Below are 208,789 nucleotides of genomic sequence, written 5' to 3'. Positions count from 1 at the left end.
GGCAGGCCCTTTTACTGTCAATTAGCTCTGATTGTAAGGAATTGTTCTTCCTTAGCAGGACCTAAAATTTGCTTCTAATTTCTACCAACTGATCTTTGTATTACTTCCCAGAGCAAGAGAGATGTCCATTCCCTTTTCTAGATAACAGCTGTTTGAACTTCTGAAGACAGCTATTCCCCACAGGGCTTCCTTTCTTCAGGCTCACTACCCTTAGCTCCTCCCATTTCTTTCATAGGGCCTTTCTAAATTTTCAGGACCTTTCCTATCATGGATGTCTTCCAGAGGGTCAATGTGACACTTCCAAAATTGAACATAACCCCCTAGTAGGACCATTACCTCCTCTCTTCCAGCTACCATCCTTCTACTATTAACATGCACCCTAAAATACTTACCTTTTTGGATATTGATCATACCACTGGCTCAAACTGAGTTAGTGGACAGCTCAAAATACCCAGATTTTTAAAAACATGAACTGCTAAAAATGGGTCTCTGGCTTTTATTTGTACAATTTGGCTTTAGAACTTAAATGTGACTTTACATTTTCATCTCCATTTATTTTTATCTATCTTGGCTCAGCATCCCAGACTGTCAAGATCACTATGAATTTTAATTCAATCATTGCCTGCATTAGCTATCCCTTTTTCTGATTCCATCCAAGTCATTATGAAATTGTTCAATGATACAGAGCCAAGGACAAAGTCCTGTAATATGCCTTTGGAGAAAGCTCCTTCCAGGTGGTCAACAATCTTTTAACATTCTACAGGTATGATCTCCTTACAATCAGCTATGACCTACCTAACTGCTTGGTAATGTTCCTGTCAGAAGATCCTGCCTACCTTTCTCCATCTTGCCCACAAGGATGTCGTGGGAGGCTTTGCCAAATGCCTGCAGGAAGCCATCTACACCATGTCTTAGAGCTAGCCCTGATCTATCAGTCTAACAACCTATCACAAAGGAAATGAAGTTAGTTGTGCATGACTTGTTCTCAATGAACTCATGCTGGCTTCTAGTGATCTTTGCTTTGCTTTCTAAAAGACTCACATTAGGTCTAATCTGTTTTAGGACTTTCCAGGAGACTGACATTAAGCCCGTGGTCTGCTGTGTTCATCAGAATGAACTTTCCCCCTCATTTTGAAAATCTGGCTTTCTGGCATCTCATTCTGCATGATTTCTTAAAGGTGACAGGTGTGTTTGCTGATCACATCTGCTAGTTGTTCCTGCAACTTGGAATGCAATTGCTCTAGATCTAGAAAACTGAACGATAAGTACCAAAGAGTTCTCTTACTACCTCAGTTATCTTGGGCTTCAATTCCTTCCCAACCATGGTGGTGAACTATTATTTATTCTAAGATTCTCATCTTGAAGATTCATCTCCTTGGAAGAGAAGACAGAAGAGTATACAGGAAGAGGATTAATCAAGGTAGGGCCATATCTAGCCAACAGGGCATTTCCAAGCTTCTCGTGAAAAAGTTAAAAGGAAAGGAACCCACACATAGAGCCCATAACCTCCCTCCCTCTCACCTCCCACAATAGACAATGATAAGTGGGTAAAATATACACATATGCACACACATACACATACACACGGCAGAAACAAAAATATCTCATTCCTAAGAACCCCACCCCAAACAATGTCCTTTGTAGACTGAAGTCAGAGAACTATAATCTGGAAAGTACTTTTGATATAATTTAGTATGCTCCCATCTCACAGATGAGGAAACTGAGGTTCTGCATGGCTAATTGATCCACCCAGGCTCATGCAGCTAGTTAGTAGCAGAGCCAGAAGTAAAACTCAAGACTTCTAATTCCCATATCAGTGTTCCTTCCCCTAAATCATGCTTCCCATTTGTTGAAGATGATAGAGTGAAACTAAATGTTCCATCCAATGCTTTGCACCAAAGAAATGGTCCCCATTCCTCTTTCCCTAATATTCTGAGCTCTGCAGTTCTGGTCACCCCTATCTTTGTTATTCTTTCTGTTAATTCCTCCAGTTTGAGAAATACTTACTATCTTTAGCTGTAGCTGAAAGAAGAGCAATGACAACCAGATGAGCGCATCTGCAGAACACCCACCCTGGGGGAGAGCTGGCTTCTGGGTTTCACACTTGGGGAGCAGAGAAGAGGGTGTTGGTGTTTGAGTGAGTAGAAAGGATGGATCATCAAGAAAGGCAGCGCAGACAGGAGGCAGATGGAGGGAAGAAGATAGGGTAAGAAGCAGACCTGGTGATGGGTGAGTGGCATCCTATAAGAATCTGATTTGAAAAGCAAATTTTTTTTAAAAAGGGAGGGGGATCCTTTTGAGAGGATAAGACTCAATAGGCATAATTGCTGCATGCCCAGAACATGGCATACCTGGCTCCCAACATTGCTTATGTTGCTGAGCTCAGGCATAGAGTAATATCCATATATGCCACCCTGCTTCCACAACACCCCAGATGCAACTTCATCTCAAGGGTCTGGGGCTTGGCCTTGGTCTTTACTCCTGAGACAGTGGCTGATTCCTTGTTTAAAAATGATCAGCACATGTAAAAGAAGTGAGGGGAAGGAAAGGAGGGGAGTGAGAGTGAATTTGAGCTAGAGAAGGAGACAGGGAAATGTTAAAAGAACAGGAGGAGATACAAACACACAGAGACACAGAGTCCAAGAGAGAGAAAACAGAGAACTATGTAAACACATTCCAGGTACAACATATCAGAACTGAGGTCACGGAGATCTGCAAATAGCCCACACTTGTGTCTCCATTCACTTCATTTTCTGGTTTTCCCTGAGCATTATAAAGTTGTTCCCTTCAAACATCTGACAATTTCCCAAGCCTGGAAAAATCTATGTCCAAATGAAGTCTTTCAGTCTCATTTACTTCTTCTATTCCCCTGCCCCTCCCCCTGTGAAAAGCTGAAGAGGACAGACTACCCCCACCAACCCTGGCCTTCAAACAGTCTCTACCTATATAAATATTGCATAGGAGTGTTGCTGGCATTGCCTCACAGAAGAAGAAATGCAAGCTCAGAGCTCAATATGGCAACAAGCCCGTCCTCAAACAATCCCCACCTTTCCCACCCCCCACCCAAAAAAATCCCCAAATCCCCAAACAAGTGGTTCAACTTTATTTTAAAATTGTACAAAATGGCCACGGGTGGCTATAAAAAACTTTGTCTTCAGAAGGTGTGAAAACTCAGGAACAACAAAGCCAGCATCGTTCACAGTGTAGTGGAAAAGCTTCTTTTGAGGCAGAAATCACAATTCATCTTTCTTTTTTCCAAGTCGCTCGTGGTCTCGCTCTCGGAGAGTTCGAACAAAAGAGACAAACCCTGACTCCTGAAAGAAAGGAAGGGGTTGAGGAGAGGTAGGTAGAGTGCAAAGGGGGTGGGGGCAGGAAAGGAAAGGCTCTTTTCATGATCTCTTCCTCACTTTGCTGACAACCTCTTCCCTGACCCCACTGAGAAAGCTGGAGAAGGTGGATTCAGTCATGTCCTATTGGTCCAAGCTAGATCTAACAAGGTCAGTTGGCTGCAATTTTGTTCTATTCCTTCCCCACCTTTGCCCTTTGAAGCTGGTAACATGTCAGTCCTGAACTCTGAAAGCCAATTAGTCACCAGGAAGAGACCGTCTCTTATAGATCCCTTTATGGTATTTTCTGTGTTGCGTGTGAAGAACATGCTGTCTTACCCTCCATAACCAGGACCAGGCAATGAATTCCTTATCCTAGTGTCAGAGGTGGGTTTCTCACACGAGGTAAGGGACAGAATTTATGGCTGCAGGAGAGAGGAAAGCTAAGTAGGTCACATGAAGAGTGACCTAGTTTGATCCTCAATAGCACTGTATCTCAACCAAACACAAATTATTGCTTGATGCTTCATCAAGCACAGCCACGCGGTTCCTTCATTTTGTTCGCACCGTCCTTTTGCTTTCAAAGGGCCCCTTCTCTACTCATATCTCATACCTTCTCCAGGCTCACTTCTTTAGCAGGGACCATAGCAAAAGAGAGGATAGGCAAACATATAGAAGGGTTTTGATATGTGGAGTAGGGAAGAGGAAGGAGTTCCTGAAACGTGGACTCAATTTTCTCAGTAACGTAAAATGCAAGATCATCTGTTAATAGAGAGAGTAGTGAGAATATTCCATGGCACTTGATGAGAGGACATGGTTTGGAATAGCCACTTTGTTCCTATATATGAAAGAGTCAATTGAGAATGGGAAAGGAGAAATAATTGTAGTATAAGGAAAGCTATTAGACCAAGGGGAACATTCCTACTTGAAGGGAATGTTTGTAATTGAAGGCCAATAAAAATCAGATAAAAGAATTAGTAGTGCACCCACTTGGCACAGTGGGGTAACCTCCTCCAGCAGCGTTCAGTCATGGAAAAAGGAGCTAGTGGGGGGACTAAAAATTAGGACAGGAGACAAGAGAGTCAAGGGTAGAAGATGAGTTGATCAACTAAAGGGTCAAGTCTATAATGGGAAGAAAGTGAAGCTAGAACAGGGATGATGGCTTGGGAGAACAGGGTAGGATGGATGGATTGGTGGTCCCCATAAGGCTGAAGAGCAAGGTTAAGAGAAATGAGGCAAAGACAGAAGCAGAAGAGATCATGACCAGAGAGAGAAAGTTCAAAATGTTGAAGGTGGCACAGTTATAGGTGATGCTGAGATATAAGCCATAGCCCTCTCTTGCAGGTAGCTAAAATGAAATAAAGATATAGTTCGTGGGAGTTGATGAGGCTGATGAACTAGCTGCTGAGGGTATTTCAGGGGGTATATCAACCATATTATGGAAGTCTTTAATTATGAGGACAGGAATGGAAGTATTTAGGAAGGCTATGAGCCAGGATAGAACTTCTTCTTCTTCTTCTTTTTTTGTTTTTTGCGGGGCAATGGGGGTTAAGTGACTTGCCCAGGGTCACACAGCTAGTAAGTGTCAAGTGTCTGAGGCCGCATTTGAACTCAGGTCCTCCTGAATCCAGGGCTGGTGCTTTATCCATTGCACCACCTAGCTGCCTCCCCCTTTTTTGCGGGCAGGATGGAACTTCTTTAGAAAGGACAGAGAGGTCTCTTGAGGCCGACAGATTTTAGCCACAAGGATCTAGCAGGATGATGGCATTATAGACAAACATTGCCTCAAAAGGAAAGGAGGAAAGGTTATAGAATTAGGGTTATGGTGATGGTCTGGAAATGGTGTTGGAGAGCCAGCAGTAGGCAGATTATTCCTCCTTCTGGCTCAATATGTTAGGGGGCACAAGAGAAAAGAACAACTGATACTGGAGAGAGTGACTGAGGATGTAGCATCTTTTGGAGAAAAGAGTTCATGGCTAACAAAAAGTTCCATGAAATCCAACACTATTTTTTCCCCAAAAAGGAGACAAGAGAAAGAAGAAAAGGAAGAAAAAAGCTAAGTAAAACTTGTTCAAGCAACTGGACACCAGGAGAAAGAGTTTGATGTGAGTGTCCTGAAGCCCGGCCTTTTAAGACATTGGCAATTCCCAGGAACTATTGCTCTTAGCACACCCTGAATGCAGAGTTTGGTCCAGGGGAAGAGCCACAGGTTCCAGGAGTGAATGATCACATTTTTGGGTTTGTTTGTGGTTTTGTTATTGTTGTTGTTTTTAGATTCTGAGGTGGCCCTTGTTTTCCAAGGCCACCAACATGGCTGGTGCCAGACCTCAGAAGAGGAGATATTCTTATTAATGTTTGTCTCTGCAACCCTAAAATTTAAACCCTAAGTGGCATATTTTGTTCACCAGTTCATTTTTTTTTAATTACATTAAAGTTGGAGTTCAATCAATCTTTGGGGATATAAGTGCAAAAAATGGAATAGTCCATACTCAAAAGGAACTTACATTCTAATGGGGAAGACTACAAGTACCTATAGAAAGATATACAAACATAAATAGAAAGTGAATAAATACAGACATACTGTTGAATACAAGGTCATTTGGACTAGTAATGGGGAGGGAGGTTGGGTTTCAGGAAAGACTTACTGCAGAAGATGATACTGCAGGTATGTCGTAAAGGAAAAGAATCAGTAATCAGTATGAGGTGAAGGCAAAGAGGAGGTACATCCCAGGCATTTGGAAGGGATAGTACTGAGGGACAGAGATGGGAGAGGGAATGTCACATGTGGGCAATAGAGAGAGGTCAGTCTGGTTGAATCACAGCGTGGAAGAAGGGGAATAATATTTGATGAGGTTAGAAAGATAGCTTCCTCCTTACTTATATTAAAGAAGGAAAATGAATATCTATATATCTCTCCATATTTATATCTCTATCTCCTAGAAATACTAAAGTATTAAGATGTTTTAAGTCCAGGGCAGGATTAATGAATATTTTGTTGCAACCAATTTATCTAGCAATCCACAGAGGGATTGTATGAATGGAGTGGTCAGGTACCTGAATCTGAGAGAAGCTATTCTTTTTATACGGCCTTATTAAAATACAATTTATTTTCTGAACAATAGAACTCTCTCAGGTAATCTGGGATATATAGTTGCCATACTTATGCTTTCCTCCACCATCCCCAACAAATCTGACTAATTCCCATACCTCCAACACCCCTTACTGTTACAGTCACTCCCTGAATCAGGAAGGTGATGATATAATAAGGTTAATTATGGTTGAAAGCTTTTCTCAGCATGAAACCATGGGATTGGGTTGCGTATGGAGTTAAGGAGGAGAGGAAGGAAAGGAAGAGAGATGAAGGAATGGAGTAGGCAGTGTTGTACTGAATGGTCCTGGGTCCAGAACCCAAAAAGAGCAGGAAGAAGAGAGGAAGGGAGCAAGAACCGAGACTCAGAAGTGGCACTGAGGGAGGAACTGAGTCTAGGCCTTGTGGTAGTTTCCATATACTCACCGTCCGATCTCCATTATATTTTTCTATCATCTTCCCATAGTTGTAGTAGTTGAAGGTGGGGTAGCCATCAACCCCTTCCTGCTTACACAGATCCCGGTTCTTATCTTTGGCACAGTCAACTGCAGCACAGGCAATCTACCAGGCAAAGGAAACACTGTGTGAGAGAACAGGGCACCTCTGCACACATGGTCTGTAAGACAACATCTCTGGCTCATTTTATGTTGCTCTGTACACAGGCTCTTGACATCATCGTCAGTGGGGCACCTGCTCTAAGTCAGGTGTTCTTTGCCCTGTGCCTAGGAATATCTTTTTAAGAAAATACTTTGATAACTGTATTTTAATATAATTGGCCTTCTTTGTAATCCTATGTATTTACATTATTCTGAGAAGGGGGTCCTAAGTTTCACTAGGCTACCAGAGGTCTGTGACACAAAAAAGGCCAAGAATCCCTGGGCTAAGCTGTTTTTTAACAGCAGTGGGAAGTGAGTTACTTTTTGCTTGGCTCTGCTTTGTGAAAAGTCCCACATTTGAAGCCAGCTAGTCAGGATTAAGCTGTTCAGACAGCACAGAAGGAACAACAGTAGTAATGATCATTTAGAACAAAGTAGACTCACAGCTTGATTCCAGATCCACAGGCTCCAGAGAACCTAATTCTGACACAGTGAAAATTTAGACTCCTCTATTGACGAGCATACCTCTAAGAGCTGAGGGAAAGAGAACAATTCTCTCTGAGCTTATAGCTTGCCATTAAAATAGTCATCATTTTTATAAGCAGTGAGGCCTGTAAAGGAACACAGGACCAAGGATTCAAAATAGCTGAATGAGTCTAAAAGGAAAAGCAGGTAGTGGACTCAAAATAATGGGGTTAGTTCTATGAATTTTCCTCCTTTCTTTCCTCCTTGCCTCCAGTGAGAATTTTCCAGAAGGTTCTGGGTCTGGGAGATTAGGAAAATACCAGAGTGTTCAAAATGTGTCTGAAGAGACCAGCTGGAAGGCTTAAAGGTAAATAGAGTGGTGGATCGGTGGAATAGGTTAGGCACACAAAACACAGCAGTAAATGAATACAGCAATCTCCTGTTTGATAAACCCAAAGACTCTGGCCTCTGGGATTAGAACTCACTATTAGAAGGCTTGAAGGCTAGAGACATGGAGAATTCAGGCTATAATATGGGTTGGAAGGGAAAGAGATACTAAGGAGGAGTGAATGGAGTTAGAGTGCACACATTTCGAGGGGCTAGCAAATGTTTCTAAAGCTCGAGGATTTTTTTTTTTTTACAAGATGTTTTTGTGAGGCTGTCATAGACTTCATAGGAAAGGGAGGAACCTGAGGGAGGTTGTCATAGCTTCTCTCTTTTCCTCTATATAGGATAACCCCCATCTTGGTTCAGATGGGAGTCTCCCATATTCCAAAAGCTCTCTTAAGTAAAGGGATTTCACAGATTTCTAAGTTCCTGTATTTGTCCACTTGTCCTTTACCCTTTCTCTGCCAGGCCCCCTTTTTCTTTTCAGGATCTCCTACAAGTTGGGAAATTTCCCCATATATTATCCTTATATAATCAGACAGTAAAAATGATTTTTTCCCAATAAAAAAATCACTGACCCTCAAGGAAGAAAAAAAAGTTGTTCACAGGTCACATACAAATGAAAAGCAACTTTAATAAAGGAGATTTAAAAAATTATTTTTAGAGAGGAAAATGTAAAAGATTTTAGTTTAACTTGCTTTTAAAATTAAAAACAGGGGGCAATGTAGCATTATTAAAGAGAACTAAAATTATTTTTGCAGTTCCACATTATGGTCAATTAAAGAGGAAATTGGGAAAAGAAGGGGCAAAAGAAAGGAAATGGAGAGGAAGGAAGACTGTGAGTTGTGAATGGAGTGTTCATTTACTTTGTGAGGCTTCAGGCATTCAGACTGGTTGCTAGCTAAGGTTCAGAGTTTTTGAACTGCTCTTTATTTATAAACCTGCCCAGACTTTTCTCTGATGGGAAAACAACCATCCCAATCCTTTCAATCAGTGATGTTTCCTGAAGGCTTCCTAAATGTTCAGACTGTGGCCGGAGCACTGTCAGTTCAGAGGGTACCAGACAAGCAATGAATTACAGACCTCAGGCCAAAGTTCATCATTGGGGAAATTAGGGGACACAGTGGGTAGAGCATCAGGCCTAGAGTTAAGAAGACCTGAGTTCAAATATGGCCTCAGACAATTACTAGCTTTGTGTCCTTGGGCGAGTCACTAAACCCCTGTTAACCTCAGTTTCCTCATTTGTAAAATGGGGATAAAAATAGCATCTCCCTTCCAGGGTTGTCGTGAGGCTCAAATGAGATGATAATTATAAAGTGCTTTGGACAGTGCCTGGTATATACATAACAAGTGTTATATAAATGTTAGCTATTATTAGCTTTTATCATTCTGTTCTCCAATTAATATAGAGATTTGTAATTCCTGAGACAATCCAAGCTCTTAAGCATTGAGTGAAGAAAGCCCTGTGTCAAACAAAGCAGCTGTCCCCCTGGTGCTCATTCTCAGAAGGTCTTGCCACCTCTGCTGTGACCATGTAACTAACAGAAGGCTGTAGCACCATCCTCCATAGGAGCCTTGGGACACTGGGCCAATGAGGCTGCTCCTTTAGCACATCTTTCAAGTATCTGACAAGTATCTTTAGGCCCAATAGCTCCTGGTTGTTCTTCTCCGTATTCGTGTTTAAATTATGAATTTGATTTGTACTCCTGCCCTGAGGCTGTTTGAAGTATAAGGCACAATTTTATAATCTACTAAATTAAAAAAAAGTCTATTCTGAATTTCAAAACAAGGTGGCAGTCACATAATCACGTGCAGCTTGTGGCTGTAAACGCTAGGCCACATCCTCTGCTTCTAAGAGATACAAGCTGTCCGCCTCCCCAAATTTGAACAGTTCATGAAATGTGCCTTCATTCAGGAAGCCTCCTCAGACTCTGTCACGGTAAGGTAGCAGATCTGTCTTCTCCTCCCCTCTCCCCCACCCCTGCCAACAAACAAGCACAGAATTCTCACGATGCCTCTTCCTAATGTGCACTTACTCCCCCAGCACAGAATGCACAGGTTTTAACTGCTTCCTGTATGCCTGACCTGTCTAGATGGTACAGCTGCCTGTTCTTTCCATCTCTGGTCCACGTGGCCAGTGCTGACCACAGAATTAGAGGCTCCTCCAGTTAGAAAGAATGACAGAGACCATCTGGTCTAGCTTTTGCTAGGGGCACTGGGAAGAAGGCGGAGTCAGTGTCAGTCCCACTCCACTGCAACCCACTGTTGGCACTATGTGTGCAGTGGCCTCCCAACCTCTGTCTTCTTCACTGCCCCCCTCCAGAAAGCTATCCACTCTAAGGGCCTTAAACTCCTTCTAGTCTTGTATCTATCATCAGCTGAGGCCACTGGATAAACCAAGTTAACTCTCAGGGGTGGGAGTGCCCCAGCTAAAATATGTACTGCCACATGCAGCTTTATTGATTCAGTAAAATAAATCTCTGCAGGAGCTAATATTGACTTTGGCTATGAAAATGGAAGTGAATAACCAGCTGCATATTGATTGGGGGAAGGAGTGGGGACAGGCTTCTGGAGATAAAAATAAAATTCAGGCTGAAAGAGGCAGAGAAAAGCACATTGAACCAGAACTCTGGGAACCTGGGTATTGTCCCAGCTTGGCCACTAACACTGTGACCTTGGTCAAATGTCAGTCTCTTTGGGCTCCTTATTCTACTCCAAAAGGAGAGGGTTGAATTAGCTGGTCTCGAGGTTCCCTTCTAGCATTAAGGTTCTGTTAAAATAGGAAATCTACTTCAGGAAAGAACTGATGAAGGGACTGCAGAAAGTATCTTTTCTAACTTATATATCACAAATGAAAAGAACCGTCCCCTGATTGTCTGCCAATTATTCCTCCTCCTACACCACAAGGTAGATGGTGTAGCTAGAGTGCCCATGGGAGAAGACAATGATCCCCACTTCTCTCAGGAAGCCTGTCTCACCTTATGTTGATAACATGGGCCTTTGGTTATCTTCTCCTAGCTGTGTTAATTCCATGGCTTCAAGCCGACTCTGTTCCCTTGCCCCTAGACTGGTTAGCACTTTTTCTGGCATCTGTTCTACATCAAAGTTACCTGATCCAAAGAGAAGGAACATAATAAAATCCACATTTCTTCCCATTACCTTCAAGTTTGGGGCAGCTGGGTGGCGCAGCGGATACAGCGCTGGGCCTGGAGTGAGGAAGACCTGAGTTCAAATTTGGCCTGCAACACTTACTAGTTGTGTGACCCTGGGCATGTCACTTAACTCTGTTTGCCTCAATTTCCTCATCTGTCAAATAATCTGGAGAAGGAAATGGCAAACCACTTCAGTATCTTTGCCACGAAAACTCCAAATGAGGTCACCAAGGGTTGTGGATGACTGAAACAACGGAACAACACCTTCATGATTATAGTTTATGACAAAATCAAGATGCATTTACTGTTCCATTTCTGTCTCCTCAAACTCAGCTTTCCCAGGCTGAATTGTTCTCTCCTCCTCTGGTGATTTGTAGGACATGAAAAGTATGTATAGGACAACCATAATTCCAAGTAGCCCCCCCCCCTTCCCCTCCATTATCTGATAGACTGGAAAAGGCATAGTCCAAATGAGTCATCCTGGGAACCCAGCTCCGTGTTCCAATAAGAATCCAAGGCTTACACTACAAATTACTTATTAGTCTGGGCCCCAGAGGAGGTTGAAAAGACCCATGCTGAGAGATGATATACTGCTTGGTAATGCTAACACCTCTGTCCCATCTCAGTCTAGAACCAAATTTTAGCTGAAAGCTCCTGATTCCCCTGTCCCTATAATTAATAGCTGTGGCCCCGGGGCTGTCTACATCTAGCAGGGAACATAAAATAAGACAGATACAAATTAATTTGTCCCACAACAGACATCTAATTTTACTTGCTAAGGCTACTCCTGCTGATTCCCTGCTCTCTCGGACTTCAGACCCTAATGCTTACCTGGTCCTAGAGTACTGTCACCTCTTCCTTTAGCTGACCTCCCTGGAGCTGGCATTTGTTAGGTTACTCCCATGTAAACCAATTCCTGGCCATCCTTGCCTTATTTCTGCCCCAGACAATAGGCTGACAGGCTTTGGACTGAGAAAACTGGCACAAAGTAGCCATGTGCTTGTCCCTGCTGCTCTCATGCTCACAAGGATCTTAGAAAGCATTTTGCCATTGAAATCACTTTTATACACGATGCTTACATTTCCAAGTTAACTATAAATGACTATTCTATAATGATGCAGCAGAACTGTAGCCATTGTTTACAATATTTAAAAACTGTTTTTCACTGTAAATGCACAGAAAATTGCAGCTACACGAAGTGTTAAATTAGCTTTTGTGGATTATGAGGGGAAACTAACTATATTCTAGAACAGTATTTCTATAGAAAAATGTGTTCTAAGCTCTAAGCAAACAACTTACAAATGAACTTAAAAAGAAAAACCACAAATGAACTTTTGAAATACAACCCATTTTCAAAATGGGGATGGCCTAGTAAATGGTTTGCAAAATTTTGCCTTTGACATGTTTTGTTCCTTTGGTCATTTGAGACTTATGACGTACCAGAGGAGTATAGAAAAGCTGCATGACAAACTAGAGCGGTAGCAAGCATGCATTTGTTTCATCAATGTAGAAATATACAGGGGAAATTTTTCATTTTCATTGTGTATACACACACATATTTCTTTTATGTGGTATATACAGCTGCTGGACCTCGTCCTCACAGAGCAATTTAGCTGTCTTGAGGAGTACTTCTTCAGGGGCAGGCCATGTTTCAGCACCCCACCAATTCTCTTTTTATTTCTTCACATATGAAACAGAAATCAGAGCTAAGTCAGGTACATGCTAGTGTGCCCAGCCCCCCTCTACCTCTCTTTCCTCTCGATATATTCTAATCTGCAGTTTTAACTTGTTAATTTTATGCTTCATTAGGCTGTGGCTGCAGGTGCCTCTGGCTTACGCATGAGGTGGCTTCATTGATCATAGCCCTTTTCCTCTTCTCTCCTGTTTCCTCTCTCACTGTCTTTGGATGGTAAACCTGGCCCTTTCCAAGAGAACCCTAAAGTGAAGCAGCTAGTGATAAAAATGCCAGCCCCCTCTGCAGAGATGGGCCAGGCATAGGGCAGGCTCCCCTATAGAAGAGAACAAGCATAGGAATTAGTGGAAGAGCAGAGTTCAAGGGTGGAGAACAAAAACAAACAAACAGGGACATCCTTACCTTGCGGTCATCTTTGAAGAGTTCAGCAGTGGCAGTGAAGTTCGGGATTGTATTTTTACAGTGCGGACACCCTGCACAGAAGGGGAGGGAGGGAGAGAGATGACAAGAGTCGGGGGAAGCCAAGTGAGATGGGATGTGGCTGGTATAGGCCTTCCCTATTGTAAGACCACAGTTGAGTAGAAGAGGCTGGAAACAAGAAGAGCTTCCTGAACTTTCAGTGGCCTAGGAAAGATGCTCCATAACTTCTTCTTGTTGTTGTTTGTCCTTTGTTCTTGAAGGCAACCAAAGCCATCCAGAATACTGGCATCTACATGCAACTGATTGTCTAGCATCTAAAGGCACCTCTTTTTTTCCAGAAAGGAGTCTTATTTAATTTCATTGGTATCTTTCATGGCTGGGAGAGCTCAATGCCCATAAGCATTCCTTCTCCTAAGCTGCTGCATTTACCTTCAGACTCTAAAGTTTCTTATGGGGAGTGGGAATGACTTGCTTTTGTGCCACTTCAATCCCCACTGCCCATTAAAGCCTTTCTGTTGCATGATGGCTGATGAAGCCCTCAGAGGGAAAGGCCTCTGCAGTCATCAGACAGACTTCTCACAAATCTATCTTTGTTAGCTTTAACTGATGAAAGCAAACCATCTCTTTCAACTGGTTTCCCTGATATTGTTATAAGGATAGAACTGAGAAATTATTTCCTTGATAGAGGGTAGAACACATCATAATAAAAATCTGAAAATGGGAAAGGCCACTTGCAATGCACCCATGTTTGGAGCTAGTTTTAGGTTTCTATTCTGAGGAGTAAGAGTCAAATGAATTCCCTGTGGCTCTGGGATAAGGAATGAAAATGGCATGTTGACTAGTCTTAGGGGATTCTCTTTCATTTTTTCTTTATGCATAGGAGGAAAAAAACCCAGTATTTTAAAGCATTTTATACCAAATTAAAGATTTAATACAACTTTAAAACTGAATTCTGTCTTAAGCCAACCTGAGAACAGGAGCCTCATTTCCATGGGCTGCTGGAGGTCTTACTCTGCCTAGAAGTAGCAAGATAGATGGGATGACCTTTTAAGGTCTGCTCCAGGTCTGAGGATTGCCTGACAGAGAAGAGAGGAGGATGCTGCATTTGGATGTGGGACTTATATTTATGGTGGAGGGAATAATCTTTAAAATGTTGGTTCTTATAATGAAACAGTAATTATAGTGAAATATCACTAATCTGACCTGAGGGGAAGCATGGGCTAGATCAGTGAGAATCTAGAAGTAAGAGCATTAAAAAAAAAGATTTAATGACAAGCTACTTTTATATAGCTCTTTAAGGTTTGCAAAGTCCTTTACCCACACAATAACCCAATGAGATAGGGAGTGAAAATACTATTACACTGCTCATTGGTGGGTGCCTCTTATAGTTCACTAGAGCCAGAAAGCCCCAAGCAGGACTCACTTGACTCCTCAGCTATCTTTTTGGCAGCCACGTTACATCTGCTCTTAGCCCTGTTCCCTACTCTGCCTTCTAGTTCTGAAGCCATAATCAAATTAATATTCCCATTACTACTGGAAAGGGTGTACTGAGCTATCATGGCTATATTCACCATCACTATAACTTTCCAAACTAAAAATTTCCCCCAGCTCAATGTGCCATCATTCACCTAGAGGTGTAGTCTCCCCTTATGATAGAAGGTAATTGAGGACAAGAACTGTCTTTGCTTTTCTATTTATGTCCCCAGCATTTAGGTCAGCATCTGGCACATGGTAAGTGATTAACAAATATCTTTTTCATTTATTCATTTCACAGAGGAGAAACTGAGGCTCAGAGAGGAAAAGTAATTGGTCCACGGCCATACAGCAAGTGTTGGAACCAGGATGTGAACTTAGGTTGTCTGACTCCGAGGTAAATTCTTTTTCTACTATATCATGTTATCTTTTAGTATGGTTTTACTGCTTTCAAGAACACAAAATATTAAAGACAGTTAACAAAATCTAGCCAAATAGATATCCCTATGGGCCTCCCTCAGTGAGCAGATCAAATTTGTATTTGGCATAAAACTCTATGCTAATAAGTAGTGCTAAAGTGCTTGAAAAAATTGTTCCTCCAAGTAGGCTGTGCATCCTCTTATAATTTTGCTTATATTTTAACTGCTTATTAAATTCTTTACCTACAGAGATTGCGAAGATAAACTTCAGTTCAGACCATGGGGCCCAGGTCAATAACACTTTGTTTTCTCTTTTTTCCCTTTGATATTACAGAGAAATAGAATGAAAGGAAGGAAGAAAGAAAAAGGGAAGATATTAGAAGGGAGGGGATAGTGAGGAAGGAAAGAAAGAGTGAGAAGGGGAAACAAAGAAAATTTAAAAAGGAAAAAAAAAGAAAGAAAAAAATTAACAGAGGTCGGGAAAGAAGGAAGGAGAGAAAAAGAAAAAGAAAGCAAGGGAGAAAAGGCAATTAAATGATTACACTCAAGAATGAAATGATTATTTGTTCATAAATGGCGTTGGAAAGTTTCAACTTTAGGTTGTGGGGGATCAAAATAAAGCAATGAAAGAGATGGCAGGCTTGGGGGGTGGGGCATAGTCCTAGGGCACAAGCTGGATTGAGACATCATTGCCCTGAACAGATTGAATTTCAGGCTAATTTTTGATGAGAGATTAGAAGGCTTTGTGTAGGAGGTGCTCTTTAGCCCTAGATTATCTGGGAATTCTGGCATCTATCTGCCCTTGGCAATCCGTAGAAAGTTTGGGTGACTCGTGGGGGCTGGAGAATCAGTCCCAGGACAGATGGGTTAGAGACTTTCAATGAACAGAAAGAGTAGGCCTCATTCATCTCAGCTATTCTTTAACAACAGATCAAACATCTTTTCCTCCACAAAGTCTTCCCAGCCAGAAATGCCCTTTCTTTGCTGAGGTTTCTTTTGGCACAGTTACTGCTCCTTTCTTAGGCGGTTGCCTTACTTTTCTTTTGTATAATCATTATTTTGTGTATTTTTTCCTCTCTTTACATTAGTTTAAGCTCCCCGTGGCTCCCTTGATACTCTGTTACAATAGACAAGATGGGTGCTTGATAAATTCTCTTTAAATCTGAATTTGTTGATGGTTTTTTGGGGAAGAAGTTTGGTTTGTATTTTTTAAAAGATTGCCTGTTGATGGTGAGTAGTGATATCAACTAAAAGCCTGATAATCCAGGGACTGTACCTTATCTGCATCCTAGGGGACCCCTGCTCTGCAATAGCTATGATATCTTGTCTAAAATGCTTGCTCTCTGAATTATGCTAATAAACTACTGTTCTATAGTGAGAGACATGGGAAGACACTCTTAAAAGAAATAAAGAATGGCTTGAATAACTGGAGAGATTTTTATTACTCATGGCTGGGTCTCACCAATATAATAAAAAGAATAATGTTATCTAAATTAATGTATAGATTTAGTACTATACCAACCAAACTCAAGAGAATATTTTATAAAAGTAGATAAAAATAATAACAAAATTCACTTGGGGGAATAAAAAAAAATCCAGAATCTTAAGGGAAATAATGAAAAAAGTAGGAATGAAGAGGGAATAATTTTTATACCTCAAGTTATACTATAAAGTTCATCATAAAAACTATTTGATAGTGGTTTTAAAAAATGGAAAGGTGGATCAGTGGAACAGACTAGCTATTGAACTAAAAATAAAAACCCAATATTGGAGAAAGAACATAAATCACTTAAAGAAGAACTCCCTATTGGTGAACAACTTCTAAGAAAACTGGAAAGCAGCACGGCAGAAATGAAGTGTAGAACACTTTACAGCACACAATACTTTCAAAATGGCTACCTGACTAAATTTTTAAAAAATGGGAAGAGAACCAGATCAAGTCCCTTTAATAGGTATGACTAGGGGGGCAGCTAGGTGGTACAGTGGATAGAGCACTGGCCCTGGAGTCAGGAGTACCTGAGTTCAAATCCAGCCTCAGACACTTAACACTTACTAGCTGTGTGACCCTGGGCAAGTCACTTAACCCCAATTGCCTCACTAAAAAAATAAAAAAAATTTAAAAAAATAGGTATGACTAGGGAAAGAATTCTTTTTAAAAAAATTATATTTTTTGCCTTTATATCACCTAAATTTCTCCCTGTATCCTCCCCCCCATCCCTCTATGAGAGTCATACAGTATAACTAAAAATATATTTTAAAAGAAAAAAAAGGAGGAAAAGGAAAAGCAATCAGTAAAAGCACTCAATAGAAATATGTATTATATTCCACATCTGTGGACCTCCCACCTCTTCAGAACAGAGGGGGGAGGTGTCTTTTCATATCTCTTCTTTGGGGCCATGGTTCTTTGTTTTAATTTTACAAAATTCAGTTTCAATTTTTTTTGGTGTTTGTTATTCTTTAAACTGACACTGTTATATCAATGTGCATATTGTTTTCTTGGTTCCGCTTGCTTCACTCTAAATTGGTTTGTGTGAATCTTCCCTTGGTTTTCTGTATTTATCATATTGTCATTTCTTTTCTTTCTTTCTTTTTTTTTTTTGGCGGGGCAATGAGGGTTAAATGACTTGCCCAGGGTCACATAGCTACTAAGTGTCACGTGTCTGAGGCCGGATTTGAACTCAGGCCCGTCTGAATCCAGGGCCGGTGCTTTATCCACTGTGCCACCTAGCTGCCCCCCATATTGCCATTTCTTACAGCATGGTATTATTCCATTACATTCATGTGACACGTTTAATCATTTCCCAATAATGGACATCTACTTTGTTTCCAGTTCTTTGCTATAACAAAAAGTTCTCCTAGAAATATTTTGCGTATATGTGGATTTTCTTCTTATCAAACATATACTTTAGGCCATCTACCTAGTAGTAGAATCTCTGGGACTAAAGGTGTAGACATTTTAGTCACTTTATTTGTGTAATTCCATATTGCTTATTGAAATGGGTGCACTAGTTTGTAACTAACCCAACATTGAGTATTTCAATCTTTTTCATCTTTCCCAATTTGCTGTGCATGAAATGAAAATTCAGGGTTGTTATGATGTGTGTTTCTCTTATTATTAGTGATCTGGAGCATTCTTTCATAGTCTTATTAATAATTTATAATTCTTTTGGGAACTATTAGTTCATGGTGAGTGACTTTTGATTTTTTTATCTATCTCTGTATCTATCCTGTGCGTTTTAAAAATGTACTGGAGAAAATAGAAAGTGAATAAAAGGCACAAACAAAGAGCAATGTTGTTACTACTTTGTTAAAAGAAAGGAGAAAAATGAATTTTTTTCCTGCCCACAGAAGTGAACAGTACATGAATTACTTCTCTTATGCTTTTTTATGGTATAATTAAGGGGAGAATTCTTAATCAAACTGGAGACAAAGGTGATCACAAAAGGCAAAATAAATAATTTATATTACATGAAATTGGATAGTTTTTGCACTACAAAAGCAATGTAACTAGGATAAGAAGCAAAGCAGTGGCCAACCAGGAAAAAATTTTTGCGCCAATTATCTCTGATAAGGCTTTGACATCCAAGATACATAGGGAATTAACACAAATATATGACACCAAAAACTATTTCTCAATGGATAAATGGTCAAAGTGCCATTATCTGAACTAAAAGAATATGAACAAAGAGCTCTCAGAAGAGTTGCAGACTATCAACAATTATATGCAAATATAGTCTAAATCATTAATAACAGACTTTGAGGTTTACCTTTACTCCCAGAAAGCTGGCAAATATGACAAAAAGATGTGAACAGTAAATGATAAAAAGACAGGCCTATTCATGCACTGTTAGCAGAGTTGTGGATTGGGTCAACCATTCTGGAAAACATTTCTGGGATAATGCCAAGAAAGTGACTAAGATGTTCAGACCCTTTGACCTTGAGATCTCATTGCTAGGGATATACCCCATGGAGGTCGATAATAAAAAGAAATGCCCAATGTACTCCAAAATACTTAGAGAAACACTTTTCATAGCAGCAAAGAACTGGAAACAAAGTGGATGTCTTAAATGAATGGTTAAACAAACTGATTTGTGAATGTAATTGAATATTATGTGCACTATAATAAATGAAAATGAAAGCATGGAAAGACTTTTATAAGAAGCAAAGTGAAGTAGGCAAAGCCAGGAAAACAATATATGCAATATGCAATCACTATAATATAAGTGGAAAGAACAACAAAAAACCCTCAATTACGAAACTGTGACTATAAAGATCAACCTTGATCTTGCAGATGAGATACAAGAATCCATCTTTTCTTTGCCTCTGTGTGTGTACGTGTGTGTGTGTGTGTGTGTGTTAGATGGGTAGTCATACAGTTTTTTTTTTAGTCATGCAGTTTTAATTTTCTTTCTTTCTTTTTTTTTTTGTTCTTTCCATTTACAGTGTTGCAGACATTCTCACAAAGAAACCCTCAGGCCCTAAGAAACAACGGTAGTGAAGGACTAGAACTCTTGATAAGGAGTCCAAAAGGCAGGAGGTACTAGCTTGAAAAAAGAAATGGGAAACATAGGGAGGGTCCTGACTTGCTAAATCACCTGTCAGAGATTCTGAATCTGCTGAGCTGACAGAATATCTACAGGTGAAGCCTCCCAGGGAGTGCAGCTGAGGCCTCAGAAAGATGTTCTAGATGGAAGTTAGGGGCAGTGGGGTCCCCAGAGGAGGGCCTATGACAACTGGGGGAGTTGGTTACTAGACAGAGCTCTACACCCCCAGGGGTCCCCAAAGACCTCGGCTTTTATTATCTTCACTCCATTTTCTTGGGGAAAGAGAAAGGTGAGAGCAAAGAAGGAAATCCTAAGGTCTATTCTGTTAAGTATCAATTAACGTGTTTAAAATGGGAATACACAAAAGCCCAAAGTCACAAATACCAGTGTAGGAGTAGAGTTGTGGCTCACCCTTAGATTAGTCTTTGATTAAAACCAAAATCTTATGGGAGCTCCAGAGAGGCGACATGGGAGCTGCAGCAGATGATCTGCTGCACCCACAGGGACTCGGGAGGGAGAGGGATGGCGCTATTCAGAACGTGGGTATTTTTCAAATTTTCCAGGCCCCCGAGGTCTTGGGAAGTGTATTTATATCGGTGCCTAATTAAAGAGAAAGAGGAGAAGGTAGAGTATGAAGGTTGGGTGGTGGCTGTCTAAGCTGCCTGCCATAAATAGAAATAGGATGAATTCCCAACAACTGGGGGTGTGAGATACTCCTAACAGGTGAGAGAAAGCAACTTCCTTCTCTGGAAATCTTTAAGAATAGACTAGGTAACTCTCTTCTGTGTAAGGGACTGTTGAGGTACAAATGCTCCAGATCACGGTGTAGGGGAAAAGACATTGCACTTTGACACAGGAGACTGGGTTCAAGTCATTCCTTAGTTGTATTATCATGGACAAAGCCACTTGCCCTCTCTGGACCTCAGTTTCTTTATCTATAATATGAAAAAATTGCATTAGGTGATCGATCTTCTAATCCCCTTTCCAGTTTTAATGGCCTGCAAACCCCAAGAAGTTTCTGTGCACTCAGAGAATCTCTTGGCCTCTGTTTTTGGTCCAGAGACACTATTTTTCAGATAAACGTGAGGCTAGCACTCACTGACTCCCTACTCCACACTAATTTCATGTCAAGATGGCCAAGTCCCTGTCTACTCACAGGGTGCGTAGAACATGACAAGAGCGTGCTTCTTTTTCTTCAGGGCTTCCCGAAAGTCCACTCCAGTCAGGTGCAGCACACTGGTTTGCTTTTCTTCCCAGGCAGGCTCTGGGGGTGGGGGGGCCTCAGGACTGGAAGAAACAGAACACAACTTTGATACCAACTATATGGGGCATCTTCCAGATGCAGATATTCACAAAGATGTACAATGAAAACATTCTTATATTATGTTCTAAAATATGGTTATTTAAAACATATGTTTTGCCAGGTGTGGTGGAGCACTCCTGAAATCCCTGTTTGTGGGGAAGAGGCTGAGAACTGGGGAACCTCTTGGGTTTGGGAGTTCTGAACTCAAGTGGGGTTAAAGCCAATAGTGTGTCTACTGTAAGCCTGGCACTAATATGGTTGCTTGAGGAGGGTAAAAACAGGTCTGGCTCAGAAAAAGCGAATAGGTTAGAGCTGCCATATTGATAAGCATTGGGAGCAAATCCACAAGTGGTCATTGTACTTCCAGTTTGGGCAAGAAAGGTAGAAAGAGGGAGGGAGGGAAGGAAAGAGAGAGAGAAAGAAGGAGGGAGGGAGGGAGAGAGAGAGAGAGAGAGAAAGGGAGGGAGGGAGAGGGAGAGAGAGATGGGAGAAGGGAAGGAAAGGAGGGAGGAAAGAAAAAAAAGGAGAGGGAAAGGAGGAAGACAAAACAATAATACAAAAAAAAGGTCTTGTTAAGCTTAGATTTTTAAAAACCCAAGCCTTTTCATAGAAAGCTCTAATAAAAGGAGAGTTGTGCATTAGTGCTTTTAAGATAGTTACTAAGGCATCATTTAGTATAGATTGAGCATAATTCTTAGGGCCCACTTTTCCACCCAAACTAGCTAAGCGAGAAAGGTGGTGAGATAAACACAACTGTTTTTGGTTTTATACTCATTTTTTCTTCTTTTGCTCCAGTCTCAAGAATAAAAGGTGTCTTTTCTTCTTTCCAAGGCTAATCCCTCCACACCTGTGTCCTGTCTATCTCATTCCATCTCTAAACTGCTCCCTCATCCCAGAAGGTGATATATTTGTCATGATTATTCCTTCAAGCATCTTGAATCTCTGCTTTTACAAGGATTTCTTCTTTTTTTTTGTCTACAAGTATACACAGGACTCCATCTTTAAAACCAAAAACAAACTTTCGCTTTTGTCCCCACTTTGCTTCCACTGTCAAACTTCTCTAAGAAGTGGTCTACACCTAGCATTATTCATTTTTCATTACCCTAAAAATCTAGTTCCTTCCTCTACTGTTCTATTTAAGCTGCCATCCAGAAATATTTTCCTTGATATCCCTGCAATGTTTGACACTATTCCTCATTCTCTCCTGGAAACTTGTCCTTTCTTGACTTGCGTGACATTCCACAATCTGGCTGTGTCATCTCAGCCTCCTTAAGTGGTTCTTATTCTTTCTCTAGCCTTCCTCAAGGTTCAGTCCTCCCATCTACAGTTATCTCTTCATTCAGTGAGCACGTGTACTCTCACATTTTCAATGATCACTTCTGTGCATATTTCAGGTGACAGAGAATGAGAAGCAAAAGAAGGGAAGGCAACATACGCACTTAGCATCTCTTCTTCAGAAATCTCATTTCCTCACACATCTTTATCATTTACCTGTATGAGGATGATTTTGAAATCCTTATCTCTAGTACTGAGTTCTCAGCCTGCATTTCTAAGTGCTTGTTGGACAGTTCCAAGAATGCATCACTGTCACATCAAACTTGGCATGTTTAAAGCAAACTTATCTTTAGAGGCAGTGTGGTAGAGTGGATTTCAGGAATTCTGGTTCTGTTTCCTAAATGTGCTATTGTAAATAAATCAACTAATATCTCTGGGCCTCAGTTTCCTCACATGTCAAATAGGAAAAATACTTTTTGCATTTCCTAAATTATAGAGTCGATATGAATAAAATGTCGTACAAACTTTAAAGTGATACAGAAATGGGGAGTTATTATTTACACTCAGAACTATGGATGGCTGCAACATCCACCTCGTCACCAGGCTCAGAAGTTTATCATCCTTTTTGAGCAGCCCTTCCTTATTTCTCCCATTTAAGCAGTTACTAAATGCTATTGATTCTCCTTTCACAAGATTTCTCGAATGCGAGAGTCACAGAGCCTCAGAATTAGAAGAGACCTACTTCTAGTCCATAACTGAGAAGGAATCCCTTCTGCAACATTCCCCCAAAATAGGCACCAGAAGGAAAATCCACTCCCTCCCAAGGCAGCCCTTTCCATTTTTGAATAGCTCTAGTTATTAGGAGGCTTTTCCTTGTGCCAAGTCTAAAAATACCTCTGCAACTCCCAGCCCTTGCTTCTCGTTGTGTTCTTTGGGAACAAGTAGAGCTATTCTGATCTCTTCTACTTGACAGGCCTTGAACACAAAGTTCGTGTCCATCAAGAATTCTTTTCTTAGTATGTGTGTTCAGTCACTTTGGTGTGGTGGGCATGGTCTCTAGCTTCTTCACTCTCCTGGTTCCCATCTTCTAGATGTACTATGTCTTTTCTTCTTTATTTGGGGGCGGGGGCGGGGCAACCACCTTGCAGGGTGGTTAGGAGGATAAAATGGGATAATTTATGCAAAGGTCTGGGTAAAGTGCTATATACATTTGTGTTATCATGAAATGCAAAGTGCTCTATATGTGTTATGAAATGTAATTCAAAAAGCAATGATTACTTACATGCCTACGTGCCACGCTCTGCTATACTTTGTTAGATGTGACACAATCCACAACAATGCATTCTACATAAGGGGCACTCAATATATAAATTTTGTTGACAGAATGAAAGAGCTTTGATGGCCCTTATTAGGACTTTAACTTTCAGAGCCGGGACCAGGTCCAAAACTAAGGTGAGAGGGAGACTTTTAGCACCAAAGTATGCAAGAATGGTTAAAGACTTTTCTCTCTAAAGAGATAAAAGGAAAAGCATTACCATTAGTTCTAATTAGGGATTAAGAGTCTTAACTGCACATGGGTTTCTGTATTTCTTTAAATCTTACTCTAAATTATGCATCAGATATTTAAATATAAGACATAGAAACATGTGGATAGTTTTGCTTTGCTGTCTTAAAAGGATTTCAGATTTCATTTTAGAAAAGAATTTCATTGGAAGATATATTAAATTTCCTTTTTCATTCACCAGACCTTTGGAGGCCTGATTTGTTCAGATGTTGAAGCAACAATGATGGGACTACTGGGAACTTTATCCTAATTATAAGCCAATTAATTAAGAGGAAAGCATAATATTGCAAGTCAAGTCACAGCTCTAAGTATGCATTATATCCCAGTCCTGTAAGTTAGATTAGGAGTCAGCTTAGCACAACTATATCATGGTAAGCACTGGAGATACAAAGAAAAAGACATCACAATCTAATGGAGGAAACAATGTGCAAACATCCATGTATTGTTCAGTCATGTCTGATTCTTCATGACCCCATGTGGGCTATCTTTTGGCAAAGATACTAGTTTGCCATTTCCTTCTCTAGCCCATTTTAAAGATGAGGCAACTGAGACAAACAGGGTGAAGGGACTTGCCCAGGGTCACACAGCTAGTAAGTGTTTAAGGCCAGATTTGAACTCAGGTTCTCCTGCCTCCAGGGCTGGCGCTCTATCCACTGAGCCACCTAGCGATCTCCAAAACTCTGTACAAATAAGCTATGTACAAGATAAACTGGAGCTAATCTTAGAGGGAAGGCACTAGCATGAAAGGGATCAGGTAAAGCTTCTTGGAGAAGGTAAGATTTTTAGCTAAGACCAGAAAGAAGTCAGAGAAGCCATCAAACTTATAAATTAATGACAAACACTACACATGTAAACCAGGGACTGGGAACAGTTTCTGATCAAGAGCCTCTGACTTGGGAAAAAAAAAATCAATCATAAGTGACACAAGAAAAAGTCAGTTAATGGACTGAATGTTGTATTTAGACAATGAAAAACAAAGCATCCGACTCATAAGCTTTTAAAATGACCAAGAGGGAAATCAAACCCTATTCAATAACGATGACAGACATTAAAAACAAAAACCAAACCACTCAACAGCGTCAAGTGCGAGGACTGGGTTCTGACTGTGGTTCTACTGTGATGAACACACTGCGTGACTATAGGCAAAGCATTTCCTCCTTCTGGGATTCTGTTTCCTCACCTGTGAAATGAAGGGGATGAACCAGACGACCCTTAACATCCATGCTCTAAAATTCTATAATTTTGGGTGTCTAAGATTCCCATCAAACAGGGGCTTCCCTTGGACACTGTCAGGGTTGGACAGGAGGTCACATTTAAGAGGCAGCACGGTATAGTTGGAAAATGACAGGATTTGGACTTTAGTTCAGGTCCTGGATCTGCTGCTTTCTTCCTGTGTGATTTTGGGCAAGCTATTTTACCTGTCTAAGCCTCAGTCTCCTCTTCTGTAAAACAGAGAGAAGGCCTAAATGCTTTCTAAATTCTCTTTTACTTCTTTGTCCAGTTAAGGGAGGATAATGGAGTGAAAAGGAGGAAATGGGGTGGAGGAGAGAGCAAAGCTCGATCAACTCAATGTCTTAGTTACTGTCATGTCCCAAGGTTCTGAGGTTCTGGAGTTAGGGAAAATTGTTGGCTTCTATCATGGACTTTTGGGATTCCAGTTAGCTCTCCAGCAGTTCAGAGTAGTCCTCTCTGAACTGTGAAAATGCTCTCTCTCAAAACTGATTTTTGCAACAAGTGTATTTTTTCCTAGCAAAGTCCTCTCCTCTGCTGTGGTCCAATGGTGAAGCCTCCTCAGGGCCCAGAGGTGGCCCTGGCCCTTCTGGTTGTAAGCTCTGGCAGGTTCTGTAAAACTGGGAAGGCTTTGAGGATAGTCTTGGCAAGAGACAGTTGCTGGCTGAGGAACAGTCTCACTGAATTCAAAGAAGCTCTTTTCTAGTAGATCTGGCTACTAGGCTATGGATTCTTTAGCCATGACAACCCATGACACAAAATAAAATACAAAATGGTCTTTGGTTCTGTATTTCCCCCATTTGGTTTTGGCAGTGATGGTGGCAGAAAAAGGGATCTGAGAATGCTAAAAAAAACACCAGGGTTTAGCTCACCTAACAACATTAACTTTACCACTGGGACTAAATGTGAGCCTTCTGCTTAATGGCCAGTGAGTTGGAATACTCCGGGAGGAACTGAACCATATATACTGACATTCTTAGTATAAATGAAAAAATAAGGAATAAGGAAGTTGCAGTTAAGTGAAAATATGGCTTACAGGTTTTCCTTGGAGAGACAAATTATGAGGTTCTCATCATGTGCCCAAGGGCAATCATTTTATAAGATATTTGGTCATCTTGCTTTGAAGTTCTCATGATGAGAATAAACCAAAAAGACCACTGTGAAGATAATTGGGCCTTCTGTGCCAACATCCATGGCAGAGGATGAAAAGGAAGAAATTTTATGAAGAACTTAAGCTCCTCAAACTAAGTGAACACATGTTGATAAGTGGCGACTTCAATTTAAAAGCATAAGGGAGGAAGGTGAAAAACATGTAGTAATATGTAGTTCAGTATTTGGAAAAAAAAGATGCCAAAGGCTTGTAGACCATTCAGAAGTTTCACCACTCTCCACCCTCCCCTTCCATCGGGAAACCCTCTCCACATAAGAATGAAAAGAAAAAAGCACAATTAGATACAAAGCACACACACAATAAAATCAGTGAAAACCAGAAATGAAAATTTTGACCTAAGGAAATGATATGAAAAGTATTACTTAGCACACAGTACCAGAAACTAAACTGTGTCCTTTTCAGAAAGAGCAACACACAGGGAAGGGAGAATTCTGGATTCTGGATAGTTAACAAGCACTTAAAAACTGACTATATATAGAAGGAATACTTTACTAAGTGCCCTAGGATAGGGCTTCTTAAACTTTTTCTACTCATGACCTCTTTTCACCTGAGAAATGTTTACATGACTCCAGGTATACAGGTATATAAAATAAGTACACATCCCCTTTTACTGCTACCAATTTTTTGTGACCCCCACTTTCAGTTATGTGACCCCATATGGAGTCACGACCCACAGTTTAAGAAACTAGTCTCTAGGACATGCATAGGGGTGTGGCATAACCCCAAAAGGTGTGTGAGCAACCAACTGGAGGGTGGAAAGATGGGTTGGATCCCATTCTCCCCACAATAGCCAATGGCTGGCCTTGTCTCCAAAACAATCCCTATTTTACCTCCCACCCATCATCTATGGCCCAAAAAACTTATGGCTCATTTGCAAGGCACACAATCTCCTATCTGTGTGCCCCCTCCACCTAGGCACTAAGGGCAGTTCTAACAGGTACCAGTGGGAAAATTCTACTTCCCTTCTCCCCCAAGTATGCACACCTTGAAATGGGGGCAAGCAGGCACCTCACAGAGAAGAGGCTCTGTGTTCTGGAATAGTAATCACTAAGAACTCCTCCCTTCTCCCTTTTCATTTTGGGTGGAATGGAGTGAGTCACAGGATGAGCTAGCATAGATAGGTTTGGATCTCATTACACCATCTACCCCCTTTCCCAACCCCTCCCCCCCCCAAACCCACTTCACATACTTTGCTGTCTTTGTCAAGGATACGCCATCCTTCCAGTCATCCAGGTTTACAAACTCAATGACAACCCCATCATTTTTACTCAGCCCACATTATTTAACCAGTCGCCAAATCTTGTCATTTCTTTCTCCAACATCCCTCCCAACCTTCCTCTTCTGTCCAATTACCCAATCAGGTCCTCATTACCTCTCATGTGGACTATTACCGCACCTTCCAAATTGGTCTTCTTGCCTCAGATCTCTCTCCACTCTAAACCATCCTCCAAAACCTGCTAATGGGCTTTCTCCCAAAATGCAGGTTACACTATGTCATCCCAACCCTCCCAATTCTAAAACCACTAGTTCTCTAATGACTCTAGGATGAACTATAAACTCCTTTGTTTGGTGTTCTGAGTCCTTCACAACTTGGCCCAACCGGCTTTTACAGACTGATTAGAAATTAGGCCTTATTCTATAGTCTGTAGTCTGGCCAGACTAGCCTTTCTGCCACTCCTCACTCATGCAAGACCACAACTAAAACTTCCAAACATGAATAAGAAATGAACGGATGAGGCCAACCCTTAATCAGGACTATGGAAATAAAGAGGGAGGAGCTTATGGTGGGAACTTTCTGCTGAATTCTAGTCAAAGGTAATTGTTTTTTTGCTTGTTTTTTCATTGTCTGTGGGGATGCGAGCTGAAAAATTGGTATGTTTAATGTTAGAACTTTTCTTGAATTATTATGCTGTGCATCTTCCCATTTTAAAAGAATATTTTAAAAATTCACCTGCTTGGCTAAGCTGTACTGATCGACCTGAGTTATAACTGACTAACAATTGTTAGTTACAAGCCTGCCCTACCTCCTCCCCATAAGACATACATGAGAATTTTTAAAAAGAAAAGCATATCCAATCGCATCGTTCTCACTAAAGACATCCTTAATAATACCCTTGATAATCATTATGGACAATATCTTTAGTGAGAGTATGAAGTTTTTCATATTATTAATAAAATAAAGAATTTTATTTCATCTTTACCTCAGCTTTTAAAAGTATCTTTCTGCATATACTTCAAATCCATAATATATTAGTGTGATAGTACATTTATGTAATGTATAAAATAAATATATACACATATATAGGTCATGCATGTCATACATATACATACACACACCTGGAAGGCTTTCTTTCCTCACCTTTGTCTTCTGGAACCCCGAGGTCACCTAAAGGGGCATCTCTTTCACAAGGCCTTCCTTTATTGCCCCTGTTGTGAGTCTCTCACCTCCATTACTTTCTGGGAACATGCTGTGTTCCCCTCAGTAGAATGTAAACTCCTTGAGGGCAGGGGCTGTCTCATTTTTGTATTTGCATCCCCAGTGTCTATCAGGGTCTGACACAGAATAGGCATTAAATAAATGCTTGCTGATCACATCAAACCCAAACCTCCACATCTTGTCTTCTGAAACCAAGCAGATCAAGTGTATCCCTCCTTCCTTACGACAACCATTCAGAAATCTGAGTCTTCCCTTTTCCAGTTGCTTTAATGGCTCCTCATAAGGCCCTTTCCCCTTCCTGGTCACTCTGCTATCAGTGCTCTTCAACTTATTCATGTCCTTAAACTCTGACACTCAGAACCAATTCCAAAGAAGAGAGACTGAGAATCACACAAAGGGCAGTGGAGAGCTGCACAGCAGGCCGAGGCAGGATGCAGCATGATACACAAAAAATTACCCCAGAAATGTGGTGCACAGAAGATCAACCAATCAACATGTGTCTGGGGATTACTGATGGACAGCCAGCTTCTATGCAATATCAGAAGAATTTGAGGAAGGTCCCTAGTACACATGGTACATGGCACATTTGTGGGAGGTCACAGACAAGTACTGAGCAGGAAGAGATGGGCTGATCACTAAAGCACTGGAAGGAATGGCCACAGATCCACCATAGTAATAGTGAGACTGAGCATCCAATGGTCTAGCCTGTCAACTGCACCTTTATTCATGTCCCTGATAAAAATGGTAAGGAGCCTAGGGTCAAGCAGAAACCCCAGTGCTCTCAACTTCCTCAGAGTTGACCCAGAACTATTCGTGATCACTCTTTGGGTCTCATTATTCAACCAGTTCTGAATCCCCTGAACAAAGATGCTCTCTAGCTCACATCTCTCCATCCTGTCCAAATTCTGAAAAATTGGTATGTTTTGTCAAATTCTCTACTGAAACCCACATCTATGGGCAATGTGGTGCAATGCAGAGAGTGCTGGCCTCAGATTTGGGTGGAACTGAATTAAAATCTTGCCTCTGTGTAACTACTTGCAAGGCTTAATCTCTCTAAGCCCCAAGTTCCTCAACTGTAAAATAGAAAAATACCCATGGCACTTGTCCTTACAAGATTATTAACAGGTTGTGGCAAATTAATGTAGACTAAGTGCTCTATAAGTGCCAAGAATTATTATTATTAAAGTTATTATTATTCTCCTGATGAACACTGTTATTGTAACTTTGTCAAAAAAGGAAGTAAGGTTAGTCTGTCATGAACATTTCTTGATTAAAACCATGCTGAATCTTGAGGATCATTGCTTCCTATTCTCTATGTTTACTAAGCAAACCTTTCATAATTCATTCTCGGACTTTTCAAAGAGTTGAAGTCAAACTCATTATATTTGCCTATTTTATAACAATACCACATGTTCAGTCTTTGGTCCACTTGCCATCCCAAGTCTTTTTCAGGCATATTTACAAAGAGATAATAATTTCCCATTTTCTATCTGTGCAATTGTACCCCTCTTATGTATACAAATCTAAGCTTATTCCTTCTAAATGAAATTTAAATGATTATAGTTAAGGCTCAACATTTCTCCTAATCTGATTGAGGCTAGCTGCCCAGTTCCCACTTGCTACATACCAACAGGGTCTGGTCATAGGTCCTAAACCATCTTTGGAAACAGAGATGAGATGCTGCCCTATAAACACATACTTGAATGAGGACACTCTAAGGAAGTCAACTAATTCACATAAGTAGATGGCAGGGAATGAAACCTCAGGATTGTGGGTACAAAACCCCCTTATTTGCATGGTCCTATAAGAATTCCTCTTGAGGAGCACACCATACTTCTTAATGGGGGCCTGCTTTGCATTAGCAGAGACAAAAGGAGACGTAAAATCATCTGCAACAGGCTATGCCTGACGCTCCTCTTAATGAGCTACTGGCTTGATAAAGAAGGAGAATTAGTCAGTCACTACAAACCCTTTCAGCTGTGTGATTCCCACTGCTTCCTTAACTTTCTCCTTCCTTCCACACTAGCACATTTCTGTATTCTCTTTCATGGGATAATTTGATACTCCCTCCCTTGCATAGCAGTGTGTGGCTTCTGCTAATACACTAGCTGTCAATCACCCAGGTCTCTGCTTGAAAGAACATATCAGGGATGCATCACTGCCACAAGTGACCTCAGACTATTTCCTCTCAGCCTCAGCAGGCCAGTAAGGAAGGATGCTCTTAGAACAATTACTTATTCAATTCACAAGCATTTATTGAGTTCCACAGTGTACCCAGTACTTTGCTAGGATACAAAGATGAAAATGAAATAGTCCCTGATTTGTCAGAAACCAAATGGGTGATTAGAGGGAAAGAACCTGAGGAGGAGCTCTCCCTGCAAGAAAGAGCCTGTCATTGTTTGTCCCCAAGTTCTCCGGAGCTCAGAGGCCTCTGATGGCAGAAAACACTCTCATTTCCTAATCTCTTCTGCTCCTAATCCTGATTGCTGCCCCTTCCCCCTCACTCACGGTTGCTCTGTCTGCTCCTGGGATCCCCCACCTACCCACAAAGACTTAAAGTTGTATTTCTAGACTTCAAAGCATTTCTTGTTTACTGTGCACAAGGTCACCAAACTTCATTTACAATATCACAACTATGTGGCATTCATTCCCCACATGCAAAATCTAGAAAATACTTTGTGCATGGAAATGATTCATTGTGTAACCTTGGGCAAGTCATTCAACATCTATGGCTCTCAGTTTCCCTATATATGAAAGGGAGAAAAATAACTTTTACTTTCTGCTTCATATGCACCCTGAGGATAAAAATGAGGCAATACATCTGAGAGCACTTTGGGTGGGTGGGGGGAACAAAGCACTTGGCAAATGTTGCGTATCATTAATTGTGTATTGATCTTTTCATGCACAGTCATACATACAAAAAATGATGACTGTAGAATGAACTTTGAAGAGGAAGGATCTCTCTCTCTCTCTCTCTCTCTCCTACATACCACCACCAAATTTGCTATTACGCCTATGATGAACTCTTATGTCTACTTATGTGCTGACTAAACAGAGAGCCACACATTCTGCACTGGTTTTAATTCATCTTTATCATCTCTGCCTTATCCTCCCCTCTGTTACCAACTAACGAGCCACCAACTGGCAATACAGTGGAACCGACGGGAAAGGCTTGGCTAAACAGCTTGCTTAATACAGCACCAGCACCAGACACTGCTTCCTGCAAGGCCCAAAGAGGAGAAGTTCTGGGATCTGAAATAAAAAGGCCCCGGGGCCCAGAATGTGCTGCTGTGCTTATCCTGGCACTGAGGCTAAGAGGCGGCAGAGGTTGAAGCTGGTGCTAAGAAGAGGGCCTTTGTCATGGCTTGCAGTTCACAAAAGACTTTGCAGCTTCTCAGTCTGCTCTCCTCTTGCAGAAAGCCTTTCTTAATCAAATCCAAGTGATATTTCTGGCTACTCAACTCTGAATCCTGAGCACATAAATGGTCTATTTACCTTTCATTAATCTACATAGGTTTCTATGTTGTTTTGTGAGGGCCAATTGAGTCTTTCTAGTCTGGTGCAGGAGGAAGCAGAGTCACTGATGGCAAGGACAATGCAGTCTTTCCTTAGGAGCTCTCCATAGAGAGAAACCATGTCTCCTCTTTCTTCCATACCTCCAGTGTCTCCTAGTACTGGAAATGGGTTATGCTTAAGTCATACGTGTTTGGGAAGAGAAAGGGGTGAGAAACTGATTATGGTCTTTGCTGACTTGGGACCTCAAGCAGGTCAGAGGTACTCTGCCCATTCCTGCCTTCAATCTCCCTGCCAGTACATCTATGTATATGGCATGATTATCTCCTGGGAAATGGTGCAAATAAGTCTCAGTAAATTACAGACCCTAAAATTCTTAGATGAGAAAAAGAAGTCTGGCCATTGAGTCAACAGCATCAGGGTCTCTGATTATTTCTACAATTCTGTTTTGTCTTAGGCTCCTCAAAATTCACATTTTTAACTCTGGGTCCTATCAATCAGGTCGGTTCTGTAAGCACAGACCAATCAGCACACTGGCTCTTCTATTTCAAGCACCTCATTTTCCTAGCTTCATTCAGAGAGAAAAAATGAAGTAAAGAAATATAACCTGGGACTAAGGAGATTAAAAGAAAGGATCCTCTGGGAAAGACATGTAAGCACTCCACTAAGATTTTGAAAATCTCATCCAAAGGGGATAAGAGTAACTCAATGGATTAGGAAGAGTTATCAACAAATTATATGGCTTTTGGATGTGGGAATTAAAATGTATCTCAGATGAAGAGGGCCCTGAGCTGAAGAAATTGGGCTCTAGGATATACTTCTTCCCCCCAGGACAATCACCAGTGGCTGAGTGCCAGAAGTTTGGTTATAATCTCCATATCACAAAACTCACTTATGCATCCACTCAATAATCTTCTTCTTTGTTCTGAGCTGTGGCAATGTATACTTTTCTTCTCCATCCTTAAAATATTTCAGTGTAGGGAACCCTGAGATCTGGTATCGTTCTGCAGTAGCCTTGTTGACAGTGGCATCAATGGCTGCAAGGACACCTGGACTCTGGAATAGGGAAAGAGAAAAAGATGGATCAGAGTATCAGGCACACGGAGCTGCTAAGATGAGATGACTCTTCACCCCGACTCCCCAAAGCCCACCTCATATAACCAGTGCACAGAGATTTCTCTAAAAGCTCGCTTGCCAGTCAGACCCATATGAATATGTCACATCATTGTCTCCACCCACATCTAAATGAGATACCCAGATGAAACTTAGTGGAAGCATGCCACTAAAAGAAGGAGCAACCTTGTGCCCAGGCTTGAAGGCCCTAGGGGACAAAAGGAAGGCGTTTGGGGATTTAAATTTGAGGTAACTCAGGCACTCGGGAGAACAAGGGAACACTGGTCACTAGGTTTCCAGTCCAGACACAATGTTTGTTCTTCACTTTCCAATTGCTGGGAGAGATCACGAGTGGCTAACAATAATGTCCTCTAGATGATGAGCACCAAAGAGCTCAAGGGAATAGGAAAACACATAAATAATTTGTAGAGGAAAGTTGCTTTTTGGATTCCACTTATTGCTGATTACTTAAAGAAAAGGGATAGGGGAATAAAAGGGGGGCAGGGAAGAGGAGAAAGGCACTTACATCAGCTGCTCCATGGAGGGCCTCAGCTGCACTCTCAAACTCAGGCTTCATCTTCTTACAATGTCCACACCCTGTATAAAGAATGGAGGAGGGGCAGGCCCTGAGTCCCTATTTCCATGGCCTGCCCTAGACATAAAGCCAACCTTCTCTGTTCCAGGAAATGGTGGCAAAGGAAGAGAGAAGGGGGCACAAACACCAAAAAATAGAACTTGTCTGGTCCAAGCCCTTTGGGCTCTGGGGTGGACTGAGTGAAAAAGCTCTTTGGTTCCCGTGGCACTGAATGAGAGAGGGAGACTTGAAGGGCTGGGAGAAGAGGATTCCCAAAGCCAAAAATAAAACCCCCTGGGTATGACTTGGCATTGTCCTGTACTTTGTAGCCCTATGGGTGTAGTCCTTTGTTCTGCCATTGATGATGACTCCCTACATGTGGTATAAAGGTCTTCACAGACCATAATAAGGACAGTGTGCAAGCAGTGGTGGTATCTCCTATGAGGTTAATTCTCTGCCTTGTCTTGGGTTGCTCCACTGACATCCCACTGTGGATAATCAGTTAAGTAGGCTATGGCTAGGTCTTACACCTATGAGCTTACTTTGGAGTTGGCCTTTAGATACTTATTAGCTGTGTGACCCTGGGCAAGTCACTTACCCCTGTTTGCCTCAGTTTCCTTATCTATAAAATGAGCTGGAGAAGGAAATGGAAAATCGCTCCAGTGTCTTTGCCAAGAAAATCCCAAATGGGGTCATGAAGAATAATAGGACATGACTGAAACAACTGAACAACAATTTCCTGACTCCAGGCCTGTATCCACCATGTCAACTAGGTGTCTCAGACAATACATTTCTTTCCTTTTCTTTTTTTTGGTGAGGCAATTGGGGCCAAGTGACTTGCCAAGGGTCACACAGCTAGTAAGTGTTAAGTGTCTGAGGCCGGATTTGAACTCAGGTCCTCCTGACTCCAGGGCTGGTGCTCTATCCACTGTGCCACCTAGCTGCCCCGACAATACATTTCTAAGAAGTAATTCATTATTGCTCAATTAAAAAAAAAAACATCATACACCAAGATTAACCTAGTAAAAATAAAACACACATCTCAATCACAAAAACTTCATTCTTGGCCTTTTCTGAACATATGACTTTGACTCCTTCTGTGATCCATTCTTTTTCTTCCTATGACAGAATGGTGACTCATTTTCAGTTTCTCAAATCCTCAACATTGCTCCTCCAGGAGTCCTTCCCTGATCCCACCAATTGTTAGCAATCTCCCCCAGACAACTGTTCTGTGTATATTTTGTTTTCATTTATTTGTGTACACGTTGTTTGGCCCCAGTGGAATAGAGCTATTTCATCTGTCTTTGCCCCAGTCACCTGGGGGGGAGGTGCTTAATGAGACATAGGTGAGTTGAATTGACTCCTGCTTGTCCCACCTTGAGGCTATGAGACTTCTTCCCATTTCTTCTCTCACTAAATGAGGACAAGCCATTCTCTGCCTACATTGCAGGGTTAATATGAGATAATGGATATGGAAAGGAGTTTGTAAACTATAAAGCTTAATATAAAAGCAAAAGAGGTATTATTAGCTCTTATACCTCATCCCCACCTTAATTCACCTTCTCTAGAAACGTGCTAGTTCAATGGCAACAAGGTCATCCAAGGAGTCTTACCCTCTTGCTCACAAAGGACAAAATATTCCTAACATGGGAAAAGTGGGAAGCCAAGTGCACTGCCAAGTTTTTAAGGGCTCATTATTAAATTCCTCCTACAGACAAACCCGTGAGGCAGAAATCTTTAGGGTATCAAAAATTCATCACCTATATCCAGACACTGGCACCGGCCAGCCTTGGCACAGATGAAAACAAACCCTCAGGGGTTTCCTGAATTCCAGGCAGCACCAAAACAATGCCTCTTCCCAAATAGGGCCAAGTGACAGGAATGCCCCTGTCCATCAACCCAGAGGGCTTGACAGGTGAGAGGGACACCAGAGCCAATGTGGGAGAGGAAGAAGCCAGGCTGCTGGAAAGCAAGAAACTGAGACCCAAGGTTATATAATAAGTTGTAGAGCTGGGATCAAAACCTTGGTCCTAGGACTTTAACTTCAATGCTACTTCTACTGTATATCAGGGGAAGAGAAAAAGTGTGTAGCTTTCAGAATCATCAGCTAGGGTAAAAAAAAGGTCATCGATACTGGTTTGAAGGCAAAAAGACAAAAGAAAACTCTGCCTCTAATAGAAGACAAAATTGCATATTCCTAAATACACATGGTGGCCTAACAAGTATAGGCAGGAAAAACAACTCAGGAAAAGAGAAGAAAGGGTCTATATGGAATAAGAAGAGGGAAACCCCAACTTCCCAATTGCAGGGTGCTTTGCTTCATTAAAAAGATAGGTTCCAGAAGGTATTTACCGCACAGAAGGGCAAGATGACATTTTATGAATGGAACAATCAGGTAAATCAAGGCAACAGTCAATTTGAACCTACTAAGAGCAGAATTTACTGGGGATAAACATTTATCTCTACATAGTAAGTAGTTCCCAATTTATGAACAAGTTGTGTTCCAAAAGTTGGTAAAGTCAGCTATTTGGAACCTGAGATGATTTTTCTTATTAAAACAATGCTTTGGTTTAGGTCCACATATCAGTTTACAAAAAACTATTCACTTCTATCAAGTCCTCACTCTGACTTTTAGTAGCTGTGTGACTGTAAGCAAGTCATTTCTCAGTCTCAGTTTTCTTATCTGTAAAATGGAGACAAGGATTCTTATATTACCCAAGTCAAAGAGTGGGGAAAGCACTTCTCTGCCTATTTAGAATAAAAGAATCTTTATTGCTAGTTCATTAAATGGGAATAGAATCAGATCCCATCATTTCCCTGAGATAAATTTTAAAATATCCATAAGAGAATTGAAAGGCTAGGCTAAAAGGGTCCACCATGATTAATGGTTAGTGGCCACTCTGTGACCCACAGAGCCCCCTCTGAAGTTACTGAGTCTGAAGTGCCCAACAATACTGAACCCAGAAGGGAGACAAAAGAATCTTTCTTGCTTTAAGAAACCCATAGCAAGGGAGACGCCACAGCTTCTCCAGTCACCCATGTGTACAATACTCCATGAGGGACAAGTGATACAAACACAGTCCTTGGGATCAGATGGTCTGGACAAAGTCTAACAATATACAACTCCTGCCAACATCAACTTGATATATTAAATAAAATAATTAAACTTTGTGGCTAGAGTTTGATTCAAGTACTTCCTTTAGGGATTTGACTGTGTAGGGGGGGAGGAGAGTGATTGGCAGGGGGAGTTCTGCCCAATTTTCTCCCTCCCAGATATAACATGAATGGGTGCTTCACCAGTTCTTCTTTGGCAGGCCAGGGAAATGCAACACACAGTCAGGGTGGAGAGAGAAACAACGAGCCATTTTCATCATGGGCCATCTGCTACTTTTAAAAAAAAATTTAGAGGCGTACCTTATTGTCTACTGGAAATTTCCGTTTGGAAGCCTTGCTGTTACCTTAAGTTCCACATATAAAACTTAACTCATTAGCTTCTCCCCCAAAGTTGGATCCCTCTCCAACTTCCCTTCTTTTGTTAATAGACCATCAATCTTCCAGTTATCCTGACTCAGAAGCTTTTCCTTTGTTCCCAGTAGCCAGTCACCAAACACCTAATGACTTGTTCCTTCAAAATGTCTCACACTTATGCTTTCCTTTTCATTCTTATTTCAGCTCCCTAAATTTTTGCCCTTATGCCTAGAATATTTTAAGACTGTCCTAATTTATCTCTGCTTCCATTCTCTCCCCTTTATAAAATGAAACTGCAATCAGAAGACATGGATGTGAATCCTTTCTCTATGACTATCTGTGTGAACTGTACTAAGTCTCAACTTTTCTGGGTCTCAGTTTCCTGATCTATAAAATGAGAGGCCTGGACTGGATGACCTCTGTGTTCCCTCTAAGCACTAGATCTGTGGTTTCATCCTACAGACTGCTCCCAAATCAGTCTTTCTCAATCTTTGAGGACAAGAACTATTTCTCATATGTTTTCTTTTTCTTTTTTTAAAATTTTTTTTAATTTTTAATTTTTAAATTTTTTTAGTGAGGCAATTGGGGTTAAGTGACTTGCCCAGGGTCACACAGCTAGTAAGTGTTAAGTGTCTGAGGCCAGATTTGAACCCAGATACTCCTGACTCCAGGGCCGGTGCTCTATCCACTGTGCCACCTAGCTGCCCCTCTCATATGTTTTCATAAACCCTATTACAGTGCTCAAATACTTGCTGGCTTAAAGTATTTGATTTAACCTAAGTGACAAAGAAATCAGTTACTGTACTTGTATATTCTCCTGGCCCTTGCCTCCCTCAAGTGCTCAAGAAAATGTGTATAGGAATATTACCAAAGTCTTAGCGCATCTCAATATCCTTTTCTCCCATTTAGAAGTTATCCAAATTACCTTGAATCTGACTCTTTTATGATGTCAAGGTTTTTTGTTTTGTTTTTGCTTCCAAAAACCAATTCCCTGTATCTTAAGCAAAAGAAGTGGTGGCCTGATCTATAAACTTGTGCAAAGTTTCCAATGAATAGTTGACAAGTCGATGAAGATGCTGACCCAGAGTTGTCAAGAGGCAGAGCCGAAGGGCTCTTTCCTTCCTCTCTATAGTGTGCTGGTCCTGGAAGGGGAGATGAAGACATACTGCAATCTTATCACTAAAAATTAATTCCCTGTTGGTGAAGCTATGAATTGGTGAGTCAATTTGGAAAGCAATTTGGAACAATGCCTATAAAATCACTAAACTCTGAATACATCCCCAAAACATAAAAAAGACCTATCTTATACGTACAAAAATATTTATAGGAGCAGCTCTTTTTTGTAGCAGTAAAAAATTGGAAACTAAAAAAAAAATTGGAAACTATAAGGGTGCTCATCAATTGGAAGCTGAAGAAATTGTGGTATATTAATGTAATGTAATATTATTGTGAAATGATAAAAGAGACATTTTTCAGGAAAAACCCTGGAAGAACTGTATTAAATGAGTAGAGTTAAGTGAAAAGAATCAGGAGACAATTTATATAAAAACAATAACACTGCAGAGAAAAACAACCTTGACAGATTTAAGAACTCTGATGAAATGGCCAATCATAATTCCAGAGTATTGATAATGAAGAATACTATCCACCACTGGAGAGAGGTGAATTTGAGATCCCTTTATAGGGCATGGACAATATGGGAGTTTGTTTTGCTTGACTGGGTATATTTGTTGTAAGAGTTTTGTTTTTCCTTTTTTTTTTTCTCCAATGGGAGGGGGTAAGAGAGTGAAAACTCCCCACCCCCACCCAACAGAATGTTATGGGCCCAGAACACCCCAGAAGTTCTCTGGGGTACATCAAGGAACCTTCTCCTTGAGAAGCTAAACCAAAGGACAGACACACCTAAAGAGATAAGTGGAACCATATCGGACTGAGCTAGCTCGGACAACCATCCTTCATTCTAGTCTCCCTCAACCCTGGGGAGATAAGATTAGGTGTGGCTGCTGCCTTTGTGTCTTGAGGAGAAGGCTTGAAGAGATTTGCAGCCACCCCTCACCCAACTCCTCCAGCCACCACCAATGGGGGATGGTCCTCCCTCACTAAGGGAACTTTCCACAGTCAGATGGTCACCCCCATCAGTCCTCTATAAATGTACCTGCCTGTCTCCTGCTCGAGGAGATTGGTATCTCAGAGCCACGCTCTGCGCCATACCTTTCTCCCCATGAGAAGTCCAGGGATTTCTTTCATGGTTTTCATTCCCTTCCCCCTAAATAAATTACTATCTTATTCTAACTGCTTTTTTGAGCAAGAGGGTGTAATTCTTTAAAGAGGAATTCCTAAGGACCCCAAACACCTACCCCATCCCAAACCCCTAACCCCTATCCCGAACCCCCCACCTATTTTTCCCCATGACAAAAATATGAAGAGAAGAGAAGATCAAAAGGAATCACAGACAAGCAGGACAGCTTTGAAAGTTACATGCAGAATTATATGCTTAAAAAAAAAAAGCAAGTTCTACAGAATATATCTGTCCTTTCCCATACAAACCTTTTCTATTCTACAATATATATAGAAAGGCTTATCATACTCTGAGTTTAAGCTCTGAATAAAGAATGAATTTTAAAAATCCTATTGCCAATATGGTTACAATGGGCACAGGCCTTTGGGAATTCCATGTCCCCAAAGGCTGTGGGATATCCAGCTATGAAGCATTACAGACAGGGAGAAGGGAACCCACATAGTGCATTTTAATGCCCCAGTGATTGTGATTTGATGGGCCATTAAGTTTTATTGTTAAGCTTCCTTGTTGGGGGTTTTATAATCTGCCTAAGTGCTATAGCTCTTACTTTCCTGGCCCAGCACAGAAAGCTTGAAGCAATTCCTTTAATGCACTCATCCCTTTTGCTATATGAATGTCAACGTCCTACCAAACCCAGGCTCTGCAGTTCCTTTGGGTCCAATACATTTCAATTAGCTGTCAGGACTTCATGAGTGCCTACTATATGGGGTTCCAAAACTTCATAAGGCTCTGGCTGAATGGGGTTCTTTTTGAAGTATACTGGTTAGAGGGATAGATTCAAAAGTCACAAAGACCTGAGTTGAAATCTTGTCTTTCACCCTTACTAGCTATGTGGCCAAGAGTAGATTACTTACTTCTCAGGGGGCAGCTAGGTGGTGCAGTGGATAAAGCACTGGTCCTGGAGTCAGGAGGACCTGAGTTCAAATTCCACCTCAGACACTTGACACTCACTAGCTATGTGACCCTGGGCAAGTCATTTAACCTGATTGCCTCAAATATCCGGGGCCATCTCAGTCATCCAGATGTATATCCTTTTTTTTTTTTTTGGTTGTTTTTTTTTGTTTTTGTGGGGCAATGAGGGTTAAGTGACTTGCCCAGGGTCACACAGCTAGTAAGTGTCAAGTGTCTGAGACCGGATTTGAACTCAGGTTCTCCTGAATCCAGGCCTGGTGTTTTATCTACTCTGCTACCTAGCTTCCCCCTCCCCCCTCCCCCCTCATGTATATATTGCCACTGGACGCAGATGTCTTTGGAGGAGAGAGAGATGCTGGTGACTTTGCACAGCCCTCCCTGACTTAAATCCAATTCACTGCAAGTCATGACATCACCTCCCGATGTCATGGTCCCCTTCAAGAATGAAGGACAGGGCAGCTAGGTGGCGCAGTGGATAGAGCACCGGCCCTGGAGTCAGGAGTACCTGAGTTCAAATCCGGCCTCAGACACAACACAACACTTACTAGCTGTGTGACCCTGGGCAAGTCACTTAACCCCAATTGCCTCACTAAAAAAAAAAAAAAGAAGAATGAAGGACAAACAACAACTTCTCTTCCTGTTTTCTCATCTTCACAAAGAGGGAACAAGCCTCTTGCAGACAGTCACTGAGGTTTACAAGCTTAGAGTCAAGTATGCACCTTAATATCTTCCTCAGTGCCCCCCGCCCCCCCGCCCCTCCCCCCCAATGAATTTTATTTTGGAGACAGAATGAGCATCTCTTGCATCAATCCCTTTCTCTTCAATCACACAGCTTACCTCAAAATAGGCCCTATATAACAGGCCTCTTGTCTGAATGACTGTGATAATCTCCCCTCCCTCCTTCCAGCCTCTGCTCTCTCAAACTAGCTTTCCCACTGCTGCTAAAGCAGTATTTATAAAACATAGATTTGATCAGCAGAGTCCTGTGGAGGGGAGCTTTGATTTCTGTTAGGAGGTGGAGGCTGAAGTGACAGGTGGCCTGCTGTAGAGGCTTAGACCAGGATGGGATAAACACATTACATGTGCACTGCAAGAACCAGCCCCTTTCCCCCAAAGCATATGGTCATGACACACCAAGAAACTGTTCACTCGAGGCACCTGATGAGCTTAAAGTTTTCTAGCTACAAAGAAACATTCCCACCAGTGACAGTAACTCCTGAAATTGTCCGCTGGGGTAAAGAAAGGTTACAATGTGTGTTAGCGGAGGGAGATCCCACACCACTGAGATACTGAGGTCTGACTTTGTTTAAAGCACACCCTCAATCTCTATGTTTGCATAAGCCTGCCTCATAACGGGACCCCTCTCAAAAGCAGGGTTTGAACTTTTCTAACAGAGGCAGCTAGTGGTTCAGGAGATGCAGAGATGGTTTGGGATAGTTTCGGGTCAGGAAGACCAGAGTTCAAATCCGGCCTTAGACACTTATTAGCCGTGTGACTTTGGGCAAGTCACTTAATTTCTGTTGACTCAGTTTCCTCAACTGTAAAACTGGGACAACAATAAGCACCTAGCTCCTAGGCTTGTCAAGAGGATCGCATGTGATCTTTTCAGAGGACTTAGCATAGTGCCTGGCACAGATTCTAGACGTCATATAAATGCTTACTCTTCTCTCCTTTTCCCTGACTATACAACACCAAACACCCAGTGTCTGTCAGCGTATAATACAATGTAAACTTAAGAGTTAGACAGCCCCTTAGAAATCAGGCACTTAATCCTCCCACCGAATACAAACATTCCTTCTATAATATCCCTGACAACAGCAATAGTTGTATTATTTCTCCTAGAGAGCTTTGAGTGAGAGACTATGTAAACATCTGCTTGAACTCTCCCTCTACCCAAAACAGCAGCTGATGAAGACCCGTCTTTCTTTAACAGTTAATTTTGTCCTTCATGTAGAAGACATCATTTAGAATGACATCACGAGGTGATATCTTGACTCATGAGTGAATGGGATGTCAGGGAGGCAGATTTGTACAAAGTCAACAGCCTCACTCTTTCTTCCAGAGTCATCGAAGTCCAGTGGCAGGACATAAGTCAGGATGATGGGCAGTGGCCTGGGATAGAGTGGCTGACTTTGGTGTCTCTGATGTCTGACCAAGTTCTAAGCGTTCTATAGCACCTGCTTCAGCCTTCATGGCCACTGGAACAAGTTGTCTTCATCCACTCATTCCACCATGGAATGTCTTCATGTACTTGAGGTAGACATTCCCCTAACTCACTGAAGGGTTTGAAGCCTGTTGGTCACCCTCAACCTGATGTAGTCTGCCTGTCTAGACAGTTTTACTGCTACAAATGCTACTGCTTATTGGAGCCACAGGTAAGAGTGGAGTGATACAAACAAGACCAATGTAAACAAGATTAGAAGGAAAGAAGAAAGATGGGAAACAATTTTTACAGGTAGTGTTTCTGATAAAGGCCTCATATCTAAATATATAGATAACTGAATCAAATATATAAAAATACAAGTCATTCCCCAGTTGAGAAGTGGTCAAAGGATATGAACAGTTTTCTGAAGACAAAATTAAAGCTATCTACAGTTATTGGAAAAAACGTTATCAATCACTATTGATTAGAGAAATTCATATTAAAACTACTCTGAAGTACCACCTCACACCTATTCAATTGGCTAATATGACAGAAAATTGAAATGATAAAGATTGGAGAAGATGTGGGAAAAGTGGAACACTAATTCACTGCTAATGGAGCTGTGAACTGATCTAACCATTCTGGAGAGCAATTTGGAACTGTGCCCCAGAGGCTTTAAAACTGTGCATACCCGTTGACCCAGCAATACCACTACTAGGTCTATATCCCAACGATATCATAAAAAAGGGAAAAGGAGAGGCAGCTAGGTGGTGCAGTAGATAAAGCACTGGCCCTGGATTCAGGAGTACCTGAATTCAAATCCAGCCTCAGACACTTGACACATACTAGTTGCGGGACCCTGGGCAAGTCACTTAACCCCCATTGCCCCACAAAAAAAAAAAGGGAAGAGGACCCACATGGACAAAAATGTTTAAAATGTTTATAGTTGGTTGCTCTTTCTGTGGTAGCAAAGAATTGGAAATTGAAGGAATGTCCATCAATTGGGGAATGGCTGAACATGCTGTGGTATATGAATATAATGCAATACTATTGTTCTGTAAGAAATGATAAGCAGATGAATTTCAGAAAAACTTGGGAAGACTTACATGAATTGATGTTGACTGAAATGAGCAGAACCAAGAGAACATTGTACACAGTATCAACAATGTAGTGCGATGATCAACTGTGATAGATTTAACTCTTCTCCACAATGCAATGATCTGAGACAATGCCAAAAGACTTATGGTGGAAAATGTTCTCTACATTCAGAAAAAGAACTATGGAATCTGAATGCTGATTGAAGTGTACTATTTTCACTTTTGTTGTTGCTTTTTTGTTCTTGTTTATTCTTTTGTGTTTTTTTCCTTTTGTTCTGATTCTTCTTTTACAACATGACTAATATGGAAATATGTTTTTAAAAAAGAAAAGAAATATCAACTTCTGTCCCTGAGCCTCAAAGTAATGAAATAAAACTTCTTAAACTGAAAAAAAAACCAACAGTTGGATGACAGGTGGTCAGCCAAGGTGGATAAGCAGCCCTGAAAAGGGCTTGCTAAGTTCTCACACCAGAGGTTTTAGTCCTCCCTGAATACCCTACACACCCTGATCACATGATAATGGATGATGTGAAGAAGACAGAATGATTTGGCGCTTAATAGGCTTCTATTTTTGCTAACAAGGTGAATGATCACTGAAATGAGCAAGACAACAACAATGGCTAACAAGGAAATGAAGCCCAAGGTAAGTGAGGAGATGGAGGGAGAGCACTTAGTTGCTCTCACTGTGTTGAAGTCATCAGGCTTGGACAAACTATATCTCAGGGTCCTGAAAGAACGGGCAGATATGACTGCTGAGTTATTGGTTGTGGTCTCTGGTGCTATAGGATTTAAGCCAGGTAAACATCGTCCTGATTTTCAGGAAAGGGAAGAGGACAGATTCTTTAAATCATACAGGATTGACTTTTGAGTACTGGCAAAATTAAGAACTTATTTAAAGGGATGGCTTGTGGGCATTTAGAATGGAAAGCAATTACTAAGAGCCAGTACAGCTTCATCAATAGCAGGTCAGGCCAGATTAGTCTCTTTTATTTTTGGCCAGGGTCACTATACTGATAGATCAGAGGAATGCTGCAGAAACTTTATTCAGATTTCAGCAAACCACTTAAAAGAGTTTTTCATCCTATCTTTGTGGATGAGATGCTGTGTGATAGATGGTAGTGCAAGAAGATGGATTTTAAACTAGTTGGGCAAGGCCCCAATAATAGTCTCTATTGCATCAATTTCAACCTGGAAGGAAGTGTCCCTAAGAAAGTCTCCCGGATATAATTTTGGCCCTGTTCTGTTCGATATAGTTATCAATGACTTGGGCGAAAATACAGATCACAGGTTTATCAGATTTGCAGATGTTACAAGGCTGGGAGGTGTAGCTGACATACTGGATGGAATGTTCAAGATCCCCAAAGATACAGGCTACAATGATGGGGCAAGTCGAATAAGATGAACTTTTAAGAGGAATAAATGTAAAGGACTCAGGGGAGACAGGGGATGACCTGAGAGCTGTCTTCAAGCATTTGCTGGGCTTTATTTTGGAAGAAAGATTAAATTTGTCTTGTTTAGTCCTAGGGTAAAGATTTATGAGCAATGGGAAGAACTTGAAGAGAAGAAAATTTGGCTCACTTGAAAACTTCCTAAGAATTACAGCTGTCCAAAAGGAGAATGAGCTTTCATAGTGGGCACCAAATTCCAAGTCACTGGATATGTCCAAGCAGAGGCCAGATGATGTCTTAAGAGAAAACTCCTGCTCAGGTGGGGAATGGACTCAGTGATGTGGGAGGGGCCCTTCCAACTCTCATTCTTTGGTACTAAGGATGGTTAGTAAGTTCTCTTATGTCAAACTGAAACCAGTTCCTTATAATTTCTAGCCATTTTTCTTAGTTTTTCTACTGGAGCAATGCATAACAAAAGTCTATCCTCAATTCCACCTGATGGCCCTTAAAATATTTAAAGAAAGCTATCACAGCCCTATGAGTACTCCTCTTTTTCAGGCTAAACAGTTCTTTCACCTAGCTCTCCGGCCTGAAAGACAGCCCTTCTCCTTGCCGAGGTAAACCCTTCCGCATGTAACCTTGATCTCAATCTATTTTATCATCTTTAGCAGACCGCCCTCAATCATCCTCACTCTACCACCGATTTTCAATCCAATCTCTCCCTGTCTACTGGCTACAATTATGCCCATGTCACCCTTATCCTCAACTCCCTCCCCAACTCTCCCTTGATCCTACCATTCCCACTATTGTCCCATATCTCTCCTCTTCTTCAACTCCACGAGAAAGCTGTCTACAATTGGAGCCTACTCTTCCTCTCTTCTTAACTCAAGTCTGGCTTCTGACCTTATCATTCTGCTGAAGCTATGTTCTCCAAGGTTACCAATGATCCCTTGGCAACTGCCAAGACTCTTCTCAGTCCTCATCCTTCTCAAACTCTCTGTAGCCTTTGATACTGTGGCTCACTCTCTCTTCCTAGTTACTTTCTTTTTTCTGGGTTTTCAGGGCATTGTTCTTAGTTCTCCAACCTGCCTCTAATCTTTATCCAGACAGGGCTCACTAATTGTAGGTGTTGTCTGAGGCAACGTCCGAGACCCTCTTCTTTTTTTTTTCCCCTCTATACTGTCTTGCCTGGTGATCTCATTAGTTCCCATGGGTTCAATTATCATCTCTATGAAGATAATTTCCAAATCTATATATCTTGTCCTAACATCTCTCAAATTCAACATGTTCAAAAGAGGGCTCGTTATCTTTGCTCCCAAACCTTGCTCTCTTCTAATCTTCCCTATGAATGTGGAGGACACCACCATCCCCTCAGGCACCCTGGCTCACAACCTCAGCATTGTCCTTGGTACCTCACCCGCCCAATCTGTCGCCTCTCTCTCCTACAAGCCTGGACTACAGTTAGAGCTTTCCGGTTGGTCTCCCAGCCCCAAGGTTCTCCTGACCACAATCTGTCTCCCATTCAGTTGCCTAAGTGATCTTCCTAAAGCATAGGTTTTTCCACATTCCCCACCTCCCCAATCAACTCCAGTGGTTCCCTATTGCTTCCATAATCAAATATAAAATCCTCTGCATGGCTTTTGGAGCCCTTCACAGCTGGGCCCCATCCTATCTTTCTGCTTTGGGGCACACCCACACTAACCTTCTTGCTGTGACCCCACCTCCTATCTCTGTGTCTTCATCCCGGTTGACTGCAGGCATCAAGTGCTCTCCTGCTCCAACTGTACCTCCTGGCTTCCTTCAAGTTTCAGCTCAAATCCCACTTTCTGCAGAAGTGCTTTTCTAGTGGGACTGCCACCCACTCGCACTGTATCTATCTTATACATACAGAGTTATTTGCATGTTGTCTCCCCCATTGAAATGTGACCTCCTTATGGGCAGGGACCAAGCTTTAACCTTTCTCTATCTCCTTAGCCCCAAGCGAAGTGTCTGTCCCACAGTAAGCACTTAGGAAATGCTTGTTGACTGACCACCGACTGACTGTAATTAATTGATTCTTTCCCATCTTGGTCACCCTTTAGTGTGCCTTAAAATGTGCTCCTCAGATGTGAATATGATCATGTAGATTTGGAATAAAAACTGCTTGGAACAGTGGGACTATTTCCTCCTTCCATTTGATCAGTCCATTCCCAATAATATAGCCTAAGGGATAGGGTTAGCTATTTCTGGCACTCGTGTCACTGTGATGTCACACCTAGCTTGCAGTCAGCTAAGACCTGCAAATCTTTTCACATGTGCCACAGTTATGGCAGGGCTTCCCTGCCTTAATTGAGTCATTTGATGTTTTTAACCCAAATGCAGAACTTCACTTATATCCCTTTGCAACTTAATCTGGTTAGTTTTGCCCCATCAGTTATGCGTGTCCACACTGCTATGGACACTAATTCTATCATAGAAGCAATTGCTCCCAGCTTTGTGTCATTTGCAAATTTGATAAGCTTTATGTATCTTCTTCCAAGTCATAAATAAAAATGTTGGACAGGGCAGAGTGCTGGGACACAGCCCTGGAGAGATCAACTTTTAGGTTCGTACAGATCAATCAAAACAAAACAAAACAAAACACACACACCCCCCATACAGATTAATCAAGGCCTGCTCTATCATTTCCATGAGGCTGTATGTGTGTGTGCCTACTTATTCATCCATACTTCACATGGCCTTCCATCAAATGCCTTGGTGAGATCCAGATACATTACAGTCCAAAGGGGCTGGTGAGATTCTCTTGAAATCCTGACTTGATCTCAGACTCCTATCATCCACAAGTGCTCACATACTGTTTGATAACCTGCTCTGGAGATGTGCTGGGGATAGACAGCAAGTTCCAGGCCAAAGTTTTGGGGTCTGAGCTCCCTCATCTCCAGGCTCCTGATAGCTCTGCTATTTGCTGTGATTTTTCAAAGATTTCTGGCAGGGGTTCTTTCTTGTACTCTTTGCACCCTGGGATGGGATTCACTGGGCTGATGAAGCAAAACCATTCCAAGGAGCTAGGTATTTTTTACTCATTACTTACCTATCGGGGTTTCCTATTCCTCCTTAAGCACACCCATTCTACCCTTTCCAGTAAATCATCCTTTTTCTTGCTGGAGAAGACACAAGAGAATAGATGGAGAGGATTAATTGAGGGAAGGCCACGGCTACCCACACAGACTCTTTACCAAGCAGGCCAAACAGCTCTGCTGGTTGGCCTTGCTCCCTCTCACTGCACTAACCAAAGAGAAATGAATCCACAGTGTAGGTGTGGAATAGTGGAAAGAACACTTGATTTGGAATTTGAGGCCCTGAGTGCTGAATAAACATCTATGGATGATGACCTATAGGGCAACCAAGGAATTATGTCATACATCAATCACCTCAGAGGAGTGATCTCCATTCCTCTTTGCCTAATTAGCACTGGACTTCACCTCTACGATCCAACAAGAGATGACTATACTGGGAAGAAAAGGGTGGGAGTCAAGCTGTCTGTCCTCAAGTGCAGAGCAAGCATCAGCTGCTGCAGTGATATGCAAATGCCTAGGACTGCTAAAGGAACAAGGACAAAAAATATTTTTCTCAACCAGAACTGTTACTATGAGTGCAGTACTATTTTGAATTGAGGCAGGAAATTTACTCTCACCAATTTGCGGCGCTAGAACTTAGAATTCTACAACAATCTACAATTTTTATATAAGGAATCTCATATGTATACACATACACACACACACAAATGTGCCACCAAGCCCCTTTAGCCTCCCCCAGGTGTGTTACGTGTACACTGCACGCAGCTGGTTTTAAGCAAGTGCAGAAGTGTTGTCAGGCTTTGTCCGCAGAACAGAATTCTATGATTTCTGACCTTTACCTGAGTGTTGGGCTTTCTTCGGAGATGGAACAGGATTGTGGGGAGACAGATTGAAGCAGACAAGCCTTCCAGAGCTGCCCAAGCTAGAAATAGTCAAGGACCTGCTGTCCTCTGTCTTTACAGTTGGCGTAGGTGACAGGGGTAGGGGAGGGGGGGAGGGAAAGGAGCAGGGAAGGACCATTTTCCTCCAGCTATGGGGAAGTAAATTGCTTCTAAACTTGCTTCCATCAGCAAGTCTGAGAATGGCCTGGAGAGAACTTTTTAGCCAGTGAGGTGACTGTAATGCTGCTTCTCGGTCCTAATGAGCTGGCTCTGGGGGATGCTGGAGAGAGTTCCTGAATAAGAAGTATGTAAGAGGTTGATGGAATGCCTACCATGCCAGGCTTTTCTGTTTGTACCTTAAGCACTGACCCCCATCCTAGTCCATTCTTTCTGATCTACCGTCTACCTCACATTTAACAGTGAACATTTGTTTTCCTCAAGGCATCAATCTCCTCTCTCTTATGCAAAGACAACAGAAGATTCCAGAGATTTCTAGCATCAAAATCAGATGTTTCATCCTGGCTTTTTAAGGTTATCCTATTTTATTCCCTGGTTGTCCTCAGTTTCAATGATTCCCTGTCTGAGGCTTTCTCCCCGATAGGAAACCATGGTACCTGCTTTGGTGTGTCCACCTTGGAGTCTTCCCTAAGTTACCTGCAGCTGGAGGCACCTTCCTCACTGCTATCTGCCATTGTGGGATCTACTTCCCAGGAGTTATTTCTCACGTTTTCAAATTTCTTGTTCTCTCTCTTCCATCACTTGCTGGCTCAGGTTATTTACAGAGATATGGGAAGGAGATCGGAGCTGGGGTCCAAACAGCACACTCTGGTTCTAGGGCTGAATCATCACATGGGCCCAGTGCTGCCTTTGCCTTCTGAGTTTTTCTCTAGGAGCTATTTGTTCCATGGAGTGCTACCCTGTCATCTAATTCCTTCTTCTGCCCCTAGGATCGACAGCACACAAATTCACAAGTTTCTGAAGTGAATTCAAAGCACCCTATAAATATGGGAATGTATTCTATGATTTCTGTTTGCATAATGTTCTCTACCTTCGTGGTATCTGACACCGAAATGGCTTTGCATTTCCAGAGCTCATGTTAAGTGACTACGGAGAGGAATGGGGGAGAACCCACTTATAGTTCCTAGCTCAGTTAACTCTTTTTGATCCTTTACTCTTTGAGAGTATAATTGCATAATTATTTTTGGAGAGAACTCAGTACAGTGCCATGCACAACTAATAAAGACTTCTATATGATGACTATTATGAAAAACTGAAAATTTCCAAGGCCCTGTTTATATTCCACCTGAGGTGGTCCTGGGGGAGGGGGTGAAGAGTTGGGGGAAGAAAAGCATTCCACTCACATGGGGCATGGAACATGATGAGGACAGAGGAGTGCTCCTTCACAAACTTGTCAAAGTCTTCATCTGTCAGGTGATAAACGACGCTTCCCTCGTCTGCCCAGGCAGCCTCGGGGACCTGGGGCTGTGGTGCTTGTGGACTAGAAGACCAAAAACAGGTAGAGCTGAGTGGATGTCATCTGCCAGCCACAGACCATAAAAAGGACCCAAGCCCCACCTCACTAATCTCAAGGGACGGTCACACGATGAGGACAGCAACTACCCTTGAGGTGAGACCTAAGGGAAGAGGAAAAGAACAGCAGAGCCTTTCCTCATCCTCTGTTCTTCCCTAGACTGATGCACTTTGCTGTTGTCCTATTACTGAGAGTACATTTTTATTTATGACTCTTAAGTCAGCTTAGCAAATCCTGTCTCCTCTCAAGGGTTTAGGGGTTTATTTGCTTTCTCTCTTTAGCGAAGTAGCAAGAATTGAGCAAGAGTAAGGAACAGCCATTGTGAATGCTGGCTCCTGTGCTTGTTTCACTGTTTGGGGCTGGGAGAAGGAGGGAACAGAAAAGGTGAGTTGAGATAAGTTAAGATTGAGTCAGCCGGGGGCAGCTAGGTGGCACAGTGGATAGAGCACCGGCCCTGGAGTCAGGAGGACCTGAGTTCAAATCTGGCCTCAGACACTTAACACTTACTAGCTGTGTGACCCTGGGCAAGTCACTTAACCCCAATTGCCTCACTAAAAAAAAAAAGAAAAAGAAAGAAAGATTGAGTCAGCCAAGGGCATAGAAGGGAAGAGGGTTAGGATGGGATGTGAGACCTAAGAAAATGGTTGCCTGTCCAAGGAAAGATAAGTGACCATGAAAGGCCCGCAAGAGTGTGGAGGCTTGTGAACCATCACTATGACAAGGGATTTATGTGGACCCCCCTACCCTGACAAAGACTAAAAGCTCTTAAGTCCCCGGATGCAAGACTTCCTGGAAGCTCAGAATATCTGCACTGGTGACACATGTTCCCAGTTGCTTCCCTGCTGCAAGCTTCATTTTCTAAACTATGTGTCTGTTAATACTTAAAACCCATTTATGCTGACAGATGCAAAATGCAACTGTTGCTATGTGCTTGGACAAGTTTTCAGCCACAAAACCGAGGTTCCAGGAAAAGAATGTTCAGAATCCAATTGTCAATAAAATAAAACAGAATGCTCTCCATTTACCATAGCAGGCTCACTACAATCTCATCTGAGGTTCCCTCTGACCCAGATCTCACTGTCAAGCATGGATGAGAAGGGTATTGGAGACAGATAGAAAGAGCCCTTCTGCACCCCAATTGCAGAGCAGCCCTTTGGCTCTAGCAGAGAACATCCCCTGAGCGAAGAAAGGATGATTCCACAAACAGTGGAGGGGCAATGAAGGTGAATGAGCTGGGCAAGTCACTTCATCCTTGCTGGGCCTATTTCCTCATCTCCAAAATAAAAGGATTAAACCAGCTTTGAGCCTACAATTCTGTAATGTTCCTGCACTCTAAGAAATGCTGAAAAAAAAGAAATGATGGATGTGACAAATCTAGAGAAATATGGGAAGACTTATATGAACTGATGCACTTAAGTAGAAAGGACCAGAAAAACAATGTACTCAGTGACAATAATGATGCAAACAGAAAAAATAACAACAAAAAAGAAACTGAAAGCTGTATAATTACAACGATGAAGCTTGGTCCTTAAAAAGAGTTGAGAAAATGTACTTCCTTCCTTTTTTTGAGGTGGGGGACTATGAGTGTGGATTACTGCAACTATTGTCAGACACAATCAATTTAAGTAGTTCAAGTTCTAGAGCTGAAGTCAGGAAAACCTAAGTTCAAATCTGGCCTCAGACACTTAACTAACTTCAGGTACAAAATGGGGAAAATACTAGCACTTACCTTTCAGGGTTGTTGTGAGGATTAAATTAAATAAATATTTGTAAGTGAAATAAATATTTTTAAAGTACTTAGCACAGTACCTGGCACATAGTAATATATTTCCTTCTCTCCTTCCCCTCTCTGAACTACTTTTTCTTTTTTTTTAAATCTTTATAACAAGGGATAGCTTAGTGGTTAGGGAAGAAGGAAAGATATACTTAGAAATAGAGGTGCTGTGAAAACAAATGACAAAAAAGAGGTATTTTTTCAAGGGTGGCATACAGAAGACTTAAACATACTTCTGTAGCCTTCATTGTCCTATCTCTATGGTAATCACAGAATTTCTGCAGTTACACTGCTTCTGCATTCTTAAGTAATTTCAATGACTTCTTGTAAGCACCTCTGGTTGCATGGAGGATAAAAACATCCAGAGGGCAAGTTATTTTTGACCCAGAATGAAGCTCATTCCTGTTTTTCTGATATTTGGTGCCTCTGTTTTGCTCTACTTGTCCTCTGGATCCTGGCCCTTTGCTCGTCTTCATAGCAAGTTGGGGCAGATTCTTTCCTCTGCACCCTTGGAGCTAGAACCTTGTCCTGACAAATGATTCTCTGAACTTCTTCATGTCTGTACTGCCTTCGGGGTTCCCAGACATCCGAATTATCCCCACCAGAGATATCATGACGATCTCTAATCTCTAGACTTCCTGGTTACTAGGCTTGCTCCAGACAGCTCACTACACAGACTCACTTTCTGCCTGGACTTCTTGGTTTTCATACCTATGATTTGCTTCTGACCACCTGTACCCATGGAAGGCTTAACCCTGGACTTGCTGGCTCTGGTCATCTGCCTATTTAATTTTGTAATGATTTCTCTTTCAGTGTTACAGGACTATGAAAAGTCTGCACGTCTAAAATACACTAATGACAGTCACGTAAGAAAACACAAATGAAAAAGGAACATAAAACCAGATATTCAGAATTTTGTTTCAACAACAGAGATTCTCTTGGGGTGTTGTATATTCCTATTTCTTCAGTTTCTCTTAATAATAATAAGATTTAATAAGATTTTTATCTTATTTCTAGGGCTTCCTTTTTCTTTTCCATTTACTGCCTGGATATTGACAACCCCATTCCTTTCTGCCAATAATCTTCTATGCAAGACAAAAGGTTGCTAAATCTTGTTATTTTCCTATTCTATGTGGCTTTTGAGGCCAAAGAACCAATAGACTTCACGGGATGAATCTATCTATCCTGGTCAAAAGGTCAGTGACTAAGTTTCTGAAACTGTCCAATAAAAAAGTTTATATTTTTCCCCTTAATATAGAATTTGTGTAGGCCATCAGCATTCCCAAAAGGCATCGAAGTGCCTATAGAAACTAACTGTTTGCTCTGAAAGCTGTATGTTAATTCAGTCTGGCTAGTCTCTCACTTTGAGGAATTAAATTTTCCATTTGGTGTAGGGAGAGTTGTTTCACATGGCTCCATAGAAGTAAGTTGTACCTACAAATCAAACTGATACCTAAAGTAGTCTGCAGACATAGGTTTTTATGTTAAAGGACAAAAAAACCAACAATGCTTTTTTAAAAAAAGCTGTTAAAGGAGTCTCCTCCCCCCCAAAAAAAATTATTTTTCCTAGTTTGTTTTTAGTGAGTATAAAAATACAGAGTTAAAAAATTTACTCAGAATTATGTTTAGGCTGAAACATGTTATCATTTATTAACTTAACACTACGTTCCTGGTCTAGATAATTAGCAGAGGAGCTAGACAAAGAGTTAATGAGGGAGCAAGGATTAAGCTCTTCAGTATGGGACTACAGAGGCACATAATTCTCACACAAGCACATATTGTCACAGATGGTACTCCACAGAGTGAGAAGGAAAGGGTCAGTGCGGCCATGACCAACAAATCCATTCCAAAAATATTATACTAACACACAAAATATAGGAAATCTTCATGTTCAGTTTCAGAAAATTGCCCAGAGTCACCCACAATCTTCTGAAGGTTAGACCACTCTCTTTGCCCTCATCCCATGGCATCTAGAACAGATGGCTGTTGATATCTGGGTATTTTATTCCACATGACTTGGGGGGTCATGAAAAGTAATAGCTTTCTCTGGTTCTTCTTCGATCTTTGCATACTTAAATGCAAATCAACTGAGAGCTCTGTTCAGAACAGGAAGTACAGAAGATCAACTACAATGACCTGTGGCTAGAAAATCCCACAGGATGGGATCCTGGTCATCCATCAAGACTTTAGCAGACCTACATGAGGATTGAAAACAGCTGGTACATCACTGATATCTGATATCTAGCTTCTAGATATGTCGTTGAGTAGTGCACTCAACATTCCAGTCCACAACAAAGTGGGCTATTTGTTCCTATTCCATGCTGTAGTAGCAGCCTGCTAGGCCTGGGTCCAGTTAGGGATGCTCTGGCCCTGAGGGGAACACTGACCATGGAGAAATGTGGGTGATCAGCTTGTTGGGGTCAGTTAGAGACGACTCTTTCCTTGGAGAAGCAAAGTAGTTGATTAACCAGGTAGTGGTTGGTCAAACAGATAATAAAGCAGCCACCCAGAAAGCCGGGCTCCTTGAATTTACAACATCAGCTTAGTTTGGAGCCAGTCGTGTTTGCTGTGTGATTAGGGCCAGGTAGTGACAACAATCTCAAGTTAGAAATGTGGAATTTTTATTATTCATATATCCAAATAGCTAAGATCATCATTTTCAAACTGCTCTAACTTTTCAGTCTTAGGTCTCTACCCCCCCTTTATAAAATTGTCATCTTCTCCTTTGTTTGGGGAGTTAAAGTTAGGCTTCTTCTCCCAGCCATATCTCTATGGCTGTCTGATTAAACCTCTCCAAGAGCTGAAGTTAAACTTCTTCTCCCAGCCATATCTCTATGGCTGTCTGATTAAGGAACATGCCATAAACTTGTACCTCCCCAGGAGTCGAAGTCTAGGCTTCTTCTCGGCCAAATAATAAAACCTTTTACTAAAATTTTGATTGGATTGTGTGGGTAAGTAATTCTTTAAAAGAGGAATGTTTTCAAGAGCCCATCTAGCAGTAACAGTAACATCTCATCTTATATATCTGTGCCTTTGCCCAGTTTATCCTTCATATCTGCAATGCTCTCCCTCATAACTTCTGTCTTCTTTGGCTCAAAAATCTCCCAGATTAGAATTTTCATTTAATGCCAAAGCAGCTTCAAGTCCGTGGAGATGGAAAATACCTTTTCCTGAGCCAGTCTATGTCTTCTGGAAACACATAAAACCCCAACATGAGGCTATGGACAAACACTCAGTTACTCTAGGAACTACCATATCATTAATTTAAATGTTTAATTTTGGAGACACAGTGAGACAGTGAATAGGAAGTCAAAAAGAGCTGGGTTCAAGCTAAACCTTTGACAAGACTCAGGAGAAACCTAGACTATATTTGAGCAAATGGAAAGAATTGTAAGATGATTGAAGAGCTAATATTTAAATAAGGGAGAAGAAACAAATATCTCTTTAACACTTTCAAAAAGCATTGTGGAATTGAATTAGGAATGACAGAGGACCTGGGGGTAGATTGTTTCTGTTCTGAAGGTTTTAAGAGGGGAAGAAAGAAGGGAAAGCAGAGAAATAAACATGTTAGTGTAGAAAGGGGGTTGGGGGTGGGAGGAGGAATTTTATATTTCTCATAATTGGGATGCTTAAGAAATAGTGTACACAAACATGGAGGTAGGGGTAGGGAAGAGTGGGCATTGGATGAACCTCACTCTTAGCTAGACTGGACAACTTACACACAAAATGGTTGGTGTAGAAATACAATGAGCTCACCAAGAAAGCAGGCAAAGACTGGGGAATGGGAGTTTTAAGAAGGATAACACTAGAGAGCTGCAAAAAAACCAATATTCTGATCCAAAGGATGGGATTAAAAGAACAAAAGAAAAGATTGATAAACTAAGGGGGCTGCCCATCAATTGGAGAGTGGCTAAACAGATTGTGGTGTATGAATACAATGGAATACTGTTGTGCTGCAAGACTACTGAGAACCACGGCCAACTACCTCTCCAGAGGACATATGATGATGTGTTCTACCAACCTCTGGACAGACAAATGATGAACTCAAAGTGCATTTTTAGACATGGTCATGGTGTGGATTTGTTTTGCTTAACTATGCTTATTAGTAACAAGCGTTTAATTTTTTTCTTTATGTTTTCAACTGGAGTAGGTTCAGGGAAAGGGATATTGATGGTGACATCAGAGAAAAGAAAAGAAAAAAAAAGGAGGATCACTGAAATGTTTCTTTTTAAAATTTAACATAACTTTAAAAGTACACAGAGAACAGAAGGCAATTCAGAAGAATGCAGAGGTAAGGTCAATTTGGAAAGCAATGTGTTGAACTTATTTATATATATTTTTTGAACTTAGATATTTTCAAATACAAGTTACTACTTGGAAAAGAGAGTCACAGTATTGTATATAATACTCTTTACATTTTTGTTTTATATGTGGAAATGTTCATTTTTATGTGCTGATTAAGTTCAGAATAAAAATAACCTAAATAAAAATGCAAAAATCAACTATTCTAAACCTCAAGCTCCTTAATCCATCAAATCCTTCATCTCTGCTCTCAGACCTTCACTACCATACTACTGTGAACCCTAATGACAAGTGGCATGAGCTCCCTCACCTACTATCTATACTTCAACTTATCTTTGTTTCCATGCCCATCTTTTTCCTCTAGTCTCAGTGGAAGGAGCAGTACTGACCTTCCTTAAAGGTCATTTCTTTATCAGTGCCCTGTATGAGGTGGGGTCTCAGGTGAGTCTGGAAGGAAATCAGGGAAGCCTGACGGTGAGGAAGAGGAGCACTCTGGGCATGGGGGCCATCTAGTGCACAAGCACTGAGCTGGGAGATGGAGTATCCCATGTTCAAGAACTGCCAGGTCAGGGTCACTGGATCTTAAGAGTTTATGGAGAGGAATAAAATGTAAAAAGATCAGAAAGGCATGAAGGGGCCAGCTTGTGAAGGGCTTTAAAAGCCTTTTAAACACAAGATTTTTCATTTGACACTAATGACAAGAGGAAGCCACTAGTGTTTGTGGAGAAGAGAAGTGGAATGGGCCAAAATGCATTTCAGCAGCTGAGTGGACTACAGATCATCTAACCCAACTGAGGCCAACAGAGGTAGTGGACCCAAACTAGGAGTAAAGTCAAAACCAAAGTGTCTATCTCTATGATACCATGCTGACTCCTACATACTAATAGTTTTTCATATCAGGAACAGAACATTCCCTTTCCTTCATTCCTTACATCAAATCATTCAGTGATTCCTATCAAGTCTTCCTTTTCAATGTCACTGGTATTCATTGATTCCTTTCCATTGTCAGGAATATATACTTAGGGATTATAAACCCTTATCTGCTCTTTCTCTGATTATTGTAAAAGCATTCTAACAGATTCCCCTGACTAATCTTCTCTGCATTCTTCTACCAGATTAAGATTCCTAACATATTTATTAAATCTTATAATTTGACCTCTCAAAAACTTCAAATGGCTCCCAATTTCCCAAAGAAAGAAAACCCAAATTTCTAAGCATGGCATCCAAGGATCTTCATAGTCTAGCACCAACAGACTCATCTGATTTTCGAAGTATTCCCACCACACTCTGATCTTGAACAAGGAGGATCTCCCTACGGCCTCTAATGATGCTAGTCTTCATTTTAACTTCTTGAGCCATTCTCTCTGGTCTGAAATTTGCTTCCCTCTACATTCCTAATATATCTGTCATGTATACAAATGTAACTACAATAAAGGTCAAATATTTGACATGTGCCACATGTATGGCATAGATTTAAGTGTCCCCCAAATTTTAAAAGATGGAAAGAAAACTTCCACCCAAGGTGACCAAAGAAAATTGTACAGAGGAATTAATTATATGGAGGAGATATGAACTGGTCCTTAAAGGATGGATGAGTGGAGAAACATTCAAAGTATGGGGAATAGAATGACCAAGGGCATAGAAGTAGCCTCAAAAATGCTATAATATGGGTATGTATATGTATTAGCTCTTCAACCAGATGGCAAGGATTGTGTCAGTGTTTGCATCTCTACTAAACTTAGCACAGTGGTTTACGAAGGAACGAATAAAGTAAGGGTAAGGGTCCTACAGGAAGGCTTCCCAAGCCTTGCAACAAAAGAGAAAGATCTCTTTCTCTGGGTGTTGGGGACATATGTGAAGACTTCGGAAGAAAACTGATTCAAGAGAACTGGCAAGATTAGCTGGGCCACCACCCTACCTGCTTCTAGGCCTCCCAATCCCAAAATACTGACACTCTACTCAAATATGTCACAGACCAATGGAGGCAGTTGGAACCCTACTGGATTTTTCTCCCAAATAAAATCTTAGGCCATCTGTTACAACCAAATGAATCAAAAGAACCCAGCATTGACCAGGACCCCAGTCTGGGGAAAACTTTTAAGAGCAGATCTTCCCCATGATCCCCCTTACCCACTCCCCACCCCCACCCTTACTTTTCCTCCTAAGCAAAAGAACATTATGGGGCAGGGCAAAATAGATACCCTCCCTCTGAGAACTATATGTATATATTCCTTGAAGTGCAAAGACTTACTTCTTCATCCATTCCACAATGTCCTTGGCTGTGGACCTATAGTTTTCATACTGGAACAGAAACTTCCCTTTCCTGTGGAATGTGGAAAGACAAAAGGGGGCTCAGCTCAAGAATTGGGGTAGGGAGTGTTGAAGAGGGGAATAAGGGGAATAAGTGTCATTGGGAAAGAGGAATGGCACTTAAGACTAGGGAGCTGGGGACTTACTCAAAATAGCAGATGGTGGGATAGCCACGGACATCATACTCTTCCTTGATGTGTTCAAATTCAGAGGAGTAGACATTCATCCCAGCCAGCACCTGGGAGAACAAGGAATGAATGGACTTGTCTGCCCTCTGCCCCAATACATCCCATATCTTGTCCCAGAGCCTCTAATGGGGGCTAGTAACTCCTCAAAGTAGGAGAAAGAATTTCCAAAGGCTCCTCAGACGGATGTGGGAGTGATGAGCATCACAGGAGCATAATGGATGAAATAAGGGAACTAGTTTAGAATTAGACATTAGTTATAGATAACACCAAGCTGACTTCAAGGGATCCTGAAAAAAATAAAGATCAGGGACTGCCTATGCTCATCCCCCTTGTACTCCTCTCTTGATCCACAATATATCTGCCTTCCCCTATTCATGAATAAACTGAATATATTCCTGGATTAGCTCCCATGTGAGCAGGAAAGGTGACAAAGGCAGAATGCTTTCCCAATTCTCAACTTCAGTTTGACTTTTGACGTGATATTGTGGTTTCTCCATTTGTTCCAGTTCTGCTCCAATCTCACCCCTGGATTTCTGCCTAAATCTTGAATATAGGTGTCTGCCTATCTCCTGGATAGATACTTGACTCACTTGTTCATTACCTGTTCATCTAGCTCTCAGCCATGGTTTTTGACCTCATTGTTTCTGAGTACTCCACAAAGATATAACTGTTGTTGATCGCTGGCCTGACTCTTGACACCCACTTATTCCTTTTGTACTTTATCCAGTACCTGTTTCCCGTTTCGCATTTATAACCTGCTGCAGCCTAAGATATAGGTCCCAATAAATCCATCTATCTATAATTTAGATGTAGAGATGAGGATCCACTGACTTTATTCCTAATGGTCATTAGGAATATACAAGTAAAACATGGAAGAGAATGGATAAACGATGAACAGAATGCAAAACATTGACGGGTTGAGATCTGCATTGTCAAAGGGATTACCCTCATAGATGAGATCACTGATCCATTGAAGTATTAGAATATTACATGAAAGGCATTGTAAGTGCCAGAAACAAGCAGGATTTAGAATTTCCTCAAAATTTAGACTTCCTATTCCTCTTTTTGTGCAATAGGGGACTTCTTGCCTGTGTTCCAGCTCCCAGAAAGAATGTTGGTGTTAATTTTCAATAAAGGGAGATAGATGGTAATGCTATGGAATAGAAATGTGTGCAAGAGTGAAAGGGGTGAGGAACTTCATGGCAATGTGAGTATGAATGTTGTAGCAACATGCAGAGGGGGTCCTGGGAAGCAGAGTTTTGATGTAGAGAAATAAAATCTAAATAGCTCTATGTGAATTTCCATTGCACTGCGATATAACTCAGGAGCTGCAACAGATGTTAAATGGACCCAGAATCCCATTGGGAATCTAAATCTTCATAACTGACTTCTTTAGGAAAAAGACTCTCAACTGTATTTCTTTTTTGCTATCTACCTTGGCTTACTACAGACCACCTACATATCAAGAGTTCAGGAAAATCTGCAGTAGAACTGATCAAGGAATTCTGTAGCCCTCTAAGTCATTCTGTTCTTCCTGGTAATGGGTTGAGAAGCCTGTTTCAGTGATAGCTGTCTAGAAGTTATTTTTTTATGTCTACCTGGCTCCCTGGCTCTAGTTTTTCCCTTCTTCAATTCAATTCTACACAACAATGTGAGATTAATCTTCCTAAAATGCTTTTTTAATTATCATCACTTACTAAAAATAAAAAACGAATCAACCCTAAAACCTATAAGAGAAATTCTAAACTACAAAAGCCTGAATAGGGGAATTCAATCCTCTTTATACTGTTGACTCTAATCTCTTTTCCAGCCTTATCTCTCAGTACAGGCAAAGTCTACATAATGATGCCTCAACCAACATCCTTTTACAATAACATGGTTAATACATTATAACCAAAATCCACTGTTATTTTGTTCTAGGTGGCAGCCATCTCTTTTTCCCTCTCTCCTTCCATTCTGTTCATCATTCACAGAATTTCAAGGTTGGAAAGGACCTCGGTAGCCGTCCAGTCCAATCCACACTTGAAAAAGAATCCCCTCTAGAGCATACTTGATGGGAGGTCACACAAACTTTGCTTGAACACTTTCATTGATAGAGAACCCACTACTTGCTGAGGCAATCCAATTCGTTTTTATACTGTTCTAATTGTTAAGGAAGAATGTCCTTATATCAAGCTAAAATTTGCCTCCTTGAAACTTGCATTCAATTGTTCCTGGTTCTATTAAATAGAGCCTAAGTATGTTTAAACCCATTTCACATGACAGACTTTCAATTGCTCGAGACGGTTATCATGTTCTACTCCCTCAACTCTGACTCCTTCTCCAGGCTAAATATTTCCAGTTCTTTTAACTGATCCTCATCCAGGGTGGACTTGAGGGCCTTATTTATTCTGACTGCCTTCCAAAGGATGTTTTCCAATTTATTAAGGTCTTCTCTTAATTGTAGTCATCAGAAGTGAATACAAAAGCTCAGATGTGGTCAGAGCAGAGTAACACACACAAAGGGTCTACCACATCTGTATTCCTGGCACACTGTTGGCTTCTACTGGGATTGAAGTCTACTCATACTTCCAGAGCCTTTTCAGATATTGATGCCTAACTATGTCTCCCATACCATGTGCTAATGAAACTGATTTTAAGTCCCAGGATAAGACTTTACATTTATCCTCATTAAATTTCATCTTATATCCAGTCCCATGGGGTCTTCTTTTGGATCCTGACTTCGTCATCTGCTGTGTTAACTATCTATCTCTTCTACCTTTTGTCATCAGGAAATTTGATAAGGATGCTATCTATGTTTCTAACCAAGTCATGGAAATTTTAAACTGTACAGAGCCAAGCACAGACTGCTTGGAACACCCTCTTTCACATCTCCTTCCAAGTTGACATCTAACCATTACTTCCTAGTCTCTGAGTCTGACCGTTCAACCAGCTCCAAATCCATCTCAATAGACTACCATCTATCTCTCATCTTTTTACCTTGTCCAGAAGAACAGCAGGAGATAATTTATCAATGCTAAAACAGAGTTAAACTGTTGTTGTTATTTGGTTGTTTTGGTTATGTTTGATTTTTTGTGACCCCATTTGGGGTTTTCTTGACAGATACTGGAGTAGTTTGCCATTTCCTTCTCCAGATCATTTTACAAATAAGCAAACTGAGGCAAACGGGATTAAGTGACGTGCCCAGGGTCACATAGCTAGTAAATATCTGAGGCCAGGTCTTGAACTCAGGTCTTCCTGACTCCTGGACTGGTGATCTATCCACTGTGCCACCTAGCTGCCCTTAAGTAAACTATGTAACATTATCACGCTCTATAAGCTTAGTAACCCTGGCCAAAAAGTCAGTCTGATGTCGTTGGTTCTTTATGAAGCTATGGTAGTTTTTTGAGATCACCATTTTTTTTTCTTTTCCAGATTTCACTAAGTAGCTTTTAAATAATATGTTCTAAAATTTTACAACAAATTGAAATCAGGCTAACTGGAAGAGATTCTGTCCTCTTCCCTTTTTTGAAGATTGGGCAACATTTGCCCTTCTCCAACCTTCTGGTGCTGCTACTATTTTTTTAAAATAATTTTTCAAATAACAATGACTATGGCTCAGTGATCACAACTGTCAGCTCCTCAGTTTCCAAGGATATAGTTCATCTGGGTCTTGTGACATGAATTCATTATAGGAAGCTAAAGTCTTTTTTTTTTTGTTATGGTGTTTCGGTTGTTCAGTCCTTTCTGACTCTTTGTGACCCTATGAACCATACTGTCCGTGGGGAATTCTTGGCAAAAATACTGGAGTGGTCTGCCATTTCCTTCTCCAGTGGATTTAAGTAGAGGCTAAGTGACTTGCCCAGGGTCACACAGTTAGTGAGTGTCTAAGGCCAGATTTGAACTCAGGAAGATGTCTTTCTGACTCCAGGCCTGGCATTCTACCTACTGAACCACCTAGCTGCCTCCTAGTGTTTTTTTACTATTACCTTATTTATCTTGGGCATCAACTCTCTGCTTTTTTTTAAGGAAAAAGGTCATTTTTCTTGGCAGAGAAAACAGGAAAAAATAGGTATCAAGCGTTTCTCCCATCTCTTTGTTGTTAGCCAAGCAGTCCTAGTTCTTCTTTAATCCTTTCTCCCCATATAGCAAAAACAAGAGCTCTTTTTTAATTGTCCTCTCTTAGCTCATGCTGAGCCTCAGCACTCCTGACACTATTCTGGCAGTACTGTGCTACCCTTTTTATTCATAGTGTCTCCTGCCCTTGTTTCCTTCTCCTGTACAGATCTTTAAAAAACAAACAAACAAAACCCTAAATTGGTTGGTGCGATCATTACGTATTCACATCAGTCTCTTTAGACATCTCCCTGTTTTTCTAACTTATTGAAACTGTTTCCCTTTGTACACTTTTCCTTCTTGAGAGTTTGCCACACAGAGAGGCCTGGACTGGCCTCTGTCCACAAAATGTTACGTATCATTCCTCCAGAATCTGCTCTCCTCGAATTAAGGATATGTGCGGCCTTCCTCTCCTCTGTTATAAGATAGTTAGGAATGGCTTACTACCCCCCGCAAACAGTTCCTCCCTGTTGGGGAGAAGCAGATCCAGAACAGACTCTCTTCTCCTTTATTTGCTCTTCTAAATTTTGAAAAATGAAATTCTTATGAAAGTCAGTTAGTCCATGCTCTGCTTTTTGCCAAGAGAGCAAGAGTTAAGACAGAGCTTGGGCATACTGCAGCAGATGTCTAGATAACTGAAGTCTGCCATCACTTTTAAATCATCCCTCTTTCTAAGTCTTCTTTCTATCCTAGTTTCCTTTTCTTCCATTCCCTCTAAACCTTACTTCTTCAACTTTGTTTCTATTCAACTGTACCTTGTAGAACATTTCACTTAATTTCAAAGGTTTTTGTTTTTGATATTTTTTAGGACTAATTCATGAGACTCATCTGTAAAGCCAAGCAGGTGGTGCCTGTTCCATCCTAAATGGTCTCTCTTTTCCATCCAAACTGTTTCTACCCTATGTCATGGATACTGTAGAGCAGAGGTCCTTAATCTTTTTTCCCCGCTTTGGTCATGGATCCCTCTGGTGTGGTGAATTGATCTATGGACCCCTTCTCAGAAAATGTTTTTAAATGCCTAAAATACATAGGATTACAAAGGGAACCAATTATATTGAAATACAACTATTAGGGTTTTTTTTAAAGGCCAGAGACCCGAGATTAAGAACTCTTTTAGTGTAGAGAGTATTATAGCACTGAGTAAGAGTTTAGACTACATGACTTCTACATGCCTTCCAATCTTAAGGATTCTATTCTCTAACGGAGCCATGAGATATAGTAGGAACAACAATGGATATGGAACTCAGAGGACCTGGGTTCAAGGCTTAGCTCTATTTCTTATATGACCTCAAGCAACTCACAATTTTTTATGGTCCCTTCATCTGAGAAATGAGGGGAGAGGCATAGATCAGGGGTTCTTAGCTTGGGGGTTACATGAATTTGTTTCCTAAAAATATTTTGAAAATCATATAATTGATTTTTTGTAATTTCATTTATTTTATGCAATTCCAAAACTTCTGACAAGGGCCCTGTATGATTCACAAGACTATCAAAGGGGTTGTCCATCACACACTAAGAAGTTAAGAGCTCTTGCACTAGGTATCTGGAGGGTGACTTCCTGTTCTTAATTTTATATTCATCAAACATGCCTTGTTCCCTCCTGTTTCTTTTTTCATGTTGTTTCCTTTGCCTAGAATGATCTTCTCTCATTCTGCTAAACCTCACTCATCCTTCAAGGTTCTGTTCAACCCCTGTCACTGAATTCTCTGACCTGAAGTGAGCATTTCTTCAAACTACTCTGAAGAATCTGAAAGATTCTTCATTTGACAAATATTTGCTGACCGTGCTGCTACTGGGTAGACTGTAAAGCCAATCAAGACTTAGTCCCAAGCCTAAAGCCACTTCCAATGTGGTGGTAAAGGAGTCAAATGGACGCATAGCTATGCTATGGTGCCATAAGATGGTGCAAAGCATTCTTGATGGTTTAAAGGAAAGAAACAACTAGTGGCTGCATAAAGGAAAGAACATTTTATGGGTAAGATGATAGCACTGATGTATAGGAGTTTGGCAGAAAAGGGAGTGGGGGGCATTTCCTGCAAGAGGAAAGACACAGAGACAAGAAAGTGAGATTTGTTCAGGGAACAATGTGGCCTAGCTTGCATGCCACACAAAGTATTTGTAGGGGAGGAATGGGATACAAGGTTGCAAAAAAGCCTTGAATGACAGGCTTAAGAAGTTTGGGCATTAATCAGAATGTAACAGAGAGCCACTGAAAATTTTTGAGCCAGGGAACAGAATAATTAATGTCATGGCTAAAGAAGATTAATCTGAAGGCAACATGCAATATGGATTGGAGGAAAGAAGCCAGAAGCAGGGAGACCAGTGAGAAGGCTGTAATAGTAGTTCAGAACTAAGGTAATAAGCAAGGATATTGAAAGTAAAATAGAGAGAGAGAGAGAGGTACATACTTCAGAGGCATTGCAAAGGAAGACTATAAGAGTGGGTGACAAATGGAGTATAGTAATGCAGACAGAGGAAGAAAGAAAACAGTCCCGATGTTTCAAGCCTGAGTGCCTGAGAAAACAAGGATGCTCCTGCCAAAATAGGGGGTGAGGAAAAAGGAGCCATTTGGGGGCGGCCAGACAAAGGGATCTGAACAGCCGGGGTCAGCCAATGGCAGATGGCATTAACAATCTTACATAAATTCTGAGGTGCTGGTAGGACACCCGAGTGAAAATTTCCAGCAGGGATTGGGAATGTGGGCGTGGAGTTAAATATTTAGGAGAATATCCATAATAGAAGCCAAAGATAAAACTGTGGGAGTGGAGAACACAGAGAGACAGCACACAGAAGAGAAAAGTAAGGATGAGGACAAAACCTTGGAAAGCACCGGTCTATAGGAGTGAGGAAGAGTATACTTTATTTAAAGCTAAGAGTTTACATTTATCCATACTGGTAACTTAAACTGTGTGTCTCATGGTTTCATAAATTAGGCACATCATAACTGAATGTTTTGTGGTAAAAATCACTTACCCAAACCCAACAGTGAATTCTGAGGGGATGTAATGACTAAATTTGGAATGCTTTTTCCAAACCGTAGCTTAGTGTTTATATGCAAGCCAGTCACTAATTCTGCATTTCTCTATACTCTTGACAAAATGATAAGGCCCAGTTTTAGGATTTGAAAATGTTTCCATTTTGTTAAGATATCTGGCCCCAAACCCTGCCATGATTTGCAAACGTTGTCAAGTAAACATCCATTTTCAAATGCTGCTACTAAGATGCCCAGACAAATACTTGTATCTAAGAAGTGTAGTGGAGGCATTAGAAAACATCTGATGGCTGTGGGGCCACAATTAAGAAAGTACAAGTCCTCCACAAGTCCTCCTCCTTTAACTGCTGCTTCTGTAACAGCAGCGGTATCAAAAGGGTTAACTAATCAACCACCCTAAATAATCAAATTCTGAAACCAATTCACCAGATGGAAAATTTTCATTTGCAGACTAGATGAAATATGAAGATTAGGAAAAATTTGATCAAGCTCACTTCAAAAGCTATTGCTTCTAGACTGGCAAGAGGTTTAAACTTTTTGAGATCTTCATATTCTTTCTCCAGTAGAACAAATTCTTTTGAACCAATCCCTTCAGAATTGGAGTGTGCATAGGTAATAGATATATGCAAAAGGAACAAGTGATACTGTGTCTTTCAGCCCTTAGAGATGAAGGGAGAAATGTGCTGGAAGGGCAGTCCAGGAGGAGGAAATAAAGTCTGATAGTGCCTCAATCAGTAGCACACAGAAGCACTGAAATAGGAGGAACAGAGACATCTCAGCACATAGATCAGATGTAAAACATGGGGAACCCTACAGAAGAGAGGAAGCAATTGAGTACTCATTTTGCTAACAGGCAATGGGGGGCATGAAAGTGAAAGAGGGAGGGGATAACAAATATCCAAACCTCAGTGGTTTCCACTTAGTTATTAATGACATCTTGAAGTTAGATATACTCCATAGGATTTACAGAAGTGCAAAAGTGTTGATAGGACTAACTGCCCAGAAGGTATAAGAACTAAGGGTCTAAGCAAGGCAAGGGAGGCCAGATAATCGTTAGCATGAGAACAGATTAGACCCAGACTTTGTCTCAGAAGAGCTAATGGTCTGGGTTCAGGAGGCATTTTGTTTTTTAATTTTTTATTAGTAATAAACATTTTTATTTATAGTTTTTGGTTCCAATTCTTAGTCCTCCTTCCCTCTCTCCCCTCCCCCCCTTCTCTGAGAGGGTAAGCAATCAGATATAGGTTATAGATGTACAATTATGTAAAACATTACCATATAAGTCATTTTGTATAAGAAAACTTGAATAAAAGAAAAAATGAAAGAAAGTGAAAAATAGCACACTTCAGTCTGTGTTCAATCAATATTAGTTCTTTCTTTGGACGTGAATAGTATGTATCATTGATAGTCTTTTGGGATTGTCTTGGATCATTGTATTGTTGAGAATATTACAGTTAGTTCTTTATCAAAAAATATTGCTGTCACTGTGCACATTCTCCTGGTTCTGCTCACTTCACTATACATCAGTTCATGCAAGTCTTTCCAGGCCTTTCCTGCTTGTTATTTCTTATAGCACAATAATATTCCATCACCATCATATACCACAGCTTGTTTAGCCATTCCCCAATTGATGGGCATTCCTTTGATTATCAAAAGGCATTTTAAAGAGTGACCATGTACTGATATCTGATGTCAAATATAAAAAGTAGGTCAGGAAAACAGGTAGGCAGATGATGGCTTAACAATTAGGCCAGTCATATAGACCAGAGGTAAACAATCTGAGATCATCAGCAGGGATCAGGAACTAAAAAATAAGGTCACAATGGTCAGGAATTATTAATGGAGACTTGTTTTTTTTTTTTAAGTGGTAAGGGTAGGCCAGAGGTAAGGAAATTAGATAATCTAGAATGGGAAACAAGGGGGCTTGAATTTAGAAAAGGAATCTGGGTGACAATTATAAGATACTAGCTAATAATCAGAGTTCTTCTAATAAAGGGCTTTATGAGTCAGGAGTTCTCTGTACATAAGAAGTCCTTAAAAGAAATGCATTTCTAAAATGTATCATTTGTAAAGTAATACATGGTGGCATAGAGCTCACAAAAGCCTATTTAAGCCATAAAATGCAGGAGGGTTTCTATAGGAAAATGAATTTAGAACTCCAACTTGGGAACTCATGGGATACATCCCTGTGCCAACTCCTGATACTGTAGAAGAAAAATCCCACCCCCCACCACCAGTCCTTTTTACTCCCTGCACTGACTATTCCACTTGTCAAGCAATGGGAATGGGGACTCTGCCAGTTTCAAACTACTGGTGGTAGTTACTGTGGACCAGAACTAGGGCTTGGGCCACAGCAGAGAAAGAACAGGAAGGTAAGTCCTGGGGCAGGAAGCTAGAGGCAGTCACTACCTCCTGCCACTGCAAATTCCCAGGGACACTTTGACAAAACTGGTACCTACCATTTGTGAAGCACTGAAAATTGCTCTCCCTGTTATGTTACTATCAATGGGCTTAATACTTACGTGCCTCAGGAAGTAGAATTTTCTGCTGATAAAAATATGTACCTTTGTAAAAAGTTACATTTAAAGGTGTCCTTTACTGTCCTCCTATTGGGGAATGACTAAATAATTTATGGTATATGAATATAATAGGATAAATTATATTATATCGTAACAAATGACTAAATGGAAAAACTGGAAAGGAAATTGTAAAGAATTCTTACAAATTGATGTGGAGGAAAGTGAGAACAATGACAATAACATTATAGAGAAAAACAACTTTGAAAGATTTTGAACCCCTGTCAATGCAAGATGACTCTCCAGGGAACTAAAGATGAAAGAAACATGCCACTTGATGAACTTAAAAATGCAGAAACAAACATACACATACATATGTTTATATGTATGTGTGCGTGTATGCATGTCCAGTATGGGAATTTGTTTGGTTGGACTGTGTATGTTTATGATGAGGGTTTTTTTTCTTTTGTTTAATTGTAGGGTGGGGGGGGACGTAGTGGGAGGGACAAATTTTGGAGGCACATGGAAACAAATTGGCATATTTTTTAAAGTGTCCCTCAGGGAGGAGGCCCATCAGCTGGTGAATGGCTAAACAAGTTGTTCTATATGACTGTGATGGAATGCTGTTGTAAGAAATGATAAGTAGGATGGATTCCAAAAAACCTGGGAAGATTTAAATAAACTGATATAAAGTAAAGTAAGAAGAATCAGAACACTGTACACAATAACAGCAATATTATAAAGATGATTAACTGTGAAAGACTTAAATACTCTGATCAAGACAATGATCCAAGACAATTCTGAAGGACTTGATGAAAAATGTTACCTATCTCCAGAGAGAGAACTGATGAACTGTGAGTGCAGACTGAAGCATACTTTTTCCCCCTTTATTTTTCACGTTTTGTTTTTGTGTTTTCTTTTGTAACATTGGTGATATGGAAATATGTTTTATATGATTTCACATGTATAACTGATATCATACTACTTTGCCTTCTCAATGGGAAGAGAGTAAAGGGAGGGAGACAATTCAGGTCTCAATTTTTTTTTAAATGTTAAATATAAAAACAAAAAAGTTTTTAAAAAGTCCCTCATGACACCCCAGCAACACCATATTGCCTAGTCCTGGTTCCAGCTCTCCTTCTTTGTCCCAAATGATTGCCCATTTCATTTCTTTCCTTTTCTTCTCTTTTTTGGTGTGTTGTTTCCCTTTTCATTGTTAGGGCTTGGATCTTCTAACTAGGGTTTCTTGCTTTCCCGGGGGCCCACTCAGTCTCAGAGCTTATCCATTGTCCTCCTGTCCCTGAAATAAGCACATAGCCCTTGGGGCTCTTAATGCAAACAAAAACAAGGAAGTTACAAAAGTTTTAAATTTTCAAAATCTCACAGTATTCCTTAAAATGCTAATGATACAAGGCTTGATTTTTTCAAACTATAACCACATTCTTATCTTTATTCTTGAGAGCACCTCTAATTACTTGTTCTTTTAATTTAGGTGGTGTCATTGGTTCCTTCTCTTGTAAATAAGGTTGTTTTCAATGGCTCTCCCATCTCCCTTATCTTTTTACTTTGTCCAGCTGGTAAAAACACAGTGCCTGGCACATAATAAACTCTTAATGTTCACTGACTGACTGAAAGATAAAAGACCTGAAATGTGTTAATAGTCACTATCCAAGTACACAAAGAGCTACAGGAAGACTGACCTTTATTTCAGAAAAACACTTAAATGTCTGTTTAAGCATCCATTTCTTCACCATATTAGGGTATTGTTCTTTGACTATAGGAGCTAGGTCCAGGGCTCAGAGGCAAGGAAGAAATGAGCTATACTATCAGAAAAACTGTTATAATACTAAGAGAATGTAACAGAACAAAACTGGGAGTTAACCCTTAAGGTGAGGATCATGTTGGAAGGTCAGGGAATGAGTTCTAAGCAGTGACTGGTTCTGTAGCTTTGAGGGTTAATGGGAGGAAAAGTGCAAAGAAAAGGAAGGAGAGTTACCTGCCAAAGCCCAGGTATATGTTAGACAATTTGCTCATGTGAGAGGTGAATGTATTACCTACCCGTACTTCCTGCTAAGGGAGGAGAGTGCTCAGGCCTGAGTCTGCAGATGGGAGCAAAGAGGCTCACTTGAATGGAGAAGAAAATGAAGGGGTGATATGAAGGACAGTTACCAAGAAGATATGAGAAACGTAAAACGTCCTTATATAGCTGCTGCCTTTCCAGAAGCAAGAAGAGAGTGAAAAGAATTAAGGAGAGGTAGAAATTCTATAGTAAACTGCAGTTAATAAGCAACATACTTGTAAAATTCCTACAAAACAAAGCTATTTTAGAGAAGATAATACTACTATTAGTAGAGAGCACCACAAGTGTGAGGAGGATAATACTCAACAGGAACATCTTCTGGGTTCAATCCAGAACTTGGTCTGACTGAAAATTCTAGTACAGGCAACTTCAACAGGTACTGGACCAAAATCAGGTCTCTGTGAGACATCTTTACCAAACAGCTCCCAGACCATCAACTGCTTTCAAGAGTTTCAGTGTGTGAGATTTAAAATTGGATATTAGATCATAAATCTCCCCTACTTAACTTTTCCCTAAATTTATCTCCCAGACTAGTAAATGGAAGAAGCTTCTGGTTTTCTAGTTAGAGCTTTTATTGTATGGTAGTTACAAGGTGATGTTGATTAGAGGGATAGGAAAGTAGAAATGCAAAGCAAATTGTCTTAAGTCTAAGCTTGGTCTATATTCCGTATAAAACTCACCAAAAACCCAAGGCCACCTTTGGGGGGAGAGAGAGAGAGAGAGAGAGACCGAGTCAAGCGCATGCTGTTAACCGAGAGCCGGGCCGAGTCGAACTCCAGTCAGCGTCTGTCTGTGCAGCGCAGCCAGGAGACCAGCGGAGCAGGAAAAAAGTTCCCACTTCCGTTCTCTCCTTGCCTTTTAAGCTCGCACCCCGGAAGTCGAGTGCTCAGCAGGCAATCTGGCGTGCGTGGCAGGTGGACTGGTGTGCGTAGCTCATGCTGTTGGTCTCCTCCCCAAAAGGGTGGTCCTAAAAAAAAACTGGTGTCTCTCCATTTGTTCCTCAAGAAGTGTATTTCCATGTACAAGTAGAGAAATAATGGGAGCAACCTGGCTGAGACAGGAAGAGCTATGTCTTCACCCAACCACTGCTACCAATCTCTTGGATCCCATTATTCAAAGGCAGAAATTTGAGTGAAGAGGGCTCTGTCACTGTCTGACTGGATTACAAAACAGTTACAGAAGAGAGAGCACCATCAGATGTCCCATCTTGTAATGCAGCCTGGGATTCTGTCAAATATATTATTACTCTTTTAACACGACAACACAAGACAGCTTCTTACTATTCTTGCTTTGATTCCTGCATCTATTATTATAGCACATGAAAGAGACTAATCTACTGTTTGAAATACTCAAACCAAATGAAGAAATAACATAGGAAAGAGTTGGAGAAGCTTGTCTTAATTAAAGCCAGGCTGCAGTTTTCATGAGTACCCAAAGAAGAGTTTTTAAAACATCAGAAGAAGAGACAGAAACTGCTACTAGGTTTAAACAATGTCCTACCCAGCAAAGGGTTGGATGCAATGAGTTGTTGGTTTATTTGGGTTTTTGTGGGGGAGGGGAGGAAGTGGGAGTGCATTCTCATTTCTTACGGCTTTCTCTGAAAATAAATGTTTACTATACCTGATATTATGAGGCATACTAGGCCCAGAGAACATACTTCTTCTTCTTCTTTTTTTTTTTTTTTTTTTGGGTAAATTAGGTTGATGACTCCTCCCTGTGTTCTCCAGTATGCCTGGTTTTCCCAAGCCAGAAAAATCAAAACTAAAAATTTGAAATTCCACGTTCCTTAAAATTTAGCAGCTTTGCTGTCTAGGGTTAGGAGGGGAGGGAGGGGAGGGAGGGAGAAAAAAAATTTAGCAGCTTATAGCTCCATTCTTTTATTATAGCTCCATCTGTAACAAAAGTTTTACAACATTAAAAAAATTAAGTTACCATCTGTAAGACTCTGGGTAAGTCATGTTACTTCCCAAGGAGTATTTGTTCATCTTTTAAAATTAAAGATTGGACTTAATGACTGCTAAATTCCCTTCCAACCTTAAAACCCAAGGCATTAAGTATTAAAGGGTTTTCATAAAAGGCATAGTGATTAGTTGTTCTTAATTAATACTGAGACAAAGTAAGAGGAAATAGGCTCAAATATAAGTAGGTAAGATATAAAGAAAAATCTTAACCAACCAAAGAGATAAATTCTTAGAATGACCTACCAAATTTGGCTGTTTCTTGATGTTTCTTTTTAATTCCTCCCAAATGTAGGCCTTCCTCAAAGTTTAGTTCTCGGACTGATTTTTCTTCCTTTATTGCTCTGCCCAAGAGAGCTCATTCTTTCTCATAGCTCTAGTTATTATCTCCATGTGAATAGCTCCCCAATGAACATTTCCAGTCCTGAGTTTTCATCCTATATTTCAATCAAATATCCCAGCTTTTGCTCAAACTCAACCCACCCTAAACAGTACCTTCCTCCCAACAAGTTAGTCCTTCTACCTGACGCTAATTGTTCTCAATGACACCATCACTCTCCCAGTCACTCAGGTTTGAAAGCTCAGTTGTGCTTTACTCCCCCCTCTCTTTCACACCTATTGCCAGTCCCTGAGTCCTATCAATTCCTCAAAATATTTCTTGCATCCATCCCTTCCTTTTCATTTTAATGTCACCATTCTAGTTTAAGTCCTTTCAGCTTCATTCCTGAATTAGTACAAGTACCACTTAACTGAACTGCCTGTCTCCAGTGTCACCTTCCAATCCAAGCTTTAGGAAGCTGAAACTTCGCATGGCCTCTTACAGTATGGTCTAACTTTATCCCCTTATGTCTACCCCATGTTTCAGGCCAAAATAGGTTAGTCCCTGTTCTCTAAACAGATCCCATGATTAGGGCTCATGCTTCTTCTTCTTTTTTTTTTTTTTTTTTTAGTGAGGCAATTGGGGTTAAGTGACTTGCCCAGGGTCACACAGCTAGTAAGTGTTAAGTTTCTGAGGCCGGATTTGAACTCAGGTACTCCTGAATCCAGGGCCGGTGCTTTATCCACTACGCCACCTAGCTGCCCCAAGTTTGGGGTGTTTTTTTTGGTTTTGTTTTTTTGCAGGGCAATGAGGGTTAAGTGACTTGCCCAGGGTCACACAGCTAGTGTCAAGTGTCTGAGGCTGGATTTGAACTCAGGTCTTCCTGAATCCTGGGCCTGTGCTCTATCCACTGCACCACCTAGCTGCCCCTGGGCTCATGCTTCTTATGCAACTTTATTTCCTTTAGGTAGATTATGTTCATACTTTAAACCTTTCCCCCACTTTTCAATCTGTCAGCCATAGCCCTCAAACACACCCTTAAAAAAAAGCTAAATCTATTTTAATGAATAGACTAAGGCCATCCAACTTCTCTCCTTTACTCTGAAAAACTTTTCACCATCATCACTGTCTTGTCTTCTCTTTGGTGACAAAAGAAGAGAGACCTCTCCTATTCAATAAGGTAAGTCCTTCTATTTTTGCTTTTGATTGCATTTGTCTTCCATTTCCTCTAGGACCCTGCTCCATTCATCATCATTCTCTGTCTTTTATCTTCTAATTTAGCCTCTACCTTGGCTCCTTCCCATCTATTTATAAACATGTTCTATTCTCCCCACCTATCCTATTCAATTAGTCCTATCTTTTCACTATCAAACTTTTGGGAGAAGTGGTCTACACCTAATGCCTCTACTTCCTTATTTCTCCTTAATACTCTGCATTCTGTTTTGACTCCCACCACTCCACCAAGTCACCAATGACCCAATTTTCAAGGCCAGTGGATTTTTCTCCGTCCTCATACTGATTGATCTCTGTGTAGCAAGCTGACATTATTGACTACTCTGTCCCTTCTAGAAATTCTCTTTTCTCCTTGGCTTCAGAGATCCCATGTTTTCTTGTTTTTACTTCTACCTCTTTGACAGTTTCTTCTCCTTTACTAACTCTAGGACTTAATTCCTTAAAATAAAGGTACCCCTCGGTCCTCTCCCCTTTTTCTTCCTATCTTCTTTCCCCCGGCTATCTCATTCACTTCTACAACTTCAACTATCCTCTTTATAGAGAGGACTTTATGATCCTAACCTTAGACTGTTATTGCCCTGTCCCTTCTATCCTCATTGATTCTCTGAGCACTTGCTCTAGATGATGAAATGTGCTTGTGACTGATTCTCCTTCCCCCATTGTGTTGCCCACATCTTTCTGGTTTCCTACTGCTGGAATGGTCTGCTCCACAGAAGATTCTTGACCTGCTTACACACTACCTGTATTTTCTCCACTATTTGGTCATCTGTTACCCTTTTTTGGATTGCAGTGGACTCTCCCAAGCCCACTCCAGGTTATATAGCCAGCCTGCTGCTGACTCTCCAGAATGTCTTCTCTTTGCAGAATTGGGAGACCTCTGGTATCACACAACAGGTTCAGCCCTGCATTACACTAACTGCCCATAGGACCTTCTCTTCCAGTCAGCAGACCCAGAAGCTTTAGGATCCGAGTCAGTGTTTCTTTTTCCCAAAATGTCTCTCTCCCCCTTCCTCTACTCATGCAGCATTCCCTCCCTCCCCCAACCTTCCATAAAGATTTGTGTACCCCTGTGCCCAGCAAGTAGCATCTCACTCACATGGGTGCCTTTCAGTTCTGTGGCTGCCTGCTGGAACGATGGCATCATCCGCTTACACATGGCACACCCTGCATCACAATCAAGAGAGAAGTCAAACACGGTTATCCACGACCTGAAGTCATTTTCTTTAACCCTTCCTTCCCCTCCCATGCAATCATAAGATCATAGTTTTGGGGACTTGGATATTTAGACAATACTTCATTTAAATAGGAGATCATTGAGATATTTCACCTAGTTTAGCCATTTTACCAATGAGGAAACTCAGAGCCAGAGATTAATTTGCTCAAGTTGACACAAGACACTGAAAGGAAAGATTGCTAGAAGGAGTTTTGATTAAGCTTCTATTCTGTGCTAGGCCCTGTGCTAAGTGCTTTCTAAATATTATCTTATTTGACCCTCACAACAGCCCTGTCAAGCAGCTGTTATTATTAGCCTCACTTCTAGACACAGAATCAACAAGTATTAGCAGAGTATCTACTACATGCCCAGCACCATGCTAGACAATGCTGTCTAAAGCTATGATTTCATCAGGGTATTGAGCTACCCAGGAGGAAACTCGAGCAATGCAGATTGTTACCTTCTTTGTACCTCTGTAGTCTTAGAGCTGCCAAGGGCACTGAGAAGGCCAGCAAATTGACCAGGGTCACACAGCTTGTTGAAGCCAGCTCCCTTTTCAGTACACCAAGTTATCAGGCAATGTAAGGCATATTCCTTGCCTTCAAGTCACTTACAATCTAATTCGGTTGACAGAGCCCAAATCCATTAAATGATCAATGTTGAATTAATTGTTCAGTATTAACTGTATGTGTAATTGATATACAGAGACTCAGTTTGACACATTAGGAAAACAATTCACTACAACACTAAACTATACTGAATGATTTAAATTCTGTACCATGCTCCCAATGTGTCCAATACATTCACTGCCCAATAAACAGCCCAGTAAATGCACACTAACATCATTATAAGCTTAAAAACAATCTCATTAGGAAGGAAACATGCCATTAAAATCAAATAATGGAATATAGAACAATAGAAATTAGGATTCTTTCTACTACTGCTCTCAATCATTAACAGGAACAAAAAATGATACACAGAGAATGGTCCCATGAAGGGACACGATACAAAGAACAGAGAACTGGGTATCATGATTCTGAGATTTACTCCAAGCTTCTCAGTCTGGAAGAATCAGAGGATCCTAGATCTAACACTAATTTTCTATGCGACCCTGTTTATGTCACTTGACTTCTCTTTTCGCATTTGTAAAATTGAGTAAGTTGGACTAAATGATCTATAAGGCTCTTTCCCAATATGCCTGAAAAATAAACTACATCATGTACTCTAGAACAGTAGAAATTAGGATGAGCCATACCATTGTCTCCTACTACTGGCAGGAATAATTTAAAAAACTGACTAGATTAACAGACCTTGCTGGTGATGGAGGGAATAGGCTTGATAACATGATAACATTCTGGGACTCTATGATGTTCTTTGCTGGACAGAATCATAGATGGAGCCCATTCTTCTTTTGGGGAAGCCTTGGAACTCAAAGTCCATTTAATGTTATATTCTATCACCCAGAGTGTAGAAAAGATATGGTCTCCATTTCAGCTCAGCCCCAGCAGATTCAGAGCACCAAAATCTCAGGCATCACAGGTACAGTATAAATCATAGAGGTCATTTTGACATCACTTAAACTCCCCCTGCCCTTAAATCATATTAAGTATTCTACAATGCTCATGCAAAGGAAGATACAGTTCTTCTGCAGACACAGGCAGTTCCTAAAGGACCAGATTGCTCGCTAATTTAACAGATGCTATGCTGAAACAGGTTTTGAGAAGTGTCTGATAGCCCCAGAAGCCGCGTGAAGTGTCAAACAGCAGATTCCCATCTCCATGCACTACAGTGGGACAAAGGGGCCATGTGTCAGCATTGTCGGCGCTGCCAAGGCCTGCTTCAGGCTAACGTCTCAGCAGGAAGTGAGTGGGATAAAGAAAACAGGAGAATCTCTTCATCTTGGAGTGCATCCTGGAGAGCAGGGTTGACACTCTCTGATACACAGGGGTACAAGAAGCAGAGTGCCACCGTGGATAAAGCTGGGCCCACAATGAAAAAGACCTGGATTCTGGGGGACCCCGGGTGAGTAATTCAAGTCCTTGGTGCCCATAGTCACTCTCTAAGGGGTTCAGCAGCTGCTGGTCCCAAGTGATGAGAGGTTTCTTCACTGCAAATTCCCTACCAGGAATGAGGTTTGTTATGGTTCATGTGGTCACTCCTGCTACTTTTCTCTCTGCCACCTCCTGAACTAAAACCAGACAGACTAGGAGGGATTGAAAAAGAAGCACAACTCTCACTTGCTTAAAAGCTGCAGCATCTCCTTTCTGCAAAGGGAAAAGAAACTCCAAAAAATTCAGGTCTCAGAAATGTTTGTTGACTGATGTATACTATTCACTCATCATTCATTTGATTCTTCATCATGTTGGAAATAAAAAATGTGAGAGAATAGAACACAGAATTATCTGGGGAACCTGTCCCCACCATGGAGATCCAAAAAGATGAAAAGGGAAAAAATGGCCACCACCACTGAGCTCAGCTGGATGCACATTCTCTAGGGAAATAAGCCTAGACAAATGTGCCAAGTGAATTATCAGTGGACAATCCTGGGAAGGCACTATTTGGCTGAGGTTCAAAGAGAGAGTTTCCTGCCCTCCCCTCCCTGTCTGTACCAGAAATAAGAACAGTAGAGACCTGGGGAAGGAACAGCTTAAAACAATGGGGGTGATTAGGGAGGTTTGGTGGGAAATGATTTGATCACCAGCAGGTTTTTCTCACCACTGGAAGAGAAAAGAGGCTGTAAAGGTGAGATGCAGCTGGACCCCCACCAGAAGGAGAAAAGAATGCTTCTGGTGCCAGGTTCTCAAAATGACAACTGCTAAAAGTCAACCCTAAAGGGACTGTGGGTGGGTTTATAAGGAGGGGAGAGAAGAGAAACAGCATCTGCTCTCTTATCATAAGGCTGAACCCTCTGAGAGTGGAGCTGCCATCTTGCCTGTCCTCCTGTCAGAAAAATTCAGGAGGTGATTCCCAGAGAGAATTACTGTAGTCCCGATTAAATCAGCTCGACAACACATCTTGGAGCATGATTACCTCCCAGTTTCCCCATCAGGCATCAGGAGCACACCCACTCAATAGGGAACAAGACACATCAAGTTTAAACTTAAACTAGATTATCTCTGGCTACTTCCTCAGAATATCCTACCTGTACCCCAGGCTCTGAATCACCACCCCAAAGGGATTACATAAAAAGAAGCCATTGCCACCAAGTGAGGAGGATGGATAGATGGGCTCTTAGGAAGGTAATCTGTGGCAGAGAGAGAAGTTGAAGAGAACTTAGAAGATTGATGATATTAAAAAAAGAAAACAAAGCAAATCATCCAAAGAGTATATAGTATTTCTCCAAAAAGGCAGTTGATTGAGTCTTCCAAACTAAGTTAGCCTATGGGCTCCTTTAGAAAATAAAGGGAGGCTGGAGGGGAGAATTCCTCATAGGTGTTCCAGCACCAAAGTCCTCAACAGTTCTGGGGACGTGTGGTAGAGTGGAGAGAGAAGTGAATTTGGAATCAAAGGAGCTGGGCTCAAATGCCAGCTCTGCTAACTTACTATTTCTGTGACTTGGGCAAACTCACTTTTGGTTTCCAGGCATCATTTTTCTTTGTCTACAAAATGGAAGGTTGGACTAGCTGATCTCTATGTCCTGTGACAAAGGTCACCCCCCCCCCAAAAGGAACCTCCTAAGTAATCATATGTAACTGGAAGGTGTGAAAGGCACAGCACAGGAAGAGAGGCCAGCCTGGAGTCATCAAGAAGGCAGGGGAGGGTTGGTGGCAGCAACAAGAGATGGTCTTGGCAGTCGATCTGCCCTCCCGAGTGGAGTCTCAGACCCCAGTTAGGTACAGATAAAGTAAGGTGTCAAGAGTCAACATGAGAGATTAATGATGATTAATGTGCACAAAGAATTAAAACTGTGAAAAGGGAAAAAGGACTGATTTTGTTCAAAGACAGCTTCAGGAAAGAAGCTGACTTTAAGAGACAGATGAGAAACAGGACAATGTTAACCTCCACATGCTTATAACCATATCCTGAAACTTAAATACACCCATCTCTTCAAAAGCACGTCCCCATATTTATACACATACATATTCACATACCCTTTCATTATCTTTTTTTTTTTTTTTGCAGGGCAATGAGGGTTAAGTGACTTGACCAGGGTCACACAGCTAAGTAAGTGTCAAGTGCCTGAGGCCACATTTGAACTCAGGTCCTCCTGAATCCAGGGCTGGTGCTTTATCCACTGTGCCACCTAGCTGCCCCCCCCACCTTCACTGTCTTTTTTTTTTTTTTTTTTGGTGAGGCAATTGAGGTTAAGTGACTTGCCCAGGGTCACACAGCTAGTAAGTGTCAAGTGTCTAAGGCCAGATTCAAACTCAGGTCCTCCTGACTCCAGGGCTGGTGCTCTATCCACTGTGCCACCTAGCTGCCCCCCTTCATTATCTTTTTTTTCTTTTTAATATTTCTTTTAGGCCTTCATTATCTTCTAAACATTTTGTATTACATAGAATGTCAGAGTTAGAGGGGATTAACTAATCATTTTACAGGTGAAATTGAGGCTACAGAGAAGCCAGGTAGTTTAGGCAAGGTCGCCCAGGTGATAAGTGGCAGCTGGCTTCCTGCTTGCTTCTCGAGTCAAGCATTTTTTTAATGTCCAGCATATAGACTCCCACCTCAGATGAGGCACAAGCACCATTGGCATACTCTTACTTTTTACCTGGTCACTCAGTGACATAGCAACAAGGCATCTTGCCCCAAGGAGCAAAGGCATTCAAGAGCAGGGGAGTAACATAACTGCAATGACCTGAAATAAAAAGTCTTATAGAATGCAAAAGGAGCAGGACCACCAAGAAGAAGAAACTTTCATGTATGGCTTCAGAGTTTCTGAAAGGAAGGAATGGCAATGGCGAGGAGAACCAACTGAACTAGGGAATAGTTATGCATTTTCAGGCACACAAAATGATATGGGATTGAAGGAAAACTCAGGGATGTGGAAAGGAAAGAGCTACAGATTTGAAGGGGAAGGGGCAAGGGAAAGCAGGTTGAAGAGAGAACACACCATGGGCTCTGGATTCTGTAGGAGGGAGAATTGTATCACAAGAGGGAAATAGCCAAGAGGAAAAATGAAGACAAATGAAGAGATAGAACTGGGAACTTAGGTCCTAAAGTTAATCCTCTGGGATAAATGAAAGCCTCTGAGGAAAGCCTACTCCCCACTCCCAGCTCTTAGGGAGGAAAAAGAACCAAAGATCAAACAAGTCCCCTAAACCAGATCTCTCGTCACTCACAAGGGGCATAGAACATCATCAAGAGAGGTTTGTCATCCTTCTTCACAATCCGTCTGAATTCCTGAGAGAAAAAAAAGAAATATAAGTCAGTAATGACATAGGAGAGAACAGGTACAGCAGCACCTGTAAAAAGAAGAGGGGAGTCAAATTTTTAAAAAGCTTTAAAACCCAAGTTGTCTTAACATACGCACAAAAGGAAAACATGTTAGCCTCCATTCTACAAAACCTGAATGGCTTCTTACATAAGCCTAGATTTCCAAGAAAGATCACAGCTACATACATATATCTCTGAGATATCAGATGACTCCCATATATCTATGCTAATGGAATGGGGAGCTATTGTGGATGATCCAAAACAGGGACAATCAAGACACGAGGCATGTTTGGTTTGGGATGCACACTACACAGACTCAGAGTTTCAGATTCTTCAAGGCCATGTCTCATCTTGTAGATGGGAAAACTTCATTCAGAGACTCAGAGGATTCATGTAAATTCTCCAAGGTCTCTCAGCTAGGACCAGTGTCCCGGGTCCTCTCCAATGTTCTTGACCTTTTTGGGTAGCAGATCTATCAGAATAACTTAACATTAAAACCAAGTCACATCTCTGAAACTTACAAAAACTAGCAGTGAGGAAAGGGAAGACATAAGCGTGTTTACAATAGGGGGAAGTCTATGAGGGCTGAAATCTTTTCCAAAATCAAGTAGTTGGAAGTTAACTGTATGGGTGCTTAGACCCTCCCAACTGTAATCCACATTTTACCAGGACTAAATTCATTTTAGAATATTACCTTTATGAAAGAAGAGGATGCAACTCAGGACACCAGAAAAAGAACATTGTAAGAAAATATCATCAAAGCAACAGAAACAATAGAAATATGTTTAAAAATACAAACCCCAAAATACGTATTTAATAGTGCTGGGACAAAGGGATTAAGGTTAGGGACAGGTGGGAAGACCATGACCTATGTTCAGGCAGGGAAGGAAGCAAAGCAGGTAAGGAAATGGTTTACCAAAAGGGAGCCTGTTCAGCATACCAGAGAAGGCTCCAGGTCCTTAAAGAAACCAATACCTTTAATCTTCTGTCTATAGCAATTCCTGAGAATAGGTATCCAATAGGTAAGAGCAAATGAGGACCATCCCCTCCACCCCTTCCATCACTAAGTCACCATAAAGAGATGAAATTTGGCTGAAGTAATATCAGGGTACTCACTACACCTTAAAATTTTTTCTCTAAATACTTGCTGATGCTGGGAATTTCTTTAATAGTCACAATGTCTTTTATCCCACAATGAAAGGTTCAAAATGCAAATAACCTAAGATTGAACTCATAAAGAAGAAAATAAACTCACTCTAAAGGGTCACTAGTCAATAAAATAATTACATGATGGCACTGTTTTGATAGGAAAAAGAGTATAAAAGAACAAGAGTACACTAAGGTCCTAAAATATGAGAAGTCACTATCAAGAGTAGAAAAGTACAGAAAAAAGAGATGGCTAGACACCTGCTTCACAAATTTGCCAAAGTGTGGTCCCATTTTCCATTGATCTCCAAATGGGCACCAAATTGAAGCTGTGAACACAGATGTTTTTGTCCCATGTAATATGATTTTTAAAACCCCTTAAGTGTATAATACATGCCAACATTACTTTGCATGATTTGTGAAGTGTTTAGTTTAAAAACAAATACAGGGGCAGCTAGATGGCGCAGTGGATAGAGCACCGGCCCTGGAGTCAGGAGTACCTGAGTTCAAATCCGGCCTCAGACACTTAATACTTACTAGCTGTGTGACCCTGGGCAAGTCACTTAACCCCAATTGCCTCACTAAAAAAAAAAACAAAAAAAACAAAAAAAACAAATACAAAATCATGGCCAACTTTTGTCATAAAGAAGCTTTGTTCCCAGAAGACCCGTTAATAGAGTTCTTACTGACCTCACCCACATCATCCTCATAAACTTACTATTATTGGCAAACAAGAAGATAGCAGAGATTTCAGGCAGTCTGTTACCCTCTGTCACTTAAATTTCAGAAAATGAAGTAAGCACATAAGATCCACCCCACTCCCCCAACTTCCATCCACAGACCCCACTAGGCCGACTCCCTAAGAAGAAAGTGTAAGCAGTGTGAAATACAGTAGTGTTTCAGTTTTCTGAATTTCCTCAGTTTACTGTGTTTATTTTCTTCTCAAGTGACTTGTAACATCCTGGACCAGAAGTAAATGCCAACATAAATAAGAACTCGCTCAGTTTGGGTAAATTGAAATACCTTTTCACTGTCGATGTGGACAACGTCTTTAGCTTCAGGATCTTCTTCCCAAAGTGGGGCCCCTTCTGGATCCTTCAGAAAGGCTACTATGGACTGAAACAGGAAAGAAGACAGGGAAAAAATAATTTTATCTGAGAGATGTCAGAGACTCGGGGTGCCCTGTTCTTCTCCATTGTACAGGCAAGGGTGTCCTAAGCTTGTCACCCATAGGGTTCTTTCTCATGACTAAAACAACTGCACAGCAAAGATCAAATGCTAAGTCTGTCTTTTAAAAATGAAAAGAAATCCACTGCTACCCACTGCTTTCTTTCCCCCAACTTTCAAAACAGGCCCTTGGCTCACTCTGGCCAAATTGATCCATGTGTAGGCTGTGACAATAAAGCAATTGTTTGGACAGTTCAAACCAGAAAGACATATTTATTCCTCAATTACAAAATCTCATCTCCTCAAAGATGCCTCCCCTAATTGGAAGAGAGGTGACAACTTACTCCCACTCTACCCTGTCTAAACAGCAAACTCCCAAGACTCTTTCCCACTCATTGTGTCATTGAAACTGCCTATACATAACATAATTATGTAATCTTAACAGATTGTTACCTGTTTAGTATTTATATTAGCCTGATGTTAATTAATGTATATCCTCTTCTCCATGTCTGCCTGCATCAATCTCTACCTGGCAACTCTCTGAAGAGAGCTTATGTCTGCATCACTTTTTCTCTACAGTACTTAGCACCTTATCACCTGCAAAGGTTTACGGTAATAGAGAACTGGTAAATCACTCAATCTCTCAGACCTCCATTTTCTCATGTATTTTTTTTTTAAAGTTACCAGTTGGATTAGACAATCTTTGAGATCCCTTCCAGCTCTAAATAAAATCTCTAATTCTATGACAGATGCTTAGTGAAAAAGGATTTGGGGGACTTAATTATTTTAATAATTGTCTTAATTTTCTAGTTCATTTAAAAGATGCAAGCAAGAAAGGGACCTACCCACTTGCACAGTTCAAGGACCACCAGGGCCCAGCTGGAAGTCCTCTCCAACCTTCCCCCTGGTTTTCACCAAGTTACTTAGGAAGTAATAGGAGAGATAGTAAGGAACAGTCTGAGGGACTACACTGATCACAGTTGCTGCAGCATTTCTGAAGCAGCGGTTCAAAAGTTGCATTGTCAAACTCCTGAGTAAGGCCATCTTGTGTTAAATCTTGAGTGAAAAGGGAGGCCAGTCTGTTCAACATCCTCTGTGGTTCTGTATCCACTGTCACTAATAGGTTGAGCTATTGATCAAAATGCTTACTCTGGTTGATAGCTAAGCTGACTAATAACACTGGAGCAAAGAAGGAGGAAAGGAAATTATAAACATAGTAATTATTTATGGATCCCCCTTTAGTATGCCTGCTTTCAGCCCTGGTCCACCAGCACCAACATGAGAATAGCCATTCCCTCTCCTCTGAATAACCTTGAGAAGGGTACAGTGAACAGGGTCTGAGGGAATCAGCAAACACAAAAGGGCCACCATCCCTCGAAGCCAGGCAGGCAGGAGAGATGCCAAATTCTGTGGTCAGCAAGATAAAATCCTCAGCTTTCCCTGGTCTGCTGGGGCAAGTGCCTTCTATTTCTATGGACACCTTTTTAGCAAGCTTCAGGGAACAGAATGACAGGCTTGGGGCAGGAGGGGATGGCAGGAGAGAATCCTTCAAATGGGATTACACTTTTAGTTCTTATTCACTTAGTAAATTCCTGGAGAGGGCCTTAGGGAGACTTGTCTCATTTTGAGAATCTGTTATCTGAAAACAGCTGTTACAAAAGAATAGGGAGGAGGGCCAAGAATTAGAAGGACTTAATTCATTCAATTTTCCCATCCAGCCAAAAGAAGAAAAGCTGTGAAGTACCTTCTGGCATCAGAAGAGAAGAACCAACCTTTCTTTCCACAGCAGCCAAAGGGATTATTTCCTGGACAGTTGCCAACCCTTTTATCACGGGGTAGGAGAAGGCATGGCTTGGCCTGAGCCCTCCCAAATGTCTTACATGCCCATAGCCAAAGATAGGCCAGAGCTCCCTCAATCAGGGCCACATGAAGGCACTTGTGGTCCCCTTCTTACTTTTGCCAGTCTGGAAATATCCAACTAAGTGCTTGGTGACACTTCCCCCCACTGCCTCACAGCCATGAGAAGGGAACAAATGTGGCTGAAGGAAATGGCATCTTTCAATGGAAGTAACGAAATATACAGACAATCTTTTGAGCTTCAAGGCTAATTCTTGTTGAAATAAAGTTGAATGATCTTTCTCTCTGAGTACCTTGGTAAGGGTTGGGAGGGGTAGGGCAAGTTCAGATGGAAAGAAAGAACAAAAAACAATAATTGCCCCAGTGTTCTCAGCGTGGGCTGTGGTTAAGTCTTCACAACATGGCAATTCTTATATGTTTGCAGAATCAAAAGATAGAAGGGACCTCTGGGGTCATTTAGACCAAAGATAGGGAACCTGAGGCCTAAGAAGGTTAAGTGATTTGCCCAAGGTCAAACAGGCAGTAAGGGCAGAACTGAAATCTGAATTCCTGTTCTTTGGTTCTAAATCACTGGGGAAGGATCTAATGCAACCCTGGACTGTATAGTTTTTGCTATATCTTTCACCTCATTATTATCTACTCTTAAGAGCTGGACTCTGGGATGGTCAGAAGGGAGGAAGGATCTGGGAACACTAGGAATAAAAGATATGTTGCTTTTGTATTATACAGGCAGATTAGGTGCCAAGAGATTTTAACCAGTTCATCACCCTTAGCTGGGTGATGGAAGATAGATATAATGTCTTTCTAATTATCTCTTATACGTGGAAGATAATGCATCTTCTCAGAAAAAAATACTTAAATGAATAAAAGACATAGTATTACAAAGGAAATCAATTATTTTGAAATATAGTTACCAAAATATTTTTTTAAAAAACAAGTTCATGGATACCAAGTTAAGAAGCCCTGCATTAGTAGCACTGTGCCCTAAGGATGTTGCTGACCTCTATGTACTCTAGAGGTCTTATGGACAAAAATGATCATTGAAACCTTCAGGATAACAAAAAGCTGAAAACTGAACACGTCCAGTGATGGGTGAATAGCTGAACAAATTAGTGTGTAGAAATGGAATGCGATGACAGGATGAAGAATTCAGAAAAACACGGCAAGACTTGCATGAAGCCAGCAGGACCAAAAGAACAATCTAGACAATGATTCTGACAATGTGAATCGATATCAACATAAGCCTGGTCAGGCACAAGGGTTGGGGGATTGAACTGCATTGTGAAAGTTCAAGGCTACATTCCTCTTTTCTATTAACAATCAAAAAGCTAACTTTGTTGGCTAAGGTACCTTGTAAGGGAGACTGTCAGAATATTTATTGTGAAGCATCTATTTTCAATATAAAATGTATCAAATTTTAAAACGAAAAATGTTTTAAAATGTAGCTTTTTTTTTTTAAAAGCAGCTCCTTTATGGAAACCTCACTTAAAATATAGCTTGGTTTAGGAAGATAAGTTATTGAAAGCTGCTGCTTAAATTGCCTTGTATAGAAAATCTGAAAGCTGAGAAGGGGAGTCTAAGAGAGGGGTAACATGGAAAATTATGTATGCCAGAGTTAGGTGATATGAACCAGAAGGCAGGCAGATCCATATTTTTTTTCACAATGAGTCTCACTTTCACTAGGTAAAACAAAGTCATGAGAAACTTGGCAAAAGAGGGAAAGAGACTGGACTAGATTAGTTCTAGACTGTAATTTGCGCTTCAGTCTAAATAGGGTCAGAGGGAAAATTCTGCCATATCAATATTTGAGTGTGAATCACTCTGGAAAGCCCCAGATAGGGAAGAAATGGTGAATACAGGTTCAATACTGTGTTTAAGATGAAACTTGTTGATCACCATTACAATATGACTTATTCATTCTGCTCACTTCACTATGCATCAATTCATATAGGTCTTCCCAGATTTTTTTGAAACCCCCTCCCTCATAATTTTTTGTAGCAAAATAGTGTTCCATTATAATAATACACCACAGCTTTTTCAGCCATTCCCCAGTTGATGGGTGTCCCCTCCGTTTCCAATTCTTTGCTACCACAAAAACAGCTGCTATAAATATTTTTGTACATATAGGTCCTTTTCTATTTTCTTTGATCTTGTGTTTGAGGTTCAGAAAGCACATCACAACTCTATGGGTTATTGGGTTAATTCTAGGTTCTTAAGTGATTTCAGTGTTAATTATAAACTGTGGTTCAGACACTTATCACCTATCTCATGGATTATGGTAATGGCCGTTAATTGGTTTCTTTGCCCCTACTTACTCTCTCTTTCTAATACATCCCCTAAAGGCAGAGTCTGACCTTGTTATTTCCAATGCTTAAATACCTTCAGGGGTTTCCTTCTGCATTTAGGATAAACTACCAAACTACCTCAAGCTGTTGTTAGGAGCTATCCTCCATCGGACTGGGACTGTTAGTTCAGTCTTCATTTTATGGGACTCATCAGCATGCATTCTGAATGGCAGTGATCAAACAGGACTGCTAGTTATTCTCTGGACTCCCCTATCTTCTGCCTCTGGGTTTTTGTACAAGACATTCCTTATGCCTGACTTGCTGCCCTTCCTCATCTCTGACTCTCAGAATCCTTAGCTTCCTAGAAGTTTCAGCTCAAGTGCCATCTTTCTAACTCCCAACCAAATCAAAGTATGTGATTCAGGGAGGAGGCTTATCCTTCTCCATAATGAACCAGTATCATCCATCTGATTATTTCAGAATCCAAGGCAGGGTTGGATATACAGTTGGCTAATCATCAGTCTTCCCCACAAGTGCAAAACGGGCAATAAGTAATCATGTGCCACATGGCTTATTTAGGACAAATAACCAGAACTGCTTGGACAGGGAATCCTCTGGTTTCATCAGGAGATAGAGAACAGCTGAGTGCCATGGAATTAGTGGGGATCCCAGGCCAGTTGGGAGAGGAGATTAGAAAAGAACACTTTTGTTCAGAAGAGACTTGGCAACTCAGTCTTAGTCACAAACAGAAATTACAATTAGAAAGAGAAAATAGAGTTTGGAAAGGAGGTAAAAATGAGGGATGGGCAGAAGGGTTTAAAGTAGAATTGAGCTGAACAGAAATACCCAGACAAAAAGATAGGGACTGGTTTGGATTAGATACTATTGATTTTCTAAGTTGGAACAGAACCAACATATCTGTAACTTATGCCCTGAATATAGTTTGTACCTGCACTCAAGATCACTGGCCTGAAGTGTTTCATTTCTGCTGTCATTACAATAGGAGAATACAGAACATAAGGGGGGGCCTTCGGGGCTATAAGGAAAAATCTCTACTCACTAGGTAACAACAGTGCTATGATGTCACTATTGTACTATATAATTGCTGAATAATTCACCATTGTTTTTTTCTGTATTCTTATGTCATTCTAATTTTATAAGTATACATACATGTATATATTCTACTGAAATGCTTAAGAAAGAAAAATCCCTTTATGAGATTCAAAACAACTGTTTGTAGAATTTGCCCTGCTTCCTTTAAAAGAGAAAACTGCCGAATACTTAAAAGCAATTCAGACTCTTACTCTTGCTGAAAATCAAAGAATCTGGTTTACCTTAAATGTCACAGCACGATTATATTCAGTGTGAAACACACCATCCCTGTCAAACAGAGAAAGAAAAAAAGTGTTGAGACTTAAAGAACAGCCAGAAGGGGCCACAATTCTGCGTTCCTTTTTATCCCAGGCACAGTCAGTTAGTTAAAACCATCAAATCTCCATCTGAAAAAACACCAATCTAGTGGGTTCACTGTTAGTACTAATGAGAGCCTTATATGATGATTTAGAAATCATAAGGGCCCCATGTCCCCTCACACTCACTTGTAGTGAAGTAATTCCACTTTTTTGTCCTTTGTGCTTGGGTCAACTTTCATCTTCTTGCACAATTTCCGACTCTCTGTATCACTGCAAAATACAAATGTTTGGAACCATTGGTTAACTGAATTCTTCATGATAGTTTGGGTAGATCAGGGCCTGTTGGAATATACTGATAAGAGAATGGGTGGATGGTGGTACAGATAAACATTAGCTAACATATAAATCATACAACAATAAATTTTTACTGAGTATCTTCTGTGGCCAAATCACAGAAGTGAGGTGCTGTGAACAATAAAAAATATGTATGAGTCCCTTCCCACAGACAATTTATAATTTTTTAGGGGAGTCAAAGTACAAATATGTAGCAGCACATGGTTAAAGGACAAATGAGATCAGTGCATGGCAGAAAGGTCTGTGATAGCTTCACAGAGGGCCCTGGGTTGGACTTTGACTGGAATAGGGGAAGATTAAATGGAAGGAAAAGATGAAACAACTTCCTGAGATGGAGAAATGTTAGATGTGTAGGGAATCAGTCTGGAAAGTTCAAGTAAGGGAATAGCGGGAGAAATCTCTGGAAAGGTTGGGAACTGATTGTGCAAAGTTAAAGAGTTTGGACCTTATTCCATAGATAACATCGTTGGATGGAGGACTTGCATGGCCTAGGAATCATAGAAGTCTAGAGATCACTTAGTACAACTCTCATTTTATAGATAAGAAACTGAAACTCCAAGATGTTAAATGAGTTGCCACAAAATGGTATGGTAGAAAGATTAATCTATGAACAGTATGTAGGATGGGTCGAAGTGGCAAGAGACTTAAGGCAGACTGACCAGTTAGGTTTCGTACAAGAGATGCTAGATTGGAAGAACTGTCATGATTTAGCAGATATGAAGGACAAAAAAAATTAAAGATGATTCCAAGGTTTTGGGTAGCTGACAGAACTGATACCCCTGACTGTGAATACTTGATAAAAGTTGGGAAAAGGAGTATAACATGAAGGGAGGTGAAAGTTAAAGTTGCAAGAAGGAGAAGATGAGCAGGAAGAAGAGACTGGAATGGGTTGAGATATGCCTTGATTAATACTCTCAATAGTTACTGGGAAAAGTCTTAAAGGGAACAATGAGAGAATAACACTGAATACTAGTGTAGTGTTGTGGAACCCCAAGAGAATGGAAGGTGAGAAAAGAATAAGCATTTATATAGGGCTTACTGTGTTAAGACCTCTGCTAAGTGCTTTACGAATATTAGCTCATTTGATTCTCACAACAACCTTGATGTAGGTGCTATTATTATCCTCATTTTATAGTTGAGGAAACTGAGGCAAAAAGAGGTTATGCACTTTGCTCAGGGGCACACAGCTATTAAGTGTTTGAGGCTGGATTTGAACTTAGGTCTTCCTGACTCCAGGCCCAAGCACTATCTAGATGCTTCAAGAGGAAGAGAATGGTAAGAAGGAGCACGGGGTTGTGGCCTATGTGCCTGCTCCAAGTTCTTGCCACAACTTCCCTAATAAATTATCTACATATGGATTCTGTCTCCCCTGTTACTTTTGAAGGTTATCAATAGTTATGATGATTGAATATAATGGCAAAACGTATGGTACCTACTTTGCTGGGCTAATATGAAGAAAATTCTTTGTCAAGTTTAAGGTACTTTATTTAGGTTATGATGAACAGGATACTATCAGAAAAACCTGGAAAGACCTACATGAACTGAAGCAGAGTGAAATGTACTGTATACAAAATAACAGCAAATCTAATAACCTTTTCTTTGCTCTGATTCTTGCTGACACTGTTATATGAGATGCACTAACTACTCTTTTTGAAGTTCACCAACTCACTTGGCTAGCCAAGCCCTAATAAATACGTGAATATTCATTCTATTAACATACCAGAGTTTATTTAACTAGCCCTCCTTCTATGGGCATCCCCTTTATTTCTGGTTCTTTACTACCACAAACAGCACTGCTACACTGTGATCCAAGACAGTGGCAAAAGACTCATGGTAGAAAATGCTCTCCACATTCAGAAGAAGAACTATGGAGTCTGAACGCAGATGGAAGCAGACTATTTTCACTTTTGTTGTTACTTTTATGTTATTGTTCTTGTTTATTGTTTCTTGTATTTGTTTTTCCTTTTTTTCTGATTCTTACAATATGACTAATGTGGAAATAATTTTTAAAAAACCAGTGTTGCTACACAGGATCTTTGGTTCTGCTGGTAGTGGAATTGCTGCATCCAACTGATCATGTTGCATCACGTTGTCCTTTTCTTGCACAATGCCAGATGGACATCTGGAACTATTAAGACAATTCATAGCTCTTCCTTGCTAGATATTTCTATTCTTAAGGCTCATCATTATCTCCAAATCAAGATGTACAGTCATAGCCCATTACCATCTTCTTAGCCACATTCCTCTGTGATTAACCTTTTTTGATCAATAGCATGACTGTTCTCCCAGGCTTAAGATCTATGGACTGTTTCTGATGACTCCATCTTCTTAATATACTAGGTTCACTTATGAAATATTATTCATTCCTCCTCGGGATAATCCTCATTCTTTTCCATCCTCTCCATTGCCACTGGTACTTCCCTAGTTCAGGGTCTCAGATTTCTCATCTCTGTGACTCCAACAGTTTCTCAGCTGGCTTCCTGGCCCCTGGTCTCTCCCCTCTTCCCATCCTGAATATTACTGTTAGAATAATCATCTTAAAATGTAGCTTTCATCATGCCACTCTCCTGCCTAAGAATGCATAATAGCCCTTAATTGCCTACTGCATTTGATCTAAGCTCCTCCGTCTGGCTTTCAGAGCCCTTCACAATCTAGACTAATGCTATGCTTCCACTCTTTTTTTCACATCTGCTGGCTTTTGATCATTCTGTCCCTGCTGCCTTGGCCCCTTTGTTCCCCTGACTCTCTTGTTTCTCTCTCTCCTTAGAGGCTTCGTTCAAGTACTCTTTTGGGAGGGGGGATGTGGGAGGAGAATTCTAGCTCCTGTGGAGGCAAAAGAACAGTGGTGCACATGGAACCCCTAAGAAAGACCAGCCATGTCCTTTTTTTTCGAAGAGGTCCACATTCTCCCCCTCCAACATCTGGGTAACTCTATTCTCCATCAACCAATTCTGCCTCCCCTCCTAGGAAATCTCTTACACACTGCTTTAGGGCCTGGGCAGCAGCCAGGAGACCTGGATACCCATCTAAAGGCCCCTTGGCCCATAAGATAGTGGGGCCAGATGTAGGAACTGATGCTATGCTGAAACAGAAGATGTAGAATACTAACAAGAAGAATGAGCAGCTAGGTGGCACGGTGAATATGGCGCAGGGTCTAGTGTCAGGAAGACTTGAGGTCAAATTCAGCCTCAGATACTTACTAGTTGTGTGACCCTGGACAAGACACTTCACCCTGTTTGCCTCAGTTTCCTCACCTGCAAAATGAACTGGAGAAAGAAATGGCAAACCACTCTAGTATCTCTACCAAGAAAACCCCCAAAGGGGTCATGAAGAGTCCAAAACCACTGAAAAACAACTAAACAATAAGAAAATGCATAAATGCCACATGTATGGCAAATATTCTTCTTCCTCCTCTAGCTCTGACCATGTCTGAATCCCTCTCCCTTACCCCAAGTCACACTACTTCAGCTCTCCTGTCAAGCCTTGGCTGCACTATTGTGCTGGGGGAAAATTAGACTGCAACCCTCATCTCACCCTATCCTCACATCACCCAGTGCCCATAATGGTTGGTGAAGGTGAGAAAAGGATCCCTATTGACCCAAGGCCACCTCTCCATCTCCCAGACTTAATCATCTTTTTGGAAGATGAGCTAAATGCTGAAGCTTCCTTTGAGCTAAATCCTGAAGACCATTTTAGGATCTGGAAAATGTGACTTTTAAAAAAAAATCATTTTGTAATATGGATGGGAAAAGAGGATGAAGGGGATGTGGCATTACCATGGAAATTGGTCTGGGCAAGGTAGTCTTATGATAATGAGAACTTTGTGGGGTATAGTAAGTACATTTCCCAGCCAACTTTGCAGTCTATTCTACTCAGTACATTACCTGCTGGGAAATGGAGTCGCTTTGAATATAATAATGTAGGTGGCATTATAGAACCTCATCTCTTGGTGAGTTCTTCTGTTCTCAGTCATTTATATCTCTTGTCTTATTTTATTTCTCTCATTGTGCTGCCCAATAAAGTTGTTTGTTCCTTCCTAAAATGGCAAATAAAACCACAAATCCCCCTTCCCCTATAAATCCTTCCCTGACCATCTTGACCACCGTGATCTTTCTCAACTCAGCTGCTCAAGTGTTTGCAATGTTCTACTCATCCAGAACTTATCAAGTGTCTTGTAATACTAGTTAATATTTTATTTTGGGGTCTCATCATAAATTGTAAGCTCTTTGAGAGCACTGACAGAAATGAGGAAATCAAGACCAGAAAGGTTCATATTTTATAAAATTCTATATCCACCACTAGTGTTTAGCCCAGTGTCTTACATCTACCAAGAGGGCAATAAATACCTGATTTACTGGTTAAATGCATCCCTTCTCTATTCCGCTTAGTCAAATCTGGTCTTTTCTTCAGAATATTTAAGTCTTTCCATGTTGTTTTCTTTTATATCTTTGTGGTATAAGAATGTGATGGAATATTCCTGTGTCATAAGAAATGGCAAATGTGAAGAAGGCAGAGAAACTTGGAAATGTGAACTGATGTAGAGAGAAATAACCAGAAGCCAAAGGAGAATAGAGAAGATAGCCATGCAGCTCCGCCATCTATTCTCAGCTGTGGAGGTCATATAGGGCTCAGAATTTTTTTCAGAATAATTTCAGAATTTCTTGGACACTTTGGGTTCCACAAAGGAAGGAGGGAAGGAATGCCTGTGGGAGGGAAAAGGTGAAAATGTTGTGATGAAACCACCTAAAGTGTCTGCTTCAAAATCCTGTTTTAAGACATTTTGTTCTGGAGAACTCAGTAATTGAAGGCAAGTTACAAAGGCAGGCTGCAGGGGTGTTACCAAGAACTGACTGACTGTATTTAAAGTTTTATATCAATAATGGCTCTAGGCTCTGGAAGTGAAAAGCTGACAGAAGAAATGATGCTTCATTTCTCTTAAGTCACAAGGCAAAGAACAGTATGTTATCAGATGGTATTTTTATCATTATTTCACTCTAATTTGAACAGTGAAGTCTTAAAATTACCTTACGCTAAATGACTAAACTTTAATTGGTAAAGATTGCTAAAAGGTAAATAAAAAGCCAAGGATCTCTGGCTCTTCCAAAAGAGACCCAACAGCTCTGAGTTCCAGCAAATAATACTAAAAGGTCTTTAAGGTAGGTGGGAGGCACAGGACAGCCAACGGAAGAGATGAATTTTCTAATTTAATTAAAAGCCTAACTTTATACACACAGTCACAATAGAAGCATCATGGAACTAGAAAAAAATAAAGGTTCTTCCTGGAGCAGGGTTGGGACTTCCTTAAACTGGGAATGTGATGGGTACCAGAACAAGGCAACTCACCAAGATGGCTCTTTAAAGCAAGGAAATGGAATGAGTGAAACTTGTAACTATCATCTTTAGTTTGTGCCTTCATATGTCCATATGACTGTAACAAAATTGTTATTGCTTTCAAAATGAACTGAGAACAGGTTTATGTAGATATATCATTATAAGGGGAACAGAAGACAAGTCAACATATATTAACTAAGTACCAACTGTGTGCCAAGCATTGGAGATACAAAGAAAGGTAAAAACAATACTGTCTTTAAGGAGTTCAAGGTCTAATTATAGAGAAAAAACACAAGGAACTATGTGCAAATAAGATGTGTGTGTCTACATGTGTGTGTCTGTATATACGTATAGACATACACGTCAGAATATATGCATCTGTATATATGTGTATATATAAACATAAATATTTTTATTTATTTATTTTCCCAAGTTTTGTAAACTTGTATTGTGGTTAATATTAATTTGGGAGTTGGATTTAGGGAAAAAGTTGAGGAAAGATTTTCTTTTCCCATAGGTTGTTTTAATATTCGTACATATGTTGACCTTTCTTCATTTTACCAGAGTGACCTTTGGAAATTGGTTTAACAAATAGTATTCTTATTGTTTTCCATTTCAGAGATAGAATTTTAGTGTGGTAAAAGATCTTAGATATCTATATATCTATATACATATACATATATATGTGTGTGTATATATTATCTATATAAAATCTCAGAATAAATTGGAGAAAATCTCAGTGGGGAGGCACTATTATGGGGGACTGGGAAAGGTATCTACAAAAGTTGCAATTTTAAGTGAGCCTTTAAGGAAAGGGGGTGGGGTGGTGGAGATTAGGAGGATGTGCACACCAGGCTCAGGGAAAGCCAATGAAAATGCACAGATTGAGGGGAATAGAGAATCTTGTGTGACAAAGAAGGTATGTGGAGGTTATGATGTTTCAAGAAAGAACTCTAGACTCTTGGGTGAAAGCAGCAAAGGCAGGTTGAAGCAAATGTTAAAGATAATTCATATTAAGTATACATTTACAAGGAAGGAGGCTTAGAGGAAATGAACCATGGATTACATATTCATCACAGATAATCCACAAATCAGAGTTTACAAACTACAGCCTTACCACAGATACTCTTGAAATCAGTTACTACTGATATTATACCTTAATCATCCCTAAATGTCCAACTATCAGGAATTCTGATGAACCCTGAAATGAGAGTCCTGGGAAAAGAATCAAAAGACCCAGGTTCTAGTCTGGGTTCTGCTATTTGCTAGTTCTCTGACTGGATAAATCCCTTTATATCCACTCTAACACTGTTAGATAAAATGGCAAGAAACAGTGTAGTGAACTCCCTTCCAAAAATCTTTAAGCAGACCTAGAAAACACTCCAGACCAAATCCTGATGGGCAAATCCAGGAAAAGTCCCAATGAATCATTTGTCCAACACAAGGGCACAAACAAGGATATGTTTGTACACTTAGGGACTGGTCAGGCTAGAAACTTGGGTGATGCAGTGGATAGACTGTTGGGCCTGGAGTCAGGAAGACTCATCCTCTTGAGTTTAAATCCAACCTCAGACACTTGCTAGCTGTGTGAGCCTAGGCATGTTACTTAACCCTGTTTGCCTCAGTTTCCTCATATATAAAATGAATTGGAAGAGGAAATGGCAAACCACTCTAGTACTCCTGCCAAGAGAACCCCAAATTGGGTCATGAAGAGTTGGACATGACTGAACAACAACAAGCTCGAAGCTTGCCGTGCTTGAAGCACTCTAACTCTCTAATGCCCAGGGAGAGGCTGTGTATTAGTTTAGAAATAGGGCTCAGACCCTTACCAGGGCACCACCAGACACATACCAAGGCACTGTAACAGGGACAGGTGCCACCTGGCAGCCTTGTCACCCATTACCCAGTTTTGTGTTACAGATCCAGAGGAGATTAAGAAGGGGACCTGTTCAAAAGGCAGGGTTCCAAAAAAAGAAGGAAGTTCAGAAGCTAACAGTAGCAGCTGTGTGGCTTACACTCCAGGTGTAGATCAGGGCCTCTCTTATACCATCTAGCATAGTTTGTAGAGTAATAACATGGGCAGGGATTGAAGACCAAAGGGAAGCCTACAGTTTTGTCTCTCTGAATCAAGAGAGCTTTGCAAGTGGGCTGATAGGGAGTAAGCCCAGCAGCAGTTCACTACCCCTTAGACCCAAACCCAGGCCAGAAACTTACAGAGCTCAGACGGGGGCGGGGGGGGGGGGAGGTGGTGGGTGGGTGGGGGGGGACAGCAATCAGACTTGACCCTGGATCAGACTCCTTTGGGAGCACCAAATGCTTACAGGCCCCTAATCTGTCTTTGAGATCCTGGAATAATGCAACATTCAATACCTCAAGAAAAGATCAACAGGATCAGCCCAGACTTTCCTTCCAGAAGTACCACATGGCCTAGAACTAATATCAAGTCCAAGGTAAGGAAGTAGGGTGGAAGAATGAGTAAACAAAACAAGAACCTCATCATAAAGAGCTATTATGGTGGCAATGAAGCTCAGGACACAAACTTAAAAAAAGGGGGGAATGACTCCAAAATACCTAAAGCCTCAGGGAAAAACGCAGCTTGAACACAAACTCAAATGAAGAGAAATATAAAAAGGTAAATATGAACGAACAGTCATAAAGGAGTAAACAGGGATAAACTGCTTACATTCAAATATGGGGAGATGATATAGGTATTCCTTCTGAACCATCATCAGGGGTCACAGAGGGTGTCTAATTAGACAAAGTCTGGAAGTGGTTCTGTTATGTCTTGATGATCTTAAGAACAGAAAGAGAGGAAGAGGCATGTACTGGTGCAGAAGGGAAAGAAAGGTTAGGAAAAATGATCACATCATCAGGGCACTCAAGAAGACATCAGACAAAGAAGAGGGGGAAGGGGGAGTGGTTGACACTTGAACCTCACGCTCATGAAACTGTTCAAAAGAAGCAAGCAGATACACATACATATACACACATACACACATGCATGCACACACACACACACACACAGTTGGGTACAGAAATACATTTTACTCAACAAGGAAATATAAGAGAAAGGAGAAAAGTGGAGGGAGGATTTAGAGGGAGGGTAAATTAAGGGACAGATAAGTCCCAAGTCCTGAGGCAGCTAGGTGGCTCAATGGCTAGAATTCTGGGCCTGGAGTCAGAAAGACCTGAGTTCAAATATGACCTCAGCCACATACTAGCTTGTGTGACTCTAGGCAAGTCATTTAACCTCTGCTTTGCCCTAATCCACTTAATCCAGGTGGCAATAAAGGTTTTGCTTTAAAAGGTAAAACTACTCCAGTATCCCAGTATCTTTGTTAAGAAAACCCCATGGACAGAAGTATTGGTGTGCTACCCTGTCCACTGGGTCAAGAAGAGTTGGACATGACTGAACAACTGTCCTAAGCAAACAAACTCTAAAGATATATAAAAAATATTTATACCTCTTTTTGAATGGCAAAAATGGGGTTCTGAGAGGGTGCTCACAAATTAGGGGATCAATGACAAGTCACAGTATATAAATGTGATACAGTACAATTGTGCTAAACTCAGTGGAACAAACAAGCAGCAATACAGAAAACTAAAGATGAAACATGCTACCAACCTCCTGGAAGAGAGGTAGAAGGGTCCTAGTGCAGAATGAGATTTTTTTGGGGATGTAGACAATGTAAAAAGTTGTTTTGCTCGACTCAACATGTATATAATGGGTTTAGTTTTTCTTGTGTTCTCAACTGGGAGAAGGGATGGGAGAGTGAAAAAGTGAATTTTAGCTCATTTAAACAAATAAAATATCTATTTTTTTAAAAAAACCTATCTAAACAAGTTATGGTTGTGAAAACACAAGCAGGTTTTAATAATCATTAGTAAAAAATCTTCTAGGGGCAGCTAGGTGTCAAAGTGGATAAAGCACTGGCCCTGGATTCAAGAGGACCTGAGTTCAAATCTGACCTCAGACACTTGACACTTACTAGCTATGTGACCTTGGGCAAGTCACTTAACCCTTAATGCTCCCCCCCCCAAATATTGTAAAAGTCCACAAGATGGCTGTTTTCATATGAAGGCAAAAGAATGGAATTGGGGGATACTTGGCACTGAATTAGAAATGGAAGTCACATTGAAATAAGTGACTAAAGTGTCAGGAAAGACAGAAAATGGCAGTGGAGATGATGACTTGACTGGGAATAAAACCTAGGAGGTTACGTTGGTTCTTGCTTCTAGAACTAATTTTGCAGCAAGGCAGCAGCCATATTATCTTCACAGGCAATCAACCAACTGCACTTTTTTTGCTCTCCTTTTATGAAAAGGAAGCAAGGACCACAAAAAAGGAACCAATTCATATTTGCAATTCATTTGAGAAGAGGGCAACAAAAAGGTCCAGGTTCACTACAGATTCAACCCACTGTCCCTAATCATCTATTTTTACAGCGTAAGATAGTACTGAGCTGAATCTAATAATGACCCTTAGTCATGCAGAAAAGTTTAGCTAGTGTTGAAAATGCTGTTAAAGAAGCCAAGAATGTACATCATATTTTTGAAAAATGTCATAAAAAAATAGAAACAAAGTTTTAGTGTTAAGGGTTATTCTTCAGTTATCCGGAAAAAAATCTATTTCATTGGTTATTCTGGATCTACCACAACTACGGCAGAAGTACCACCCAACCACCTGATACACCGCCTAGTGTTATATAAGACAGGGAAAGAGCCAGGCTGGAAATGTAAAAGTCTTAGGGTCAGCTTCACCTGAATAAAATGATACTGGGCAGGAAGAGCTTACAATCTGAAGGGCTACAGAAGAGGTTGTTTTGTTTTTGTTTTTGTTTTTTGGTGAGGCAATTGGGGTTAAGTAACTGGCCCAGGGTCACACAGCTAGTAAGTGTCAAGTGTCTAATGCTGGATTTGAACTCAGGTCCTCCTGACTCCAGGGTTGGTGCTCTATCCACTGTGTCACCTAGCTGCCTCTTACAGAGGAGTTTTAAAACGAAAGCAACTAAGCACAAAAATTGAAAAAAAGGTTTTATGAGGCCAGGAAGCAAATCTAAGGCCTGATCCATCCAATTAGACACCTATCATGTTTGAGAAGCAGTGGGCCCAGATGTATAAATGCTTATACACCAATGATAGAAGTAAACTTATTCTAGAATCCATTATTTTGTTGCTGCGGGTACTAGTTTCACTGGTGAAGGTCACAACTCTTCTGGGTCTACTATGACTTAATTGAGGTGCTTTGGCTGAAAAATTTATCATCTTTATGGATAAACCATTGATTAACCTCTCCAAAATCTAGGCTAGGCTAGTTGTAAGACAACACCAGCAGACAAGTTCATTGCTAGGCCTTTTCATATCGGTGAGGCCTGGCAAAGCTTAACCTTCAGGATCCCAAGACTAATCTGCTTACCACAATGAAGCACTGAAGAAAGGATTTAGTGTAGTGGTTATTTTTTCTTAAAGGATCTTTACACACACACACACACACACACACACACACACACACACACACACACACACACACACACACACATCAGTCTGTACTGGTATAGGGAGTTTTCACATTAGGAATTATCCATATGAATAAAATCACACATTTGGTCCAAAATATGTTTAGCCCCCTAAGTATCTTAGTGTTAGATACTTAGTGTTAGAGGCTCCTGATCCTATAGGAAGAAGAAGTACAGGGAAAGAAGAGGTATATTACTGCATATGAAGGATAAATGCAAAGTAATGGGAGAAAAAGCTTATGAGAAAAAGTACAGAATCACTGTAGACAGAACTTTCATATTTATGTAATAAAAATTTTAATATTGTAGCCCACACCTGATCACGATAATATAATGGAATCAGAAATATAAAATTGAGTTGTAGAAGCTCTAAGATCGGACTAGGTGGCAATAATGAGGCATATTAATTAATCACGTAGAGAATGTTTGACACTAGGAAGAAACTTGGAAATCAGACTTTGGGATGGGAAAAAGTCCTACTAAAAAGAGCAATTAGCTCTACAACCCACAAAAGGAAGGAAAATGGTATAGAAGAAAAAAATAGCACAACATCAGGAATCAGATCTGATTTCTAGTTCTGCCTATGCCACTAATTTAGTTACGTGGCCATAGATGGAGTCAGTCCATCACTTTGGGCTCCTACCCTACTCACTTTATTTCATGTTATATTTCATATAACATATAACTGTATGTTCCCTCCTACCTTGAATAGTCTATGATTATAATGAAATATACCAGATCTGTTCCTAAGCAGTGAACAAAAAGTGGTACAGAAACTAACTACAAAAAGTTACTATGCATCGGTAATAACAATCTGAAAAGAGAAGGTACATCCAATTCAGAAAACGTCACTGATAAAATCTGGACACAAGTTTTAAAAATTTAAAAGGCAGCATTTAAAAATTGAATAATCTCCCTGCAAGACTAGGAGTTATTCACTTACTGCCTTGTGTACATTTCTATATGAAACAGAAAGGAGAGGAAACACAGGTCAGGCAAGCAGCAGGCCTCTTCGTCAGCAGTTCTGGGAGAAATTGCTCACTCCCTACCACCTACAAATATAACCACACTTTTCCCAAATCCTTAAAAAACCTTTACTTAACATTGCCATTTCCTCAACCCAACACCTTTTCTCCTTTTCACTGCCAAGCTTTTATAAATGATCATCTACACACATTGCTTCCATTTTCTCACCTCCCTTTTACACATCTTAATGATTTCACTTCTGATACTAACAATCAACTGAAACGACTATGAAGTTACCATCATCTCTATGATGTAACTACCTAAGCCTTTTCTGTTCTCATTTTTTGAGTTCTCTATAGCATTTTTAAAGGATTTTTTAATTCTGAATTCAAATATCAAAATGAAGATCACCATATATAACAGACCATAAAAATAAGAATGCATATGAAATTGAAATTCTAATTTATATGGCTTGCTTTCTTTTAAAAAAAGTATAAAATAATTCCTGAGCATTGCATTCAAAGCTGCCCTGCTTGTCTGTGCTTCTTTCTATTTGCTTTTGGGCATTAAAATTTTTTAAAGTGTTTTACTGATGTCCCTTTCTTATTTTTAAACATTAATACTTTTTTTTCCAGTCAGCAGAAAAATCTGCCTTTTCATTCTCTCACCCAACCCCACACCCCTGAGAGCAAAAGAAAAACAAAACTCCTGTTATAAACCTGAATAGTCAAGAAAAACAAATTTCTTCATTGTCCATGTCCAAAAGAATCATGGCTCTTTGCACTCTGAGTCCTTTACCTCTCTCTCTGGAATTGTGCTTGGTCATTATGTTGATCAGAGTTCCTAAATCTTTCAAAGTTGTTTGCCTTTCCCATCTTGTTCTCCTCATATAAACTGTTCTCCTGGTTCTATTCGCCTTCCTCTGTATTGGTTTATCATTGTTTATTTGTGTTTATCTTATTATATTTCTCTTATTATATTTCTCTTTATTCCTATTTTTGAACTTCAAAGTTTCTCCAAAGCTCTGGTCTTTTCATCAGGAATGATTGGAAGTTCCCTATTTCATTAACGGTTCATTTTTCCCCTCTGTGACATTAGACTTAGTTTTTATGGGTAAGTTAGTCTTGGATGTAAACCTATATATTTTGCCTTCTTAAGCATCATATTCCAAGCTCTCTGCTCCTTTTTCGTGATTGCGGCAAAATGGTATGTGATATAGACTGGGGCTGTACTTAAATTCATTCTTTCTGTCTACTTACAGTATTTTTCTTTGATCTGGAAAATTCCAGATTTTGGCTATGATATTCAGTAGTTTTCATTTTGGGGTATCTTTCAGGAAGTTATAGGGAATTCTTCTATTTCTACTTTATCCTGTGATTCTAAGAGCTCTGGACAGTTTTCTTTTAAAATTTATTTAAATTTGATGTCTGGATTTGGGGTGTGTGTGTGTGTGTGTGTGTGTGTGTGTGTGTGTGTATGTGTGTGTAGAATGGCAATTCAAATAGTCTAAAGATTCTTAGGGGAAGCTAAGTGGCACAGTGGATAGAGTACTGGGCCAAGTGAAGAAGACTCATCTTTGTGAATCCAAATCTGCCTCAGACACTTACTAGCTGTGTGACCCTGGGCAAGTCACTTTGTGAGCTGGAGAAGGAAATGGCAAACCACTCCAATGGCCAAGAAAACCCCAAATGGGGTCACAAAAGAGTCAGTCACAACTGAAAAGACTGAACAACAATGATAAATTCTTAAATTTTTTTCTCCTTGATCTGTTTTCCAGGTCAATTATATTTGCTAATTTTCTTCTATTTTTTCCAATCTTTTGACTATTTTATTGCCTCATGGAGTCTCTGGCTTTTATTTGATACAGTCTAATTTTTCCAAGGAATTTGTTGTTTGGGCAAGGTTTTGTACCTCTTGTGCCAAGCCATTAATTCCCTTTGCAATTCTTTCTTCCAGTTATCATTTCTTTTCCAATTTTTTTCCCTTGGGTGTTCTCATTTCATTTGTATTCATCCTAGCACCTTCTCTCTCATTTCTTTTTTTTTCTTTTTAGGGCAATGAGGGTTAAGTGACTTGCCCAGGGTCACACAGCTAGCAAGTGTCAAGTGTCTGAGGCCGGATCTGAACTCAGGTACTCCTGACTCCAGGGCCGGTGCTTCATCCACTGTGCCACCTAGCTGCCCCCTCTCATTTCTTTTTTATCCTGTATATAGCTTGTTCATACAGATTTGTTTGCTTATTGTCTCTCCATTAGATTGTGAGCTCTTTGAGGGCAAGAATTTTCTTATGTCTCCTTAGCATCCCCTATACTTAGAACAGTGCCTGGCACGTAGTAGGCACTTATTAACAACTGACTGGATGATTTTTAAACTCCCATTTCATCTATTTCAGAATATCTAGTTGAATTCACGACCAAGCTGCAATTTTTGCTTAGTCTCTGCTTATAAATGTTTTGGAGCCATTTTTTCTTCTGGATTTATTTCTCAAATGTTCTTTTTAATATAATATTTATTTATAGTCATTTGCTTATTCTTCCAGAGTATTTCCTGACTTTAGATTTGATGTTATGGCTCGAGCACTCATGAAGAGAAACTCTGGGTTGGTCTTGTCATTCCTTTCTTGGGATATTGAATATTATATTACTCTAGGATCTCAAGAACATGCTGGGAAACCTATAAATTTTCAGTCTTCATAGAGTAGTCTGATCCAGGCAAAAGTCTGATGACTGCTCCCCAGATCTGAGCTTTGCAAGTTCCTGACCTGTGTCTGGGCCTGAGCGAAAGTAGCCTGAAGCTAGACTCACTCATGATCGGATATCTGGGAAACTCTGCTGGTTCAGAGTGACAAAATGGCAGGCTCTGCCTGTTGGTATGGGATTTCTGCCCTGGTTATTCACCTGCAGGCTTTAGACTGGGCTAGAATCTGAAACTGGACCCTTCCTTCCCTCAGAGGATTATACCGTTTTGCAGAGTAAAATTATTCTTGGTTATAAGCCTATATGTGTATATCTTTCATCTCTTAGAACTGCATTCTAAGACTGCCTCTCATTTATAACAGACCTGTATAACTAAGTCTACTCTTTGTTTTAAGAATTCACTATCTAGCCATTGTTCTGAAAGCTAAATGATCTTTCTCTCTTCTCATTTTTATGCTGTTCAATATTTTGATCATGTATCCATGTTGAATTTATTATCATATTGGTGCCAGATTGACTTCCAGTTTCCCCAACCATTTTTGTAAAATAGGGAATTCTTTCCTAAATAATGTTATGGTTTGACGTTTATTGAACACTGGGTCGAGTTCAATTATTTCTGATTCTTCCTTATCTATTCTCCTTTTGTTCATCTTTTTTTTCATTATTTCCCTTCACACTCTACATTTTTTTGTTCAAAAGAGTTTTGTTACTGTTTTCTCTAGATCCGTGAAGCACTGGTGGTTTGATTGTCAAAGCACTAGATCTACAAATTAATTTGAATACTATTGTTACTTTTGTTACATTGGCACAGCAGGGTCTTGAGCACTGAGTATCACTCCTGTTATGAAAGTTGTTCTTTTTTTTTCTTTAAGGAGCATTTTGCAATCTTTATCTTCACAGGTGTTGCTTATGCTTTGGTGGATTGATTGCCACATGGTGTATGTATTTTGTAGTTACTTTGAATGGGACTTCCCTTTCTACTGCTACCTTCTGGATTCACTTATTGCTATATAGAAATGACATTGGTTTTTTGTGATTTATTCTATAGCCTGCAACTTTGCTGAAGTTATTGTTTCAATTAGTTTCTCGGCTGATTCCCAAGGATTTTCTAAGTGAACTATCATTTCAGAAGCAAACAGGAATGATTTTACCTCTTCTCAGTCCATCTTTATGCCTTTAATTTCTCTCTCTTGTCTTGATGCTATTGCTAGCACTTCCACAATGATATAAAATAACAGCAGGGAAAAAGTATCCTGGCTTTACCCTTGTATTTATTGGGAAAATTTCTTGTATTTCCCTATTGTATAAAATCCTAGCTTTTGGTTTTCAAATAGATACTTTTTATCACATTAAAAAAAAGATCTTTTATGTATATATTTTGTAGTTTTATTTTTAATTTATTTGCTATTAGAAGAAATGAGTGTTTAACTTTATCAAAGAATTCTTGGGAATTTATTTAATCACATGTCTTGGGATATTTTTTGTTTGTGATATGATTATGTTCACTGTTTTGTTACTGTTGAACTATGACTGCATCTCTATTATAAATCCACATTGATCATAGTGAATGGTTTGTTTGTTTTTCCATAAGTAACTGTTTTGTTCAAAATTTTGTTTAAAATTTTTGAATCAAGATTCCCTAAAAATATTGATCTATAGTTCTCTTTGCTTTATCTTTCCTGAGTTTAAGTGTCAGGATTATATTTGTCTCATAGAATAAGTTCAGTAGAATGCTTTCTCAATTCTTGAAAATAATTTGTGCAATATTGGTATTTTAATTGTTCTTTAAAAATATGATGAATTTTCCTTTAAATAAATCAAGACCAAGATTTTGTTTCTCTCATATTAGTTCTTTATCCTATTCAGAGATTGGATTAAGATCTCTATTTGGACTTCTATTAATTGGGATATTTAATTTTTTTGTAGATAATCCTCTATTTCTTTTGAATTCTCAATTTTGTTGGCATATAACTATGGGTTCTGAGAATTCTTTTTATTTATTCTTTTTTGTTTTTATATTATGACTTCTTACCTTGTTTGTTTTTATTTTTTAAATTTTATTTTCTTCCCTCTCTCTCTCTCTCTCTCTTTTATTTTTTTTGATGAGACAATTGGGGTTAAGTGACTTGCCCAGGGTCACACAGCTAGTAACTGTTAAGTGTCTGAGGCCAGATTTGAATTCAGGTCCTCCTGAATGCTGGGCCCTGCACCACCTAGTTGCCCCTCTTCCCTCTTCTTTTTAATCAGGTTGACTAACGATTTGACAATTGTATTAGTCATTTCAAAGAATTCGCTTTTAGTTTTATCACTTTTTTCTCTTTTGTTTCCAATTTAATTCTCCTCTAATTTTCAAATTTTCCCCTTTTGAGATTATTTTGGATTTGCTGATTTTCTAATTTATTAATCCTCTTTTTTATATTTTGTTAATTAATGTTTTTAGAATTATGTCTCCTTTGAGGATTGCTTTAGCTATATCTCAGAATTATCTTTCAGAGTTGTTTCTTAGACTTGTTAATTGACCTTTAGCCTGACATTTAAAAACATCTACCATGTGGCTCTTTCCTGCCTTTCTACTTTTATAACAGTACTTCTGGTACTCTCCATTCCAGTCAAACTGGTCCATTCCAAGTATACAACATTCTAACTCTTACCTCCTTTCTTGCTCTTCCCCTTGATTCACTTCCTCTCCTTTCCTGTTTTCTCCTTCTTGAGACTGGATCTCCCCATCTCATCCACACCTGAAGTACAGTGGTCACTCATGTATCTAATCTCATACTGATTGCCATTTCACACGTAGTCCTTCATGTCTAAAATGAATTCACTTTCTTCTCACTTCTCAGGATCTATAGCTTCCTACAAAACCTCTTCCATGAGGCCTTTTCTGATCTCTAGTTGTATTTCTTCCCTCCTGAAAGTAATTTGCATTTACTTATTTTAATACCTAATGTATTCCCCCCAGCAAACTATAAGTTCCTTATGGGCAATGACTATTTCATTTGTCTTTGTATTCCCACCACCTGGTACAGCATATTGAACATAGTAGGAGATTAACGTTTGTTACTAAATTGAGGTGCATCTAGAGAGTGTGAATCCAGCAGCTAAAATGAAGTGCATGGTGTACCTATATATTTCACATATCTAGCTCTCTCTACTTCCCAGTCACAGATAGTGGAAAGGGAGTTATACTGAATATAAAATATAATATATAGAAGTGAAGACCAAAGTCCTAGGAGCAAAACACATCATTAAATTCCATTTTGTTCTCTTATTCTTCTTATTCCCACCCAAAGAAAACATCCTAAGAAATGAGAATTTGGAGAAGTGCCCTACACATTATTTTATTTTCTAAATAGGCTTTAAAAACCAAAAGTATATTGTTATGGGTCTGGGTACCTCAGAAGTTTTCTGGGGGAACTCAGGGAACCATCTTGAAAAACTAAACCAAAGAACAGACACACTTTAAGAGATAAACAGCACCTGATAGGGACTGAACTAACTCTAGGACCACCACCCTTCATTCTGGTCCCCCCACCCCTCAGGGAGATAAACCTATGTGTGGCTTCTGCCTGACTGGTGCCGGGGGACAGAGATGGTTGGAAAGATCAGAGCCCCCTCTCACCCAACTTCTCCCAGCCACCACCAGTGGGAAATGGTCCTTCCTTAAGTGATCACCTCTAATAAGGGAACTTTCCAATCAGATGATCACGTCCACCATCAGTCCTCTACAAAAGTATTTGCCTTTCTCTCGCTCAAGGAGATAGGTATCTCAGAGAACAAAGTCTCTGTGCCGTACCTTTTCCCCATGAGAAGAAGTCCAAGTATTTCTCTCTTGGTTTCTTTTCTCCAGTGCCCAAATAAAATATTATTTTATTCTAACTGGATTTTTGTGTGAGAAGGTGTAATTCTTTAAAGAGGAATTCCTAAAGACCCTATTACGGCTAGATGGGTTCTTTTTTTTTTTTTTTTTTTGATTCAGGGCATTTATTTTAACAAACAGTTGACTCCTCAAGATGAACTAGATGCTGCAACAGCTGCTCTCTTGGGTTTAGGTGCTGTTTCTTCATGGAATCCATTCCTGATTTGGCGGCAGACAATTTTTAGGTACCTCATTCGACTAGTACCAGTAGTGTTGCATCGCTTAGCCTTTGCACTCCAATTATACTTTCTCTTGCGTTTGGCAGGATACCCGCATTTGCTGCAGGTTGACTTCTGAAGATGGTATGCCTTAGAGCCACAGTGACGGCACAAATTGTGCGTCTTATTCCGGCGCTTACCAAATGAAGACGTTTCCGTCATCTTCCTCCTGCCACCAGGACCAAAGAGCAGCTAGATGGGTTCTTGAAAATATTGCTCTTTTAAAGAATTACTCACCCACACAATCCAATCAAATTTTTAGTAAAAGGTTTTATTATTTGGCACACAGAGGCATGGCTGGGAGAAGAAGCCTAGACTTCAACTCCCAGGAAGGTACAGGTTTATGGCATGTTCCTTAATCAAGACAGCCATAGAGATATGGCTGGGAGAAGAAACCTAACTTCAACTCCCTGAACAAAGGAGATAACAATTTTATAAAGGGGGGGTAGAGACCTAAGACTGAAAAGTGACAGCAGTTTGAAAATGATGATGTTAGCTATTTGGATATATGAATAATAAAAAGTCCACACTTCTAACTTGAGATTATTGTCACTACCTGGCCCTAATCACACAGCAAACACGACTGGCTCCAAACTAAGCTCATGTTGTAAATTCAAGGAGCCCGGCTTTCTGGGTGGCTGCTTTTTTATCTGTTTGACCAACCACTACCTGGCTAATCAACTACTTTGCTTCTCCAAGGAAAGAGTCATCTCTAACCGACCCCAACAAGCTGATCAACCATATTTCTCCATGATCATAGTGTCCCCCTCAGGGCCAGAGCATCCCTAACTGGACCCAGGCCTAGCAGGCTGCTACTACAGACTCCAACACCCCCAATGCCACTCCCACCAATTTCCCCTATAACAGTATCAACCATTCAAGTGCAGAAACTCACCTTCCTCCACTTGAAATAAGAAATTTTTTTTGCTACCCTCAACACTTTGCTTTCACATTGATCAAGGTGAAGATTAAGAGGGAATTAATGCTTTGCAAATCTATTATAAACAACCAAATTTCTTATTACCTAAATCTGTTAGAAAACCATTTCCCTTTCCTTCCTCCCTTCCTACCTACCTCTCTCCTTCCTTTCTCCTTCCCTCCCTCCCTCCCTTCCTTCCTCTTGCCAAAACAAATGGCCCATATCCACTGTTTCCCTACATTCTTACCACTTATTCTCTCCTTACTTCCTGAAATCAGGCTACTGTACCACCCTCCCCTTCCCCCCACTTTACTGAAATGGCAATCCAAAAAGCCATAAGTGTTTGCTTATTCACCGAATCCAGTGGTGTTTACAAAGTGTTCATCTTCCTTAATTTCTACAGCCTTTGACACTGCCATCTGCCCTCATTACTTCTTGAAATTCTCTCCTCTAATGGCTTCCCAGATGCCACTTTCTGTCATGGGTCTCCTACTCATAAATAACTTTCAAGAGTGACCTTTCTTTGTTTCTTTTTGTGACTTCTCTTCCTTTTTCAACCTCTGACATATCACAAATTTCAGTCTTTGGTCTTTTGCTTTTCTCTATCTAGAGTCTCTCTTTTTAAGATCTCATTTTATCTAATGACTTCAAATTGAACTTTGAAAATATATGATCCTATTTAGCAGAAATCTGGTTCTCTGCAAGGACTGTCCATTGATCTTAACTCTGCTTTCTGGAGCTACAGTACAAATGTTTCCAAATGGATAGTCCTTCAAATATGTTAAGACTTTACATGACCTTAGGCAAGTCTCCCTGGCTTCCTTTTTAAGTCCCAACTAAAGTCTCATCCTCTAGAGGAAGCCTTTCTCAACCCTTCTTAATTATAGTGCCTTTCTTCTCCTAATTATTTCCTATCTATTTTATAGTATGTTTGTGCATAAAGTTATCCCTTCCACAATGCAGGGGCTACGGGCATGGTTCCCCTGTGATCTGGAAAATCCACATAACAGTTTTTAGCCCTCTCTTTGTACCACAGAAGAAACCTGAATTATTATGATACTAAAAGATAAAATATGTTTATATCATATAATTCTTTATATATATATATTATATTTCTGAGTTTCTAAATTCTTTTCTTTGTGTCATCTGCTGGTCTTTGCTTATTGTCTGTGGCTTCTGCAAAACTCTCAAAAACTTGCCATTTAATTTCTTATGCTGACCTGCAATAAATGGAAACCATGATGTGGAAGAGATAATAGTATTTGTTTGCTTGTGGGCTGTATTTTGCCTCTTTTTGTATCCCCAGAGTTTAGCACGGTGGCTGGTGCCTAGCAGACGCTCAATAAATGTCTGACACCTTGCTCCTCAGTTTCTTTATCTGTAAAATGACAGGGCTGAACTAGGTGACCTCTGAAGTTCCAGCTTTAGATTTATGCTATATGTATAAAGTTCTACATGTATAGTTCTTTATAATCCTTAATAAATGCATCCTCCATATGGATGACAAAATGATTTTCCTTAAGTGTAGTTCTGACCCTATCACCTTCCTACTCAATAAACTCCAGTGGTTTTCTACTATGTGTAGTTGAAGGAGGTGGGGTGAAGATAAATATTTATTTAACACTTACTATGTGCTAGGCAGGGGAGCTAGGTGGCCCAGTGCTGGTCCTGGAGTCAGGAAGATTCATCTCCCTAAGTTCAAATTTGGCCTTAGACACTTTCTAGCTTTGTGAACCTGGGGAAGTCACTTAATGCATTTTGCCTCAGTTTCCTCATCTGTAATATGAGCTGTAAAAGGAAATGGCACACCATAGTATCTGCCAAGAAAACCATAAATGGGGTCACGAAGAGTCAGACGTGCCTGAAATGACTGAATAAGCAAGCACTGTGCTAAGCACTTTACAAATATCTCATTTGAATAAAATAAAACATAAGCTCCTCCTCTTTCACAACCTGGCCCCGACCTTTCTTTCTTTTTTTTTTTTTCTTTTTCTTTTTTTTTTTTCCAGGGCAATGATGGTTAAGTGACTTGCCCAGGGTCACATAGCTAGTAAGTGTCAAGTGTCTGAGGCAGGATTTGAACTCAGGTCCTCCTGAATCCAGGGCCGGTGCTTTATCCACTGTGCCACCTAGCTTCCCTGCCCCACCTCTCTTTCTAACCCCTTTTCCTCCTTCCCCCACCCAATATGTATTTTTCCCCCTCTCCACACCAAATGGCTCAACACAAAATGCATCTCTGTTCCTCACACACAGCACTCCATCTCCATGCTCTTGCACTGACTGTCCCCCTGCCTGAAATGCTCTCTTTTCTTACCTCACAGAATCCCTCATCTCCTTTGAGATGATGCTTAAAGACACCCTTCTACACAAAGTCTTTTCTTATTTTCCCCAAGTTTTCCAGTCCTTCCTCCCTAATTACCTTGCATTTAATTACCTTGTACTTAGCTTTGCATTTATTCTCTATCTATTTAGACATGTATAGCTGTCTTCCCCCCAAAGAAGGGGGCTCCTGTAGAGCAAGGACCACTTCATTTTGTTTTTGACCCCCTCACCTGGCATATAGTAGGTGCTGGTGGTAGGAGTTAGCTGATTAAAAGTGCTTTCACACTTCTGCTGATCTTCATAGCTCCTTTTCATCTTCTCCTCTACAGGAGAAACAACCTCAATTACTTCAAACCAGAACTATTCTGACCACCTTTCTTGGACTTGTTTCACCTCATCATCACCAGTGCTCCAGATAGCATCAAACCAGCATGAAACACAGTAAAACTCTTGCTTCCTGTGATCTAGACACTTGCAATAATAAGACTATGGTTTTTTTAGTAGCCACATCATACTGTTGACTTATATTAAGCTCATGGTTAATTAAAACCTCCAAGCCGTTTTCAAATGAACTGCAACCAAGATAATTCTCACTATTCTATATTTGTCCATATGAAGTTTTTTCTTTTTTTTTTTAAACTGGATACAGAAAATGGAGCCAAGATGGAGGATCAGAGGCATCAACCCAGCTGAACTCTCCCAACATTGCCTTCCAAACAACTTTAAAATAATGCCTCAAATCAAATTATGAAGTGGCAAAGCCAACAAAAAGTTGGGGTGAGACATTTTTTTCAGATTAAGACAATTTAGTAGGTTGGCATGAAAGGTTTGTGACACTGGGGTGGGGGTGAGACAGAGTGCATGGAACAGCAGCACTAGGTGGGCCTTGGAGGTAGCTCCAAGAGTGTCAGTAGCAGCAGCTTCAGGGCTATTGTGAGTGCTTGAGAAGCAGCTTTGGGAACTCTCAGCCATGATCAAAGAAGAAGAACAGACATCATATTTCAAGAAATTATCAAAGAAAACAGCCCTGATATCTTAGATACAGAGACACCAATCACCTCTGGAAAGAGACCACAAAACAAAAATTTTAGCCCAATTCCAGAGCTTCCAGGTCAAGGAGAAAATATTGGAAGCAGCCAGAAAGAAGCAATTAAAATATCATGGAGCCACAATCAGGATCACACAGGATTTAGCAGCTTCTCCTTTAAAGGAGTAGAGAGCTTGGAATGATATTCCAGAGGGCAAAGGCGCTAGGAATATAACCAAGAATTACCAACCCAGCAAAACGGAATATAATCATTCAGGGAAAAAAATAGATACTCAATGAAACAGAGGACTTCTAAGCATTCCTGATAAAAAAGACCAGAGATGAATAGAAAATTTGTCTTTCGAATACAAAAACCAAGAGAAGCATAAAAAAATGTAAACAGGAAAAAGAAGTTATTTGGGGACTCAATAAGGTAAAGTTGTTTTTATTTCTATATAGGAAGATAATATATGTAATTTCTAAGAACCTGATCATTATTAGGGCAGTTAGAAGCAGTATATATAGGTAGAGTGTATGGGTGTTAGTTGATTATATTGATATGATCTCAAAAAAAACGTATGGGTAAGAAAGAAGGACATGTATGTGCGTGTGTGTGCATGTGTGTGTGTAAGTGTATATACATACACACATAGTTAGTATAGAAATCTATCTTTCCCAACAAGGAAATAACAGGGAAACAGGATAAGAGATATGGAGGGGGGGATGATAAAAGACAGGGCAATTTAAGGGAGGCTGTGGTCAGAAGCAAAACAGACTTTTGAGGAGTGACAGGCTAAAAAACGAAAGAAGGATAAATAGAAGAAAACAGCATGGAGGGAAACATGCAGTCAGTAATCATAATTGTAAAAGTGGGATGGTGGCAGCTAGGTGGCACAGTGGATAAAGCACAGGCCCTGGATTCAGGAGGACCTGAGTACAAATCCAGCCTCAGATACTTGATATTTCCTAGTTGTGTGACCCTGGGCAAGTCACTTAACCCTCATTGCCCTGCCCCCCCCCCCAAAAAAAAGCAGATGGGATGAGCTCACCCATAAAACATAAGAGGATAGTAGGGTGGCTTAGAAACCAGAATTCAACAATATACTGTTTACAAGAGACACACTTGAAACACAAAGACACACAGAGTTAAACAGAATCTATTATGCTTCAGCTTAAGTAAAAAAGGCAGGGATCACATCATTATCTCAGACAAGGCAAAAGCAAAAATAGACTCAATTAAAAGAGATAATTAGGGAAATTATATTTTGCTGAAAGTTACCATAGACAATAAAGTAATATCAAAAAAATTTTAATGTAATTCTCTGTGATAAAGGCCCCATTTCTGAAATATATAGAGAACTGAGTCAAATCTATAAGAATAAGAGCCATTCCCCAAGTGATAAATTGTCAAGGAATATGAACAGACAGTTTTCAGAAAAAGAAATAATCAAGACTATCCAGTAAAAAATAAAAAAGCTCTAAATCACTATTGATCAACAAAAGGGAAATAAAAACAATTCTGAGGTACAACCTCACACCTATCAGAAATGACAAATGCTGGAAAGGATGTGGGAAAATACAGACAATTCTGACTTTATGTAAGTAGACCATTCTGTAGGCCTCTTTGTAAAGCAATTTTAATGCAATACAATTTGACAACTGACATGGGGAAGGGAAGGAGGGAGAGAGGCAGCAAGGAGGCCATACAACCACGGACAGAAGAGGCCAGCACATGGTTCAAGGATACGTGGGGGTAGGGACAGAGAAATGAGTAGGAGGAGGAATATATCAGGGCCAACACCAGCCACATCAAAGCCTTGGCCAAAACTGAGAACACATGGAGGGGGGTGAGGTGGGGTTGGGGGGGGGGTGTAGACACATGAGGCCTGGACATGGACATAGAAAGGAGAGGACAGGCATCATGGAGGGGCTGGGGACAGACACACAGTACTCAAACATGGATGAATGGAAGACAGATATATAGGGGCTAGACACATAGGCAGATGGGCAGAGTAGGGCAAAGGTCTCTTCTCTCAGTGCCAACAGTCTCAAGCCAAGCTCCTGACCTGGTGGCTACAGCTAAGGTAGTCTCTCTGAATGCTCATTCTTCTGTTTTCATTTGGAAAGATTGGGTTTTGTTTTTGTTTTTGTTTTTTTTTGCAGGGGGTAGTGGGAGGTCACAGAATGCTAAGGGGCAGGAGAGGAGAAAGCACAGTACTGTACAGAAAAGATAATAACATAGGTGTTTTCTTGGAATGTGGATTTCTTTCAGAATTCTTTACATAAAGTTGAATTTGCATAGTATGAATTTACATAAAGCAAGAATTGTCTGTAGGTACACTAAAGAGCTGTTCATGGAGTTGTGAACTGGTCCAAACATTCTGGAGAATAATTTGGAAACTATGTCCAATGGGCTATAAAACTATGCAAGCTTTGACCCAGCAATACCCCTACTAGATCTGTTCCTCAAAGAGATCAAAGAAAAAGGAAATGGACATATATATGTAGAAATATTTATATCAACTCTTTTTTGTTGTGGTAAAGAACTAGAAATTGATGGGATGCCCATCAATTGGGGAATGGGTGAACAAGTTGTGGAACAGGATTGTGATGAAGTACTACGATGCTATAGGAAGTGACAAGGAGGGTGGTTTCAGAAAAACATGGTAAGACCTATATGAACTCATGCAAAGTGAAGTAAGAAGAACTAGGAAATCATTGTACACTTGTACACATTGTATAACAATATTATGATGATCACCCGAAAATTTTAGCTACTATGATCAATACAATGATCCAAGACAATTCCATTTCACAATATTGCTGTTATTTTGTATACAGTACATTTCACTTTGCATCAGCTCATGTAGGTCTTTCGAGGTCTGATACCATCCTGCTTGTAATTTTTAAAAACTTTTTTATTTTTAATTAAAATTTTTTTTTTAGGTCTAAGACAATTCCAAAGGACTCACGAAGAAAAATTCTATGCACCTCCAGAGAAAGAACTGATGAACTCTAAGTACAAACTGAAGTATAGTTTTCTCACTTAAACAAAACACTGAATATAAGAATTTGTATTTTTCCCTTTTATATTTCATATTTCTATCTAGCTGATAGAGATAATTGTGAATATTAATTATAGCCTTATTAGTTATATGGCTCTCTCTAAGTCTGAAAACTGGGAGAATACACACACACACACACACACACACAAATGAATAGGCATTTTCATAGGAATGAGATCTTGGTTTCTAAGAGCAAACTCCTCCAATTCCCATTATAGCCCTATACAATTAAGTAACTAGGGTATATTGAGGTCAGTTGAAGAACCTCAAATACATCAAGAAGCCTGGCAAACCAAAGTAAGGCTCTCAACTCCTTGACCACTATGTGGCAGACCTATCCTAGTTTACAAAAAAAGAATATTCGGAAAAAAATAGCACAGTATTAGCTGTGGACTCTCACTCTGACTCTGCTGCACAGTCTCTCACAATCCACTCCACATTTTTTTTAGGTTGAGTGAATGTGTTAAGACCCACAGAAGAATACTTGACTTAGGACTTTTAAAAGGAGCTTCCCCCTGAAAATGGACCGAGATTTCTGCCATATTGCTGAGTTGCCATGGATTTCATAAGATCCACACTTACTCCTTGAACTATAATTTTTACTTTGAGAGACTCTGTCAACTAATCTGGTAAGTGTGCTACTAAGTATCATTGTATCCTTTCCCCTCTTTGTTAAGTGACAGATCAGCACATGACTCTAAGACTCAGAACCAAAAGGTAAGCACCACTGAGAAGGTGACCAACAGGAGAAAGCTACATATAACCCATTTTAGAGTCAGTTGATTTCCTCAATTCTCATCTCTACTCAAGCTTTCAAAATGGAAGGCTTTGTCACAGATAAAGCATAGTCTACATTCCTAACCAATACTTGCTATCACATAAACATCTGTTGACAGAACACAGAAAATCATCCATATGGACCCTGTGGCCTTCTGGTTTCTGAAATATTTGTTGGCATATGGGAACTAGAACCCACACAAAAAAAGAATATAACAAATCTGAAAAACACAGAATTTCTTGAAAGGGTCTAGAGGGAAAAACAAGGGGAAGAATGGGTTAAATTAGCTCTCATTGCCGGAGGATAATGACTAAATTGCTAATACAAGGTATCCTAATAAGGAAGACATGTAGCATGTACAAACACAACTCCATCATAAACTATTACTTAGAATTACAAAATAATATTAGCTCATAATTATCTAACATTTCATGGTTTGGCTCCAATTAATTAGGTAATTAGTGATCATTGGACTTGCCTTAGAATTTAGAAGAGCTATTTTTGAATAATCTGGCATATTGGAAAAAGCACTGGTCTGAGGTCAGAAGACTTCTGGACCTTACCTGCTTCTAATGAAAATGGAGCCAAGAAGGGATTAATGAGTATGTTTGAGTTCTTTCCCCCTCCCCTTCTGTATCCCCATTCCTTCGGCAGCTTTGATGAAGCCCCATCAGGAGGCAGTTGTGTGTCTTGTTATTTAATTCCTACAGATAAAGCTGGACTAATAAGATGGCATTATCACATGTGTGAACATTCGGCATTGGCCTTCCTCATGGTTGTGAACAGCCTTTTCCAGCTGTTCAGCATCCCTAAAATGGCCTGACTCAGAAACTCAGGTAGCTTTTCCCTACATTCCTTACTAAAGGTGAAAGATTCCTTCACTCAAAGCAGGTGACAGCATTCCATAAAGGAGAAAGACAATGCCTTAGAAACCCTGTAACTCAGGATCTAGAGCCATGGGGATATGGAAATCCAGAAATCCAGGGCAAGTGTTGGGCAGACAGGCCAGCAGCAGAGCTCTGAGGAGCAAGGGTTTGGGAGATTAGCCCAGCAGGGCTTGCACTTGAACTTTGTGGAACTATTGCTCTGTAGGAACTGAGATAAATGGGGAATTACATCCCTGGGGTGTTGGGGGAAATGTTTACCTATTTGTTCTTTCTGCACCTTTTAAGTAAATATCCCTTTATAAAAGTTAAGCTGAAGTGGTTAAATGGAGCTAGGGTGCTGGTGGCTGGCCCTCTAGAAATGGAGGGAACATAACTGCTGAGGGCTCAAGCCGATGGCAAAGAGAAGAGAATCCTCAACACCCCCAGGGTACCAGAGGATCTTGTAAGGGGTAAAACGTAACAGGCCTGAGAGGGAGGCCAGAGAATCTGTGTTACATTTATATCACCATGACACAAAATCAATGAAAAATAGATATTTGTTAATTGATTCTTGTTAGAATTATGGTGTTTGGGGTGTGGCTACACCCCAGAGTAGCTGGAGCTGGAGACATAAAGATGAAAAAGACATCGTTCTTGCCCTCAAGGAGTTTACAATCTAATAGGGAGGATAAACTGTATTCATGAATAAGTGATACAAGTCAGAACATGACTAAGTACATAGAAGTCAAATAGAGTGGAATGAGAGATTCAGTGATGAAGTGATCCGGATCACTTCATTTTGGGTAGATCAGGTGAAGGTGGCACATGGCATCTGAGCTAGACCCTGAAGGAAGAGCATGACAGCAAGAGGCACAAACATGGAAGCATCCAATACAGACATGAGGAAGAATATATGTAAAGGTACCAAGACAAGAGAGAGAAGAGGGAAATTAAGAGATGGTGTGTAAGACAATCTAGCTGTAGCACTGAAGGAAAAGACTGTGAAATAAGAATGAGAAGGTAGGATGGAGCCAGACTACCATTCCTGCTCTCATGTCTTAAATGCACATTCAAGATGGCAAACCTTTTGATTCTCCACATCAGGCATACCCAGATGATAGGTTTCTTCACATTTCACTGTTTTTTTCTTCATGGCTTCTTTCCATCACTGACTAAGAACACTCCATCCTTTCTAACAGGAGAGAAAATGGGCATTCCTCAAGTTCTTTCCATTTTTCTCCAAGCAGGACAATAAGCTTGCATTGAATGCTTCAGCATGATGGTAACTATGGCACAACACTTCTTTTCCTATGTGTTTCTTGTCTCTCTCAATAGATGAAAACTCCCTGAGAGCAAGGTCCATTTCTTTCCCTTTTATATCCTTCCTACCCAATCCTGAAACACAGCAGAGGTCTTTATATAAAGTGGTGCTCATGATAGAAAGGGATTCACTAGCAAAATGGCTCATCTTTGTGCTCTTGCTGAGCCCTTTCCCCTCCTTTCTGGGCTTCAGGCTTTGTACCAAGTCTAGAATTATCGAACCTGGTAGTGTCTTCCCAGGTTCTATTAGCCTCCTCTTTCAGACTTATTCTTTCCAGCAGGAAAAAGGATACCTAAGAATCACTACTATGAATGGGTGTGAGAGTCTAAAGGCTCTGACCTACCTCACTCTCATCCCCTGTCCTGATGGAACCAATTATTAGCAGCAGAGACACAGATGGGAAATAATCAGTCTGACCTTCCTTGCTCAAGTCTACCCAAACCCCAGAAGTCTATTATTTTTTGAGTTTGGTATCACCAACTTGCTACTTGACAACCATTACTCAATTCCATATGAAACTACAACCCTGCCACCTACCTCACTAATTCACTCAGGTTTGGGCCAACTCAGACCATGAAGCCTTCCTTTTTTTTGCCTCCAATAAATATAATATGATCCTCACATAACCCTGGAGATATGGCTAACATGGGCACATACATACAAATACATTGTTTGATTATGGATTTGCTATAGAATAGACAAGGTGCTGGTCTGGGATAGTTGCTGTCTATACATAATATATTTATAAAGCTGTTTGTAGGGATAATCTCTCATATTATGTTTCTGGGACCCTCCCCCACCCCTGCAAAAACATTAATATAAAGAGGGAGGGGTGGTTAGGAGAGGGGAGACAGTCTCCCAAGGACTCAAAACCCTGGGTATCCAGTCCTTGTGAGGATGATTTGACAGTGTGATATATAAGACTGGTAAGTCAGAAATTTGGGGTTCTAGTGCTGGCTCTGTCATTAGTCAGCTGTATACCCTTGCACAAGTTGACTCTCCTTTTCCTCATCTGAAAAAGAAGGGCATTGGAACAGACGAGTCTCTCCTAGCTCAGAATTCTACGATTCCACTGAGCGACACAGACACAGCATGTTTGAACCTGGGCCCTTCTTTCCTCTCCCTCTTTCAGCAAGCTCACTCTGAGCCCTCTGTTTAAAAAGCACTGAAAGACTGAGCAGGGGGGCCAGAACAGAAGGCACAAGGAAATGGAGGATTAAAAAATAAAGCTGACACTAAATAGTACATTTCCCAGAAACCCCCATCAGTTTCATTTAGTCACAGTCAGCACTGCTATGCCATCTTATTCTCAAAACCTTTTATCCACAATATGAAAATCCTGCCCCCATCCCCGCACCTCACATCTCTGGGAGGTGGTTTATAAGAGGTGGGGAGAACTTCCACCATTCTCCAAAGATAAGGGGGAAATGTGGCAGAGGGAAGAAATGAGTATTTAATAAGCACCTACTATTATAATAATAATACACACATATAGCTTTACAATTTGCAGAGCATTTTCGCATCCATTATTTTTATGCTCACAATAACTCTGTGAGGTAAACAGGGTAGGCAATAGTACTGTTATTTTACAGAAGAGGAAACTAGGTTCCCATGAAGTGAACTGACTTACTCGAGGTCACTCTGCTGGTAAGGGGCAAGACCAGGATTTGAATTAGTGTCTCCTGACTCCTATTCAAGGCTCTTTCCTTTCTCCTCTAGGTGCCCAGGGATGATGCTAAATATAATTGATTTGAGTAAAATTTGACCCTTTCCACAATCGAGTTGAGAAAGGAAGAGGAGGCAGGTGGAGAAGGAGAGAAGAAGGGAGGAAGGGGAGTGGGAAGGAGAGAGAGAGAGAGAGAGAGAGAGAGAGAGAGAGAGAGAGAGAGAGAGAGAGAGAGAGAGAGAGAGAGAGATTGATTCAGATTCAGATTCAGACAGGACTTTGAGTTCATGTGAGAAGTTCAGCTCTTTGGCAACAGAGGAGCCACCTCTAAGGATAAGAGTAATTCTTCCCAATGTGGCTTCCCTGGGGATACCTCAAGACAGTCTGAAATAAAGTGATCTGTAGTACAAACAAGAAGAATACGAGGACCTATAGAAAGGAGGAAGTCCCCACACTCAAGAGCATAGCAGAATTCAGACTGATTAATCAATCTATAGGATGCTTCTCTTTCCATGCAGTGCTCCAGGCCAGTGACTTAAGCTTTATGGAAAATAAAGCAGACACAGGGAAAGAGCAGAGAGGAGGGAAATTTCACAGCAGGAAAAGTCAAGAGAGATGGTAACTTCCAAAGCCAAGGGAGGAAAGCATCATTTGTCTGGTAGGACAGCCATGTCCAAAAGAGGAATTCACAGCAGTAATTAGCATATTAGACAGAGCTCACTCACACCAATCCCTTCTTTGGCCATAGTTTCCTCTACCCTCTCAGACTGTAAGAATAGTGGCCAAGTTTTCTCCCCAGTGCCAGGCTACTGGGGTGTGATGGGAATGCAGAGTCTGCTTATATACATATAAAAAACCTGATGACAATCACTGGAAAAACTAAATGCAGCCTCCAGAGCCCAGGTCAGGAAACCGAGGACAGGAAAGGCTAGCATTAACTATTCTGGCACAAACTAGACACACTCAGATACTACACCAGAAGCAACAAATTGCTACTCTGAAACCCAGGAGGCAGTTGTAAGCCAAATGAGAAATTAGAGCAGAAACAGAAAAAAGAAAGGAGTCAAGAAGAAAGACTAGGAAAAGAGCTGTAAAATGGAACAGGGGAAGACACAAGCTGCACTGTGAAGACCCAAAGAAGTACAGCATGGGAGGGAAAGAAACAAAGGGAAGTGACACAAAGCAGGGGAAGAGAGTCCTGGGGGGGGGGGGGGGAGGACAGGGACAGACAAATATTTGCTACCTATCCCAAGCCCCACTATCTCCTGGAATATCATTAGTCAAATGTCTCTGATGATAGAGGAGTCACATTAAGGGCCTAAAAACAACTTCAAGAGCATCTTCACAAGGTCTTCAAGACATTCCATTAGTAAATTTGTTGAATGAATGAATTAATGGAGTCATTAAATCCCTTCTTTTCCCCTTGGTGTCTGGGAAGCCCTGAGAACAACTTTGCCTAAAAGATGTAATACCTCAGGCCCAGGGCGCAAGAATCCTCTTCCTTTGTTGGAGAATAATATTCTCTATGCTCTTCCCCTCCCACACAAATACATGTACTTTATAACTCTGTGTGTGTACGTGTATATGGCTAACATTTACATAGCAACTCCTAGGTGCCAGGCACTGTGCTAAGTGCTTCACAATTATTATCTTATTTGATCCTCACAAGAACATGGCAAGGGAGGTGCTGTTATCATCTCTATTTTACAGATGAGGAAACTGAGGCAAACAATGGTTAAATGACTTGCCAGTGTCACACAGTTCAATATCTGAGGCTGGATTTGACTCAGGTCTTCCTGACTCCAGGCCAGGTGTTCTTTCCACCCTATCACCTAGCAACCTCATACATATCGTAAAGGGACAAGTAAAGCCAACTTTGCAGTTCTCCTGCTTCTAATCTGGGCCTCCAAATACTGACATACTCAACTTCAGGCTACAATCCCATTCATTTGTGACAAAGCAATCCCTCTCTTTCATCAGGGTGCAGAACAGATAATACTTCCCAGAAAGATTTTCCTGTTCTTCCCCTCACCAAGTTAAAGTAATGTCTGTTTTTGAAGCTGCTGTTGAGTAAGGATATAAGGAGGATTTCTTTCTTTTTTTGCGGGGCAATGAGGGTTAAGTGACTTGCCCAGGGTCACACAACTAGTAAGTGTCAAGTGTGAGGCCGGATTTGAACTCAGGTCCTCCTGAATCCAGGGCCGGTGCTTTATCCACTGTGTCACCTATTTGCCCTAGATTGATTTCTTAAAAAAAAAAAAATACCACAAGGGTGGAGCCAAGATGGCAGAGTACAAGCTGGAACCCAGATGAACACTCCCAACATTCTACAACTTTAAACTCAAATTTTAGAGCAGTAGAGCCAATAAAAGAGGGTGACATTTTCCAGCCTAAGAAAACCCAGAAAGTTTGCAACAGCAATAGCAACAGCAGTGGACCTTGGAAGTAGCCAAAATAGCAGCAGCAGCTGCTGAAGCAACTTTGAGAGCTCTTAGCCCAGAGACAGTAAGGGTGTCAGATAACTGGTCAGAAAGGGATTAAAGGGGACCTTTTTCCAAGTGCAGCTGGCACTTGTTGGCAAACATATGCAGTTCCGAGTCACAGTTACAGGGCAGAGAGGAACACTTGTGATTGGTCTCAAGGGAGTAGGGGCCCTGGTCAGAGCTCCAGGGTAGAGAGGCATATGAGAATTTGCAGATGTAGGAGAAGAGAGGCCCTTCCTGGGTAAAGACCAGAGTATAGACCAGGAGACAGTGACCATGCCTCTCCCAGGATAACACCACTATGGAAGCACTGAAGATTTGCAGATCCCCAGAATGAGCTCTGAAAAATAGTAACATGATTAAAATCTGAAGTTTGGGACATTGCCTCCTTACCCCCAGGTGAGGAGAGCCCAACTTTAACATAAAGTTCAAAGTCAAAGATGAACAAACAACAAAAAAAGAACTTTATTATAAAAAACTACTACAGTGGCAGGGAAGAACAAGACATGAGCTCAGAAGAAGACAGCATAAAAACAGCTACAAGCAACAGCCTTAAAGAGAAATGCTAACTGGACCCAAGCCCAACAAGAATTTCTGGAAGTGTTAACAAAAGAAAGAATGATAGAGGAAAAAACAGGAAAAGAAATTAGAATACTGCAAGAAAAATATGAAATGGGAATTAACAGGTTCATAAAAGAGGTGCAAAAATTCACTGAAGAACTGAACTCTTTAAAAAGCAGGACAGGTCAAATGGAAAAGGATGCTCAAAAATTCACTGAAAAAATAACTCCTTAAAAAGGAGAATTGGCCAAATGAAAAAAAAAGAGGTGCAAAAACTCACTGAAAAGGGGCAGCTAGGTGGCGCAGTGGATAGAGCACCGGCCCTGGATTCAGGAGGACCTGAGTTCAAATCTGGCCTCAGACACTTGACACTTACTAGCTGTATGACCCTGGGCAAGTCACTTAACCCTAATTGCCTTACCCCCCCCCCAAAACAAACAAACAAACAAAAAACCTCACTGAAGAAAATAATTCCTTAAAAACTAGAATTTGGCAAGTAGAAGTGAATGACTCAAAAGACTTCAAGAAACAATAAAACAAAGTCAAAGGAATAAAAAAATATGAAATATCTCATTTGAAAAACAACTGACCTGGAAAGTAGATCAAGGAGAGATAATATAAGAATTCCTGACAACCGGAAAGCTATGATCAAAGGAACAACCTAGACATCATATTTCAAGAAATTATCAAGAAAAATGCACTGATATTTTAGGCCCAGAGGGTAAAACAGAAATGGAAAGAATCCACTCATCACCTCCTGAAAGAGATCCCCAAATGAGAATTCGCAGGAATATTATAGCCAAATTCCAGAGCTCCCAAGTCAAGGAAAAAACATATTGCAAGCAGCCAGAAAGAAACAATTTAAATATTATGGAGCCATGATCAGGATCACAAAGGATTTAGCAATTTCTCCATTAAAGGAGTAGAGGGCTTGGAATGATATTCCAGAGGGCAGAGGAGCTAGGATTATAACAAAGAATAACCTACCCAGAAAAACTGAGTATAATTCTTTCAGGGGAAAAATGGGCTTTTCATGAAATAAAGGATTTCTAAGAACTCCTGATGAAAAGACCGGAACTGAATAGAAAATCTCAAGAGAAACACAAAAAGGTACACATGAAAGAGTAATCTTAAGGGACTCAGTGGAGTTAAACTGTTTATATTTCTATGTGAGAAGATGATACATGTAACTCCTAAGAACGGTATGATTATTAGGGCAATTAGAAGTAGTCTACATAGGCAGAGGGCATGGATGTCAGTCAATTATGTTGTGATGATCTCCAAAAAACGAATGTTGGGATAAGAAAGATGGAAGCACTGGGAATACTTTATAAAACTATGTTCATAAAGCTCCTCTGTGTGTCTTGCTAATTTATACTCTCTACAATTATTTTAAATGGTATTTTTCTTTTTCTTCCTGCTGGATTTTGTTGGAATTAGACAAAAATGCTAATGCTTTATGTGAGTTTATTTTATATATTTTAACTTTGCTGAAGCTGAATCAAAACTTTGTTTCAAATAGTTTTTTAGTTGATTCTCTAGGGTTCTCCAAGTAACCTCTCATATCATCTGCAAAAAGTGATAGTGTTGTTTCCTCTTTGCCTATGCTTATTTTAGTTTCCTTTTCTTGTCTTATTGATATATATATACATATATATCATTTCTAGTACAATACTTAATAGTAATGATAATAATAGATATTCTTGCCTCACTCCTGATCTTACTGGAAATGCTTCTAGGTTATCCCCATTCCAGATAATGCTTGCTTCTCATTTTAGATAGATACTACTTATAACTTTAAGGAAAGTTCCATTTATTCCCATTTTCTGGTCTTTTTAAAGTGAGTCAATATTATATTTTGTCAAAAGCTTTTTCTGTATCTATTGAAATAATTATATGGTTTTTGCTATTAATGTGTTCAATTCTGCTTATGGTTTTCCTGGTATTGAACCAGCTTTCTATTCCTGTTATAAAATAAACGAGACATATTGTTGTATTCTCCTTGGTAGTATTTTATTTAATTTTTGCATCAATATTCATTGAGGAAATTGGTCTATAGCCTTCTGTCTCTGTTTTGACTCCCTGGCTTAGAGAGTCCAACTATATGCTAATAAAATTGAAAATCAAAATGAAATGTATGAATAGTTACAAAAATTGCCCAGATGAATAGAAAAGAAAAAATAATATTTAAATGACTCTTTCTTAGAAAAAGAAACTGAACAAAACATAAATCAACCCCCAAAGGGGAAAAAATGAACCCAGAACCAGATGGATTTACAAATGAATTCTATTAAACATTTCAACTAAAATTAATTTCAATAGTGCATTAACTGGGGCAGCTAGGTGGTATAGTGGATAGAGTACCAGTCCTGGAGTCAGGAGGACCTGAGTAAAAATCCAGCCTCAGACACTTGACACTTACTAGCTGTGTGATCCTGGGCAAGTCACTTAACCCCAGTTGCCTCACCAAAAAACACATATAGTGCATTAACTGTTTGAAAACAAAAGTAGGGGGCAGCTAGGTGGTGCAGTGGATAAAGCACTGGCCCTGGATTCAGGAGGACCTGAGTTCAAATCTGGCCTCAGACACTTGACACTTACTATCTGTGTGACCCTGGGCAAGTCAGTTAACCCTCATTGCCCCGCAAAAAAAAAAGAAAGAAAGAAAGAAAGAAAGAAAGAAAGAAAGAAAGAAAGAAAGAAAAATAGAAAAAAAAAAAGGAAAGAAGCACTTCCTACCATATTCCTTCTATGACACAAATAGGGTCTTGATACTTGTTTTGACTCCCTAAACCAGGATGGTATCTATAGCAGTCCTGAGAGTTTTCATTTGGGGGTTTCTTTTAGAAAGTGGCTGATTTTCAATTGTTCTCTGCCCTCTGCTTCTAAGATATCTGGATGGTTTATTTTATGATTATGAAATATGATGTTTGAAATGTTATGATAAGATATTATGTCTAATCTCTTTTCTTGTTCATGAATTTCAGGTAATCCAATGATTCTTAAATGGCCTCTCTTTGATCTATTTTCTAGGTCAGCTGTTTTTCCTATAAGATAGTTCACATTTTTTTTTCTCTTTAGTCTTTTGATTTTCATTGTTTTGTTACTTCTGGATGTCTTGTGGAGCCATTTACTTCTATTTGGCCAATTCTAATTTTTAAGGAGTTATTTTCTTCAATAAGATTTTGTGCTTCTTTTACCAGGTAATTCTCTTTTCATATCTTTCTTCCAAAGCTCTCAATGTTTTTCCTCCATTGCTCTCATTTGGTTTTTAAAATGATTTTTAAAAACTCTTTAACTCGTCTAGGAATTCTAGTTGGACTTGTATTCAATCTACATTTTTCTTTGAAGCTTTACAGATAGATGTTTTCAAGTCATTGTCTTCTGTGTTTGAGTCTTAAGCTTCCCTGTCACCATAATAGCTTTTTATGGTGAGGTTCTTTTAATTTTTCCAGTCTGCTTCTTGACTTTGGACTTTGTGCTACGCCTGGCTCTGAGCACTTCTGGAAGGAATGTCTGACTTATGCTCCTATCTGCTTTCTACTGCTTTCACAACTCAGTCTAGGGGCTGTAAGTTTTCAATGTTCCCAAAATAGTGTGATCTGTGAGAAGTCTGTTCACTGCCCTCTTGGTCTGCGCTCTGTAAATTTCTGACCCATGTTTGGGTCAGCTGGCTTGTGTGTGGCTGATTTTCTGTAAACTGCTGCTAGATTCAGTCACTGTTAGCCTGCTTGGGAGGTTCTGCAAGTTCAGAGGGACTGAATTGCTGATTCCCCTTGAGCCTGGGACTTCTGCCCTAGTTATTCTACTGCAGGCTTATGTGCAGGGTTAAAGCCTGAGTCACCACTCTACTCTTGGGCTCAAAGCCATATAGCTACATTTCAGGAACTTGTTCCTTAATCAGTACAGAGCTTGAGGCCCACATCCACTTGAAACCACTCCTTTCCATCCTGGATCTGTGACCTGGAACTGGATAATGGACAACATAGATGTCAGATGGTATCTGTTTCTGCACCTATTGCTAGTTCGGGGATCCCTTAGGATCTTTTTCTGCTCTAGTGCTCTGTCTCAGCCCTCTTTCTCTTTTTTGGGGGGGTGGTGGTGGTGGTAAAATGTTCCCTATTGCTCACTCAGTATACTCTTGCCAGCTTTCTATCCTCAGTGTCTTCAGCTTTCTCTCTCTGCATTTCCTTAAGCTGTCCTGAGCTGGAAACATAAATCACTGTGACTTTTTCTTGGCTTTCCCAATCAGGATTAGGTCTAGCATTTTTTCTAGATTGCTGTGGTGGTCATGTGCTGGATGAGATAGGCAAAAATGCTTCTTCTTGTTCAGTCATTTTGACTCTTTTCCTTAAATATTTTTTGTAGTGGCTGGTGTCATCTTCTGTTTACTCATCTCCCTAGTCTTAGTTCCTGAATTGGGGCTTTGTGTCAGGATCAGGCTCCAAACTCTATTCTACTTTGGGGTGAGTAAAAAAAAAAAAGCCCTCCTTGATCTCCAATTGGTCCCTCCTCTAACTTCCTGGGGTATGTATATTCAAAGAGCTTTTAGAAGTTTTAAGGCCTCAACCTTAACCCACACAGCATTTCAGATATATGAGGTTCAAACAAATCACTGCATCTTCAGGACACTTTATGAGATCTCAGGACAGAGTGTTTTAGACCCTAAGCCTAGGGGGTCCTTGTCTGAATGCTACTAAACCCAATTGCTTCCAAGATCCACATTATGATTCTCCTACTTTTACTGCCTCTGGATAGTGAGCCTTAGAGGTTACAGGTATACGTGGTTCCATTAGGAGGCTGCCTTCTTATTTGCCTACACTGGTGCTAATTTTTCTGGGAGAGCTCCTTCCCTGTTGACTATAGGCAGAATTCTTGCTGATGTTTTGTGTAGTTCTGGGGTGGGTAGAGGCACTTACTGAAGCTTCTTATGCTTGATCACTATTTGATAGGATGCTATTATTAGTCTTTTGGGGGAGTAGGAATGTGGAAGTTAGGCTGTCTGCCTCTACTGTGGCTGCCATCTTGGTCTTTAAGTCCTTCTTACGGGGACTTCTTATAGTCTATCTCCATTTGAATGACATGTCAATACCCTAGAGTTTATACCTGCAGGCTTAGAGATTTCACTGTGCCTTTTTTCCCTCTGTAGCTTTTTTGATTTTGCCAATTGGTCTGGTAGAAAGTTCCTAGTCTAATGGGGGAAACAGTCCTTCCCTTTGGAAAAGTCCTACTATAATGAAGAGAAAGAAAAACCAAGATAAACCAGAAATTGTAGATAGTACCATCTATAGCTGTCCAAGGATTGACAGTACAAGATCCTATGAATGTACCGATGCCACATCCAACATTAGGAGTCAAAATTGGGTTTTCAAAACATTCGTACCACAAATGCATCTGAGTTCTCCCTCAACAAACAGCATGCTAGTTTTAACAAATCTTCCCACACTGCCATCTCCACAACTTTTGTCTGCATGAGCAAATGTAACACTGGTCTACAGACACTGGATGCACATATATTCTGTCCCTGAGCAGACCTAGCACACATGGCTGATGCTTTCTTCCCCTGGCTTCCCTTGCTCTCACCCCGCCACCATTCTACCTTCTGATCCAGCCAGGGGAAGGGGAAGTTAGGCTGGAGCATGCAGCTAGATATTCCTGTCATCAGTTATGATAGAACAAGCCAGCTCAAATGATCTGCACGGGATACTGATGGGCTCCAGTGACCTTCAGGGAGCTCTCACTGTACCCTCAATGAGGCTTTAGAGTTCAGAATTTAGCCACTACTGAACAGACTGAATTGGCAAGGGCTGTGGGTTTATTTTCTTAAGCATCTTTCATCTAAACAGGGAACAGCAAGGCTATTTGTGTGGCATGCAAGTAGTTCCTCTTAAGACATATCACAGCAATAATCCAAAGATGTCTTATTCTAGCCCTACCCTGTCTAAATATGAATTTCCATCAATTCATTCCAAGCAAGGGAAGGATAAGGCTTGCAAGTGGCCCCAAACTTACAAATAGTTTTAACTGGCTGTTTGAAATTTGGAATGTGCTTTCCTATAGAAACAGTATTACAGATGATTACATTTGTGATCCAGCCTACAAAAGCCTATTTTTCCATGGGGTAGACCGTTAACATAAATACCAAGATGACTGGAGGCTTTTGTGAGCAGGACAGCAAACATTACCATCATATATAAAGTTAATTTCATGAGAAAATGTGTTCTATGGAGTGCCTTGAGAAAAGAATTATGTTTAACATTCTAAGCAATCTCCTCTCTTTACCCAGCTCTGCCCTCCATCTAAAAACTCAACTACCACTGGCTACCGAGGCAAGAAGGAATTCACTGGCTCCAGAAATACCTCCAGCACTCTACTCTAAGCTTAAGCTAGCCATTCATATTACAGGTTTCCATGATGTTCCTGAGAGCTTATGTTTAATCTGTGCTTACATGCATTTACTGTGTTCATTTACTATTCTTGTGTTAATATGTCAGTCTCAGACTAAAAATCCCTTATCACAGCACCTCTGTGCATTATTCATTATATAGTGTACCTGTCATACCACCACATGTAAACAAACACCTAATAAAGAGCTAATAACTGAATGAGAAGGGAGGAAATGAACATACTGGGATAAGGAATGCTCAAATGATAGAGAAGCAATATAAGTCCTTCAATATTCAATCTTCTCCATTTAGAAGAAGCTTTCTCCCTCCATGGGTCACAAATTATAGAACAGAGGGCTCAATTTTTTATGCAAAGATGCTACTTATTATTTCTACAAAATCTTAAAATCCCTCAGGGGAAAAAAGAAAATTTTAAAAATCCTTCAGGGGAATAAGATGGAGTAATGAGATGGGTTCTTAAGCAGTACATCTCAGAAAGAGTATAGTTTGGGGCAGCTAGGTGGTAGACTAGATAAAGTACTGGCCTGAAGTCAGGAGGACCTGAGTTCAAATCATGACTCAAGACACTTACTAGCTGTGTGACCTTGGGCAAATCACTTAACCCTGACTACCTCCAAAAAAAAAAAAAAGAAAAGAAAAGAAAGAAAGCATATAGCTCATGAGAATATAAACATATAATAATAATATCTAGAATTTATATGTTGTCTTAGGATTTACATAGCATTTTTTCTGTTCTTTTCCATTTTATTTCTAAACATGATCTACTCTGTCACATGTTTCAGATCTTTTTTTGTTAATTTTTATTTTCTGTTTCAAATTCTTTCCCTCTGCCCCTAATAAGAAAGCAAGGTCATACAAAATATATTTCCACATAAGCCATGTTTTTAAAAAAAATAAGAAAAATAAAGTGGAAAAAATGCTTCCATCTGTACTCAGAGTTCATCAGTTCTCTCTCTGCAGATAGATGGCATTTTCATTGTGAGTCCTTTGGAACTTTCATGGATCACTGTACTGATCAGAGTAGAGAAGTCTTTCACAATTGATTATCGTTATAATATTGCTCTTCCTGTGTACTATGTTATCCCAGTTCTACTCAATGTACTTTACATCAGTTCATACAAGTCTTCCCAGGTTTTTCTGAACCATCTCCCTTACTGTTTCTCACAACTTAATAGTATACCATTGCATTCATATACCATAGCTTGTTCCATCATTCCCCAATTGATGGGCATCCTCTGAGTTTCTTTGCCACCACAAAAAAGAGCTACTATAAATACTTTTCCACATAAATATCCTCTTCCTTTTAAAAAAAAATCTCTTTGTGATACAGAGCTGGTATTGGTATTGCTGGGTAGAAGGGTGTGCAGAGTTTTATAGTCCTCTGGACACAGTTCCAAATTGTTCTCCACAACAGTTGAAGCAGTCCACATATCCACCAAACAGTGATGTCCCTATTTTTCCATGTCCCCTCCAGCATTTGTCCTTTTCCTTTTTTGTCATGTTAGCCAATATGATGGATGTGAAGTGGTACCTCAGAGTTGTTTCAATTGCAAAGCACTTTACGTAAGTTATTTCACATGGTTCTTAGAACAACCCTGAGGGTAGATACTATTATCATCTCCATTTTACAGATGAAGAAATTGAGACAGATGGAGATTAAGTGACTTGTCCAGGGTGACAGAGCTAGTAAGTTTCTGAATCTAGATTTGAACTCAGGTCTTCTTGCCTTCAAATCTAGTACTCTCTTTACTTGGGCCACATAGCTGGGGGGGGGGAGCAGGTGTGGGGCAAGGGGGGAAGGTAAAGAATAATCAACCAGGTGTGATCCTTGCTTTAGCAGAAAGCTAGAAAGACACTTGGTGAAAAGAGCTAGTCTGAATGATAAGCATTATTGAACACACTTGAAAATAAAACACGTCAAGTCAATAAATATTTATTATCTCACTAGCCATTTAACTTCTCTGAGCTTCAGATTTGCCTTCTACAAAATAAGGTGAAAATCCCTTCCTTACCTAGTTCTCAGGGTTCACATGAAGACAAAAGATAATGCAATAGGATGCTTTGAAAAGTAAAGGCTCTATGGATACCAAGAGGTTACTATTAAGCGCAGTGGCAGTCCTCCCTCTACCCCTCCTAACTACGGAATTAAGCAAGGAGTACCACTGAGGGGGACTTGACAGTGATTTCTGTCTCTTCAGTCACAGAGTAATGAAATGCACTTCCCTCCCTCCAAACAAGCAGCTACTGCCCGGCCCTACCAACAGTCCCAAATGCACACACATGACCCCCGAGCCCTTGGCACATACCCACAGTCTACCCAGGAAATGGTGCCTTGTCCTTTCACTGCCTTGGCCACGTTGGACAACAACCTGAGGTGGTTTTCAGCTGCAGCGGCTAGAAAAAAGGAACAATGATGAAATGAACACAGGCAGCTCCATAACCATCTCTGCCTCCTTCCCACATACAGCAAAGTGGGCAGTAACAGAAATCAACACCATCAGCACCTGCCCTGGGCAAAGAGAAAAGTCTCACTTCGAAAACACGTTTCCTTATGACTTGGTATTTTCACATACTGAAGGCAAGGCTCAGGACCTCTGTCTCTCATGGTCATGTCTTAAATTTGAGCTATAAGGTGTTCTACCTAAATTTGAGCTAAAGGTCTTCCACCTTTCAGGTGTGTGGACACAACTGCTATCTCTCTCTCTCTTTTTTTTTTTTTAGTGAGGCAATTGGGGTTAAGTGACTTGCCCAGGGTCACACAGCTAGTAAGTGTTAAGTGTCTGAGGCCGGCTTTGAACTCAGGTACTCCTGACTCCAGGGCCAGTGCTCTATCCACTGCGCCACCTAGCTGCCCCTGCTATCTCTTTTAAACCACAGCTAAAGACCCACCTCTTTCAGGAAGCCTTGCCAACATAATAATATAGAATTTGTAGCTGGAAGGGCCCCGAGAGATCATCTAGTCCAATCTTCTCATTATAAAGTTGAGAAAATGTTAGAGAACTCATCCAAGTCCACGATAAGTAACAGAGATGAAATCCAAACCCAAGTCATCTAACTTCAAATACAGACCTCTTTTGACTATACCAGTTTGTTTTCCGAACGACTTGTTTTCTCAAACTGTAATCTTTAATTCACCCTCTCTCCTAAACATACTTATATGCTTCTGCTATTTTGCAATTAAACATTTCTAATGATTGTATGTGTGTGTGTGTGTGTGTGTGTGTGTGTGTGTGTGTGTGTTAAATCCCATATCAGATTGTGGGGTCCCTAAGGCAAGGACCATATTTCTTTCTATCACTCAGCAGAGTGCTCTGGTCCAGGAGTTCAGAATAGTAGAGGTGATTAAACATATACACACAATGCTACCAGCTGAAGAAAAATTCCAAATGTACCTAAATCCTATTCCCAACCTGAAACATATTGCTACTTCCCAAGCAGCCACAGGAAGAATACCCTCTCCTTTGTCCTCTCTCTCCCCCATTACCTCTAATGGATACTCATAGGAATTCTTCCTAGGGTAGGATGCAATTAACTCAACAAAAGATTTTTTTTCTAATTTATTTCTATACTGATAAGGAGCCAATCCCACCAGTGCTATTGAGTGCAGTAGTACAATAAGAGGGAATGAGGGGGGAGATGACGAGAGGAAGAAGAGGAGGAAATTGGCCCTGTTGCCAAGACTGTAATTCTGCCAACTCTGTTACCCACTTTCAAAATAACAAATGTCTAATCCTTTACAATGAACTCACTATGGGGTCACCTCCCAAGGGAGGTGTGAGCTTAGAAAATGAATTCTTATTTTCACATCAGCCAAAACAAATGTCATTAGGAAAGAAGGTTTGCTGACCTCCAAAAAATCATATGATACATGCCAAAGCAAAATGAAAATGAAAAATTTTAAATTATCTGCACTACTATTTTCTTCCATTAATGTGGATAATTGAGACTTGGCTGTAAATAAGGAAGCATACTGTGATTTTCATGGAAACAACAAAAAGTATCCACTGAGAGCAGCTCTAACAAGGCCTGAGCTCTGCTGGCAAGAAGCATGCATGGAGTTCCTAATGCAAGGCTTCATCATCTTTTGTGTATCCTGGACTCTTTGGGTAGGCGAGTGAAGCCTATGGACCCCTTCTCAGAATCACATTTTCAAGTGCATAAATAAAATATGAAGGATTGTAAAGGAAGCCAATTATATTTAAATACAGTTATCAAAATATATATTTTTTTAAATGTTCACAGGTTCAAATCCAGCCTCAGACACTTGACACTTCCTAGCTGCGTGACCCTGGGCAAGTCACTTAACCCCCATTGCTCCACCCAAAAAAAAAATGTTCACAGGGCCCCTGGTCTAAAAGGAGGTTCTCCGCATTTTGACTCTGTACCCAAACCCCACTATATAGGTTCTAAGACATAGGAGAAAGGGGGAAAGAATTTAATCAAACCAAATGTGACAAAAAGTCAACGTTCAATTTGTGTTCTGGGGAAACCCAAAGAAAGCAAAAACATAAATGCAAATTCTACTCTTTCCCTCTCTGCAATACTCTCCCCAACCCCCATACTTCAGCCCAGCAGAAACTAGGTCTACATTAGTAAATTGACTTTAAAAAGTGGCTTTTTTAAAAAGGTAATGAAAAAAGTTATTGTACTGTTCGAAATCCCTCTGAAGGTCACAAAAACCACACTCCACATAGGCTCCATAGTAATGAAACACAATAAAAACAAGGCTAAATAGAAAATCTTCTAACCTGGGCAGACAGAAAGGGAAGGTGAATAATCACCTAGCCCACTGCAGTAATTAGGAGGCAATGGGTAAAAGCAACTCCACTCTCCCAGAAAAAAGACAGGAAATGAAAGAAGTCCATCAGTTTCTACCTCAAACTAAGAGGTCAAGTCTGAAAGTCCAGCAGAACCACTTCCCCTCTTCCAATTCTCTAACACATCAGCCAAGTTACTAATTCCTGCCCTGCCTTAATGCACTTTTTCAATTAATACATTTCTGTATAGTAGACAGAATTTATACATTTCTGTATAACAAAGATTCACCAATATGGATTGGTGGGTTATGTCTTTTGAGTAGTCTCAAGAGATCTTAACTTGGTCACCTTGTTTTTTAAATATGTTGATAGCTGTATTGCAATACAAATGGTTTCTTATGTAATCATATGAATTTATTTTACTCTTACAAGTGTTCATCTGGAAGGGGTTCATAGGCTTCAACAGACTGTTAAAGGGATCTATGAAACAAAGAGCTTGAGAACCGCTGCTCTAGAGCCCTCTATGGAGTCCTCATTTCTATGGATCCTATCTGGACTCAGCTCCCTGCTGACCTCAGTTTCTCCATCTTTTGATGGCAAAGAGAAGCTAGTCACATCCTAGGCACCCAGCATATTGGGCCAGCAAACACTGCCAAGCACTTTAAAGTAGAAATTCACTAAGCGCCAATGAGCATGGCTGTAGGCCAGAGATGATACAAGCTTCAAGAGGGACACACGTCCAAAACATCCATCAGGCCTGAGTCCTAATGACCCAAAGAGGAGTCACTAGCAAGAACTGTGCCCAGAACTTGACCAGCCATTCGCTGTCTCTCCTGGCACACTGGAGACTTGGCATCCTTTGGAAATGGAAAGACACAACTCTCCTGGAACAACATCAACCAAGTCAGACATTTACCCTTCCCTGAAGTCACTGCCAAAAGCTAAGCAAAACTCTCCCCATCAGTTATTCTGCTTGTTAGCCTGGAGGTCAGAGGAAAGGTCTTAGTCACGGCCTTCTACCCTCAATAAATCTGCCAAGCTCTTAGGGGATTCTAAATTCAGCCACATGCTCCAGCTTCAAAGTGGGACAGACTGAGGGCAGGCAGGGCTGGAGGTGGCCAAATCCAGTTCTCAGTTCAGTAGGCTACTGGCAGGGCAGAGTCAATCAATCACCAGTCCTGACTAAACACGTCCTGTGAATGTGCCCTGTACTAGGTGCTATAGTGAAGGCTAAGAGGAAAGACGTCATGGTTCCTATGCTCCCAGGTCTCCCAGTCTCACAAGAAAACTAGAGTTTCTACCCACAAGGTCCACTATGAGAGTTTACATTTGTTTATTTTTTCTTGTGCCTATCTCCTGTCTTCTCTATCAAACTAGGAATTTCCTAAGAGCAGAGACTGTGTCTTCCCCCATTGAACTATCTGAAGAGATTCTCTTAAGTGACAGGAAAAAAAAGAAAAAACAAACAAACCTGCAGATCTTAACTATTCAAAAGCAACTGATAAAACAGTCCCTAGGGATAGGGACTGGAGTTGTGAACTTCTCGGTATAGAAAACTCCCAGGTGAGGAAATTTCCCAAACCACTTCAGGCTGGCACCTTCTCTGCAATTCACAGAGAAGAGATGAAGGTAAATAAGCCTCAGAGTAATGTCACTTCTCCTGGGTGATTCTTCACTCCCCACACCCTCCCCACCAGAAGCCATAAACCTGCATAAATGACCATCCTCCCTTCTTCCCTCTCTTCCCCTTCCTCAATCTCTCTCTCTTTCCCCCTCTCCCTTCCCCCACTTTCTCTCTCCTTCCCTCCCTCTATTTTGTTTCTGTTGCTTTTGAAGGCAAGGACCAAGAGTACTTACCAGATTGGGAGTACAGCACCAATACATTATTCCGAGTCCTGAGAAGTTTCTTGAAATCCTTATGTTCAGAGATTTTCTTGATGAGTGGGGAGATCTGGATGGAGGAAAGACCCACTGGCAGGACTACCTGGAGTAAGAAGAAGTAAAAGAAATGAGCTGATCATAAATCTCAATTCCCAGTCCAGCCACTAGAATTAGCAGATAGAGACAGATATACAATCTAAATCCAACATTCTAACTTCTTGAATAACGGTGGGGTGGGTGGCAGGAAATGGCTACTTCTTCCATTGTAGAGGGCCCTGGTCTTCCTAAAAGCTTCTTGTAAAATGGCCTCCACCAAGAACACCTACCATAGGAAGCCAAACGATTTATTAAGCTTCCAGGCACCTTCTCTTCTCAAACACTTCTCAATTTTGTAATAAATATTTATAAAAACTCCATGTTAGACTAGCAATAACCTGTGGGTATCAGAGGGCTACATTCTTTATGGGAGAGAAGCTTGAAAGTATAAAAATAGGAAGAAAAGTATAAAATAGGAAGAAAGTATAAAAACCTTAGGAATCAGCAGATTCACTGTCTATGAATAAATTGTAATTCATCCACAATTCAATCAACAAACAAGCATTTCTTAAGTACATGCTATATGCTATGCACTGAGCATAGGCACATGAAAGTGAGACATACTGAATTTGAGGAGACAATGGGAAATCCTGATAAAGGTATATCATAGACTGTTTGAGGGAGGAAATGGGGATGGAGCTCTGGACATATAGATTCAGGAACCCCCTGCAGAAAGATGATAGTTTAATCAATGGGAGTTGATATCATTACCAAGGGAGAGGGCAGAGAGTTGCTAAGAGCACCAAAGCCGATGGAGAGAAATCGGGGATATATCCGTTTACAGAGATATCCCATGGACAGTGAGGCACGCTGATATGAAGAGCTCAGGCAGGTGAGCGGAGAAGCAGGAAAGAGTAGCATCACCAAAAGGAGGGAGAGAGCAACCAGAAGGAAAGTACAGTCAACCCTGTCACACTCTTCAGAGATAAAGACAGACAAGATGAAGGCTGAGAAAAGTGGATTCAGCAATAAATAGTTCATTGGTGAAATTGGGCAGAGCAGCTTAAGTACTGGGGCCAGAAACCAGACTGCCAAAAGCTGAGAGGGTGACAGCTTTTTTTTCCCCTAGGAGTCTGACTGAAAGGGAGGGCAGAGACCGCTGAACTGGGGGAAAGTATTTCCAGAGAAAACCTCCACAGGTAATTCAATTCAACAAGCATTTGTTAATTTTCTGTTGTGGGCAAAGCATTGTATCCTGAGGAAGAAGGATAGATACAAGGTTCAGTTAAGCTGAAGTACCTGCTCTTAAAAAATATGAAGATAAGACACTTCTACAACAATAAACAGTAAAACACAGGCACTAGAGAATGAAAAAACAAAATGCTATGTGAAGTCTAAGAAAGCAGTGTGGAGGGAAGAGATCCTGGGATAGCAGGGGAGGCAGCATTGTTAGAATTGGGCTTTAAAGAATAGATAAAAAAGATCTATCAATAAATAAAAAAAATATCAACACTGGCATACACAGTAGTCCCACTACTAGGTCTGTATCCCAAAGAGATCATAAAAAAGGGAAACAAAAATATTTATACAAAAATGTACAAAAATATTTATAGCACTTCTCTTTGTGATGGCAAAGAATTGGAAATTGAAGGAATGCCCATTTATTGGGGAATGGCTAAACAAATTGTGGTATATGAATGTAATGGAATAGTATAGTGCTGTAAGAAATGATGAGCAGGCAGATTTCAGAAAAACCTGGAAAGACTTAAGTGGACTGATGCTGAGTAAAGTGAACAGAACCAGGAGAACATTGTATACAGTATCAACAACACTGTGTGATGATCAAATGTGACAGACTTAATTCTCAGCAATACAATGATCCAAGACAATGTCAAAAAGGCTCATGATGGAAAATGCTCTCTACATCCAGAAAAAAGAACTGTGGAATCTAAATGCAGATTGAACCATACTACTTCTACTTTTTTTGTTTTTTGTTTTTTTGTTTTTTGAGGTTTTTCGCTTTTGTCCTGATTCTTCTTTCACAACATGACTAATGTAGAAATAAGTTTAATGTGATTTTACATATATAACCCATATAAGATTTCTTTCTGTCTTGGGGTAGGGGGATGGAATGGAAGGAGGGAGAAAAATTTGGAATGCAAAATCTTTTAAAAACAAATGTTGAAAACTATCTTTACATGTAACTGGAAAAAAATAAAATACTATTAAAACTGAAAAAAAGGGTTTTTTTAATTTAAAATTTTTAAGGAGAAAAGAAATATTAACATTGGCAAAAAAGAGAGTATTTAGCTATGGGTAACAATATATGTGGTGACTGTATATTGAGGTGTAAAAGAACCAGTTATGTTCATGGGGAAACAGTGTAGTTCAGGCTATTTGAAGCATATTGTGGGAGTGGTAAGAAGGGAACAGATAGGAACAATATTGTGAAGGTAGAAATGAGATGTAATATCATACTGGACACAGAGGGTGGATTTTTAAGGAGTTGAAGATGACTCCCAATTTGCAAGCATGTGTGACTGGAAGGATACTGGGGCCCCTGATAGCCACAGGTTTGGTGGAAAAGATGAATTCTGTTTTGGATATGTTGAGGTTAGACACATGAATCTTGGAATCATCTGCATAGAGATATAACTGAATCAATATGACTTGACGAGATCAATAAGTGATATTATAATAGTCAGGGGTTCTTCCCTTTGTGTGTGTCATGGACCTCTTCAACAGTGTGGTGAAGCCTATAGATATGCAGCTGAGCGGTGCTGTGGAAAGAGCAGTGGGTCTGGAGTCAGGACGATGTGATCACAAATCTCAGATACTTACTAAGCTTATGTAACCCTGGGCAAGTCATTTAATTTAAGTCTGTCTTAGTTTCCTCGACTGTGAAATAGGGATTAATAATAGCCCCTACATCCCAAGGTTGTTGTAAAAATATACTATTTGTAAAGAGCTTAGCACAGCTCCTGGAATATAGTATACAGTAGGATTTAAATTAAAAATTGTTTTCCTTCCTTCTCAGAATGTTTATAAATGCACAAAATAAAAAATGTAGGATTTCCCTCAACCCCCCCCCAAATCCTAATTATATTGAAATACAGTTAAAAACAAGATCACAGGCCTCAGTTTAACAACCTCTGGTAGAAAAGGAGAAGAGGGCCCAGGTCAGTGTCTTTGGGAACACCCAAAAGTTAGTGGGCATGATTTGGATTTTGGATGAAGATCCAGAAAAAGATTAGGAGGAGAACCAAGAGAGAGCAGTACCTAAAAATTCTAGAGGCAAGAGGGTGATCAACTATGTAAAGGGCTATAGAGGTGTCATGAACTATGAAAATAAAGGAAAAGTCATGCAATCTGGCAATTAGAGGTCATTAATTATACAACTAGTTAGTAGCAAAGCTCAGGTTAGAATTCAGGTTTCCTGATTCCCAGTTCAGAGTCTTTCTGCTAAGACACATTATTTTTCTAATATCTAAAACAGAAATTATTCTTAGAGAGTGTTAGGAAGCAGTACCATCTCGACTTCTCCCATGACAATACAGTCTTACAAAGCTTGGTATGTTCTTCTTCCTCAAATCTCAAAGTCACTGCTGTGATATCTTCCCTTAAAAAAAGTTCACTGAATTCACATTGCCAAATTTATTTCTATTTCTCTCAGTTACATGTCCTCAAGAGCAAGAAAGACACAAATAGATTTTGAGTTATGAAATAAAAACCCCCAGTACCTCAGTGTATCTAAGTATGTATCTAAGAAGAAAATTTCTTTATTTGAAAAACACATTTACATTTAGCTGCTTTTAATAATTTACCAAGTAGGACAAGTCATAAGCCCCTGAAGGAAAACAAACTATTACAGCTTGGGAGTCAACCCATAAAGTCTGCTTAAATAACTATTTAAATAACTCATTGTTGGAAAAAGAAATTAAATAAATCATAAATGAACTCCCAAAGAAAAAAAAACCCAAGACCAAATGCATTCACAAGTGAATTTCATCAAACATTCAAAGAACAATTAATTCTAATACTATATAAGTTGTTTGCAATAACATGAAAAGAAGTCACTCTTTCAATTTTTATGATACAAAAATAGCCTTGATACCTAAACCAGGGAGATAAAATGCAAAGAAAACTACACATCAGTATACCTAATGAACACTGATATAAACATTTTAAATAAAATATTATCAAGTAGGCTACAAAAATATATCAGAAAGATCATACATTGTAACAAGGTTGAGTTTATACCAGGAATGTAGTAATGGTTCAATATAAGAAAATATAATAAGCTATATTGATAGTATAATATAAATAATAAAAATCATGTCATATCAACAGATGGTAAAAGAGCTTGGTAAAACTGAATAGTCATTTCTATTTAAAAATCCAGAAATCTAGATTGGCTAATATGACAAAAAAAGGTAAATAAATGATGGATGTTGGAGGGGATGTAGGAAAACTGGAATGCTAATCCACTGTTGGTGGAGTTGTGAAAAGATCCAACCATTCTGGATAGCAATCTGGAACTATGCCCAAAGGGCTATAAAACTCTGTATACCCTTTGATCCAGCAATATCACAAGGTCTATATCCTAAAGGCATCCAAAAAAAAGAGAAAAAGACCTATTTGTAAAAAAATGTTTATAGCAGCTCTTTTTGTGTTGGCTAGGAATTGGAAACCAAAGGGATGCCCATTAATTGGGGAATGGCAAAACAAATTGTGGTATATGGTTGTGATGGAATTTTATTGTGCTATAAGAAATGAGAAGCAGGAAGCTTTCCGGAAAACCTGGAAAGATTTACATGAACTGATGCAAAGTGAAGTGAACAGAACCAGAAAAACTTTGTTCACAGTAAAAACAATATTGTATGATGAAGAACTATGAATGGCTTAGCTATTCTCAGCGATACAATGATCCAAGAAAATCCAGGAGGACTGATGAAGCATACTATCCACCTCCAGACAGAGAAAGACCTGATATTGTTTCAATACAGACTAAAGCATGCTATTTTTCACTTTCTGGCTTTCATTGATTTTTTAAAAAATTTGAGTGTTCTTATACAAAATGACTAATATGAAAATGTTTTACATAATTGCACATGTATAACCTATATTTGATTGTTTACCATCTGGGGTGGGGGGAGGGAAGGATAGAATTTGGAATGCAAAACATTACAAAAAATGTTAAAAATTGTTTTAACACATAATTTGGGGGAAAATACATATTTTTTTAAAATCTAGAAAATCATAAGAATGAACTTTTCCTTCATATAGTAAACAGTATTCATCTAAATGCAAGAGCAAACATTACACATAATAGAGAAAAGTTACAAGGCTTTTCCAATAAGATCAGGGGCATAAGCAAAGATGCCCCTTATCACCACTAGTATTCAACATGGTGCTAGAAATGATAACTACAGCAATCAGATAAGAAAAAAGGAACTGAAGTAAGAATTAGCACAGGCAAAGAGAAAACAAAATTATCACTTTTTGCAAGGCAGGACAATGGTGTGCTTAGAGAACACTAGAGAACTAACTATAACTCTACCATGCCAAGAACTAAACAACTCAAAACAACTTGAAATAAGAACTTCAGCAAAGTTACAGGACGTTAGATAAATACAAATATAGTCAATCCTCAACATCTGTGCATTTAACTTTTGCAACTTCAAGCATTCACACAATTTTATTGGTAATCTCATTCTCACTTTTGCACTGGCAACCCCAAACAGTCACAGCTATGTGTAGTAGAGAAAAAAAATGAGAGTACAATGCCCATAAATTTGGACAGTGGCTAATATCCTACCAGACACTTTACTAGTATTGTTCACCCTACTGTCATAAAGAGCTCCCTATGCATTCATTGCACATTTTGATTGTTTGCCTTTAAAACTCAAGTTTTGTGTTTCAATTACACCCATAACACATAGAACAAGTCTCTTGGGCTCTAAGGTATTGTCAAGACCTCGCCAGTCTTGGCATCTCCCAACAGTAGCAACTGAAGTCCCAGAAACTTCTCCCTTGATTTTCAGAGGGTAGCCAGGGTAGAGGTTTACAGAAGTATAGTATATAGTACAACATCCTCACACTACCATCTGACACATTGAAGGGTAAAATTTGGGTTTTTAAATGTTTTAGTTTTAAGAATTTTATTTGCTATACAGTATTTATGGTACTGTAGATTTCATGTGCTATGATAAGTAAATCTTGTCTGAAATCAATGTTTGTTTTTTAATTGAAATGTTAGCACAAAAGGTCACAGAATTCTAGGGAATTACTGAATTACTAGTGAGAAAAAATGTTTTACGTGTTACAAATTTTATTTTGTGTATTACATTGTATGGGTTATTTCATGATTATTGCTAGGAAAAGTGCATATTATTAGAATGTTTTGTTATAAAGAATTATGTGCGCAGCAGGAGGTGGGGGTGTGGGGTGGGGGGAGCCAAGATAGCAGAGGAAAGACATTAAACACACAGAGCTCCTGACACAATTACCCCAAAAACAGCAATAAAAGAACCCTTGGAGCAGCAAAACCCACAAAAAGACGGGCTGAGATTATTTTCCAGTCAAAGACAGATTAAAGGGAGCAGTGCTGGGCTGCAAGTAGATTGCGCCAAAATGGACCCCAGGCATGCTGCACCAGAAAAACTTACCCCCGAGCCTCTGAATCAGCTGCAGCACCAGCATCTTCTGGAACAAAGCTTATGGTCAGGTGGGAGGGGTGAACGGCTGGCCGGGGGGGGGGGGGGAATACAGGGGTGTCTGTGGGACCTAAGGAGGAATTTGGCTATCCCACCCCAGCGGGGAACCAGGAAGAAATTGTGAGTGGTGGGAGGCCCAAGTGGGGGAGGGGTGCAGGCTCGTCAGAAGCTAAGAACCACCACAACACACGAATTTCTGCTGGCTGGTTAATTATCAAGTTGGCTTGAGGTTATCTTCAGACCAGACAATAGGCCAGGTGAGAGAAAAACCTGCCCTCCCTCAAACTAAAACACCTGGGACCCTCTGAAACTTGGTACAGTGTAGCTTAGAAGTAGGGCCCCACTGTTAGAGGGAGTTAAAAGTCAAGTAAAAGACGGCAAAATGAGCAAACAAAGAAAGTTGAGAATTATTGAAAGTTTTTTTTAGCAACAAGGAAGATGGAGGTGCAGCCTCAAAAGAGGATAACAACCTCAGGGCCCCATATCCAAAGCTTCCCAAAAAAGTATGAATTGGTCTCATGCCATGGAAGAGCTCAAAAGGGACTTTGAAGAGAAAGTAGGAATGATAGGAAGGAAGAATGAAGGAAGATTTAGAGGGATGGAGGAAAGAATGGAAAGAGAAATAAGAGCGATGCAGGAGAGTCATGAGAAAAAAGTCAACAGCTTGAAAAGCCAAATGGAAAAGGAGATACAAAAGCTCTCTGAAGAAAATTATTGACTAAGAATTAGGATTGAACAAATGGAAGCTAGTGACTTTATGAGAAACCAAGACACAGTAAAGCAAATACAAATGAATAAAAAGAGGACAATATGAAATATCTCCTTGGAAAAACAGCTGACCTGGAAAATAGATCCAGGAGAGATAATTTGAAAATCATTGGACTACCTGAAAACCATGACCAAAATAAGAGCTTAGACAGCATCTTCCAAGAGATTGTCAGGGAAAATTGCCCTGATATTCTAGAAGCAGAAGGTAAAATAGAAATTGAAAGAATGCACCATTCACCTCCAGAAAGAGATCCCAAAAGGAAAATTTCCAGGAATATTATAGCCAAAGTCCAGAGCTCCCAGGTCAAGGAGAAAATACTGCAAGCAGCTAGAAAAAAGGAATTAAAATACTGTTGGGTTACAATAAGGATAACGCAAGATCTAGCAGCTTCTACATTAAATGACCAGAGAGCATGGAATATGATATTCCAGAAGGCAACGTAACTGGGACTACAACCAAGAATCACATACCCAGCAAAACTGAATATAATCTTTCAGAGGAAAAAATGAGACTTCAATAAAAAAGAGGACTTTCAGGAATTGATGATGAAAAGACCTGAAATGAATAGACTTTCAAATACAAGACCCTAGAGAAGCGTAAAAAGGTAAACTGGAAAAATAAATCATGAGGGATATTAAAAGATTAAACTTTTTACATTCCTACATGGGAAGATAATACTTATAACTCATAAGAACTTTCTCAATATTAGGGTAGCTGAAAGGAATTCACTTAGACAGAGGACACAGGTCTGAACTGAATATGAAGGGATGATATCTGTAAAGCATTTATTTTTTGTTTATCCTTGTTTTTTGTGGGACAAGCAGGGTGGGGCTGGATTTGGGCTCAGGGCCTCCTGGGTCCATAGCTGGTGCGTTATCCACTGGGCCACCTAGCTAACCTATGATGACATCTTTAAAATAGGGTTGAGAGGTAGGAGGAATGCACTGGGGGAGGGGGAAGGGGAGAGGTGGACTGGAGAGAGGTAGCTCACATTAAGGAAACAAAAAAAAGCTGATGGAGGGGAGGGGAAGAGGGGGAAGGAATGGGGGAGTGAGTGAACCTTACTATCATCAGAATTGGCTAGAAGAGGGAACAGCATACATACTCAAGTGGGTATAGTAATATATTTTTGCCCTGAGGGAAAATGGGAGGGGAAAGAGATAAAGGGGTGGGGAGAAGAGGGGAAGGAGGGAAGGGCAGATTGGGGGAGGGAGCAGTAAAAAGCAAAACACTTTTAAGGAAGGTGAAGATGTTCTGCATAATTGCACATGCATGACATACTTAATTGCTTGATTTCCTAGGGAAGGTTGAGGAGGGAGGGAGGAAGAAAAATTTAGAACACAGAATTAGCTCAAAGATCTTAATCTCATCAGAGTGGGCTCAAGGAGGGAATAACATACACACCCAATTGGGAGGAGTAATCTATTTAATCCTACAGTAAAGTAGGAGGGGAAGAGGATAAGGAAGGAAAGGTGAAAGAAGGGAGGGAAGAGCAGGGGAGGGGGAAGTCAAAAGTAAAACAGTTTTGAGGAGGAATAGGGTAAAAGAGGATAGAAAATAAAGTAAATATCATGGGAAGGGAATAGGATGGAGGGAAATATTTATGTTGTTTGACTAAAATGTTAAAAGGTATGGTACCTACTTTGTTGGGCTATTTTGAAGAAAATTCTTTGTCAAATTTAAGGTACTATATAAAAGTTATGATGAACAGGATGCTATCAGAAAAACCTGGGAAGACCTACATGAACTGAAGCAGAGTAAAACGTACTGTATACAAAATAAAAGCAATAGTGTAAAATGATCTGCTAGGAAGCACACGGTTATTTTCAGCAAGGCAATGACCCAATATAACTCTGAAGGACTTATGAAAATTGCAATCCATCTACAGAGAAAGAACTGATGGTATATGAAAACAGACTGAAACACATTTTTTGACAATTCCTTAATCTGATGTTATGTTTTTATCTGTTTTTTCTCAAAACCTAGCTAATGTGGAGATGTTTTCCATGACTACTCATGTATAACTTATATTGAATTGCTTGAGTTCTTGGGGGTGGGGGATGGGAAAGGAGGGAGGAAGAAAAGTTGGAACACAAAGTTTTAAAAAATTGATGTCAAAATTTGTTTTTATATGCAATTTGGAAAATAACATTCTAAACAGAGGGGAAAAAAAGAATCATGTGCAGAAAACTGTATTTTCAGCAATCTCTAGCAATCAAATACAGTTTTAGGTGGTCACCTAACTCCCTAATTCCCACAGGTTCAATATATCAACATTTGCATTTTTAAGCCATTTTCTGAAAGTTGAAGATTGATTGTATTTCTACACCAGACTTTGAGCAGGTACATATATGTATGTGTTAGAGACTGAGACAAAAAGAATTCAACCTTCCCTTGACTCAATAAGATGAAAGTGAGTTCTATATGTAACCCATTCACCCCACCCCTTCCTTCATGTCTGTATGATCTTGCACACTCCAATTTTGTGTGATATTAAGTTCCATCCTTTCCTTACAGCTTCCTTTTCAGATCTATGGAGAAGAGAATAATTCATAAATTAAAAAGTAAAAGAGAATAACACAAGGTAAAAAAAATAGGAGAATTCTGATTATATAAAATTTAAAAGCTTTGTACAAACAGTGCAAAAAATTAAAAGGGAAACCAATAACAAGGGAAAAATCTTTGCAACAAGCCTTTTTCTGATACAGATCTAATTTTTCAGATATGTAAGGAATTGTTTCAAATGTATAAGACTAAGAGCCATTTTTAATAAATAAATGATCAAGGGAGAATTAAATAGGCAGTTTTCAAAAGAAGAAATCCAAGCTATTGATACTCATGTAGTAAAAACCATTCTAAATCACTAATAATTTGATAAATGAAAATTAAAGCAATTATACGATTATACATTATAGAGAACAGCTTTGAAAGACTTTAGAATTCTGATCAACACAATGATAAAGTACATGTACAAAAGAATGAAGATGAAGCACCACATTTACCTGAGAAATAATAAACTTAATGTGCAGAAAGAGGCACACATTTTTTCAGACAGGATTAATATGGGAAGCTGTTTTGCCAGTTTTATATTATGTTTTTTTGTGTTATGTTACATAGCATATGTATATTATGTATTATTTCTGTTTGTTTGGTTTTTTTTATTTGCTCAGTGGGAAGCAAGGAAAGTAGGAAGGACAGATTAATTTTTTAATAACCTTGTTACTTGAAAACCAAAACTAATAATTTACTAAGTTGGACAAGTCCTTGAAAGAAAACAAACTCTTATGGCTTGTGAGTCTCTCTGAAGTCTTGGCAGTGGAACTTCAGTGAAGGCATATTGTTCTCCTCACCTCACTAGGAAACACCACAGGGATTAGCTAGAATTCAAATTGTTCAGTGATGTGACTGTACATGCAAGAGGCAGCCAATGACTTTGGTATTTAAGAATCAACAGGATTGATTTATGGAGCCTAAGTCTTATTTATCCTTTTAATGCAACTCCTATCTGAACTGGGACTCGATATCTATACACACTCTTCCTGGAAAATGTCTTCCTACCTGGAACATTGCTCAGCCTGCCAGCAAAATAACTGATCTAACTTTCCCCCCATCATAACAATTATATAGGGACAATCTTTATGCTTTCTCTTTCCCATTAGACTAGGAGTTCCTAGAGGCCATCCCCCTCATTAGATCAGGAGCTCCCTAAATATCCTGACTGTCCTTTCTGTCCCCAGAGCACCCAATGAGGCTCTAACCACAGAGTTCAAAGTTCAGAGAGGTATGTGACTAACAACATTCCCTCTGGTTCCACCTGACCTCCCAATCAACTCTTTTCTCTAACTTCACTCTAGCCAGAAGCCCAAAGATTGCAAAATTAAAACAAGAGCAAAGGAATCATGACACTCTCAACCAAGGTCGGTAACCAGCCCTTGTTGCCCTCTTTGAAACCTGAATAACAGCAACTGGCCCTCCTGACCAGGCCTACATTATAGATATATGTAAAAAATTACAACTATAATCCATAATTGCAAAGCTACCCAAAATTCTACCACTACCTTAAAATTGGGGGTGATTGCATTAAAGTAGTAGAAAGAGCACTGGCACAGAAGCCAGGAAATTTGGTTGTTTTTTGATTTTGGGGGTTTTTTGCTGGGCAATGAGGGTTAAGTGACTTGCCCAGGGTCACACAGCTAGTTAAGTGTCAAGTGTCTGAGGCCATATTTGAACTCAGGTCCTCCTGAATCCAGGGCTAGTGCTTTATCCACTGCACCGCCTAGCTGCCCTCAGAAATTTGGTTTTTAACAGTAGCCATTCTAGCATTAACTACCTGTTTGACCTTGGCTAGGTCATTTCAATTCTCTGTACCTCATTTTCATCTGAAAAACCAAGGGATTAAACTGAATGATTTTTCCATTTCCTTCCAGCTCTGACATTCTGAGTCTAAAAATTATAATCTTATAAGGACCATGTGATGATGATCATCATCAGTATTCAGAATAAATAATCCCAAACCACAGACAATCTATTCTGGGCCATGGCTACACTACCAGAGGCTGAACTCATCAAAGGTCATCTAACATTCCACTACCAGGTGTTGAAGGTAATGAGTGCTGTGTGTTGAACAGAATTTTATTCTGAAATGACAGTCCCTGTCTACCTACCAGAAGATTATTATTAGATGACTGGAGAGAAGGCAAGATTAATATTCAGGAGGGGAAAGTTTAAACTGAACTCAAGATGGACAGAGAAAGGCCTTGAGGCAATAAATTCAAGGTAGTGTGAGAAAGGGCCTGCCCTTTAGCTGAGGCCACAACCATAACACAAAAGGAACTGAAAGGTCAATCATCGCCTACATGTGTAGCACTGCAGAGGAGCTCCCAGGGGAATTTACACTATAATTGAAGGAATGTGACCAATGAATTCACTGAAGGACAATCAGATGCTAAAACTGGATGATACAGACTATAAGTGCAAAGGAATTCAAAAGGAGAGACCAATGTGGGCCACAGTAGTCAGGGTTAGTTTTAAGGAAGGGGTGGTGTTGAACTGAGTTTTGAAGGATGGGTACGCTTGAGTAGGTAGAGGGAAGAGGGAAGAATACTACAAGATAAGAAGTATGAGCAAAGACAAAGAGTCAGCAATTATCACGCTGTGTGCACAGGCAGCAAGATTGCTCTGGCTGGGGCAAAGGGGTTATACTGAACAATAGTGGAAAAGTAAATTAAATAGGCTGGATAGGGCCAAATTATGGAAGGACTTGAAAGCTAGACACAGGGGACTGAATGTGATGCAGTGGGTAACTAGCCATTGTTGATTCTTAAGTAAAGGAAGGGCAGGATGAATATTCTAGTTTAGGAAGAAGAGACCAACAAGGAGGTGGTTACAGCAACTTAGACATAGGTAATATGGGTAGGGCAGAAACAGTGAGAATGAAGAACAAAGAGAAATCTAGGAAATATGTTGAAGGAATGAACTAGGCTTGCTGCCAGATTGGATTTAAGTAATAAAGGAGAGGAAGAGCCTAAATAGATAAATAAACAAAACAAAACCCTGAGGCTAATAAAATGGGGGGTTTGGAGAGGTAAGAATGAGGGGATTTTGGGGGGGGAGAGTTTTTTTAGAGGGATAGGGGAGGTTTCTGGGGAGAAGAGATGATGACAAGTTTCTGGACACACCAAGTTAGGATATATACTGGATATAAAGATTTGGGGAACCATCATCACAGGTGACAACAGAAGGCCTGAGTTCTCCATGCCTGCAAATATAGAGAGGAGAGCAGAGAGCTAGGAGCTGAACATTAGGAGGTAACCACAGTTATGAGTGAAGGAGATGGAAGAGGAACTAGATAAGAAAAGAGAGGAAGGAAGTCAAGGAAGGACACTTTTAAGGAAGAGTGGATAACAGATTAGAAAGCAGAATTCAATGATATGTTTACGAGAAACACATCTGAAACATAAAGATTTACACAGAGTTAAAATGAGGGACTGGAGCAAAATTTATCATATCTCAGGTAAGTTTTTAAAAGGGAACCAATAATGAAACAGACAAGGCAACAATAAAAACTGACATGGTTAAAAGATAATCAGGGAAACCGCCTTATGCTTAAAGGCACTATAGACAATGAAATAATATCAAGTCTTATATGTGTGTGTGTGTGTGTGTGTGTGTGTGTACGTACATACACACACACACACACATGCACTGAATGAAACAGGACCTAAGTATTTATAGGAAAAGTTCACTGAATTACATGGAAAAATAAAACAATAATAGTTGAGGATCCCAAGGTACTTCTTTCAAACCTAGACAAATCTAACAAAGATAAACTAGAAAGAAGCTAAGGACCTGAACAGACCTTTAGAAAAAAGTTAAATATAACAGATGGAGATTATTGAATGGAAATATAAAGGAACACATACATTTCTTACCTGTATATGGCATATTGAAAAAAACCAAAACAACTTTTCCGGCACACAAAAAGCTCACAAATACAAAAAAGCCATAATATTTTTAAATCCTTTATTGTCAAGGTAACAAAAGACTTCTGAAAAAAAAAGATTAAAATCTTAGGGGATTCTTGGTGTTCTTGGCTTCCTGGACCCACTGTCAGTTTGTGAGCCCTCTCCTCTTAGGACAGGATCTCAAAGTCATTTTTGACTTAAACTAGCTTTCTTGGACAAATCCATCCACATACCTCAAAGAATAATGCCATAAGCCAACTCCTGGAGCAGCATACCCCACAAAAAGACAGAGTGAGGCTATTTTCCAGCCAAAGATGGCTTAATTAGGTGGCTGGGATCATCTGCTATTTGGGGTAAGAGAGGAGCTCAGCTTGTGGCACAGATCCAGCCCCAGGCAGACCACACCTCTGGAGCCTCAGAATCTTCAGCAGCTTCTTCTGAAACTCGGCTCATGGACCACTGAGGGGGTCCAGCAGTTGGCTGGGAGAAAATAGCTGTGGTCTCTGCTGGAGTTAAGGTGAAGCACCCATATTCTGAACCAGTAAGCAGACTGAAGCAGCAGCAGCCCAGTTGGGGAGGGGCACAGGCATGCCAAGCTTTTGACCATAGAGAATCAGATTTCAATCAGACTTCTGCTTCCGGATTAAAGAGAAAACAGGCCCATGGTTACTTATAGGCCAGGCGGGCTGAGAATGAGCCTAATCGTAGCTCCTGGAACCCTCTGTAGCTTGGGTCAGTGCATCCTGGAAGCAGTGCCACATGTTAAGAAGGAGTTAAAAGCCAAGAAATAGGCAGTAAAGATGAGCAGGCAGAGAAAGCAGCAGACCATCAAAAGCTTCTTTGGTGGCAAGGTAGATAAGAATACACCCTCAGAAGAAGATAATAACAACGTCAAAGCACCTACATCCAAATCTTCCAAGAAAAATATAAATTGGTCTCAGGCCATGGAAGTGCTCAAAAAGGACTTTGAAGAGAAAGTAAGAGAGGTAGAAGGAAAAGTTAGAGAGGTAGAGGAAAAAATGGAAAGAGAAATGAGAGTGATGCAGGAGGGTCATGAAAAAAAAAGTCAACAGCTTGAAAAGCAAAATTGGCCAAATGGGAAAGGAGGTACATAAAGAATTAAGAATTAGGATAGAACAAATAAAAACTAATGACTTTATGAGAAATCAATACACAATAAAGCAAATCCAAATGAAAAAAAAAATAGAGGGCAATATGAAATATCTCCTTGGAAAAACAGCTGACCTGGAAAATAGATCCAGGAGAGATAATTTTAAAATCATTGATTACCTGAAAACAATGATCAAAATAAGAGTTTAGACATCATCTTCCAAGATATTGCCCTCATATTCTAGAAGCAGAAGGTAAAATAGAAATTAAAAGAATTTATCAATCACCTCCTGAAAGATATCCCAAAAAGAAAACCTCCAGGAATATTATAGCCAAAGTCCAGATCTCCCAGGTAAAGGAGAAAATATTGTAAGTAGCTAGAAAAAAGGAATTCAAATACTGTGGAACTACAGTCAGGATAACACAAGATCTAGCAGCTTCTACTTTAGAGGACCAGAGGGCATGGAATATGATATGCTGAAGGGCAAAAGAACTGGGATTACAACCAAAAATCACCTACTCAACAAAACTGAGTATAATCTTTCAGGGGGGAAAAGGGAACTTCAATGAAAAAGAGGACTTTCATGCATTCGTGATGAAAAGACCTGAACTGAATAGAAAATTTGATTTTCAAATATAAGACCCTAGAGAAGCATAAAAAGGTAAACTGGGAAAATAAATAATATGGGATATTAAAAGGTTAAACTGTTTACATTCCTACATGGGAAGATAATACTTCTAAATCATAAGAACTTTCTCAGTATTAGGGCAGCTGAAAGGAATACACTTAGAGGACACAGGTCTGAACTGAATATGAAGGGATGATATCTGTAAAGCATTTATTGTTTGTTTATCCTTGTTCTTTGTGGGGCAGGCAGGGTGGGGTGGCTTATGTCTGGGGCCAGATTTGGGCTCAGGGCCTCCTGGGTCAAGGGCTGGTGCTTTGTCCACTGGGCCACCTAGCTAACCCTATGATGACATCTTTAAAATAAAGTTAAGGGGTAAGAGGAATGCACTGGAAGAAAGGGAAAGGGAGAGGTGACCTGGTACCTCACATAAAAGAAATAAGAAAAAACTTGTGGAGTGGATGGGAAGATGGGAAAGGAGCAGGGGAGTGAGTAAGCCTTACTCTCATCAGAATTGGCTCAAAGAAGGAATAATATAAACACTCAAGTGGGTATAGTAATATATTTTGCCCTGAGGGAAAGTGGGAGGGGAAAGGAATAAGGGGGGGGAGAGGCAAAGGAAGGGAAGGCATATTGGGGGAGGGGGCAGTAAAAAGCAAAACACTTTTGAGAAGGGATAGGGTGAAAGAAGATAGAAAATAGAATAAATATCATGGGGAGGGAATAAGATGGAGGGTAATACAGTTAATAATAGTAACTGTGAAAGAAATGATGAGTAGGATGCTATGAGAAGGATGTATGAAAAATGCAAACCATCAACAGAAAAAGAACTGATGGTATCTGAATACAGATTGAAGTATAATTGTATTTGTTAGTTTCTCTTCCTAAAGTTATTTTGTCTATTTTCTTTCACAACCTGACTAATGTGAAGATGGTTTGCATGACTGCACATGTATGTATGACTTATATTGAATTGCTTGATTTCTTATGGAGGGTTGGGAAAGGAGGGAGGTAGAAAATTTGGAATACAAAGTTTTAAAAAATCAATGTGAAAAAATTTGGTGTTTTTTAAACATGTAACTTGGGGAAAATTCTAAATAAAAATTTTTTTAAAAAAAGAAAAGATTAAAATTTTAATGAATCCTAATTAATTAAATCAGAGAGACCTGAAATTCAACATAAACTCTCAAAGCTATTCTACTAGCCTATGATTTTTTTAGGGGGGTACGGGGGGCTTCTTTCTGATTTCTTTTATATGTTTCAATGACTTTCCTTTTCTCACTTTTCTCTTTATTAGTTTGGGAGGAAGGGACAATATTATCCCTAGTTCCCATCTCTTTTCTCCTCTCCTATCTCAATTATGTAAAAACTTGCAATTAATATGCATATCAAACAAAACAAATTCCCACATTAGAATGTTTGAGAATGAATGTCTTATTCTACATCCTGAGTCCACCTTTCTGTCAGGAGGTAGACAGCATACTTCATTATTATCACTCTCGATGATGATCTCTGACTGGTTATAGCACTGATCAGAGTTTTAAATCTTTCAAAGTTATTTTTCTTTACAATCCTATTGTTATTATATAAAATGTTTTTCTGTTTCTGCTCACTACACTCTGAATCAGTTCAAAGAAATTTCCCCAAGTTTCTTTGAAATTTTCTTTCAACGGGGCAGCTAGGTGGCACAGTAGATAAAGCACCAGCTTGGATTCAGGAGGACCCGAGTTCAAATCTGACTCAGACACTTGATACTTACTAGCTGTGTGACCCTGGGCAAGTCACTTAACCCTCATTGCCCCACCAAAAAAAAAAAAAAAGAAAAAGAAAAGAAATTATCTTTCCTCATTTCTTACAGAATAATAAAATTCCATTAAATTTATAAAACATAATTTGTTAATCCAGTCCCCAAATGATGGGTACCCACAATACCCACTTCTATTAAAAATATTTAAAAGCACAGGAACAAAAGGACTTTTTCTCAATGTAGTAAATGGTAATTACACAAACCCAAGAGCCAGTATTAGCTGTAACAGAAAAACAATAGAGTCCTTTGCAATAAGATCAGTGGTAAATCAAAAATGTCCACTGTCACCATGATTATTTAATAATTAATATAAATGCTAGCCACAGCAATAGATAAGAAAAAGGAATTAAACAAATAAGCACAGTCAGAGAGCAGACAAGTTTTGGCTTTTGTAGATGACATGATGGTCTACATAAAGAACCATAAAAAGTTGACTAAAAAGTTAAGTGAAACAATTCAAAATTTCAGAAAAGTAGTGGAATATCAAATTACCTCCAAATAAATAATTGGCTTTCTCTGTATTAAAATGTGGCAGGAAGAAACAGAAAATTCTACTAAAAATGTATACAAGGTAAAAATATTTAGAAGTCAATCTACCAACATATACAAATTATTTTAATAGAACTCTAAAACACTATTTATGTAAATACAGACCTGCATAACCAGAGAGATATTAATTGCTAATGATTGGGCAGGGCCGATGTAATAAAAATGACAATGTTCTTTAATTAATTTATTATTCAGTACCATATCCCAACTATTATTGGGTTACTTTGTAGATCTAGGGGAAAAAATAACAAAATACATCCAAAAAAAGGTCAAGAATTTCAAGGGAAATAATGAAAAAAAAGTAGAAAGGAACAGACTTACACTATACTACAAAGCAGTAATCATCAAAGCTAACTGGTAGTGGTTAAAAAATTTAAGAGCTAATCTTTGGAACACATTAGATACAAAGGATATAGAAGGAAACAAACATAAATGTGTGTTTGCTAAATCCAAAGATTCCAAATACTAGGATGAGGACTCCATTATTTTACAAAAATTGCTGACAAAACTAGAAAGTAGTCTGGTAGAATTTAGGTTTAGGAAAACATTTAACACCATATATCACAACAAACTACAAATATCCTAAACATAAATGGTATTATCATAAACAAATTAGAGGAGAAGCAAAGAAGATAATGTTTACAATTATGGATAGGGGAAAAATTTGTGACCAAACAAGGTATAAAGAGGATGACACAAGAAAAAAAACAGACAAACTTGATCATATATAAAAATAAAATGCTTCTGCACAAACAAAATCAATGCAGTTAAAATTAGAAGGGAAAGTTATCCAGGAAAAAATTGTTATGGCAAGTTTCTCTAATAAAAGGCTAATAACTTGGACATAAAGAATTGATTCAAATGTATAAGTACAAGAGCCACTTCTCAATAGTCAAAAGACATATATATGATTTCCTTCTCAAGGGAAAAAAATCCAAGCCTGCTCTCGTACTTGAGGATGAGGCTGTGTTCTTCACATTTCCAACACTCTTCCTTGCCTTTTTTTTCCTTCACAATAAACTTTTTTTTTTCACACTACAGCCATGAAATATAAATGTATTACTCACCTCCTCGTAGAGAAGTGATCAACTCAAGGTGAACAATGAAACACAGTTTAGAACGTGTCCTATTGTGAATCTCTTTGCTTGACTATACTTGATGAAGTTTAAAATTGTTATGTTTTGTTTTTTAGTGAGGAGAATTGGAGCAGTGGGATAATGATAGTGAAGACAGAAAGAGAAGATCATAAAGAGTCTTTTAAATGCACATTTTTAAAAAACAGAAGGAAATTCAGAGGAAGACAAATGACAGTTTGAGAAGTAACATTCAATTTATCATATGCTATTTTAAAAAACACAACAAGTTGTATGTAATAGAAATTAGTGGTGTCAAATACAATCTTCTTTTTCAGTTCTTTGTATATGAAAATATACTTAATTGTTGGTGTTTGCCAATTTTAAAGTAACAAAAAATAAATTATTTTTAAAAGACTTAGTAATTAACAATGCCAAATAACTCCAAGAAACAGAATAATAAAAAAGTCATTACATTTGTCCAAGGTAATTTAAGAGAATTTCAGTAGAGATAGGTTGAAATCAGATTAGAGAGGGGTGAGAAGGGAACTGGAGATAGACAGTGGAAGCACCAGTACTGAAAGGTTTGGTCATGAAAAGGGATGACAGACAGCTAAAAGCTAAGAAAAGGTCAGGCAAAGGTTGGGGGTTTTTTATTATTATTTTTAAATAAGGGAGATATGAGCATATATGAAGGTTGAGAAAGGGAAATGAGCCAGTAGAGAGGGAAAAAGTGAAGATGCTGGAAAAGAAAGAGAGCAAGATCTTTTGGAGAAGTATCAGAATCCAAATAGTGAGTAAAGAGGCTGGTTTTCCCCTCACTTGTATTCCTCTGACCATGAGGGAAGCCCATGATTCTAAGCCTCAAGCAAATCCTCAAATATGCAGTAACAAAAAAAGCCAAATGAAGAGAATGTAATTCCTCCTCCTTTAACTAAAGCCATTGGGGTGACAACATTCTTTTTTCTCCCCAAGACAGTGTTTTTGTTAGTTTCTAAACACATTCCTTTCTAAAATGCAGTTGTAATGTTCCTAGATATACACTGTACTATTCCTACAGGTATCAGAAGTCACAATCCATTTATAGTTATAAAATTTACTAAGAGTAACAATAATGTTGCTAATGGTACGTTGGACCCCTTTATCAAAAGCTGGTGGGGAGAAGGGCGGTATTTACAAAAGTTCTTCCAAAGTCAGCCACTATTGTTCTTACTGTTTGGCAGCCTCTTTAAATTTCATGTCAATTGCCTTTTGGAGGTAGAAAAGGGAAAAAAATCTTTTTTTCTGCACCATGCAAACTCCTTCTGACCTTCTCCAATAATTGCTTTCTTTCTGCTCACCAGCCTTCTGCTTTAAGGGTATTTACATTCAGGCCTGAGCTGCCCGATCACTGGGCTGAGACCCATAAAACATTCCACTGGAGCTACATACTGCTAGGGAGGACAGTTTCCCCCCTGTTTTTCCTATGATTAATATTACTCCCAGAACCAGATAAATGTTTTCATCATAGCCAGAGTACCAGATCACAGAGGATACCATCATCAGAGCTCAGTACACCACTCGGCAACTGCACACCAGAATTCTGACATGAGGACTACTGATCCCAAATCTAGAGATGATAGAAAAGAAATAAACAGAGCCCAGTCTCTAAAATGTAAGTAGAATTTGTTTATAACAATTGATACTGATGATCACCAAATCTTTACTATCAACCCAAGTTCTTTCCTGTCACTGTCCTGTTTCCAAATGCTTCAGGTACAACTCCACCCTGAAGTCCCCAAGGACCCTTTAAACCTAACAGGTTCCCTCTAAAACCTGCTCTATTTCCTATTTCCCCATTTCTCTTGATTACATTGTCGTATTCCCAGTCATTCAGTCTTGAAACCTGAGTTATGCAGGACTCTTCCCTTGGTATTCTACTACACCTATTCAGCTGCCAAGTCCTGTCAATTTCTTACATCCCTCATTTCTCCTTTCTGTTCCCAGTGCCACCCACTGGAGATCTTTATCAGCTCTCACCTAGAGTACTGTAATAGACTCCTATAAGGTAACTTCAACCTCTGTGCTCTTCCATAAAGTCTTCTCTGATATCGGGCTCAAATAAAAGTAATACTTCTCTGGACTCTGAATCACTCAAGTGACTATTTGACCTCTTCTATGTTTTTCATCATATTTTATATTACAGAGAGGCAGCATGGTATAACCGTTAGAGCTAGCTAGCCTTGAAGCCAAGAAGACCTGGGTTCAAGTCCTGCCTTTAATATATACTAGCTTTGTGACCTTCCCAACAAGTCAGTTAACATCCTGCCAATGTAGGCAACTCTCTGCTTCTGTAGGCTGCAAAGATGACAGCCTGAATTAGGAAAAGGAACTTCCTCAACTGACAGTTCCCTAAACCAGTGGAACCCCAGGCCCAGTGCTTATTCCTATGGTAAAACAACTGCATACATAGGTTTGATATGTATGTTTTATACATATATATGTGTATGTTTTATATGTATATATTTGTGTATATTATGTGTATATATGTGTTGTGAGAATCAGGGTGCCAGCCCTTGCTGAGAAAGACATTGTGAAAACCAGGGCAATGCCCCGCTGAAAAGAAAGCATGTGACTAGCATCCCAATCACAGACTGCCTGTAAGTCACATGTCAATCAATGGACCAGCCAATTAGCTTGGAGCTGTGTGTGTGGGGACCGCCCCTCTTCTGGTCCCTCAGGAAGCTTCCACTGGAACGGACGGAGGATTGTTCTTTTTCATTGGGAACAAGCGTGTGGTGGCAGGGGCAGGCAGAGTAGACAGATCTCCTGACTTTCAGAACTTCACATGTTCTTTTTGGAAGTGTGGATAGCTAGGTGAAAGTGACTGTCTCTCTCTCTCTCTTTGCTAACCCCTAATATACTTTAATAAATGCTTTACAAGCCTAAATTTCGGAATTTATCAGTAAACTTAGCTAGTTCACACACACACACACACACACCCTGGGGGGGGGCGGCAGATAAGGCAATCACACATTAGATTTTAAACATCACAGTGTACATATATTTATGCATATAAGTGTATATATAAATAAGGGGGAAACGAGGGACTATTTGGAGACATCAGGAAATGAACCATTAGAAAGGTTGAGACTGAAGATTAGAGAGAGTAGAGATGACTGGGGAATTAGCCTTGGCAAGGAGATGGCCCACCTGTTCCTTTGAGAAAAGATTCAAGAGAGAGTAGGGGAAGACAGAGGAGTGACAAGAGATAAGGAGGAGGGGTGGAGGAGCAGCTCTCCATCAATAGTCTCAGCTTTCCACTGAAATATGGGCTGAGAACTTGAGGAGGGACATTTCAATCCACTTGGTTTTTAATAATTAACAAACATCAGAAAGAATATAACCCATATATTCAGATCATGACTAAAATGAAAAATTAACCACAGTAACCGATTAAAAATTTTCAGCCAAGGAGATTTTTTTCTTCTCCCTACCCTACTCTCACTTATTTCTCTCCACCCATCCCACTCACACTCCTCACTCTTTCATTCTTCTTTTGAATGACAAGAAGGAAACATGTACACTGTGAGAAAATCATTATTAATGAGTTTTCTTGGGAGGACCCAGATTAGTTTTAGCCCTTTCTCCCTCCCCCTTCTTCCCCTCCCCACTTCAGAAAGTTCAGTTCTTAGGAGGAAGTTCTAATCTTGTTCAGAGCCAGCCCCAGGTATACAATAGAAATAAGAGATAAACTCTTTTTGCCAGTGAACTGATGGGATTATACCACACCCATTTGGATTTAGACCTTGCCCCTCAGAGGGTCTCTTCCCATTAGGTCAGGAGGTCATGGTAGAATTCATTATAATTTTGACCAACCTCAGGTCGCATCAACCAATGGAATTGAATGATGCTAGCCAATTAGCTTTGATCAGTGTATAGTGACCCGCCTCTATCAAAAGAGGATAAATGCCGAGACCACCAGGTCGTCATCTTCTCAGCATTCTTAGCTTCCTGGACCTGCTGTCACTTGGTGCACACTCTTAGGACAGTGTAGGTTGGTAGGCCATGTACTCTCTGAGAGACAACATGGTGCTGGGGCTTTTCTGCCTGTGTTAACTTCCACGCAGTCAATTCTTTACTATTAATTAATAATAAATGCTTACTGCCAAAATGGGTGCAATAGCCATTATTATATAAATAGCCATTAATATATACGTGATAAAAATAATCTTAGAAAAGTACAGCTTAGCCTCAATAATTTAAAAAATACACACTAATGGACCAAACATACTAACGTACTTATATAATTTTTGAAATCAACTCGGGAGAAAAATGCATATAGTATGATTCCTTCATTCCCAATCACCCAATCTCTCATACACTTTATTAAGTGGCCCAAGCAATCTGTCATTATGGATTTGCTATTCAATTCAGATCAGCTAACCAGAGATATTGAATTATGTAAGAGAAGCCTGCTAAAGCAGGATGATGTGAAGACCTAAGTTAAGCGGTTAGGAAAATGGGTGGGGGAGGGAAAGTATTTTGGCCTTTACTCTTCCATGTTTAAGAACAAATACAATCTATGTGTGTTTTGGAGATTAAGAGCTGTGAAGAAATTCTCTTGCACTGTGTTTAACCCTTGTTTTGCTTGACAGTTTCAAAACAGAAAAAAAGCTTAAGAGTATGGCTCCTTTTAGAAGTCTGGCAGAGACCTGAGTTAAGTTAGTGAGGGCAAAGAAAAGATAGATATCTGTCCTCTGAAGGCAATAAATAAATAAATGCTAACAGATTTTAGAGCTCACAGAAGTGGTTGGGGAGTGTTAAGGAAGTAATTAACACCTGTATTCTAAATAATACCTTCCCCAAAAGGAGTGGTGCAGATAGAAAAGGAAATATTTAGAAAAGCAGATCTTAGAACAAGTTAATGACCACAGGTTTTTTTCTTCATTTTAAAAAATAATCTTTCATTCCCCCCCAATTTCATGTAAAAACAACTTTTAACATTCATTCTTTAAAATTTTGAGTTCCAAATTCTCTTCCTCCATCCCTTCTCTCCTTCCCTTTCCCTGAGACAGTAAGCAATTATTAGTCATTATGTAGAAAAAAACCAAAAAGAAAGAAAAAAAATAGTATGTTTTCATCTGCATTCAAATTCCATCAGTATTTTTTACCATGAGTCCTTTGGGATTGTCTTGGATCATTGTGTTGCTGAGAATAGCTAAGTCCTTTATAATTGTCCATGTACAACGTTGCTGTTACTGTGTACAATGTTCTCCTGGCTCTGCTCACTTCACTCTGTATCAGTTCATATAAATCTTCCCAGGTTTTTCTGAAATCATCTTGCTTGTCATTTCTTATAGTGTAACAAATTGCTCTCCAGAATATCTCAATCAGTTCACAACTCCATCAACAGAGCATGTTCCTAATTTTCCCACATCCCATCCGATATTTATCCTTTTGCTGTTCTGTCATATTTGCCAATCTGATAGTATTTAGCTTCCTATCACACTACTTCCTGTTCCAAATCTTTTTTTTTCCCCCCAAGCCTGGAACTCACCCCTGACTTCTTTCCCTAGAGATGACTATATTTGGGCCTACTTTACTAATACTGATGTAAGGGCTAAAATTCTAGCTATACTATCTAAAGTATCTAATGAGTGGTCATCAATAAATTATAAGCTTTAACAAGAGTTAAACTTTTAAGCATTTATTAAGGAGAATAAGAATTTGGTGAAGAGAGAGAAAGGCCTAGATTCATCTATCTATTAAAGGGAGAAAGCATTCCTAGCTCCGCTCTCCGCCAGAGTCCGCACGAAAGAAAGTGAGCCAGCATGCCAGCCTCCCCCTTCTTCCTCCCACAAGCAAAAGTCACTTCCTGACGCCAAAGAAAAGACACATGGTCCTGCCCTCAGAGGCCCTCTTCTCATGTTGGAGCTTTCCTACAGTAAGTCTCCAGCAGGTGGCGTCATTCCAGTCATTATACTGGGATAATCTGGTTTGAGCTCCCTTATCTTCTTCAACCTTTCTTTATCCATCTTTCCCTTTTCAAAGCATGGTTTCCTTCTTGCCAAAGTCAACTTCTCTCCTCTGGGCACAAATTAATTGATTAATGTCCTTTCTCTATTCTCTCCCTACCTATTGGCTCTTTTTTCCATTATCTGCAAGCATGGTCCACATTTTCCCCATCCTTAAAAGAAACCTTTACTTGACTCTATCATTCTCTATCATCCCTTATGTCCTCTTCCTTCCACTGCTAAACTTCTAAAAAAAAAGTCTATACTAATTGCTTATACTTCCTTCATTCCCCTACCCCTTGAAATCTGCCTTCTGACCACATCACTTTATTGAAATTATTTTTTAAAAATTCAATATCCCCTTATTGCTAAGATCTCAGCCTCCTTTACTTCTTAGCATCCTTTGACACTAATGACAATCCCTTTCCTCTGTCTTCCATGACCTCATTTTCTCCTTGTTCTCCTCCTACTGTCCAATCTCTTCTTTACTATTATCTTTTACTAGATTACCATCCATCTTCTACACCTTTAGTGTAGCTGTCCCCCAAAACTGCGATGTCTTCCCTCTACACACCCTCACCCTGGCAATTGACTACAATAGTTTCAATGATCACTTCTAGCTATAAATAACTTCTATATCTATCTATCCAGCCTTAATTATAGTTCCACATCTCCAACTTCCTGTCATATATCTTGCCATGAATGTACTATTAGCACTTCAAACTCAACTTTTCCAAAAGTGACTTCATGATCTTCTATTCTAAACTTGAAACTTCCAAGCTTCTCTATTTCTGCTGAGAGAACCAACAATTCTCCCAGTAATCCAGGCTCAAAACCTTGCATGCTTGGAGGAGGGGCAAGTCCATTCTACCTCCATTCACATCTTTATCCTTCTTTTGTTTTGTTTTGTTTTTGTTTTTTGGCGGGGCAATGAGGGTTAAGTGACTTGCCCAAGATCACACAGCTAGTAAGTGTCAAGAGTCTGAGGCTGGATTTGAACTCAGGTCCTCCTGAATCCAGGGCCAGTGCTTTATCCACTGTGCTACCTAGCTTCCACCCACATCTTTAATCTTGACCCTCATCTCAAAAATTACAGGTTAGTACATTGAGTGATGGTCTATCTGGGCCTAAAAATAATACAATGCATCTAGGTAGTGCAGTGATAGAGCCCTGGGCCTGGAGTGAGGTAGACCTGAGTTCATATCCAGTCTCATACTTACCAGCTGTCTGACTGTGGGCAAGTCACTTAACCTCTGTTTACCTCAGTTTTCTCAACCTTAAAATGAGGACAAAACAGCACCTACTTCAAAAGGTTGTTGTGAGTATCGAATGAGATAAAATTTGTACAACACTTAGCACACTGCGTGGCACATTTCAGATACTAAAATGCTTGTTCCTGTCCCCTCTGTAATCACTGTGCCTATGATTAAAACCACAAAATTATATCACAAATGAGGGGAACCCCTCAGGTGAGCAAAAGCAAAGACACAGAATTTTGTTGTGCTGTTGTTTTTCAGGTGTGTCTGACTCTTTGTGACTCCATTTGGGGTTTTTTTGGCAGAGATACTGGAGTCGTTTGCCATTTCCTTCTCCAGCTCATTTCACAGATGGGGAACTGAGGCAAACAGGGTGAACTGACAGGGTTAAGTGTTTGAGACTGGATTTGAACTCATGAGTCTTCCTGACTCCAGGTCCAGCACTCTATCCACTTTGTTAACTAGCTGCCCCAAAAGACACAGAATATAAGAGGAAATTAAAAACTGCTAAACAGTCTTTTCCAGCAACATTAATCTCATCACTTGAGTCCTAGGAGTCAGGAAGGATCTTTCAGTTTCAATTATCTTCAGAATTGGAGAGGATATTGGAAGTTATCTTGCTCAACTCACTTTAGAAATCCCTTCTTGGGCAGTAAGGTGGCACAGTGGATAAAGCACCAGCCCTGGATTCAGGAGGACCTGAGTTCAAATCTGGCTTCAGACACCTGACACTTAATAGCTGTCTGACCCTGGGCAAGTCACTTAACCCTCATTGCCCTGCAAAAAAAAAGAAAGAAAGAAAGAGGAAAAAGAAAGAAAGAAAGAAAAAAGAAATTCCTTCTTGAGGGGCAGCTAGGTGGCACAGTAGATAAAGCACCAGCCCTGGATTCAGGAAGACATGAGTTCAAATTTGACCTCAGACACTTGACACGTACTAGCTGTGTGACCCTGGGTAAGTCACTTAACCCTAATTGCCCCACAAAAAAATTTTTTTTAATTTTTTTTAAATCTCTTCTTGAACATCCTTTAAAGGAAACTCGGTCACAAGAGAGCTTGTTCCACTACTGGATAGTTAACTGGCTCTTTGAGGGTCTTTCTTATATGGAACTAATTCCTATAACTTCCACCTACTCATCCTAATTTACCCCTTTGGAGATGGAGAGAATGAGTTGCAACCTTCTTATCCATGATTAGCCCTTCAACAGTCTGAAAAGCCTTACCACATCTCTCCAGTCTTTTCTTCTGCAGGTTAAACCACTCTCAGTACCCTCAACTATAACTCATGGCATGGTGTAGACCCATGACCATACTGTGTCATCCTCCCCTGGAAGGCTCTAGCTTTCCAAAGCCCTTCTTAACAAATTCTATGCAGGGGAATAAGAGAAAGTGCTAAAGGACAAATAACTTTTAAGAAGAACAAGCAAGGTTTTAATATAAATGTCTCTAATATTAGGGTTTATTTTACACTCCCTAGCCAAAGGTAAGTAAGGTTTTCAGTGAGCACTGCCCTAGTTGGGGAAAAGAACCCATAGGGACCATGATCATTTGGAATCTGTGAATGACTTCTCATCAATAAGTCAAACCTAGGAGTCGCTAAATTTCAGCCCATCAGAAACATGAGTAAGAATATGATAGACAGAGCTAAGCATGACACCAAATACCACAGTTTCAACTGCTGGGACAGTAACTGAAGCCCAACCCTCTGAGGGAAAGATAAAAGTTTCAGAACCTATAAGTAAGTGTCACACTCTTTCTAAAAGTTTACCTGTATACTTGGGAGAGTCACAACCTCATCACTGGTTTCCTCTCCCTCCTACTTTCCCCTTGTGGCATCATTTTCCAGTTCACCAAAGCTGAAAAAACTGGGCTTAACTTTGACTGTTCCCTCTCCCTCAATTCTGAGTCAGTCCACAAATCCTATCAATTTTTTTCTCATAAAATGTCTTAGACTTGTCCCTTCCTTTCCATTCACAGGGTCACTGCCCTAGTCCTGATACAATAACTTCCTTACTTGTCTCCCTTTCTCCAGTCTCACATTATACCAATCTGTCCTCTTTATAGGCATCAGACTGATGAGCCTAGAATAACTAGGATAATGTCACATGGCCTACCCCCAAACCCTCAATAGTTCCCCATTACCTAAAGAATAAAGTTGAAACTCCTCAAGCTGGCTTTCAACATCCTCTATAATAAGGATTCACATTAATATAGTGTTTTCAAGCTTACAAAGTATTTTCTTCCCACACACAACAACAACAACAACAACCCTGTGAAGTAGGTAGTATGTAATACCCCCATTTTCCAGATTAGGAAACCAATGTTCAGAAAGTTATAGTGACTTGTCTATGGTTATGGAGCCAGTAAATCTTGATCTCTAGGTCATCTGTCTCCCCATGCACCACTTGCTTACTTCCAGCTGCCTCTCATTCTATTTCCAACTTACTTTTCAAACCTTTCCTTTCACTAGTCCCCTAAAGTAGAAGTCCTTAACCCAAGGTCTGTGAACTTTAAAAAAATATATATTTTGGGGCAGCTAGGTGGCGCAGTGGATAAAGCACCAGCCCTGGAGTCAGGAGTACCTGAGTTCAAATCCGGCCTCAGACACTTAACTTACTAGCTGTGTGACCCTGGGCAAGTCACTTAACCCCAATTGCCTCACTAAAATATATATATACCTCAGTAAGATGAGACGTGGAATAAGGATGTCCATTGTCACCAATATTATTCAATATTGTATTGGAAATCTTAGCAATAACAATAAGGGAAGAAAAAGAAGTAGAAGGAATCAAAATAGGAAATGAGTTAATAAAACTATCTCTTTTGCAGATATGATGTTATGCTTGGAAAATCCTAAAGACTCAACTAAAAATTTAATTGAAATAATTAATAATTTCAGCAATGTAGGAGGATAAAAACTAAACCCACATCATCAGCATTCCTATATATCACCAACAGGATCCTGCAGGAAGAGATAGCTAGAGATGACCCATTTAAAATAACTCTAGACAGTATAAAATACCAGGGAATAACCTGTCAAAACAAATCCAGGATCTATATGAACAAAACCATAAAAAATTGTACACAAATAAAATCAGGTTTAAATAAATGAAGAAATATTCATTGTTCGTGGGTAGGCAGGGCCAATACAATAAAAATTAAAATTTTACCAAAATTAATCTATATATCTATTCAATGCATCCCAATTAAATTGCCAAAAAAACTTTTTTTACTGAGCTAGAAAAAAATAAAATTCATTCAGAAGAATGAAAGGTCAAGAATATCAAAGGAACTAATAGAAAAATGTAAAGGATGGAGGCTTAACAGTACCAGACCTTTAACTATATTATCTGGGAGTAATTATCAAAACTATCTGGTACTGACTGAAAAAAAAATAGAAAGGTAGATCAGTGGAAAGCAGTCTGGCAGAAATTGGGCATTAGACCAATATCTAACAAGATTTACTAAGATACAGTCAAAATGGATACATGACCTAGATATAAAGGGAGAAATTACAAGAAAATATGAAGAACATAGAACAAATTACCTAGCAAACTTATGGATAGGTGAACAATTTTTGAACAAACAAGAGTTAGAGAGCATTGTGAGGTAGAAAATGTATAATTTTGATTACAAAATTTAAAAGATTTTATAGAAATAAAACAAATGGAGCCAAGATCAGAAAGCAGGAAGTTGCGGGGAGGAGGGAATTTTATAGAGAGTTCCTCAGATAAAGGTCTCATATATCAAAAATATAAGAATGTCAAAGCTATAGGAATGCAAGTAATTCCCTAATGGATAAATGGTCAAAGGATATGAACAGGCAGCTTTCCTTTTTTTTTTTTTTTTTGGTGAGTCAATTGGGGTTAAGTGACTTGCCCACAGTCACACAGCTAGTAAGTGTTAAGTGTCTGAGGCTGGACCTGAACTCAGGTCCTCCTGACTCCAGGGCCAGTGCTCTATCCACTATACCATCCAGCTGCCCCAAACAGGCAGCTTTCCAATGAAGAAATCAAAATAATTTATAGATATATGAAAAAATGCTCTAAATCATTGTTGATTAGAGAAATGCAAATTATAACAACCTTGAGATATCATTTTACACCTATCAGATTGGCTAAAATGATAAAAAGGAAAAGTGACAAATGTTGAAAGGTATGTGGAAAAATTGGGACTTTAATTCATTGTTGGTGCATCTGTGAGCTGATCCAACCATTTCAGAGAGAGATTTGCAATTATTCCCAAAGAATTATTAATCAGAATTATTGAATCAGAAATACAACTCTTAGTTCTGTTTCCCAAGATGATTGGGGAAAAGGAAAAGAACTATATGTTCTAAAACTTTCTTTGTGGTGGCAAAGAACTGGAAATTGCAGGGATGCCTGTCAATTGGGAATGGTTAAACAAATTGCGGTATATGTTCATGATGGAATATTATTCTGCTGTAAGAAATTAGCTCAATGATTTTAGAAAAGCATATGAAAATAAAGAGTGAAATGAGCAGAACCAAGAGAACATTGTATACAGTAACAGTAGTAAGGTTTTAAGAACAACTTTGAGCAACCAAGTCAATCTATTATAAATACCCAAATTCACTGCAAAGATCCTATGAAGTAGTAGTAGTAGTAGTAGTAGTAGTCCTCCACCAGTTGTGGACGACCATGGATCAGTGCCTTGAAGAGCCACAGGCCACAGCGTGGCTGTGCAGTCTGATACAGGAGCCACAGCTCCTGAGTGACTTATAACCGGTAACTGCCGCATCCTGTGTTGTATCTACCCCATGAGGAGTAGCTGGAGTGTCCTCTCCAGGGAGCTGGCCTGGGCAGATCAGTTGGAAAATAAGCTGTTGCCCAATGCAGCAGGTTTTCCCTCTCCATGACATTGGTGGATCCAAGGGAGAAGTATGCTGTTTGAATCCAGAAAAGGTTCGTTTTCTTTCTTTCTTTCTCTCTCTCTCTCTCTCTCTCTCTCTCTCTTTCTCTCTCTCTCTCTCTCTCTCTCACACACACACACACACACACACACACACACACACACACACACACGTCTTGAAGTTTGGGGGAGAGGGGAAAGGGGAAAAAGTTACAAGATAACTTTCTTGTATATTTGAAAGGAATAGCAAGTTGAAATGCTTGTTTTATTCTTTAAGTTCAGAATAAAATAAAATTTTTAAAATATATTTTGATAGTTATTTCTACATAGTTGGATTCCTTCGAATTTTATTTTATTTTCTGTATTTACATTGTTCTAAGAAGAGGTTCTTAGACTTTAGCAGATTGTCAAAGGGGTCTATGACACCAAAAAGCTGCAGAGCCCCTGCACTAAAGGCAGACTTCATGCCAGACATAACTGTCTACTGAACATTCCCTAAACATTTTGTTTAAATCTGTCTTCACATCTTTGCTTATCCTCTAGTCCTTCCTGCTGCGTGAAATACCTTTGTTGCTCCCCACTCTCTGAGCCTACTTATTCTTTAAGGGCAAGTTCAAACGACTCTGAGCTATCTCTTCTCTGTCCTCCTTCCTTCTAACAGTTTACCTGGAAGACTGGGACACTCACCACCTGATCACTAGTTTCTTCCCCTCCTACTTTTCTCACAAACAGTAGTCTGTGTCACTCACCTGACACTTAGATATTATTCCTTTTTTTGTTTAAATATGTGGGGTTTTTCCCCATCTAGCCTAAGTTCTTAAATGCAGGGCTTTTCATTGTTGTTGTTTTTGGTTTTTTTGGTTTCTTTGCGGGGCAATGGGGGTTAAGTGTTTTGCCCAGGGTCACACAGGTAGTAAGTGTCAAGTGTCTGAGGCTGGACTTGAACTCAGGTTCTCCTGAATACATGGTTGGTGCTTTATCCACTGTGCCACCTACTTGCCCCCTAAGCAGGGCTTTTTTTTTTTTTTTTTTTGGTGAGGCAATTGGGGTTAAGTGACTTGCCCAGCGAGTTTTTTTAACCCATGTAGGGAACTCTTGGTGTGGAAACTTCCTCCACTGATGCAGCTTAACAACTTGTCTGTACCTCAGAACAGTTTTTAAACAGTTGCAAGGGCACTGAGAGGTAAAATGATTTTGTCCATGGTACTAATATGTATCAGAGGAATGACTTAACCAGGGCTTCCTTACTTCAAGGCCAGCCTGCCATCCACCATGACATGTTGCCTCCCCAACAAGCAGTAATATTTTACATAGAGCATAGGTGTTCAAATACGTGGCTACTTAATTTTAATGGAGGAATAAAGGGTTGGAATAGTTGCTTGGGAATATATTCTACTCACCTTTCAGAGTGAATTGTAATGTATCTACCCTCCCCCATCCCACCCCTTGTGTTATAAAATATCCCTGTCCTCACTAAAAATGATTGTAAACTGTGAGCCTAATTAACTACAGCCCTGAAGATGAAGGCAATAATGTATCTATTAAAATATAAATGTAGAATTATTTTAAGTGTTCTATGGAAACTGCCTGTAAAATATATATTGAGAGTCCCCCAAAAAGATGATATTGGAGAATAAATGACAGCCAAGCTTGGGGGGTGGGGGAAGTCCTCAACTGGGTCGGGTAGACTTTTCAGAAATGAAGGGTGTTTTATAAAGGAAAGGGGAAAAAGCTAAATGTTACCTTTCTCAGCAGACATGTAGAGGCTATGGCTATGGGATGCAGTAAGTACATGGCATCTCTGTGGGCTTCCTTAAATGCTTTTCTTTATTATAGAGGAAGGAATCAATGGGGAGGGGTGTAGGAAGGAAGAGGTGAAGGAATAAACAAAAGGGATTAGTAGAAATGGCTGGTATAAAAACAGGAAGCAACAATAAAACCTTTTTTTAAAAAATGAGTGTTCAGTAAAAGGCATAACCCAAGAAAGGGGCTATGTGGCATGGAAAACTGAATACAAAATAATAAGACTAGCTCCTGTAAAAAAACGTACATATGTATCAATCAAGATCTGGGGACTGCCTAGTAATACAAAGACAACAGATTTCTTGGGTCAGAGGAAGAGACCAAGTTGGCCAAAGAAATGGATATGCTGAGTTTTTACCAAAACAGGAAAGAATCTTACTCCTCCAGAGGTCAAAAGGGGCTAGAACGCCTAAGAAAGTGCGGGGAGGGAGAGAGGGAGAAGGGAACAAGTCAATTGCCTTGAGCCACATCCTTCCAACCTTCCAATTGAGTAGAAAAAATTCTTAGCTCACTCGCAATGACCAAGATGGGTTTTTCCATTGAGTAGTTGAGGATCCCTCGGTTTAATATTTTAAACCTGTGGAAAGTCAAGCAATGAAACCACATACAATTTACCCTACACAGGCTGCACACCAAAATGCCTTCTTTTATAGCAATAATTACTTGTGTACTAAGACAGTGTGTTATGATGGCAATAACAATGCAAATTTAAATATATGGTGCTTTGCAGTTAATATCCATTATCTCATTTGAGCCTCACACAACCCTGTAAAGTCAGTTATTACAAGTATTATACTAAATTTTATTCCACAATTGAGGAAACTGATACTCAGAAAAATTGTGGCTTGTCTATAACTACACAGCCCTATCAAATGTCGTAAGTCAAGTTTGTACCTAGAACTTCCAAGAATTCCAAGTCTAGGACTCTATCTACTATGCCATACTTCTCAGTGTGATGGACCTTACAGGACAGGATGAGAAATAGGAATAACCTGAAGCTGGTAAGAAAGCTTAGGGAAACAAAACAGTCCTGGGGGATTTTTAAAAGATCTTTGGGGGGAAAAGGAGGATCAAAGAAGAAACAGGACACAGTAGATGGGACAATGACCAATAACGTAGAGAAGGCAGAATTACTCAATTCATATTTTGCTTATTTTCTATTCCAAAGAGAATGATCTTTGGATGGGAAGGAACAGGGTCAACATAGTTACTATTAAGCTGATACTTAAGATAAATAGGGAGATATGAGTAGATATAGCTGCTCTTGATGAACTGAAGTCTCCAGGCTCAGATGAAATACATGCTACTGTACTAAAAAAAAACCAAAACAGGAAAATGTGATGGCTGAGATTCTTTCAACAGTCTTTGAAAGAGGTACTATAGGATTAGAAAAAGGCAGATATCCTGAATTTTTAAAAAAAGCAAGACTGAAATGTTCGATATGTGGGCCAATGAGCTTGACTTCCATTCCTGGCAAAATTCCGGTATGCATTATTAAAGGGGTAGATACTGAATACCTTTTTTTTTTTTTACAAGTTCATTAGACTGGTAGCTAGAGAAATGCTGGACATTGTTTCCTTCAATGTTTAGCAAAACATCTAGGGGCAGCTAGATGGTGCAGTGGTTAAAGTGCTGGCCCTGGATTCAGGAGTACCCGAGTTCAAATCCAGCCTCAGACACTTAACACTTACTAGCTGTGTGACCCTGGGCAAGTCACTTAACCCCCATTGCCCCGCAAAACAAAAACAAAAACAACAACAACAAAAAAAACATCTGACAAAGTAAAAATTCATGCCATTTTTAGGGAAAAGATGGTGACAGTGATGGAAAGAGGTTAGTACTTAGGTGAATTTGCAACTGCTTGAATGGCAGTAACCAAAGGGTAGTCATTAATGGCCTGATGTCAATTTGGAAAATCTCTAATGGAATGCTGCAAGGCAACAAACATTAAATACTTATTATCTGTATGGTACTATGCTAGACACTTGAGAACAGGAAAAAATAAAAACAATAACCAGTCCCTGCCCTCGAGAAGTTTACATTCTACAGAAGAAATACAATATGTAGGGGCAACTAGGTGGTACAGTGGATAATGCACCAGCCCTGGATTCAGGAGGACCTGAGTTCAAATCCGAACTCAGACACTTGACACTTACTAGCTGTGCGACCCTGGGCAAGTCACTTAACCCCCATTGCCCTGCAAAAACAAACAAACAAAAACAACAACAAAATCCAATATGTAAACAGATAATACAGAATAATATCAAGCTATTTGATAAGGAGCAGGTAGGTAGCATAGTGGATAGAGTAATAGGTCTGGAGTCAGTAACATTTGAGTTTAAATTTGGCCTCAGGTACTTATTGGCTGTGTGATCCTTTCATTTAACACTGTTTGCCTCAGTTTCCTCATCTATAAGGAGCTGGAGAAGGAAAATGGCAAAGCAGGTTAGTATCTTTGCCAAGAAAATCCCCAAAAGGAGTCACCAAGAGTCAAACATGATTGAAATAACTGACCAACAACAACAAAAATACATTATATGTAAACATATATAATATAGTCAATTTTGCTATAATTTTTTTAAAAACAATAATGTGTTCCAAGGTGATTGACATATTTTTTTCTTGTAATAAATATTTTTATTTATATTTTTGAGTTCTAATTTTTATCCCTCCCTTCCTTCCCCCCTCCCTGAGGCAGGAAGCAATCAGATATGGGTTATGCATATATGATTTTGTAAAACATTACCATGTTGGTCATTTTATAAAAAAAACTTGAATAAAAGAAAAAAAAGAAAGTGAAAAATAACATTCTTCAATCTGTGTTCAATCAATATCAGTTCTTCCTTTAGAGGTGGATAGTATGTTTCATCAATAGTCCTTTGGGATTGTCTTGAATCATTGTATTGATTGACATATTTATAAGCTGAGGTGGGAAAAGGAGGAAAGATACCTGCTGGAGGGTATGGTAGAGAAAATGGAGTAAGTCAAGAGTGTAGTCCAGAAAGGAATGAACATATTATTAGCCTGGGCACTTTCCTTAAAAGAGAGATTCTTGAAGGAATAAGCCAGAGGACATATGTAAAAAATGTCCTAGAGAGAGGATAAAGCTTTGTCCTAAGGATCTGTGTTTGGACCACAGTTGTTTAATATTTTGATTAATGACCTGGATTACTGTATACTCATTTAATTTCTTACCCATTTGACACATTCAACAAATCAGAGTGAGACTTGTCTTCAACTGGTTTTTGTCCCTTTAAAAACACTTCTCCCTTTATATCTGGTCCAATATAGTGACTTTTTTGTTTTCTCAGTGGTGCTTAAAGTATATAAATGCTGTAGGTGTTGACAAGGGTATAAGGAAAAACAATTAGCTGAATTACTGATGGGGAGCTTATGAAAACAGGCCTTCTGTCTTAGGACCATAATTCCAGTTCCTTTAACCAAAACTTAGGCTACTAAAGCTATTCATAGTTTGGAAACTTCGTTTCCCTATGCCAAGGCAGAGACTAGAGCTGATCCCTTGGATTCCTGACAAACTTACAGATTCAGGATGCCAGCACGTGTTATGTTGGTTATATTTTAACACAATATCCATCAAAATCCAGAAATGCATTCAGCCCCAGTGTAGAGAAAGACTGCTGATAAAATCCCAGTATTTTGCAGAAAAGCAACCTCTCACTACCTCAATTAGTTATTCTCCCACCAAATATGAACTTGGTACAGGACAACACTAAATAAGATTCTTTCCCAGTTACTAAGTCTCCATCCACATTCCAAATCACCAAGCCTAGAATAGCAACAACAACAATTAAGTGACTAGCATTGTTTTTACTCCCAACTTGAAAGAACACTGCCAAGAGATACAAAGAACAACTTAATTACCAGTTTCAAGTATGGTATATTCATCTAACACCAAAGTGGGAGTCAGAGAACCTGGGTTTGAATGCTGTTTGTTAGTACTTGTGGGGCTTTGGGCAAATGTTTAAACCTTTCCAAGCCTCAGTTTCTTCATCTGGAAAATAAGGAGTAGAGGACCTCCAATGCCCCTCCCAGCTCTACAGTCTCCAACCTTTGCTATTCCTAGAACTCTTAAACAGGAAAAACAGAAACAAAAGACTAAGTTTAAAAAAAAACAACCTGAAGCTTTTTAATGTTTGGAAATCAATTTTTCTTTTTTTCTTCTTCTTTTTTTCTTTTTACTGAGGCAATTGGGGTTAAGTGACTTGCCCAGGGTCACACAGCTAGTAAGTGTTAAGTGTCTGAGGCCAGATTTGAACTCAGGTCCTCCTGACTCCAGGGCCGGTGCTCTATCCACTGCGCCACCTAGCTGCCCAATTTCTTTTCTTAATACGAGAGAAGTAGATAAGATTCAAGTGAGTTGCTTTAAAGTAAAAATAATACTGTTGTTACTGTTCAGTCGTATCTTATTCTTTGTGACTCCATTTGGGGGTTTTTCGCAAAGATAATGGAGTGACTTTCTATTTCCTTCTCTAGCTCATTTTATAGATGAGAAAACTGAGGCAAACAGGGTTAAGTGACTTGCCCAGGGTCACACAGCTAGTAAGTGTCTGAGGCCAGATTTGAACTCAGGAAGATAAGTCTTCCTGACTCCAGGCCTAGTGCTCTAGCCACTGTGCTACCTACTTACTGCTGGTTAAAATATTTTGTTTGTTTGCCCAGGGCTTACTCAACATCCCCTATGTAGGGCTTTAAGGTTGACAAAGTCCTTTCTTCATAACAACACTGAGATAGAAAATGAAAAGATTATTATTCTCATTTGACAAAATGAGGAAACAGGTTCAGCAAGATTAAGTGACTAGCCTGTGGGTATACAGCTCATCAGAGCCAGGACCTGGATTTAAACCCGGATCTCTTCAGTGTATCCAGCTCTTTTCCACTATGCCATTCTGCTGAAACAAGAACCAATTTTCAATACTGACAGGCTCACCCTTGTTCCCTGCTCCAACTTCATATACTTTTATCCATAACCTACTGATTAAATAAGTATCTAAAAGACCATTCTAATTATTGTGCTTTAAGAAATGACAAACAGGACGATTTCAGAAAGGCCTGGAAAGACTTATATGAACTGATGTATAGTGAAATGAGCAGAATTAGGAGAATTTTGTGCACAGTGACAGCAATATTGTTGGATGAAGAACTGTGAATGACTCAAGTATTCTCAGCAATACAATAATCCAAGACAATCCCAAAGGATAATGATGAAGTATACTATCCATCTCCAAAGAAAGAATCGATATTGATTGAACACAGACTGAAGCATGCTATTCTTCACTTTCTTTCATTTTAAAAAATTTTATTCGTTTTCTTATACACCATGACTAATATGGTAATGTTTTACATAATTGCAATGTATAACCTACATCTGATTGTTCACCACCTCAGGGAGGGGGATGGAAGGAGGGATAGAATTTGGAACTCAAAACTATATGTAAAAATGTTTATTATTATCTTAAAAATAAAAGACCATTCTAGTTATAGTTAATGGTGTTAGTCTATCTATATGTCCTGTGCATTCTTGTACAATGCCCAGTATTAAGCCATATCTATTTAGGTACCTTAGTGATCAAGCTTGAGTCCTACATGACTCCAGGTGTGGGATGGCTGTCTGGACAGAAGCAGCCCAGACTGTATCAGTGCCTCTTAAAAACTACTGAGCCTTAAACAAAGATAGTCGTTAATATTTCCCATCTTGAGGATAAGAGGAGCTGCCTGTGCCAAAGGGAGAATATTATTCCCCAGGGCAAGATAATAACAATTCCCTGGACTCTGACAGGTTGTAAATGAGCTGGCACCTCTCTGGAATCAGGCAGAGATACCATCACAACCAGCTCAATGAAGACATCTGTTCCACATGCAGCTGAGACCAGGGAGCTTGCATAATTAGTGAACTCTAAGGACTTCACAGGGAAGAGAAAACTAAGGGCAGAAATGTATAGACAAAAAGGCATCTCTCTCTCTCTCTCTCTCTCTCTCTCTCTCTCTCTCAGTAGGGAAGCAGATACATCAAGGACACAATAAATATTTGTTAGATGTTTAATGAAATGAGACAAATGTTTGCTGTGCGCTCTCTCTCGCTCTCTCTCTCTCTCTCTCTCTCTCTCTCTTTCTCACATGCCCCAACCTCTCCAATATTACACTTAGTATGATTTTGTATACTCTTTCCAACTTCAAACATTTAGAAGTGGTTGGGGAATGACATGGGAAGAAGCCCTGTTAAAAGCAACATAGCCAGGGCAGCTAGATGGCACAGTGGATAAAGCACTGGCCTTGAATTCAGGAGGACCTGAGTTCAAAATCCAGCCTCAGACACTTGACACTTAACTAGCTGTGTGACCCTGGGCAAGTCACTTAACCCTCATTGCCCTGCAAAAACAAAACAAAACAAAAGCAACATAGCCAGACTAAAACTTTAGAAAGAAGAAAAAGTCAGCCAAAGAAGGATGAGAGGTGAAAAGAAGTAAGTTATTGAATACCCAGCTGATTGGAGTCTCGGATCCCGCCCCATTCCAATCTAGGAGAGGACTGAAAAGCAAAGTTCCCACCCATTACAGGAAATAATTTGCGTGTGTTTTGTTTAAGTTTACTTGTCAAAATGGCTGATGAAACTTTAAAGAGGTCTACAGAGATATCACTGTCTATACCCCTCCCCCAGGTCCCCCAGAAAGAGCAAATAGGATCCATTCCAACTGTTCTTCAAGAACCAGGAAGAAAACATTGCATCTTATTAGGTAACCACACCAGACTGGAGTCAGGGCTACTGTGTTTGTCCTCTAAAATGGCCCACCCCCAACCCTTGATCAAATAAGCACACCAGAAACTGAGGTCTCAAATCCTACCAATCTAAGAAGACTAGGAACTTTTTCTGCTTCATTTTGTATTGTCTAGTGCTGGGTCATTCAGCCAACTTAGCCATGACATGAAATGTAAGATGGTCATGGAGGCCACTCTGAAAAACAATTTGGAATTTTAGCAAAATAAGGTCACTAAATTATCCATAACCTTTGACTTAATGTTACCACTAATAGGTATGCTGCCCAAGGGGGAAAAAGTCATAGGGAAAAGTTCCGTATATATGAAAACATTTATAGCAGCACCTTTTTTTGTTGTTGCATCAAAGAACTGGAAATAAAGTGAGGGCTCATCAATTGGGAAATGAATGGACTAACTGTGGTATGTGAACACAATGGAATACTATGCTATAAGAAATGACAAATACAAATAATTCAAAGAGACTTGTATAAATTACAGAAGAATAATTTACAGGATGACCAAAATAATGTAAAGGAAAACAACACTAAAAGACTTCAAAAAACTGTTAGTGAAGCATGCACCTGTCCTCTAGACAGAGGGGGAAGATTAGAAGTGTAACAAAAATTTAATTGAAACAATTAATAACCTGATAGGCTTCAGGATATAAAGTAAGCTCACATATTAGAGATATGGAAGGAAATATACATTTTCAGACAGACAATATGTAGATTTTTTTTTTTTGCTTGATTGAATTTATTTGTTACAAGGTTGATTTCTAATTTGGGAGGAGGAAAGTCAGTGAGAATTGACAGTGATGTTTTTAATAAAGAGCAGAAATAAAACTTTTTTAAAAGATAGTTATGGAATAAAACCATAACCCCCTCCCCCAAATAAATGTGCTGGAGGTAATGAAGAAGGTCTCTCTGCCCAAATTAATGGTTTCATGTTCAAACGAAGAAAAGGAGGGTAATAACCCAAGGAAAACTGGAATACCTACAATACTCACCTCTCTGCTTTCCTTTTTCAGGTGCTGGCTCTAGATTCATTCAGCAAATGCCTGTGTACAAAGCCCTGTGCTATGTTGGTGGAGTTGTGAACTGATTCAACTATTCTGCAGAGCAATTTGGAACTATGGCCAAAGGGCCATAAAACATGCATACTCTTTAACCTAGTAATACCACTACTAGGTCAGTATCCAAAAAGAGATAAAAAACACAAGGTTAAAGGACTTAAACACACAAAAATATTTATGGTAGCCCTTTCATGGTGCAAGGAATTTGAAAGTGAGGAGAGGCCCATCAATTGGGGAATGGTTGAACAAATAAATCATTTGATGAGATTATGATGGAACACTATTGTGCTTTAAGAAATGATAAGCAGGGGGTGGGGGGGCACTGAGGTGGTGCAGTAGATAGAGCACCAGCCCTGGATTCAGGAGGACCTAAGTTCAAATCCAGCCTCAGACACTTGACACTTAGTAGCTGTGTGACCCTGGGCAAGTCACTTAACCCTCACTGCCCTGCCAAAAAGAAAAAAAAAAAAAGAAATGATAAGCAGGAAAAAACTGGAAAGACTTACATGAATTGATGCTAAGTGAGATGTACAGTATACAAAATAACAACAATATTGTAAGATGATCAGCTGTGATCGTAAGTCTCTGAAGGACTTATGAAAAATGCAATCCATCTCCAGAGAAAGAACTGATGGCATCTGAATACAGACTGAAGCATATTTTTTTTAGTTTCTTTTTCTTAAGTTTTGTTTTGTTTTGTTTTCTTTCACAACCTGACTAATGTGGAAATGTTTTGCATGACTATGCATGCATAAATTATATTGAATTCCTTGCATTCTTAAGAGGAGGTGCATAAGGAGGAAGTGAATTTGGAACACAAAGTTTTCAAAATGGATGTTAAAAATGTTTTTACATGTAATTTGGGGGAAAATAAAATTCTAAATAAATGGGGGGGGGGGGAGCCCTGTGTTAGGTAAAGAAGAAAGTACAAAGTTTAGCTAAGGTCAACCAACACTTGAAAAACAGTCTTGTAAGGGGTTTAAGACAAAGATAGATATAATGCATATTATATGATAAGTGAATTAGGGAGGCAAAATCAAGTCTTACCTCTGGAGGGAGAGGAGCAAAAGAGAAAGGAAGAGGGAGAGAGAAAAAGAGGGAGGGAGAGTGGGAGGAGAGAGGAGGAAGGAAGGAAGGAAGGGGAAGGGGGGGTGGGGAAGAGAACTGCTAACCAAGGGGATCAGAGAAAGCTGAATGGCTGAGGGGGAATTTGAGTTGAGCTTTACATAATGGGGAGTAATTCAACAGGTAAAGATAGAAATTGAGGGCATTCCAGGCAAAGGGAACACAGGAACCAAGGAATGTAGTGTGTGTTGGAGGGGAAGAGGACCTGGGAGCCAGCCAGAGTACTCCAATTTGGCTGCATCACAGAGTGCAGGAAGTGAGATGGGCTGGTTGAAGATCGCCAACTACCCCAAATGTAATTCTTGAGACCCAGAACATGGCCTGGTAGGCAGTAGGGAGCCAGTGGCAGGGGTGTGTCCGGTATAAGTATGATAGTCCCATTACTATAAAGATTCAGTAATAATAACAGCAGGCATTTATATATAATGTCTTTTATAGACATCTTCATTTGAGTGGGCAAGAATCACAAGGTAACAGATTTAAGGCTAGACGGGGGCTCAGAGGTCATCAAATCCGACCCATCATTTATTTTTATTTTTTTATTTATTTTTTAGTGAGGCAATTGGGGTTAAATGACTTGCCCAGGGTCACACAGTAAGTGTTAAGTGTCTGAGGCCGGATTTGAACTCAGGTATTCCTGAATCCAAGGCCGGTGCTCAATCCACTGCGCCACCTAGCTGCGCTAGACCTATCATTTTTACAGATGAGGAAACCAGCATACAGAAAGGTTAAGTGACTTGGCCAGGGTCATACTGCTCATGTCTGAGGTGTGACTTGAAACCACCAATGCTGATGATGCCCGTGATCCACTACACCATGCTGACTTCAAAATACAGGATTATTTCAAGTACTGATTCAAGATCAAAATACAGAGGCCAAAAGGCTGGGATGCAAAATCTCCCACAGCAGCCTGCATTTCACAGTCCTTGGCCAAGAATCAAAGAAGCGCCAGTAAGCACTGCTTACTTGCTGGGGTGAGGACCAGATCATATTCAGGATGACAAAGATAGATTCTCAGGCGGCAATCAGACTCACTCTCACTTTTTTTTTTCTCTCTCTCTCTCTCTCTCTCTCTCTCTCTCTCTCTGTCTCCCTCCCTCTCTCTTCCTCTCCTTCTCTCTCTCTCCCTCCCCCACCCCGTCTCTCCCTCCCTCCCTCCCCCCCCAAGAGCAGAAATATTTCACCTGGTGATAACTATGGCAATAAATGTCATAGTGGAAATAGTTTGGGCAGTGTTCTGCAGAGGGGGACAGAGACTAGTCAGGAGGGTGTCAAATGTAGTCAGATATCCCCAGATTTAAGGAATATCATTAAACATCTCTGAACTACATTAAAATTCTTTCCCTAGCTAGGAACAAGCTCCCTATGCACTTGGGTGACTCACAGCCAAAGCATTGGTTAATTCCCTCTCCTGACTGTCAGTGAGTGGTAGCATTTCCTTTCTCAGTCATCCAAACTTCAGGCTCATGCATGACTTCTTTTCTTTCTCCAACTACTATTCACTAAGTCCTATAGGGTCTTTGTATATAACCTTCCCACCTCCATCTCTCCTTTCTATTCTCACTGCCCCCACCTCAATAAAGGCCTTGACTATTACAAAAGCCTCAACAGCTCCTATTTCTCTCATTCATTTCATTCATCTATCCAGCATACCAGTGGCATATTAATATTAGAGCACTGCTGTTTTCATATAATTTCTTCAATAGATTTTCATTGCTAAAGAAAAAAAAAGCTTAAGATCTTTAACTTGTCATTCAAGTACTCCACAAACTGCCCTTCACCAAAAAGAGTGTGATCGTGGAAAAGCCTGCATACTTCCGATTAGATCACATCAACACATAGAGCATATCAACATATATCAACAGCATATATATAGCCTATTATAGCATATCAACAGCGGGACTTCCCCTAGGTAAAATGATTTTGGTTATTAATTTCAAACTCCTTTCCATCAAACTTTTTATTAAAACAATTACCTTTCACTATCTCTATACTTCATGTAAATAGAGAATGGTCAAAAGACAAGTTAGCAAAGAGAGAAAGATAATAAATTTAGAAGGGACTCATATAATCAACTCCTGAATAATAAGGGAAGCAAGAGTAGAGGCAACATGGAAGAGTGGAAAGGATTCTGGCCTTAAGAGACAGAGGATCTGAGTTCAAATTCTATCTCTGACACAATATGACCTTGGGAAAATCACTTAACTTCTCTGGGCCTCAGTTACTTATTCTGTGCAATGAGGTGTGACCCTGTATGTCCCATTATTCCACATAAGAATCTCTACTGCAGCAATACTGATCTATTCCTTTTCCCTCTCTGCAAATTATGCTTATTCCTATTCCTCCCTATGTTCCTTTGCTCATATCATTATATGGTTTGCCCTCCACAACACACTCATCCTCTATCTGACTAAACTCTACCTAAAAAAATGCCTTCCCAGAACATTTAGCCTGCAACAATCACTCCTTCCGCTGAATTCAAAGTACTTGTCTGTAATACTTCAGAGGGATCATTGCCCAAGGTTATACAAGTAGTAAATGAGAGTCCAGAGTTGAACCAGGTGCTCTGAATACATTTCCAGTATGGTACAATGGACAGAGCACTGGAGCCAGTATTCTGGCTTGAAGCTAGGGAAGCTAGGGGCTTAGATCTAGACTCCTTCATAAACTACCTGTGTAACCTTGGGCAAGCCACCTAACCCTTCAAAATGAAGGGATCAGAGTTAATGACCTCCAAGGGCCCTTCCTGACCTAAATCATCACACATAGGCCATTCCCAACAGACTTACAAAGTTGCTTATGTTCCAAAGGTTTGTTCTGTCAGATATTTTAGAACTTGACCACATTTTCTCATTGAAACAAGTGGTCAAGTTGAATCAAGTGGTCAAGTTTCTGATTCAGTCCCAAAAGCCTAATTTAACTCATAGTGTAGCAAGATTACAAAATATGTTTCTTTGGGGAAATGGATAGGGGTCCTACCTTATGATATCAGGATCAAAGACACCCCACCCCCACCCCCTGCCCGACCCAAAGCAGGATACATGCCAGACAGTGGGAAAAGGGACTGCCTAGCTTCAAGCCAGAATACTGGCTCTAGTGGTGGGAAGATTTCTGGGACAGAGGCTTGGATAGGCATGATAGAGGAAGATCCTGACAGCTGAAGAATGGAGATTCCCCTTGGTAAGGAGGAGGAGGAAATGGGAAGAGGAAGAAACAGTGAAGAGAGGTGGGATGGGTTGGTTTGAAAAGTGAGCGACTACACAAACAAGTCAACTGGGGGAGGGGAGAGGGGAAAGGGAAGTGGGAAGAAGTCAACTAGCAGGGTGGGGATGGGAGGAAAGGAAACGAATGGTACAACAGAGGGGCCAGCTCTGAAGTCAAAGGAGAGAGGGACTGTGAAAATTAGTTAGCTAGAGGAGAGAGGGAAGAGGGCAGGAAGGAGGAAGGAACAGGGAAAGAGCAAAAGGACTGATGAGATTTAGAAATGGAAGAAATCTTAGAGGTTAACTAGGCCAGCTCTCTCATTTTACATAGGAAGAAACAAGAAGCCTGAAGAGGTTAAGTGACTAGCCTCCACTTCCCACAGGATTCCAACCTAGGCCCACTGACTTCAAATCCCGCACGCACTTCACTACACCACTGGTTAAGAGAGAGAGAAAGAACTGGGCCAGAACGAGTCGGGGTCCGGCTTTAGAGACTAGAGGTTGAAACACAGAGTAAGGCTACCCAAGGGAAAGAGAGTGGCAGAAATGGACAGCTGGGAGTGTCTACGAGGAAGAGACATTCCCAGAAATGGGACAAAGAGAAGGGAAGGCTAGTTTGTGCCACCAGATAGGGTAACTACTCATATTCAAGTCAGACATAAGTTAGAGTCCCCCTACACTGCCTTATGATATCTGTTGCACTGTCCTATTAAAGAGGCGTTTAACTTCTTGTGTAGAATCTTGTCTCCCTAAGACCAGAGATAAAAGGAATCATGTAGCATACTTTTATGTATCCCCTCACAGAATGTAACACAATTGAGCTATGCTCAATAAATACTTGTTGAAAGAAATAAAGGAACCCAACCCTCTCCCTAGAATCCCTGAGGACCTTATCAGACATACATGGTGTATAAATATACAGTGGCCCATCCCAGTTTTCTGGAGAAGAAAAACACACCAACCTTTACCTTCACTGTCTGCTTGTTCACGTTCTCTTAAGACAGGTTTGGGAGGAGTGGAGGTGGAAATCTACTTTCAAGATAGGCTTTTTCTTTTTCCATTTTAGGGATACATAAATATAGATGTGTAGATGTGTACACACAAAATATTGTATATGTGTGTAATGTATATACATGTATAAATGATCCCTCTCCCAGAGTCCTAAATTTTTCCCCCGTGAAAAACCCTAACCACAGAAACCTACTTACGATGTTAAAAAGCTTTGTTATTATGGCCACTTTTAAAGTTAGGTACAGGTAGCAGCAATTCTACCAACAAGCTTTTTGCTAACTGGTTTCTCGTGACAGCATGAACCTTGAAGTTCCAATTCTTATGTGCACTAAAGAAGTAGGAAAGTGGGAAATGACCATGCCCCAAAGAAACAAAAAACCCCACCTGCATACATATGTGCTCACAGTCCCTATTAGCCCAGAAGCAAAAAGACGATTTAGAAAAGACTTGGCTGTCAGATGTGGCTGATGGAAAGAGAGGAAATCTGTTCCTTCCCTCAGGAAGGATGGAAATCTTGGCAGGAACAATCATTCCTCATCCCTTCCGTCCACTGGTAGGTCACTGATTTCCTCCCAATCCCTGGTGTATTTTTCAAGTATTTCCAAATCCTACAAGAGACCTAAATTGAAGTAAAAGTTCACACTGATTATATTATCTGCACAGCCCCTGCCTTTCCAGTAATGTACTGAGGTGAGAAGGGGCTTTCTAGATCCAGGGTCCAGGTATATTCAAGTGAAGAGAAAGAGTAATGAGCCCCGACAGGCTTTCTTTTACTTCTTACTCCCAGAAAAAAACAACAAAACTAAATCAAGGAAGCAACCTTAGATAGGCCATGCCACACCTTCCTATATTCATACATGCTATCCCCTCACAGGAAATGAAATCCCACATGTCCAGAAGTACTACCTTCTCTGTGAAGGCATCCTTTACCCCTCAAATTGTCCTTGAGTACTTTGTCTAATCTGTTATGTGCTCCTTGTATTTACTTATCTATGTGTGTACAATAATATCTCCCCTAATAAAATAGAAGTTCCTTGGGAGCACGGACATTTCATTCTGTATCCTCAAAACCTTAGCACAGTGCATTACGAATATTAATTATTCAATAACTTTTGGATAAATTTCTTCCCCAGCTCCCTTCCTCATCCTTTCACAGTCATCTTTATGCCACTTGGAAATAGGGGTCAGTTCAGAGCTTATCTTGGAAGGATGGGGGGAGTAAGTGGGGAAATGGAATAGCTCTAACTTTGTCATTCTCTATCCACCACACAGCTGCCTTCCACCTAAAAAATAAAGGATTCGAATTCTATTCATCCTTCAGCCATGAGGGCAGCTCTTGGGAGGAGGCCAGGGGGACATGAGGCTGCAGGAGGGGAAGAGGCCACCCCATGCCATTACCTCCCAGTCCCCAATCCATTCTGGCACTGTGCAGCTCTGGTCTCCATGGTCCTCTGAGGTGTGTGAGATGCTCTAGCGAACAGAGGATGGGGGTGGGAGTGTCACACCCTTAGGCCACATCTGGGAGGGACTCCTCCCCCTGTTACACAAACATGCCCTCTTAACTCACTCTGGGGTTAACCGGGAGTCCAGCTTTGCTGCGGATGACCATGACCTCCAGGAAGGGGCAGCGGGAGCCTCCAAGGGGCCTGGCCTTTGGGTGTGCGGGTCTGGGCATGGGGGAAAGGGGGAAAGGGAAGCGTAGTCACATGAAGCAAGAAATCTCAGGCACAGAATCAAATGCGACCTGAAATTAGGCGGGCCGGTGGATGACCGGCACCCCACCCCCCACCCCCGCCTCAGTTCTCCCTTCTCCCCGGTGCACCCATGTACAGGTGCAAGATGTAGAACCCAGGCACAAGGAGCGAGTAAAGGGGGAAGGGGTCCCCAGCATCCTCTCTCCCGCCTACTCTCATGCTTGCACCCACAACAGCCCGAGCTGCGCTCCGGGGCGTGCACAGCCGGCCTCGGGGCGGCCCGCGCCGCTCGGCTCCGGCTGTGTCACTCATGCCCCGCGCCCCGGGCACAGCCCGCAGCGTGCCTGCCTCCCTCCCCGGCCCGGCCCCTGCCCAGCCTCACCAGCATCGCCAGCAGCAGCAGCAGTCCGGAGCGACACCCACGGCCAGCCCGACCCATCGCCGCCGCAGCCGCAGCCGCCGCCTGCTCCGCCAGCTTGCCAGGTGCCCGCCCGGCCCCGGCCCCGGCTCCTGCTCCGGCTCCCGCTCCTCCAACGGCCGCGGCCGCTGCCCTGGGCCCCGCCCCCAGCGCCCTCGAAGTTCCCGGTGCCACGTCTGGAGAAGCATGCGCACTGCGCTGGGCAAGGCGCTCCGGAGGTGTGGGAAGGGGAGTGGGGGCCGGGGGAGAAGCGTGCATTCTGGGGATTGTAGTTTCTGAAGGCGGGGTCAAAGAAACGGGATAGATCCCAGCCAAGGACCGCCGAGCTGACAACTCCAGGACCATGCAGAGCCCTGAACTTGCGGAGAGTAGGGTGGGTTGAGAGGGCTCTAACATGGAGCTCCCGGGTGTCCTTTTGCCTCCTCCCCAGGAGAGGTTCTGAGAGGGAGTGGTTTTCTAGGTGAGATGGTCAGACATCCCTGGGGCAGGGCGGGACCAGAGTTTCTTCTCTAGTGCTGACTGTCTTAACTTCTGGTTAGGGACCAGCCTTACCTATATCTCTCTTTATCTCTCTGGGCCTCCGTAAGGTAAAGCTCAGAGCTGGAAAGACGCCTAAAGTCCAGTCCCTCTCATTTTCACAGACATCACCATCATCATCATTAACAACAGTATAACTAATAACCCTGTGAGGTTGGTGCTAGAATTATTATCTCCATTTTACAGATGAGGAAACTGAGTCAGGCAGACGTTAAGCGACTTCCAAGTGTCTGAGGCAAGGATCTGAAGTCATGTCTTCTTGACTTCAGGTCCTGTGCTCAGTCGGCTGTGCCAGCTAGCCCAAGTGACTTGCCCCAGGTCTAACGACTAAGTTCTTAGTGGTAGAATCAGTATCCAGATTCCAGATCCAATACCCTTTCAACTTTGTAAGTCTGCAAAATGAAAGGCAAAACTAAGGAACAGTGACATATTTTTAAAAATTCGAAATCTGGATACCTGATGTGATATGGGATGTTCTTTCTGTCAACCCTCATTCTTAAGTTACACTCCACACTGTCCTGGAAAATCCAGGAAGAATGATATTATGGCACTGTCTTTAAGGTCCCTTCCAGCTTTAATTGTCCATGATTGTAATTCACCCAGCACATCAGAGAGACTGGGGTAATTCTCCAAGGAAGCAAAGTTAGGAACCTGCCTTGGGGTGGGGGTGGGGGAGCAGCAGCACTGACCTGTGCCTCTGCCTGTAAGAATACGCACAGGATGCTAGGTCATTGGGCAAAGTGTTCCCAGGTCACTAGTGTTCCTCCCTGATCTCTCATTAAAAAAGGAAGAAAAAAAGATGCCTGTCACCATGCCTCCACTCCCTAACCCCCACTCTACTCCTCATCCTACCCCTCCTTACAAATTCATAGATGGACATAGCTTTAAGCTGGAAGGGACTTCAGAGGTGATGGATCTAATGTTCTCATTTTACAGATGAGGAAATTGAGACCTAAAGAGTTTAAGGAACTTGCTCAAGATCATAGAGCTAGTAAGTGGCAGATCCAGGATTTAAACTCACCGAACTTCCACTGGACTTTCTGTCTTTTTTGTTACCCATAACATTCTCCCTTGTATTGTAGTTAGTCATTTGTGTATTTGTCTTATTTTACCTACAAAGTAAGAGGTGGCAAGCAGTTTGCACTTTGTGGAAGAGGTAGCATTTGGACTATCAGAGAAACCAGAATAGAAAGTGGATGGGGGGAAGAGGGGCAGTGGGCCCTTGATTTTGAAAGTTGGGAAATCACCGATGATTTTCACTAAAGCAGGTTCAATGAAGTGTCCAGGGCAGATGGAAGAGTAAGAAGATAGAGAATGATCAAAAGCAATGGTATAGACCATTGCTCTTTTAAGAAGTTTGGCAGTGGCAGAAAGGAGGAAGGGAACGACCAGAGCTTGAGGAAGGATACGATCGAAATGAAACAACAAGGATTTCACAGTGGTGGAAAGAATACTGTTGAAGAGACTGACCACAAGATGCAGGCTAAGGAAGAAAGCAAGTCAATTCAGAAGAGTACTGGGAAACTGGGAAAACTGGAAAGGGGAGAGGAACAGAGGCCTCCTCTATAGTGACAAGTAGGTTTCTCTGTTATGGATTGTGAAATCCTGAGCAAGAAACTAAAGGCCTGGAGGCAGCTAGGTGGTGAAGTGGATAAAGCACCAGCCCTGGATTCAGGATGACCCGAGTTCAAATCCAGCTTCAGACACTTGTCGCTTACTAGCTGTATGACCCTGGACAAGTCACTTAACCCTCATTGCCCTGCAAAAATAAACAAACAAAAACACAATTTTAAAAAAAGAAAAGAAACTAAAGGCCCTATCAGGGACACAGGTGTGTTGTTTTTAAGTCACTAATACCACTGAAAGCAGGGGCTTCCCGAAAGAAAGATAGCTTTAGGAGGTTTGTTAGAAACATAGCTAACTGTTCTTCATGTTGCTCAGCTCTAGTGTTAGCAGCTCTAGTGTTGGCAGCCCTAGTGTTGCTAGCATGTGGCTGTTCAAAAATCCCAAGCAGGCAGCAGTTGGTGAGTGAAGGCTTTATTCATCTTCATGAAGATGGGCACTCTTCTGAATGTGCTGGAGAGTGCACTGAAGTGAGGTCACTCACCTTTATTTATACCCCTCAAGGGGGCCCTCTGACCAATCACATTAAGGCCTTTTGATACCCCTCATTTACATTTCAGTTATTACAGTTATTACAGTTGCTATTTATACAGAATAACAGTAACAGCTTAAGAACCCATCAGATGGTACCAGTTAACCAATCAGATTTTACAAACTACAATACAGTACCTATTCTGGGCAAGAGTGTCGACACCCCTCTCCCCACCCCCCCCCCCTTCAGAACAATACTGTGTTAACATGCTTAACTCTTCAAGAAAGAAAACCCGTCTTGGGGTTTGACCAATCAGATTGCTCCGTTTTCCCACCAACCAATCAGATTGCAGCCTTGGGCCCCAACCCTGTGCTGGAGTAAAAATGTCCCCATTCCCCACTAAACAGTGCTTGTGTAAACATAACTCTTCACAACAAAACTTGAGTTAGGGCTTGAGCTCTGAGTCACATGGGGATCACCTGGGGCGCCTCAAGGTGAACTCCTAGCCCAGCCCGACTCACACAAAACCCACGCCCTTCTTCAGGCCCTTATCAGGCCTAAGGCCCAGGAGCCTCAGCTCGAAGCCAAGCGGCCCCCTGTGGGAGGTTGGGGGGGGAGGGCGGAATAAAGCTGTTGGCCCGAAACCAGACTCACTCTCTGCCTTTAGGGCTCTGAGAAGAGTCCAAATATAATCTTTTCTCTCAGGTTTTAACAATGTTGTTGTTTGAGATTAAGAAAAATAATTTCTGAGAACAGGAACAGGATTAAGATTAATATATGAGGCTTAAATGATAAGAATGATAAACTCTTTTTTTCTTTTTTTTTTTAAGTGAGGCAATTGGGGTTAAGTGACTTGCCCAAGGTCACACAGCTAGTAAGTGTTGTCTGAGGGTGGATTTGAACTCAGGTCCTCCTGACTCCAGGGCCGGTGCTCTATCCACTGCACCACCTAGCTGCCCCAGAATGATAAACTCTTGATCAGGGAGAGAATACTCCTAACAAGGGCAAATAAAGTACCTGTTTGCCTGGGGTCTAGGAAATCTGAGAAGGCTTTAAAATGTAAATGGAGGGGGAGAGAGAAAAGTGACTTTGTATATCCAATAAAGATGCCTAATAATTTCTAAGACACAAAATCTTAGAAAGGAGCCAGGAATAAAATTATGACCACAAATTTATATACAAATAAGGGAAAATGGGTAAAGAGACAAAGCAAACAGGTCCTAACACACGGAGACAAATTTAGCCTAGTAATTATTACCAAGACTGGTGGGATGGAGCTCTGTACTGGAATATTGATTTGGAAGCCTATACTTTATGTAAATGGAATAGAATAGGGGGCAGTTAGGTGATGCAGTGGATAAAGCACCGGCCCTGGATTCAGAAGGACCTGAATTCAAATCTGACCTCAGATACTTGACACTTACTAGCTGTGTGACCCTGGGCAAGTCACTTAATCCTCATTGTCCTGCCCAGAAAAAAAAAAAAGGAATAGAATAGATAAAAGACAGGATGGGTCAAGTAGCATCATATTTATGCAAAGATCAATCATGGCAGAAATAAAAGATATTGCCATGAAATTATGTTATAAACCACGTGGACAGAAGGAGGAAATAAATAAGGCATGTAGAAAAGTTACAAACTTGGCTTGGAGGAATGATATGGTGGTAATGGAAGAATGTCAATTATCTAGACATCTTCTGAAATTCTTCCTCTTTCTGTGCCAAAAACAGAGAAGCTAAAAAAAAATACTTCTTGCCTTAATGATGAATATGTTCTTCAAAAGGTGGAGTGATAAGGGGTATTGTTTTGGTGATTCTTACCAGTAAAAAGGAAGAGGTTACAGATATAGAAACCACAGACACCTCGAGGGGAAGTGACCATTTCATATTAGATTTGTGATAAAGAGGGAAAAGTTGAATGTAATCTGACCTGCACCCTAGATTTTGAAAGTGTATAATTCAAAGGGTTTAGAAAAAAAAAAGAAAAGTGACATACTATGGCTTAAAATTATAAAGGGGGAATCATTTCAATAGAGAGAAGGAGCTTTCAAGAATATAATTCTAAAAATGGGAACAGAAGAAAAAATCCAGTGAAGAAAAAAGGTTAGCTGTCTAAAGGACTACAGAGATTTATCAAACAAATTAAAAAACTGAAAAGGCATATACTGAAGAAGGAAGCAGCTGGGCCTAATGGCACTTTCCTGTAATCCATGCTAGTGGGGTGGTGAGGTTAGTGGATCACTTGAGCTCAGAAATTCTAAACTGCTAAAGCCAATTGAGTATTCCGACTAAGTCCAGAACCAATATGATAAGCCCCTGGAAGTGAGGGGGGAGATGTATACCAAGCCCAGGTCAGAAACAGAGCAGGTCAAAGTTTTCATAACAATCAGCCATGAGATCAGGTTAGTGAGTGGCTGCCCCACTTTCAATATGGGCAAGATGGGAAAAGAGAAGAACAAGCAAAAGGAGGAGGAGGATGAGATGATGATGATGATGGTGAAAGGCACATGATATAGAATGACTACATGAGAATATATATTAGTCCTATAAGAATGGTGTAAGAAGCAATAAAGTACAGAATAAGTCCTGTCTGGAAATGAATGCTAGAGGGAAGGAAAAAAATGAAATAAAAAGTACAGAGCAGAGAACAAAAGAAAAACGAGAAGAAAGCACAGAAAATCTGGGTTGCTTTGAAATCAATGTATAGGATTTATTACATAGGCTTTTGTGAAATGGAAATTTATTGTTTTATATTGAATCCTTTCTTATGTTCTGCTTTGTACATGGAAATGTTTTTTCTTTTCTCATTTTGTATTTAAGTTTAAAATGAATTTTTAACAATTTTAAAAAGAAATGAAAACTCAAGAATTTTATTAAACTAAAAAGAGAGGAGGAAAGGACAATCAAAGAAGGGATAGAATTTCTATCAGAATAGATAGAACAATGGTAACAAAAAAGGGAGAGAAGAAATACCTTTCCTACTACCCTTTCTTGCTTCAATTTTCTATGCTAAGGAAAATGACTTTTGAGCTAGACAAAACAAAAATTGTTCCTGGAAATTTGAAGCCCTAAATAAATAAGATAGTGAGATAATTCAGTATCTGAAGGAATCAATTAATCAACATTTATTAAGTGCCTACTATGTACAAGGCTCTGTGCTGAGCTTTGGGAATACAAACAGAGGCAAAAGACAGTCTCTGCCCTCTAGGAGTTTACAATCTAATTCAGAAGACAACACGAAAATAAATATATGCAAAGGATGAACAGGAAATAATTGATAGAGGGAAGAGATTAGAATTAAGAGGGTTTGGGGAAGTGTTCCTATAGGAGGCGGTATTTTAGTTAGGGCTTAAAGCAATCCAGGAAGTTCAGTAGATGGAGATAGGAGGAAAAACATTCAGGTATGGGGGACAGTCAGAGAAAATACCTGGGGCACTGGACTATAGTTTGTAGGATCCAGAGAAGATTGAGAACAGACAATTGTCTTCAAGTAATTAAAGTGTGTGATATAAAAGGGGAATGAGATTTGTTCTGCTTGACCACAGAGGCTAGAACTAGGCTCCATGAATAGAAATTAAAGAGAAACCAGGGGGCGGCTAGGTGGTGCAGTGGATAAAGCACCGGCCCTGGATTCAGGAGTACCTGAGTTCAAATCCGGCCTCAGACACTTGACATTTACTAGCTGTGTGACCCTGGGCAAGTCACTTAACCCCCATTGCCCCACAAAAAGGAAAAAGAGAAACAGATTTAGGTTTGATGTAAGGCAAACTTCCTAAAAAATAGAGCCATCAAAAAGCAGGATGGGAAGGTATGTGGGATTTTAAGCAGTGGACAGCCACTGATTAAGGTATTCAGTGGAGGGAATTCTTAGTCAAGTATGACCTCTGAAGTTCCTTCCAACTCTACGATTCTTTAGTTCAGTAGTAATAAGAGGAAAGGTTGTATAAAAGGTTGTATTCAGAGAGGAGCATCTCAGTTTTTATCAGTGAAAAAGTTATGAATATTAATAAAGCCTAGGGTATTTGTGGGTAGAAGAAATGGAGTGGAGATGAAGGTCATTGGAATGAAGCACTGTAAGGTCATCAAAGTAGAAGTATCATTAGCATGGATATTGAAGTCCCTGAGGATAAAATTAATGAAATATTTATCATAGCTAGAACATTAGTTTTAGATAAGTCAAATTTGTGGTACAATGGGGCTGTTTTATACATATGTATATGCATATATACATATACATACACATAGACACATATATACATACACATATATATTTAAGAATGTCTTTTGTTTTTATAGTACTCTCACTTCTTAATATATCCCTCTTTGCTCTCCTACCCAGCAAATCATTCCTTGTAACAAAAAATAAAAGAAGAAAAGGGGAAAAAAGCCACTCACCAAGATTAACTGACACACCAGCCAAGTATGAGTGTATGTGCAATGTTCCCCAGGCATAGTCCTTCACCTCTACAAAGAAGAGAGAGAACTGCATTTTCTTATCTCTTTGGGAGAGGACAGACTTGGTTATTATATTTACACGGTGTTCAGTTTTATTTTTCTCCTTTGCTTTTACATGTTCACATTAATTGTTTTCCTGTTTCTGTGTACTTCATTTTGTATCAGTTCTTATGAGTTTTCCTGTGCTTCTCTGAATTCTTCATATTAATTGTTTTTTTTATAGGGTAGAAAAATTCACATACATTCCTATATCACAATTTGTTTAGTCACTCCTCTATGGAGATGAATGTCATTTCTAGTTCTTCACTACCACAAAAAGAGCTACTGTGAATATTTTGATATATATACAGGACCTTTCTGTGTTTTGCCTTCTTGTAGTATATGCCTATAAGTGGTATCTCTGAGTGAGATGCTATGGACACTTGAGTCATTTTTTTAATATAATTCCAAATTGCTTTTCAGAATGGCTGGATCAATTCACAACAGAAATATAATTTTTATGTGATATAAATATACCTTATCATACGTTGTGTGTTCTACTATAATAATTTGTTCAATCCAGTACAATGATGTTCATTTTATAGAATTTTTATAAAGGGGTAGTGTGGTATAATGGAAAAAACATTGTCCTGGGAGTTAGGAGACCTGGATTCTAGTCCCAGCTATAAGTACCCTTTTGACCCTGACAAAATCACTTAGCCTCTGTGGGCCTCAGTTTCCTCGTTTGTAAAATTAAGGGGGTAGTATTCGGTTATCTTTAATGTCCTTTCCAATTCTTAGCTTCTTTGCTGCTATGACTCTATTATTTGGTAGTAGTTTTCTGATTCCCTGGGAGAAACTAAAGCTCAGCCATAATGCTATAACTACAAAAGGGGGAGAGAATCAAAAAAAGGGGGGGAGGAAGGAAGGAGGCAGCTCTTACCCATATGAGAAAGGGAATAAGATGGAAAGGAATTTAAACACAAAGAAAAAATGTCAAGAAAACAGGCTATTTCATTCCATGATTGAAACAAGTTGCAAAAAGATTTATGCCCTGCTGGGCATTTTTAACAATTTAGAATTTCATTTTCATTCAAAAATCACACAGCTCTCAAAAGGAATAAACCATTTTCTAACAGCAACTTGTATGAGAATAGAACTAGTAGTCTTGCACATAGTAGGTAGGCACTTGATAAATAGGAGTGTTGATAGGGATGATTGTCCCATGATGGTTCCAAATTGGGACAATTATGATTATCACTAGGATGGTCATTACTTAATAGAATTTGAAAATGGAAAAAATATACGGAGATACAGAAAAAAGTGAGAAAGGGATAAATATTCTCTACCTGGCATCTCACTATGCCCACTGAGAAATGGAGTAGAAAACTGCCTGTGTGGAGAATGGATAGAGGAGGAGGGACTCTGGGAATGAGAAAAGGGGAGTTAAGTAACAATAATAACTATGCTGGGTGTCCCAAACGTGTTAGGTCAATTTTAAACTTAAAGTTGCACCAAGATTCTTGGGACATGTATAAATAAGGGAGGATAAAGAGAAGGGAAGGTAGATGTTCACAAGAAGGAATGGGTTTATACTATGATGAGAGTGGCTGAAATTATACATAAGGGAGAACTTGCTAGTAAACAGTAATAGTAAATTAAAGAAAGTTCTCTGTTGTTTTAAAGGGCACTACCCCCGCCACCGCCCAAATTCTTATGTGGTCTGTTTTAGGTAAAATCACATCCAGAGCCAAAGATAGAGACATCTATATTGCTAGGAAAGAGTGGCTGTTTGTTCATTATTGAACAATAATTAGTTATTCATCATTGGGCATTGATTAGTCATTAGTCATTGAACTGTTTACATAACATTACCCTCAACCTATCACCAGGAACTGGCATTTTATTAGGAAAACATCAGATCAGAGTGAAGAAAGCAGAACTAGGAGACCAAAATGCATAAAACTACAATAATGTAAATGAAAACTATAATAAAAGGCTGACAACTCTAATCAATTGCAATGATCATTGTCAGTTCCAGAGCACAGGTCCTGGTTCTGCCACTTCCCACTTGTGTACACTTGGGCAAGTCAACAAATTTTTATTACGTGCCCACTGTGTGCCAGAAACTGTACCAAGGCAAAACCAGTCCCTGTTCTCAAGGAGTTCATATGTTATCATCTCATCTATAAAATGAAGGGGTTGGAATAGATGATGTCCAAGATGCTATTCAACTCTATATTTAGGATCCTATGATGAAATACACCTCCTTTCTCTTGCTAGAGGTGGTTGACAATGGCTCTGGAATGATACATTTGGGGTCAGACATTATCCCTGTCTGTTGGTTTTGCTTAACGAATTTTCTTTGCAACAAGAGAGAGTTCAATGTGGAGAGAATCAGTGTACATCATGAAATTACTGGGATTTTTAAAAAAGCATCAATACAATTTTAAAAATAAAATAAAAGGGTCTGAGGGCAAAAAAGAATATATAAGATAAAAAGCCCAAATTTCTGATGTTAAAAAACTACTCCACTCCCACCCATCTCCTTCAATCACTTTATCTTTATCCCTGCCCCAGAATCAGGCACCATATTTTTTTCCAGTTTGTTCAAACCCATGAAGCCTAGCATTCATCTCTTCTATTCCCTTTAGATCTTCCATCTTGTGTCTTCTGAGACTCCCAAGTCTAAAATGATTGGAAGTCCATTGTCTCTTCCTGTTTCTAGTCTTAGGATTCTCTCTCCTCTTAATAATAGCCATCACATTTCCCACCTGTATAATTGGAAATTACACCTCTCCAAGTCCTTCCTAACCTCTCCTAAATCACAGACACCAGATCTGAAGAGAGAAACTTCATGCTTGCCATGACCTGCATGTCAATAGCTACTTGATTCTTGCACTAAATACTCAGGTTCCTGACATACCTGTGTACACAATCCCAGAATTCTAAAATTATAGAACCTAGAAATAGAACTTCCCTATTTTTGTCAAAGACACCATCATCCTTCTAGTCAGCTAGCTTCACACCCTTGGAATCATCTTGAACTATTAATCAAGAGCAATTAATCATGAAGAACAACATCTAGAACTTACCCTCCCTGCCCCACCCCCCCCCACCCCATGTATGATTAGTTGTCAGCTCTGTTCATTCCATCTCTTTGGAGAGGTAGGTCTATTGCAATGACCTCCTTATTTTCCCTTCCTCCAGTCTAGCTGGGTGATAGTGTGCTAGGTCTGGAGTCAGGAAGACTTGAATTCAAATCCAACCTCAAACCCCTATTATCTGTATAACAAGTCACTTTCTTTGCCTCAGTTTTCTCAACTGTAAAATATGGATAAAAAAACACCTATCTCAGAGTTATTGTGAGAGTCAAATGAGATAATAATTATAAGCAAAATGCCTGGCACATAGTTGTTGCTGTTTTATTCATGGCCCCATTTGGGGGGGGGATTGGGGGAGGGCAGGCAGGGCAATGAGGGTTAAATGACTTGCCCAAGGTCACACAGCTATTACGTGTCAAGTGTTTGAGGCTGGATTTGAACTCAGGTCCTCCTGAATCCAGGGCTGGTGCTTTATCCACTGGGCCACCTAGCTGCCCTCCATTTGGGGTTTTCTGGGCAAAGATCCTAGAGTGGTTTGCCATTTCCTTCTCCAGGTCATTTTACAGATGAAGAAATTGAAGCAAACAGGATTAAGTGCCTTTCCCAAGATCACGCAGCTAGCAAGTGTATGACGCCAGATTTTACTTCAGGAAGATGAGTCTTCCTGCCTCAAGGCTCAACTCATTGCACCACCAAGCTGCCTCTGGCACATAGAAGATGCTTAAATAAATGTTTCTTTCCCTTTTCCACCCCATCTTCCACACAGCTGCCAAATTGACATTCCTAAAGCACAGGTCTATGCTATTCCCTTCCTCAAGAATCTTCAATGGTTTCCCATGTCCTCAAGGAGCACATACAAGCTCCTTGCTCTGGCATTGAAGGCCCTTCCCAACTGAACCCTGACCTATTGTTCCAGAATAATCATATTATTCACCCTCCTGAACTCCAAATTCCAGTTAAACTAATCTTCTTAATGTTTCCTGTCTATGATATTTCCATTGCCCACCCCTGTGCCTTTGCCCAGGTTGTCCCTCATGCCTGGAATATTCTCAGGAATTTCTTTGGCCTGGTATAATGCTGGCTTCTTTTAAAGCACAGCTCAATGGCTCCAGGAAATATTTCCTGATACCCTCTAGTTGTTAGGAAACTCCTCTTCTCCTCCAAATTACTTTATCTTGACTCTGTATGTATCTTGTATTTACTTATTTATGTATACGTTCTCTCCTTCTCCCCCAACTAAAATGTCAGTTCCTTGAGGACAGGAATTATTTCATTTTGCTTGGCACAGTGCCCGGCACATAGCTCTCAATAAATGCTTGTAGGATCAAATTGAGCATCAGAGCTGGAAGGAGCCCGACAGATCATCTAGTTGGGGCTGCCCATTTTATGAATAAGGAAACTGGGGCTCAGAGGGGTAAAATAATTTGCCCAAGGTTACAAAATAAAAATGCAACATAAGTAAAACATACATTTTGAGAAATATGGCAAAGTAAATTAAGAATATTTAACATGCTATTTGAATGCAGTCCTTGTTCATCAAAAGTCCAAGAAATAATTGTAGGGTATCTTTTTTGAAATACAAAGATAATCCAAGTAAGATTCCCAGATGTGTAATCTGTCCTTGGGAGCAGTCACTGTGCTGTAGAACTGATGGTTACTCATGTGAATATTAGGCAGCTGGATAGTACAGTGGATAGAGCATCAGGCCTGGAGTTAGGAAGACTCCTTTTCCTGAGTTCTGATTTGGCTTCAGACACTAAATAGCTGTGTGACCCTGAGAAAGTCACTTAACTCCACTGGCCTAGGAGTCAGGAGAGCACTGTACCTGGAGTCAAGAAGACCTGAGTTCAAATTCAGCCTTAGACATTTTCTAACTGAGTGATCCTGGGTAAGTCGTTTAATCTATTTGCCTCAATCCACTTGAGAAGGAAATGACAAATCTTTGTCAAGAAAGCTCCATGGAATGATGAGTGAGATGAGCAGAACCAGAAGAACATTGTGCACGGTATCACCAACATTGAGTGTTGATCTACTGTGATGGACTATATTCTTCTCACCAATGCAATGGTACAGAAGAGTTCCAGGGAACTCATGATAGAAGAGGATCTCCAAATCCAAGAAAAAGAACTGTGGAGTACAGATGCTGAATGAACCACACTATTTCTTTTGTTTTTGGTGCTGTTGTTTTTTCCATTTTGAGGTTTTTCATCATTGCTCTGATTTTTCTCATAACATGACTAATGCAGAAATAGGATTAATGTTATTATGTGTATATATATATATGTATATATATATATATATATATATATATATATATATATATAACCTATATCAGATTACCTGCTGTCTAGGGGAGGGGGGAGGGAGGGGAGGGAGGGAGAAAAATCTGAAATTGGAAAGCTTGTATAAACAAAAGTTGAGAACTATCTTTACATGTAACGGAAATCAATCAATCAATAAATAAAAATTAAAAAAAAAAAAAGAAAGCTCCATGGACAGTATTGGTGTGCTATGGTCCACAGGGTCACAAAGAGTTGGATACAACTCAACAACAACAACAACATGACTATTATCCATAAAAGGGCTCCAGAAGGGACCCTAAGGATTATAGGCCAGTGAGAGTCATATGATGGTGATAGAATACTTGACTTGAAGTTAAGAAGACATGGGTTCAAATCCTTTCTGTGATAGTAATTGTGAGACCAGGGACAAGTCTCTTAATTTCTCTAAGACTCAGGCAATTTTCTATGACCAGAATTCTTTACTGGGAGTAAACTTTTTTTTTTAATTGATAACTTTACTTCAATATAATTGGTTTCCCTTGTAATCACACGTATTTTGTTTTATGCATTTAAGAACATTATTCTGGGAACAGGTCCCTAGGTCTCACCAGACTGCCAAAAAGGCCCATGACATAACAAAGGTTAAAACCCTCTGTTCTAGAGGAGCTTGGGGAGAGAGTTGCTTCTTTAATCTTTCCAGCTGTTATTATTCTCTCTTTCCTCAATTTTCCTTGCATTTATTTGTGTGCATGCTATATGGCAAACCACCCCAGTATCTTTGCCAAGAAAACCCCAAATGGGGTCACTTAGACACAACTAAAAAACCACTGAAAAATGTTATATACCCTGAAATAGAATGTAAGCACCTTGAGGTCAAGGGCTACCTTATCTATTAATCAATCAATATATCAACAAGTATTTATTAAGAATTAACTAGGGGCGGCTGGGTGGCGCAGTGGATGGAGCGCCGGCCCTGGATTCAGGAGTTCCTGGGTTCGGGTCCAGCCTCAGACACTTGATACTTGCTGGCTGTGTGGCCCTGGGCAAGTCACTTAACCCCATTGCCCCGTAAAAAAAAAAAAAAAAAGAATTAACTAGGGCAGCTATATGGTACAGTGGATAAAGCACTGGCCCTGGATTCAGGAGAACCTGAGTTCAAATCCAGTCTCAGACACTTGACACTTACTAGCTGTGTGACCCTGGGCAAGTCACTTAACCTTCATTGTCCTGAAAAAAAAAAGAGAAAGAAAATAAGATTGAGGGCAGCTAGGTGGTGCAGTGGATAGAGCACCAGCCCTGGAGTCAGGAGTACCTGAGTTCAAATCCGACCTCAGATGCTTGACACTTACTAGCTGTGTGACCCTGGGCAAGTCACTTAACCCCAATTGCCTCACCAAAAAAAAAAAAAAAAAAGAATTAACTACAGTTAGAGGGCAGTTAGGTGGCACAGTGGATAAAGCACCAGCCCTGGATTCAAGAGGATCTGAGTTCAAATCCAACCTCAGACACTTGACACTTACTAGTTGTGTGACCTTGGGCAAGTCACCTAACCCTCATTGCCCCCCCCAAGAGAATTAACTACAGTGATCCCTTCCACATCACAGGGGTTGGGGCATGGTGCCCCAAGAACTGGAAAAATATGGGTAAAAATTTTGGCCCTCCCTTATTACCAGAGAAGTCTGAATTTTTTCTTTTTTTTAAAATGGGGCGTTTATAGTACCTTATTGTAAAATTTGGGTTGATATTACACAATACTATGAGTTTCTAAACATTTTCTGTATCATCTGCTGGCCTTTGCATGTCATCTGCAGCTTCTGCAAAACTTCCCAAAAATTCCCACTTAATTTCTTATGCCTACCTGAGATATGTCTAAACCATAATGGGGAAAGTCAAGGTGTGGAAGGGAATTACTATATTGCTAAGCTGTAGAGATACAAAGGAAAAAAACAAATATCCCCTGCTCTCAAGGAGCATACATTCTCATAAAGGAGACAATATATACGTAAATAGGCATATACCAGATGTCTACAAAGTGGTTACAAAGTAACATTAGAGAGAGAGAGGCATTAACACAGGAGTTGGAGGAGGACAGAGAAGGACCTACAGAAAAGTGGAACTTGAGCCGAGTCTTGAAGGAAGCCAAGAATTCTAAGGGGTGGAAGTGAGGAGGGAGAACTTTCCGGTCACAGGGGACAGCCAGTGCAAAGGCCAAGATGGGTGAGGGAGCATGGAATGTGAGATGCAACAAGTAGACCAATATGGCTGGACTATAGAGAAGTAATGTATAAGGAGATTGGAAAGATAGGAAGGGGTAAGGTAGTTAAGAATTTTAAATTCTAAACTGAAGAGTTTATATTTGACCTGAGAAGTTATAGGGAGCCACTGAAACTTATTGAGTGAGGGAGTGGTGGTAAAGTGGTCAAACCCTGCTTTGGGAAAATCACTTTGGCAGTTGTGTAGAAGATGGATTGGAGTCAGGAAAGATTTGAGATAGAGAAACCAATGAGAAGGCTTTACCAAGTCCAGGCGAGAGGTGATGGGGACCTGAAATGGAGTGACAGGACACTGTGAGAGGACAAATGGAGACATATGCAAGAGATGTTCATCTTTTCATTTCTATCGCCTAGCACAGTACTCTGAAATGGCAGAGGTTTAAGTTTTGAATTGAACTAAATTTGTGGAAGTTGCCTCTGAAGGTAATAAGTTCCTGAACACTTAAGGTCTTCAAATGAAGGCTGGATAATCTCTTATCAGGAATCCCAGGTAATAGGCTTAGAGTTATAAGGGACCTTATTTATGATCTAGTTTAATGTCTTCATTTTGCAAATTAAGAAACTGGGGTCCAAAGGCATTAAATAATTTGTCCAAGGTTACATAGGTATTAGGTTGTAGAGCTGAGGTTAAGAACCCAGGTCTTCTGGTTCCAAATCCAGCAGCTTTTCCACTGGACTATTATCAGAGAGGGGATTCCTGATTGGTCTCTGAGTCAGTACTCACTGAATTTTATTTGAATTATGATGGCTTTTAGTGTCATTTTCATTATTGCAGACATTGTATATTGTTCTCCTGACTGCTTTTTTTTTGCTCTGTGACAGTTTATAAAAATCATATCGGACTTTTCTGAATTTCTTCATATACATCATTGCCTTCAGTGTGATGATATCAATTACTACAATTTCATTACTCATTCCCATAGACTTTTTCTTCTTGGCTCTGGAAGGCAAAACTAAAGACATGGGTAGAAGTTGCAAAAAGGCAAACGTAGGGTTGACATAAGGAAAAACTTCCTAACAATGAGAGCTGCCCCATAATGAAAGACTACCTTAGGGAGTTTGCCCCAACCAGAGAGCTTCAAGCAGAAGCTGGATGAGCATTTGTCTCTATTGTTGCAGAGGGGATTGCCTTTGAGGATCTATCTTACTTGGAGTTTCCAGGTTTTTGTGATTTTTCCACATCTTGTAGTAATAATCAGCATCAAATCCAGATATTTGAATTCTAGTCCCTACTTTGCCAGGGACAAACTATGTGACTGCAGGCAAATCTCTCTCTGGGCCTCAGATTTTTCATTTATCTTATATTTCTTCTATGACTAAAACTACAACTCAAGGGGAGAGGGGGGAGGAAGGATCATACAGGAATGTTTTTAAGGATGAGAAGTGAAAGAAGAAATAATACTTCAGATTATCTGCGCATCTGATTAAAGATTCAGAGGAATTTGGGGAATGTAAAGGAAGAAGAGACAAATCCTAGAAAATGGCATTGAAAGAAAAGGATGATTCAAGGACAGATAAATTTTAGATTGTAAGATGGAGAGGTTCCATTCATAGAAAAAAGCTTTGGAGAAGATGGGTGTCAGTTTCACTTCCTGGTATTCCCAATGCATTTCATTTCTCACTTGCCAACCCAGAGCCTGAATGGGATCTTCCTGAATTGAAAAGTACTAAGTGTTGCTGGCCAACTCTTCTGAATGCTTTAGATGCTATTAACTAGAAAAGACACTTTCTCGGGAGGGAAGGAGGGGAAATACATTTCCTTTGAAAGGTAATGGAGAATTCTAATAATATTTGAGTTTAACTTTACAGGTGTGAAGATCAGCCTGGATTTGGAAGGGCGTAGTGGTAAATTGGGTGTTAAATTGATTTTTACAATCTTTTAAGGCTCCTGAGCCAATTTTTTTTTTTACTTGGAGGAATTTGTGCAGTATAGCAAAATATAATTAACCTGGCTCTGGAAGATGCAAAACCTGTTTCTCATTATTATTATAGAATCTGAGAGATGAAGGGGACCTCAGAGGTCATCTAGTCTGACCTACACTTTCACAAAAATTTATTAATCACCTACTTAAGCAGGACACTGGAAACTTCCACCCAATGCAAGACAGCCTCCTCCCTATACAACCATCCAGCCTCTGCATGAATACTCAAGCTCTTCTGGTAACAGGGAGCTAACAATGTTTTGGCTCAGCTCATTTTGTTGCTGGACAGCTCTAATTGTGAAAATTCTATATCATGAACCAAATACATTAAGCCTTTCTATATTACTCCCACCTAGTAGTCCTTATTCTTCCCTCCCTTCCCCAGTGCTTCCCTTTAGAATGTCAAAGAACATGTCTCTTCCTCCTGTACCACCTAACAGGGCTTTGAAGACAGGCCATAGCAAAGTACAAGAGTTCATATTTATATAACCCTTCCCCACCAAATCTTCTCTTTTTTGACCTTATAGTTTTTTAGACCTTCAATCATTTCTCATGTGATAATATAGTTTTCAGATACCTCACCATAGTTCTGGTCAACACTCCTCCTCCCCCTTAAGGAACTCTTGTTTGCTCATTTCTCTCTGAAAATGTGACACCCAAAACATGGGGGAGGAAATGAGCATTTATTAAACACCTGCTATGTGTAAAGGCACTGTGCTAGGCACTTTACAAATACTACCTTCAAGACAATCCTGGGAGGAAGGTGCTATTATTTTCTTTTCTTTTTTTTTTTTTGGCAGGGCTATGAGGGGTTAAGTGACTTGCCCAGGTCACACAGCCAGTAAGTGTCAAGTGTCTGAAGCCGGATATGAACTCAGGTACTCCTGAATTCAGGGCTAGTGCTTTAACCACTGCGCCACCTAGCTGCCCCTATTATTTTCTCCATTTTACAGTTGAGGACACCGAGGCAGGCAGAGGTGAAGTGACTTGCACTGGGTCATGCAGCTAATAAATGTCTGATGTCAGATTTGAACTCAGGTCTTCCTGCCTCCAGGCCCAGTGCTTTAGCCACCACACTGCCTAGCTGCTTCTAACAGAACATAATACCCTAGATGTGGCCTGATTGGTATGGAGTACAGTGAAACTATTCTTAGAATGCTCTGTTTCTTTTAATGCAGCCTCATATTCCATTAGTTTTATTTTTGTTTGTTTGTTTTTAGCAGCCAGACCACATTACTGGGCCATATTGAATGTAACCTCCAAGTCTTTCTCACATGAACTGCTGTCAAATCATATCTTCTCTGTCCTCTAAATTGATTTTTTGAACTTAAATGCATTTGGCCTTAAATTTCATCCTGTCAATATTAGCCCATCATTCCAGACTGTCAAAGGTCTTTGAATTTTGTTTCTGTCATCCAGTGTGTTTGGTATTCTTCCCAAATATATGGCTTAGAAGGACATTGAGTTAAGAATCATAAAAGTTTAGAGCTTCAAAAGACTTTAGAGATCACCTTGCTTGATACCTCTTACACAGGTAGTAAGTATGTGGCAGAGCCAGGATTCAAACCCAGATCCTCTGATTCTACTTCCAGAGCTTGTAGTACTATACATCATATGGAGCATTCACTCTATTCACTTTGTGGCACGTCATCACCAAAGGAAACATTCTTACCATAAGCAATAAAATTCACACGACTCTATTAGCATTGGGATAGAGATTAGATTTGTGATTTAATTGGTGTAAGAAACTCCCTCTCCCCAAGCACCTTCTCTGCAGTATTGTCTCTGGGAGCTGCCCAGAGCACTGAGAGGTTAAGTGATTTATACAGTCTGTGTGTGTCTTAAACCCAGAACTTAAACCCAGATCTTCCTGACTCTGAGGCCAATTCTCAATTCACTATGCCATGCTGTTCATAAATTCAATCTCATTTTGGTGTGTATAATAATGCTGGCTAATATTTAAATAAACCTTTAATGCTCAAAAGATGCTTTACATACATTAGCCCCTTTGAGCTTCACAAGAGCCCTGTGGAGGTAAGAGGATTTGGAGTCTAAAGACTTAGATGTGAATCCTTGCTCTGCCATTAAGGCCCAAATGACCATGGCCAACTCACCCGACCTCTTTGATCTGTTTTCTCATCTGTAAAATAAGGGTTTGAATTAGATGACCTCCCAGATCCCTGTAATTCAACCACTTTCTGGGTCTTCCTACATTCACAATTGCCTTTGGAGAGGGGTTTGCATCAAAATATTTTAAAAATAAGTTAATCAACCCCAGGTTGAAAATCTCTGTTCTAATGGGGATAGACTTGGCTCTTCTCAGCAGTGCAATGATCCAAAACAGTTTCAAAGAACTCATGATAGAAAATGTTCTCAACATCCAGAAAAAAGAACTGTGAATTATGAGTGCAGATTGAACCCTACTGTTTCTACTTTGGGATTTTTTTTTTCCCTTCTTGTTTGAGGTTTTTCCTTTGTGCTCTGATTCTTCTTTTACAAGATGTAGAGATATGTTTAATGTGATTGTACATATGCAACTTATATCAGACTGCTTTCCATCTTGGGGAGGGTGGGGAGGAGAAAAAAATTTAGAACTAAAAATCCTGTGAAAAAAAATTTTTAAAAAGAAAATCTCTGTTCTATAGGATTTGATATACAAGTGTTCCCAGTGGGTTTCTAGTTCATCCAATTAACCACTTAGCTATCACTACTTCGATCTGTGACAAAATATAATAATTCTTATTGTGGAAATGACCTTAGGATTTTATTTCCCACAATGCTTAGGTTGTCCACAACCCATCAATCAACTAAAAACATTTATTAAATACCTACTGTGTTCCAAGCATTGTACTAAGTACCAGGGATAAAAAGCAAAAGTCATACAGTCCCTGTCCTCAAGAAGCTTACATTCTTTTTTTTTTTTTTTTAGTGAGGCAATTGGGGTTAAATGACTTGCTCAGGGTCACACAGCTAGTAAGTGTTAAGTGTCTGAGGCCGGATTTGAACTCAAGTACTCCTGACTCCAGGGCCGGTGCGCTATCCACTGCACCACTTAGCTGCCCCAAGAAGCTTACATTCTAATGGTAATGAAAACATGCATGTATAGAAAATGAGTGTACAGGATATATACATATAGATAGGAATATAAGGTAGTTTCAAGAGGGAAAATCAAGAAAGATTCATGCATTAGGTGGCACTTGAGCTGAATTGAAGAAAAACCAGAATTTCAGTAGGCAGGAGGGTAGAGGATGTGTATTCTCATAATGAGGAACAGATAATGCAAAAGCTCAAGGACAGGAGATAGGGATGGAGTCTCTCTCTCTCTCCCTCCCTCCTTCCCTCCCTCCTTCCTTCCCTCTCTCCTCCCCCCCCCTTCCCTTTGTCTCTTTCTTATAGCAAGTAGGCCAGTATGGCTGAACCATGGAGAATGTGGAGGGGAATTGTGTGTGAGAAGACTGTAAAGGTAAGAAGGAGTCAGTTTGAAGAGCATTAAATGTCAAAGAGTCTGGCATATAATAGGGAGCTCCTAGAGCCAATTGAGTGTGGGAAAAAGGGGGAGGGGGAGATGGTGACATGGTAAGATGTGCTTAAGGAAAATCACTTTGGTGACTGTGTGGAAAATGGATTGGAGTTGGGACAGACTTGATATGGGGAGATCGACTAGGGTGGTGACGTACACCAGTTGAACAATCTAATTGGCAGAGGCATCTCTACAAGGCAGGAGGTGTAAAGGAGCAGGGATGCTGGCTCCAGAGATGGGGTAGTATGATTGGGCAGGAGAGAGACAAATATTAGGATTGCAGTTAAACAACAAAAAAGAAGGGGATCACAGCAAAAGGTGTGTCTATCCTTGGTGTTCCAAACCTAGCAGTTGGGACTGGCCCCTTACAATTCCACAGCCAAGGCAAGAGCTATGCTTTAGTGCTCTCCCACTAACTGGGATTGTGCGCCAAGATTGGGAGTTCCTTGAGAGGAGGGACTATCTTTTAGCTTTCTTTGTACGGAAGGTGCATAGTAGGTGGTTAATAAATCCTAGTTTACTGACTGATTCCAAGACACAGACAACACTGCATCCTGAGCACTAGGGCTGTGGATATCGAAGCAAATATGTCCTTCTGTTATGTCAGGGCATCCGAGGGATTAGAAGAGAATTAGATTAGAACTTCCCTGGAGATGTTGGAGATTATTGCCATTTGGGTATGGATGCCAAAAATGTTTTTACTACTTGATTTACATTGTTTCATATTTTAATTAAAAGCTTTTGCTACTAGATTTATGCCTCTCATATGGTCTGGCAAATAAAGATTGGATTAAATAGAAGCTCTGACAGTGAGTTGCATAGTTACTAATAACAAAGTACACTGAAACTGGAGCATATGACATAATAGGAGAGATGCTACATAATAGCTAATAATAAGCATTTCTGTGACATTCTAAGGTTTGCAAAGTGCTTTTAAAAATGCCATCTCATATGATCCTCACAACTCTGGGAGGTTAGGTACTATTATTATCCCCTTTTTACAGTTGAGGAAATTGAGGAAAATAAGCTTGCCCCCCTCCTCATATTCCTGTTTCTTTGTTTGTTTTTCTCATTCTCCCAATCACTCAGTCTTGAAACCTTTGAATTAACTTTGACTCTTCCTCATCCGGCAAACCTAGTCAGTTACCACATTGTGTTAATTCTCTAACATCCATCTGTTCTGCACATACATTGCTATCTCCCTAGCCCAGACCTTTATCACCTCTCCTAATAATAACCTACTAATTATTTTCCATTCCTCCCTAATCCAAGCCATCCCAAGTGCCCAGGGTCTCACAGTAAGTATCTGAGGTAAAATTGGAACTCTGGTCTTCCTGAATCCAGTTGAAGCTCTTTATCCACTGTGCTTTGCATTTATATAGTAAGTTATTGTGTATCAAGCCCTCTCCTTACAACTATGTAATGCATTTAAAATTTCATTTATTTATTTTTAAAAATTCTTTTCTTTTAAAATTTTGAGTTCCAAATTCTCTCCCTTCTTCTCTCTCCTACACCCACTGAGAAGACAAGCAATATAGCAATTAGACATGTGAAATCATTCAAAATATATTTTCATATTAGCCATATTGCAAAAAAGCAAGAAAAATAAAGAAAGTGAAAAAATTATATTTCATTTAGCACTCAGAGGTCATCAGCTCTCTCTCTCTCTCTCTCTCTCTCTCTCTCTGGAGGTGGATAGCGTTTTTTAAATCATGAGTCCTTTGGAACTGTCTTGGATCATTGCACTGATCAGAGTAGCCAAGTCTTTCACAGTTGATTATTATCACATCATTGATGTTACTGTACACAATGATCTTCTGGTTCTTCTCACTTCATTTTGCCCCACTTCATATAGGTCTTCCCATGTTTTTCTGAAACCATTCCTCTTGTTATTTCTTTTTTTTTTCTCCAGCCCCGCCCCCTTCCACTCTGCAACCCTGCTTAGACTTGCCCCGGGTTAGGTTTTGTTGTGTCTGACTCTTCCAGGCATTTTCTTGACAGAGATACTCTCCATAGTGTCCCTATTTTACAGATGAAGAACTAATGCAAATAGGGGGTAAGGGACTTGCCCAGGGTCACACAGATAGTAAATGTTTGAGCTCAAGTTTGAACTCACATCTTTCCAGCTCCAGGCCCAGTTCTTTATCCCCCCCCCCCTTGTTATTTCTTATAGCACAATAGTATTCCATCATAATCATATGCCACTTATTCAGCCATTCCCCAATTGATGAGCATATCTATAATGTCTAATTCTTTGTCACCACAAAAAGAGCTACTATAAACATGTTTGTCATCTAGGTCCTTTCCCTTTGATCTCTTTTGGATGCAGACCTAGTAGTGGTATTGCTGGGTCAAAAGATATGCTCAGTTTTATAGCTTTTTGGGAATAGTTTCAAATTGTTCTCCAGAATGGTTGAACCAGTATACTACTCCACCAACAGTTCATGAGTACACCCATTTTCTCTCATCCTCTCCAGCATTTGTCATTTCTGATAGGTATAAAATGGTACCTCAAAGCTATTTTCATTTGCATTTCTCTAATTAATAGAGATTTGGAGCATTTTTTCTTATGACTATAGACAGCTTTGATTTCTTCTGAAAACTGCTCGTTCATGTCCCTCGACCATTTATTAATTTGGGGAGGGCTCTTATTTTTATAAATTTGAGTCAGTTCTATACTCAGTATATGTTTGAGAAATAAAGCCATTATCAGAGAAACTTGCTGTATTAAAAAATATATATATTACTTCATTGTCTATGGTACCTTTTTTAGCAAAATGTTGTTTCCCTGTTTATTTCTTTAAATTAGGTCTATTTTTACTTTTGGTTTGTCTGAGATCATTATTAGTACCCCTGCCTTTTTTACTTCAGGAGAAGCATATTCAATTGTGCTCTAGCTCTCTATTTCAACTCAGTGTGTGTCTTTTTGTTTCAAGTGTGTCTCTTGTAACCAACATATTGCTGTATTCTGGTTTCTAATCTATTCTACTATCTGCTTCTAATGTATGGATGAACTCATCCCATTTACTTTCACAATTATGATTATTAACTGTATATTCCCCTCCCTCCTGTTTCTTCTTGTTCTTGTTGTCTTCTTCTTCTCTTTCCCCTCTCCTACTTTCTCCTTTTATCCTGTCTCTCCACAAAAGTTCTATTTTGTTTCCAACCACTTCCTCCCTTAATCTGACCTCCCTTTTATTATCCTTCCCCCTTTCATTTATCCACTACCCCACCTATTTTCCCATTGGGTAAGATAGATTTCTATACACAACTGAGTATTTATTCTTCCCTCTTTGAACCTCTTTGAATTCTGATGAGCATGAGTGTCAAGCATTGCCTGCCTCCCCTCCATCCCATTCCTCTTCCACCATAAAAGTTCTTCCTTGCATACCTCTTTTATGTGAGAAAATTTCCCCCATTCTACCTCCTCCTTCTCTCTTCTCCCAGTGTGTCCCTCTTTCTCACCTCTTCATTTTTTTGGAGATCATTCCAACATAATCGACTCACAGCCATGCCCTCTGTCTATGTAAATTCCTTTTAACTGCCCTAATAATGATAAAGTTCTTAGGAGTTACACATGTCATCTTCTCATATAGCAATGTAAACAGTTTAACTTCATTGAGTCTCATGATTACTCTTTCATGTTTACCTTTTTATGCTTCTCTTCAGTCTTCTGTTTGAATGGTCTTTTCATCAGGAATGCTTGAAAGTCCTCTCTTTCATTAAATATTCATTGTCCCCTGAAGGATTACACTCAGTGCTGCTAGGTAGGTGATTCTTGGTCATAATCCTAGTTCCTTTGCTCTCTGGAACATCATATTCCAACACTTTCACACCTTTAATGTGTAAGCCATCAAATCTTCTATGGTCCTGACTGGCTTCATGATATTTGAATTGTTTCTTTCTGACTATTTGCGATATTTTCTACTTGACCTGGGAGCTCTGGAATTTGACTATAGTATTCCTGGGAGTTTTCATTTGGGAATCTCTTTCAGAATGTGAACAGTGGATTTTTAAAATTTCTATTTAATTATCTAGGGTTAGTAAGCTAGTAAGTGTCTGAGATCGGATTTAAACTTAGGACGATGAGTCTTCCTAACTCCAAGCCTCCTACTCCATTCACTGTGCTACCTAGCTGCCTGCTAAGTAGTAGCAGCTGCCCCACTAGGGATCCAACTGGCCAATTCCACTTGAGCAACACAGCTCCTTCCTCCCTTCCTCCCTTCCTCCCTTCTCTCCCTCTGTCCACATAGAAAATCATACCCCCACCTTCAGGTGATCTGCCCAAAGGTATATAAATTGTGACACTGAAACCTTGAAAGATATCTTGGGTTTTATGGGCTAGATTCCTTCCTTCCTTCCTTCCTTCCTTCCTTCCTTCCTTCCTTCCTTCCTTCCTTCCTTCCTTCCTTCCTTCCTTCCTTCCTTCCTTCCTTCCTTCCCTTAAACCTAAATCATCCTGACT

At 40.1% G+C, this 208,789-nt stretch overlaps 2 protein-coding genes across 2 annotated transcripts; both read right to left on the bottom strand.

The window, feature by feature from the left end:
* Window positions 1-3,089: 3,089 nt before the first annotated feature.
* Window positions 3,090-184,316, bottom strand: PDIA5 (protein disulfide isomerase family A member 5). The gene is made up of 17 exons (XM_043998311.1): window positions 184,123-184,316; window positions 135,764-135,890; window positions 131,456-131,543; window positions 88,925-89,008; window positions 88,661-88,706; window positions 83,041-83,133; window positions 80,778-80,838; window positions 75,382-75,449; window positions 59,051-59,142; window positions 58,846-58,917; window positions 50,349-50,485; window positions 33,696-33,766; window positions 32,949-33,112; window positions 20,720-20,850; window positions 13,110-13,180; window positions 6,841-6,975; window positions 3,090-3,314 (listed from the first exon to the last, which is right to left on the bottom strand). The coding sequence occupies exons 1-17, from the start codon at window positions 184,177-184,179 to the stop codon at window positions 3,234-3,236; spliced, it is 1,578 nt and encodes a 525-aa protein (XP_043854246.1). The 5' UTR covers window positions 184,180-184,316; the 3' UTR covers window positions 3,090-3,233.
* On the bottom strand, window positions 107,551-107,915 carry LOC122751313 (60S ribosomal protein L37-like). The gene has a single exon (XM_043998312.1). It carries the CDS (start codon window positions 107,894-107,896, stop codon window positions 107,606-107,608), a length of 291 nt encoding a protein of 96 aa, XP_043854247.1. The 5' UTR covers window positions 107,897-107,915; the 3' UTR covers window positions 107,551-107,605.
* Window positions 184,317-208,789: the final 24,473 nt, after the last annotated feature.

This window comes from Dromiciops gliroides, chromosome 3, assembly GCF_019393635.1.
Source record: "Dromiciops gliroides isolate mDroGli1 chromosome 3, mDroGli1.pri, whole genome shotgun sequence".
Classification (NCBI taxonomy): domain Eukaryota; kingdom Metazoa; phylum Chordata; class Mammalia; order Microbiotheria; family Microbiotheriidae; genus Dromiciops; species Dromiciops gliroides.
This window is presented reverse-complemented; position numbering and strand designations above follow the sequence as displayed.

Coding starts and splice junctions, on each gene's coding strand:
- PDIA5 (XM_043998311.1), bottom strand. CDS start 184,179: ATGGGTCGGGCTGGCCGTGGGTGTCGCTCCGGACTGCTGCTGCTGCTG. Junction 88,707..88,924: donor GTGGAATTACTTCACTACAA/GTGAGTGTGAGG, acceptor TCTGTTTGACAG/GGATGGTGTGTTTCACACTG. Junction 50,486..58,845: donor ATTGTGGAATGGATGAAGAA/GTAAGTCTTTGC, acceptor TTGGTCTTCTAG/TCCACAAGCACCACAGCCCC.
- LOC122751313 (XM_043998312.1), bottom strand. CDS start 107,896: ATGACGGAAACGTCTTCATTTGGTAAGCGCCGGAATAAGACGCACAAT.